The sequence below is a fragment of the Lonchura striata genome, chromosome 1A (genome assembly GCF_050655825.1).
Source record: "Lonchura striata isolate lonStrDom1 chromosome 1A, ASM5065582v1, whole genome shotgun sequence".
Lineage (NCBI taxonomy): Eukaryota > Metazoa > Chordata > Aves > Passeriformes > Estrildidae > Lonchura > Lonchura striata.
Window position 1 is genome coordinate 61,257,592 of NC_140741.1, and position 258,533 is coordinate 61,516,124.

Here is a 258,533-nt window from a genome sequence, read left to right on the forward strand (position 1 = left end):
TTCCTATAATGAGTTGCAAAAGGAAGAGCCTGAAGGTTAGCAGGAGAGACATGGGGGAAAAACACCCTTTCAGAGCCAGTAGTTTAAGAGATTATTTTATGAGTGGATTTTAGTATGGAGTATTATCATCAGCAGGAGCATGTGTTTGCAGGGGAGAATGCTACAGCAGAGACTAAAATAAAAACCATAAAAACAGATTGTCAGAAAGCTAATGTGGCTAGAGACTTTTCCAATCCCTGTTAATTTTGGTAGCATTAGACAAACACCAAATAAACCTTGATTCCTTGAAAACCTATTTTCCAAAATTGCTATTGTTGCTAGTGTACCTTTATTGTAGCAAATTTGTATCTGTTTTATGGAAGGGTGACTTTCGTGTATAAAGCAGATCACCGGTTCTCCTCAGAGCAGGTGTAAAGTTATCTGTATGACTGGCTGAATTTCACAGCCTTTTGTTGTGCTGTGAATGGCTGCTGATCTTATTGCATCTGCTTTATAGAGGAAGTTTGATGGTCTGTAGGTTCTTGTGTATGTGCTGGCTTTTGGGGTGCCATTTTTAATGTCAGCTGTGATGTCTAGGAAACTGATGCCCGTGGAATAGCAATCTTGGGATGGCAGGGAAGCTGCTCATTGAATTGGTGGTTGTGTTTGATGAGGGAATCTGAGGTTTTCTGAGCTGTCTGCATTTTTGATAGAAATGTCACCTGTGTCTCCTCTACAAGTCCTGGCTTGGTGGTGTTGTCTTTCAGTCTTGGATTGTGAAGAAAAATGGCATATTGGGGTTTTAAAGACCTGCAGGAATCTCTGCCCCCTACTTAGAGTTTGGCAAACAAAAGGATTAAATGCTCTCTTTAGAAGAGGGCTGGATGATTGCTGCATGGTGGAGCAGACAAAAACATTTCAAATGGTTCAAAACCAAAAATACTGAATGTATTTTTAAAAAAAAATCCTTTGGGAGCTGTTAAATATGAAGACCCCAGCTATTGGTAAGTGCCTGACCACAGGATCATGGTCATAGTCTTCTGGGGCAGTGTCGTGGGCTGTTTCTTGTAGCCGACTCCTAGGGTTTGTGGCCTCAAAGGCAGGATGCTGATCTGATCCAGCACTGCTATTTCTCAGATCTCTTCTGGAGAAAACGAGGGTTTTTCCTCTCTTTCGTTGCGAGCCCCAACTAGAAAGCGCATAATTACGTTTTTATTTACTTTCCTGACTGCAGCGGCAGGCCCGGGCCTGTGCATCAGGGCCCCAAGCGCATCGCCAGCAGCCTCAGGAGGGGAACAAACCCCGGCTCGGGGCTCCACATTACCGCTCCCGGCGCGGGGGGCAGGACGGCCCTCCGGGCAGCGCCCGCCGCCCCCGCCCCAGGCCGGCAGCGCTCCGCCGCCAGAGCGCTCCTCGCCTTCCTCCGCGCCGGCCCCGCCGCCGAGCCCGCCCCGCCGCCGGCTCCTCCTCCCCGCCGCCGCTCCGCCAGCAGCCAGTCGGGCCCGAGACCCGCTCCGGGCTGCGGGGCCTGCGCCGAGCGCCGGCCGAGGGCGGGCAGGGGAGAGCGGCAAGGAGGGGCAGCGGAGACCGAGCCCGCGCGTCACATGAGCTGACAGGACCCGGACCCGGACCCGCTCCCGTTCCCCTCCGCGCAACAAAGGCTCGGGAGCTCCTGTGCCCGCCGCGGGACGGGGCGGGGCGGGGCGGGACGGGGCTGCCATGGGACACTGAGGGCCGCCGGCCCGCACAGGTAAGCGGCGGCGAGGGGTGTGTGTATGTGGGACCCCGGCGTGTGTGGCGCTTGCTGGGGGTGTTATTTGCTTTCCACACCCGCCCTCCCGCGGGTCCCTCCGCCGCCTTCCCTCGTGTGAGCGCGGCTCGGGCAGCCGGGCAGTCCCCGCGCATGGGGGTCTGTCCGTCTCGTTAGTCTGCAGTTACTTCATGTTATTTCATTTTTTACGGCAGTCAAACAGTTAAAACCCTGGGGGTTTGTGCGTTGCCACCCCCCTCCTTCCCTTACCCATCTCCCTCCCCTCCCCCGATACGGACCTCCACGTCGTGACCTTTCTGGCTGTTAAGGATAATATTAAGGTGATCTCTATTTTTGTTAAAGCGCTGTCCTGTTTACGAGCGTCCAGGCCAGATCAGTGCTGGGGTGGTGATCTGGCCAGCCCCCCGGGACCTGCCCACTGGGTCGGTGGCTGGAAGTTGTTGACAGCGGCGGGCGCGCACGTGTGCCACACGCTCCTCGAGGGTTAGGGCTGGAAACTCCCGCTGGGAGCCCGGGCAGCCGCACTGCCGAGGCAAAAATACCCCAGCAAGGCTGGCCGCTGAAGCTTCTGCTTGTTTGGGAAGCCTGCTACCTGGCTGGTGGGGCTTGAAGTGCTCCCGGGGGCACAGATGTCAGGCAAAGCTTGTGGGTGGGCGAAGGCGGCCCTGGGGATGTTTGCTGGGGGTGCAGGTGGGGCTTGCATGGAGATGGCACGGTGGCACTGGTGATGGGAATGAGGAGCTGTGGGCAGCCTGGGCAGGGTTCTTAGCCCCTCTTTCGTGTGTGTGGTTCAGTGTGATGCTGCTGATCACACTGTGTGGGGTTTTTTTGTCTGGTTTTGGTTGTTTAAATGTTTTTGTTGTTGTTGTTGTCATGGTTTTTGTTGTTGTTGTTTTTTTTAAAAAAATATTATTGGCTTGTGACCCAGTATGCTGTGATTTGAAAATAATCTCTCCTGGGCATGCTTAGGATCTTCCTTCATATGGCAAGTGACCACTGGCTTATGTTTTAATGGAGGTGCCCCTAAACCCTGTCTTTGTCCAACTGGGAGTATCCCTGGGAAGGAGTTTTCCTCTGTGTGGTTATTTTGGCTTGTGTGGATGGAGAAGAAAACACAGTTGCCTTTCAAAGGGAGATGCTTGGGCAGCCTTTACAATTGTGTTAAATCTCTTCAAGTCAAACTTAAATGCAAGTCGAACTACAAAGCCACCTGCTGCCCTCTATGTGCCAAGTACCAGTGAGGGCAGAAACAGTTTCTGGCAAAGCCATTTGTGTTTGGGTGGTATTGCAGAACTGTGGTTCAAGCAGTAGGAAACTGTTGGCATGCCAGGGAAGGTGCTGGGCGGTGAGGAAGCCAAGGGCGTGTAGCACCTTCTAGCTGATGTGTCCTGAGGTATTTCACTGCTCCTCTTGCTGCAGGGTTTGGGAAGAAATGGGGTGCATGACAAAAGAAGTTGGGCAGATACTGCTGTTAGCCTTGACTGTTCAAAAACTATGAATTAGCCCACATGTGCTGCCCCCATCCTAGCATTTTTAAGGATTTGGTGTCCTTCAGGGTGAACCAGATTTTCAAGTTTATGCCTATCTTCATGCTGACTTGGACCTGGAGTTTATTTTTAATGGAAGCCAAACATCTTAAGCAGTGTGACTTTAGTTAAAGCAGCAAATGTTCCAAGACTGGGCAAAACTGTGAAAACAGAGAATACTAATTTTAATTGTGCATTTTCCCGCAACTCCTGCTGTTCCCAAGATTTCTGTCCCAACTCTATTCACTTTGTGGGTGTTTCTTGGTCATAGTGGAAAACAGAAGGCAAGTTGTCAATAGCTGGTTCAAGTTGGGCTGCTGAGGGCTGAGAACGTGACTGGTTTTTAATATAACCAACTAGCTGTGTCACAGGGGTCTGATCTGAGACCCTGAGCGTTCATTTCATGTGGGTCATTAGCTGCTGTGGAAGACCAAATGATTGTGGCTGACACCTGGTCTTCATGGGATAGGAGAAAAGGTTGGCTTTTTCTCTAGCGTTGATGGGAGGTTTGAAATGAAAGTTAGTTCATCTGTCCCTTCCCTTTAAAAGAATGTACAGTACATTTTTGAAACTGAGTCATCAGGTTCAGTTTATTTCAAGTATTTTAAGCTGTTATGAATTTGATGCACTTTGGCCACATGCTTACTGGAACTTGTTAGGCAGTCTTGCTCAGATTTGCCCTGATTGGGCTCAAAAAGGTGATGAGGGGGTTTCCTTGCTGCAGCTCTTTTAGATCTGAGCAGGGCAGAAGTATCTTAAAAGAGGTGGAATATTTTGATGGCCTGTGCTCCAGACAAACTGGGAAGGGAATGTGCAAGGCTCTTGTCCACCAGCCAAGCATGGATATGCTGTCAGCCTCCCACTGATAAACCAGAGTTACTTTTTGACTCTCTCTGAGCTGTGCTTCTTGAGAAGTGTAGCACAGGATCAGGCACATGGTGTGTGGAGGGCAAATTCTCTCCAAAGTCACTTTGTTGTGAAGTGATAACAAGGATGCACAGATTCAGGAATGATTATTAGTGCCTGATGACCTTACCAGGATTGTGTGATGACACTGAGTATAGATAAAACGTTTTATGTCCCATAAACTTGGTTCTAGCTTCAGGATAAACTGCAAGGCTTTTGAAAATGTCTGAATTTGATGATTCTCTGGTAACTGCAAATAGGTGCAAGCATTAATTGCTTGAAAAATGTCCTTAAAAATAAGAACAGATACAGATGCAGGCTATAGGTAGGAAAGTGAAAGAAGAGGTAATCACTATTTTTTGTTATATTTTAAAAATCACATTTAATCCTGCATATGTGATTCTGTGGATGACCCAGCAGCTCCAGCAGTTTATTAATTTATTTAAAATGGCTTTGTAGTTCACCTTGAAAACCACTTCCTGCCATATGGTTATATTATTTCCCTATGCCACATTTTTTTGCTAATTATCAAGACCATTTGCTTTAAAATAGGTGTTTTTAATTTAACAGCCTTGTCTGCCTCTCCTGCTTGATCCTGCCCTGGAGTCAAGAGGCCGTGTCTGTTCATTCTCCATGGCAACAGGCTGTGATTTACTTATTTCAGTTTAATTAAAAAGCAGATATCAAATTCTAGGCTTTATATGTTTCTTATATTAGAAAAATATCAGTGAATCAGTATCCACAACGGATCTACCAGTCTAAAAAGTAAAATTCTTGACCTAAGCCACTGGTTTCTTTCTCAGTCCACCCCTTTGGAAGAGTTTGGGAGAGGGGCAGTGCTATAACCTGTCCTCAGGTGAAGGAATTTATATGCAGGTTAGAAATGAAGGCCTAAGCCATAAATTCGTTTTTCAAGCTCTGCGATTGTACAAATACTAATTTGTGTTAGTCAGGGATAAGGAAAAATGGGCAATGACAGGCAGTTGCTGGCTAAAGAGGGAATTAGGGTCAAGAAAGGACCTTGGGGGTGGATAGAGGAACATGGTAAATTTACTAATGTTCAGGTTTTAGGTTTGGTAGAAAATGGATGGAGTGGAAGCAGTGTAATTAACTGCCAAAATTAACACTCCTTTTTTCTTTCAAAACCAGCACACCAATTCTTAATAGGATTATTTTCCCTTGAAGGGCCTATTGAGATGACTCAGCCTTTGGAGTACCTGCATGCCAGTGGTGGTTGCTTCCTAGGAGAAGCTGTGCCTGCTGAATTGTATAACTAGACTCAGGTGCTATTTCTGAGCTCTGATAATGTGTGGAAGAAGACAAGTTGGCTGTGCATTTTTATGAAGCCTTAAGGAGCAGTTATCATCAGAAGAGTGCCTGCATAAAACTGCACCTTTGGATTTCTTTTTTCCCCTTTAGTGTTGCTACTCCCAATGCTTTTTCACAGTCATGGCTGGCAGCTGGCAACAACAGACACTGGTTCTTGCTCCTCCTAGCTCTGACAAAGCCCATGAGGCTGTGTCAGATAACACTGGACTCTCTCCTGGTTTGCTTATCTGTATCGATTAAAATTATGTACAGAGTTTCCAGCTGTAGATTCCTGGTGACCATGCACCAACTGGGAAGAGACCCCTCTCTGAGTCCTGAGGTGAGCAGTTAAGCAATGTTTACTAGTAAAGCAAGAATGTTTGGTCTGTGAGCAGTATATCTGAAATCTCATAAGGCTGTTCCTAATAATAACAGAATAAACCCAAGCAAAACCTCAAAGCAAGCTTTTGTTTATTACTGTGTTTAAGCAGATACATTCAAAGAATTTACATCCAATTGGCAACATTCTTAATCCTTTATTATTAGTTTTACTAGAGTATAGTCATGATCTATATTCTCTAAGAGTGCATCTGTTCCTCTTGCTTATCCAGCTTTGAAGTAGACCTTGCTGATATTAATTTCTGTATAGCCTGTAACTTCATCTATAAAATGAAGGGAATACTTCATACAGGCAGCTGTGAAGTTAACATTTATTGTCTGTAAATTGCTTCTAGTAATTGAGCAGAGGAGGTGGAGAGAAATAAAGACAGTGGAGTTAATATAGGCTTGTTTTTTTTTTTTAATAAAAGAAAAGCATAATTTTTGTTCATCTGATGATGTAGAAGCTAATGGGAAAAGAAAAATTCACCCTGAAATTAACTGTTAAGTTTGTAATGAAAACAGACATTTCTTTAACATAGTAATGAAGGCAGCCATCTTGTTTGATAATAACAAAGTCCAATTTAGAAATAGAGAAAATTATTACTGGAAATCCTGCAGTACCTCTTGTATTTCTGTCTAGTTTGTGTCTGTTCAGTTTTAGTGTTGTTTTTCATCTGCATGGCTTCCTTCATAAATGCTACTGGTGTGGACACCTTGATAATAGGTAAAGCTACCTGTTTTAAGAGTATCAGCAAACACCTTTATTACAGGCTTTTCAGCTAGGTCACTTGTTTTGTGTTGACCAGTCACCTTGTTAGATGAAACTGCAGTTTCATGTGCATTGGGATGGATTTTCTTGCTGTGGCTGACCCAATCTAACCACTTGCTCCTCCTAGGAGAGGTGATCATTCCTTGCCCCTGGCTCTGTGGCCATAGTTCTTGCCTTGTGGATACAGCTTCTTCGGCTTTTGGAAAGCTGACTTGCCCAAAATCATAAAAAAGTTAATTGTTTTCTCCTAGGACAGAGAGCTGAACCTGTTCACCAGGTTCAAGCTCGTATCAGAGCTGCCACTAAGGAGGGGCGAGATTTGTTTTGCCAGCAGTGAAAGGTAAGGAATGAAAGAAAGGTGAAAATGGGCCCCCCCTTTTTTTGGCAGCAGTGACCTATTACCCTGGTTCAGTTGTAATGTGAAGCCTCACCCTCATCTTTCATTTTCAGATCCCTCCGTTCCCTCCTGCACCTCTTCTGTCCCTCAGATATACTCCTGTGCCTCCAGATGCCGACTTTATTCCCAAGCAGTATTTTCAGAAGGGGGGGGGGGGGGTGAGGAGAAAAGGTTGAGTTTCACAGCCTCTACAATTGGAGACACACTGTAGTTCCTGTGAGCCTAAGAATTATTATTATTGGCTCATATATTATTATTAACAGGCTCAGAAAATAGTAGCTGTAATCATTCTTTATGAGGGGGCAAAAGGAAACTGCCTGGTGGGATAGCTGTAGGTCAAGTTTGTAAAAGAGCTTCTTCCCCAAACCTGGTGATGGCAGCTGTTTGGACTGAGACCCTGGAGCTGGTGGGACCAGGTGGTCTGGAGTAAATGACAAGGAGAGGAAACCTCTGGAGAGTTTTCTGCATGCTGTGGTGAGCTGGGACTGGAGCTGGGTACCATGGCACCAGGAGGAAGTCTCTCCTTCTCTGAGCTGTGGCTTGCAGTTTTTCCAGGTGTTACTGCCTAACTAGTTTTCAGACACTAGCAGAAATTGGGAAGGCCTTGCAGGACATTGCTGTGGTGTTGTAGAATAGTGCTGTCTTGCAGTGAAGCCCAGGGTGAGATGAAGCTCAGGCTCCATGGGAACTGGCCAAGGCTTCTGCTGACTGGCAGGGGTGGTGTTTCTGCCTTGGCTGTGCCACTGATGTTTTGGTGTATCTGCACTAGCCTGTGCTGGCTGCGGGGAGGACGTGTGTCCAATGAGACACATGCCCAAGTATCTGCTTAGCAGGGGCACAGTGCTGGTTGGAGTGTGCATTTGGAGATGAGATGGAGGCATCTGTTGGCCTACAGTAATTGCCTTATGGCTAAAGGAACATAAACAGTGCCTGTCTGGTGAATTTTCTACAGCATGAAGGTGGAGATGATGTCAGTGAAGAGCAGTGTGCCAGAGGCAGCAGATGCACTGAGCCTGTGCATGTGTGGACTGACCCAGCAGCTGTACTTGGCAGGAGGGGCAGGTTGCAATTGGTGTGGCACACAAATTAGAAATGTTTGTGCAGCCATTTTCAAATAGGGAAAGTCATAGGGAGGGATGAGAGAATTTGCTCCAGCTTTGAATTAGAGATTTGTTTCATGCTGTACTGTAGTTGGGTTGGGTTTTTGAAACACTTAAACCTAAATTCTTCTCATTGGTAGCCTAAGACATGGCAAAAGAAAGGCTACTGTAGGGTTGTGTCGTGTTGAATGGTAAGATTATATACTGGGTGGCTGTTACAGTGGTTTTGTGTTCCAAGGATGGAGTGAATAAAGGAAAGAATCAGTGCATTGATATTAAATAATTGTGCCACTGGATACGGTGACTACAAAGTGTCTTTGTTTTCAAGGCTATGTTTGGGTTTTTTAAAAACTGACACATTTATAAGCCAGCTGCAATATTTTTTTTAAAGATACATTTGTAAGAGTGGGAGCAATATAGAAAATGATGGAAGTATTCTCATTGAGAGGTATGGGTTTTTTTCCATTCCTTTGCACATGCATGCAGCCTCTGGGGAAGATGTTAGTGAAGGAGCTTGGATAATCGGGGTCTTCTCTGGAGCTGCCATTATTCTGATTGGTGTAGTGGGTATTAGCTGGGGAGTGTGTACAGATGCACGCTGATGGGCTGTCTGGGGTTTCATCTCTGCAGTCTCTCTTTTTTTCCCTGCTCCTGGATAGAGATATATATCTTGGCAGATTTGTCTTCCACCTACATCTCTTTCTCTTCTCATGTAAATACTTGCCGATGTATTTATTTTTTTTTTTAATTGTTGTTTTTCTGGCAAATCTTCTGCTGTGCTTGTAATGGGTGACTTTTCTCCTCATGATGATGGGTGTTCCTGTAAGCCAGTCTCTTCCTGGATCACTTTGCTGAATTTTCATGCAATCTGCCCTGTCTGGGGACAGCTTATCTGCTCTTGTGATGGTTGCTCTAATAAAGATCCAGGTATTGTAGCTGACTCCAGCAATGCTCCAGCTGCCCTTTGGTGTGCAAAGGAATGCAGTAAAAAAGCAGCTGTTTTGGGGTCCTGTTTGTCCTCAGATCTGAAATGCTGAGAGCACGTTAGAGTTCCCATGTAGGACTGTAGTAATTAAATAGTACTGGAGGGAGAGGGAGAAGCGGAGCATGTGATGGTCATTTCAGATAGATTAACAAAGAGGGGCTATTACTGTGCCAGCGGAAGACATCCTAATCTGGAGGTTCCTAGCCAGCAAATATTTTCAAAACCTATTCCAGACAGTAAGAGGGAAGCCTGAGAGGTCTGAGCTATAATTAATCGTCCAAATACCATTGGAGGAGCAGTTTGAAGAAGGGAACTCATATGGGAGCCGGGTGTGGTGTAGAGGGGGGAAATGGGAATTTCCTGACTTTTGTTTGCAAAGATCAAGCGTAGAAGAAATTTTAGACAAAACAGGTGCAAAGAAGGACTAAAATTAATAGGTAATTCCATTTTATTTACTTTTTGTTTGCACTGCATCCTCCTGGCCAGTGTTACTTGAACATCAGTTGAAGCAGTACAGAGCATGCTTGAGAACTGGAGACATTAAGCAGAGAGAGCGCATCTTATTAGCTTTGCTTTTCAAGCATTAAGCAGAAAGACGGGCTGAAATGTGATTGCAAGCAGATAATAGCAGCAGGCTCCTGAGGCACCACCACAACCCAGCATATGGGGTGATGGATCTAACCATGCCATAGAACTGTTTCTTGTAATAGAAGCTGCTTGTTTTTATGTTGCGGTTGCTGTTGTACTTTCTAATTATCCTATTCATCGCTGTCTGCCATTTTGAGCCTGGCCACGTGGGATGGCTCAGCCCCCTGGAATGTGTGCCCTGTGGAGCACTTCTGCCCTGAATAGTCACAGGAGCTCTGGTAGCCAAAGGGTGAGAGGGAAGAGGTGCCAAGGCTCAAGAGTCCTAGCTATTTCCCCCCTTATTTCCAAGAATAAGTGAAGTAACAGCTGCTGCTTTTGTTCCTGAAAAGATGAGCACTAATGTTATGTGTAAATCTCCTGACTTCCCTCTGAATGTCCAAGTATTGGAACTTGTTGGGAGAAGGTTTCTAGTGACCTGAAAAAATGGGCATCTCTCAGTTCTACTTATAATTAAAAAACAGAAGCTGGCCTTGCTATACCAGTCATTTTTGGCAGAGTAGCAGAGATCCTGGAGCCACTTCCAGTCTGGGGCCTCTCTTCCACACAAAGCAAATACAGCAGAGAAAGCAAGCGGAGGCTAGGCTGGTGCAAGGTGGAATTGGAGCTGCTAACACAGCATCTGTGCACCTGTGCCTGCTGCTTGGGGCGTTTCTGGCTTGTGGTGATCCTTTCTCCAAAACTGCCTGTTTTTCCTTCTTTCCACCTAAGGCTTTCATTAATGGAAAGTCTAAGAAACCATCTCCAAAGTTGGTATGGACCAGGGGAATATAGATAGAATGGGAAGAGCAGACCTCTCCTTAAATATCTGAACAAAGCACAGGAGCAAGAAGCTCACATTTGTATGTGTGTGTATACATATATATATATATATATACACGTTTGTAAGGCTAGAAGGGGTGGGTCAAACTAGTGTTTCTGTGACCTTTTCTCAGCCATGGCTTGCCTTTCCTGTGTTCTGCCTCTCCTTGCCTGTCAGGGGACTTCCACTTCCTTCCTGCTGACCTGCAGGGCTGCAGGCAGCCTCTCTACCCTTGTGGCAGTTCCCAGCTCTGGCTCTGAGCCCAAGCTAATAATCCTGACATATTTTACTGCCTTGTGCTCTGCTCCGTGCCTTGCTGTTGGGGAGACGGTGTGTGTGGTTGTGCTTTGCATGACTTTAAGCATTGCACTGGCCCTGGGGAAACCTATACTCAAAATAAGCACCAGCTGAGCCTCTGGTAGAGCCTGGCTTTGCTCGGCAAGGCCCTCTGCTTCCCTACTTGCAGGTGACCAGCTAGCACAGATGTCGTCCAAACACAACTTAACAATTGTCTCTGGCTGTCCGGATAATTGCCAGCAGTTTGGGGTTTGGGTGGAAGTAGGAGGTGTTGATAGCCAGGAAAGGAAAAATTTATCAGAGAAGGGTAATGAAGATCTCCTCTCACCACTCTCTCCACGCATCAAAGCACTCTTAAAAAAAATAGAGCACTCATCTTTGACCCCCATTAATGACTGGCTTGGTCTGTGTAAGAGTTTTATGAGTCTGTTGATGCTCCCACAGAGTTTAATTATTTAGAGCATGAGGTGGAGGTTTGTGCTTTCACTGCTGATGGTGCAGGGTTCAGGCCCTCCTGGCGGGCAGGGGGTTGGTTACAAAGGCAGGCTGGCTGGGAATGCAGCCGCTGGCTCTGAGGAGCCTAAGGGAGGCATGAGCTGCAGCTGTGTGGTCCTTGTGTAGGCTGGGCAAAGCAGTGAATCCTTCTCATTGTGTGAGTTCCACGTGACCTGTCATGTGGAATTCAAGGTCTGTGTCCATATCATCAGGGCACTTAATGGTCTGGGCCTGAGATACTCTAAACTGACTACCTGAAGCTGTTGGGTGGACATGCTTGTGGCAGATTCTGCTTGTTGCTGAGCCCCCCAGTCAATGCCAGAGGCTTCAGGGACTGGTGTGAGACTTTGGCAATAATACCTGATTTATCAGCCCAGGGCTACAGGCCTTTCCTGTTCCCTGTAGTAGCAAGCCTTTGCCTGCCTCTTTTCTGTGACCAGCACCTTCAGTTCCCCCCAGATTGTGCTTTACACTCTAGCAACCAGTTTTCCTACTGTAAAATCCCATCTTCAACCTGCTACTTCCTTCCCTTTGCAGTACATCAGCTTGTTCTTGCCTTCTCTACTTTTCCTCACCCAGAACTTCTCTGCTGGTAATCCTCTTGAGACTTGGGAACACAGAACAGATAAAAGGAACAACCAAGGAACAGCAGGGAATCCGAAGACCTTCATGCAGTTTGTGTTCCCAAACAGGTAGCTGGTCAGCTAGACCAGGAGTATTTTCCTGATGTCCTGCTGACCATTTAGCCAGGTTTCTACTTCTAGTGGGAAGGTACTGGTCTCCAGGTTCGATTGAATGGGATGTGGGCTGGTCTGATGTGTCAGTTGGCCAGGCGGAAGGGTCAGATGCTCACCTTCTGTCTGCTTCTGGAATGGGTAAATTCCTTTAGAATTGTGCGGCCTCTTATGTTTGTGGGTCCTTAGGGCTTGCAGTTCTCATCAGTGCTGAAATGAAACAACAGTGACTGTTTGTTGCAAGAGTGTAAGTGGAGGCTTATTTCAGAGCAAAAATGGTTAGTATTGGTGGATCTGGGTTTGGCTGATAGCCAAATAAATTTATGGATAGACTGGGAAGCCTTAGTTGATGTGGAAGGTTCACATGACATTGCTCGTACCATGAAATATCAATATTGATACACTGAAAATGCCTATGATGGCAGACACCAAGCCAGTGGGTCACCTGGTGCTGCTGCTGAAGGCTGAGATCACTGTGTGTGCTGGGGCTCACTGTTGTGCTCTGCTGCCATTTCTTACCCCCTGAGCCCAGGGACACTTGAACCTTCTTCCCACATCTGTTCTCCCGCTGTCTCCTCATACGTGCTTGTTCTCCTGTTTTCTTCTGTAGCAAGGGCCTGTGTAGGCTCTTGGTTGCATGCCAATAGGCTTTTCATGCTATCCCTATTTACCCTGGTTTATCACTTCCCACTCCTTTCCCTGTTCCTATTTCATTTCCTTTGGTATAGGACTAATGTTCCAGGTTGTATTGAGAGACTGGGTTGAGCTGAGATGACTGAAAGAGGGTGGAAGGGGAAAAGGGGCTTATGCTGGTAGATGTGAGTTTCTGTCATCAACTTGGTCTTCAATCTGTTGATTATTGTGGATCTAGCTAAATCAGCTGGATCTGCTAGACAAACATGAGGTGCTCTGTGTCCTGTATCCATATTCTACTCTGGTTTTCTTTTTTTTTTTCCCTGAAAATTAATAGGATTCTACCCATTGATGATTAAAACAACGCCTGGAGTTTTGGAATGGATCAGATGCGTCAATCAAATGTTGCCACATTGCACCCAAAGAGAGGAATGCCATCCAGCTGGGGGTAGGGTCTTTTTTCTTTGCCTCCATTGGTGTCTAGAGTTACTGGAAGCCTTTCTGGGTTTTTAAATGTGAGAACTTTTAATAGAAAGTACTAGTTTAAAAATTAATTGTTTCATTGTGTGAAAACTTGACTGTTTTTTTTTTTTTTGTTGGTATGGAGCAAAGTTATGCCTCTTTATATTCAAAATGTTATTAATAGTGTAGAGGCTTTGCAGACTTTGGTAAAGAAAACATTTCAATAACTACTTCAGCTATTTTATGAGGGAAATTTTGTGTTTCAAATGCAAAGTCGACCTATTCTGATTACTAAGAAAGATGAAAATAATTTAACTTTTTTCCAGAAATATCAAAATTCAGGTTATTTGTTCTAATTCTTGAAATTAATGTAAAACAGACCAATACCCCTGCATAAACTGTTCCCCTTGCAATAAGGGAGCGGAGGCTAATATGTCAGTAGGAAGCTGCGTCTGTGGCAGCAGGTACTGCATGAAACCTAGAATGAAATAAAAGTTTGGTGGGAATGTGAATCTGGATTCTTGCCTGGGTGTAAAGCTCAGGTTGCAATCCAAGAAACAAACTGAAGTGGCTTTTTGGCTCTCTTCCAAATGGTAGAGCATGGCTCCCCATTGTCTTCTCTCTGGCTTGCCACTTTGTTGTTCCAGCAGAGGCTGCAGAAACAGAACATTTACCTGGCTCTCAGAAGTGGGATGGGCTTTCCAGATCAGGCGTGAGAAGATGTGTGTGTTGGGATTTGTGTCCGGAAGTAATGCTGTTCCAGTGTTGCTTACTTGAAATCTGAAGCTTCTTATGCTTCACATCAATTTCCTGTTCTTGTTAAAATTGCTTTTGCTTTAAAAATGAAGGGTCTTAAAGCTGAGGGGTTTGACAGAATGCGCTGCAGAGTGATTCTTTTTTCCTCTGTATGTTTCCTGAATGAATGATTTTGAAGTAAAGTAGTATTTCCCCGCAGAGCCTGACTCTGTTAAGTCTTTAGACTGTTACAGCAACAGTGAGACTACTAGTGCACTGTTAGTAATTTATGTGTGTTCCTCATTTTGGACCTTTGTCAGTCATTTCAGCCTTGGGAAGCTAGAAGAGATGAGAAAAGTATGTATAAGTTTTGCTGCTGTTCCCTCTGCATGTGTTCTCAAGGCAGGCAGAGAATTTGGGTCTTCAGAGCATGTCTATCTGGGACCTTTTAGCTGTGCTGAATTCACAGAAGAAATACCAGAAAATAGCATAATGGTGTTTCCTTTCAGTCATCTCTGCATAGGGTTGTACTGCTTTTGTTGGACAAGTGTGGCTCAGATGTTTGTGAGCTTTCCTTAGTTGCAGGAGGTGAGTGGAAGGTGAATTTTTTTTATGGGTTCTCCTGTGGGACGAGCCCCAGCCAGGGTTTTGCTTCATGTCCATAATCAACCCTAAATGCATCTGTGCTGCTGAAGCTACATGTAACTGTCTTCAAAACTGGGCTTCGTGTCCTTTATTTTGTCCCTTACTCTCTTCTTAAGGAAGGGAGATGGTCAGCTAGTTTGTGTGTTTCCTGGTAGGTCTTGCTTGAAGGGAGAAGCAGAGCCAAATGAGAATGGGTCTTCAGAAACAAGGCTGGTGAGAGGATGTCACCAGAGAACTCAGCCGGTTTAAATACAAAGTGTTGCTGAATTCTGTTCTGGAGTTTACTGTTGCAGGTTTGTGCTTGGCATTAGCATTTACCTGAACACCTTCCAGCTTGGCTGGAGACCAGGTACTTCTTCAAATCTTGTTGGAAGCATGGCAGTGTGTTTCAGGGAGCTTTGGAGGGCCAGTGGTGTAGAATGCATGAACTAGTTGAGGTGTTTCAGCAAGCCTGTGTTCTTGCAGGCAGGTACTGAACAGTTTGAATCACATTAGTCCACTTAAGTGGTATTTAGCAAGCAGGTAAGTAGTTTGCAGGAAGTTGGAGTTAGCTCCCATTTATTACTTGAGGTCCAAAATGGTTGATTCACCTCATGCAGTGGGAGACCCACAAGTTTTGTACTTCTGGGTCATGGATGGATGGAACTGTCAAGGAGAAAACAATGTTCTGCAAGGAATCTGTATCTTAAGCTTCAAACAGGTTTCTAGAATTGTTTTTGCGGGAAAACTGATTTTTTTTTCCCAGTTTCTTCAAAACTGGATTATGTTGCTTCAAATGTAGGTTTTGACTATCTTGGCTTGGAAGAAAGTTTGACTCAAAAATTATTCTGTGTGCAGAAGGATCTGCAGAAAGTGAATGGATAAGAAGAAAATTGGTCTTACTGTTTTATGTTGAACTCACTAAAATAACTTCTAATTTGAGAGTGCATTTTTCCACTATGCTTTATACCTTTGTATTTCAAACATACTATTTTCTTGGATTCTTTGTTCTGTTAAATCTTCCTAAGAGCTTGTATGTACAGCTTGAAGAAAACAGGATGCAACTGACTTAAGATTTCTTGATCTTAAATTTTAATACTTAAATTGAATATCTAAGTGAGTTGCCTGCTGTGGGATGGTTATAGTTCAGGAAGAAACTATGATGCCTTGTTGGACTTCGGATGCCTCAGTTGCAGAATGAGAATTTTTTTTTTTTTTTCTTTTTTCTCCTCTTTGGACTGATAAACCAGGAGCCTTATTCCTGACTCTGCACTTGTGTGCTTCATCTAGTGTACATATGCATTTGGAACAAAAGACTGCAAAGCAGGACTGGTTTGTTCTGCAAAACAGAGGGAATTAGGAAGCTGAGTTGAAAGATTCTTTCCTTTGTTTTTTGTTGTTGTTTTTTTTGTTTGTTTGTTTGTTTTGGTTTTTTTTGCCCCCTCTCCCTCTTCTTTACAAGAAGTTACTTTAAATAGGGAGCTGTTCAGCAGGTTGCAACTAGAATTCTATAATAAGATCTCTGTTCATTCTCCCTACTTTTTCACATGCAAAGTTGTGGCTGTAATTATATGACAGCTGCCCTCTTGGCTGACATGCAGCAGATTGAACTGGGGATCTCCAGAGCTGAAAGTGTGAGCTGCTACTCTCTGAGCTAAAGCTCTATAGCTGGAGGCTGTAATGATCTATATCCTTCATGACTGAGTGTAGAAGGGAGCTGCAAAAAGCACTTGCTGAGTTATGGTGCATGCAGGGTACTTACTCTGTACATGGTCGCTTCCCAGGTGTACTGGAAGCCTTTTTTGAGTGGTTTGTGATAATTGTACAAACTGTTGTCAACTCATGGGTGCTTTAAAATGGCAATCTGTTTTGAAGCCTTTCTACCTTAAAAGACTTTACTAGCCTGTTAGTCAGGCACAGACATTTGTTGGTGTATGTGTAAGTTGTGCTGAGCTTGAAGTGCCCTGATGTTACTGAAGTCCTTCAACTCTAATGCAATATAAGTAATTGTTACCAATAATGAATGCAGTATGAAAAACTCTACAGTGCCAATGGTGTTGAGACAAGTTTGCCTTTATGCTTTGCCATTACAATAGATTTTTCTCAGCACCATGGAAGCTATGTAAAAGCAAAGGAAGGAGAAACTGTAATTGCTGGAATCTCTCCTGTTTCTTCAGGACCAGGAAAATCTGAGCGGTGCCAAAGTTTGTTAGACTGAGGAGAAATGAGGAGAAGCAGAGCCATATGGAGCTTCATGAGTGGTGTCAGCCCTGGGTAGCTTCTGTAACCAGTGTTGTGGGAGAGGGGAAGTGTGTTGCAAGTTGAGACATTAATTTTGAACTTTGTGAAACGTTAATTTTTGAACCCTTAACACTTTTTTTCCCCACATCCCCAAAGAGAAAAAACCCCTCAAAAATCATAACAACAACAAAACCACAAACCAAATAGGAGATGGGCATCTGCTAGCATTAAATATGATAAAGTAAGGATTCCTATTGATCTGCACAGTTCAAAACCAAGTTGATATTTTTGCATTAAATAAATAGAAAAAGGGAAATATCTAAGGGGTGCAATGAAACATTAAATAAAGTATAAACTGAGACAGTCTTTCAGACCTCAAACACTTAAGTTAGTGCCAGTCCAGTGTGTCAGAAACTTACTTGATACTGTATATATTATCAACAGGGACATTGTCTGCTGTAGATTAAGATAATCTCCACATATGTTAGGCCATATCCTATTACACAAGTCTGACCATACTCAATCATAATTTAATAAACACCCTCCATCCTAGTTACATCCTCCACTGCCTTTCTTTGCATTATTTCATGCAGACTGAGTTAATATAAAGATGCTTGTAGCATGGCCTAAGAAATTCTTAATTCCTCACATCTCATTGCTGTACTGCCAACATCATCCCATTGGTTTTGAGGGTGCAGCCCTTGGCAGGACTGTGCTGTAGCATACATTAGTTACCTGCTGTGGGTTAGAAGCCCCATTCCTCCAAATAGGTGAAATGACCCAGGCTACAGTGTAGTTCATGGTTCTGCCTTGCAAGCAGCAGTATCAGCAGAACTGTGGAGGAGATGTTTTGCAGGAGGGGCAGAGGAAATTTCTAAAGTTTGTGTTACTCCTGAGGCATCTTATGCGACTTTCTGTATCAATCACACCAGTCTTAGGGCTTGATGCCCTACTGTCTGTCGCATCACTCCTTACAGAGAAGTGGGATGAGGATTCTTCCACTTCCTGTGGGAGCCTGTTCCACAGCCTAATAGACTTTTCTGTCAGGAAATGTTTCTTAATTGGACTTTAACCATGAGTGTCAGAGTGCTGGTCCCTGGGATGACCTTAGCCTGCATCAATACCAGTGCCTTCCTTGTATGTGCTGCCTAGAGCCTGCTCCTTCTTCTCCTCTGACATTTATTATAGACCTGTTTCAACTGTAGGCAGCTGCCCCTTGTCTCAGACTCCACTGTCCTTAGCACTGCTGTTGGAGACTGTTGCAGAAGTTGAGCTCTGAGAGCCCACTTCAAAGGCCTGAATTGTGATCCGAGATAGACTCGTCATCTTAGTCCGTTTTCAGGAATCCAGGCTGCTGCAAGTAAGGAAATGCACGCTGAAGCAGCATTTGTGTGTGTCTCTACCTTGGATAGAGCCAAGTCCAAGGAATCTGTTACAGCACAGCTATCCCATGACCTAGTTGTGTTGCTGTCAAATCCAAAAGTGTGGGTAAGACTCCAGTGTTTTCCTGCAATCAGTTTAAAGCAGGGCTTTTGATTTCTTTTACATGACAGAGTTTGTAATGTCTGTGTTCTTGAAGCAGCAAGGAAGAGCAACCCAGCCAAGCTGTTCGTCTGTGAGGCTGTGGAAATACCAACCATGAGGCTCAGCAATGTAGACTGTATGCAGTGTATCCAATTTGGCAGTTGTGGGTGAAGAGTCTGCCTTGCTAGCTCCTCAAAGAGTGGCTTTTCCTAGGCTGGTGGCAATTAGGCCAGGTTGTGGTGGCTGGCTGTGAGCAGATGGACAGGTTTCCTGGGGAGAACAGCACGCACCTTGGTGTCACAGCCCTGGTATGTGCTGTAGTAAAGAGGCAATAGAAGACTTCACTCCACAGCACATGGCTGTTGTTTTGCCCATGTGGACTTCATGAAAATATTTGATACTTTTCAGGTCTCTTTTCTTTGTTGCTGAACCTCTGCAATTTCTTGCATTCCCTTTTCAAGGTGGGATGAGTAGAGCACGTTTCAGTGCTGTAGAGACAAATGTATCTTTGACTTGCATCATATCATTATGAAATTGACACTATTTTCTAGTTGGTTTCTAGTGCAGTCAGTACTCCTATCTGCTTCTATAATTTTGGTAGACCTTGTTATGTGATGTCTTTTTAAAGAATGGATGTAATTACTCCAGAACCAGGGGGTGTGTGAACTGTTTGGACAATGACCCATTGAACTGTTCACAACCAGAATGGTTGTGACACAGAGATGTGAAGTAGCTTTCTTAGTGTTTCTCCTGATCTCCTCCTCTGTATCCAGCATGGACCCTCTATATCCTCATCTTGCCTCTTTGTCCTCCAGTTCATGTCCTCGCTCCCTTCTGCTCCTCACCGCTCTGCAAGTGAGTTATTTCTCTGGTATCCCCACCCAGTTTTTACTCCTCACCATCTGTGGATTCCTAAACTCCTTGATCCTCAGAGGTTTTTGTTCACCTTTCCAAATGGTGCTTTGCTGCTGTTGGTTCTTCTGCAAGCTCTGCCTTTCCTGACTGCACTGCCTACTTCACAAAGGAGAGCTTTTTGCTTTTCTCCACTCCCATGGGACAAATAAAACTTCTGTCTTGTCTAGAGGTGCATAAAACATGGCCACACTGTCACCAGATTTTTGGTTAGTTTGTGTCCTCTTTCACTCAGCTCATCCCTTCCCTGTTAACCATATATGAAGTATCCCTCTCCCCTTTGTTTTCATAGGGCTTGCATGCAGTGTCTTGCTCCCCTGGGTCTAAGTGTCATGCCTGTTGAATCCAAGGGTGTCATTTTATGAGGGTTATATTCAGCAGTTCCTGCTGCTGCTTCTCAGCTGTGCCAGTGCAGCTGAACCTGCTGCTGCACATTGAACTGGATCAGGGAATTGATCAGGATTAAAGTAGCCAAGGTGGAGAGGAAAGCTGCTTAACCCAGCGATTTGCTCAAAGAAATACTTGAAAAACTACAGTTTAAGAGCACTTTGACTTGATAGCCCTTTGACTAACAACACTCTGGTATAGAAATCTCTTGTTTAAACGTAGAGTTGCTGCCTCCACCCTTCAAACCCTCCTCCCGAGCTATTAAAGACCACCGGACACCTGCTTCAGGCTTAGAGCAGCTGCTGCGGGTTAAGATGTGCTGTGCACTCGCTCCAGGATGCATGGGACATGATACTGTTTGGAAGGGATGAGGACCCCCTGGAGTAAAAATGGACATGTGTCAAAGTGTGCAAAATCATCCTTTCATGGAACATCACAGACTGAGACAAAGCTTTTTTATCATTATTGCTGGACTGGCTTCACCCAGAGCCTTATTAATGTTCCAGGATGTTGCTGTGTCACTAAGTGTGGGAAATACCTTGATGCTGGCTCAAAATGTTGAAAATGCTTCCCTCTGCCCTTCTCTGTGGGATACATTTAACCTGCCCCATCCCTCCCGAGCTGCTGGAGTGGAGCCCTGTCTGGTAGCTCTGCTCCTGCTCATCCCCTTGGCTTTCTCATACCCTTCCCTGCCTGATCTGTTCATGTGCTCCCAACTTCATGCTGTCCAGGGTTTAATTTTTGTTTAAGATCTTTGTTCCTTTAATGACAGCGGGAACCGAAGGCTGTTCTCTGTGGGGGCTGTGGTGCGCGGCTGCGCTTGAGGTAATGAGACTTGATGAAAACCTCTTGTTACTGTGGCAAGATTTCTTCCTTCTCTGTGTTTAAGAAGAAGGGGGGGGGGGAGGAGGAAAAGAAAAAGTGACAGACCCTGCTGGGTATGTTAATATATTTTTAATGGCTTCCATGTGGCTAGCTGAGGACTTATTTGTCCAGCCTGCAAGAAAAGGGTAGCAGCATGTTATTCTTGTGCACCTTTGAGCTTATCTGGGAGTTGAAGTGGGAGAGAGGGAGGATTGAGTGAAAATTTCACAGAAATCCTGTTGATAAAAATGAAATCTGCTAGAGATGGAGGGGATTGGCAGGGAGAGAAAGATTGGATCCCAGATACCTCCTCCCCTCCCCCTTCCCAAATCTTCCTTTTTTTCTGGAATATTCCACTGTCTGCAATCATCAAGAGAGCTACTGTCTCAGACTGTGGTATTTATACCAGTGGTGAGGGGCGAGATTTTTCTGAAATAATTGCTGTATTTCTGCAGAGAAATATTTTTGAGAAACAAAAGGGTTTACGCTATGGTGGCAAGCAGGGGAAGGGAGGGGGCTGGCAGGGATGCAGGGCGGGTGCTGGGCATTTTCCCCTTCCAGCTTTAATATGTCAGTTAAGCTGGAGGCAGGATGAATCTGGTGGTCCAAGCTGTCTGCCTGGGGCAGTGAGGGGTATTGCTGCTTTCCTGTTCCAAAGGCATGCAGAGCACAGCTGGGGTTGAAGGGCAGCTAGGTTGGGGCAGCTGTGGGTTCTGGGGGTCAGGAGCCAGCTGCCTGGGGCAGTAAGTCAGAGCAGAGATGTGCTTGATGGGGCTGTGAGAAGAGCAAGAGCTGCCGGTGAAACATTAATGCTGCATAGCCCTGGTGAGGGGGAGAGAGCAAACAGTGAGCAACCCTGGCACTTTGTGTGTGCTGATAGATGGAACTGCCAGGAGAGAATGGTGCTCATGACAAGCTGGCAGATTGGCTGGAAGGGTTTTGGTATGGTCAGATACAATGGATTGAGTCCACACCCAGCCAGCTCCTGGTGCAGGAGGGTTGGGGGAGCAGTGACATCTCTCTCTCTGTCCTTGTTTTCTCATTCTTACAAAATCGCAAAGGTGATGTAACCCTGGGGTAGGAAGGACTGAAAATCAGGTGGACACCAACTTAGGGTTTTCCCTGCAGCCAGCAACTTGTTGTTCCTCAAGAAACAGCTACTGTGCCAGCTCTGTATTTCCCCATATTCAATGACAAGCTCATCTCTCAGTGTCCACTTACATGAGATCTGTCCACCCAGTGTTGAACCCAGGTGGCTTGGTGGGCCCTTCTCCAAGTAAAGAAGCCAGTACATGTGAGGCATCTCTTGTCAAAGCCATAAAGGCATGCTAGCATCTCTTGAGGCAGGTGCATGGCTGGGGTCGCTGCTGGGAGGATGTCAGGAAGCAATTTTCTTGAGTCACTGCCCAGTCCTGGAGTAGCGTGTGTGAATTGGCAACAGCCCTTGCCTGGCTTCTTGTTTCTGAGTGGCTGGAAAATGTCCCACAGCAGACAGGCCTCTTCTTGGTGGCAACTTCTCTGGGTGTTCCCGAGGCAGCATTCCTACAGGGTCAAAGCTGTATTTTTTTGGGAAAATTAAGAATTTGATGTCTATTTAATTGTGGAGCCAAGAAGTAGTGCTAGACTGGCAACTTTTGGGATATCCTTTGTAGCCTGCCCCTGCCAACATACCAGATTGCTGACTCCCAGCCAAACTGGCCCCTCTGATTTTTAAGTCTCACAAAAACAGTTTGTGGGTAATTTCTCTGAGGATACTGTAAGTTTCTTTGTGTTGTAGAAGACAGGAAGCACATATGGTGAGTTACTGATATCTATCTGAAAGGACAGCAACTTGTTAGTCTGCCCTGACCCAATTGCTTGGCTAATCTGACCATACCCTTATTTAGATTGAAATTAACTTTCAGCTGATTTAGTAAAAATAGGTTTAGTAGTGAAGCAGGCAAATCAGGGGTACATTTGCATTCTGTATAAATCTGTCCATACAGATGTTTTATGTCATTTTACATTTAAGTGTTTCAGCTTGCCTCTCCTGTGTGCCCCTCTGCAGGCAAGACCTAGTTTTTGATGAGTGTCCACTGCTTTCTTAACCCACTTTTCCAGCTGGGCTGAAGTTGCTGACGGCATCATCACTTACCCAGGAGCACGAATGAATGCGAATTGGCACAAAATAAAAACCAGGGACCCACCAGGCTCCCAGCCTTGTAAATTCTGGGTTGTTGACATCCTACTTTGCTTGAGTAGCCAACAATAACAGTCGGCTAACACACTGATATATTATTATTTTTACTCAAACCTCTTCCTCTGATAGTATGCTTACAAAAAAAGTGGAAGGATTTTGTTTCTGTCCTTGAGCGTGCTTTCTAGTGTTAGGTCTAGATTAGTTTTACAGATGACCCAAAGGGAATGTTTGTTCTAAACTAGGCTTGTACCAGTTTATCTCCCCCATTCACCCCATCACAATGGATTTAAAAAATGGTACTGTCATCAAGCTTGATATAGCTAAGGCTGCAATAAAGAGTAATGTGTGCTCTGTGTTTTAATTTTTTAGAGGCCTTAGAGAACTGCTACTGGGGTATAATGGATGTTTTTGTGAGCTCTAATACTTTAATTGTAGGTACGAGAATTTTGCCTTTCTGCAGCTTAAAACAACTCAATAAATACAAGTCTTGGTATAGACAGTAGCAAAATCAAGTGAAGACCATCCAGAATTTATTGTGAGCTGAGTAAAATCCCATTCCCATTTAACAACACAGCTTTCAGTTTCTCAGCTGTTCGGGAAGATACCATTTTCTTGGCCCACCGATTCTCATAGTCTTTCAGCCTAGAAAAAGCTTTCATTGCTGAATGGGCAAGATAGGTGAGGTAAAGGAAATAGCAAGAATTTTTGTCTTGACATTTGTATATTGTATGCTTTAAAAAATACAATTGCCAAACTGCAACAAACACCAAACCATGAAGTCACATGCAGATATCTATTTCTAATTTTAAAGATGATTGTAAGGTGGTCTCTAATAATCTCTGCCACAGGCCTCTAACTGTACCATATCCTCTTCTAAGATGCATTTCCATAGCCCTGATTTTCTGTAGGCATGAGGCGTACAACATGGTCTCCCTGCTTTCTGGTTGTTTACTGAGGACACTGGTTTCCATAAAGTGAGGCCGTTGGAGAAGGTCTCTGAAGATCACGGAGGATCTTGCTGGCATTGCATGTATGTAAAAAGTGGGCATGTTATTTCCTGAGACGCAAGGAGGGGTGAAAAGACTTTAATTCTCCTATGCAGGAAGCTGTGCACACAAGGCTGGAGGAAGGCAGCTGACCTAGGTGCCCGTCAGGCTAATGAGGATGCCCCAGGGAAGTGTCAGTGAGGTTTGTTCATTAATTCAGTAACACTTCACCCTAAACTCACCCCCTTGCCTTTCCTCTCACTTCCTTAGCCCTTCCCCCTCCTTGGGAATCTGCGTCAGGGGAATTGGGAATTACAGCCTGTGAACTGCACCCAGCAGCTCGTGGTGGCAGTTGTGGCTGCTGCTAAATCAGCCAGCTGAGCACCTGCTGTCTCCTGCTAAGGGAACTGAGCAGCCAGCTATTTGTTTTTAAAGTGACATTGTCAAAATAAAAATCTTGTTTTAACCAGACTCTTCCTTGCATTTCTGAATGAAGCACTGGATTACTAAATTAAATTAAATGTAAGAAATCGCATTGGTCTCCCATTTTTAGCCGGAGGGAATGGCCTTGAGCATCAGGTATGAATTACCTACGCACCCTGCAACCGCAACTTCATGTGCTGAGGTCGATAAATTGACTTTCATGCAGCTTATTAGGTGGGGCTCTTTCAGATGTGACCTTATTAAAACCTGGAGTCCTCTCTGGATGATGGCAATCCCATGGCTGTTTCCTTAAGTATTGGGGAGGGTGTTGTTGTGCTGTTCTTGACAAAATATCTTTCTGCCCCAGAATATCTGCCAAGTCATTCAAGCATGGGCCAATCATTCACTGAGCTTTAGACATTACTGCAGCATGTTGCTGAGTGAACAGATTGTTCTGAGGAGCATCAAAGGCAGATATTGGCCTCATGCTCATGTAAGGACTAAGGCTCTTCCTTGAACAGGTAGTTGGGTACTGTACTTTATTACGTTGTTTTGTTGGTGAGATTCCTGGTTTTCTTTAAAAAAACAAAAAAAAACAAAAAAAAAACCCTAGCATTCTCAAGCCAGTTGTTATATCATTTCATAACCTCAGACTGTTTCCTTCCCTGCTTCTGACCTATTAGTTCATTTTTGTAGTGCTTCAAACCTGCTTCCTTCTCTGTCTTCTCTTGAACTTCCTACCTCCATTCTTCATGTGCTTGACCACATACCAGCATTGAAATGCCTGTGTGCTCAGATGGGAGTTTAAAACTACTGTGAGATATTTAATATGTGGAAGACAAGACTGACTTGCCACAGACACGTAGGAAGGAGAAAAGAGTGACCCAGCATCCCAGGCTGATGTGTGTGATCTTCTCTCCCCTGCCTCTTAGCCTCCTGAGAAAGTCGAAGGTTTCTGCTAGAGCATCAGGTCTCTACTCTTGCTTATCTTCAAGTGTTCTTTCCTGGCCCTTTTCATCCTTGCTCAGAGCATCTTGGGTGGCACAAAATAGAGAACAGGCCTTTGTTCCTGGTATGGGCTCTTTTGTCAGGAGGGAAAGAGAAGCACTGTGGTTTGGGCACTGTCCCTAGCTTTGGTTCCCGTGTTCAGATGCTCTGCTGTCTGCAAAATGGGGCTGTTGCAGCCCACGGGGCTGGGGGATGTGCCTGCTTACAGACTGCAAAGCACTCGGCAGCAGGAGAAAGAAGTCCGTGGATTGACAGCTGCAGAGCTGCCCCTGCCCTGCAGTAGCAAAGTGAAATTGGCACCTTGGGCTTCTCTGGGAAACAAGAGGGTGAGAGGTAATAAAAGATCAGTTTCTAATCTTCTGTTTTGGGAGAAATGCTGAGCAGCAGCAGAAGTGCTGGAGCTGCTGATCTACAGATTGCTGTGGCTTGGCTTAGTCTTGTTTCACATTATAATGATTTTCTGTGAGCTTGTGTGTGTGTGTTTGTGCTAATGAAGGCTTTTGGTTCAGTACAAGCTGTTACCACTAGACTACAATTTCTTGGTTTTAGTGAAATAAGTGAATTTTCCCAATGTCCTACCTCTGTATGCACACACATGCACATGTGTGTGCATTTGGGGATTGTTCAGGATGGAAAGTGCAGTGGAAATGTAAAATACTATAATTATGTGCAGTGTTCATTTCTATTTTTGCTCTGCAGTCAGCTTGGCAAGGGAACTCTGTGTCTGGGCAGTCTCATATCTGAACTGATCTATTTGTCTGTGCTTTTTTGCATTGTGGTTTACAGCCCTGCAATTGAAACCTTCAAGATTACCTAAAGATGAAATGAGAGTGTGCTCACTGAGATTTGTAAAGGCCATTTCTTCTAGTGCAAAATAATGGGCCTAAATGAGTTGACAGTGCTCCTTTTAAATCCACCACTTGGTTCCTGAGGGGGCGGGGGTGAGAACGTAATGTATAGGTCTTACAGGAATAAAGCCAGTGTTTTGTGCTCCCCTGCGGCTCTGCAGCAGTAGCTCACTGACTGACCCTATTAGCAGAGCTGTGCTGTCAGCGCAGGCCAGTCCGCTGTGTGCACAGGGAGCTGAGCTGAACAAATAGCACCAAGTTAGGGGCTCCGACAAGGCTACGGCAGAGACTGCCACATGGGGAAAGGAAGGGATGCTCCCTCAGAGCTCAGCTGTAAAAAAATAGCTGAGTCTCTCCTTCTCTTTGGTTCATTTGAAGGTGCAGCTGTGGGAGTGACAGGTCTGAGGAGTTCCAGTACAGGCAGTGCCTTGCAGTGCTGTAGAAGGGCAGGTGGGGGTACCAGAGGGGAGCATTTCTCTCTGAGCCACAGCTGAGCCCATGCACCAGCATTGCTCTTGAAGAAGCTGCAAAGAGTACTGGAAATTCTTACAGATGAGAGGTAGAGACGAGGTCTTGATAAATCGATTGTTAAAGATCCCACTCCACTTCTCATGAGATGAGGGGACAGTACCTCAGTGTCCTGGCCAAATTCCAGTTCATTATATTCTGCCTGTCTAAAATTTCCCCTTTCCCTCCCCCTGCCGTTTATCCTGGAGAAGTTATCATTTGCTTCCTCTCCTAATGACTCACAGGTAATGCTGCTGGCACACAACTGATGCTTTATTTCATCCTGGTGATGAGGGAGTGATCCCTGTGGTTTGGGGTCTTTGGGCTGGAAGAGGTGCTATGGAAACACAAAGATGTTTGGCGTGTACACATATATACAAAGGCACTGTTGGCTACTGTTCCCTTCAGCTGCCGTTTCGGAACAGGTAAACAGGTTTTCCAGCTGCATCTTCCAGCTGAATCCAAATCACAAGTGTGTGTATATGCGCGCAAGCCTGTCTCTTCCCCCTCCTCCCCTTTCGTCTTGGAACAAGAAGAATGTGTCAAGCCCTCTGGCTGCAGTCCAGGACTCTCCGTGGAACTATAAATCGACCCGTCAGGGAGGGGGAAAGAGATTAACGTTGGCCGTCTTCATTAGTGAGTCCCCAGAGGAAACCGGGTCTGCCATGAGCCGTGAATGAGACCAGCTGACAGAGGAGGGGGAGAGCTTGCGGTTTTTATCACTGCCTCCAGAGACCCTGGAGGAGCGGAGGAAAAGAGTGTGATAGGGATGGGAGGATGTAAAATGAAGGAAGCTGGAGCTTTCCAGCACATCTCTCGCTCCCTCATTGGTGGGCGGGTAGCTGTTTGCTGCTCCTCCGCGCCAATCCCTGACCCGTGAGCCCATGTGTGTGGCTGGAGTACTTGGCATGCTAATTGGGAGCAGAGAGGAGCGAGCCCAGTGGCAGTGCAATGCCCTGCCATGCTAAACAAGTGCCAGTAATTGCATTCAAGGTACTTTCATTATGTCAGATTTTTCACAGAACCAGAAAAGTGCATTTATCACGAGCAGCATAATTTTTCCTGGGCATTGCTTTGGGGGGTGTGTGTGCTTAATTCCCTGCCTCCTCTACCTCACAGAAAGATGAAAGTAATTTTTTGCCTTTTTTTCATTCTCAGTTGCACACAGATTTTTACAAATAGCTTCTTTGAGCTTCAAACAACAATCTCTTTCTTCCTCATACTGTTTATTGTGTATGTTTTCACCGCAGGCTCATGCAAACACATGCATGCACTAATGCACATGTGTGCTAATTGTTGTTTTTCCAGGCTGACAGAGGATATGGAGGTTGCAACTGCAGCTGGTAATGTTTCAGGATCCCTTGTAAAGTCCCTGAGAGCCTGGATTCTGGTGATGCTCCTACCAGTAAAATCTGGTTTAAGCTGGTAGTTGTCTCCCCCCCCCCCCGCTTCTTGCAGTGAGTGACGCAGGCTCAACAGCTCCAGATAGTGATGCTCTTTTTTCACCGAGAAGGCATCACACATTGTGGCAACACCAGCTCTGCATGCACACTGTGCTACCAGGGTACCTAGCTGTGACCTGAGGGGACCAGGGAGAGGGAAGCTTCCTGTCTGTACCCATGTGGTCTGTGTCACCTCTGCAGCATGACAAGAGAACAAATTAGTGTCAGTTGTGGTGGCAGTTCTTACTGATGGGGACACAGACCTGGCTAAGATGTGAACTGAGACATCATACATCTTCTCACTTTGCCTCCCTGTGGGTCTCTAGGGTGGGGAAGTCACACTTGGGAGCAAGGGAACTCCTGGGAAATACAGCCAGTGCCTGCAGCCACTCTGGTTTCTGGAAGTGCAAGTGACCATTGCAGTTGATTGGAGTTACCAATCTGCATGGCAGGAATCTCTGCTAAAGCTTACTGTTCTCTTCTCCCTGTCCTCTCACTGCTGTATTTTTGTTCTCTTGGTGTTTTCCTCTTAGATATCTGACTGCCTTCAATACCAGCACAACTTCCTGTGTTTGCTTTACCTTGATATCCACAGTCCTTTGTAAAATATGGTGTAAGTCTTAGCTTTTGCTTTCACACATGCCACCAGAGCTTAGGCACCTTTGGTGTGGAATTTGTCAGCTTCTTGAAATTGCTTTTTAACTAGCCTTTGCAACACAACTGTGACTTGTACTTCTAGTCAGTTAGTATTTACTAAGTTAAGTTGATGCTCCTTAGTAATAAGTAAAAGTAATGCTATGTTTCTGATATTGATAGATTAAAAAAATATATATTTTGTTAGGACCAACCCATACTAGCTTCAGGTGTTCACAGGCAGAACTGGACAAACAGATAATGGTTCAAATAGAAACATGGACAGGAAGGAGAACAGAAGGCTGGAGCAGAGGAGCTGCTGTTTACATGAAAAGGAGAGCACTCCTGCCACTAAAAAGTGGTATTTCAGGTGAGTCAGCCCCAGACTTTGTCTAAAAGCCAGGAATCCTGCTGCTTCCTAGCTCCTTTTTACAGCTCTCACTGTTCCCAGCTGAGGAGCATGCACTGATGTTTTGCCATACTTTGGAAGCAGAAGAAATAAATGATGATGAGTAGAAGGGTAACCGCACTATGGTGTGTCATAACACACCACCAGCTACGGTGTCGCTAATGTTCAAGCTGATGGATGAGTTATTTACTCCATGGTCTGGAGGAAAGAAGCCACCTTTGCTGACACCCACCTCTGAGCAGTGTGAGGGCTCTGCATCAAGAATAGGATGTCATCTGCAGGAGCAAAATCCTGCTTTTCCTTGTGCAGCTGGATGCCCTTTGGAAAACTCCAGTTCACGTCTGATTCCTCCTTAGCTTGTGGTATGGCCTGAGGTGTTTCAGTCTGTGAGGCAACCTGCTGCCAGCTGAGATGGAGGTCTCTGCTCCTGTGGGACCTCTGTCCTGGTAGAAGAGTGGAGGAAGCACAAGGGGAATGCAGCCTGCTGTGGGGGAAAAGTGCTGCAGTAGATTAAAGCAGCTGCTGAAGGACTCCTCCAGTGAAGCTTGAAATCAGATTGTTTGACAGACATCGTGTTAGAAGCACCTGGCTGGTTCTGTTTGCCCCACAGCTCCCTACCTCAGAGAGAAAACAAGGATTTTCACTGCTCCAGAATTGCTTTACTCTTTCCTCTTCCCTTCCTTTGCTATGCCCCAGAGGGTAGATTGCCTGCCTGCAGTGAGCCACAGATGTCTGCTGGAGGTGGAGGGTGGTAGAAAGGTTTGGGAACCCTCACCCCAATAGCATCCCCTTGTCTGAGAGATGGAGAGCTTATGGAGACACGGGTTGGTTTAGTGTGATTTTATTTTTTTTCCCAGCTCTGATTTTTGTTCTGCTTCATTTGCATATTGTGTGTTTTTTTTTTCCAAGCCTCTGCATCTCCTTTTTGCTTTTTTTTTTTTTAAATTATCTTCTCTCTGCTAAAGATTGCTCCCTAACTCTCAAATGTCCCTCCCCCGCCTCACTCCCCCCACCATCCCCCCCTGCATTTTTCTTTCATCCTTTGTTCTTGATTGCTTGTGCCCGGGAGCAAAGAAAGGAAAAGGAAAGGATACCATCTTTTCTGTGAAATACAGGAGAGAGAAATAGGCAGGCAAGCAAAGTTGTCAGCCTGACAGAGTGAGATTGAATCCATCTCAGGAACACGTTGCGCACCTTGAACATGGGATTGACCTCCATTATGTTTGCCATGCCATGCCATGTGGCTCTGGTCCTGCCAGCCTTGGATGGGGCTCCTGCAGAAATGTTGCTTTTGGCATCTGCTGCCCTAGAGAGGCAAAAGCCTGCCTGCTGTGTCTGTGCTGGCTGCTAACGGTGTTTCGTGCATGGTCTGCTACTGGTCCTGGTCCTGCTGTGAATCTGCTGTCTTTCTCACACAGGAGTGTAGGGCAATCATCTGAAATGTGTGTGCACGCTGGCTGATGCATCACATCCTCTCTCTCCTTCCATGTCCTCTCCCCCTGCTTCAGCAGCACTGCCATAATCTCTCAAAATCAACAGGCCATTACAGTCTGATGTAACTCAATGAGTACTCTGAGACAGAAATCCTGCAGTGTACTTAAAAACCCTAATGCAGAAACACAGTGCTGTCTTGCATTCTCCTTCTGCCTTGTTTCCCAGTTTCTAATGTAAAATGAGCATTGTTTCTATGTCTACACATAGGGTTTTTAGCAGAGCTAGGCTTCAACCAGCTTTTTATTCCCTTTCAGCTCCTGGAATCTCAAATATAGCATCTGAACTTCCCCCACTCCAGACTTCTCAATTTTTCATTACTTTTTAGGAGCAATGACTTCCAGCTTGTGCCTTGGGAGAGTAGAGGTCACAGAGGTCTCACAGAGCCCCTCTGTTTCACCTGTCTTTGCCTGTCTGGTCTGTCCCTCAGCAGTGGAATGTGCACTTTTGTTGATCAGACCCCATGGGTGGGCTGTTCAGGTAAAGATGGGCCATGCTGGGTTTTGCACAATAGAAGTGTCATTCTCTAGAAGAGCTTTATGTTAAATGTAGCCTTATATTTCAATCTTCCTTCTTAGTCCCCTCCCCTGAGTTTTTGTTGTAAGCCACATTTCTGCCCCAGAGAACTGTTGATCTTTAATCCTTATTGGGTAGGGGCATCTACTTTCCTGATATTTGTAGGTTATTCCTGTTTCTTGTAGGACTTTTATGCATCTGAGACCTAGGTTGCAGGCTGATATAATGGGGTAGCACAAAGTTCAATGTCAAATACCACAGAGCTGGATTTTTCATTATTTTGGTTACATAAGATAACTATAAATGATAGATGAAAATAAGTGAGGTGTTGGCTGGATAGACCATGTCTACTGTCAGTGGTTCTTCCAAGCCTCTTACCATGGCATCTTGCTGGATCATCATTGTGTGGGTGTCATGGTTCATGTGTTGCTCTGTGGTTTGCTTTATGCCCATGGTAAAGTGCTAGAGATGATGCCCCACTGTTGGACCCGCTGACCCATTCAGGCTGATACCCTGTCTGGGGCACTGGAGCTAGCTGTGATGCCAGAGCTGATGCCAGGTATCCTTGGAAAGTGAAGAACTACTCCAGTGTGGGTAATTTGGAGCAATGACCCTAAGAGAGAAGCTGCTTCTTTATGTCTCTGTCAGTTTGCTTTCACACACTTCAAAACGTGAGGGTCTGCACTAGTTTATAACTGATTTTGTGCCTGATACCACTGTGGATATTTTTGTTATCTTTGCAAAAGTCTAACTGAATTTAGATATTGGCCGGTCTATCTTCTGCATGTGCTTCTATCCTGTGGCTGCAGAGACTGCAATTTGGCAATACCTCCTCCTCCTGGGCGATGCCTGCATCTAAGAAATTTCACTTGTCCTCCATGTCCAAGTATCCAGGGAGCCTCCTGTCAAAACTGGAGGCGCTGGAGACAAAAATGCGGGATCCCTCTGTTCATACTTACCCTGTACATCCAGCTAATGTGCTTTACAGCTTATCATCTGCTGGTTCCAGTCAAAGCATTACAGCTGCTCGAGCAGCTTGAGCTTCCCTTTTCCTTTACTTTCTCTTCACACTATACCTTGCACTCCCTTTGGAGACAGCAGCATATTTTCTGGCTTGCTATAGGATCTTTTCTCTGTTACAAAAAGCTCCTGTACAGCTGTGTGACTTTGGAAGGCACTTGCTGACCATTCTGTCATTTCTCTCTCATGCGTCTCATTTAATCTGAAAACACTCCCTTTCCCTTCTCTTTGCTTCTCTTAGTGTTTCTCTTCTTCTTGCATTGTAGATATGAGCACTTGAGCCAGTTGGGAATATTAAATGTGTTTTTTTTTTCTCTTTTGGAAAGTGATAGTTTAAACACTAGTGTCTGTCTAAGATGCAGCATTTCTTACAAGTTTCACAGGGAAAGGAATGTGGTGTTGTCTGGCTGCCCAGAATATCCCCTAGCCTGCCAGCACAAAGGCTGTCCTCTGAGCTAGAGCAAAGCTTTTGCTCCTGATGGGATAGGGTGGTGGGCAGAGTGGTTTTTTCATAGCTCTTCTATGAAATGGATCCTGCTTCCCAGTCACACCCAGAGACAGCAAGTGGGGAAATGGCTTTGGAAACTGGCTTTCTCATCAGCAGCCAGGATCCTGCTGTGAGGATGTAGAGGAGAAGCTTCTCTGAAAGACTCCTTCATGTTGTTCTGTGAGGACTGGGAGGAGAAGCTTGTTTTGGTTTATGTTGTGTTTCCTTAAAGCTTTGAAAAGGTGTGTCACCTGCTGCAGTGTAATTTAGGTATTCTTATGTCTGTTAGACTTTGAAAGCTGGTTGAAAGCTGTAAGTTGTTCCGGAAAATGCCTTCAAAAGGTGTTGGAAGGTGAATGGGTGGGATTGGGTGTCAAGTTATCGATCAGGTACTTGTTGATATGATGACTAAAAAGTTGTTTCTCAAGCTGCAAGTTTGTATTATGTGGTCCTGGCAGTGCTGTGGCTGCAGTATGGCTTAGGACATGTGCAGTTCAGGGAAAGGGGAGAAGATAGGCCATCCCACTGGAGGGAAGGTGCTGGATGAGGACTCGACTTGCCATGCTTGAAACCCAAGCCTGCATCTGCTGATGACATTTAGCTTCTCTGCACATCCAGAAGAGGATGCTGGAGGAGGGGCTTCCCTTTGTAAGCTCTGGCTGTGGGTATCTGATGAGGAAGGCAGGAATTAGGCTTGAAACCCTTTTGACTGAGCTGGGAAAGGGAAGCAGATGGAAAAACCTGAATTAAAGCAGGCTTGCACTTACCCGGTGCTGTGCACCATTTGGAGTTGAAATCCATGGCCCGGAGATGGAGCAATATTAACATTTGGGATGCAGGGGTCATGTTGTTCATAAAGGCATGGCTTTGGGATAGGCTGATGTAGATAGAGATCAGCACAGTTACCAAATGGAACGGTCCCAGTTGTCTCCCGCATTCCTTGTTACTGCTGCAAGTATGCTGTGGTAAAGTAGCCAAGTAAAGACAACGTTTTTCAACCAGATCTAGTCAGGGAAATGTGTTGGGGGAAAAGAGGCAGGAGGGGCTTCTTTGCCCCCTCAGCAGAAGTAAGGACTTGGATTGTCTTGACGTGTTATCTGACAACCTGTTTTCAGCTCATTTAGCTAACTCGTCTGCTTCCTGCCGTTGCCCTCTCCTGTTATCCCCATTTAATAGTACTTCCCAGCTTTATGAGGGTGTGATAAGACTATTGCAGGCTGAGAAGTGATCCGATGAAACGCGTGTATGTGTATACATGTGCGAGAGGGAGAGAGACCTAAGAATAATTTCTGCTGTCAAAACCTCTGCGGGGCAAGAAATGGCATTGGCAAGGCTGCTGACAGGTGGGAACGGGATGCCTTGGCACGGTCAGGTCCGTGCAGAGCTTTCCAACCCTGCCGGCCCGTTGTGTTGTGCTGACTGTGCGTGACTCAGCCGAGCACTGCCTCGGTGGCATTTCGCAGTTTGTCTGTAACACAATAGCACTGGAGCGCTGCCGCCCATCAATTCTGAAACTAAAGGGGGCGGCAGCAATGGGCAGGAACCTATTGATTGCTCTGTAAATCAGAAGGCTAAAGGAAAAAGCCCAATTCCCAGGAAAATTGTAGGTCTCTCACCTGCTGCAGGCAGAAGAGTCTGCCACCTCTTCTGGGTATATGCAATATCAGTACTTAACTCTCTTGTGTACAGGGACCATTGATAGTCGGGAGTCTAAGATCAGTGCTCGTTCTTTCCATGTTTTGTGCAGGCAAATGATGGGATTTCAGCAGGGCAGGATTAGGTCAGATAACGGTGCTAGAGGGTTCAGCCTTGCTTATAAAGGAATCGCAAAGAAAAAACGGAAAAGTGGACTACTGGAGCTAGTGTGAGCTGGCATAGAAGAGGCAGAACTTGGTACCTCTTCTTTTTGGAATGATGCCTGTTTTTGCAGCAGAAGACAAAGATCTATGACATAGAATTATTATCCCTTTTTCTTTTGCCAGCAGTGGGTTCTGCCCCAGAGACACCTGGCTTTGGGAATGGTAAACTGGAGGATTTAGCTGGTGTCATGTCGGTGAAAGGAAACAGCTCCAGGAAGAGCAAAGGTGTTGCTCAGAGGTGGGATGTGACTGGATTAATGTGGGACAGAGAAAAATGTCGATGCCAGGGCTGAAGAATGCATGCAGTGGAGTTAGAGATTTGGGGGAGATGATGAATTGCTGGGCAGAAGATGGACAGATGGAAAGAGATTTTGGAAGAGGTCCCAAAATTGCCCCATTTAGTACATTTGGGAGAGTCATCGTTCTGCTCATCAGGCATATGTTTTGGGAATGGGCCAGGGGAGTTTTCAACAGAATCAAAATCACAATCTCAGCTTTCTTAAAAAAACAAAAAACAAAAAACCACCAAAAACCACACAAAACAAAACAAAAAAAAAACCAAAAAAACCCACCAACAACTAAAAAAAGAAAAACCTGGGGGAAAAAAAAAGGAGAAAAGAACAGAAACAAAAACCCTGTCAACCAAAAAAAAATTCTCCAAACCAGACTCATTTTTTGGGGTCATTCATTGAAAAGATTTTTAGAAATAAATAAAAATCTTTTTACTGTTAATATCTCTTAGTTTCTTACGCAAGTATAATCAGGGGTTTCATATAGATTCAGGACAGATGTAGAGGTAACTTGGGAAAAGTGGAATGACAGTAAATGATGTTGCTCACAACTGAAATGTTCAGCACAACCAAAGCACTTGAGCTAGTGAACCTTTTTTACAGCACATGTTGCCCCTGTGCCACAGACTGTTAATTTTCTCTTACCCGGAGCAGATGGAGAAAATCCCTAGGGATGGGATTTTCTCTTGTGACTGGAAAAAAGTCTCTCTGCACTCTGGAGAAAGAAGAGTCACACCTCTTGCTTTCCTGTGCCTGGGTTAGCAGGAAAGCTCCATGAGGACCGTGGCTATACTGGATCCATATTTTCTTAACGTGCTGAGGGATGCTGAGGTCAGACAAGCTTCCTCTGCTGCAGTGGGGAACTGCTACAATAACTACTCTTTCTGCTGTTATGAGCCACACAAGGATGAGATATTTATTAGGCTAATGAGCAAATTATAATTCAAAGCTTCAGGATGAACAAAAAAAGAAATGTATGTTAGCTCCCAACTGGTACTGGTTGTAGGATCAGAGTCGCAGAATTATTGAATTTCTAAGTTTTCCCAAGTGACCAGTGCTTGGATGAGGTGCAGCTATATATGAGTATATGGTTATGTTCTTAAAGGTAGAAATGTATGAATGCATCATGGTCATAATACAAAAAATGAGGGAAAAAGCAACCTTACCTCATTTCCTGCCTTTTTTAATGTCAATTCCCATTCATAAAGCACAGAGAAAGGGGTATTTTTGTTTCCTAGGGAGATTTTTTCTTCTCCCTACTAAAAGAAAATGCAGAAAACTTTTGTCATGCATTTAAGTGCAGCTGAGTTTGGTTTGTGGTGTAGAGGTCTAAGCATGCATTAGGACATGACCTAGTGTACCTGTTTTGTATCATCTCTGTATACAGAGGGTTTTGTGTAGATTGTATTGACCTGGTATCCAAAGGCAGTTTTGGATTACAGTTTATCTGTGCTGGATTCAAATCCTCAAGGAGAAATACTCTTTAATCATTCAAGCTGGATGCTGCCTGAGTTTTGGAATCTTGCAAATATGTTGGCATTTATGTAATAAACACAAACTTTAAGAGTGCTGCTTTTCCTTGAGGAACTCTTGACTTCATAAGCTTATATTGTGAGCTGGTTGTTAGGGCTGAGAATTTGCCACTGACTCCCTCTCCCCACCCCAAAACAAACAAATAAATAGAACCATATGTAGTTGACTTCATCCTCCAAACAGGCTCTTTGGCTACTTCCCTATGAAATCAGCAGGGCTTTCTTTTTCCTTCAAGTTTTGAGACATGCCAGACCACTGATGCTATGGGGAGAAGGAAGACGTTAGCCCTAATGATGACTTTTAAGTCAGATGTCAGCTCAGTCTGAAGTATCAGTCATTTTCCCATTGCTAAAGTCACTGCAACATGTTTTTCTTGCCTTGTTCCCTGTGTGAAATGAGTTACTGTAGCAAAAGGGTTTTAAAGACATTCTTTGAGACATTCTTTGTTGTTTGGGTTGAGGTTTCTTTTTGTGGTTGTTGTGGTGGTTTGTTTTTGGTGTTTTTTTTGTTTTTTTTTGTTTTTTTTTTTTTTTTTTTTTTTTTTTTTTTTTTTTTTGGTCCAAGATAGAAACATTTAATAATCTCTTTAATCATAGCTTCAATGTACAGCCAAACAACTTTTTTTTTTTTTCCCCAGTGGCTGTTTCTGGTTTAGGCTTGACATAAATCTGTTTCAATTGGTCAGTGCTGTGATCTACTTCAGACTATGAAGTGGCCCAGGTACAGATCAGCCTGATTCTGCATTTTATTTTGTACGATACTACTGACTTGCCATGTGGCCTTTGCTCAGTCACTTGTAAATTTATCTTTTATTTCCATTATCTTTGAAATCAAGATAGCTCATGCTTGTTTAATATAGTTGATATTAGTAGAAGAGTCTTAATATTAGAGAAGAGGGGACACACCTGGTGACCTAGCAGATTTAGGATGAAGAGCATGAGGGGGCAGAAAGGGACAAGTGACAGAAAAAAAGGGAAGTTTAGACTGAGAGGTACTGGCAGGAGGCTGGTGTTGAGCTGCAGAAATGGGAAGAATTCTTCAAAAAGTGAGAGGAAAGGAGATGCTGCAGATCAAACAAGGAAAGGAAGTGGAGCGCAAATGAAAGCAGCAATTTGGAGAAAGGTGGGTTAAGTCAAGGAGCTGGAAGAAAGCAAGGGGATGGAATTAGGAAAAGGGTATGTTCAGTTCACTTACCTTTGTAGTTTATCTGATTTGCACTTTTCAGACATTAGCCTTATGTTTCTAAACTTAGGGCAAAATGATGCTGGCTTTTTTTTTTTTTTTTTAAGCATCTGAACACTCTAGATTATCATATTAAATAATTTGGAGTAGGAAGATCTTTAAAGTTTGATCTTCAAGGTCACAATGGTGTCTGATAGCACCCTCCTTTCCCTAGAAAATAGTCCCTCAAACCATTGTGTTAATGGCTTGGCACAGTCCCTTGCCAATTTGTCCTGCTGGTTTTTAAATTATTGTCCTGTGTTGTAGAGGACAACTTCTAACATGTAAAGCATTTAAAACATCATCAAAAAGTAGCTACAGAAAGTTTGAGTCTGTGGATTTTTTGTCTTCCTTTACTGTTTAGAGAGTAATGTGCCTGATTTAAAACTGTGCCAAATAATGCCTTTGGCTTTGTTTGGTTGTTCTCGGTGGTAGTTGTTCCCTTTTCCCTGCTGCCAAGTCTGTGTGTGAGGAAGGACTGGTGAGAAGGGATGCAGCAGGGATGGTTTGTGGTGACTTATTTTGGGAAATAAGAGCGGGATGGCCCATGCAGGGTTGAAACGGGGGGGGAGGGCTGGGGAGTGCTGCTGTTCCTATTGTTCTGCCCGACTGTGTGATTCAGCCACAAAGCAGCTGGTTCTCAAAATTAATGTTTAAAATTTCCCATTTTGAAAAATACTGGTTTAAAATATAATGAAGCACAATAAAAACCATTAAGATTGATACTTCAAAACTACCTGAAGGCAGATGGATCACTTGAAAATTCTCCCAGTAAAAATATTTCTATTTTCTCTCAATGAAACAGTAGGTTAAAGTGTAACCTTGGGTCTCGAATAAGCTTCTGCAGTGACTAATTAGGCAGTGAAAAAGCAGAGAAATCGCCTCACCTCTGACCCCAGCACTAGTTAAGAAAGTTGTGGAAAATATGGGCAACCACTGCAATCCTGAATTGTAAGAAGAAGTGGAGATGGAGCAGCTGCCTCCCCAGGGCTTTGGTAGGTGTTGCATTGACTAGCAGCACCCATAACCACTCCTGCTAAGATTCATAAGGAGGAGAGACTTGTTCCTTCATGCACAATCATCACTCATGGGAGCCAGGGGAGACTTGCTGGGTGTCCGGGTGTGGCCCATGACCACTGGCACACAATGGGGCAGGTGCCCTGCTCTGTCACTGGCATTGGAGGACAGGGGAGTGGTCCTGGGCGGGATGGACCAAAGATGCTGCCAGATGTGGCAGCTCCTGTTAAGCTTTTATCTCCTCCTTCACTGTGGGCTCGTCTCCTTCAGATGGTGACAGCAGTGTGAAATCTTTCAAGAGCCACAACGTTTCCTTGAAAGTTGGGACAGCAGGGGAAGAAGTGGAGAAGAAGATTGTGTTTTTTTTCAAATCTTGTTTAGGCTTTTGTTTGCCTGGGTTTTTTCCCCCTGGAGAGTGCCCAGCTCACTGTTTCAGGCTGGTTTTTGCCTTTGAGAAATTCCTATGAAACAATCAGACGATTTGAGGGTGTGTGAGATGCTTCTGTATTTTGAGTCGTAATCACTTAGGTGAAAAAGAATAAGTAAATTATATATTGAACTGCTAACTGGTGCTGAGGCCTGGTGGTTTCCATGGCAACAGGGCTGGAAATAGCTGCCTGTGACGTCACCAGCAGGCACAGGTAGATCCGAATCCTGTCGTTGCTGTTTCCTCCTGAAGAAGTGAGTGTGGCAGGCACAAACACCTTGACATTGCGACTAGCATACGCAAATATCCCTGCCATGCTGGTGGTACCTGTCTGTCATTAGGGTACATGGAGTTCACTGTGGGCACAGCAGAAGTATCTGGGCCCTCTTGCAGGTACTGAGGGGGATCAGACCCCCCACCCCACACCTCTCTGCATTGGCCACACTGGGATGCAGAGCTGCAGTGTGAGACTTCAGCCCCATGTCCAGCTTGCGGAGCTGGGTCTTCTCCAGTGGCTGGTGATGCCCCAGTTACCCAAGCTGTTCCTCTAATTCATCCTACAGCTGCAGTATTGCATGTGAGAGGGGAGAGATTTCTAAACAGCTCGGACACCATTTCTTCTTTCTGGAGATGGATAGAAGACCTGGTAGGTTTAGGTTTGGTTTTGGTTTGGTTTGGGTTTTTTTGGTAATTTGGGTGATGTAGGTTTTGATTTTGCTGTTTTCTGGAGGATTTGGTTTTATTTTCCCTTTATCTTTTATCTTTGAGAAGCCAGGAATGTAAACTCTGATCTTTTCTGGCATTGCTGAAGGACAAGTGGGAGGTGTAAATGAATCTATGAATGTGAATGTTTAAAATGTTAATGAAAGGGGCGATTGTGGTGAATCTTTAACAAAGACCTTTTCTACTTAAAATACTAATTACTTGTTGAAGTAATTAAGCAAAACAAACAACTAGTCTGATTTAGCAGGGTTATTTGATTATCCTGGCAGAGTCAAGAATGGAGGTTCTACCTGAAGCCTCTTTCACTCCACTGTAGGTACAGGAGTGTCACAGTCCTGTGTGACAGGGACTGACCCACACTGGAGCCTGGTTAGACACAAGCGAGGTGGATGTGAAGAGTAAGTTTCAGTTTAGCTGTGGAATTAAATATCCTTTAGCCAGCAACAACACCCCCCTCACCCCACTAATCTGATTACCTAGCTCCACGCATGATCAAAATCCAGTAGATGTGATAGTTCCTTCCATGTGTTTTCTGGTGTTTGCGTTCAATTTCGTTTTAGCTGTCCTGAGTGATTGCATTCTCAATGTTTTCCTGAGAAGACAAGACTATGTCTCCTGTTAAGGTGATTTGTCCTCTTTTCTCCATGCAGCAACAGTCAGGTTGTGTTGAATACTCAGGTGGCACTGAATGACCCTCTTTTTAGTTTGTGCTTCTCAGAGCTCTGTAGGCAGTTTGGGTCCTGGCTCATTGGCCATTGCTTAGCGAGATCTCTTATTTAGTCTTTGTGTTTGTAAATAATTTCTGCTTCTTGATAATGCACTTGTTGCTCTTCTGCAACCTTTATTTTGTCATGAGGTTTTATTGAGCAGGTTTAGCCCAGAGTTAAATACTAGCTTTCTGGTATGGTTGCAACCAAAATAATTTGAGGATTGTCAGCTCTAGAAACTGCTAATAATACAGTAAGCACATGCAGCAAGTGCAGCTATTTGCTTCCAGCAGTGTCCACCTGTACCCAGAAGTAGCTCTGTCACAACAGTTTTCTTCAGGAGACTGCATCCTGCATCTCCTGTGCCTGTGTCACTGCAATGGCTCTGAGTACCAAATGCTGATGGTTCAGGTGTGATGGCTGGTTCTCTCAGGAAGGGTCTCATACTATCTCTTCCCCTTGCCCTGTAAAAACAGATGTCCTCTGGACAATGGTTTACATGTAGATGTAAATGCTTATCTGTCATGCAAGCATAAAAACATGCAAAGTTTATAAGGAGAAAAATGGCACAGGGCAATGCACAGGCAGTTTTACTGGGTGCTGTGGCTTAGAGAGTGTTGCTTGCAGACAGGGCACTGCACTGACTGCCTATTCTGCTTCACAGGCCATCAGTGACCTATGGACCACAGTTTAGGTGATGCTGTTCTAGGGCCTTATCTGTACTAGAAAAAGGAAGACAAATGATGCATAGTTTATCGTTTTGTTGTAAAGCTAAATGGCATTGTGGAAGGGTGAGGGTGTTTTTTAATGTCAGGAGCCGATTCTTGTGTGTGTTGCAGCTGTGTTGCTGCTGCCAGAGGTGAAATAACTGTCCTGATTTCATCACTGTAGATGCAGATAAATGTAATTGGAGCTACAGAAGACTCCTACCTTTATTATGTAATGCTTTTTGGAAGCATCTCCAAGTATTACTAGCTCCTTTTTTCTTGCTTTAATGGACTTTAAGCCATTCATATTATTATGGCTTCCAAGGGGTTTTTCCTTCCAACTTGGTTTGTAGTCAGTGCCCCAAGAAGTGAATAGATATGACTATGAAAAATATTAAGATCTCCAAAACCTTACTGATAGAAGGGAAACCTTACAAGGCATTCCACTGCAGCTGTCTTGAGTTAGCTGTGCTACCACTAGTGATGAGGCAGAGGAGTTTGAGATCACCTGTGGCTTGATAGAGGCAACATCAGAATTTAGAACTGAACAGCTAGTGCTCAAGGCTTTTGAACAGTCATGAAAACCTAAGCTTTGTTTAGACACCTTAGTCTTAGCTGAGCATTTAGAAGATGCTTTTCCTACTTAGACATGCAGTGATTATGTATGGTATGCCTGAAGGACTACAATCAGCATTTATGTCTTAAGGTACCTACTGCTATTAACACTGGTGGTGTTCCTCACGTTTTCTAACACCTTCTGTCTTTTATGCATCTGTCTTTCAGAAAGTGAAACCTTGGGACAAAAATCAGAGCCGTTTTGTCGTATAGCCATATTGATAGGACAAGAAAGAATGGCACTGTTCAGTGTTCCCATCAGAGTAGTTGGCAAATGCATCTGTCAGGAAGGATTTAGTAATGTGTGTTAAGATAATGAGCCACAGGGAGGTAGATTATGACTTTTCACTCTTTGGGATCTCTACTTTTCTCCCAGTTCACAAAGTCTTCAGAAAAAGGAAAAGCTGTTATTACTGCTGATTGGTTAACTCTTCCAGAGTTCTTGATCTGTGTGATGCTGTGTGTAATACCCGTGCAGTGGTATTGCTTGGGAAGGGTGAAAACCAAGAAGATAAGGGTTTATTGTCTTTAAGCCTGAGGCTCACTCAGGTTTTGGTGGCTGCAATCTCCAAAATTAGATGGTTTGTGTTTGGATTTAGGATATTCTCAATTGGGCCTACTGGGGAGAAACTGCTGTGTATGCATGCTGAAGTAACCACTTTGTCTTTCCTCTGCCACAGAGTGGATGGAAGGGGAAACAGGACCTCATGGAGGAGTGAGGGGTGGGTGGAAGATGATCTTCAGGAACCAGTCTGGTGGCTGGAAGGAGATGGGGCCCATTTAAAATGGCTGCTGCCGCATTCAAGGGGCCATTTTAAGTGTCTGTTATCCTCCTCTTGCTTAGGGCTGTAATTTGAATGAATGTGAAGCCAACAAAAATGTGAGATTCCAATACAAATCTGTTCTGATTTGGGGATTCATCTGAGTCCCAACAATGCATAAAGTACTGTGGAATGAGAGGTGATACATTGTGAAAATGTAAGATATGAATTTTATATTTATTACTGACTTGGCAGGGTGCTTTTCACATCACCATTCTGGTACAATTTTGATTAGATTTTTATGCTGAGCGTCAGAGAAACACTGCTTATGTGTACGTAATTCTCCTTCCCTATTGTGCATCCCTTCTCTGATAAGGAGAACTGTGCTGATGAGACAGGGTTGACAGGCATTGCACTGTGGCTATACAGTTCAGACAGTGCCAGTAAAAACTTCCTCTGCCAGTGGGGAGGATGTGTGTTGACAGGGAGCAGAGTGCCACTTGCAGTGGGAGAACAGGTAAGTTTCTGTCTTGCCCAACTGACCTCTGCAAGAGTTTGTAAGGGTGATGGTAGCTTCTGTCATCTTGCTGTGTATGGTGGAACCTATTCAATGGTCCTCAGTCCATGTGTTGATCTCATTTGTCATAAATTGTCGTCTTGTAATGGATTTTATTTATTCCCAGCATACTCTGTCTCTGAACTGGCATTGAAAGCAGGTAAAATTCATTTGCAGATGGAGTGCTGTCTGTTCTCTCTCAGGTATTCATTTGCTTTAGATGGGAAAGTATCAGGGAAATACCCTTCTCTGTAGACTACCTTACAGAGTTAGAGTTCTGGGACAGAGGTAAATCTGATGTGTATATTTCTGTTTGGTTATTTGTGCAACCCTTGTTTTTTATATAGAGCTTTTTACAAGTACTGGTGCATGTATTTCACCTTGCTTTGTGTCCAAAGTAGTAGCACCCCCATTTTATAGCTTAATAAAGAACTGTGTTGTGCAGTTTGAGATGGTGCAGAAAGTCTGTATTAAAACTGGGAAGTAAATCCAGGCTTCTCAGATTCTTGGTTCAGTGTCCAATACTCAGGAAGAATGAGGAAAAAGGCAGGATGATTTTTGTGCTTATTTAAAGATACATTTACATATTTTTGTGTTGAATTGGCCTGCGGAGGTGAACAGCTTCATTTTTCATTAGGATAATTGTCTTGAGAAGGGGTTTAGAAGGATAGAAATGTAGGGGGTTTTTTGCATCTTCACTGCAAACTGTATTGCAATTGTACTGCAGGATTTCACTTGGCTTGTGGCATGTGGTGGAATCGAGATTTTACTTTGTGTGATAATGGCAGAGCAAAACATATGAACAGACGATCGCCAGCAAGTTTATTTACCACAATAAGATTATAAATTATCACTTGGGCTATAGTAGTTTGACTCTGTGATCTTTCTTCATTGCAGTAAGTACTAAAATGTTTGCCTAAGCTATCAGGAGGTTGCTTGATTCAGTGTTACTGTGACTCAGCTGGCAAATGGTAACTTGTTAATTGTGGTAACTCAATTGCTTATTTCTGTGTTGATAGCTCTTAAATTGATTTTGGTGGATAACCATTGTCAATGGAAGGCAAGTGAAAGGAAAAGCCTGGGATTTACCTGGATGTAATCACTATTCTCTGAATAGTCTGGAAAGAAGCAGATCTGCTTGTTGAGCTGATGGCAGAAAGAAATGGGAAAAGTTTAGTCTGCATCTATGTTACTGTCCTACTGCAATAAATCTGTCACCCTCATCTGAACTGTGAATTTTTATATTTAGAGTTTTGGCTGCAAATGGACAAAGCTGAAGGTGGTGTTATATAGGTTAGTATTTTATTCCCTATCCTCCCACAGCTGGAGGACTGACTCTTTGTGGAAAAGGTAGCGAGCTTTCCCCTTGGTGAGAACCAAGCTGGGCTTTTGGGCATCAGTCCACAGCTTCACATTATCCAATAGTGATGTGTGAAGTCAGGTGGCTCCGGCCTATGTGAAATGAACTTGTGGTCTGTACCCAGCCCTTGGACTGTAGATCTTCTCTCTAAGGTCTAAAACCTTAAAATAGCCTACATTCAGGGTCCCCCTCTCCAGGAGGAAACCTTGCTTTCAATGTAAAACCACTGGCACTTACGCTTGCTGATGCAAGGAAGTTGGCATGCAGTACGCTGGGGTGTGAGTTTATGGCTCCCCCGCTGTTCTTGACTCTTCTGTGTGGGCATTTTTCATATGCAGTTAAGAGCTGAGCTGCTTCCTCTGGCAGTGTTGAATAAGAGTGGCTACAGCATGAGTCAGTGTGCAGTGCCCAGTGTGCCATCCGCTCAGAACCCAGCTTATCGCTCCCTTCCCAGGGTGAGCAAGCCTCGGGAAATGTTTGGATTTTACAGGAGGCCGTGCAGGATCAGAGCAGCAGCAAGGTGATGGGGTGGGACTGTGGGGCTGTGAGACCAGCAGGGATGCACGTGCCATAGCAGACACAGCTGGGACGTGTCGGGCTTAAGTGTGCCCCGGTCAAGGCAGGAGCATCGGTGATGGAAGCGGAGAGAGCCTGTGTGGGGATGGGGACATCGTTCTGCAGAGCCAGAAGCCAGGGGAGCCTCCGGATCACGCTGGGGCAGGTCGTACCGGTGGGACCTCGCCTCTCCCCTGCCTTTGCCCCACGCTGCCTTGGCAGAGCCCACGGGGAGGCCGACGGTGCTCGGCGGAGGAAGGAGGGGAGCAGGAGCTGGCATCTGAGCAGCCTCACCTCTGCCCCACTGGCTCTCACCGACCCTTCCTGGCTGCCTGCCGCCTCTCTCCAGCTGCCAGCCCCCCGCCCGCTGGCAGGCACCGCATCCCCTGCCGGGGCCGGGAGCAGGGAGGAGAGGGGTGGGCTGCTGAGAGGACCAGCTCCCTCGGGCCCCCGATCCAGCCCAGCGGAGCGGCGGGCTGCTCCCCGGCTCCCCGTGTCAAGCGCGTGTTTAAGCTTGTGCTAGTCTCCTGGACACCTTCCCGGTGAGTTTTCCAGAGAATGACTACAGATGAAATGCAATTAGACACAGATGGAGGGGGGGGGGGAGGGGTGGGAGATGAGCCGAGTTTGAAAATGGGGGGAGGGGAACGATTGATTGCGAGGCCGTGAGGCAGGACCGGCATGTGCGGGAGAGATGAGTACGAGGATCAGAGGTCCCCGCTGGGAAACGCTCGCTGGGCTGGGGCCGGGAACCTGAGGAGGTCTCTGTGCTCTCAGCTGCTGCCGCCGCCGCTGTTGTGGTTGTTGGAGAGCCAGAGGAAAGCAGCAGGCGTGTCTCAGGGATGATTAATCATGTATGGCAGCAGTGAGGAAGGAGGACGCGGTGTGCACACGGAGACCAGCACCTCCCCTAGCCCTGCGCGCCTTTGGCTGGCTGACAGCGATCTCTTCTGCTCGGAAAACCAGTCCCAGAGGAGGGCAGCCAGGGGGGGACCGTGTTTCGCCTGAGCCAAGAGACCGCTCCTTACCCACCCCATCCTCCGGGAATTTTAAGACTTGAGAAACTTAAATCTCCTGGGTCTGGAGAAGAATGAAAAAAAATGTGAAAGCAGAGAGTTGAACTAGTCCAGGTGGGAGGAGAGACAGACCTGTCTGAAGGTTTAATTAGTGAGGAGAATGGAAAGAATAAAGGTAGGTTTGGCAACAGCAGGCTGCAAGTGCTTCCCAGTTGAGATGGGGACAGGGCATGGACCAGTCCCGATTGTTGTTGCAGGTCTCTCTTTGCCTCAGGACTTGTCAGCCACCTCTCCTTCCACACCTCAGCAATACCCGAAAGGGAAAAAAAACCCAAACAAATAAAAATATAATTTGGCTTTCTCTTGGGGAAAACGTTTGGGGAAAGCATTTGGTTTTAAATCTCCAGGATATGACTTTTATTGCTGTAAAGAAAAGCTTAAGAAATAGGAACCTGCCTTTTTTTTCTGTGTGTATGTATGAGATTTTTTGTGAGGTCAGAGCCCCATACCAGCTGAGAATATCAAAAACTTCCAGAGAAGGAGACAGGGCTAAACCAGGACCACTGGCAGGCCTATAACTTTTTACCAGGCTCCTCAGTCCAATGGCTATTACCTGCAGTGGTCTGCACTCACATCTTCCCCTTTTAATTTCTCCTGCAAGCAGGGGAAAGTGTCCCCTTTTCTCTACATCCCTCATCAAAGATAAGGCAGTATTCCTCCCTATAATTTACAGTCCCTTTAACCTTAAAGATGCCCCTTTCACAGTCTGTAACACTTCTTTTTGAGAGCTTTGCACTGAAGGAAGGTGTTTGATTGTATTATCCTACCCCTGTTTCCCTCTGCTCAAGATTTGCTCAGACACCTTTAACTACAGTGCTGTCTTCTGTCAGTGAGGTGAAATCACTGAGCTAATTTTTCTAAGGCTGCTTGGACTCACTACCTTTATGTTTGCCCCTGCAAGATTGCTAGAGAGTGTTATTGAATGCTTTTAAACAGCTCCACATTTTCCACATCCCACTTCCTCATGCGATGCAGAGCTGTGGCCAGAATCTGGAATGTACTAATTTCTTTATTTTCCTCCTTTTTCCCCTTAATTGTTCTAAATGTAGCTAAGTAGTATTTCACAAAGCTAAATATCATCACAAAATAAGAGAGGAGTAGGGCATAGATTGTTCAGACGTGGGACTGAAATGGGTCTCTCCAGACAGAGTGAAGTTTGTTATGAAATGTGTGCTGCAGAGCTACAGAAAGCTAGGCTGTTGTTGGGGAGATTGGAGGTACCTTTGTATGGTTGTTTTGGGATCCCTGGATTAAAAATAAAAAAAGCAGTGTAGTTTTTCAAGCAGAATCAAACACATTGGTGGCATCAGAAGCTAACAAACCAAGAGCTGAAATAAATACTTAATGCTCCTCCCTGTGAGACCTCTGCTCACAGCCAGTAGTCATGGAAAACAGGAGAAAACAGATGTGAATGCCCAAGCAAGTGAATAGTAGTGCTTCATTCATTGCTGTTTTGAAGTGAGATGTTTTCCTCTCCTCACCAATCTGCCAAGCTTCTTTTTTGGTTTCAGTGGCCTGAAACAGTGGTGGGAAGAAGGTGCTGGAAGCAGCTGGTATATTGCATCTATGCCAGCCCAGCAGGTCTGATTTTGGGATCTGGGCAGAGCTCTTTTGCTGAGGATGTGTGGAGAGGTGTCTCTGCCTTGGCTGAAGGGCCCATCTACTTGTTTTGAACGGATGGATTGAGAACAGGTAGAAGAGCAGGAGGGCATTCACAGGCTGGTACAATTCAGCTCCATTTGGAACTTTTCCTGAAACTCTTTCTCTAAGGGTGAGCAGCAAAGGGTGGGGCAGCTGGTGGTCTGTGGCGCCTTCTGCATCCACCAAGCGACTGAAGGGAGTGGGGGTCATGCTAAGGCTTATCCCACAGTATATGTAGTTTAAGAAAAAACAGGGACAAGAGGATGCATTTTTTTTCACTCAGCTGGTGGTTGGGCAGCAAGAGGAATGTGTTGCTAATTAATGTGAACTATTGATCACATTTGGACAGAAGTGATGCTGTGGAGGGGAGTAGTGTCCACCTTTGCGCTATTGGACCATCCAGAGGTTATTCAGTCCTTTTCCAGTTCGGGGACCATATTGGCAACCCTCCAGCTTTGTGTTGCCTTCCAGCAGCAGTGCTGGTGGCAGTGGCAGGGTCCTTGGCCCTCTGGGGACTGTAGCTTGCAAGAGTGGGGGTGGGCAGGACTCCCCCATCTCAGCTGGCACCTTGGGAGCCACCTGGTCCCCTCCCCTGCCAGGGGATGCTTTCTGACTGTGTAAGGGGAGCTTTTGGAGGAGCCAGGGGCTGGCTGCCAGGCTTCCTTTAATTCCCCCAGCTGGCAAACAGGAGGCCTGTGTCGGTTGCCGGGGCAATGGCGGGAAGCTGTGTTAGTTTAATGAAGCATTGGGAAGGCTGCTGTTTATTTCGGGGGAGCAGGGGCTCTCTCGTCTGCCAGGATGCTTTGCTGGGATGGAGGGGCAGCTGCCAAAGGACTTCTAGGCCACGAGTGCCATGCTCTTCCCCTCGACTGCTGCCCTCAGCCCTTCTCAGGGTGCAGAGGCCAGCATCAGGTCCATCCCTCAGCAGTGCATGTCTGTCTCCTCCCCTTCCACTCGTTTTCGGTGCCATGCTGTCAAACTTGTTCTCTTCCAAAAGCACCTGCTTTTTCCCAGGGAACACCCCCCAGTCCCACTTGTGTGTTGAGGACCCAGTGCTCACCTTAGGCAGGGTGCCTCCCTTCCTGCATGTCCCTCCCCGTTCACTGCCTGCCTGGAGTACAGTGGTTACCTGATTGGGGTGTTGAACTTACTCCTTTATTTAAGCAAATGAAGACTTGAAGCATCAATGTAATCACAGTAAAGGTGACCTACAAAGGAGGGAGGAGAAGAATGAAGAGGGGAAAAGGGGGAAAGTGCCTTGCATTATGCCCCTTTTCTGGTGTCTCTTTTTGAATTAAAAGGGATCTAATGGGGGGCTTGGGCTTTTTTATCCTTCTTTGCTTCTTTTCTTCTCAGCGTGTTATTTCAAATACAAAAGGATTTCTGGTCTTGTTTAACCTCTAGGGGGGAGGGGGAATTTGATGCACAACTTGTGCACTAATAGGCTTATGACTATTCAGATAAAACTTCATTAACGAGTGTTTAAAAAAATAAACCTTATTCAGACGTGTTAAAAATCAAGAGAGTGTAAATGGGTGTGAACAAACAAATACTAGGTGGAGAGGTTGTCTGAAAGTTCAGTAAGCCGTGTCCATTTAATAAAAGGCTAAGAAAAAGCCTCAGGCCACAGAGTGATGAATTTTCACACAAAAAAAGGTGAAATAACATTATTGTCTTGCAAAGGGGAAAGAAAGGCCTTTTCATATGTGAAAAGAGAGACGTATTTGGTGAAGATTCACAGACAGAAATGCACCTGATTTTTTTTATTCTTTTCTCCCCTCCCCCGCTTTTTCTGGTTCCCATTTAAAATACTGTATAAACAAATATGTCCTGGATGATGCTTCCTCAGCTGGTGTTGCAGCACATCCCCTTGTCCTGTAGGAGCAGCTTTCCACACCGGCCCTTGCCAGGACCAAGTCCCCCTCTCCCTAAGCACAGTGGCACATGACGTGTGTCCGTGCCCAGGGTGGCAGTGTCCCGCGGGGTTTGCACGCTGCCTGTGCCAGCCTCCTCCAGCACAAGGAGCCATCTCTCGGCTGAAGCCCACATCAGCCCAAACTCTCCGACGCCCTGTTGCTAGCCTGCCTCTCTGGCCCGTTTCTCCCTGTACGTGTGAGTCTCGTGCCCTGTGGAAGGCTGGTAATTAAAAAACCATGGAGAGGGATATTACTGAGTTAACAGTAGTTATTTGTGAGGCTGCTGGAGTGGGGGGGAGAGAGATCTATCCCCAGGGAAAGCTGCACTGACGAGGGGTGGGGGGGAGCAGGAGGGAGGAGGAAGTGGGGGCGAGATTGGCAGGTGACTGCCAGCTCCGAGGAGATGACAGCGGCAGCAGCTCCGCCAGTCCCACTTGAACACTGCACTGCAGGTACTGGGTTAATGGGTGGGAAGTGGTGAAGAAGAATATCAGGGTGGGTGGCTGGAGGGGAGGGTGTTGGCATGGGGGAGTTGATTTTTGTTAAATGCCAAGATAGAGATGACACTCTATATACATGTAATCATTAGGCTTCATTCCCAAGAATATTTTCCTTCATATAATTTTTTAAATGCAGAGAAAGCTTTCCCCAAACCTGACAGTATTCTACCTACAATCACTTTCCCTTTGCCAAATACTACCATGCTCTACAAAAATGGTCTGAAATGCTGTACTATTTTTGACCATTGCATTTGGGTTATTTGTAGTGAAATTATAATTTTTAAGGTGCTAGGAATAGGCTCCTCAGTCCCACATCATCTCCACGTAGCAAGGCCTTTTTACTGAATGTGAGACTGCATTACAATCTAAACCTCACAATTTTCTTGTTTGATAACACTGACTATCCAACTAGAAAATTCATGTATCCTCCTTTTGCAGGACTGGCAGGCTAGACCTAGACTGAAGTCCTGATTGACATCTGCAGACAGCATTCTTGCTCGTGCGCTCTCTCTCTCTCTCTCTCTCTCTCTTTCCCCTGTGCTCGTGCTCTTTTCCCCCGTCTATTCCTTTTCAGAGGGCAAAACATCTGTTTGCAAAGGGCTGAGGACACACACTGCACAGGGAGATAAAAGCTAAGAGCCCTCATCCTGTGTAAGAGTTCACAGATCTGTAACTCAGGGAGCTGGCGACAGGGTTTGACAAGGGTTGAAATCCTTCTGTCTTTCTCCGGTCTTGTATATTTGAGTTTGAAAAACAAAACCACCTGGGGTTATCTCAGGTGTGCAATATTGAGGATTTAGATGTCAGCTTTGCTATCAATTTCATTCTTTGTGCATAAAGAGAGAAAGAGGATCACAGATTTGCACCTAAGCTACACAGAGTGTTGGCAGTGCCTTGGTTTATCACAGTGGAGGAAGCCCATGCTTCTCCCTGCCCACTACAGCAGAGTTAAGTCCCAAGGGCCTACACAGACAGTGCCTCAGTTGGAGTCCTGTCCTTTCTCTCCCTGCAGCAGAAGCCAAGTTTAAGGAATTGGCTGAGAGTTCAAGGTGCACGTATGATTGTAGACCTGCGTGGTACAGATAGCAAGAAAAATAAGCTTCAAAAGCATTGCTATCCTTTTCTCTCCAAGCAACAACAGCCCTCTGTGAAATATTTAGCCATAAAGATATGACTTTTCTTTTTGACCTGCCATGATTATGGAGAGGGCCACCACCTATGCCTGTGCACCTGTGGTGTTACAGATTTTAGTCCAGAGACTAGGTAAGGTGTTCTCAGCTGTGAGAACAGCTGATGGGATGGTCTGAACATCCAGTTTAACCTGTGACTCAGAAATCATGCTGGTTCGCTTATCAGAAACACTGGCAACAAAAGGGACAAACCCCTTTTGATTTTCCAGGACTGACATAATTTATATTACATGGAGATACATATTTTGACTGCTTGACAAAGAAAATCATGCCGATGACAGCTTTTTGTCAAGCAAGTAATCCTACTAAATGGAAGCATGACCAGCACCATCCGTTTTTGAGGTCTCTTCTGGTAATTTCCAGAGTCCTGGTATAGCCAATTTTATGGAACTGTTTTAATCTGGTGACTACCTGCAGTCTTTGCTGAACAGCACTAGAAGCATTGGGCATTTAGCAGCTTTGAAAATTACATCATAGGCATCTTAAATGTACTTCGCAAGCGTGCATTGGTTTTAAAGCTTAGCAGCTGGCCTTTTGGCCATATATATAGATCACACACAACTCTGGCTTGCTTATCAGGAATGGCAGTTAGTTGAATGCAGAGAAAAAATATTTTCCCTCCTGCCTTCGCCTTCTCCTTTCCTGTTTTCTGTGTGGAATGAGGATCTTGGGGATGCCTTAAGCTGGACCATAGACCCCCTGGCCTGTCAGTTTTGCTAGGGATAGAGGGGACTTGTTGTGTAAAGTGCTACAACCTGCTATATTTTCACTCTTACTGCTGTGTGGCAGCAAGAGTTTTAGATGCATGAAATCTTGCTTAGGTGTAAGGGGGCTGGGGGAAGACACCAGAAGAAGAAACTGCTAGTTCAGAGCTCACAGTTAACAGGACTGAGATTCTGAGCAAGTCTCAGGGTAGTGGGAACGGGTAACACAAAGCCAGCACTGGGAGCTCATTTTAATTTCAACCATCTTGTGTGTGTGTAGTTAGCTGTCTTTGTTTAAAGAACTTGGCCTTCAGGTAGATTTTATTTGGATGGCTTGCTTATCCAAAGAACATTAATGACTTTCCTTGAGGAGTTGCAGCCAGTACCTTTGCACCCTGGTTCTCCTCTAGCCCTGTTTTCTCTTTTCCATAATCTCCCAGTGCCCGGCAGCAAGCCTTTAGGGTACATGCGCAAGCAAAAGGAGCTCGAGTTGGGGAATTAATATTCCTGGAACATAACACCAGCAGCATGCACACGCTGAGGAGAATATTAGAGCTATTAGCGGTGGGAGTTTGGAGTGCATGCAATATCTAGATGGAGAATTCAGTGTGATTAATCTGCCTCTAAGCAGCAGCCTCCGGGCTCTGGGAATTCTGTGGCACGTTTGAAATCAGAACTTTTTTTAATTACCTTTCCGCATCAACAAAACAATTGCAGTTGTGTGAAAATAAGCCCATTCAGTCCCTGCCCTGTCTCTGTTCTTTTTTTTTTTCCCTTTTTCCTTTTCGGTTGAGGCATGCTGCCGGAGCCCTGAGTATTCACAGTCCCGACAGCTCTGACAGCATTTTGCACAAGAGCAGAGGGACTTAACCTGGGAGGCTTGGCCAGCCTCCAAGTCAGGTAATTGCATCGTGGGCCAAGCTGGAGCAAGCCCATGCTAGTCGGTGTGTATGTGTTAGATTCCTTGCTCTTTCCCCCTTCTTTTCTCCTCTTCCCAGCAAATGCCTGTGCCTCCCTTTCTCCCCCATTCACCTCCTCACCTTGCATTCTGGCATGTTGGCAGCCATGTTGCCTCCCTGCCACAGGTAGGTTGAGTGAGATTCCCCAAGAGAGGAAGAGTGGGATAAACATGGAGGTTTCCTCTCATGCAGTCAGCAGGGTGGGAAAAAGTAGATAAAAAAATTAAAGGAGTTGATATAAAAATGGTAGTAAAGTTATGGCCATACAAGGAGCAAGACGTGCTGAAAGATATAAGATTGGATGGGGACCTCCCTGCTTGCAATTCATACCTTTTCCCTCCCTCTCACGAGCAGAGGCAGGAGAGTTTATTCCATCCATTTCAACCTGGTTTATTGCTGTACTGGCATGGAGACACTGTAAAACAACAGGGGAAATCTTCCCTAACACAGTGGCTGTGCCAGGGCTGGGATGATGCCCTAAGGCACTGGGATTCAGAGCTGATGTGGGAACAGAGGCTTTGGCCGTGGAGCAACTCCAACCTGGAAGACCATCTTCTGGATGCCTGGATTTTATGCTGGAAGCACATAGAGCTGCTGGGGTACAAAAGTTTCTGACAAGTGTCTTGGGTTTCCAGTGCTGGTGCCAGCCCTCTGGGGCACCACAGGCACTCATGGGTGCTCCCACCATCCAGCAGTAGCAAGTTGGGAATGTACTTGCCAGCTGGTTCATGGCAGGGATCTGGATTTCTTCCTCCTCACTTCTCACTCGCTCCACATACAGATTTCCCTCCTGCCTCACTGGCAGGTTGTGGAAAGGGGCAAGCTACCATGGTAGTGCTGTTTTCTCCTCCCTTCCAGGTCGACATGGTGATGGGAATTAGTTTGTAGCTCTTGATGAGGGCATGGATGGAGGTTGGAGAGAGGACTGGACACACTGTGTGGATCACAAGCTGTCTTCCTTTTGGCTCTGCAGTTCCAGTAACTTCATAAATATAGCATCTGCAATTAGCACAGTTTAATTTTTTAAAATTTATTTTTAATTTCTCTTGGCTGTGCCCTTGACTTATTCCTCTGAATTCCTGGCCTTCCAGCATGATTAGCACAGTGTGTTTGAGCTGCCTTGCTTCAAAAGGTGAAAAAAAAAAAAAAAACCAACACATTTTAAACACAAAGAACAGATTTATTTTTTTTTGGGCTTATTTACTGACATGTTTGAGGTGGTGTTAAATTTTGAGAAATTGATGTTAAAAAAATATACCAGCTGAATAAACAATTAAAAAAAAGCCCCAAATCTTACAACTTTCCAGGTCACATTAAGCTAATAGCTACTTAATAAGCCTTTTTTTTCTTCTAGGCTCCATTTCAGAAATGACTGCAGAAGTCTTATATCATCAGCTTTTGCTCCCAGAGCAACATCCGAGCATTGCATTGTATTGGGAGTACATCAAAGTCTCCTGGCCTTTCTTTCATCTACCCCAGTCTGTCTTCCCCTCCCCAGGGCACCTAAAACCTAAAAATACACTAGGGGATCAAAAACTCTACTCTTTTCCCTATTGCCTTGCTTAGGCCTTACATACAACTCTGTTACCTTTACTCTGACTGCTTTTTCTCAAATTGTAGTTTAGTAGTGATTTCAGATCCTCAGGTGTGGGGAAGAAACCCCAAGTGCCCACTGCTGAGCCTTACCTCTGCCCGGCCCACAGCTCCCAGGGCTCTGGCACAGAGTTGTGTTCACTCTGCGTGGCCCTGCTTGCCCGGTGGCTCTCAGTGCTGCCTTCCCTGTGTGTCTCGGGCACAACCCAGAGCATCTGCCTCTTTCTGTCCTTACTGTGCCATCCCCTCTACTGTGCCCCCTGAGCCTCTCCTGTGGCCGCTGCCACCCCTTGATCTTCACCGCAGCACCTCATCCTGCTCCAGTCCCAGCAGGTCCAGAGGGGCCATGGCAGGTGCACTGTCCCAGAAGGGCTGCTGGTGCCTGTGCTGCGCTGGAGGATGGCGCCTGGACTGGCGCTTGCTGTCTGTCCTGCCCAGGCCACTTTTAGAAGGTATTTCCACTGTGGTCACAAAGTTTATTTGTGAAGAAAAGCCACCAAAAAAAAACCCAAACCCACAACAAAAAAAGGAGTATGATTTATTAAAAAAAAAAAAAAAAAAGCCATTTTCTTGGCCAGCCATTTCCTGAGTTCCCTTTGTTACTACTGCAGATATGTGTTTGAATAAGAGCCTTTTCCCCTCCCCTCTCCTATTCCTCCCTGTTCTACCCTGCAGTGAAGTCACAATCCGGCGTTTGTGGGCTCTGTGTGATGTCAGAGACTCGGTCTTGTGACTTCACCGGCGGGCTCAAAGCAGAAGGTGCAGACGAGGCTGAGAGAAGAGAAAAAAAGCCCCCTCCTCTCCTCTTCCCTCCCCCCCTCCACCCTCTCGGTTTATAAAACCAGTAGCTGAGATAAATCGGAAGGGGGTGGGGAGAAGCAGCAGGGAAAGCTGAGAAAGATGCCAGAAAGGTACAGTAAATGGGCTTTATCTCTCTCTCCCTCTCCCTGAAAGTTGAGAGTGGAAAATTGCCCTGCAGAGGCCAGCTCTCGCCGACCACGCGCGGCGGCGGCGGTGGCGGCCGTGTGTCTGCGGCGCCCCGTGCGTGTCACCCGCCCCCGCGACGCCGCCGTGCCCACCCGGGTGCCCGCGGCGGGTGGGGGGCTGCGGGCGGGGGGCGGGGGCGGCGGGGGCAGCCGGAGCCCGGCGTGGCTGGGCACGGCGAGCCGCTCGCCTTGTCCCTTTTCAAAGGCCCCAGCTGTTGGCTGCTCGCTGCAGTCTGGCTCCTGCGAGACCGACATAAATGGGTTATGGGGTTTATGCATATGCCGGGGGGAGAGGTGTCCCCCTCCCTATTTTCTTCCCCATGTATTTCTCGTTGATGATTTTTTTAAACATTTATTTTGTTTTGGTTTTGGATGTGGTTGGCTTTTTGGTTTTTTTTGTTTTTTTTTTTTTCTTCCCTTGCTCTGCAGGCTCAGAGTAGCACGGGGGTGGATAGGGAGGGGGCCTGCCATTCCCCCGTGATATGTGGGTGCATCAGGAGGGAGAAGGGCAAGGCCTCAGGGTCACATTCTCAAGGGCTGTGAGATATGATTTCTTCTTTAATGTCTTAATTATTTTTGGGGGGGGGTGGTGGTGTTGGTGATTGTTGTTTTTTTAACTGACAGCTGCACAATAGCAATGTGGGTGCACCAGCAAACAGCAACCTAAAAAATATTTTTAAAAAATAAAAATTAAAAAAAAAAAAAGGGGAGGAGGAAAATGGGGGGGAAGTGGGGGGTTAGCTTGCCCCTCCCTTCTTTGGTAATTTTTTTCCCTGTGTCAAATTTACTGTTCACTTGAGATTTTGGACAAAGACGGGGGCAGTGGGTGGGCTGCTTTGAGTTTTGTGATATAATATGACTGGAGCAAGAGAGTAAAGTGCAGACAATTAAGGATCAGTGCGAGGGCTTTGCTCATTCAGTCTGTTGAGGAAGCCGTCATTTTGTGTTAGTGTGCGTGTCTGGAGGAGGAAGGATAGTGGAGAGTGACAGTGGAAGGATGCCTGATGTTGTGGTGTATTTGTACTTGCTAAATGCCTGCTCCAGGAAAGGAGGGCTTCAAAAGAAAGGGATTAGCGAAAGAGGGTCCTTCTGAATTCACCCTTTGGTGAAGCCACTTCGGACTGGATTCTCACTACTGGGAATGTGGTGTTTTGTTGCCTCCATGAAAGGGGAGGGCTGAGAAACGAAAAGGGCAGGTGTCAGGCAGGCTCCTTGCTGCCACCGCTCTGCCTACGTATGTCACCCTGATCACCCCGATGACCGGTGGCTTCTCTGCTGCTCTGATTCCTGAAGCTCCTGTGAAAAGCGCTGCATCCCGACTGTCTTCAGGGCCAGGCTTCTCTCCGTTCCCGGGTCACTTGGGTCCTGCTGCTGCACTTCACTCCTAAAGACCCAGAGCACCTCCTGCTTTTGTAGTTATTTATTTCTTTATTTCAACTACTGGACCCTGGCTGTCCTCTGCCAATACGTTTCAAGGCTGATGAATAGCACCCCCTGCAGTTATAGAGTTGATCTTTTGTAGCACAGATGTATAATTAATTGTGCAGCACTTTTGCAGTCTGAACAGGCAAGTGGATTCTTGGAAGACACCCATATACTGCCACCTGCTTCTCAGAGCTCCAGCTCCACGGCCCTTGGGGACGGGACCTGCTGGCCACAGCTTAAGAGTCTCTGTCCTACTGGAATGATGTGAAACAGGATTTGAATCCAGGTCTTTGGTGTAAAAGCCACAAACAGCGTCAAACCCAAAGTGCTGCTGCACCCCAGGACTCCTCTGCCTCTGCTCCAACAGGAAAGAACTTTTAGGCATTTTTGCATCTCTTTTCCATCACAATGATGATGTTTAGGGATTTTTTTTCCCCCCTTCTTTTTTTTCTCTCAGGGGGGAAGTAAGGATTTACAAGTTTGTAAAGCACTTTGAAGATAAAAATTGTTGTCTGTGCAGAGTACTGTCTCTTGGCTTGTCTGAGTCACTACCTAGCTTGCCTGGGAAATGAAATATAGAATCCTTCCACAGGCCACTTGGAGAATTTAGTCAGAAGAACCATTGAGGCATCCTCCTTCGGACCTCTGGCGTTAGCGAGAGCAGAAGTGGGGGTGACCAAGTGGCACTGGACACTGCGTGTGAGTCTGGGAGGTGGGGAGCAATGAGTGAAATGCACCCTGCAAAACTGAGGGCAGAGGACATTGGGGATGTGATTTAGCTAAGGTTAGATACAGAAGAGATTTTAAGCCTCATTAAAATCTGGGTATGGCAGCATTATCCCCTACGGGGCTTTCCTCAATTCTTTATCTACACCTGCTTTTAAAAGAGCAGCAAATAGTGGAGAAAACCCTTTCCTTTGATTTTTCTTCAGCTGGAGACATCCGTCACCCAGGACTGTAACTGTAGGTGTTCAGGTTGGGGGGAGATGTGCATCACTTCAGCCCCATGCTAGGACATGAAAGAATTAAATCTCTTCCCTAAGCAAAGTGGAAGGTCCCCAGGTGTCTTCTCTTAGGTTCAGAGATTGCAGTGGGAGAAGGAAGCAGGATCCAGCTGGGTAAGAGACCTCATCAAGAGGATAAAAGCATTTAGGGTAAAGGACAGTCTGTCTCCCTGAGTAGGGGAAGTAATCAGTGAGGATGTGTGCAAGGGTCTCTCAAAAAGCCCTAGGCAGGCAATGTGTGTATCAGAAAAGAATATCCATGCAGTGGTGAAGGGGCACGAGCTGAAAGCGTTAATTAGTTCCCTCTGCCCCTGCTTCTGTTAAGATGTTCCCTTTCTTGTAACCACAACTGCTTTTTGTCTTTCTTTTCTACATGTTTTTTTTTGTGTGTGTGTGTGGTTTTTTTTTTTTTTTTTTTTTTTAAACTAGTGTCCCAATGAAAAGGACTGTTAAGGAAACCCCCTACTTATCACCTGAGGCTAGCTGCTGAGTTACTGTTTCTCGAGAGGAGATAATGCTAGCTGATTATAAATAGGCTGACTGCCCTTTTTCATCAGTATTAGGAGTAAGCCGACGCCTTGATCTTTAGCCTGTGGAATGAATCACACTGCAAGAGTTGTTACTTTTGGGGAAGAGTAGTAATTTCTTCTCTCACATTATACACCCTGCTATGAAAAGGCTTGGCCCTGATGAGGGGATCCTTGAGCTGGGGGTGGGTACCCCAGGGTGTGTGAAATTTAATCCCGGTGAAATACTTTCTCTCCACCAATGTAACCAGTGCCTCATCGTGAAACCTAGGTTCCGCCCCGGTTGTCAGGAGGATAGCATTGAGTACTGCAGCCCAAACCCCCCGCCAAATGCTGGTGCTTCTCATTGAAAGTGTCAGTGTTGGGATATTTTGTTTCTTAGTTGGAAGTTTGGGCTATTTCCTGAACTTGCTAAAACCAGTGCAGACTTACTGAGTCGGTAGGTAGACATGAACTGTGCTTGCTGAGGTATCTGTTCTTGCCTCTGCTGTCCTAAGAAGTGCTTACCTTATTTTCCGAGCCCTAATGGAACTGATACTATTTTGTTTAGGTCTAATTACTCACAGCACATTTACAGAAGTTAAATGCGAGACCTTCAGTCCTAATCATCTCTCAGGACAAATGTGAGTGCCAGCAGGATTCCCATCTGCAGAAGATAATTTCAAGAGGAATGATGAAAGCCATGATATGTAAGCAGAGGTTTTGTTAGTTTAAACCTGCACTTAATTAGGCAACTGGAAGAATATCTCAAATCTTGAAACAAAACCAAGTTACTTAAGATTTTACTACATGGCTTGGACTCTCTAAAGATAGATTTGTCCAGCCTTTAAAAATTAAGGACTCATTTCTTAGCTGAGGACCGTTGTGTCTTTGTGTTTGTTACCTAATTGCTTTTAAAGCATTTTCATCACCTGGGTTAGGTAATGTGAATGAAAATATGCTGCTGTTCCCCATCCCCAAATGTGTCCGTAGCATTCATAAATAGTGGAATATGTTGCATTAAAAGTTGTAAATTCTATATCTTCTCATGTGCCCTATCCTGATTTGGTTTTGAGTGCAACTTTAAACTAATGCAGGGCACTAGAATAAGACATGAATAACTTTTAAAATGTAGAATTAGAATGTTTGAGCATTGAATAAACCTCAGTGAGTCTCAAGATACAAAGTAATTAAAGTGGTTGTGTTTGAAGTAGGTTTTTTTCCCCTCATGTTTTGTTAGCAAGAGGAGATATGTAAGTAAACTGTGGTGGAACCTTAAAAATATTTTCAATAAACCAATCTCTCAGATGAATCAGGACCAGAGAATAACAACAAAAAAAAAAAAGCACAGAAGTTGATCTCTATGACAAGAAGTTAATGAGATTTCTTGCAATGTCTATCTTCAGTGGACCCTTAGGTTTCTACTACCCAATATAAGTACAGACTTCTTACCAGATGAATGTAGAAGACTCTCTTGGTTTTGATCCAGTCCGATGCTTTCTGCATTGGCCTCTTGTTGCTGCAAGCTGTTCTTATGTGGTGTTTCATGTGCCTGGAATTCTGGAGTGTGGTAGCAGCAAGGTGACTGGAAGAACTAAAGCTGTTCCTTCAGGGACCTTTTTTTCCTCTCCTGTTGGAACAGCTGAGATCCAACAGCTATTACATACATCAGGGAGGAAGCCAACAGGGAGCAAAGTAAGAATCAAAACCTTAGTTGCCTCTAAAATTTGGAACTATATGTCATGGGGATTTGCGCTTGTTAAGCCCAGAAATTCCCACTTCCCCATAGGCAGAAAAAGCCACCCCAGCAAATGAAACCTCTGTAAAGGGCTAGCAGAAATAAGAGAGAAAAAAAATCCCTTTCTGTAAAACATGTTCAGGCAAGGCAGAGCTGGTTTTATGTAAGATAATTTAAAAAGACAAGTTCTAATATTTGAATTTCTACTTTTATTTAGATATGCTTAGCAATTCAGATAATGAAGATTTATTGATGGACTTTTCTGCCTTGTTGGAGACAGTCTTGCTGGAGAATCACATTTGTATGGCTTTCTGTTTTAATTTCCACCTTTATTACTCTGGGCATCTGCATGGAAATTTGATTGGCTTTTCCTTAAAAGTTCAGCTTCTGTTGTTTCTCGCTTTTTCTGCTGGACTCAGATTCTTTTGTCTGCAGCATCAAGATCACTTTCACAGCAACTAATTCTATTCTGCCAGAAGCAGCTTTTTGGCAGGAAGCAAAAGGAAGAAGCAGAAGAGGCAGAGGAGGTCTTAAGGTACAAAGATCTTATTTTCATGAATCAGCTCTTTGTAATGGGAAGATGAAAAGGCAGAAGTGTTGCAGTGTTTTAATTTTTTTCCTGCTATGATTCACACTACCTACCTTTAGCTGCTTTATCATTTTCCTTCCTCTGAGATGCTCCAAAGTCTTTCAATCCAGTTGTTCTATTGCAGGAAGGGGCTGTAGGACTTAACACTATTGCTTATGGAGACATTCCCAGTGTCTGGAGAAGAGCAACTTCCAAGTGATGCACCCAAGACATGACCACCAGTTTACTGAAAAATCTATGCTTGTCAAAAATATTTTCCAGCAAGCACAGATCCTTCAATAGTCTTAAGAGGAAAAGTTAAATATCACTGAATTAATGAGAGGAGAGCCCTCTCTGTCTTTGCTGCAGTTTCTTGGGAGATGTCTGATACTGCTTCTCCCTTGTGTAGGTTCAGATGTAACACTTTTATCTGAAGTTAAGTGTTAAAAAAATAGGAGGAAGGTATGGGAAATCCTTGGCCTGGGTAGGAAGAGAGGTAGGAAATGTTAATGAATGTAGCCATGCTGATGTTGTTCCTAGAGAAAGAGAAACAGGTGAGCTGCCCTTGCTTTACACTTGCTTAAAGATGTAGCTGTCTCACCGTTAATACCAGTTTCAGTCCCGGGTTGCGTGACCTGTAGGTGCCCAATCTTGCTGTCATGTTTTGTATTATCTATCTTCAAGGTAGTCACTAATGCCCATTCCCATAGCATCTAAGAGCCTCTAGATGAAAGCTGTAAAAGTGCAGTGGTGAGCCTGTGCATTACATGAAATTGTGTAGCAGGGGAAGAGATTAGGATAAGGGTAATACTTCGAGGGGACGGGTGCCATGGCTGTGAGAAATCTGTGTGCCTGACTCCGTGGAGGCTTCACCTTCCTAGTGCTGCATCAACAGTGAAACCTTTTGTAAAGAAGAGGTCTCTCAGAGGACTGCACCAGCTGCATTCAGAAATCATGTTTGCTCTAACAAACACTGGGGCGGGTGCTCAGAGCCTTTCCAGCCTATGTTACCTGCAAATTTGTTCTCAATTCCCCTCCTGCATCACTTACTGTCCTCCCCCCTTCCAGGCAGAGGGAGCTCAGGGAGCGTGTGAAGATGAGAGGTGGTTGAGGTCAGGAGTGGTGTCATCCTTCTGTTCCCCCTCCAAGCTGCTAATGTATGCTTCTGGAGAGCCACACGAACTGAGTAATTACTGAATTATGGCTAGATCAGAAGTGGTGACCTCAAAGACAGAAGGAGACTCTCCATCTCCATTTGTCAGTCCCCTTGGGGTCAGAAGGACAATTTTTCGCTGGGATCTGTGAGTGGGGGGAAAGGGAAGTGCAAGATAAGCCTTACATTAAGGCATAACAGGGAAGAACGTTTGCTTTAGCCATTGCAGTGTTCATGTGCAGTAAGATGCAGCGTTGCTTGCATGTGTGTAATGACAGCAGCACCGGTGGGAGCAGTGGCACTAACCCAGAAGGCTACTCAGGGGATTTTATTCTGCTCAGAATCGCCCATCCATCATAGAAGCGGGTGCCAAGTCTTGAGGCCATTTTCCTGCCTTATTTGTGCCTCTAGCCTCAAAAGCATTTTGATTAGGAGACGGCAGGGAGGATTTCAGGGAGAAAGTGGGTAGGATTTGGAAAGTTTCTGCTGTGGTAGTACCATGGTGGCTCTGTACGATTATGGCCAAGCTGATTTTCTTACACTAAAAGCAGAGACTTCAATCTTTCTTACAACGGTAGTGTAGCACATCTGCTGAATTTATAGCACTTACTCTTGGATGATGGAATGTATTTGCTGGAAATTTACATTCAAACCTGTTTGTTGTATTGATTGTAAAATTGATCCTTTATGGGTTTTTAAAATTGTTTTTAGGTGATTTTTAATTTTTTTTGTGGTTGGGACTTTTTTATTGTTTTGGTTTTGGTTGTTTTTTTTTGGTAACCATTTTTGGCTTTAAATCCTCAGGGTTTTTTCTTCTTTTCAGAATTGAAGGGTGAGAGCATATGATGCAACTGGGTACTTTACCCTGAAGTAGGAAGGCTTGCATGGGTGTTAGATTTCCACCCTGATCGTGTGTGTGTGATTTGTAGCCCTAATATGATGAGGTTACTTTTGTCATTAGTCCTGGTAATGTTTTATATATAACAATTTTTTTTTTGTGGAACTGACAGTGGTCAAGAAGGTAGATGTCACTGAATGGCCAAGTCAGAAGGTTGAATTTCTTTCTCCTAGAAAGAAAATGAAATGTTCAGTGGCAAAGGAGAACTTGGCAATGTGAACAAGGTGTACTAATGACAGTGGTTTTTCATCTGGAGTCTGCAGACAGCCAAAAATTAGTTTCTGAGAGAATTAAATTATCCATTAAGCTCAGTGGGGTTGTACGTTGAAGCCCTGATATATCACTTGGAAAGCTGCAAAGGATATGGCGTCTCTACTTGTGTGATATTTAACTAATATAGTTTTGATAATTTTGTTTACATTCTGCACTTAACTTGACCTATGTATTACCAGTGATGCCTACTGTAATGCAACAGCTGACAACGGTGTGACAATTGCCTGCATTTGTATCATGAGCTCTTTTAAAACTTCATCCTTCAAAATCAGCCATATAGTTTTCAAGCTTCTAAATATTTTAAAAAGAAAATGCTGTTTTATTTCCCTTGTAACACCTACAGAGTAGTCATAACGGAGATGGGAAATGCTGCTCTGCAGCAGACTAGAGATTCAGATATTTAACTCTGTGAATTAATTTATTTTTGGTCCTTTGAGAAGTGTTTGACTTGGGAGTGGTTGCTGTCCTTATATTTTTATACGCATTTTTGAGCATTTTACAAAACTTCTGCTATTTATGCTGCAACTTCATTTTAGACATTAGGTAAAAAATATCTTGTTATAACAAGCTTATCTAGATAAGCCATGCTGACATGTTTTTATATATACCAAAGGGTTTTACTTTAAGGTAAGTTCAAGTTTAGCTTAAGTTAGAGTGCTCTAAGCACTCCTACCTTATAAATCTACATAAAGGATTGACCTCAATTGATACTTCACTTCAAAATCAGAAAACAGATAATGGAAAACCAAATTATAAAAATCTTATCGAGTTCCCCCACCCCATTACAGCTTTTATTTCAGTCCTGGATCCCCAGGGGGAACGCTGCTCTAACCAAGCTCTTAGCATGCCATGGCAGTCAACAAGATTAAGGCTGTTTCTGAGGAGAGCAACCTCGCGGTTTGTCACGGTGAATGTGCTTTCGGAGCCTCTTCTCCGGGTGAAGGAAGTGATGACCTCCACCTCGTGTGAGCAAAGCACTGTGCTCGAAACACCACCTGTGAATGGGCAGCCAGTGCCGAGGAGAGAAGGGTGCACAGTACAACCAGAGTTCGCAATAAGGCAGCGCCTGTGTGCTCCAGCTGCAATTTCCAGGGAGCTGATGCGGAGCACATCGCAGCATTCTCATCTGAAGGAGACAAGGCATAGATCACAGCAGTAGACTCGCCTCAGAAAGGAGCCAGTGCCTCTCAAGTTCTAAGACGAGTGAGCAGAGGAGCAGGCAAGTCTTTCCTAGATGCTCCGGATGCACGATTGCCTGACCAGCAGCTGGGGAGTCCCTAACACCCACAAATTGTTAACTTGAAAGACAAATGGTAGAAGCACATGTAATTGTTGTCTGCTCTGGTTGTTTTCCCCAGACTGCTGGCATAATTTTAGGCTTATCTAGGTGGAATTTCAGCCAGCCTCCAAATTCTTTTTGACAGATAATGCATGGTATGAGATGTGGTGGTTTGTATTTATTTTTCATAAAAAGCAAGTCACCTGTGGAGGAGCCATCAGTGAAGCTGTCAACTGGCTATGCTTACAACACAGTCCTTCTCAGCAGTTCATTGCCTTTTGGATGAGCTCTGAGCAGAGGCCTTCTCTTGGAGTACGCCTTGCTGAGGATCTGGGAAACAAAGCTTGGGAAACAGGGCAGTTATTGCAAGTGTCATATCTGCTCAGTTAAGTTCCTGGCAAAGCAAATTTTAAATCCTGCCTGAGCTTTCTCTGCCCAGCACTTGAGCTTTACAGACTGTGTTTTCATGTGAAATGTTCTGAGTGGCAGATGGAGGAAACTGTAATGTCATATAGAGCTTCCTTTGCTGGCATACGGACTTAAATGAAGGAGGTGATGATTTGACAGGCACTGCATCCTTGCTCTACAGCTGCCCCATCCACCAGCCTCCTTGCCCTCTTGCTCTCAAACCCAAAAACTAGTGAATGATCTGAAAAAAGCTGAATTATCTCTCCAGCACAAAAGTGCAACTAGACACCCCAGACTCCCAAATACAAAGCCGGGGGGACTCGGAGGGCTGGCAGTGCCAACTTCTGATGTTCCGAGAGGCTCTGGGCTGGCGGTGCGCGGCCAGGGGGGCTGAGGGGGCAGAAGAGCCCGGGCACTGCCGCCTCCATGTTGTTTCCTGAGATCCCCGCGCCTCCGCCGAGGCACCTCCGATACGGGGCCCGCCCAGCCCCGGCGTACGGTCCGAGTGCCGCCTCGAGGTGTGCTCCAGGGCTCCGGGCCGTACGCGCTGTGCCTGGCGGGGAGGCCGGGCGGAGACAAGTGGGCAAACGGAGCAAAGCCGGTTCTTAAAATGACTTGAGGGGGGGGTGAGGGTGGCGGGGGGGTGGAGAGAGGCGGTATTGATTTACGAGGAGAGGGAAACGTGAGCTGCCCCGGTGCCTGCCCAGAGGGGCGGAGGGGGGCGCGGAGCCGCGGCCGGGAGTCCCGGTGCCCGGCGCAGGGGCGGGGCGGTGCAGCACGCGCCCCGGGCGCGCCTCGCCCACGTGCTCCGAGCGCGCGGGACGTGGAGGGGGGGTGCTGGCGCGCGGCTCCTTTAAGCGGGAGCGTGGTGGTGGGAGGGGCGGTGGCTCCCTCACGCGCCCCCCCCCCCCCCCCCCCCCGCCCACCTCCGCGCGCGGGCGCGCGAAGGCACGTCCCTGCTCGCGGGGGCGCGCGCGCACGCGCTCCCCCTCCCCTCCATCCCTCCCTCTCGCGGCCGGGACCCGCCGCCTCGCGCCGCCGTTCCCGCTGGCGCGCGCGCTGGCTCCACCGCCGCCCGCCGCCATTGGCTGCCGGGGGTCAGGTGACCCCGTGTTATTTCCTGTGTGTGTGTGTGAGGTGTGAGTGAGGGGAGGAGGATGGCGCCGGACGCCCCCGCGCCCCCGCCCGCCCCCCGGCCCCGCCGCCCCGGCTGCTGAGCCGCCCCCGCCCCGCCCGCCCCGCCCGCCGCGGCGGAGGGCGCCGGGCACGGCGGCGGGGGGGGTCTCAGGTAAGGGGAGGCCGTGCTCGCCCGGGCTGTGTCGGCGTGTGTGGGAGGCCTGGGGAGGGAGTGTGAGCTCCTGGCGGGGGAAGCCGAGGTCGCCTGGGCGTGTGGGAGGGGATGTGAGGGTCTCAGCCGTGAGTTGGAGGGCGAGCGCTGGGTACGAGGGGGCTTGTGAAAGGGCTCCTGGGAAGTTTAACCTTCTCCTTCCCCCTCCCCCCTTTTAAAATAATTTTTTCTTTAAAGAAAAAAATGTTTGTTTACGTGTGTTCGAAGACGCCCTCGTGCTACCTGGTGGGGTGCCCACCTGTTTTCCTGTCCGGGAAGAGTGTTTTTTTACAAGAATTGAGAAGTTTTTGTGGGATTTGGTGTTTTCGTTGAAGAGATAAACGATTCGAACTGCTGGAGAAGATGGATGCACAGTGCTCAGATTGTAGTCGGTAGGCAGGCTGTGTTGGGAATGCTTGAGGTTTGTAGTGCCTCTCTGCTTTTTGGAGGTTCAACGTAGCCGTCGCTTATCAGGATATAATGCGTTCGGGCTGCTATGAAGATCAGTTTGTTTTTTCTTAATGGTGCTTACCTTGCTGGAAGTTGTGTTTAGGGTTGCAGTTGGAAGTTATTTTTCCTGCCTTGAGGGAAGGAGTAAGAGAAAGTTATGTAACATGAGTGTTCTAGCCTATGTATCAGAGCTGCCTAATGGTAGTGGAGCTCTGTTACTAACCTGAAAATACGAGCGCATTTGTGTTTCAATCAACAAGTGATTGTCTCTATGGGTAGATTTGGCTCCACCAGAATCCTTTACTTCTTGTATATGCTGTCTTTTCCTTCCTTAAAAGGACAGATAGTTTGATTAAGTTGCAGCATTGCTTTCTGTATCATTTTGTGTTTCTTAAGTCTTCCTTTGAAAACAAAAGAAAAATAAGAGGTACACCTGTGAGGGGATTGAGTTTCAGAGCTTTCTGTGTTTAGGTTAGCATTTTGAAAGCTACTCATGTCTGTGTCACTTGTTGCCATCTGTTGCTGTGTGCATGGGTAATTCTTTGGAGAGTATGATTTTTTAGAGTGCTTCCTGACCAATAGATGTGCATGGAGCAGCTGGATCACCTCTACTCAGATTTTCTAGAACAGTGAAGTGACTGGATGATGGAGATGCAGCAGCTTCTGGATTAGGTTTGTAGCACATTGGCTGAACTCAGTTCAAGAAGAGCTGATTTATTTTGCACATTTTCTAACTTCATTTGTCAGATTAGCTTGTTTTTGAGGCTTATCGATGGGTATTATGTAGCCTAACCAAGTGCATTTGGTTAAGTGTATGTGATAGGCAATTTTTAGCACCGTTATTTGAGTTTTAATTTGGCTGAAATTTTTCTGATTGGGTTTTTGTTTGATTATTTTTTTTTCCTTTAAATCCATATCTTTAAATAGGATTCCATGTTATTTCATTTTGAGTTGTTTGAAGCTGTATTATTTAATTTTAATACTAGGTTCTACTGGCATTTAAAAAGGCAGCTGCATTAGTATACTGCAGAGAGAATTACTATTAAGAAAAGGAAAAAGATTTATTTGCTCAGTCGTCTGTTGCCTAAACTTTGTTAATGCTACAAGGAGAGGAGGATAGTCATTCCTCATTTCTGTAAATTGCTGGTGCATGAAATGCATATTGTGTATTCTGGTTAAATTAACAAGCAAGTTACTGTGCCATTTGAGTGAAAGTATGACAACACTTTTTATATAAAAAATGCTGCTTTCCTGTTGTACTCTCTTAAATCTTGTCGTTTTGGGATAGCTTTTGGGCTTTGTATTGTTAGGTTTAAATTTCTAGGGGGAAATTCCTGGACTTTTTTTGCTGGTTTGGTATTCTTCGGACTACTTGGCTTTAAGTCTGTTAGCATCCTTTCTAGTAGAATTGTGTGCATTTTGACCTAGAAATCAGTTTTCGGAGGTTTTGGGCTTGATGAAACATGGGTTTTTGCTGAAATGTATACTTTCATATACCTTTGCAGCCTGGAGCAGGTTAAGCATGGTTCCCTACATGAAAGCTGTAGGGGCAGCTTCATCATTTGTGACTTTGATAGGAGATCAGGAATTTTGGTTTCGTTGTAGTTTTTTTTCTTCGTTATTAATGCTATGTAAAAATAGCCTGAAGTGAATTTTTATTAAAGGGGTAAATCTGTTTGTATAATACATAAGTAAGAAATGAAGGTTATTTAAATGGAAGAAAACTTATTTGTGTATTAGTTGTAAAGGAGACCTCTTTTTATTGTCAGAAGCTTCCTTAATCTCCAGCTGAAGAAATAGTCTGTTAGTAACCTGCTCGCTATGTTTTAAAGGGTACTCAGAGTGTAAGTAATAACAATTTTAATGGTTCTGTCTATGATTGATACATGTATGAAGTTTGTAGGACAAAGAGTGGAATGTATAGTATTTTGAGGTTTTTTTCCCTCTCCCACTTCCTGTTGTGGAAATGTGTGCAAAGACAACCTTTTTGGGCTCTTAAGACAATGTTAAAAATAAAATAATTGCACACCTCTTTTGTCCCTCTTTAGGTCACGTTTAACTCACCCACCCATTGGGCACAGTGAAATGGCAATAATGCTGCTCTTGGAAGGGTTCCTTCCTAAGAGTTGCAGTGCACATGTCCTGTTGCTATTCTACCAGCTTGGCATGCTGCTATCTGGAGTGAGGGCATAATATGTAATGAACTTGAATAATTTCATGCTGCTTCCTTGGCTTCTCTATAATTTGAGATAAGGATATTTAAGAGTTTATAGCTGGTTTATGCATATCTTGCCTTTTGACACAGGGCATGCCAGATCTTCATTTGAGTGGGATAGCTTTTTAATTAAAGCATGTGTTTATTTTTTCATACCTTGTTCAGTTATGTTTTGTACTTAAAAAAGGTATTACACTCATGTTTTGGGAACCTGAATTCTTATAAGTTACAAAGATTTAGTAGCGGTTTTGGCAGTGCTGGCTTCTCAGACTTCAGAGTGTACCTTAACTGGCTGTGTGAGAATTTGTATTACTTAATCCCATGGTTGGCCTCTGAAATGGGAAACATTATGTATGGCAGTTTCTGAAGAGCCAACTAACTGATTTCTTGGTGGAGACTGGACTGAGACCAATCAACTCTTCCCATTCAAGAAATTAAAACTGCAGTTTGATATCAAAAGATTTTTTTATTGACTGCTTTTGGTGAAATCGCTTTCAAAATAACATTTTAATTTTTGGTTTAGTTTTGGACTTCTAAAATCAAAAATAGAGGCAGTCTTAAGTGTTTAAACCCACTTCTCATAGTGTTGATATACTATGTAGTATTTTCTTTATTATAGAAAAGCATTTAGTGTTACTGAAAAAGAACACAAACATAGTGTAAGCAGAGGTGTATACTTCTCTAAAATAATGCAGGAGAGGCTATTCTTGTAATGGGATCCTGATGTACAATTATCTTCCTATCAAACCTTTCTTACTTATAAAAAGGAAAAAAAACAGGTGGTTCAGTTACTCTTATTGCCCGGGTCCCATTCCTGACGAGTCTTGATTGAACTGGGAAAATTGAAGATGTCTTCAGCCAAGTACAGCACTACTGTGCATCTGTATCGCACTGGTGTCTGGCTGCACCACTCCTTGATTGCTTCAGCTAAGCCTTTCCAGTGGTGCTTACCACTAAGATATATATTCATTTGCTTGGCGTCAATTGGCAAAGCATCTGGCATTCTTTATTATGCATGTACATGAGTTTCCTTTCATTTTAAGAACAGAAAAGGACAAAAATAAAAAGCAAGACCCAAAGACTCAAAAATCAAGACTGACATGTAGTCAGCAGTGGATTCTGTTTGGCCCTGTTGGAGGATAAGATCTGCTCTGGATGTTCTGTGCTTTGCTGCCTGTTTGCCTTTGAAGACAAAAAAGTATAATTGCATTTTACCAACTCTTGAACTTCTTGCTGCCTTCACGAACAGCAGCACAAGCAGTCAAATTTCCAGTTTTGGTTACAACAGAGTGGTGATCTTGCAGTAAGACTCCTGTTTCTTCTTGCCCCTTACCAGTGATTCCTCAAGAATGGAGCTAAGCAGTGGTAGCCAAAAGTGCAAGCATCCTCTTTTCAGTTCAGCCTGGTGACAGTGAATAAGCTTGTGTTTTTTCCAGTGCTTTTGTATTTCTCTTTTAGCACGGTCTTTGTAACCTGTGGTGATATTGGAAGAGGGGAAAAAGTGTTACCAGGTTCTTTGTCGAGGAGCCCTGGGTTGAGTCCCTTGAGATTTGACCTGTTCTCTCTTTGGGAAGGCTGTTATTTCTTGCCTGAATTGTGATGCAACAAATAGAAAAAAAGCTAGGAAAATAGTTTTCTTTTCCCCTACCTCTTCATTACAAACACACAGCATGCCTGCATTCATACCTATAACTGTGTATGGAATTCATTGCATATTCTGTGCTGGAATATGATGACTTATTTTGTAGTATTTTACTAGTATGAACTCAGTCATCTAATTGCTAGTAAATTGCAAATCCTAAACAGAACCCTCTGATAAGCTCTGGTAAGAGCTCAGTACTTAGCTAGAAATTGTATAGGGAGCTGCTATGCTAGAAGTTTTACTACAGTTTATTGGAAGTGTTGTTCATATCACTTCCCTTGTAAAATTAGATGCTGTAAAGTGTCCTTTTAATAGCTTTTAACTGATCTGAAGACTTGGTATTAGCAGAGCTGGGTGACTTGTGCCCATATACAGCATCACTAATGACTGGGAAAAACATACCTAAAACTTAGTAGCTGAAAGAAAAATATGTGCTGTCATACTTGCCAGAATAGGCATAAACCTTCGTACACCATAATGAAATGTTGTTAATCAGCATTCAGTTAGATATCTGCAGTGTGCTGTTACCTTTGGTCATGTCACTGGATACACTTGAATTTCCCTGGGATTTAACAGTGTTTTCTATGTGTTCTGGAATAGTGGAAGTGCTATATGTGATTTTAAAAAAATTAACATAAATGGTTATATGATAAATGTAGGGCATGCAGTGTGATTAGCATTATGTTTTCTGCTGGAAATACAAAACATCAGGGCAGAAACAGTCTGGGAGGTTCCTGGAGAGTGTCCCCTGACACAAATGATGAGGTGGAAAACTAGGGAAGGCACCTGCTGGACCTGTGGTTTGTGAACAGAGAAGGATTGTTGGGTGATGTGATGGTCAGAGAACATCCTGGGCAGAGTGATCATGCAAGGATAGTTTTCAGTTCTTGGGGAAGTAAGGAGGAGAGTCAGCAGAGCTTCCATGTCAGGCTTCCAGAGAGCAGGGAGTCTGGCCTGTTCAGGAGCCTGGTTGACAGAGCCCCTTGGAAGGCATTCCTGGAGGGCAAAGGTTGGACTTCTTTAAGAAGGAAATATTACAAGTGCAGGAGTAGGCTGTCACCATGTGCTGAAATTCAGATAAGCCAGCAGGGAACACTGGTTTGTCTGAACAGAGAGCTTTGGCTGGAACTTGGGGAAAATAAAAAAGAGACAACCTTTGAAACAAGGGGCATTAAACAATGATGATTACAAGGATGTTGGGAGGCTACACAGAAAGAAAATTAGAAGTCCAAAACCTAACTAGAATATAGTCTGGTTGCTGCCATGAAAGACAATAAAAATGTTTCTACAACATGAAGGAGGGCCAAAGAGAATCCTTTATTGGATGTGCAGGGAAACAAAGTGACAAAGAATGAGGACATTACTGAGGTGCTTAATGCCTTTTTTGCCTCAGTATGTATAATAGTAAGACCAGTTGTTCCCAGGGCATCCAGTCCCCAGAGTTGGAAGACAAGGATGAAGAGAAGAAAGAAGCTCCTGTAATCCAAAGGAAAATGGTCAGTGACCCTGCTACACCACTTATGGGTACTGATGGACTTGGCAGAAGTGTTCCCTGAGCTGCTTTCCATCAGTAGTCCCAGCTACCTGGGGAGGTCCCAGGTGATTAGAAGCTGGCAAATCTGGTGGCCATCTACAGTAAGGACTGGAAGGATCTAGGGGTCTACAGGTCTGTCAGCCTGACCTCTGTGCCACCAAGGAATGTCATGGAACAGACCTTAAGTGCCATGTGGCACTTATGGTTCAACCAGGTCTAGTGAGCTTGTGTTTTGGAAGGTCAAGTCCTACTTGACCAACTGATCCCCTTCTGCAACAAGGTAACCTGCTTAGTAAATGAAGGAAAGGCTGTGGATATTGCCTAGCTGAGCCTTAGTGAAGCTTTTGATAGTGTTTCCCTGGCATTCTTCTGGACAAACTGTCTGCTCCTGGGCTGCACCCTGTTTGCTGGGTGAAGGTTGTCTGAATGGCCAGTCTCAGAGTGGTGAGGAATAGAGTTGTATCCAGCTAGCAGCCAGTCACGAGTTGTGTTCCCCAGGGCTCTGTGCTGGAGGCAATCCTGTTTAATGTCTTTACTGATGATCTGGGTGAGGGAACTGAGTGCCCCCTCAGTCAGTTTGCAGATGACACCAAGCTGCGCACGAGTGTTGATCTGGTAGAGCACAGGAAAGCTCTGCAGGGGGATTTGGTCAGACTGGGTTGGTGGACCAAGGCCAGTGGTATGAGGTTCAGCAAGGCCAAGTGACAGGTCCTGCACTTAGGTTGCAGCAGAACCTATGGAGTGCTGCAGACTGGGGGTGGAGTGGCTGGAAAGCGGCCCAGTGGATTGACAGCAGTTGAGCACGAGCCAGTGTGTGTGCCCAGGTGGCCAAAAAGGCAAGTGGCAATATGGCTCCTATCAGATATAGTGTGGCCAGCCCCTGTACACTTGTGAGGCACCTTGAATCCTGTGTCCAGCTTTGAGCCCCTCATTACAAAAAGGACAGGGAGGCACTGCAGCACATCCAGAGGAAGGCAATGGAGCTGGTGAAGGGTCTGGAGCACAGATCTTAGGAGGAGCAGCTGAGGAAGCTGGGATTGTTTAACCTGGAGAAAAGGAGACTTGGGGAAGACCTTATCACTCTCTACACTACCTGAAAGGAGGCTGTAGCCAAGTATAGTTCAGTCTCTTCTCCCAAGTAACAAGCAATAGGACAGGAGGACATGGCCTCAATTGTGCCAGGGAACGTTTAGATTTAATATTAAGAAGTACATTTTATCTGAAGAAGTCAAACATTTGAACAGGTTCTCCAGCAATGTGGTAGAGTCGCCATCTCTGGAGGTATTTAAAAATATGTGTAGATGTTGTGGTTAAGGACATGGTTTTATGGTGGCTTTGTCAGTTCTATTAGAGGCGTTGGATTTGGTAATCTTAAAGGTCTTTTACAACCCAGTAAATTCCATGTTACTATAAACCATGTCTTTCCCTTTTGTTTCTCATCTTGCATTCAGGGGAAAAAGAATGAATTCAACAGTGTTCTGTCATGTTGTGTAAGTTGGTTTGCCCACTATAAGTTTCCTCTATTTCACTTCATATGTGGAGACTGGGGAGGTTTTTCTTCTCCCTTCTCCAGCATTTTATCATGAGATGTGTACATCTAATTTTCTGATACTCTTGATCCTGACCATACCTTGTGTGTACTACTACATAGTACTACTACTACACTAGTCTTTCGGCTAGGTCTTGATAAATAAAATAATAATAGATACTTAGCAGGCAGTAAATTAAATGAGTTGGGTAAAATTGTTACAGAAGGAGGTAGCATATTGTCTTTGTATTGCAGGGCATTGCTGAGTGAGTGGCAGATTCTTTTCTGTAGTGTTGGAGAGTGGAAGTAGCAGGCGCATAACTGAGAATTGCTCCAAAGTGACACTTTTTATTTTGCACGAGAAAACTGAACTGTGCTGTTATCTCCCTTCCTTCTAAATCACTGCATTTTAATGAAAAACATTTCATCCCATATTACTCTGAGAGTGCATAAAGAGAACTCTGCTGCAGAATTGTTTTTTTGCTAGCTATGGTAGGATACTGGTTTTGGTGGTGAGTAGGGGGTCCATTGCAGTGTGGTATTCTGCACCTTTGCAGTTCTGACTTCAACTAATATAATTTTTACTTTGGAGAGAAGGGATTCTTGCATTCTGGCCTTTTTTCCTTTTGTTCTGTGTACTTTTCTACATTTGGTGTCTTTCACCTTTTCTGTTTTAGATATTTCTCGTATTCTGGTTATCGGAGACAAAACTGTTCTTGCTTGCGAGTTGCTTGGTTGAGTAGATTTTTATTTCAATGATGGTAGTATCCTGCAATTAGGATATAGAAATTTTACTTGTTGCGTGTTCATTTTGTTTCCTTGTCTTTTTGCCTTGCATGAATACAGCTTGTTTTATGTTTGAAAGGTAGAATTTATGGAAAACCAAATGGGAGTGTATATATAACAGAGCTACTGAAAATAGCAAGGAGAGGAGAAGAGGTTAATTATATGTATACTTTGCAGCATAGTCAAAACCCTGTTAAAGCTGGTGGAAGAAGAAAACTTCTGTAAACCTGGGTCAAACTTACCAGTGAAAGCACATCTCTTAGCTCAATGAGAAACAGCATTAGGGAATTCCTAAAAGTAGAAGGGAGGAGGAGGAATTAGGAAATAAACTTCTTTGCTTATCCACAGAACTGTAATGTTTATAAAGACTTTGTTGGTCTGTGTTTACTCACTGAATTTTGGCTCTGTGTGTAAATTTCCTTAATGGATTAAGCTAAGGAGTAAGGTCCTTTTGGTCAGTTGGTTAACAGGACTTGAAGAATTAAATCAGGAACAATTCTTAAGGTGAAAGTCATTTAGTTGCCATCTTTCTGGCTGAAACAAGGTAGCAAACTTCATTTTTCACAGAAAGTTGGGATGTTTTAGAGCAGGGGTGAAAAGAGATCTAGTCCTCCTTTTCTTGTACTAGAGCGCTAGGACTACATTAGCATTAGAAGCTGGCAAATGAAATGGTGAAGTTGGCAAGTGAAATGGTTATAGGTTATCCATCGTGTATGGTTTATGTTAATTGTACCTCTTTATTTAGCCTCCTTGTGAGAGGAGATAGGTGGAGACAGAAACAATGGAGTCTTCTGGTTTTGTTTTTTCTCTCCTCCCTGGTGTACAAGATGAATGACTGCAGGAGCTTGAGAACTTAAGTTTAAGAGAATGATGGGACTGATTCTGAGAGTAGTGAACCATCTAAACTACCTCTTAACTTTCAAATGTTAACTCTAGCATTTCCAAAACGTATGCTCCGAGTGCAGTATCCTTGTTATTCTCCACTAATCAGTATTTACAGAGACTTTTTTTTCTGCTCCGGTTTTGGATTCGTCCCTTCTCTTTCAACTGCTGACTTCCTTAAGAGTATACCCTCTAGGTTATGACATGGAATACATGCAGTGGGAGCTTTGTCAGCTTTCCAGCTTCGAACACCCCTGACACTTATCACTGTGGTGATACAGAAATCCTCTAGGGAAGGAGAAGGCTTTAAAGCCTGGTTGTGAGAAGTTCTCTAATTGTAGGTTGTTAATTTCTCTGAACTCCTTATGCTCATTAGAGTTAATTTTGTACCTGTGGTGTGGTCTGAGTGCTGTTGGCATTCCTTGCCTTTGGCTGTGGCAACAAAACTTGGAAGTGTGCATTTTGTTGGTTACAATGGCTTGAGTTTAAAACCTAGATTTTTCAGACTTCTAACTGAGGTGTGTTAGGAGTTTAATAACTTTTTTACTGCATAAAGTTGACATAGAAAGATTGCTTCTGAAAGGTTTTGACTCAGTGGGGGAGCTGGTGAGAGCGAGCCAATTTAAGTGCTTTAGGCCAAGGCTAAGTATAGCCCTCAGGAGTGAGTTCTGAGCTGTTTGCTCCAACATTGTTTTGTGCTGCCTTCTCCCACATCTTCTCATCTGTCTGTTGGTTATGCCAGTGGAGCTACAGTGGGAATCCATGATGAGGTAGTTCAAGAAACTGGTCCAATCTGAAAATTTCAAAGAAAGCCTGCAGGGTGGGGATGGGTAGATGGGAAGGGGTAAGTCCTCCTTAAAATAGTCCTATCTCTGAAGTAGTCTCTTTGTTGAATTATTTAAATGTATAAAGTTATTTTGTATTAATCTGAACTGTTTTTCCTGTCTCCAAGTAAGTATGGCTGTAGTCTTAGTCACTCCCTGTTAGTCTCAGAAGACAAAGCTTACTGTAAGGATGTATCTGCTTCAGTTTGTGGCTTCAACATGAGACAGATGCTGTGGAATCTAAAGTATGGAGAAATGAGCAAAGAATTTAGAGGACATAGGTTGTAGGAGACAAGGAGAAATGTTAGGCAGAGAAAAAATTCTTGTTCTTCTAGTGTGAAAATTTTACAAATGCTTTGATTTTTTTTTTTTTTTAAATTTGAGACAAGTTCAAACAGTTCTTATGTTTGGGAAAAATAAGGTTTCTCTCAATTTTTTTTTTAATCGGTAAACTTGACATGATCCTCACTGTATTTTCTTTTAAAGTGTGCCATAGCAGTAGTAGTTGTAGATCTTCCACACTCAAATTCCTCTTAAATCTGCATTGGTTTAGGGATGTGAAGTGCTGAATTAATAGGAAGAATGATAACCTTGGCTAGTGAAAATTGAAAGTGTTAAAGCTAAAATTTTTGTCTTACCTTAGAGGAACAAAACTTATCAATAAATTTGAGTACAGCTTTTCTGCAATTGAACAGTAATTCTTTCATTTGTTAGTTTAGATGGATTAAGGTTCTGTTTCTACCTGATTTTAATGTTACTGTCTACAATGTAAATAGGTGGTATTATCTTCAACAATGGTTTTACCCTAATCAATGGATATAAATCTTGTGTACAATGCATAGCCTCTATTGTAATAATACTTGCACATAACTGATACAGGTTTTATGTCAATTTACTTCATTTGCCTTCAGGAGTTCCCAAGAGTTAGTTACGGGCTCATTGCACCAGACTTTGTAAAAAAAGAATAAAAATATTTAATTGTATAGACTATGTTGAATAGAAAAGACAGACACTTTACATGTACTATTTAATATGACCCTTATAAGTATTCATCTTAGCAACTTGTCATCAAGGCTGGGGCTACAGCTTAGTATGAAAAATGATAGAAGTTAATTAAAAATAATGTGTTAGGATGGTGGGCTTTTATTTCCTCCACTGTGTAGTTCTGAGTGTTTTAGATACTAGGTAAATTTCTGCACAGAAAGTGGGAGCTTGGGCAGATAGAACCTGACAACACTGCTTGCACTTTACTGTTTTCCTCTTGCAATTAATAATTGACATCTCCTTTTCATTGTTTTGTAACTGAAAGGTGAAGGTTTAGTGAGAGCTGTGATGCCTCTGCTGAGCTTCCTGTCTTGCATGTCTGAGGAGGAGCAGATCAGAAGTGGTTCTTGAAGTGGATGTTCAGATTTTGCTGTACTGCCAGAGCAGATACCGTGTTTGACTGCTTGAAGATGTAGGGGGTATGGACACAGGTCAATTTGCAATAAGAGGTATGTAATGAAGTGATGAATTGCCAGAATTTTTGGAGGACCAGTGAGGTGGATTAGGATGTGCAATCAGGTGATCTGCAGCTTAGAGAAAAAAAAAAAAAGAGATGAGCTGAGGGTTCAGTATTATTTTTATTTTGGTATTAGGAAGGGTAGTTCAACTACAGTGTAAAGACCAAGAGCCTTTTAAATACGAGCTCCTGATTTCAAGTGCCCTTCAGTAGCCATGCCACTTAAAACAGTTCCTGCTGTGTCTGTTTTGCTGGTACAGATGTTTGTGTAATGATACAGTGAATGGATCTGTCAGGTCAGAAATGGCTTTTCTCCCTCACAGAATTTTCTTGACCGTATCACTTTCCTGATCTGACTTGGCTGTGTTAGCACCATAGAGATGGCTGGATCTCTTCAACTGGGCTAGAGAAGACTGACCCTATACGTTGATCCGAAATTGTTGTTTTAGTCTTTGACATAAAATGGAATCTGACTGATTGGCATAGATTCTTATTAAAATAGCAGTGTCTGTTAAAAATTTGGATGGATAACTTTCAACAAGAGGTTGGTAGATTTTTTTGTAAGCTATTTAAGTGCATCTGTGCTGTTGATTGAGACTGAGAACCAATGGCATAATAATAAAATCAGATACATACCATCAGCCAAAATTCTGCTGAACTTTGATCATTTGTTATATTTCTAGAAATACATGTTTTCATAGTACTACAACTTAAATACTGGCTTACAACAGAAGTTGTTCTTGTCAAATTTTTCTTTCTTCATGTTTAGGAATATGTATTTAACAGTACACTGAAAGTGCAAAGCTAAACTGGTAATGGCATTTTAGTTTTTTTTCATTTAGTGAGTAAGGAAAACTTGCAGATGCAAAAAAATCTGTGTATTTCTGATTTTGTGTTATACAAATGTTTTTTTTACAAAAATATTTTGGATATGAGGGAAGAAAGCAGCAGCCAAGTAATAGCCACATGCAAAATTTGATTATTTTTTGTTGTGGTCTGTTTACATGATGTCTTTTATTATAGCAGATGAATGCTCTGAATATGTCTGCTCACATCTCCCCTGTGAGACAGGAAGGTACACTGACTCAGGCTTATTGTGGTTGGACTTTTTCTATGGTCACTTAAAGAAATATATGAAAAAGATGTGAATGTAGATTTTATCTAGCACAGTAATCTCCAGAGCATTCCCCTCTCAACTGACAAAGCTCACTGTGCTCCTTCTGCCACGCTCATCTGTTCCTCACCCATTCTGTGAGAACCATTTCCTTAATTGTTTGGATTTAAGCTCATACATACTGACTTTCTGAAAAGCTGTACAGACATTTTGATAAAGAAGGCATAGCGTATCTGTGAGATGATAGAAGCTAGTTACACTTGGCCAAGCTGTAGTTCATTTGAGGAATTTTTTGATAAAAGTTTTCACTAGGAATGACAAAATTAAGTTTTGGTGTAGTTTTTTTTTTGTCAAGACCAGTATTACCACTGATTTGCAAGACATGTTGCTAACATGTGTTATTAATAGGCACTTAAGCATGTGTAACCACTACATAACGGTTTCTAAGACATGCTGTGATTTTTTAGAATTATAAAATTCGGTTTCTATTAGTGCAGTATTCTGGGTTTAATTTCATTTTTGTCTACTTCACAAGATACTTCAGTTTAGCTACTTCCATAGGGTCTGGCGCTCTCCGTGGTAATTACCTGTATCCTGTTTCAGCTTTGAGTGGTGTAAGGTTTGTTTGACAAAGTATATCATGATGGCTTGGTGAGAGCCAGATCTGACTTCAGTTTTCTCTAGAAATGTGGTGGTGAGTAATATCAGAAACATGACTTTCTGAAAGAACTGAGCAGTGAATGTTACTGCATGGACAAACTGGTGACTGTTTGAAGGGCTGACCGTCTTGGTTTACTTCTATAGCACACCTGATGTTGAAAACAAGTCTTAATTATTCTCCTTTTTCTTTTAAAAAGGCATCAAATGTAGAAGAAATGAGTTATATCTGTTACTATGTTAAATGTAGTCTTAAGTTTGATCTTTGAATTCATCTTCTTGTAGCATAGGTGGCTGATATGCCTTTTCTTAAAAGCAGCAGTGTTCCTCCAAAACTGAACCAAGGTCATTCTATTCCCAGCCATTGATCAGGTGTGCAGATAATAACTCTGTACCTGCAGAAATGGGTGTTAGCAACTTGGCCTTGACAATAGAAATGGTACTCAGTACTTGGAAATCCTATTTTCCTTTATTTCTAGCTGAATTTGGAGCATGGACATTATTTCTTACAAAATATACTCCTGAGTTGCTCATACTCAGGTTCTGGCTTTTGAGATTGCTTTGGTTATGTGTGTTCTCTGCTAGTTTAAGAAGATAGAATAAGGAAGGACAAAAAGTAGTGATTTTTGCATTTTGTATGAGTTGTGGCAAGAAATGGCTGCAAACTTACATATATCTCTGTCACTTGCACAGCATTTAGCAAGTGAGTCCATTTTAATCAGAAACGTGGATGCTCTATAACCCTCCCAACTTCTTATTGTATATTTTGACCTATGGAAAACATGGTCTTACTGTTCATCGCCTGCCTGTAAATGCTTTTTATTTCCTGATAAGCATGCTAGGAAGTGAGAGGCTTTTGACAGAGCACTAAAGATACGTTGCATTTGACTGCTGCCTGAGACTTCTCTGCACAGATGGATGATGGTAGTCAACCCAAATCTAAAGAAAATTTAACAAAGCGGAAAGACCTCACTTATGTCCTACTGAATGGGCTGATGGTGGTTTCATTTGCTCCTTTACAGGCTTATAGTCAAGAATTAGGTGTGTCCGCACAGTATTTTGGTTTTTAGTTCACTTGTTGTGAGCTGTCTGTAGTGATGCATTACTATGTTGTCATCAGTGTTATGTGGGGAGATCCGGGCAGCTGTCCTGTTATTTGTCCAGTCTTTGATAATCAGGACAAAAAGAGTTGTAAAGATTTAAAGCCTAGCATGGTATATTGCAGAAGATCATTTCACAGAGTAATCTTGATGCGGGATTACTGATGAGTTCTGCTAATCAGCACTGGTTGGGGGCACTGATACACACACAGCATTGAAAGATGCTTACATTGACTAGCATTGGATAATCTTGCGCACAGCAAGGTAGCTTTGCATTTTGAGGAACTCCTATGTTAACAAAGTTCTGTGAGGCTGTTTCACATGATCAAACAGGATAGAAAATCTGCATTGTGCTTAAAAGTAAGTTCACATGAAGAAGTTAAATTGATATAGTGCTTGAAGTAACTTCATATAGTTCACAAATAAGTCTGAAATTTGAGTAAGAGGACTTATGGCTTCTTTCTAGTCAAGACTTCTGTGCAGTGATTCCGTAAGTGAGGCTGTTTTTTATCAGCCACACAAGCTTGTAATATGCTTCCTTTGTTCCTGCCAGGTTGAAGGCAAATTTTGATTACTGGGCTGTTGGGGGAGAAATGAATGTGTTGGAGCAAAGTGAAACCGCTTAGCCTGGTGAGTGTAGTCTGCAGCGTCTAGATGGATGTGCTTAGATGGCTCTACAGCTACAGGCTATAAGTACTTGAAAGTCATGCAGCTTTATTGAGGGAGCTGCATGCACGTGTAGCAAGAGTGTAGGTGTGATACTGGAGTAGTTAAAGCTATGCCAGGCTCTTACCTTCCCTTTGAATAAACGAAGACTTTGCATATTGTGTGTGTTGGAAAGAACTGTAAATGTGTGTAATTTGTGGCTGTTAACAAAACACTTGTATGGAGGCAGGACTGTGACCCTTCTGCTGGGGATGGCATTATGGGTGTGTACCACCGGCATTACAGAGTTTTATATGATTATGTTGTAGTCTATAGTTGGCAATGCTGCTTTGTCCTCTTGAGATCATGCATGAGCGGGAGTATATAGCAGCTGAAAGTGTTTTCTTTAAAGCCTTCTAGTAAAAAAATAATAAAATAGACCCTTTTTTTGCATGTGGATGGGGGTAGACTTTGAAGGCCTTATCTATCTGAATGTATTTTATTAACAAGACTTGTCCAGGGGATTATTCTCAGTGGTTTTGCTCAGAGTGTAGCACTTAAAAGCACTTTACAGGGCTGTTACTATTAAGAAAGGCTATTTCAGTAGTAATTGTAATAGTTCTGTATTTTTAGCACGTTAATGACAGGAAATGTGCTAATATGTCTCAAGTTATCAGTGATGTAATGGGTCAGAGCACGTCCCTTTTTTACTCCTGTTATTAATGAAATGCCTTTTTTCTTTTAGGGAGCTATTTTACTGAATATGTTACTCAAGTTAGGCTCCTTGTGAAATACTGAAAGCAAGTGTTGTCCTGATAAAAACTTCTTATTTGTTTGTCAGGGTAAATTCCAAGATTGGAAAAAATAAAATAAATTGAAGCAGAAAAATACGTTCTCCCTGTTTTGAGTTAGCATATATAGCTTCTGGACTAAATAAATGTTAAATGATTACATGAGATTTTGGAGAGTAAGAATTTGTGCCTTGGTTGACCTTTACTGTATCTCTGTTCTTAAGAGCATTTTACAGCATCTTGTACTATTTCTATTAATTATATAATTAGAATTACTCTTTTCTAATAGTGAACAAGTCTTAAGAATGTTTGCCAGCATTGTTAACATACATTAGCTTGAAAACATAGCAGTTTTTCAAGCCTGTTGGTAGCATTACAAAGAAGGAATATCATTCAGAGATTAAAGTTTTTGTATTATGTAATGCAGAAGAGGCTTCCTGAGATCTTTTCCAGACTATGCAAAGTAAGCTTTGGTAAAGTCATATTTAAAAATTGAGCCTGAGATTCTGTGGGAGACTGAGCCTGTGAGAGGATGGAAATGTTGCTTTCATGAAAAGAGGATGGATGCCGAGCATGTGGTAGCCAGGGTGTGCACGCAGTCTCCATGGCATGTCACCATTGCTGATTGCAGAGCCCCACACTGCTTATCTAGAGAAGCTGCTTTTAACATCTGCCAGTTGCAATAGATGTTCTCTTACATTTAGCTTGATAACTTTCTTCTATGTATGTTTTTTTCCTTTTTTTCCTCCCTCATTTTTTTTTTGCCTTAACAGCAAGTCACAAAAAAATAAAGAAACTTGCCTTAGGTATCCCCAATTTTAGTCCTACCCCAAAAGGGCTAGAGCTTCAAACTAAGGAAACATCAAAAGCAATGATTCAGAAAAAGGAGTTTATCCATAATAAGCCTGAACTGGACAGATTGGCACAATGTGGCATTCATAGAAGTGTTATTCATGTGATATATGTAGTCTTTAAAATGCTAAAAAAGTGGAAGTTCAGCAGAACAGCAGATCTCTCTTATGACACTCAAAATATAAGATTAAAACAGCAGTAAAATTGACTTCCTAGAAGAAGAGAGACAGAATTTGCATTATTAACAATTTGACAGTTCCCTTTTGATTCTAGTAATATTATTATGTGCATCAATCTGCATGAACCAAAGCTGCAACACAAAGAGGCCTTTGAGTTAGAGGAAAGGGCCTGAAGAGATAGCAGTACTATGGGGTGGTTTTGTGCCTGTGTATTCTGTAGCCTACACACACAGATAGTAGAAAATTAAAGACTCCAGTGATGGAGTCTTCTGTAGATAACATACATGTTAGTAAAAAAAATAACTTTGATAGGCAGATGGGAAAAGAACTGAATGCCAAATCTTGCCTGCATCTCATTTTGTGCCGGGGTTTTCTTATGAGTTTGGTGATCTACTTGAACAAAATTTAAGTACAAAGCTAGAAATTCATTCTAAATTGGTTCAGCTGAACATGGCAAACACAAAGCATGGCTTAATATGAAAACGTAACGCAGGCAAGTTTTCCAGGAAGTCTCCAATCTAAGGAGTTGGAGTTCTGTTTCCTGGAAAAGTGTGAGCATTGTCTAAACATTCTTTCAAGGAAGGAGTCTTTTCAGGTGGCTTTATCCATATTTTTTTTTCAGGAAGAGAAAACCACAAGGTGTTTCAGACATGAAATGCTTATGTCATCTGTTAGCTTGGGAGTTTTATTTTGTTTGGTTGGTTTTGTTTATTTTCTTTGGTTTTGGTGTTTAAAGGCACATACTTGTGAATTTCTGTACTTTTCTTAATTCATCTTGTAATGTGGCAGGCTTTTGTAGAGGGACTAGTCAGGGTCCCCAAACAATTCAGAAGTTGTGGTCCAGTCTTTGAGGGTGAGTCATAATTCCACATACTGAATAAGATGTTGAAATACAGAGAAGAGCTTTCCTGGAGTTTGTTTACTTATGAGTTGCTTATATAAGTGTAGATGATCATGCATGGTATTCCAAAATAGATATTCTGACTGGCAAATGTTATCAGTTTTGTTTCATTCAAGGTAAGATAAAAGTCCTGAGGAATGAAGTTGTAGATTGTTTTGCTCAAATAGAGTGAACTTGTTTCAACTTTCCATCCTGTAAAACAAAGCAGATGGCTGGGGGAGAAAATGCAATGTGTTGACTTGTGTTGGTTTTCACTTAGGAGTGTCACTGGAATTACTCGGGATCTGAGCATTGAGTATGCTGGTGCCAGCTCTTTCACACGCTCACGTAGATCCTGTCATTGGGTTATCTTGGTTTGAGCTTTGGGCAATTGTATCTTGAGTGTTTGCTTATAGAGATCTTCCCAGTGTGAAACATGGATCTTGGCTATCATTCCTGTGGTAAATCCAAGGGTGGTTTGAAAGCATTGCAGGGTTCTTGTCACGTCTTTAAGCATGATAGCAAAATACTTGGATTACTCCCAGTATTAGCTATAGGGAATAGCTGGATGGTGAGGATTACTCTGCTTTGCAAATATTGTTGGAAGTTTCTCTCTTCAGGGGCACAAAAGCACATTAGTAAATGATGATGGGAAATATTAATGCTGGAAATGCACTCCAGCTGGTAGTAGGCTACTGGCCTGCATTACCTGGAAGATTGGCAGGTTGCAAGACAAGGGGTTAAACATTGATGTACCAGGAAGTAGAAGAGAAATACTAAATTTTAATTGTTGTTGAAGCTGGGAAATTGAGTGGGGTATTGGTGCGACTGGGAAACATATTATACCTTTTTTTTCCCCTCTCTTTTTCTCCATATTTAGGAGGGCTTTCGAGCTACTGCTCTGCTGCTGAACAGCATGCAGTCCTTTCGGGAGCAAAGTAGTTATCACGGAAACCAGCAGAGCTACCCGCAGGAAGTGCATACTTCATCCCGACTGGAAGAGTTCAGCCCCCGCCAGCAGGCCCAGATGTTCCAGAGCTTTGGAGGAAGTGCTGGCAGTGGACGTCGTGGAGCAACAGGAGCCTCTACAGCAATGCCTGGTGAGAGCTCTGGCCATCAGAGCTACCAAGGTTTCAGAAAAGAAGCAGGAGAGTTTTACTATATGGCTGCCAACAAAGATCCAGTGGTGTCAGGAGGGCAGCAGCCGCCTCAGCGCAGGCCTTCTGGACCAGTACAGAGCTATGGGCCCCCTCAAGGGAGTAGCTTTGGGAGTCAGTATGGGAGTGAGGGACATGTGGGCCAGTTCCAAACACAACACTCGACCCTTGGGGGTGTATCCCACTATCAACAGGATTATACTGGTCCTTTTTCTCCAGGGAGTGCCCAGTATCAGCAGCAGGCTTCTAGCCAGCAGCAGCAGGTGCAGCAGCTGAGACAGCAGATCTATCAATCTCATCAGCCTTTACCCCAGGCTTCCAGCCAGTCTGCTTCTAGCACCTCACACTTGCAGCCAATGCAGCGTCCATCCACCCTGCCTTCCTCTGCTTCAGGCTACCAGTTACGAGTGGGTCAGTTCAGCCAACATTATCAGCCACCTTCGTCATCCTCCTCCTCCTCTTTCCCTTCCCCACAGCGTTTTGGCCAGTCAGGACAGAATTATGATGGAAGCTACAATGTGAATTCTGGGTCGCAATATGAAGGCCATGCTGTGGGTTCCAATGCGCAGGCCTATGGGACCCAGTCAAACTACAGCTTTCAAACTCAACCGATGAAAAGCTTTGAGCAATCTAAGCTGCCCCAAAGTGGGCAGCAGGGGCAGCAGCAACAGCACCCACCTCAGCATGTAATGCAGTATTCAAATGCTGCCACCAAACTCTCTCTTCAAAGTCAAGTGGGACAGTATAGCCAGACTGAAGTTCCTGTAAGGTCACCGATGCAGTTCCACCAAAACTTCAGTCCAATCTCCAATCCATCGCCTGCTGCATCTGTGGTTCAGTCTCCAAGCTGCAGCTCTACCCCATCTCCTCTCATGCCAGGTGGAGAAAATCTCCAGTGTGGGCAAGGCAACATGTCCATGGGTTCTCGAAACCGGATCCTGCAGATGATGCCTCAACTTAGTCCTACACCATCTATGATGCCAAGCCCCAATGCTCATGCGGGTGGATTCAAGGGGTTTGGACTGGAAGGACTGCAGGAAAAAAGGCTCACAGATCCAGGACTGAGCAGCCTGAGTGCTCTAAGTTCTCAAGTTGCCAATCTTCCCAACACAGTCCAGCACATGCTGCTCTCGGATGCCTTGGCACCTCAGAAAAAAAGTTCCAAAAGATCATCCTCTTCCAAGAAGGCTGACAGCTGCACCAACTCAGAAGGCTCCTCCCAGGCAGAAGAGCAACTCAAGTCTCCCTTGGCAGAGTCTCTGGATGGTGGCTGTTCCAGTAGTTCAGAGGATCATGGGGAAAGGGTGAGACAGCTGAGTGGCCAGAGCACCAGTTCAGACACCACTTACAAAGGGGGTAATTTAGAGAGACCCAACTCCTCACCAGCACAAGGCTCTCAGAATGAGCCATCAAAACTCAACAGCAGTCCTGCAGCTAGGGAAGATGTGGCCTCCCCTGATGGGAAGGAAGCTGTGGTGGCTGTGGAAAATGCCCCAAAAGTTAATGAAAAGGCTGTTGGGGTGATTGTCTCCCGGGAAGCCATGACAGGAAGAGTAGAAAAGTCAGGTGGACAAGATAAACCTGCACAAGATGATGCTTCCACAGCCCCTCAGGCACCAGCTAGCACTAGTGGAGCAAAAGAAGCTGGGCATGCGGGGACTCAGCAAGAAACTCAAGGAGGAGGTAAAGGGAGCAAAAGTGGCGATAACACTAACCATAATGGGGAGGGGAACAGCCAGCCTGGTCATGCAGTTGTTGGGCCAAATTTTCCTGCAAGAACAGAATCTTCCAAGTCTCCTGGCAGTTTAAGATACAGCTACAAGGATAATATAGCACCTGGTATACAGAGAAGTATTGGTGGCTTTCCACAGTATCCATCTGGTCAAGAAAAGGGGGATTTTCCAGGGCATAGTGAGCGCAAAGGCCGTAATGAGAAGTTTCCTAGCCTCCTACAGGAGGTTTTACAGGGGTACCACCATCATCCAGACAGAAGGTATTCTAGGAATGCGCAGGAGCATTCTGGGATGGCGGGGAGTTTGGAGGGAGCCATGAGACCCAATGTTTTAATTAGTCAAACCAATGAATTGACCAATAGAGGCCTCTTGAACAAAAGCATGGGGTCTCTCCTGGAAGGCCCTCACTGGGGTCCCTGGGATAGGAAGTCTAGCAGTGTAGCTCCAGACATGAAGCAGATAAATTTAGCTGATTACCCTATTGCTAGAAAGTTCGATGTGGAGTCTCAGTCTGCTGCCCATGAGGCAGGAGCACTCTCAGAGAGGAGATCAGTGATCTGTGACATATCTCCATTAAGGCAACTTGTAAGAGATCCTGGCCCTCACCCCATAGGGCACATGGGTCCCGAGGCCAGAAGCGGAAGGAGTGAACGTCTTGCCCCTGGCTTGAGCCAGTCAGTAATACTCCCTGGTGGTTTAGTATCCATGGAAACAAAGATGAAAACTCACAGTGGGCAAATAAAGGAAGAAGATTTTGAACAATCAAAGAGCTCAGCTAGTCTCAACAATAAAAAAACAGGAGACCATTGTCATCCTGCTGGCATCAAGCATGAATCTTTTCGAGGCAATGCCAGCCCTGGAGCTGCAGTCTCTGATGCTGCTCCAGACTACATGCCCCAGCAGGACAACAGATCGACACAGATGAGACGAGGACCTGGCAGAACTGGAAGGGGTAAATCACCCTCTCAATATCAGGATCTTGCTGATAAGCTGAAAATGTCACCCGGCAGAAGCAGAGGTCCAGGGGCAGATCTGCATCACATGAACCCACACATGACACTATCTGAAAGAGTTAGCAGGGGTTCCTTGCATTCTGTCTACCCTCAGAATTCGGAAGGCCCATCTCTGGCTTCAGCATATCACACAAATGCTAGGCCTCATGCTTTTGGTGACCCCAGCCAGAGTCTGAATTCCCAGTATCATTACAAGAGACAGATATACCAGCAACAGCAAGAAGAATACAAAGATTGGGCAAGCAGCGCTGCTCAGGGTGTGATTGCTGCAGCTCAGCACAGGCAGGAAGGAGCAAGGAAGAGCCCAAGACAACAGCAGTTTCTGGAAAGAGTAAGGAGTCCCTTAAAAAATGACAAGGATGGAATGATGTACCTTCAAGGTAGCTCTTACCATGATACTGGAAGCCAGGAAGCTGGGCGCTGTGTCATGGGGAGTGACAGTACTCAGAGCAAATGCACCGAACTGAAACATGGCAGCCAGAAATTGCAGCATCATGAATCTGGTTGGGACCTCTCTCGGCAAACTTCCCCTGCCAAAAGCAGTGGCCCTCTTGGAGCAGCCAACCAAAAAAGATTTTGCCCTCAAGAAAGCGATGGGCATCGACGAGAGGAATCTACAGATTTGCCCAAGCCTAGTAATGCTATGCTTAGGCTCCCTGGCCAGGAGGACCAGTCTCCGCAAAACCCATTAATTATGAGGAGGAGGGTCCGTTCTTTCATCTCTCCTATCCCTACCAAAAGACATGATATGAAGAACAGCGGCAGTGAAGATAAAGGGCGACTGATGACTTCAGCAAAAGAAGGAGCTGATAAAGCATACAACTCCTATGCCCATTCATCTCAAAGCCAAGATGCTGGCAAGTCAGTTGCAAAGGGAGATTCCTTCAAGGACCTGCCAAGTCCTGATAATAGGAATTGTCCTGCCGTGTCCCTCACAAGCCCAGCGAAGACCAAAATACTTCCCCCAAGAAAGGGGCGAGGATTAAAACTGGAAGCTATTGTTCAGAAAATTACATCTCCCAATATCAGGAGAAGTGTTTCTGCCAACAGTGCTGAAACTGGTCCAGATACTGTCACTCTTGATGACATCCTGTCCCTCAAGAGTGGGCCTGAAGGAGGAAATGTGGCTGGACATGGACCAGAGGCTGAGAAAAGAAAAGGAGAGATATCAGATCAAGTGGGGCCAGCAAGCCAGGATACAACAGGTGAAAAAACTGTTCCAAGATCTTCAGAAGAGTGGCAAAGCAGCGAGGATGATAAAAACAAAAAAGAGGTCCCTGAAACCACCAGTATTGGCAAAGAGGGAGCAGGATCCAGTGCAGCACCACCACCTTCTCAGAAGTCAAGTGGTCAGGGAAGGTCTGATGGATCTGTAAGTGGAGCTGGAACTCTGACCTTTTCTGACTCAAATACAATTTCCCCTTCCAGTGTGTTCATTTCTGAACCAAATCCAAAGTCTGAGGAAAAAGATGGAGATGTGACAAACATTTCACCCAAGCCAGATGGTTTCCCTCCAAAGGGATATTTCCCCTCTGGAAAGAAGAAAGGGAGGCCAATTGGGAGTGTGAACAAGCAGAAGAAGCAGCAGCAACAGCAGCAGCTACCTGTGCCCCCGCCTCCCCCACCAGCACCATCACAGCCTGCAGAAGCAGTGGGTGCTGGTGAGCCAAAGCCCAAGAGGCAAAGGAGGGAGAGGCGAAAACCTGCAGCACAGCCACGGAAGCGGAAGCCGAGACGGGCTGCTCCAATCGTGGAGCCTCAAGAACCAGAGATCAAGCTTAAATATGCTACCCAGTCTGTAGATAAAACTGACTCCAAGAATAAGTCCTTTTTCCCTTATATTCATGTGGTAAACAAGTGTGAATTAGGCGCTGTGTGCACAATCATAAATGCGGAGGAAGAGGAGCAGAACAAATTGGTGAGGGGTCGGAAAGGACAGAGGTCTTCAACGCCCCCTCCTAGCAATGCGGAGAGCAAAGTGCTGCCCACCTCAACTTTCATGCTGCAAGGCCCTGTAGTAACGGAGTCTTCTGTCTTGGGGCATCTGGTTTGCTGCCTGTGTGGCAAATGGGCCAGCTATCGTAACATGGGTGACCTCTTTGGTCCTTTCTACCCCCAGGATTATGCAGCTACCTTGCCCAAGAATCCGCCTCCAAAGAGGGCCACAGAAATGCAGAGCAAGGTCAAGGTACGGCACAAAAGTGCTTCTAATGGTTCCAAGACAGATACTGAAGAGGAGGAGGAACAGCAACAACAGAAGGAACAAAGAAGCCTGGCTGCTCATCCCCGCTTTAAGAGACGGCACCGCTCTGAGGACTGTAGCGGAGCCTCTCGGTCACTTTCAAGGGGAGCTTCTTGTAAAAAAGCAACCACTGATGGTGGCAGTGGTGGTGAAAAGACTCCTTTGGACTCAAAACCGTCTATGCCCACTTCAGAAGGTGGCACTGAGCTGGAGTTACAAATTCCTGAACTACCTCTTGACAGCAATGAATTTTGGGTCCATGAGGGTTGTATTCTCTGGGCCAATGGGATCTACCTGGTCTGTGGCAGGCTCTATGGGCTGCAGGAAGCTGTGGAGATTGCGAGAGAGATGGTGAGTACCTAACCTTTCTATACAAAATTATTTTCTTTAGCAAATACATACCACTTGGACTACTGTTTTACCTTTTTCTTTTCTCATGTCTTAAACAGACATTTTTTATCTTTAATAAAACTCTTAATAAAAGTGATGTCCTTTTGATGGCATCATTTAGATCTCTGCCACACCTGATCAGATAAGAGTTTTTGGACATGAAAAAGCTGGGTGCTTATTACCTGAGTAAAAGTTCTGGATGTCCAAAGGCTTTCTCATTACTACAGTGATCTCTTTGCCCTTCTATCTTATATATGTTAGATACTTCGTTTTCTCTAGGGCTCTAGAGTCATAGAGTGAAAGGAGAAGTGGTAGCAGATACAAATTGCAGCAATGAAAATTCTAGTTCAATTGGCAAAAAATTTCATTAAGGGTAATCAGACATTGGATTGAGGGAGGGGAAATGACAGAAAAGGTGTGGAATGCCCTGGTTTTGGAGATACAGAATTTGATTCTGGGCAGAACCCTAAGCATCTTTACATCTCAGGGTGGATCTGCCTTCAAAGTTGGCTCTCCTTTCAGCAGGGGCTCCTTCCAGTGTGAGTTACTCTACATTATAATGCATATTATACAACTGTAGGAGAATTTGCAGTCCTTACAAAATAAGGTGGATAGAGCAGAATTGCACAAAGGTCTGTAAGCATTGAGTAAAATATGTGTGGGTTTAATACTGATGAGTTCAGCATTCACAAATGACACTGGTAATTTACTTTCTCCAGAGCGTGAGTATACAATGAGTGAGAAGAAATAGGTAAAACTAAAGCAGGGACAAAGGAAGAACTTTATTTACAACTGCCTGATTGTGGATGGACACACTTGCTGTTCTTGATTTCCTGAGGCAGAAGCTGATGCTTTAAAACCACAGTTATGTGCCTTGCTTTGCCATCATCAGTATCCTGCATTGCTTTTTTTATGGTCATTTTTTCTTTTGCATTGTTCTCTGTCATGGGTCAGCCCATGGAAGAGGCATAGAACTACTTTTTCTCTGTTGCCTTCAGATTCTTCCTTTTCTAAACAGTGTTGGGATCCAGTTTTTATCTTCTTTCCTCTGTATTGTTACATACAGTGTGCTTGTTTCCTCCCCATGAGTTTATCTGCAAGTTTGATTCTTGGCTTGTTCTAAATTTTCACTCAACTGTTCTTTGACAGTAATTACATGCTTCTCTGCCCTAACTTGATTTGGCTTGCATTCTTGTTTCTAGTCTCTCATTAAACATAGTCAGTTAATTTCATTTGGTTTTCATAGAGCCATGCCTGCGTACTTGTTCTGATGCAACTGCTCAATTTCTTATCTCTGATAATTGCAAGGTTTCTTTCAGGTTCTCCACCACCATTTGGATTCTACTCGCAATGTGGCCATGCTTTCATTTGTCTGGTAGTTCACCAGCATTTTGAATTTGTATCTCTCCAGCCTGATTTTCTCTTTTTACTGTGTGTAGGGTGTTTCTTTTACTTAGGATTCTGGTTTTCCCAATAACAAATGCCTTTTTTACAAGTTCTTGAACTGCTTGAGTTATCATCCAATGATCCTTTTTGTTCCTGTTTGTGCAAAGGACATAAGCCCAGCTGTGCTAAAACATGCTGTGTTGAGAAGCTCTAGTCAAACTAGTTCAATAATAGCAGCCCATTATCCACATTTTTATGTGGGTTTGTGCATGTTGTTTGACGTCTAGTTCTTTCTCTGCATGGAATCTTCATGACTTTCTGATTGAATGTGCTATGGCTTACTCTTTGGCACTTTCTTCCAACTGTTAAAATCATCTCTTCCTTACAAGTGAATTTTTTTTTTCCTCTTCTGAACCGTTTCATCTACCTTTATGTCACCTTACAAATATATCTCCTTATCTCTCTTGAACTTTGTGTTTTCTTCCTCTACCTCTTTCCCTCAATCCTGAACTCCTCTGTCTTTTCCCTCATAATGCCACTAGAAATAAATGTTCCTCTTTTATTTTTAGAAAAGAGTGTACAAAATGCTTGTTGGCCTCTCTTGCCTTTGCAACTACCTCTTAATTTCAGTTTTCTTTTTTAATCTCTAAGTTCTTTGAGTGCATTGTCTGGGGCTCTTGTCCTCCACTGTGGCTTCAGTTGTGCTCTACTGCAGTTGTAATCAGTGTTTATGATGATTTTTTGCCAGTTAAGGTTCAGATCCAGTGCCTAATTTTCCATTTTTCTGTCGACTACATTATGACTATCAGCTGTGCTACTCTTGAAATGATGTTCCACCTGCCTGTGTCTTTTGATTACCTTCTTGCTTTCCACTGTGTTCTTCAGACTGTTTTTCATTACTTCATGTTTTTTCTGTGGGGCTCACTAAAGTTTGCTTATGCTTTTGTTTTATATCCTGGAATAGGATGCTTTTGAGTAGCTTTTGGTAACTCAGTCACTTTCTTCCAGAGTCCTGTAGAGCTTCCTTTCTTCTCCAGATTCATGTTCTTCCAGCACAAACTCAAAAATTATTCTTGAATTCATAGTGAGTTTTCAAAATCTCACTTTAAAACATGGCTTTTAATCTACATCATCCTTAATCGATTGTCTGTCATTTTATTCTGATTTTCATGTCGCTCAGATTCACAATCTCATTTGATTTTAAAATTATTTCCTCCCAATCCTTCTATTTAAGGCTGCAAGGAATACTGCTTACTTTTGGTTTATGATAAGTAATATGTAGTTTTTCAGTGCTCTCCACTGTTCTGTCTAGATCAATTTTTTTATCTGTTTATAAGACTGAACTTTCAGAGTCAGGGACCACTGTCTTGTGTGTACATTTTGTTTTGTTATAGAATCATAGAATTACTTGAATAGGAATAAATCTTAAAGATCAAACCTCTGCTGTCAGGAGGGACACTTCCCACTAGACCAGGCTGCTTAGAGCCCCATCCAGTCTGGCCTTAAACACTTCAAGGAATGGGCTATCCACAACTGCTCTGGATAACTTGTTCCAGTGCCTCACTCTCACAGTAAAGAATTTCTCCCTAATACCTATGTTAAACCAACTCTCAGTTTGAAACCATTCAACCTTGTCCTGTCACTACATCTTGTAAATAGCCTCTCTCTGGTATGTTCCCTTCAAGTACTGGAAGGCCACAATTAAGTCACCCTGAAGGCTTCTCTTTTCCAGGCTGAACATTCCCAGTTCTCTCAGCCTTTCCTTGTAAGGAGAGGTGCTCTGTCCCTTTAATCATTTTGGTGGCCTCCTCTGGAACTGCTGTAACAGGTCTATCCTTTTTTGTGCAGAGGACCCCAGAGCTGGATGCAGCACTGCAAGTGGGGTCTCACCAGAGCAGAGCAAAGGGGCAGAATCCCCTCCTTCATCCTGCTGCCCACACTCCTTTGGATGCAACCCAAATTGGGTTACAGGGTACAACTGGCTTTCTATGCTGTGAGTGCCATTGCTGGGTCATGTCCAGCCTCTTGTCCACCTGCACTCCCAAGTCCTTCTTGGCAAGGCTGACCTTGATCCCTTCATCCCCCAGCTGGTGTTGATACTGGAGGTTGCCCCAACCCAGGTATAGCACCTTGCACTGGGTCTTGTTAAATCTCGTGAGACTCCCATGTGCTCACTTTTGAGTCTGTTTAGAAGAGCATCACTCATCTTGGTGCTATGTGCAAGCTTGCTGAGGGTGCACTTGATCCTTTCATGTGTGTCATTAATGAAGATAATAAATAACTCTGGTCCCAATACAGACCCCTGAGGGACACCACTGGTCAGTGATGCTCACTGGGACTCTGAGCTGTTGATCTCTACCCTCTTGATGGAATTGTCCAACCAATTCCTAATCCATCTGATCCGTCAAATCCATCACTCTCCAGTTTGGAAAGAAGGGTGTTGTGTGGGACTGTCAAAAGCCTTACATTTCAAAAGCATTACATATAAATTAGATCCTCACCCTTTCCCAGGGAGGCAGGAGTCACTCCATCATAGAAAGCCACTAGGTTGGTCAGGCAGGATTTGCCCTTTGGTGAAGTCTTGCTGGCTGTCCTGAATCACCTCCCTGTCCCCTGTGTGCCTTAGTGCAGCTTCTAGGAGGATCCATGATCTTCCCAGGCACAGAGGTGAGGCTGACAGGTTGGTAATTCCCAGGGTCCTCCTTTCTGCCCTTTTTACACATGTGTACAATGTTTCCCTTTTTCAACTCACCTGGGGTTTCACCTGACTACCAACTTTTCAAATACCATGGTGCATGGTTTAGAAATTACATCAGCAAACTGTCTCAGAAATCCTAGATACATCTTTTCAGATCCCATAGACTTGTGTACATTCAGGTTCCTCAAGTGTTTGTGAACCTGATCTTTGCATACAGTTTGAGGGACACTCTCCTACCCCAGTCCCCATCCTGTCATCCATCCACTTGAGAGGTGTGGGGAAGAGATGTTGTCATTGAAGACTGAGACAAAAAAGTTGAGTACCTCAGCCTTCTCTTCATCCACTGTTTGCTAGCACTGTTTATGGTGGGGAGTACACCTTCTTAGTCCTCGCTTTTCTGGTTAACCTACCTATAGAAGACTTTCCTGTTATTCCTTGCATTTCTTTTCAGTTCCAGCTTTGCCTTGGCCTTCCCGAAACTATCCCTGTACAACTGAACTTCACCCCTATATTCTTCCCATGTTACCTGTCCTTGTTTCCACTGCCTGTGTCTTTAGTTCTTTCCCTTTGGTTTGACCAGAAGTTCCCTACTCAGCCATCCAGTCTCTTGCCTTCCTTGCTCAGTCTCTTGCTCCTTGAAATTGCTAGCTCTTGAACTCTGTGGAAGATTTCAGTAAAAATCTGCCAGCTCAGTTCTGCTCCTGTGTCCCTGAGGGCAGTCTCCCAGGGTACCCTATTGACTATCTCCTTGAAGAGCTGGAAGTTTGCTTTCCTGAAGTTCAGGGGCTTAACTTTACTCCTTGCCTGACCTATATCCCTCAGGACTGCAAAATCCACCCATGCACGATCACTCCAACCCAGACTGCCTCCTATCTTGATATCCCAAATTTACACTGGTGATCATCAAATGCAGTATCAGGTTCCCTCTGGTAGGGCTTTTACCTGGCTCAAGAAGCCATCTTCCATGCAGGAGTCTCCTGGATTGCCTGCAGTTTACCTTGCTACTTTCCCCGTAGATGTCAAGGTGGCTGAAGTCCCCCAACAGGACTGGAGCTTGTGAGCACGATGCCTCCTGTAATTGGGGCAAGAAGGCTGAGGATAGGCTCCCCTTGGTCAGGCAGCTGTAGCAGACCCTGGCCACAAGGTTCCTTTTGTTGCCTCAGAGTCTGATTTTTAACCACAGTCTTTCAAGCTGCTCATGGCTGTTCTTCAGAGACAGCTCTTCACACTCAATGCACCTCTTGACATAGAGGGCAGCCCCTCCACCTCTCCCTCCTTTCTGTCTCTTCTGAACAGCCCATTGATAGTCACAATCCAGTCACACAATTTGTCCCACCAAGTTTCAGTAATGGCAGCAGGATCACAACTTTCCAGCAGCACGGTGGCATCATGCCCCTCCTTTGGTTTGTTGCCCATCCTCTGTGCTTTGGTGTAAAGGCATCTTGGCCAGACTGTTCACTGCATCACCTTCCCAGAGGAACAGCCCTTAATTCCTTTGAGATATTTTCCTGCTGGTATCCCTGTTGGCATGGTATCCCTGTTACCTCAGGAGTCCCTGGCTCACCTCTGTAAGACTCTTAAGTGTGCCCTCACTAGCACCCTGTTCCTCTAGCCTTTGCATCTCATCCCACAGCTTGCCAAGGACAAGCCTAATACTGTCCCCCTCCCAAATCAGAGTTTAAAGCTCTGTATTGTGTCTCATACAAACACAGTATCCTAACATGATGCTGGGCTCCTTTATATGAGATCCATAAGAGTAATCTGTTTATCACCCCTGTGACAAATAATGGAAAAGGTTTTCTTCTAGCATTTTTCTTTTCCTATTGTAGCAAGCTGTTGTGCTGGGTTCTCCTGTGGAAGCAGTGTATCGTCATCCCTTCAGCTCTCAGAGGGTTTTGTGCAGCACTGAGATGGCCATGGGGTATTCGGAGGTCTGCCTGCCAGAAGCCATCCCCAGGCAGTGGAAAGGCTCTGTAGAGCTCAACTGTCCTGCCCCCGCTGCCTGAGGAAAGCCTTCTGGCTCACACAGCTGATTTCCTATGCTTGTTGCATATGCTTTTTCTTTACCTTCTCTATGGTTTGCAAGTGCATTTTCTCTTTTTTCCTCTGACATGCAGTTCGTTAGTGTTGCTGTCATAGAAAAGCAGATGTGCAAATCAAGTAGCTGCTTCCTACCAGGAACAAGTAGAGAGATGTGTGCAGAGGAATGTAGCTCTTGGATTTTGTCTACGGGTAAGGAAGGACATTAGCTTATGGTATTTGAAGGGTCATGATCCTGGAAGTGTATAATTCATGTATGTAACTCATTCTGTGCAAATTAAATAGTCCCATAACTAAAAATTACATAAACTGTCTGTGGTACCAGTAGAGTAACTATGCACCAATTTAAACTGAATCCATACCATTTAAGTGAGTTGAAATACTTTATTTAGACACCTGGCTCAGTTGCTGTTGTTTATGCAGCACTCTAGTATAGAAATGGGAAACTTAAACCTCTAGTCAAAGGCTATTGATGTAGGTAGTGATACAAGTAATCCGTCCCGTGTTTCTTCTGACACAAGTTCACCTATTTTTCATCACGTGAAAGCTCAATATAGAATTTTTCCCCTGAACACCTGTTTCTCACATGCTTTCCAAGATCAGAAAATAATTTTTCTTGCTAAATAGTTTCTCATATGAATAAATGTCTGTCTTACTGCAGTTTTTTTGTCAACTGTCCCACAGTCAATCTCAAGAAAGGATTTTTATGAATGTGAAGGTGCTCAAAGATCAAATTGTACCAGATGCTCAAGAAGAATTTTTGAGAAGGTGTTATCTTACAAAGGTTTATCAAATTCCGAAGTGACTCTCCTGAGATCTGAGCTTTCCTTAAAGTCTGTTTTCACTCTGGACTGAAAATGCTGTGTATTATCTGCTAAGCAGCAATTCAGGTGGTTTTCAAAGTGCTAGAATCTGCCTTTCTTGAAGGCAAAAAGATGTTTCTTTTACTCTGGTCACTCTGCTATGGTTTTTGGATTCTGAGAATGTGATCCAATTAATTGGGCTGCTTCAGATGCAGAATGACTTAATCCTTCTCCTTATTTTGAGGCTCAAATTAGATACCCCAGCAGATGAGTCTAACTGCCAAGGAGTCTGTCTCCGTCATAAACTGTTAATGCATAGTAATGGTGCTAAGTGGCCTTCTTGCAGTTAGGCTTTTTTTGTTCCAATGCTGATGAAATCTTAAACTGAAAAAATGCCATCTCCTTAGTGCTAGGTGATCCTATTGTTTGTAAAATGTTTTCTTTCAAATACTGTAGGTGGCTAGAAAGTTTGCTGTCTTGTCTATTTTTTCACCATTTTTCTATTAATGAGAAGTTCATTTCCATGTAAGATGAACTATTGGTTACCTTTGAAACAACAACTATGGAGTCACTTTGGTAGTTGTCAGCAGTTTTAATGTTCAGAAGAATTTATGGTCTTTATTCTCAGTATTAAATATATGAAGCTGTAAATGAAGAGAAGAACAATGCAGAGAACATTCTTTGTGTTAAGTTGAATTAAAGATAGTTCAGCTATTGTTTTCTAAAAAGCTGTTCACTAGTAGGTGGTATGCTGTTTCTTACAGAGCTTTTTTATAAGATATGTTTTTTCCCAAGGCAGAGGCTCTGCCCCAGCACATGTATTACTTCTGGTAAGGATGAGTTTTCTTGTTTGTTTGCATTTTTTTTTCTTCTACTCCTACTCTTATCTGAATTGACCTTGCTGAAGATAAATGTAGCTTGTGTTCCTGCTGAGAGTGTTCTGTGAAAGGAAAGTTTGTTTTCAAAGATCTCTTTTAAAAGGTCTAAGAAATGTAATGCTTTTCTCATCAATCTCTGCATCTCTCCCAGCTTTAGAAATGTTTAAATCCTTATACGTGGAAAGGAGTCCTTGGAACCTGTTTCCTTTGTTGCTCCTTATTGAAGAGATCATCTTGAGTTTCAGTCAGGTGAACTTTAGGGTAACAAATGGTGGAGGGTGAAACCTGTCCATGATCTAAAGTGTAGCAGAAGATACTGTGTTTTCTGTCACCAGACTGTAATTTTGTCCAGCTCTCCATGGATTCTTTTCAAAACCTGCTCTTCATGCAAAGTCGAGAAATCTACATGCTTCAGGGCTCTTAACAGGCCTGTTTTGTAGGTCTGGTAGACTTTAGTGATGAGAAATTTAGAACCTAAATGCCTGAAGTCTCTTTCTCTTCAGCTTGATACTAGATACTTGAATTTTTCATGACTGTTGGGCAGTGGCAGCCTTGTGCCTCATGTTGTGAGTATGTCTTTGTTAGTGGTAGTGTTAGAGGTAGGCTTGCATGTTACCCAGCTCCTGGTTTTGCACAGGTAAGTTGTTATTGACTTAAGACTCCTGATAGTTGATCTTCCACAGTATCTTATTTGGAGAAAATGGCCGTTCTACTCTGATGCTTTCATAGAACCATTTTCTTTTGTTTACCTCTACCATTCTGGACCCTAGCTGTAAATTGGGTAAAGAAAGGTGCCTGGAGCCATCACTAGGATTTAAGCTATTTATATTCTCAAATTTGGGAAGTCAAAGTCTAACAAAAAAGCTCCCATGCTCTCTAAGTAATTACTTATAAAAGATTCCTTGCTGCATAGCTAATCAAGTGTCTAAGCCAGAAAATTGGTATGAACTGGGAAAATTGTGGAAGGTTAGCTGCCTTTGTCAAAACAAAGCAAAACAGTTTCTAGGCCCAGAAACCTGACTACTGTAGTACCATACAAGTATAAAGGTGTCAGTTCATTCTGGATGTCTCCTTTGGCACAGGTGGCTCTCTCACCCCTAAGCCAGACCAGGAGGGAGTTGCTGTCATGAGGAGTGATCCTACTTTATCCTCTTTGCAAGTGGTTTGCTTCCACTACTTCACTTGCACTAGATCTTCCACCTCTGCATTTGCACAGTGGGTTGATATGTAGCCAGATAATCCATTAGAAGACTAGCCTGGGGAGGGAGATCTTCATGCCAGATCAGCCATCTGACTCTGCTTACCCCCTGAACCATGCTTGCTGCATCTCGGAAGGATGTCCTTTCCACTGGTAATGATAACTATTAGATCAATTTAGCTGTAACATAAAATTGTGCCCAGGTGCCACAAGCATTTGAAAGGGTTTCAGGTCTATGGTACTACTATTTAATTGTGTTAGGAGAAGAATGTTAACTCTTTATTCATCATCTTTCTTTGTAGAGAAGAACATACAGAACCTAGTAATTTTTTCTCCCCCAAACCCACCCTCACCCCCCCTCCCCTCCAAACCAAAGCATGAAAGAAAAAAAAAAAAAAAACAACAACCCTCAAGTGGAGTTCTGTGTTAGGTCGGGGTTCAACTGAAATAATAATCTGCTGCTTCAAAAATAACATGCCTGACAACACACAGGAAGTAACAGTTGTATTTCTACACCTAGAGCTCTGTTAGTAGGGACACATTTCAAGAGTAGGAAGAAGTGACAGTGGAGCTTTTTAATTTTTTACTGTGAGGAAAGGGAAACCAGTGGCAGATTTAAAATCACTGCCAGCAGTGATTGGAAAAGGGGTGTATTAAGAACATTGCTTGTTTTTATCTCTGGAAACAGCTTTTAGTATGCTTTAGCCCTTCAACTGAGGATTGCCACAGAACCTTGAGGCAGTTTCTACAGTTACCCCTAAAGTGGCTGAATTCCTGGTTTTCACTGACAGACTATGCCCAAATACCTAGTTGTCTGAGCTGGAAATGTGCACACTAGCATGATACTAGTTTTCATTCCTCAGGAAATGGCAGCATCTTTAATATTCTTCTGCAGTATTACAAAAATAAGAAAGCATGAAATTTTGGGTGGAGGAGAAATTCTGAAAGACAGCTGAATTATGAACTTCAGATTTGGTTTTCTCAGAAAGGCAATGCCATCTGCTGTGCCACTGGAACTCTGCTATCATGACTCCTGGTGTGTAAGAGTAATCCTCCACAGGGAGGAGAACCTCGGAGGAGCCCCTGTTGTATCTCAGTTCACTGCCTTCCTCTCTTGGGGACCTGGAAGTGTGAATCACTACTGCTGCAGCACTTGGTGGCTCACAGCAGCTCTGTGCATTGGTACCACAAACCTTAGAAAGAGCTGAGCAGACAGAATCCACATGTACATGTCCGATGCAAATGTTTCAATATCTTAAATTATCAGAAGCTAGTATTACATTTGTGAAATGAAATTGGTTTTCTTTGGCTTTGCTGTGAGTAGAAGTGAGGTGAATTTGGTGCAGCCTTTTGGTGATTATGGACTGCAGGTGATAGGAAGCACATTTTAGCACATTTTAGTTGAGATCTCAAGCATAAAGATGATGCTGGTAAGAGGAAAGAGTCCAGTATTGACCCCTTCGTAATGGGGAAGAGAAGATGCAGGAAGTACTTTCTGTGCATCTTTATTAGCAGACTCCTTTGCACATTAGTTTATCCCAAAGTACAGGCATTATGTCTGTGCTTGCATGTGGTTTTATATTTTACTGTTTGTCTTGCATGTGGAGTGAGGAAAGTGGAAAATAGATTTACTGACAATGGAGTATTGGGAAAGAATAGGATGTTTGCCCACTTACATGAGTTGTAGCCAAGAGCACTGGAAACTTGTATGCAAAAAAGCAGCTTGCTCATTCCACAGTTGCCTTTCTGTAAAGCATCAGAGATCCTCATAATCTCTGTACAGTTTTAATTTAAAAATACATTTAAGTAAATTAATTTTGAGGAAGCTCTTCTACATGTGAATGGGGCCTTCTCTGTGCAGGAGGTTCCTAGAGAAAGGTTTAGAGCTTTTTGTCTGACTTACCCACAAGCTCACACAGTATTTATTTTTTTTTTTTTTGTAAGATTTCAATTGCCTGTTACCATAGGGATGCCAAACTCTTATTAAATTTTCAATAGTGAGTGAATACGATCTATTTTTGTGTCATTTTAGCTTGAATCTTTTTAAGTTGTGCTGGTAAAAAGCTTGTTAAGATTCCCCAACATTTTGGAGGAGAGTTGTGTTGTTGGTGTTTTGTTAACTTAAAATGAACCAATTTTTTAAACTTAGACTAATTCCAGATGGTTGTCATTTCAGCTGTATTCCTTTAGCTTTGTTCGAACAACATTACTAGGAAATAAGTTTATTCTGCTCCATGCCTCTGTATTTTAAATGGTGTATATTTGATTACAATTAGGCAAAAATGTAGACTTAAAAGTATTTTTCCTGATTTTTGGGGGGAAAAAAAAATTATTTTTTCATCTTTCATCTGTCTTACTGACTTTGAAATGAGATAACCTTTGAATTTTTGAAGGTAAGAATTCATTACTTTCTTTTATATAATATTTAGTAGATTATTAGAAAGGTGTTACTATCTTTTGTAAGACCTTTTTAAATAAAAAAAAATCTACAATTTTTCTATTTTATTTTAAAATAAGCATTATATTGAATTCTTTGATCACTGAATAAGCAAGAATAATGCTTCGATTATACTCGTGTTCTACTATTCATAATAAAGGAAAGCTCTCCAAACATGGCAATGCAAACCAAGTTCATAAAAAGTTATTTACACATAAGGCTTTATGCCAGATTGGGATAGGAATTCTGCAGGCAAAACTTACTGATGGTGGTATGAAATTACTTTAAAAATCATGAATTCACAGGATGGTTTGGGTTGGAAGAGGTCTTATAGCAACACTTCCATGAGATCAGGCTGTTCAAAGCTACATCCAACTTGGCCTTGAAGACTTCCAGGGATGTGGGGCATCCACAGCTTCACTTTACAGCCATCCAGTGCTTCATCCTTGCAGTAAAGAATTTCCTCCTAATACCTAATTTAAACCTTTCTTAGTTTAAAACCATTCCCCACTGTTCCGTCACTATTGCTCATGTTGAAAGTTGCTCTCTATCATTTTTATAAGCTCCTTTACATACTGGAAGGGTCTGTCTGGAAGCCTTCTCTCCAGGCTGAACAACCCCAGCTCTCTGTCTTCATAACAAAGGTGCTCCTGCCATCTCATCATCTTTGTGGCTTTGCAGAAAGCAGGTTTTAAACTTTCTTCTTTTCAAAAGTAGATTTTAATCTGTCCATTATAAACCTAGTTATATAACCTCAATATATTTTTTAATTAGAGAAATATGTTCTGGAAGAGGTTAGATTAATTTCCCTAGATTTAGAAAGATGAGTAAAAATAAAACTGAAGTATGATGAGTATTCATGTAATAATTTTAGAAACTACAGCAAAATTATAACTAGTTTTTTGCCTTAAAGAATGTTACTCTGCAGAGACAAGAACTGGAGAAAAGAAGTTTTTTCTGTGTAGCACATTGTGCCTGAGGTTATGGAAGGAACCAGAAGAGTAGTTTGGGTTCCCTGGATCTTAAACCCATCCTTCTTAGCTAATTTATACTATTCTGCTGTTACCCTATTGTGCTCTGGCTGGTTTGTTGGCAGAGGAAATATTTTCCAAACAATTTTATACACTTAGCTGGACTCTGTGTAGAGGATAGCCTTCATGGGTAGAGCACTTTGGCAAAAAGTTATTAATAAGCCTTTATTGTTATGGATTGGAACCCAGCCAGCTGCTTAGTGATTAAAGTTTAATTGCATGATGATTAGTTTTCATTAGTAAGCAATTAGCATTCAACAGCAGTCTTGTATTGCTAAAGCTATGGGTAAGCATAAGTGGCTAGAGCCATGTTGAGGGAGAAGGTCTGTAGCTGGAGATGTGGGCACAGAGCTATTTGGAATATGGGAATAAGAATTTTGCGGTTAGCTGACTTCATCAGCTTGTTCCTACTGCAGCATCAAGCCAGGAGGGTGGATGGGAGTGGGGAATGGAGCAAATGTCCAGAAGAGCACAGCCTGCACATTGGGCACAGAGACTGATTAGCCCTAGTGTAGGGAGTTAACAAAGTAATCATCATCCTGAAAAGGCCCTTTGAAGTTCTGAGTTGCTCTCACAGTAATGTCAATTTTCATAGACTTGTCCCTCTCCTTGCCACAACTAAAACTCCTTTTTCAGAATTCCCCTCTGATTTAGTGAAATTCCCTTTTTTATTTTGATAGCAGCCCTTGATTATTTTGTGTCACTGTGGGGTAAATTAGGACAAAGATGAGTGCAGGGCAAGGGCTGGGGGAAGTGAAACGGATGAGGGCAGAGGGAGGTAGGAGTGTAGCAAAAGGTCAAGGCTTCTTTGCTGTTAGAGGTACAAATGAGTGAAGAGTGCCCCATGTAAACCATTTCTGCTTCACTGAGGAATCTATTGTGAAGATGAAATATGGTGGTAATTTCATCTAGGCTAAATTAGGGTTGTTAGAAGCCATTCTTCTTGTCCACACCTCCCCTTCTGCCAGAAGTAGTGCTCTGTGACTGCAGCGAGTCAGGTGGGAGATCTAGCCAGCAAATCCTTCCCTCACCCCATTCCCATTTTAATCAGGCTAATTTTTGGCTGGACTAGCTTTCTTGACTTTCAGTGTCAATACTGATACAGAGAAATGCTAGGCATAGGAGGGGGCTGCAGGCTATGCAAGAACAAACTCGGGTCTTAAAATGATTTGGAGGTGGGGAGCCTGATCAAGATCATGACTTCAGATGGAAAGTTCTTCCAAAATGATATTACTAATTATGCAAAGTAGTAAATTTTAAAAAAAGGGAACTGTTTAAAGATTGTCTAAGGTGGTTCTCAAATGTATGTATTTATTACTGATGCCAAGTACATCCATCTTCTTGTCTAGACATAGGAAAAGATAAGGGGTTTTCTTTGTTACAATGATCCCATAATTCAGAAGCACTAGGGACTGGATGCTCCCTTCCCTACCCTGGCCTAATTTGCCAGCTGGAGGAGCGTAAACCAGACATTTCCTTCCAGTTAAAAGGTTTCAGGTAGCTACACTTTCTTTTGAGAAATTATGATGCTGCTCAATGTATGATTTTAATGGTGTAGATCTACTTAAGTTGTCTTCAGACTTGCCATAGGAGGAGAAATGCCAGTGTAGGACTTGGTCTTAAATTCCAGCCCAAGGCACCAGACAGTGCTGAGTGGCAAAGCTTTCCCAGGGCTCTGGGTGATGCAACTGCACTGTTTGTCACCACCTGAGCTGCTGGTGGTAAAAATAGATTGCATATGCCTTTGTGAGGTGTGCTTTACAACTGATTGTAGCATGAGCGCCGTCAGGTCTTAGCCAGCCGATTGTTGCCTGGGTCATAAACATTCCTTCTGTTTGAGAAAATGTTAGAAGTTCATGTTAAAAACTGGTTGTGCAGTCTTCATTTACTAGTGATTTTTTTCTCCCATTTCCATCTTCTTGCATATTTTCTTTTGATTTGTGCTTACAGCTAGGAGACTTAGCTGTGGCTACTCATTTCACAGCATGGTTTTGTTGTTACTTTGCACTAGACTGCTGTTAATTGCAGTTTTTCTTGTGCTTCCAAATCCTTTATTCTTACTGAGATCTCACACTTGCTAAGTTTCAGAAAGTTATTGATGATTAAAGGCGACTGACCAGCTTTATAAAAGACTTACTGCTAGGGGAGGGGAAGGAGGAGGAGGGCATCCTGGCATGAATCTCTGAAATGGGGACTTACTCTGAAAGATACTGCTGCTCAATGTGAAGCTTAAAAGGAAAATAAAAAAGGTGGGTGGGAATGGGAGGGAAAAGTAAGTTCATGTACAGGAGTTCAGGTATGAGAGCTGTGAACTTTTCTGACATCATGCCTGTGCTGTCAGAAATTGCCTGCATGGCCTTTGACAAGTCATCTAATTATTCTGTAAAGTAGGCTTTAAGATCACTTATTTTATAGCCATTAAGGCAAATTGGTAGGGTGCTTTGAAAGTACTGTATGTGTTTAAGTTGTCAGATGTTCTCAATTAAATTGGAAGATCAGGGAGCTGATACAAGGTTTCATGGTTTGGTTGCATAGATTTAGTAGTGGCAGGAAGAGAAATTTAAGTTTGTTCATGTATCATTTAGAGTCAGGTCCAGAAAGATAATAAAAAATCTTTGTAATGTGTTCATTTGCTGTTAGCTTTCTCTTTTCTTGTAAAAAGTTAAAATGCTGAAAATATTAATAGCAATGTACTGAACTCATATGTAAATTCATTGTTATGTATAATTGTTAAGATTTTTCTTGGGGAGTAACTCTCCGAGTTAAATTTAATCACTAAAATTTCAGAGTTGACACAGTTCATAACTGGTGCTTTCCAGAAAGCCAACATTATTATTATTTTTTTAATGTTAACTTTAGGAAATTGTTTAGAAAAATCCAATACATTATAGATACATAAAACTCTCTTACAGTGTTTTTTATGCAGTCTTAAGTCCTGTACTTAAATTTAATTATTCTTCCTTCGAAGTGTTACAGTTTATCCTTGGGAGGTATAAGGATTCTTTAGTGATGGCACATGGTACCACTTGAAGCAGAAAATTTCAGAGGCAGTTCCTGAGGAACAGGACTTATGAATAGCTACCAATAAATTCAGTTTCCTGGACAAATAGCTATAAGGTTAATGCCAAAAGAAGAATTGTCTATTCTGAAGCTGTCTTAACAAAGAAGACTTTAATGTTGACTTGTTCTTCTGCTTTTGGGCTAGAGCCTTCAGAAGATGAAGGATTTCCAAGTAAGAAGAGGGTGTGTTTATGTAAAATAAAAACAAAACAAAAATTACTGTACCCTTTGATTTCTATCCCAGGTGAAAAAAAGGTTGACATTTCTCTTTGATCTTGTCAAGTAATTTATTTCTAGTAATCTATGGCTCATCCCAGCCTTTTTTTCATAGCATAGATTGATCTAGATTTATAAAACTGAAGGTGTGGCTTGCAAATGGATGACATTATTGCCTTTATCATGATTCTGCAGTGTTCTGAACCCAGAAGATCTGCATTAGTCCTTTCCCTTCAGATCTGAGGAGAACCCCATCTAATCTTTAGATGGAAGAAGTTGTTCTTTCAGGAGAGCCACATTATGTCTGTCCTTTAAAGAAACTACTGATACTACCTCAGCTGCTGTGTAATTTCCAGCTGGAATGCCATTCAGGCTTGGACTGCTGCTATTTATATTTTCTGCTTCTTCTAAAGTGCTGCTAGCTCATACCATGTTTTCTTGTGTCGTGTCTGTGACAAGCCTACAGACATTGCATATTCTTGTATAAATAGAGTTTAGAATTCATAAACAGTACCTATTATTACAATGGGCAGTTTAAGCAGTACATATATTACTATGGCTAGTAGGGGTTTTTTTTCTGATTATTATTGAATAATGGAATAACTTATTCCTCTCTAAACCCATTCAAATTTTTGGCCAGCAAATATTACTTTACATAGAGCACTTTCTGTCTCTCTGAGGACATTTCATCAATACATGCTAATTGTCTACTTGACCTCAATTGTGATTGATGATTTATTTGCTGTGTTTCATAAGATTGTAATTTATTTTTTTAAAAATACTGATACTTTACTTGACAGCTCATCACTAAAGAGAGATCGACTGACTTGCAGGCATTTCCCTTTCTGCAAAGCATTGCACCTTTACCTCTCCTGTTGGATTCACCTTCTGCTGCTTTTCCTCAGTGGTAGCAACAGCCACCAGTGACCTCGGGAATACTGGTGTGCCCTTCATTACTCGTTATTGGAGCTCTGCTGCCAACCACTGCTTCTGTGGCTTTCTGCGGAAGCTGTCTTCTTCTTTCTTTAATGGTATTGACTGGTAGTTTTCTTTGCTACCTTTTTTCTAGAGACAAGTTATTTATTTTCCAGTAAGATAAACATTGTACTTTATTCACCTATCCTTGCAGTGAAATGTTTTTTGACTGTGCAGGAGTCATTCTTCAGACCTCCATTTAAGAATTGGCATTCTTAGTGCTAAGTGTATTGGTATTCTTAGCGGAGTGCTATCACAAACATTTGTTGTTCTAAATGGTCATTTTCACTTTCCTACTTCTGTCACATTCATCTGCCCACCTCCTATTTTCTTAGCCTCAAGCATAAGGTAATCGTCATTATTTTATCTGCCTTTATCCTGCTGCTTTTTCTTCTTTCAGTTTCAAGAACTCAAAATTTACTTCTAATCAGTACACCCTGTCTAATTTTATAATTTCCTAAATTAAGTGCTTCACTTTCAAAACCCTGCACATTTACCTTTGTTTTTCTTCATGCATTTCTTCAAAGCCCTTCTTGTCTGGGATTTGTGCTGAATAATTGGATATGCTTAGCCTGCTGCTGAGATGGACTCTGCCCAACGCTGCTGGCTCAGTCTCACCGTTCCTATTTCATCCCTTTGCATCCCCCAACGCTTTGTTCTCTTTTACCAAAGTGTTCTTGCACAGTGGGACTCTGTTTATGATGAAGGCTTGCACAGATTATTACAAGTAATGACAAACGGTGTATTTCTGTCCAGTGTCATGGATCTTTGAGTCATTGATGGGAAGGGTTTGTGCTGCACCCTTTTTCATGTCAGGTTACGCAGATATGTAATATCTTGTCAAAATTTTTTGCATTTACAGTTTGCTTTTATGAAAAGTATTTCCTTACTTTTAAGCCTTTATAAAGATTTTGTTTCTGTTGTATCCACTGCTCCTAATAACATAGTGATTGTCTTTAATGAACCAATCCTTTTGTTTGTTTGTTTTGAGCCTTTTAGTAAATACTCAGCATAATCTCTTTTTTTTTCTTTCATTAGAAAAAAGCTGGCTCTGTTATGCAATTTGCCTCTTGAAAACCTTGAGTTTATTGCATTTTCTTCTTTCTGTCAGGTTTTTTTCCTTTCTTATATCACTCCAGACATTGATACTCAAACCTATTGCTTTTCTGGTAATTAATTTATCCAAAATCTCTTTGATTACGATGGAGATGTTGCTTTCTTTTAAGGTAACTGCATGCTGGTTTTTTATGCTCAACATGGTAGGTCTCGCATTAAATAGAAATTCACAGTATATGGGATATTTCCTGTAATCAGTATCCAAGATGGCTGGGAAATAAATCTAGTACTGGTAGAAAATTCAGCCGGAGTAAATGCTCTCTTGCTGACCATGCTGTTCCCACAACTCTGTATGTCCTTATCACATAATCACTGCTTGAAAATTTGTATTTCTTTTTCTTCTTTTAAGTCTGCTTTTCTATCTTTCAAACCTTTTTGTAACTAAATTGCACTATTGCATGTTTAATTCCCCAGATGAATAGTCAAGATAACATAAACTGTATTATTTTTTCTGCTAGACTTGCATTCTTTGGCAAATTCAAATCCCTGTACTTACACGTGGCTTTCTAAAATGTTTCATTCAGGGTGGCTCTTTGAATTAAAGGAAACAAGATTTTCAAATTTCTTGGCTTCTTTGACTTGGTATTCTATATATTATTTTAATATTCCTTTTAAAATATGAAATGGCTACGTAGGTATGTACTTAGCCTGTTTAACGGAAATTAAACATGCTTTGCAGCACCATTTAAAATTACTGGTTTTGTTAATCTGTTTTAGTTAACCACTGGTTGGCTCTTGAAGGACCTAACCCTCTATTCTGGTTCAGTTACACTGGATCTTTTTCATTTGAGTTTTTTCTCATTTCATTGTGTGGAAGAGGCAGGAAGGGTTCATCCTCCTTCAAGTCTTCCTTGGCTCTTCAGCCGTCTCCTGTATTCATGCACATTTAAGCCTTTGATCACTTCACCAGTGAATGAAACAGGCTTGTAAGGAGCAGTGAACATGACTTTATCACTTAGGTTGAATCTCAGTCTTTTATATAGTGTTACAGTTTAGCTCTCCTGTTGGAGACGTAAAATTAAAGAGTCTTAAAAACTTGTAACCCAACAATTTACAGGTGCCTGCATTCTTTTTGATAATCATGGGGTGTTTTTTGTTGTTCATTTTGGAATTTCACAATCATATCTCTTGGTCTTCACAAGAACTGCCTTTCCAGACAGGTGCAAAAGTACCTTTTGTTGTGGTATCCTTTCTCCAGCAATGGCCATGTATTTACCACTTCACTGCATGTATTCAGAGATTTGTAGAAAACTAGGCATGTGCAGAATGATAGTTGCATATTTTTCCCTCCTTTCAGCAACTACTGCTTTAGACTTGTAGCTGTGGTATCCCTGTGTTTACCAAGCAGAGGCATACCTATCCTTGATGAACTTGTCTAATCTGTTTTTGAACTTGCTTATCTTTTTTCTAGTGCAGCATTATTTAGCAATGACTTTTAGTTACTGAGTGAAAAAAAAACAGGTTTATGCTACATTTAAACCTGCTCTTCCTTCTTGGAAATGGCTAAGAATTATTCCCTTATGTGCATCATATTGGATTTTGTAGGTTCAATCCCCCTTCAGTTCTCTCTTTTCCAAAATACTTAGACTTCTATTATATACAAGTTCTTTACATTCCTAGTTATCTCTGTGGTCTGTCCATTTTTGTTTCATCATGATCAGTTGTACTCCTCTCTTAAGAGGGTCATCAGAACCACACAAAATATTACAACATCAGGCTACTGCAAGAGTAACAGACAGACATGATGGACATTTGAGTTTCATTATGGATTTCTTTCCTAAATAACTGCTTACATTTTGACTATCCTTTTTTGTGCTTGTGGGGACTGCATGATGTTTCTGTCTAGGATGACTATTAATACCTTCCTGTGAGTAGTAAAAGCTAATTTAGAATCTGTCATCATAATATATGCATAGGTGAAAATATTTTTACCACATACATCACTTTGCACTTAACAATAGTATTTTTCATCTCCATTTTATCATACAATTATCCATGGTTGTGAGATGGTTTTGCAGCTTTTTACTATCAGTTTGAGGTCTGGCTATCCTGGATAATTTTACAAACTTCTCAAGTTTTCACATCTTATTGTTCACCCCCCTTCTTGAGAGTCTCTGTAAGTGCAGTTGAATAGCTTATGTGTCTGCATAGGACCTTAAAATTATTGCTAGCAAACCATTCTTTGTTAAAACTAAATGTTTATTTCTGTTCTTGTTGCATTCTATTTTTCCTTCTAGTTGAGGGTAATACAATGCTCTGCTTTTACTTTCAAGTGCTTCTGTTCTAGCATAATCAGTTTTGCATGTATTGAATAGGATTTTCCATTTTTAAGACATTTTCCAGCTCTTGGATTTCTTGTGGTTTTTTTGTTGTTTTTTTTTTTTTTTCTATGCCATCCATTTTGAGCTGCAGCTTCCCTTTGTGCTTCAGCAGCCTGTGCAGCACTGCAGTTCTAACTTTTTGTTTCCGAATGCAGCTTCATTAGTATAGCATCTTCCAGATCATTGATTTGTCTGTTTGCTGAAATCTTGGAATCTAAATTTTTCCTTAGTTTCTTGACTTGAAGACAGCTGTCCGGTTTTACTTCTGGACTGTTATAGTTCATTATTTATTTGATTTCCTTGCTACAGGAAGATACCATCATTGGCAAGAGATGCCTTTTTGTGATGCAGGTTTAAAGATTTTTATCTTTTTAATTGTAGGATTCATTTTACTGATATTCTGTGCCTGGTTTTTTTGATAAGTTAAAATTGTTTGTCAGGAATAGTAAACTAATAGTTCTGTGTCCTTCAGTACCAGTTGTTATCTCTAGCCCCAGTCAAATAAACAATTTTTTTCATTAACCAGTATCTGCACATCAGAGTGGAAGTACTCTTTTCCTCTCGTGTTTCCTAAAAATGTCTTCCCACCTTGCTTTTTTCATCTGGTCCCTTTTTGCAGAAGTCTTCCAAACTCACTTTATTTCTTTCTCTTGTAGTAAGTAGTATATAGATGTATACACACACACTTATTTTTATTTTTTCTTGTAGCTTTTTGGAATAAGTGGTCTCTCTGCATCCCACTTTCCAGGAAAGAGAATGTGGCTGCCTGCTGTTTGTGTTGCCCTTTCGCCTGGATATTAAATCTGAGCCTCTGCCGAGCCTGCCAACTGTTTAATCAGAAATAGTCAGAAGGCCCTCCTTCCTAATACTGCAGCTGACTCTGAAGTCCTCATTATCTTACATCTGCATTTGTGCAGTGCAATTATACAGAAGCAATTATTTTCCTAAAAGCTTATAATTTAAACAGGAGAAGGAAAGAGTATGAAAAATACATATAACATGTAAAGCAAAGACTTGTACCTGTATAATTAATGCCACGTATATTTAACTTTTTGCTTGCTTTGCTTTGTTAGTAACCTTCAGTAGTTGCTTTCAATTTTACTCCTTTTATGCATTCTTGACACTGGTATGTGAGAAGGGGCAAAACAAGGAGATGCCTAGAAAGCAAAGCAAAGGAAAAAGAAAGAAAACAAACCAAAGGACAAACTGGTCAGTGGAAGAGAGGAAGTCAAGAGGTCTGAGTATAGGGTATGTAACTGGTGATCAAGAAAGGATGCTTTGTATTACAGACAGCAGAAAATATGTTCCTGCTGGTTTAGTAATTGTTCATCAAGGAAGATAGCGGAGGAGTTGTCTGAAAACACCTTACATTAGTGTTAGAAGCAATTAATTTCTGCTTGTAAGCAACTGTTCCTGCTCCTGTCCAGAATATTTTGGAAGGGCTAGTCAGCAGCTTCCGTTCTTCCACCAACGAAACATGTCCACTGTAGGATTCTAGTACTAAGAATCCTAGGGACAAAGATACTATCTCTGTCAGTGCAGAGCCAAAGTGAGCAGGTGAGTGCTTTACTTGAGCAGCTTGGGGCACTGCTTTTCACAAGGCCAAGAGCTTTGTGCTTGTTCGGGAGGAGGAAGGTAGGTAGCTCAGGACATCTTTGTTATAGCACTTATGTGGAGTTGGGTACACATCTGAGGGAAGCAAAAAAAGGTACTCAAAAGCATACTCTTATTTATTACATATAGCAGTGTGGTCTCAGAAGAGTGAAAGAATACAGATTGCAAGGGGGTAAAGAGTCAAGCATAAAGCAAAAGAAATACAGTTGGTAGGTGCTGTAGCATTTTAAATTAATCAGAGCCTTTTTGCTGCTGCTCTGGTAGCTGTCCCCCAGCTGTTCACACTTCCAGGTTGGCTGTTACTTCATTTTGGTAGACACAGAATGATGAGCTGTAGCAAGGAAGAAATGGGCTGCTAATAGCATGGAGAGGTAGAGACAATGTATCTGGCTTTAATACTATTGATAATTTAGTTCGTGGGATGGAGTGTCTCTTCTAAATGGCACTTTTCAGTCTCTCCAGCCTATCCTAAGTGAGATATATGTGACTTGTGCCAGAGATGAATTGTGGAGATAGGACCTATGAATCAATCTTTGCTGTGTAGTCTCTTTTTTCCTTTTTATTTTATTTTATTTTATTTTATTTTATTTTATTTAAACCAAGAGTTGATTAGATGCCTGGCAATGATTACTATCCATTGGCACTTCCCATTGGGAGCACACTCCAAGTACCAGCCTTCAACTCTTTCAAGCAGAGGAGGTTAAGCAGGCTGCTTACTGAGCAAAAGGAATTTCTCTTCCCAGGAGAGCTGGAGTGCTGTTTCCCTGGCTAAGAATGCTATAATTCCTTTACAAGTGACAAGCAGGCTGCTACCATCTGCTGACGAATGGCTGCAGGATGGTGGAGTTTGGGTGAAAATTTGCTCATGGATCAAGAGAGCAATTAGTCGTCATTATGCTGAATTTACACATTTCCTTGTAAGAAGCTCTGTGATTTTATTTTGGTGTTAGAACATTTCCTAGTTGTAGTGTACGTATTTTTTGTTTTGAAGCATAAATACGTGAAATGAGAGTTCTAACAAAAGCCACAGAAAGTACCAGCAGGAACAGGGCATCTTTTTACCTTTTAAGGCACAGCAGCAATGTCCTGGAAAAGAAGAATGAGACCATCCATAAAATTTTTAAAGCACCTTTTTTTGTCTTCATGGGAGCACCTGGTTGTGTTTGGAAGCCATGTGGCACGACATGATGATAGTCTCTTTCAAAGATAAGGTGATAGACTCTGAAGTTGTTTCAGAACCACACAGCTTTGTAGGGCATCTGCTTTGTTCAGTCACTCAGGTATGCCAAGAAGGAAGAACTCGAAAAAAAGAGTAGTTATTGTTTATGTGGTTCCCTCAGCTTCCGCTGAAAGAAGCAGATGGTTGGGGGTCCCGGGAGGTAGAAGAAATGGGGCCATTAGACTGTCAGTGGCTTGTGAAAAGCAGAAGCATCTGCCAGAATGGAGACTTGTTCAGCAGCAGGGGAGCCAGCAGCAGCAGATGATCTTTGCCTTGAGCTGTCAGTGGCATAGTCATCCACTGGGGAATTGCTGCTGTGGGTGCAGCACAGGTAACCTTGGTAAAAATCTGTTTGTCTGCCAGACTTTAATAAAGGGGCAGTGAAGGCTTGATGCACATGCATAGGTATCTTAACTATTCACTTCTACTGTCTAATCACTCCTAAAATCACAAATTATTTTAAAGCATTTCTTCCCCATTCTCAGCTGAAAATTTGTCAAAATGCCTGTCATGTTTCAGAATAGCAACGTGAACCATGCTAGATGTAGCAAAGAGTAAGTTCAAAAAATAAATTACCTTTTGGAAAAGTATCAAAAATGTTGCTAGGGGTCTTGTTTTCTGTTGTATCACACAGCATACTCTTTTAAGACACGCCTTTTTAGTGTTAAGAAGTATTTTATATAGCTGCAGTTCAATCTCTGCTGCTGTAGTTCTTATGCTCTTATTGACTGCTCTTCACAGGACGCAGTGTTCCAGGGGAGAATGACCTTCTGTTTCAACAGTGTGATAGTATGTAAAAGATGAGATAAAGTGAGGAGGGCAGAATGCCTCTGAGGAACAAGACTAGAAATTCATATCTGCATTCAAAAAGAATAGTCAATTTAGGTTCTCTCCTGTTAGAATAACTAATCCTGGTCAGCCACATCTAAAAGCAAGAATAAAGTACACAGGTAAAGAGCTCTGTTTCAGAACTCCTCAAGCTGCACTTTGTAAGTACTTGGCATAGGTGAATCTGGGACTGTTGCCAGTATATAATACCTTTCTAGAGTTGACTTCAGAGCCAGGAAAAGACATTTTCTGTCTATGAAGTTTGGTTTTACTCCCATGGGAGAGTGAATTACATTGCAGTTTGGCTAGTGGTCCATATATTTTGGTGTGAATTTCAATATTGGTTTAGCCTCTTTTTATAATCTTTGGAAACTTGTATTGATGTTCTGACAGGCAATAATAAGCTGCTTGTGTGTCTCTAGGCCTCAGGGACACTTCCCTTGCATCATAAATACTGCAGTAGTTTGTCATGCTTAGAATATAGACACGATTTAGTAGAAAGCACTGAAGATCAGGCTCAGGATGCTTTGGCATACCCATAAAGAGAAGGTGTTACTCAAAACTGCAGTTGTAGATGTCACAAGAACTGACGTCTCACAAGCTTTTCTGTTAGTTGCATCTGCTTTGATTTGAAGAGGGCCCCCTGGTTTATGGCTGAAGCTAGTTTTGCTTTCATCTTCATTCAGGCATTTAAATGCGAACTATAGTCATCTCTGCATACCACAGAATAGTAGGAAGAACAATAATTGCCAGCTATTCCAGAGGGTTTGGAAATACTGTAATTAACCCCCTGTTTACTATGCAGAGTGAGCAACTTTCCTGTAGCTGTTAGCTTTGGCCGTGTCTGTTCTGCAGATCTCCACAGCAGCATGTGCTGATCAGGGATTGAACACGTGTGGTCCAGGGGATGTGGCCATGTTGGCAAACGAGCGTCCCCGAATGGTGGGACAGGCGAGCTCGTGTCCGGTGCCAGGTGCGCAGCTGGCTTGAGCACAGCTGTTCGTGTGCGGTACAGGTGCAGCTCGCTGGTAGCAGCAGCAGAGCAGTGTAGTTTGACACCGGCTTTTCCAGTAGCAGCAGTGATTTTAGATCATGTCATCATCCCTGTGTGCGGGCAGGGACCAAAGGCAACTTCTCACAGCCTGAATTCAAGTGAATTGTACCAATTATGCAGGGCTTTATTATGGTCTTGGTTGTATTTAGTGGAATAAACAAAATTCCTGTCTTTAAATTTAAAGTGTGATTCAAAAATTATAGTAGTTCCTCTCTTTGTTTTCTGCCAGTAGTTAATTAGCTTTTTAATTCTTAAAATAGTAGCAGTCTCCTAGCATTTAGTGAATTCTGCCAGGTATGGCTACATCTTTTTTTAAGGGAGAAATGTCAGCCTGTCAGAAATCAGCTTTCATCAGAATCAGATTAGTTAGCAAAAATCACTTAGTGTATACATTCAAGAAACAAAATGGCTGTCTGAATGAGAAGTGCTCTAGAATTACTTAGGTCATTTCTTAAGTCATTCAGGATGAAGTAAATGGGTGAGACTTTTTTTCTGCTTTCATAATTGTCTGATATTATGGTCTAGTTGAGCTACTAGGATTTAACTAATGAAAATTGAACATGGTCATCAGATGAATGTGAGCTATTTTGACAATAATTGTATGAGCATCCTTGTTGCACTGCAAGTGTGGTTTTTTGGACATGTGCCATTTCTGTGATGATGAGGTGTTTTCCCATGATGGCATATTCTCCTGCTCCAAATAAACCCTTCTTGATCACCTGTGAAAAAACATTGAACTTGACCATGATCTTCTTCAACTGTTAGTGATGAGAATTATGTAATCAAATTACTTTTATGGTGGTGTCTTCTAAATCATTATTTGTCATGCTAGTTCTCCTTTTAAAGCTGCTGTAGGCTCAAGAACACTCTTTTTCCTCCTATTTTAATAGTGATGTCATTGTCATGTACTGAAACATGGGCCAGTGAAACAGATTTGAGAAGTATTTCAAATTCTTTCTGGATGGCTGAACGTTTGTATCTCTTGCCTGCTTAGTGTAACTGAAAAGTGTTAGTTTGAAAGAGCTTATGTTGTTACTTGTTTGAAAGGCCTTTATTTGTATGGTGTAGAAAGATAGCGTTTAAGATGATTTGTCAAAAAAATTGTGCTGGAATGTGCTTGATAAAATTCCCAGGAAAATACAGGTATTCAGAAAAATGGCTGCAATCTTCATTACTGTTTTTTGTTTTCCCTTTCAGAAATGTTCCCATTGCCAGGAACCAGGAGCCACCTTAGGCTGCTACAACAAAGGCTGCTCCTTCCGATACCATTACCCATGTGCCATCGATGCAGGTAGGAACAAATGACATCTTAACTGTATTCCATGATTACTCAAAGTATACAACACCAAATAATTCTGAGATGCTTTACAAGTTACTGCCTCTCAGTTTTTCTCCTGCTTTGAAGATAAAGTAATAAAAATGGTGAGAAACAGCATGTGATAAACAGCGTACAGTAACATGTTGGGACAAGATGGAGCTTGTAATGAAAACTAATCTACCTGAAGGAGCAGAAAAGGCTTGGTTTGGGGGAGTGCAGCTGCAGTGACTGAAATTTGGCTGCACTGTGAGAACTGATCACTCTTTCCTTGCAAAAAATAGAAACTCTCTGTTAAAAGGATGTAAGTAAGCAGCAAGGGGTTTCTTCTTTCAGGGTTATACTCCTATGGTTGGTCCTAGAAAAGATTTCAAGTGTTTATGTTTGTAGAGTCATCAGTACCATTTGCAGCACAACCATCCTGCTCCCTCCTAAGAAGCAGTTCGGCCAGTCTCTTGAGTAGGTCCAATTTTCATCCTTAGACAAACTAATTGTTTGGATGATGCTATTTCCAGCTATGAGCCTGGGCGTGTGAGTTTGGTGGGTTTTGTGCAGTAATGACAGTTTTTCATGGAGATAAACTTTGTTCTTGGGTAAAAAAAAATTCAACCTCAGAGTAAATAATACCCCACTTTTCCAGTCCCCTATAACTCACTTCTGTCATACAAAACTTTGTCTGATAACAAGCAGGAAAGGATTCAAGATTTCAGCTCTAGACTGGAAAATAATTGCAAGCTTCCTGTTTGCTATTCCAATTCCACAGCAACCCATTTGTTTACCACCCATTTTATGCTGTTTTCCAAATGTTAGAGTATTTGAAATAGGAATGCTCATTTTTATATGACTGTATTGCACCTCTCACTGTAAAGTCCCACCCTATTGGAGATGTGCATTTTATTCTAATAAGAATGTTACTTTTTAATTAATATTGCAGTGGAATATTCTAGTACCATCAGACTACTAGCAGAGGAAATCCTTGATTTCACATGAAAGAAAGCTTATTAAGGTTGCAAAAATCACATACTCAAAAAATACCAGAAATAAGGGTGTCCATGTAAGTGTAATTTTGGTCTTTTATGAATCTATCTTCTAGTAATCACCCAATTAAAGGCTGATAAGTCTTTTCATAAGGCCCAACCTCAGCCTGTAGGATGGAGGGGTACTCATTCATGAACATATGCTATCCTTGCTGGATCTGTGTCATACTGCAGATGATTCCTTCTCTGTTCTGAAAGAAGAACTGGGAAATTTCCTATGATGATCATCTCTGTCATGCCTGAGAGTTTCATGAACATTAATAAACTTGCTTTGGTACAGTGTGTTTGAGACACTGAATCACCAATCAGATTCACATTTGTGTTGTTTCTGGTTTGTGACTTGTCCTTTTCAATACCACAAAAAAATAATTATGGTGAATGTTCCAAATAATTTGAGGGCTTAATTTAAATTCATGTTTTACTAGATACAGTATGTAGCATTTTTTGGGTCCTAAATTCAGATATCAAATTTCAGGTACTTATCTTTTTCTTTAGCTATATTAACTCTACTCCACTTGTTAACTCTACTCCACTTCAGCAAACGTAGGATTCTCCAAAATGAGAAATGTACTGAACAATCATGACTGATTCCCAAGAGCAGTTCTGTGTCATGTATGGAAGAGGCAGCATCATGTATAAAAACCAGTATATAATCATACTATTTAGTCCATTTTAAATGTAACATTTCTGCTATATAATGTGTCAACCTGGGTTAGATTAAATTTGGCTTTTTTTCACTTTTGTCTTGACTTTTCAGCCTGTGAGATTAATTTAGAGTAGCTTTTTGTTTTTCAAGTTCCAAGGCTACGCTTACTTCTTTTAATTTTGTTATGAGACATCATGTTGTCATGTGGCCATCTGTTGGAGTGCACAACTCCAAGCTAATTTCCCTCCTTTGAGTAATACGGCAGTAATAAATTCCAAGAGCTGCATGGAGATGGGATACTTGGACTGTGAATTTCACAAACATTTAAAAAATAGTGGAGGAGTTGGTAAAACTGGTGAGTCTCTGGTTTCACATCAGGAAGAGTATGGTTTAGTGAGAACAAAATACTTAATTGTTGCTTTTAAAAATACATTTTCCTATCTGTTTCTTCCTTTTTGTATGTATGTCTGATGTGTTCTTCTCTTTGGCTTCTCATACCAACCACAGGTCTTCTATCTAGTTGGTCTCAGGCCCCTCTTTACAAATTTCTCACTCCAGTCTCTTTCTAAGACCCAATTCCTCTTAATTCTTTCTGTCTTTGCCTTTTTCCGGTTTTCTAGTTCTCACTCTGGCTTCTTCCTCTCTGCTCTTACTTCACCCCCTTCTCTCCTTTCTTGTTTCTAGTTCTTTTTTCTCTCTGGGCTTTGTTACTGCCAGCTGATTCTCCTAACTCAGCTCCTTGTTACACCCCACCCTGCTAGTGCTGGTTTGTTATCGTGTATTGTCCTTTATATTCTCTGTTTCACCTTTCTATGCCTTTTTCCAATCAGTTCTTTGTCTTAGCCTCCTGCTGGCACTCTTCCTTAATTCCCTGCTTCTGACTTCTAGTAGCACTGGTCTCCTCCCTCCTATTAGCCTCCATTCTTTCTGTATCTTGATCGCCTTTCTCAGTACTGTTTTCACTTCTGCCTGCTGGACTAGTGCTTCCCATTTTGCAGTTTGGAATTGGTCACTTTCTTCTTTTGGGTTGCTTGAGTCTTAGAAATGTCCCCTGACAGCTTCACTACTTTTGGGTTTGGTGCCAGAATCTGATGGCAGAGGTTCATTTACAGGAAAGGCCTGATCATCCCCCGACAGAAGTATATTTGGTGGGATTTTTAAAAGTATCTAGCTACTAAAATCTAATAGGCCTCTTCTGAGGATGTGCACATGAAAACCCCCATATTGCTTGTCAACGAGTTCTGTTTGCTGGTTTTGTGGTAGCTGGCAAGGGCATGCCTTAGCTAAAGTCCAGGTCCTACTGAAAATCTGAATATTGTGGAGCTTTTCATAGAAAAAGTCCTGGGATGTTTATCATGGGTGGAATAACTTTTTTCCAAGAAAGAGTTTTAAGGAAATCGTTGGGCTGCTTCAGCTGAAGTTTTCAACCAAAATAAATAAAAAAGCCCCAGCTTGAAGCAGATTCTCAGCATTTAAGATTTCAGCCTGATGGTGTGACAGTAAAGACCTTGTTTGCAGTTGTTTTATCTGTGGGTGTAATCAAGCTGTCTTAATCTATAGACACTCTTACAATAAATCTGCATAAAAGAAATAAGCAAGCTATATGGCATAAGATCTGGTTTTCATTTATGACCAAGCAGAAAATGTAGGCTTCCTTGGGAAATAAATCAACATTATTTCTTTTTGCTCAGCCTGTAAACTCTTTTTATTGGTTTTGCAGTTCTACTATGTTTCTGTAGTGGAACTATACAGGTGCTTCTCAGCTTCCTTGAGCTCAGTGGTAGTTCCATTTTGAAATCAACCATCCTGCTCTGAAGGATGGTGCCACCTTGCTTTATTTAGGATCTGTCACAGATCTGTTCTGAATCCTCAGAAGTGTGTGTTAATATTTACAAGGGCTTTCAGGATTTTGGAATATGTATGACTGGTTTTGTATCTCAGAGAAATAAAGCCAAACAGAAAACACTTGCTAGAGTGTTTTTTAGGGTATGTTGAGTTGTCTGAATTCCTGGAAGTGCCCATGCCTTGAGATGAAGTGCCCATGTTGTATTTTGAAGCAGTTGCAGTGTGATCAGAAGCGTTTTGCCTTTGCACCCATGTGGGTTAGAAGTTGATCCCTGTCAGTTACTGTGCCTCATGAAAGGCAGTAGGTTTTTGGGAAAGGGCTGGGGGTGGAGGCTGGAATATGTCAAATGGCTTCAGTTCCTTGCAGCCCTGAAGGCAGCCCTGGGGTGGGACCTGGGCTCTGGCTTCTGCGCCAATGGTCGGTGTCCAGCCCCCCAGTGAGGAGCCAGGCTTTGCCCCGCTGTTGCTAATTGAGTGCTGTGCAAGGCACGTAGCATCATGCGCTGCCAGTTTGTACATATGGATGCTTTTATATAGCATAATTCAGGCTGTCTTTTAATTTCCTTTCATAGAAAATAGTCTTTGGCAATATAGGGCGTAAGAGAGCTGAACATTTCTTAGCCATTTATATAAAAATCAAGATCAGTAGTGCTACTTAAGTAATTTTTGTATGGAAATGACTGTGGTTAACATTGTCTGTGTTTGGCTTTCATCTGTCCAAATTTATGAAGAGCCTCTGATGTCTCAAGATAACTTAGTCCTAGGGATGTCTCCATGGAAACAGGATCTTTGTTTTCTGAAATTTTATATCCTCTCCCTCTGCTTGTTCCTCCCCACCTGGAGTCAGATCCTGATGGTTGAAGCACACTTGTCCCTACAACATATATCGCAGGCAGTTGCACTTACAGAAGATTTTTGACTGTAAATTAGGAAAATATTAACAGGAAAATAAAATGAATTTTCAGGGAACAGAAATCCTGTGTCTTCACAGGTATCATTAAAGATGAGTAACAGGCAGAACACAGAGGGTGAGACAAAAGTATGAAGCTTACAGAAGAATAATTGCTTCTATTAGAAGTGTTTTAGGTTTTCCCTGACTACTTTATGGAGAAAAATATGTGGAAACAAGGACAAGTCTCAGTTCTTTTCCCTTTCTGCCACAATGAGCTGATCATAGCTCCGTGTCTGCTGACTTCATGACAAATCGTAATCTGTTATATAAAATACTTGGAACTGCTAACCAAAATCCAGGCCAGCTTTGTAATGATGAACAATTTCTGCCTTATTGGTATTCAGCTGATTTTCTACAGTGTGCTGATGACATTTTTCATAGTTGTCCTTTAACAGAAACCCAAAAAAAAAAAAAAAACCTATTAATTGGATCTGCTATTAGTATTTGCAATAAAAATGCTGACCTTAGTAAGAAATCGAGCTCCATACACAGATCAGGCATTAGGTAGAAGGTTTCTGGCACTTCTTCCTGATCCTTGTACAGTCTTCCTTTCTGATGTACTAGCTAAAGAACTGCATTCATTACCCATATTGGTTTTCCAACAAAGAAGAAAACTCCATTCTGTTCTAACATACTGTGTATGTTTTTGATGATTGCTCTGTATATTTTTGATGATTGCGGTATTATGCAGTGATAATTCATGCTGTAGTCTAAATGTATGATTCCTGCCCTTATATTGAGAAGACATTTTATTTATTTCCTGTGATTTGCTAATGTTGCATTTGAAATTATCTGTGGCAGGATTAAGGGTTTTACTCCCCTTTGCTAAAATCTCTCAAGTTACTTAGCCTCTTGCATGCTGTTTTCTCTTTGATTCAGGCCAGAGGCATTCATGTTGAAACATTAAGCATTCCGTAGCAGAGGGATGCTCTGCCAAAGCTTGGGTATCTAGAAAGCTTTTCCCTCAAGCTTTAGTTCCAGTCTCCTGCTGTCTTCTAAACTCTTCCAGCAGATTGAAACAGCAGGTAGCACTGGTTATGCTACATACTTAAGAGCGTTTTAAATTAGCACATCTTAGTTACTATTGCACTTCTCTACTTGTGAGCTCTTGGGGTGTGTTAGAATAGGCAGGAGGTCATAAGCACCTCGCTCAATTCTCCAGGGTGGTGTTGATCAGTCATGCTGAGGTATGGATGGGTGCTTGGTCCTGGTCATGAGGTGACAGTGATAGCCTGGTGTCAGCCTCTGAAGCAAGAGGCAATTGGAACCGAGTGATATCAGGCATCTGGGCAGGTTGAGAGGTGACCCTGCAATTCAGGGTGCCATGGGGAGGCAGCTGAGTGTTCTGGAGGGGAGTACTGCTTTTTCCTGTGGCTGAAGTTCTGGGAGCTGCTGACTTGCATCTCTTAGAAGGCATAGTCTGGGAAGGGGGGTGTGAGAAGAAGCAATCCATACTCTGGCAGTGCTGCTAAATAAGTGCTCTGCAAATGGCAGTATTGCTTAATTTGTTCCTAAATAAGGAGTTCCATATAGGTGCCTCACTGTACGTAATATGTTTAAATAATTAAAGAAATTATTTTTAGATCATAGAAGTTTCATATGTAAGATTCATGAAAGCAGATCCAAGAGTAGCATGAGTGACCAGACTACCAGACATGGTGTCACAGTGTAAACTTACTATCAGGAATTCCGATTGCAAGTCAACTGTACACACCCATACCTAGAGACACATCCCCCTTCTCTCCCTGATGCTGGCAGGGCCTTGGGGTAAGGGTGAGAGGCAGCATTTGTACTATGAAATGCAGGGATTGTCTGTTCACATGGGATGAATGTGTCCATCTTCTGTGTGCTAAAGCAAAGAAGGCTGGAATAGCTGAGAAGGGAGTTGGGATACAGGATTTGTAGGCTTGCTGTTGTCATTCTTAGCGTATACAGATCATTGGGAAAACCAAGGTTGCTTGGTAATTCGAGGAACATTGTCATTTGGGGTGTTTAGTTACTTTGCTAAAACTTTGGGGGTGAAAGGAATGAACCTGCTAATAACAAAGTATTCCTGTGAGAGATCTTTGAATGAAAAATGTGTACCTGTGAGACAAGATTAACACGTGTGATGTATTATTCAAGTTGGTTTTCATTAAAAAAATAATACATTGCTGTCTTTTTCTCCTTTAGATTGTTTACTAAACGAAGAGAATTTCTCAGTGAGGTGCCCCAAGCACAAGGTAAGAATCCTCTCCTAAATTATACCTGAGTTTCTTGTTGCCCTCTTCTGGTTTCTAAATTTGGATTAGTAATTTTTTTACCTGGATAATGTCTGTAGTCAGAGATGCTTTTAGTTCAGTTATTCTGTGATACATGCTTGTGGTATGTTCTGGGGGCAAACATCAACTCAAGAAGACTACCAAGTTTAAGAAGACAAAATTTTTGTTCCATCTGCTCAGTATTTCTTTAGATCCTTGATGTCTCTTCAGAAAGCTCAGTTTAATTTCCTGAATTCTGTGATAGAATCAGTATGTTGCTCACTATTCCCATTTGAATATTGCATTGAACTGTCAGGTTTTCTCCTTGGATTTACTGAGGATGCAAGGAAGAAGAAAAATTATGAAAAAGTTCTTCTTGTTTTTGGAAACATCTTGTTCTAGTTTATCAGTAGTAACTGGACTGAGTCCAACCACTCAGCCTTCAGTGGGTCTCTGGGGTTGTTCTGTACATCTTACGGCTCATCAGAAGACCCCTATGCTGCTTCTGCCCAGGGTCTGGGCATCCTTAATGATTGTCCCCAGAGCCTACAGACACAGTGGTGCAAAGAGCTGTCTGCATGGCAAGAGGGGACGAGGAGGTAGACAATACATACTCTCTTGTACCCATAAGTAGTGAGATACAGTGCTGGGAATACCCCTCCCAGCCCTTAAGGGAGGATACATCCCTGGGAGGTTGTGGACACCAGTCTTCCAGTTTTAAATGGTCAGAGAGTTTCCATAAAAAAACAACTGTTCTTGTTGCCAGTTGAATACAGCAGGAATTGGGCAAGAGTTTGGATGGCTTGTGCTGAAAAGGAAATGATAATCGGCAAGAATTTTGTTGCTTTCTAGCAGGGATTAGTCTCCATCTAGTTCTTGTCTGCAGATTCCTGCCTAGAATTAGACTGACATCTGGTGGTCTTTTGTTTTCACAGCTTATTCTTAATCTGTCTTCTGTAAACATATAGGAATTAGCCTCATGTTTCCTTTCTGGATGTTCCTACCTGGATGTATTTAAAATGCACTGGAAGATTCAGTGCACATTCAGGCTCTTATCCAGAATTGGCCTATTTTTCATTATATAAAAGAAAATAAGTTATTCTCCACAACTTTGGAATAATGTTGACAATGTACAGCAAACTTAAATTAATGCATTAATGCTACAAGAACCTGGAGATCTTGCCAAACAAAAGCGGGAAGGATGAGCTCCCCTTTCTGTGTAATGTGACTGCCTAAGTGCCACCCTCTGCTCAACTTTGGATACTTGACTAGAGATAATTGGAGTGTGTCCTGGGTTTGATGGGATAATTATTTACTTCTTGGTACTTAGTTACCAGCTGGGGTTAAACCATTGCACAGGGTTGTGTATTTAAAGGCTCTTTTCTTTTTGCTGCCTGAAGTTGCCTGAAGTATTCCAGGGAAATCTAGTGTTACATAGATGGCTTGGGTCACTGCTGCTGTATGTGAGCACTTTGCAGTGATGGTGCTCAAACCATGAAAGGAAAGAACTGGTTTAGATTCAGGCAAAGAATCCAGCTTTTCAGAGAAAATTCTGAGAAGATACATAGATTTCTGAAGTAATCTTGCAGGATGGGAGTGGGATAGCTACCAATTAAGTTCATAATGGTTCTTCATGAGACAATAAAATTTTGAATTCTATTCAGAACTATCCCACTGCACATTACTTTCTTTATTGCGTCAAAAACAAAAATTCAACACCAGCAGCCTTTATTTGACACTGAAGTTTGTTGACTTTTGCTTAGTAAAGACAAATAATTTCTTTAAAGCCAAGTAGAGTTTTCTTTGCTTTCTGTCTCTGCCCTCACTGTGTGTTTCACTAATCATTACTGGTTTGTTCCAAATCCTTCTGCAGGGCAGAATATAAGCTCACTCTTCCTTCCATTGTAGTGGCTGGAAAGGGGAATTCCAGACAGTGACAATGCAGGAACAGGAAGGCTGAAAGCCATTGCTTTAGAATGATTGGAGAACAAATTGCATCAATTTTTTTACCTGATATGAGTATGAGCAATTGAAAGGAAGAAAGACTTTGAATCAGTCTGTTGAAAGTGATGCTTTTAAGGTAACACCAGTTTAGCACTATTAGCAAATTAGTAACTGTCTCATAGCTCACTCTGCTGTTCTGTAGCTAATGGTTGGAGGAGCTAACTTTATAAATCTCCAGCGTTAAGTCCCCCAGTACAGGGCCTCTTACCCTTTGACAGTCCGTGCCTCACACCAGTAAATACACTTCATCACGGTAAGCAGCTCCTGGAGAGCAAAGGTGCTTCTTGCCTCATTAACTGTGCTTGACACTTAGGGCATAAGCAAGCTGAGTCCAGAGGGGACTGGTCCTGCCTTTCCATGTGCTCCCCAGTGAGCTTTTCCATTTCCTTCTGTCAGGATTGATGCTTCAACCATCTATGTCCTGAATGTGCTAGTTATGCAAAATAGCAGGTTTTATCACAGGGAAAATGCTGTCTGAAAACTGTCATCTTTTGAGGGGTTCCTCTCACAGATCCAACCAGCTCTATCTGCATCACAGCAAGTGAGGTTGCAACAGACCTGCTGAGGATGCTGAGCCATGGAGAGGCTATAAAGGGGATGGGATACCTCACTTTTTGGTGGCTCAGCCATCTTAGATTGTCTTAAGCCAACTGTTTGGGCAATTTTCAAGTGATGCTTCTCAGCTTCTTCTACCTTTTTGTGTTAAATTCTGTGTTTCTTAAAATTAACCAGGCTTTCGTATCTCAGACTCTACTTTTATGGAATTACCTGCATTTGTCTGGGGAAAACTCTGTCTGAAAAGTCTATTTCTAACTCCAATACTGACTTCTTTTTCTCTCTCTTTCTTTCTCTCTCTCTCACTTTCTGTATGTTTCCTTTCCCTACCCCTGTCTTCTGTTTCTCCCTCATTTTGTTTTTGCTCCTCTGTTTGGCTTGCTGGTTTGTCAGCCCCTCCTTCCTTGCTCTCTTCCCTCCTTGCAGAACAAGATGGTGAAAGGCAGCCTCAGCACAGAGCAGTCGGAGCGGGGGTGAGGGGGGAAGTGTACTCCTGGGAATGGATATAAAAGCAAGCACAGGTGAGTGGGGGAGAGCTTCCAGTTCCACCTGCTGTCTTACATCCAGTGCCTTACCCATTTCTGTGAGAAATCAAGGTGCTTTTGTATATATTCAGAAAATTTGTAATGTTTTTTTTCTCTACTACCATTCTGTTCATTTTTTGGTATTTCTGGAGCAGTTCCTTCTGTTAAACAATGAAAGGCAAAGCTTGTTAGCTGTTACCAGCTACCTGATTGCTCTCTCAGCTAAACGAGTGGCAGAAATTTCCTTTTGTATCATGTCCATTAGGCTCTGAAGGGTTTTTTCTGTGAGTCTCAGAGTAGTTAGTAAGTTTCTATATAAATAAAATCAAAGTATCTTAAATTCTGTATGTAAGGATTAAATAATATTGATGAGTTCAGGATTATTGTAACCCAGGATTCCTGTTTTCTGGAAATGTAGTTAAATCCAGGGATAAGTAAATCAGTTTCAGCAGGACCCCACTGTGTTTCTTTTAGCCCAGCTTTTTTCTTTATTTTGAAAACAGACATGGAGCATAGAAGGTAGAACTGTATTCAGAAGTGGTCACACTTCTGTAACTTTGTAATGTGCCCAAGTTCCTCACTGCACTTCCTTCCTGCCTCCTCCTTTGTCTAGGCCCAGCATTCATACAGCCAGGTGAGAACTTGGTTGGGAATTCAAGTTGTCTGAAACAGCTTTTTGCCATGTTAGCATCAGAGCTGGGTCATTTTCCTAATCTGGTTCACTGTGTAGCTGGGAAAATACCCTGGCACAAGGAGGGAGTAGCACTGAGGTGGGAGTTAGCACACAGGGAATGGGATGTGGTTGGGATTTCTGATTTCTTACTCATTTGCAAGTGCATCGCAGTTCAAAGGCAACAGGGTGGATTAAAATGAAATAAGTCTTCGGTTTCAAACTAATACTTGTTGGCACCCTGTCCATGAAACTGCAGCTCAAGAAGGTCTCTTGCCTTCATTTCATTCACTACTCACTATTTGCATTTCTTACTCAAGCTATTTGCTTCTTTTTCTTGCAATCATGCAGGGGGAGTTGCTCGTTCGTGTCAGTTCTTGGAACTGCTCATGGTAATCCCCTTCCTTCATTGCCATTCCCTTGTTTCCCAGGCACCTCCCTGACTTAAAATCTTTCCTGTTCTTCAAGTAAAGTAATTGTGAAGTACTTCTAATGGTGTTCTGTGTGAAGGATGAGAGATTTAATTGGAAGATTGCGGGGTTTTGGTGCAGTAGCAGAAGACAGGTGGTGTCCCATATAAACACTTTTTGTAGACTGACTGCTGACTTGCTTTAGCTCAGCTGTGTTCTGTGACTCTCCATGTTTAATAGCATTCATTCTTGGCTTTGGAGTGTTGTTTTAACAGTTACCACATAAACAGTATTTAACAGTATTCAGTGTTTGAGTAGCTTTCTCCTTCCATGGTAAAGGTCACTGGGATTCTTTTAAGCTTTTCTCTTTTCTTTAAAATTTAACAGGCAATGTAATTCATAATGTTAAAGCAGGACCAGAGTCCCACAGCCAAAGTGCCTCTTCTGGCTATTTAACACTAGGGAAGTCTGGTGATTTTTGGGCCATTCCTTTAAGGTACTGGCAAGCATTACTGTGTCCCAGAGACCTTTACAAAGCTTTGTTCCCTTTGTTATTTTCCAGTGCTAGCTCTTTTTTTATATATCATAGGAATGTCTTGACTTAAGACCTTGCAGGCTCTGTAATCTCTGTACTGTATTCATTGTATGTTCTAGATATCTCTCTTAAGGCATCATCTCTTTCAAATCCACTTTTGCCTCAAGTAATTCATACCAGAAGGTCCTATTTGGCCACCCCTTTCAATGTTTAGAATGCCTTAAAAATTAGGTTCTCCAATTCCAACCTGATCTTGCATTCCAAAATAAAATCCATGCAAATCTAAAATATCTTTATGACAAAAAAAAATTGTAGTATTACTGTGATAATTAAAGAACTTCAGGGGAATTCTGTAACAGTCCAGGTAATACTGGAACTGTCCTTCTGCTGGCCTTAGCGTAAGATACAATGGATACTCAATTGTGAGATTATTGGGCTATTTTAGTCCCGATTCACTCCCAGGCCTAGCAAGTTAAGAAAAATCCTGCATGTTGGATTACATCCAGGCAAGTCAGTGTATTCTGTCTTCGTTGCTTCTCTCTCCCTGAGCCAGTTGCCTCTAGAACATTTGGATAAAGTCCAGATCTGGAGAGTGACTGTGAGAGCAAGTCTGGTGCCCTGGATCTTGTCCAGGAATGAAGCAGGACTCTGTGTGTTGAGCCTGTTTCTTCCCTGAGCCAGTGCCTAATGCTCTGGACCAATTCCAGGCATGGGCAAGCTGCAGTTGTACAGGAGCCAGAGACAGCAACACGGCCTTGACACTCCTTCAGTGAAGGCTTGCAGTTGCGCAGTAATGAAACCACAAAGGGTAGCTGCCTGAACTCTCTGGGAACCCCTCCCCCTTTCCTCTTCAGCTGCTGCTCCATAACCTTGCCCGTCTGGTTTTTGTATGTGCTTGCCTGACTCTTTACTCACTCTCAGCCTGGCACCCCTGGATGCGGGATATCTGCAGCCAAGAGTTGGGCTTGCTGGGATGTAATCTAATTGGTGTGCTGGTGATCAGAGCAGTATTGACTTCTGCATCACACTTAGTTAGGGTTCCTGGAGCTTAATTGCCAGCTATGAACAAACATGGATGTTACTTTGCTCCCAGGCACACCTCTAACTCTGTAAACTGCTTTCCATATGCATCACTTCTGGTGCAAGTTCTTTTCCCAGGCTCACTAGCTGGTAGGAAAGGATTTATCTAAGTCATACTTGAGTAACCTTACTAAATAAATAACTGTTGGGCTCACTTGTGTTACAGGATAAGAAAGGAAGGAATACATTATTTCAAGCTTCTCTGTCTCTATGCAGAGTAAGAATGAGAACTGTAACTCAGAGAAATTAAATTTTAACTTTGTGGTTTCTCTTTTGAGCTGAGGCTCCACTAACCTAGTAAACTCCTGAAGTTCATTTTCTCACCTCAGAGAATTTCTGGACAGGGAGAACATGTGCCAAGCACTTGGACGTTTCCACATTTGTCTTGAAAGGCATCACAAGCCTAGTCCTTCTATGAACTGTCTCTGTAATGTGCAAATTAGATCAAAAAAGCAGAAAGAAATGTCACCTGCCCTTCAATTAGTTAAACTATATGCAGCTTTACCTTTAGCTGGTGAAATCTGGCAACTTCCCAGTTTGGTTCCTGGACTCCTGTAATTTTGATACTAGTTTCACTATATGCTGCATATTCACTGGAAACCACCATTGGATGGTAGCATCATGGTCCATAGGGGAACATTTGGGTGCAGTCCCTCATGGCATCCCAGGAGCTGTTGCCATGTAGGGACATGCTTGGCCTCTCTCTTTCCCAATCTCTTAGTCAATGTGAGGAGCAGACATGAGATGAGGGGGCTCCTGCCTGGCTGCTGAAGGTAGAGGTTCTATAAGAGTGCCGTGCCATTGTGGCACGGGTCATCCTGTCATCCCAGACTTCCTTCAGAACAGGGCTTGTTTAATTTTTTTTTTGCTGGTTGTTAAACTAAGGGCTTTTATCACATGGATTAGTTTTCATGAACTATGCGCCGTTGTGTTTATCTGTTTTCAATCCACAAAGCTAAAGAGCTCTTGGTGTTGCTGCTGTGGTAGGCTGCTGAGTGGGTTTTTCCAAAGCCTGAGAGACCTGTTTGCAAATGGAGGGAAAGAACCATTCCAATATTATTTTGACTTTGTTTTTCAGGTTAGGCTGTTGAGATAAAAAGCGGTGGACATTCGTGACTGAATGGAATCTCTCCCACTGTGCAGCCATGCCCCCTCTCGACGTGCCTGCCAATGCCAGCACTTCCTTCATAAATTCTTACATCACACTCAAGACTGATGACATCACAGAATCTGACCAAGGAGTCTGAACCAGCTGTTTCCATGGACACAATCTCCATAGTGACAGTGGGGAGGGGAGGGGGAAAAAGGAAACAGGTGGGGGGAACTAAAGAGGGAGGGATAAATATATATATATATAAAGATCTATTTTTTAGTCTTGAAAGACTTTGTTTTAAATGAAAGGTGCGCTATATCCCTTTTGATGCTTTTGATTAAGATTTTTAAAACCCCATATAAATTAAAAAAGAAACCTATAGCTAAAGTAAATATTAAATCCAAAATTAAAGCCAGGCATGTGGAGCCTAACATTTTGTGGGAAAGATTAGCAAAACTGGGAGTACTCCAAACAGGACTTGTCTCTCTTCCTCTTGCTCTCTTTCTCACAACATCTGATGAAATTCAATTTTGAAAGCCAACTCAAATACTGATAAATTGTTTGTAGGATGTGGGAGGAAGGCTTGGATGATTGCAGGTAATTTGGTATCAGTAGTTGTGTCTGAGGGGTAGGGAGGTTTTCATTTTTGAGAAACACTATTAACAATGTAAGCTTGAACAACATCTGCAGATTGTTGGGTCATGAGACTCATGAAGTAAGAGGTTGCTGCTGCTTGCTAGGTCCCATACACCTCATTGGTGTGGGAACACCTGTACCACACAGGGGAAGGGAGGATCTGCCCTGTGTGCAACAATGTGACCCCCCAGATCATTCCAAGAAGCTGCCTTCAGTTTGGAAGGCAGGTGAGAGGAAGACATGGTTTACCTGCCAGATGGGGGAAAAAGAGGAAGTCTGAATGTTGGTGGAGTCAATCTTCAAACTTACTGGGGTAAATTCACTTGGCCCTCTTTTATTTTTATATTTTTGCTTTTCCTAAGGAAGGAAGAGGGAATGTCAGTGTAACAACCTACACTATATGGTTATGCGGGGTCGTTGTTTTCCTTTTTTTTCCCGTTTTTTTCTTTTTTATTCTTTTTTTGGGTTTTGTTTTTTTTTTTTTTGGTAAATTATGTAATTTTAAAACATTTGGGTTTTAGGAACAAAAAAGAAAAAAAATCATTTTTTTTCTTGTTAAGGCCTTAAGAAAGGGGTTAGTGCATCTTTCAGGGGTCACTCTGCCATGGGAATAAAAATAGCTGTTTCACAAACAGTTTTATATAAAAAAAGCTTAAAAAAACCAAAAAAACTAATAAACTTCATTTTAACCTTGTCTCCTTTTGTTTTGTGCGAACTTGATTTGTTTAAAAGGACAGAGACAGTACTATCTGCTGCTTTTTTGGTTTCTTTGCCTTCATCGGTTCTGCCTTCAGTGATGACTTTCTGAACTGGCCCAGCAAGAGGAAGACCACAAAGGCTTTGAAAAACTAAAGCTTAGGATTTGTTTGATGTTCAGAGTTAACAAACCAATGACTGGATGAATTTTCTGTTTGTGTGAGTTGGTGATATTTCACCAGGTCACTGACTTCTTTCACTCATAGGATGGTAGCGTATCCTAGCGATATCAAACAGCGTGTTGTTTACTGGGAAGTCACTAGAGATAGGGATCTAACCAGCATGACATGGATGAAAAAATGGGGTTGATATTGTGGGGAGGGAAGAACTGTTTTAAAAGTTATGTACTGGATGCTTGCTCAGCTATTCACATTTTGGAGTATTCAGCACATAAAAATAAAATCTATGATAGCTCATATTAAGATATCTATTTTAACTCTATTTTTAAAAGATCGATTTAAAGATTTGGGAGATAATTTGGCAGTTATTTATTTCTATAAGTTGCTACTCTCACTCATAAATATTTGGAAAGAAAAGGCAGCCTTCTGCTTACTTCTTTCCCAGTAGCAGCTACTGAAGTTAGTATGTCCTTTACATTAAGAAATAGACCTGTTGTGATAAATGTCACTAATGTGTCATGAATTGGTGCTGAAAATATTTAACTGCTGGTGTAGTCAGAAAAAAGTCATTTTTAGCATAGTTAATGTGATTGAGTAAATGACTTCTTTTCAACTGAATAAAAATTGTTTTTTTTTTCATAGTGTCTGTTCTATTCTACATACTCAAAAAAAAAAAGTTCCTGTTATTGCATTGATTTTATGTTGGTGAAGAGTCAACTCTGTATGTAGCATTGTGACAGCAGAACAGTGTGTCCTGGAACTGTTGAATTTGACACTTTCACTTTGGCTCTTCAGGGTGGTGTCAGCAGAGGCAGAAGGGTTTTGGGTAGCTGGGAGGGAGCCTTGGAAGTTTTCCATGTGGGAGCTTGTGGCAAGTATGGAGATTCAATATTTTGTCGTGCACCGTGGCTGGAAGGTAGTGGCAGTTGTGTAGAGCAAATAAAGAACTGGTACCAGTCATTTCTATGGGAAGTATTTTGCAGTGGAAAGTGCTTAAAATCCTTCAACTCAGCTGTGGCTTAATCCCCCCAGTGCTGTGGTCAGAGGTGAGGGGTGCTCTCCAGTAGAGCAGGATTGTGCTTGGTGGTCAAGTCTTTACAGAAACCCTTACAGAAACAGCTGTCATGATTCTGAAACCGAGCCAGGAGGAATTAAAACAATGTGTAATGGCTTCCTGGGAGAACTTGGAAATTATCCAGAAGAGTCATAAAATCCTGTTGGAAATAAAAATTTCCTTTGCTGAGAAAATACAAAGTGCTGAGTGGATTTTGAAAGCTGTTGTGCAGAATGTTTACCTGCTTCATCCTGCAAGAGCAATTAACAGTTTGTCATCGTGGATACCCAAACTGGAAAGTCTTGGCTAATTTAGAATTTGTGGAGCAGAAATGACCTGCAGCAGAACCTTAAAACCTTAAAAGAGATTGTGTATAGATGAGAATGGCATCTGTTTAGGAATTACCTGCTCAAATGAGGAATGAACTAACAAGAGCTTGGATAAGGCAGCTCATTTTCAAAGCATTTCTCCGTGCTGACTCCCATCGGGATCTCTTGAAAGAGACTTATACCAATGTGCTGGAATTGAGTGTGATGGTTTAGCAGCGTTTCCAAGCTAACCAGATTGAGTCAGCACTGCTGCGTGGGGTCGAAGAAAAAGATGCTTTCACATCAAGAATAGCGAATGGATTCAATGTGCAAAGGGTGTTTGTTCATATGACAAGGATAAAGGGAGTGCTGCAGGAGCTGGGGGAAGCCATGGGATGTATACAGAGCAGATTCCAATACCAGAAGCTGCCCATTGATACATTTGTTGTTTATATGTATTGCATCTGAAATCCATGCTTGGAAACCTGAGGCACAGACCACTGTGGATCGTGCAGCACAGGAGAAAGCCATTTCAGCTGCCCCTGCCAAGGGCTGTGATCAACCTCACTGATCTGTACCACAGAGGTATGCAAGGGAGTTTTATTTGGGGTTGTGACATTTTTGAACTTTTTGAATTGCTTAGAACAAGACAAACTAATGATGTTCAATAATATTGAAATAAAAAATATTCAGAGGTTCAGGGTGCAGGATCTGCTAAAGTATGTTGCACATCTAGTTCATGGAGTCCAGCTAATGGCAAGCTAAAGAAATATATTTTTGGTGGGACATGCATGTAAAAAAACCCGGAAGTTTGTTGAGATATGGGTAATTGAATGGCAGCTCTGGAATTTTGACTAATGTGCAGTAATGTACATAAAAATGTGTATTAGGAAAGATAATACTTTTAACTGGTACAGTTACAAAGGGAACATTTGGGGGCTGACTTGGATATAGACTTTATAAATTATCATGTCTACTAACTGAGTTATGACATAAGGAATTACCTGTGCTGTCCCGAGTGCAGTGGGTGTCCTAGACATGATAGAAATATTTGGTAGAGGGGTACAGCATTGGTTTGTCTGATCTAGTCCCTGACCTGCCAGAATGACTGAAAAAAGCAGTCCTCTATCTCAAAATGTAGAAAATTAAATGTAAATACCATATTTTTGGAAGTGGAACAGAATATTTAGATGGTTGAGGATGAATAATTCACCATTGCTCTGGATTTTTTTTTTTTAAATTATTAAAAGTTACATGAAATAGAACAGAGTACACATAATCCAGGTTCAGTTACAGATCTAGAAAACACAAAGATACGGTTTTACTGACTTTGATATGAGATGCTGGAAGAGTAGTTGGCAATCTTGGCTTTGGGTTAGAAATCCCTCTTGCGAAACAGGACGAGATTCTTGTTTGGCTGTGAAATTCCAACAAACAAGTTTAGGTCAGGGTTTAGTTTATCGTTTGTTTCGGGGTTTTTAAGATGGAACTCTGGCAGCATATTATGAGTCAGAGAATTTAGTCAATAAAGATAGAGGACAAAAGTGATTATTAGAAAATTGTGGGAGGCTGGTAACACTGGTACTTTATCTTGGCATTGCTACAGACCAGTGAAAGCTTGGCTAATGCACATCACTGAAAAATTGGCTCCATATGGATATTTTGCACCACGAGCTCCCTACCTGAGCTGTGGTATTCAGCCAGGAATTATTATGTAAAGCTCTGAAGGAGATTATGAGGTTTTTCCTTGGAGTGCAAAGGTCAGTGAAATAGTTGCTGTCATTTTCCCTGGATGTGATTAATTGTTTGCTCTTCCTGTACTTGTAGTGGAATCCAAAAGGTTTACTCTGTCATCCACCTGGAAAGTGAAGAGAGTGCTGCTTACAGAATATTTTTGTAGGATTTGATTTCTTAAGTGGATCCCACTTCCTGTTTAGTGTGTTTTCCTGTTAAACATGTTTAGCCTGAACTGGAAGGAAAGCATCGCTTGTTTGCTGGCTTCTTCCACAGGGTAATACTGGGAGCTGAGATTGCTTCTCTTCCCCCTTCATCCTCCAGAGGTTTATTGCAATTTATTGCTTAACTCAGTTTTAATGCTGCGGTTTCAAGGTTTTGACCTTACCTGGCCAGCTTTAGAAATGCTGATATTTCTTAGCAGCCCCAGAGAGACTTAACTCCCATCCAATAATTTGAAAAAGAAGAATAGTCTTCTAGCTCATAGCAAACCCCCTGTGAAAAAACTGTTCCACTCTAGCTGGGCTTCAGGAGTCATGCTGACATGTTCTCCTCTGCATGATAAAAACCGCTTGTGTTACTGAACATGAGTATGGCCAGGTTACCTGCAAATACCACCTGTATTGCACTGGGGGCTTTTGGGTTGTAGCTACCTCTCCCAAACTTGGAGATCGCAGTTTTGGAGGTTGGTGCTCCCTGGCTTTGAGATACAGCATGGCAATAGTTTTCTGAGTTTTATTGAAATTGTTTATTTTCAGTGCCACATCTTTTAATGGGGGGCAGCAAAGAATGGCAGAGAAATTGTTGGGGAAAGAGCTGGGAGGTATTTACACTAAAAATAAAAATGGTGGTGTAAGGATAAATTTGCATTGTGTAGTGAGAGTCCTCTGAGGTAAAGCCAGTTCATCAAAGCAATGTCACCACTTCTCGTGGTTTTAGTAAAAAATGAAAGTCTGCACACTTCACAGCATTTGTATGATAAAAACTTAATTGGACTTTCACCCAAGTTCTTGCCCACTGGAACTGAGTTTCCTTTCAGAAGAGAGCTGGAATTATTAGATTAGTACAAATTGTAGATTATTTTGAGGATGTTACTTTGAAGGCTGTTGGAATTACAACAACCTGGATTATGGGGCATAACAATGCCTACTTCTTCTTGTGCACTTTTTCATCACTTTGGATTTGAAGTAACTTGCACGTAAGACAGATCTCACGGTTCACATTTGTAGTCAGAAGAAATACAGAAGAGCGAACAAATTACTTCTTAGTGTTGTACTATGAAATTCAGAATTGGCAGGTGGCAATGGATTTCAAAGAGGCAAGAAAGCACCGTTCTGTAAGCTGAACAAGGACTGATGTAATGTAACACTCCTGGGTTTTGTAATATTTTGCTGCTTTGGAAACCAAGGTGAGGAAGTCACTGTATAAAGTGGATGTTGCAGTCTCTCCATTCACCTGGTGTCCTTGCTGTGGCTGAAACTTCTGAGGAGGAATCGCTGCCTGTACAGGTGATAGATGGCAAAAACGCAACTGCCCATTTGGGAATGAAGCCAAAGAGCTGCACTCTGCAAGAAAATAAGCCAGTAAAATAAATACTGCTGATGGAGACTTTTTCAGCAACCAAAAGCAGAGGCCATACAGAATGGCCCAATTTTGTAGCATCTAAGCAAATTTCCAGGGTTGTGTTTGACTCTGCTCCAAGTGGGAAACATTCTTGTCTTTACACGACAGGAAAGTGTACCAGGAGAAGAAACAGTTTCCAGAGCTGTGAGATGGAAGTGGGCATTTGCAGCCTTAAAGAGGACATCAAGGTTCACAGGCCTCATGACTGACTCCAGCTGCACCGCTCATTTCTTTTAAAACCAACAGCATCATGTTTCCACAGGAACACAAAAGACTTGGAAAAGATGGTGTTACAGTGGAAGTGTAAACATTCCTTATGACAGATGTGAAAGATGGACTTAGCAAACATCAAATTTGTGGTCTGCTGCTTCAGAAGAGGGAAAGAAGGTGCATCTTTTTAATTGCACAGACTTGTTGCTGTCTAGAAGATTAATGGACCAGCAGATGTACAAAGTATTATTAGGAAAACTGCTAATCAACAGCAGTGACTGTAAGACTGCCAGTAACTGGGAAAAATTCTGCTTTGGAGCACGGCCCTTTGGCCTCAACCACTGCCCACCACCTACATTGGATGGGTTCTCCCCTGAGCTGAGCACAGCAGTTCTATGATCCAAGTTCCTCTTGAAAATAAGGAGAGGTGAGAAAACCTTTTACAAGTGGCCCTGTCATGTGAAAGGGTCATGGAGAAATAACAGGTAAGTAGAAATCTGGGAGGACTTTTTCCTGAGGTTTCTTCTAGGGAATGCTGTGCCACGAGAGGAGCCCTGAAATCACTGGAAAAGCACTTGAGGGCATCACTGGTGGAGGTGGCTGTTGCTGATGACCTTTTCTGTGGGAGGCTCTGTGTGAGTTTTGGAAGAACACTCCAGGTAGGTACGTTACCAAATCCATTCTGTGCCATTTATTAGACTACAGAGCAGCAAGTCCTGAAATTTACACTTTAACATAGAAAACCCTTCTTGCATCCCAGTTGCAAATGGTTGTTCCTTATAGGAGGTAGTCTTTGTTGTGCTTCAAGAGGGACTGTTGGCCAGGTCACTGGGGTTGGTTGGTCCCTCTTCATAAATGCCTCATCTTGGTCTTCTTCCTTTAGTCTGCGGCATGCCACAGAAACTGGAATACAACAGCCGATGTTCATTTTATAGGGTTTCATTTGACCTCTTTGAAAGAGTTGCTTGAGACAGTCTTTGCAACCTGTATTTACCATTTTTGCTGAGAGAGAAACAGAGAGAATGAGATTTGTCCCTTATTTTTAGTATTTATTTGACTTATTTGGACTTCAGGAGTAGCTGATCAAAAACCTGAACAACATTTCCTAGTCTGCAGCTAAGTGTGCAATGCAGGGCTTGGTGGAACTTCATGTTCCTTTCAATGCAAGAGGAAGAACAAGTCAGGGGCTTGCCTGAGCAGCCTTTTAATGTCTGTTAGCCACATCCCCCTACAAAAAAGCCAGAGCCCTTTAGCCCTTTTTTGGCCTACCCTTTTCTTCACTAGGTGCATTAAGAATATACCAATTTCTAGTTTTTAAAAGCATATGTCCTTACCTTTTTGATATGTAAGCCTGTACATGTGTCTGGAAATACATAAGAGTTCAGAAGTGGAGAAAAAATTTTCATTGACCAGTTTGTACAGCCTTGGGTGGGAGTGGTAAAGCCCACAGGTAAGGTCTGTCACAAGTTCAGGGGGCACTTCAGCAATTAAAATGTCACAAAGTGTCCCACAAGGCACTGTGCCCCTGTCTGGCAAACAGGCCATGTACATAAAAGAAGAAAGTTATCTTTCCATGGAGTTAGCAGGCTTTGTAGCTTCAGGCCACAGCTTCCAACGTGCTCATCCTTGAAATGAGCTGCTCACAGCCACACAACACAGCAACTCCTGTATCTCCACTTTGCTTTCACTTCTGCCTCAACTGATAGCAAGTGTTTGTGCTTTATTTCTGCTGCAGCCTGTTGCAATTACCAGAGCACCCTACTATCTCCAGTCATTCTGAAAAGCTTTGTGGCACTCTGATTTAAAGAACCCCCAACAGTTCATAACAGGTGCGAGCAGGTGGAGACACTTCCATTCTCATTTCCACTGATTCTGGGCATCTGTAAGATTGTCATTGCATTTCTCCATCTTTCACATTACTGTGTAATGCATGTATTGCATGTCTGTGTTGCTCGCAGGTAACTCAACTTGTGTGTCAAATTTGTTGTGGGGTAACTCAGGGGTTCTGTTTTGGAGTTGTAGCTCAAGCAGGAGCCCTCCCTCTGTAGGATGTGGGATCAAGGGTACCTGTAGCTGGTCCCTGTCCCTCAGGCAGCACAGAGTGCCTCAGTACCTCTAGGCTCATGCAGAAGTTACTGCCTTAGTATCTGGTGTCTATTGCAGTGGTGTTACACTTCACCCACTTCTCCAGCTGGATTTTTGGCCTATCACATGTTCTCATCATCCAGGCAGGTCTGAAGTCCTGAAATTCTGCCTGCCTCTCTCTCTCTCTCTCTCTCTCTCTCTCTCTCTCTCTCTCTCCTCTCTCTTCTTTCATGTTCTTTTACACTTTTGCAGAATTAGAACATTTATTTCAGACTCTTAAAACTTTGGTTTGTTGTTTTCCAAAACAATAAATTTTCTGCAGTGTTTGAAAAGGTATACCTTCTCTAAACCAAAAAAAAAACCAAAAAAAAAAAAAAGAATTCAAGCTGTATAATCAGGAATCCCATCCAGCAGCCATGACTATTACAAACAGGATGAACATGAAATTTTTACTTGTCATCATCCGCATTCATGTTTTAAAGCTCTCCAGAAATCCTGTTATAGAACAGACTGGAAGACGCTTCTCAAGGTCTCTGGTCCAACCCGATGGCTTATGAAGGTCAGCCCCAGACCTATACCAGCCTGCTCAAAGCTTTGGATAGTCAAGTTTTGAAAACCTTCAGGGTAGACTCCAGACCATCTCTGGGCCCCTGCTCCTGTGCTGAGCTGTCCTCTTGGAGCAGCAATTCTTTGTTTCTAGTCACAGTTCTGATTGTTGCAGCTTGTGATTTGCCTCTTGCCCTGTCACTGTGCCATTTGGAGAAGAATTTGACTCCACTCTGGCTATAAATCAGCAGTTTATGGTGGTATGACAGGTTAGGACAGTCAGGCTGCTTGAGTCCCTGAAAATATTTAGCAGTGGTTTTAATCCCAAAATCCAGCACACCTGCAGGGCTTTGGTGCAACTATCCTGAGTAGTTTAGGAAACTGGGGCAGCAGTGGGTATTTATTCGAGATCCAGTTCCTGCAGGAAGCTGTGCCTCAATCCCTCCCTCCACAGCCAGGAGGAGAGGGGAGTGTAGATCACTGCCTGCCTTCTGAAGCCTTTGGGAAAGAGCTACCAGAGCTCAAAGACTAGAGTCTTCAAAGTTTTATTTCTTCCCACTGCAATTCCCTGCTAGTTCCCTGCTTGCTTTTTTCCTGCTTTCCTGCAAACCTGACGTTCAGGTTAAGACCAGAGGTCTTCATCCTGACTCCAGCCAAGCCTAGCCTGCTTGAGGGAAGCAGCGCCGAAACCCCTTTCCTTCTTACAGCCCCGAGCTTTTCGCACCCTCCTCTGCCTCCCTGCTCACTTGAGCCCTCCTCAGTGGCCTCGCAGCCTCGCTGGTTCTGTCCTTGCCGAGCCCCTGGCCGGCTCGGAGCTGCGGCCCTGAGGGCTGCCTGGTGCTGCCTCCTTAAGGCTCTAAATTCGCACTCCAGCAAAACCCGCGCCCTCCTCCCTGCACAGCGGGTGGGGAGCTGAGGACTGCCGGAGGCCGTCTGTAGCGGCTGGGCGATGACACAGAGCCCTCACCCTGCTCTCGCTGAGCCCGCTGCCTCCCCCACCGGCTCTCATGGGAAAGTATAGCGGGGTTTCGCGAGAGCTTTTGCGCCTTGTGAGAAACCATCCTTTGTAATCTGTAGGGCAGAGTCGGCGCAGATGGAAGTTTCAGAGGAGGTTTTTACAGCCTGCCTTTCTGGCAGGGATGGCAGTGCTGCTGCCTGCCTGCCGCCCCTGTGGGGAGAGAGAGGGCTTGAGGCAAATTAGGCATGTGGATGTATTTGCACTTTGAATGCTTTTTGGTGGCAAATTTTCTTATTTGGCTTACTTTGTGATCTGCAGCTTTTCCATTCCCATTGTGTTTCTGGCTGAAAATTCCTGTGCTGTGTGACACTGAGAGGGGGCACCTCTGACCTGAGGGTCTGTCTGAAGCCATTTTTAGAGAGCAACCAGCCAGGGGGAGACAGCAGAGATCAGTGGCAGCTCTGACACTCACAGCAGAGACCCTGGAAGTCAGCTTGGCTGCGGCTGGCAGCTTTTCCCTCTACTGCTGTTCCCTCCAGCAGCACAAGCAGCAAGGTGTGCTTGTAGGAACCTATGCAGATTCTGTTTCCACAGGTGCATGCAAGTGGTGTGATCCATCTGCCACAAAGCTGTCAGCACAGGAGGTGCCCTTCACTATCAAAAGACTTGCACAGGAAAACAGGTTGCATTAGAAATAGTTGCTGATTTTTAATTCTGAGTGCAGTTATCCCAGGTATTAGGCCTTAGGTCAAAACAAAGTGAACACAAATCAAAAAGCTTTTGGTTTTGAAATAGGCAATAAAGCGTCATTAAGTAAATAAAGCAATTGAGGATTTTTATTAGGCCTTTCCCTCTTTCTGGATATGAGCCAATGTTTTATTCTGGAGTAACACAAATGAGAAAGGAGCTGCAAAAAGGCTTTAACTCACATACATAGTGCCTGTGTTCAGGCCATAGGAGAAGGTTTGTCATCTCTATCTGAGGCATGGCTTTGAAAATTTTCAGGGTTTTGTGGTTTTTTTAAGCAACCCAACAGAAAGTTTTAAATAATTACTACCTCAAAAGCATTCATTTTTCATATCTAGCTCAGCCCTGCATGTTGCTGGTGCTCAGGGATACCTCATTCTGAGCTGCAAGTGCTGGGCCACGCAGCCATTCCCAGGGTTTAGGAAGCTGCTGCTTCTGTGCAGGTGGGGAAGCTGGTTATGTCAAGGAGTTTGCTGTTTTGCCATCAGAAGGAAAGGAGCAGGCCCCAACACCTCCCAGGGCACTTCCTTACCACTCACCTGCTGCATGGCATTGTCATTTCTTTCAGCATCAACCTGGTCTTTTGGTCAGCTTAAAAATCACAAAAATACTTTCCTTCTCAGTTTCCCTTGCAGCCACCATCTTTGATCCTTTCTTCTTCCTGTGGATACCTCCTGACTAAAAGAGTATGAGCATTTTTGTTGACACTAAAACACAATTACAAATGAGCACAGAAAATTAAGCTTGTTACGTGTGGTTGCTGTGAGAGTGTGGCAAGTACTGTTGGCAAAAGTAACCTGCAGATATTTGGAGCTCCAAAGGTAACTGATAAACTGAAAGCCCAGTATTAAGGTCTTGCATGCAATTCCATAATTTCTAATTTCTATTTCACTCCATATGCTCCCACTGTTACTAATTCATCTGTGAGCACAACTGTGCCAATATTTCAAATTGAAAGTTATTTGAGGGTTTTCTATTCCTACAAAAATATTCACATTCTGAGTTCCAATGCACATTTGAATTTGTGGAGCATAAACTATCATTGGGAGCATCACACTAAAATCAAATATATTTCACTGTCATAGTAATACACAGCAATCTTCTATTTCCAGCACACTGAGAAAAACTTCTAAATGCTGACTGGTATTCAAGTAACTGTTTATCCTGACAGAAAAAAATGCAGATAAAACCATGAAAAATTGTTAATGAGAGCTTGACGCTGCATTATTTATGAAAATAGGAAAATAGTAAACTCTGTACTCTAGCAAGCATACTATTCTCTCAGAAATTATTAGCAGAGGGTTTAGATAATCAAAATTGTAGGTTTGAATATTTTCAGTTTAGTGCATTAATATCATCTGATATTAATGATTAATGCATGAAAAGGCAGAAAATTATTGCTGAAACCTGAAATATTACTTTCCTATGGGGAGACAGAATCCCCCAAGGTTATTCTGCCTGCTCCTGAGAGCAATAAGTACAGGAGAAAAATGTAGTTTCCTTTTTAGCCAGATTAGCTTCCTTTTTATTTTTGTTTTAATTCATAAATTACTAAATTGAGGACCTAACTATGAAAAAGCAACATCCCTGACTATCCTTCCAAGGCATGGAAACAGCAGCAAAATGCTTCCTGTGAAAAACTCCCTCTGCTAGAAGAAAAGGATCCTAGCTGGACACTTCCTGGAACAAAAGAGAGTCTTCAGATTAGCTCTTTATCTATTTTAATCTCTATTTGAGATTGTTAGCAACATACATTTTTGCTTTGTAACCATTCTGGTATCAGTGCCAGGAAAGCCCTTTGCACCAGGGTTTGTAGATTCTTTATCACAGCTGAGTGAACAGCTCCATTAAACACATTATGCAAGCGAGGAAATGGAGCTAGCAGCCAGCCAGTGCTACCCTCTAAGGCACAACTGCTTACGTTTGGGCTTACGCTTCAGGTTAGGCTTGAGAAAACCACAAGCCCAGGCCTTCAGGGATGTTTCAACTCCAGATGCATGCAAGGTGGAGTACTTCATGTCATCTCATTACAGTTGATTGCATTCACTTCATTTCAGAATTTTATTTCTTTAAATTGAATTTCATTTTATTATAAGTCTACTGGACTCAGATTGTTTCACTTTATTCTCAGATTTCAAGATGTCCATGAGTAGCAATTCAGCAAGGTTTGGTCTATTTCCATGCATTTCACATCATCCCAGACCATTTTATTGTTTTCACTTTGTTTCAGAATTCTCTTTCATTTTATAGCATTTCATTTCATCCTTTTCTTCTCCTGTCCATTCATGTTGTCCTCTGATTTCAGGGTTTCAATCTGTATCATTTTCAATGAGTATAATTTTGGCAGGTTTTGCTTCTTACACTGCACCTCATTTCCCAAAATCAGGGAAAAAAGGTAAACAAGGAGACAGGAGAAGAAATTGAAGGAATGAAATGCTGAATAAAAGAAAATTCTGAAACAAATTGAAAGCAAGAAAAGTGACTGGGATGACCTGAAGTGCAGGGAAATGGAGTGAAGCTTGCCCTATCGATCCTCATTGAAACCTTGAAACCAGAGAACAAAGTCTAACAAATGCTCAGGACAGGAGAGATGATGAAATAAAATGCAATTGAAAAAAAAAGCCAGAAAATTGGCAAATTGAGTGACTACAACCAAATGTACTGAGATGAATTGAGGTGCAGTGGAAACACTGAAACTTGCCAAAATTATTCCCACTGAAATCCTGAAATCAGGGAAGAAAGGTAAACAAAGATGCAGGGGAAGATATTGAAGAAATTAAATGCTAAAAAAAGGAGAAAATTCTGAAACAAAGTGAACACAATAAAAGTGAATGGGATGACTTGTCCATTCAGCAGCATGTTCACATTTCCCCTACTCTTGCTTTTGCTACTTGTGTACTCAAGAATTTTATCTTGCTGTTTTTGACATAATTTCTCAGGTTCAACTGCAAGTGGACTTTGGCTTTCCTAAACATATCTTTGCATGCCAAATATTGGCTCACTACTCCTCTCAGGTTAACCATCCCTGCTTCCACCCTCTACAAACTCCCTTTTTATATTTGAATTTTGCCAGAAGTTCCTTGATCATCGATGAATAAAATATTTATGGAAACTTATTTACAATAAGCTTTACAAAGAACAAGAAGTGCATCTCTGGCTTTACTTAGTATTTTTCTGATATCTCACCCTTAATTTTTCTATAATGTATAATACATTTTGAGTAGGCGTTTGAGAAGGTGTTTAGTGGGTTTTTGCCTAAGTAAATTTATCTGTATAAAGATTTACTAATGCAGGAACCTTCTTCAGGTTATAACTACAGATGTTGTGACTAGGACTGTAAACCAGAGATTAAATAAAGAATTAGCTCCCTTTTCAAGTACAAAATTTCTGAGTTATAGCCAATAATTGACTTAGAAACCTAAAAGTTACACATTTAATTTCTATGCTAGGAGTCTTGCGACACATAGGGTTCATGGAGCAGTCCCATAATTCAAATAGACTCCAAGCCATGAAGCATACAGAGTAAAAAAGAAATTATAGTCAGCCAGCAGCTGTTTCCCAGCTTATTTGAATCACCCATATTTGATAGAAAATATCTCTGCCTGCTGGGAAACAGAGGCTCCTTCTATCCCAGTTCTTTTAAAGAACAGAGCACAGGTTATTCTTTCCTTTTAGGGAGGTTTTTCTTTTATTGTTTTCTCCCCTTCTCTTTATGCCCCCAAAACTCTCCACAAACTGGAATATACAGGTTCAAGCTCCTCTTCTGATTGAAGGAAGCTTTGATTTCCCCACCAAATGCCGTAATCGTGAAAGTATAGCACATTTTTTTTCCACCATTTTGCTTTGCCACTCTTTCAAGAACTGAAAAGGCACAAGAGACAGGGAGAACAAGAAAGAGCATGACTGTAGCCCGTGTTGAGTTCTTTGGATAACAAGCTCTCATTTGTGAAACTGTAAATTTACCCAGCATCAGGCCAATGGAGGCTGTGGGACTGCAGGGCCATGCAGACAGATCTATTCTATCACTATTTCAGTGGAGCACTTTTTCTTTCCTGTTACAGTGGTACTACTTCAAAAGCATAGTTAATACATCTTATAAAACTATACAGCCAAAATCTGGTAGCTAGGCCACAGTCCTAACAGATGGAGGCTCTAGTTTGATTCTCCGTCATGCTGAGGAATTCTTACAACTGTGTATTCTGACTTGGGGGAAGGTTCACTATCTACTCAGGCTTTATAGAAAAAGTGGGGCAGAGCCTCTTCTTTCTATATCTTTTTTAAAAAGCAATAGCTGTTACCAAACCTCACAAGGTTCTTATATCAGCCTTCATTTCACTCATGGTCTGAAGCTTCCTAACATAGTACACCTTTCTGAAGAGTGAAATACAGTGAAGTCCAGTCTCTAGATATTGAACAGACCAAGCATGAAATAATTATTAAAATTACTTTGTCCATATTAACATTCAGAGTACCTGGAATCTGAGACAATAAAAAGAAACATATTTAAAGTACAATGGAGAACCAAGTATATGCTTACCTGCTAAGCAGATAATCAGTTATGCCTCCAGACTTAAAACTTTTGATCTCTGCACCCAACTTCCATTCTGGGTTTCTATTGGACCTGCCACAAGACATTTCATATAACATTCTTTTGTTTATTCACATGGATACAGAATGACAAATGTTATTCCATTCTCAAATGGTAATGTTTTCTAAAACTAAATTAGTGTATTAAGCCACTACGAGGCAAGACAAACTCCTTATATTACATTTCTGATTGTACTTAGGAAACAAATCTTAAAAGCAGAGTGTCGTTACTTTTAATATATAAAGCACTGAGTGCACATCAAAACTAGAAGAATTTAACTGGAAGCTAGTCTCAATTATTTGCTTGAAAAGTTTAAACAGAAGAACAATTTATTAAATAACAGCTTTACTGGAAAAAAAAAATTCAGCATTGCTAAGTTATGATACCTTTCATTTGAGAATGGACATATAAACCAGCTATATAATCTAATGTTTAGAGAAATGTAGTTACATTTATCGTTATGGTATCTGAGTGCAAAGAAAATCCTAAAACCAGGAAAATTATCTGACAGAACAGCCATTCTCTCCTGTCCATGGTCCCAGAAATGTATATAGTAGAAGTATTAGCCTTTTTCCATCTTCTGCATGTTGGGTTCATGAACATTGCTGTGGGAAAGTTAGTGCTAGGATACATCCTGCTCTTTCCTTAAAAAAATATAATATTTAAACCAGGTATTCAATATTTCCCAGACAGTTATCAGAAAGCCCAGCTCTGTGCCACGTTGTTTTCCTGGCAACTTCCCTTAAACAGAAGAGTCATACAGGATTGCATTCATGGAATAGGAATTTATTTCTGCCATGCTAATTGAAGCCATAGAAAACACAGAAAAATAATCTTAAAATGCATTCTGTATTGATCCAGGTCTCAGAGAAAGCATGTTCCAACAGCAGCCTGCTGGTTTGCAAAACAAGTTTTATATTGCTGTCTGCATTTTCCGTTACATACATTATTTTTTAGGCTTCATGTACAAATTCATAGATAGGAAAGCTGTTGAAAGTTTACTATAGTCTGGTACTAAATGACACAATTGAAATATGCACAAACCACAGCCAGGGTATCTCCAACTCAAGAAGTTTAGGAAAAATATAAGCAAATTAAATTAATCTGAACTAAGCAGCATCATAGCTCAGTGTCACAGGGCAAACCAATGTCAGAAACTAAACCAAGATGCTTTTGTCTGTCCAGCTTCCAAAACATGGATATAATTACACCATTATTTCCAAAGGTGTTAATTGTTTTCACACTTTAGGAAAGTAGGATGAGTTTTCCTGGATGGACTTAAATGCATCTCTTATGGAAAGAAAGTTAATAACAGGGTTTTATCCAGTTGCTGTGTCAAAAATTCCCCAAGATGCTCTCATTACAGCAAAAAAAAAACCCAAGGTACCAGTATTAAACCAAAAATGAAAAGTATAGCAATATATTCACAGCTCCTAAGAAACTTAAAAAGCAGGAAACCAAAACCAGCAGCTGAGAGAAATCAACAGTCTATGGTATTGGGGGCGTAAGCCATGTTTCTCTGACAGTTTCACAAGAGAGTGTGAGTAAAGGCAACTGCTGCCAGTCATTTTCCGAATGAGCAGGCATCTTCCCAAAGCTCAGATACATCACAGAGGTTTAATGGAATCTTCAGGAGGCATTTTGGGCCAGTGCTGGAATCACAGACTGTGCAAAGCAGCACCTTGATTCGTTACCTCCCTGCGCTGGGCTTAGAAATTGCACATGCTGAGCTCTGTTTGGCCAACTCAGATTGAAGTAACAGTGGGAACATTTTAGCGTGTGAGAGAACCTGAATGTGGCAATTAAAACCAAGTCAGCTTGCTTTGATCTCTGTTTAACTTCAGTTAACATGATGAGGATGCTTGGTTAGGTCCCATAACCACAGCTTTGGGCTTCCTGAGCTGGTAAAACAATTGCTGGGCAGTGTTACGTGTAAGCTCGGTCCTCAAGCTCTGTGAAATGGCAAGTCAAAATAAAGCCATTCTGCTCTTATCAGTTTGATTTTTCAGCCCTTACTGTCCAAGATTTTCTAGGGGTGAGTTCATCTCAGTGGCTGCTTTATTTGTCCAGATGTTGACGCTTGGAGCAACTGCACAGCTCACTCTGCCAAGCTGCTCACAGCATCACTGGAGCCCGTCTGACATCTTCCATCACCAGCACAGAGTTGTCTCTCTGAGGTGAAAGATGGGGCCTAGGACATGCATTGCTATTGGTACCAAGTTCAGAGTCATTGCTCTTGCAGGGCAAGGAACATCTATGGGGTTGGGATGGCATGAGGGGTACTGGTATGGGCAGGGATGGGTGAAATAAGTAAAGTTCAACTACAACTCACTTTGCTGAGAAGTGTACTGGTGTGACTGATACAGGAAAAAGGGTAGGAAACCGTGGAGAATTTAAGGAAAAAAAGCCTGAAGAACAGATTTCTTTGCAATGTGGGAAGGCTGGCAGTAAGTCATAGTAACAGTAACTATGAAAGACTTGGCTATTTCAGTTCTGCTGACTGCTTTATTGTGAACAAGCTGTTAGCACAGTCCATCTTAAGGCTGTAGAAGTACTTCTAATGTTTAAAACCCGCATCTGAAGGCCAAGAAAGTCACAAAGAACCAGCTGAGACTAAAATTTTCAGAGTTGGGGTTGTGCTTCAGGCTAAATTTGTTTGGGAACATTCAGCCAAAAGTTTTTTCATGCCTTTTTAACAGCTGACATCGTTCTTAGAAATCCATTGTTTATCTGACCTTCTCCTAACCCATTAGAAAAATTTCTGGTGCTATTTCCCTTTCTCAGTTTAATGCCTCGAAGCATTACACACAAAATTTGGCAGGAGGCAGCTTTCTGTTAGGAAGACACATTGCACCAGCTCTCTAAAGCAGTGCTCAAACTTGGCTATGCTACAAGCACTTGAAAACTCAGTTTGCGTGCACCTGAAAGAGCTCTCAGTTTTTCATCTAAAATTCCCCTGAGATGTCTGCGTGGAGCAGGTGGTGGTTATTGCTGGCTGCCAGGGTCTGCTAAGGGTGAATGACAAGTGTGAAGCTGGTCTCTGCCATGCACCCCTTGCCCCTTCCAGCACCAAAAGGGTCAGGAGGGAAAGCCATCTGAGTGAAGGCATAACAGGCAAAGGAGAGATTGTGTGCTGGCAAAAGGAGGTGCAGGAAGGATCAGAAAAAAAGTCTGGGACTCGGTGGGAGACCATGTGTTTTTTTGCCTTAGAAGAGGCCACCAAAGAGGAAAGGTTTCTGGGATCTTCACCAGCCCCAGCTTTGCTGTAGCCTGAGATGAATAGCCAGGGAATGAGAGAAGCAGGCTTCACACTGACCAATGTTGTTCCAAGAGGCTTTCCTCTTCCAGAATGAAAAATTGCTGGGGTTTGTGTCCATTTACATCTGAGGTGTTAAGGGGAAAGCAGTCAGCCTGCTGGGATTTCTGAAAAATTTCTGAAAGCTCATGGAAATATTCATGCTATGTGACCAGTGTTTCCTGGTTGGCTCCACACTTGAAGCAAAGAGGGAGGGAAAGAGGAGCATTTCTTTGCTATTGGAAGGGTTTCACCCCACTGTTGTGGAGAGAGACGTATGTGATGCTGGGTAATTACTGAAACAGTAAATTTTATAAACAGGCATTAATCTGTGACCTCCATGTCCAGGGTACCAAAGCTGTGATCTTGCAGGAAGATCTGCAGAAGCTGCTTGCAGCCTCAGCTGGGAGCTGGGCATGTGCCATGGACAGCTGTGTGTGGCACCTTCTAGATTTTTACTCTCAGTTCCAACACTTAGAAGGTCATTTGCCTCCATTGGTGGCATCTCAGAGGAATGCTTTAGGGACAAATGACTATCTGCTCCTCACCCATGCAGGCACTATGACCACTGTGGAAAAGCCTATATAAACCACCTTTATGGGCAGGGTGTGAACAGTAGGTGTCAAAATAGACTTTGAAGACAAATGCTGTAATTAAACCAGATTAGTAAGCGATCATCATCTATTCTGTACACTGAATAAAGAGAGGGTCCTTTAAAAAGGAAATATAGCATGTAATTATAATTAAATATGATCTTATGGACAAAAAGGCTCAAACTAAAATTGCCTTTAAAAAGAAAAAAAAAAGGCAACTCCTGCATTATCTTGCTTCTGAATGCTTTGTTTTCCACTATTAATAAGCTTTTTCTTAAAGCTGCCTTACTGCTTGTATTTCAACGTCTACACTCAAAGAATGGTGATGTCTGCATGCAACTTCTGTAATTCCACTTAGCTCCTCTCTTATTGTGGCGGGTGTTGTTCAGAATGCCATGGTTTGCCTGAAGAAACGTCTTGAAAACAACATCTTGGGGGCACAGGAATGTCTGTGCCTACGCCGGTGATTTCAGCTCTTCTGTGATCGCGGCAACTCAGAAGGAGAAATGGGGTCTTCTTGTGGGGTTCCAAGGAGAGCCTTTATTGAGCTTCTTCCTCAAAGGGGTCCAGGGACAAAGAGCCACGGAGGCAGGGAAAGCAGGGGTTAGATAGGGATTGCAAGGGTGGAGCAGAACACCAGGGCCAGTGGGATGAGGGCACAAGGAGTGGAACGAGGGGGAAGGGCCAATGGGATACATTAAATCTGCATGTCACAGCAAGGCATGCTGGGAGAAGCCTTTTGCCTCACCCTAACAGCGAGGTTATGACCTGAGGGGTTTTCCCTCCAGGGGAGGGCCATGAACTCCTTCCCTGTTCGCCCACTGGCCTCCAGTCTCTAAATTGACTGTGCACAGTCAAACACATGCAGCCAGCACAGCAGGGCAGCAGTTAGCTAAAATTAATATGTATGTATTTGGAGGGTTTTATCCCTGACTTGAAAATTGCTCAAAATATTACTTTATTGAAAATAAATGCAAATTAACATATTTTATTCTTCAGAAGAATAAATGACCCTTTTCTCTTTCTCTCTGTCAGAAAGAGATTTGTTGTCTATTGTTTCTTTGCTGGCTTTGAAAACTGCTCTTTTGAAATTATGAAGCTATAGCAGTTGTTCCACTCCTTTGCAGGACTGGCCATCCATGCTACTAGCCAAAAGTGGAGGAGCTGTCAAGTTTGCAGGAAAGGATCATTTACCAAGTGACCTTTTGGAAAGATTTGGAGTCAATTGGGAAGTCAGTATCAGTGTAGGTTTTTTTCTTAAGCTAATTCATTTCTCAGGTTACAGCTTTGTCACTTTATGTCAAGGATGAGTTATGGAAGCAGAGTAGCTGGAGTGTTCCTATTCTGGTGGCCTCCCATCAGAAGGGTGATGTTAATTAGAATTAAATCCACTTCCTGAATTCTGATCAACCATCCTTGTTAGAGCCCACAGGTGAATGATGGGAGTCCAACAGCCTTTGGCTCTAGCCAAGGTAAGCAAAACTGAAAGGACCTAGTGGATATCTTTCAGCCAAAGTTCATAAAGATCAAGCTAAAAATAAAGTGAAACAGGCAAGGTAACATCCTTTTACTGGTGGGGTGGTAAGGAAATGTCCACTGACATTCTTGGGACCACATTTCCCATATTTTTTCTGTCATCTGAGCACATGCATCATGAAAATCAATGTGGGAGGAAGCCCTTGATCACCTTTTATCATTCATCCATCTCCTGCTCAAGCCAGCCCACTGAGTAGGGAACTGTTGCAGCTCTGTCTCCTGAGACCTCACACTAAATCTATTTAAAACATGGAGGGTACTCAAAAGCCAACAAACCTCAAACAGAGTTCAGCTCTGGCAGCTGCCCCAGGCCAAACGTGCCAAGAATGCTCTCTGTTCCATCAGCCATGTTGTTAATAACCTGAACTTTATCATCCCCAGTATAAACACCTAAGGGACGTCACTGGTGATCATCAACCAGCTGGACTCTGTACTGTTGATCCCACTTATTTCAGCCCAGCAATCTGAACAATCATCCACCCACTTTATCAGCTACCCTGCCAGTCTGTGTATCATGGATTTAGCCAAAAGGTTACTGTAGAAAATGGTGTTAAAGGCTTTGCGGTGCCCAGGAAATAAATGAGACACACTGATCTCATGCTCTGAGGAGTTTGCTCTCGAAGAACAACCAGCTCTCCTGAGCCCTTTCACTCTCCAGGGCAGCTCCCTTTGGGATCCTGCAAAGGATATGCATAGATGAAATGAAACCTGCTGTCTTGCAGGTAAGGGCAGTAATGATGTGTGTACTGCTGATTCCTTGCAGGATTCAGTATTTCCCAGTTTCATGGTTGCTGCAGGCAAATTCATCCTTGATCATCATATCCTGATCCAAGTCTTCCTATTTTGTGAACAGCAAACTCAGCACAGCATCTCCTCCTGTTGTCTTTTCAATCAGCCTGTGTCATGAAGCTGTCTTGAGCACACTCAAGAAACCTCCCAGATTGTGCCTGACCATGCAGCCCTCCAGTTAAAGCACACTGTGAGTTAGCCCTAGAGCCTGTGATTGTGTGGGATGGCTCTATTGACTTTCTCTCCTTTCCCAAGAAGTCTGTAGTGAGTGCCTGGCACAGCACTGCCCATAGCGCTTTGCCACCTTCTCCTTGTCCACAGGCACTCAGATGGCCCATCACCTCTCCCATGGCCAAGTTCTGGGCACTCCTCTGCACAGCACAAAACCACTCCTCACTGTGTCCAGCCTCTTCTTCCTGAAGACACTGTGCCCATTGTGGCAGCTCTCCAGGTGTGTGAATCACTCCGGCATGTCTGTGTAACTCAGAAGAAATCACAATTCTGCAGTGGCGTGGGAGCTGGTAATTCCCCCAGTTGTTTCCCGTTCTACATGTTTGTTTAAAACTACTTGAGACAAACGCTGAACCCTGAGTTATAATGCTTTCTAAACAGGATTCTGCTATGGAGAATCCAGCAAGGTAAGGTCAACACACAGATATTGAGCATGGAGGTGCCTCCCCTGGCAGGGGAAAGGGCACTTGAAGCCCTGGCTGCACACCAGCGCTGCCTGCACAGCATTTGCAGCTGCGTTGCCTTGCAGCCTGAGCTCTCCATCACTGCTGCAGCAACTGTTCCAATAGGAGCTTTTCCTCTGATCACACTGAGATCACAGGTTAAGCTGTGATGGGTTTACTGCTTCTTTTTATCTCAAGCTGACTGTCCTAAGAGCAAGGTTTATTGATTTCCAATTGCAGGAATGCCAGGAGCACACAGCTGCGCTGCTTTAGGAAATATTTTGACTAACTCCATAATTGTGTTGGCATTACTACTGCCCCAAAGGCTGGATATTTGAGGCACCTTGTAATACATGTGACTTCTTCCTTATAGCTGAGCTGTGTTCTACAAAAGCTGAGGTCATTGTGCTGACTGACACTTGGATTTTGATAAAAAATTTTAATTCTAGAAACATAAATTATTTTTAAAATCTATGGGGACTGTTTCAAGCTAAATTCTGTAGTACATGCTTTCTTGTAAGGGAATGTTTGCTCTAACCTGAACTTCCTCAACTTCCAATGGTTCCTATCCTTAGCCTGCAAACATAAGCCTATATGATCTGGGTTTAGGAGCTGCTTCTTCCTTGACTTGCCTGTACTAACAAGAAGGTGACACACATTTAATCAACCTTTTTCCAAATTGCCCCATGAGAATGCAGCAAGACTCGTTGCTTGTGAACTTCTCTTTGTCTGTGAGAGAAGGCACACAAATACCCAGGGCTCACCCAGCCCTGCCCTACTTACGGACATTGTTAGCACCAGCTGCCACTTTTAGCAGCAACCGAGACCTCAGAGCTCCGGCCTTGGAGGAAGAATAGGGGGAGGAGGAGGGATGACCCTCATCACCGCTCCCCTAAATCTGAACCGAGCAGAGGAGGAGCTTATAGGCAGGGCCAAGTTTCGCAATCAAAGCCAGCCAGTGCAGGGAGAGAGGAGCAGCAAAAAAAGGCAGTGTGGGGAAGAGGAGGAAGCAGGGAGAAAGGGGCAGCTGACAGGGCAAGAAAGTGAGAGAGAGGAGAAGAGGAAAGGCAAAAGGAGGCAGTGACAGTCTTGGGTAAAAAGAGGCAGGAGTATACAGGCTACAAAATGGCATTACTCCTGTGGCTGGGGTCCCAGCTGTCATCCATCTGGAGCAACATCTCTATACTGGGAGTTTTTCTTACAGTGTTTACTTTACTGCTGGACTTCATGAAGCGCAGAAAGAAGTGGAGCCATTACCCACCAGGCCCAGCCTCGCTGCCATTCATTGGGACCATGTTCTCCATTAACTTCCACAACCCCCACCACTCCTTCGGCCAGGTGAGTGGCAGCCCCTGAACAAAACACTCCACATGCAATCCACCGTGGGCCCGGGAGGGGTGGGTCACACTCTGGCATCAGCTATAGATACATAACACAGAGAACAGGAGCTTTCATTTCCCTTGAAGTTGCTAGATAGAGCTTTAAGACTAACTAGCAAAAATGATAAAAATGTAAAAGTATAAAAATGTAGAAGTATGCACACAGGATGGTAAACAAAGCTGGAAACTGGGTAAACAGATAATGAGGAATATAGTGAGTGTTTTGGCAAGTTATGTAACAAGAAACAAGAACACATGACCAAAGAAAACGTTCAAGGAAAGGTCACCTGTAATATTGAAGCACTCAGCGAGTACGACTCCCAGAAACACCTTTCAATGACCCTCTAGGTCCATGAATGGACTTCCAGTAGCAGGCAGATGTGTGCAGGTAAGTCCTCGGAAAAGTGATGTTTATGTGGTAGCTGGGAAGCACGCTGCAATGAATATGTATGATCGTGATGGAATAAATACCTGGTTGTAAAGGGTATTTCATGACAATCATTCTATTAGAGGAGTCCAGTGCTACAGTAAAGCATACTTGCTTTACAATACTTCAAATTATCTTAGAAAGTTTATTTCTGGCCAACTTCAGTATCACTAGCTCTGCACAAAGCTGAGGGGCAATGCTCTCTCCAAAGTCCAGGATGAAGCAGATCACTGCTCAAGGACACTGACCTGGCCCGCCCAGAGAAATAGATAATCATTCACCAGAACCTCCCAACCTCTATCTCCCCTTCTCTGTATGAGCTCAGTGAGAGATCACTGCTGTGCCCCAGTGAAAGGTGCTGCTGTAGAGCTGGCTGCCAGCCTGACATGTGGGCAGGCTTGGAGGCAAAGGAGCAGGAGGTGGTACAAACAAGGGAAGACAAACAAATATCTGTGGACTGGGAATGGCAGGCTTCCCTGCGTCTTACTGAAGCATGCCTGCAGGCATGTGACAGTTTCAGTTAAAGAGACCAGCTTGTGGAATTTGACTCTGCAGCAATGCCCAAAATCTCAGTAGTGTTCCTATTCAAAGTCTGGCCATAGCTTTTCTCAAAGGGAAGGCAGGGCTTTCACAGCCTGCAGCAGATAAATCATGGGTATTTTGTGCTTCAGCTTGCAAACTCTAAAGGCCTTTTTTCTAGGACAGTGCTGTTCAGCTGCCTGTCCAAAACCTGCCAAGTGGAGAAACTAAATACAGCATTTGTATTATTTTCTTGCATGTAGTCCAAACGCTTACCGTTTTCAAATCATATCACGTCAGGGTCATGCTAACCACAATCTTGACCAGTAGTCATTTTTAACTATGCATTTCTATTGCAAGTGAAGTGCTAATTCCCTTTTCAACCCTACTGCAAATACAGTATGAAGTACTTCATTCCTTGCAATGCTACAGTGCAGAAATCAAAAATCTTATACTTTAAACCAAACAAAAGGGACAGAAATAAAAGTAAAAAAAAACCTGTGGGGTATTGCTACTATTGCACTGTCTTTAAATAATGTGCTTCTGAGCTTTGCTCAGTGTTCCTAACTGGGGAGCTTTGACCTGCCTTCCCAGGAGTCCATGTCCCGTTAAAGGGTTTGTCTACCTGGAGAAGGCTTTGCTCCATGGCCAGCTCCCATGGTGAGTGTGTGGCTGAGAGGATTACCTGTGCATTCATCCCGATTCAGCTTTATGAGTCTTACAGATCACAGCAGCTGTAAGGGTGTGTGCTTGTTACCAGTCATACTAGATGTGCATGCTTATTTTAGGGAGAAAGTTGACCTGAAACTCCAGTGTAGAATTGCCTTTCCCAACCATATTTCTGGAAACCTGGCTCTGGGTAGATCCTTAGGTACAAATGCATATTTTAATAGAAATTACATATCACCTTATTATTTCCTTCAGCAGAAGTAGACTAACTCAGAACTTACTTAGTCTTTCAAATCAAAATAAATATAAAGATTAGGAAATAATTCATTATCAATCATGCAGTCTTTAAAAATCCCTAAAAAGGTTCTTGACAAAATTAAAAGTACTTGCACAATGTTCATGACAACAGTTTGGCCAGGATAGACATATTCTAAATTTTTCCACTTACAGGGCATTGATCCCTGCTACAGATGCTGCTTGGCACTGTTTGGAGCTGTTGCACTGCAAAGATCAAGATCAAAGATCAGCTGAAGATCTCTGAATAAAAGTACCTCAAAGTTCACTCAGTAGTAAATGCCCTAACCAAGGATACAGTGATATTTCTGGTGTTGCATTCAGCTCATTTTCAGGGACATGCTTTTTTATCTTGGCAGCTCCAGAAGAAATTTGGAAACATCTTCAGTCTCCAGAACTGCTGGACCAACCTAGTAGTGCTGAATGGGTATAAAACAGTGAAGGAAGCCCTGGTTCACAATTCGGAGGACTTTGCTGACCGGCCACACTTTCCAATATATGAGCACATGGGCTATGGAAAGAATTCTGAAGGCAAGCTCCCATAAAAATGAACATTCCTTGATTGCACTAGCATGAGAAGGATTGGGTAGAAGCAAGATTTTCTCAGTGCGGTGCACCTTTGTGTGTCCCCCTGGTCAACCTCCTTGTATGTCTGGCACCCTCTGGTAGCAACAAACGCGGATTTGATTAAATGGGGGCTACCCTTAGTGGTTGTAGTACAGCTCCAGCAAGCACACACTTCTTCAGCTGTGTAAGGACACCATAAAATGTACAACTTTTCTGCCAGGTCCAAACACCCACAAATAAGTGCTTATGGTGCTTATGTAAGACAAAATGTTTATGCAAAATGTTACATGTAAGTTGTTGCAAAAAAATATGGTGACTCTCATTCAAGACAGAGTATTTTCCTGCATCCTGCCCACATTACATCCTCAGCTCCTGTGTGGTGGCACAAGCTGGTGGAACAATGCTGAATAGTTTGCTGACTCCTTAGCAGCCCTTGTTGCTCCCATTGAATCCCCCTGCACCTTTGCCAGCCATGCACAGAAGATGCAGTGATCCATTTCAGAACTGCTGTCTGAACAACCTGCATAAGGTCAGGCTATCTATCTATACAGACCTGTACCTCCAGACTCATGATTGTTGTTCTCTAGCAAAATTTACTTGATGTACAAGTCAGATATCTGACACATCTTGCTCATCCACAATTCCAGGGATTGTTGTAGCAAGATACGGGCACGTCTGGAAGGAGCTAAGGAGATTCACACTCTCTACGCTGAGGAACTTCGGGATGGGAAAGAAATCCCTGGAGGAGCGAGTGGTAGAGGAAGCTGGATTTCTTTGTTCTGAAATCAAGTCTAAAGAAGGTTTGTGACATCCACAAGGATGGGGAAATCACAGAAAAAGGCAATACAGTGATGCAGAGAGAAGTAATGCTACAGCCACTCCTGTTTGCATGCAGTGCTCTCTTCCCATGCAAATACAGTGTTTCTAGTCTATGTGCCCTCCTTGGAGAGCATTTTGCTTTACAGAGTGGGGCTGCCGAAACACTAATCCCTTTGAAACAGTAAACAAATAGGAAATTAGAAATAGAGAAGAGAGGTAAAATAGAATTATTCCCAGAGCTCAGTAACTCTACTTTATGAAGTTTAGTGGAACATATTGATATTATCACATGCAATAAAAGTGCAGCTGAGAGTTCACAGCCTGTCATCAAGACACAGAACAAAGTGTTACCAGTCAAGTCACAGAACAACCCTGCAGCTCAGTTTTTCTTGGGAGTTTTCTTCTTTAAACATAGAGCAACTAAATATAAGTAAGAATGAGGTGATCGTCACTTCCTAGTGTGATGCTCTGGAAGCTTTTTCTCCTGGTGTCATCAAGGTGGCATTTGAGTATTCTCATTGCTTACAGATGAGGTCCAGCAGTTTGATATTGCTGAGCTTCATGGCTTGGTCTCCATTTCCATTTTCAGGTAAATCTTTTGATATACATGTTCCCATAAATAATGCTGTCTGCAACATGATCTGCAACATTGTCTTTGGAGACCGTTTTGACTATGGTGATAAGACATTCAAGAAGCTGTCACAGTTATTTCAAAATTCCTTGAATGAAGAAACGGGATTCCTGCCTCAGGTAAACCACAAGCTGAAAGAAGCTGCCCTCTATTGCTTGAGAGAATTGTGTTTTCCTTATTTTTATTTTTTTTGCATCATGTAATATCTTCTCTCTCACTCCCTCTGGTTCTCACACCCCAGCTTCTTAACGTGGTTCCCATTTTGGTGCGCATCCCTGGAGTGCCACAGAAAATCTTTCGAGCACAAAAAGAATTAATGGACTTCATAGATGTGGTCTTAGATAAGCATATGAAGACCTGGGACCCTGCTTACACCCGAGATATGACGGATGTGTTTTTAAAGGAAATGGAGAAGGTAGAGTGACACTAGCAGACCCTCTGGGGTCAGAAGTAATTTCTTTGCCTTGTTCAAGCTTGTGAAGCTGACTTTCCTCCTAGAGCTGCACAAAACCTCTTACAATCTAATTTCCTACTTTTCCATTCCACTTTGTATCTTGAGAAGAAAGGTATTCTTCATGTCGTAACCTCTTTTGTTGTCTTAAGACACCGTATTATCTGCTGATATTTTTGTTTCCATTTTCTGCTTTCATATTTCCTTCAGAATCTAGGAACTTCCTTCTTTCCAGCCTACAAAAAAAAAAAAAAAAAAAAAAAAAAAAAAAAAAAGAAGGCTTTTAAAAGGCAATGATTGGGAATTCACTGAATGTCCTAAGGTTGCACCAGGGAAGAAGTTGGCATGCAATATTCCATGTAATATCAGTGCCTCAATGGCTGATGCCTCAAAATCAGTCACAAAACTGGAGCAACAAATTGACTTTTTGGTGTCATAGCCTGTCTTTAAACCAAGTTATGATTTGAAACTAGTGTCTCCTTTGGGATATATATTTTTGAATTGCTTGCTAAAACTAGTTTGCTAGATATCAGAGGAAGGCCTAAATCTGAACTTCACTGAAATTAAAAGGACTCTTTCCTCGAATTCGGTCAGGCACACAGTATGAAATCAAAGATACTTGGGTCAGCCCATCCATCTGCCATATGTTTCTGCACATGGATTCACTAAATTTCAAGTGCCAGATGAGCAATATTAGCAGATTCTGCTTGCAAATCACTTCCACCATCCAAGTCCTCAGGCTGGACTACTGCTCTGCATGACACCCTGCCATGCTGTGGGGCTCAGGCACCTCCAGCCCATGGGCAGAGCAACGTGACCCACATTACTCTGTACTGAGCAGTACAGCCTAGGGGTGGGTGCTGCCTCTTGTCACACCTCTCTTCTGTTCACTAACATCACCCGATAAGCCAGTCTGATAACTGAATTAACTTTGGTCAAGTCAGTCCCAAACTCCCTTCTCTGAGATCTTTTATTGGAATAACAGTTGAGTCTTAAATGCATTATTAATTGCTATCCATATTACAACAGCATCTAAATATACAGAATAACTTAACAGAAGCTAATTCCTAGGAAAAGGAAGTATAAAGAGGATTAGAAAAGACAAGAAGACAAACTCATGCAGAGAGCTTGCCATATCTCACATGCTAACAAATTCGAGCTCAATTAGCATTTGTATGAGGGATCAGTTTTCCTGAAAATGGTATTGCAGACTTAACAGGCAGCAATAATCCTTTAACCTGATAACTCTGATTTTTTTTTTTTTTTTTTTTTTATTCAATAGTAAAAAAATACCAGGGCAGGAACAGAGAGAATATGTGATGCATAGCTAGAAATAACCTCCTTAAAATTATGCTGATTTTTCATTTGCCACATGAATGCAACCTCCTCTCTGTGGCTTTTATCATCTGATCAAACCTGAGTAACTGTTTGAGGGAAGATGTTACAGTGAGTGGCAAGGGCCTGCTGTCTGTTTGAGCTGAAAGCAAAAGGTGTTTTCTTGAAGGCAGAAGTAGCATTCTTCTCTGAGTATATTGGAGGTGGTTGAGGACCTTCAAATACAGGACATAACCGGGTTACAAAGCATATCAGTCATGCTCAGACTGTTGCATGTGCTGTGCTGTGTTCTTGGAATTAAAAACAGGAACACATGCTAAAAAATTTATCTAGTGCTTCTCAGCACTTCTCTGGGCAGTACTCTTCTTGCCCAGCAAATACCCCAGCTCCAATCACCCACTTTTTTGCTCTCCACAGGGTAAGGCAGCTGAAGAGAATGGTTTCCACTATAACAACCTTCGTATGGTGACCATGGACTTGTTTACAGCTGGTTCTGAGACCACCTCCACCACTATCCGGTGGGCATTGCTGTATATGCTTCTCCACCCAGAAATACAGAGTAAGTCAGAAACTTACTTACAGAGGTGTAGCCTCTTCCCTTCAAGACTCATTTTTGCACAAGGATTTCGCAAAGAAGAACAGCTTTGGTGATTGCCAGTCTAGCAGAAACACAGGAGAAACACTTCCCAAATAGCTGTTCTGGCAGGGGGTAGCCATGATAAAAAGCCTGGAGTTTGAAGGGTAAGTTTGCTCTTACCTTCATTTTGAGGGCTTTACCGGGGTATTGGCTGTGGTCAGTGTACCCTCTTCCAGTATTTGGAACAGATACTGATTGGTTTAAATTCTCTAATTCTGCTTGACCAGGTACTCTTCAAGCTGCATAGAGGGGAGGTAAGGTAGCATGTCAAGCAGCAAGGCCTTTATTAAAAATGCTATGAGCAAAGAACAGTTACACAGAGTTACCAGTCAACTGAAAAAGGCCTTCCTCTCTGGTTTCTGCTTCTGTCTCTACTTGTCCTGTTCTCACACAGTGCCTACAATCTCAGGCAGCCAGTCTTTCAGCTTGTACCAGCTGCTTCTGGTTCTCTAAGGGTCCTCTAATTCTTTATCTCTCCTGCTTTCAGGTAAGGTCCAGGAAGAGATTGATAGAGTGATTGGCAGAGAGAGACCCCCCACCATGAAGGACCAAGCTAGCATGCCTTACACTAATGCTGTGATCCATGAAGTGCAACGCTGCGGGGACATTGTTCCTGTTGGGGTACCTCACATGACGTACCGGGACACTGAGTTGCAAGGCTTCTTCATTCCCAAGGTGACTGTGACCAGATAAGCAATACAGCAGCCTCTCCTTGTGCAGATGCCAGGCATGGGGTAGGGATGATCCCATCCAACCCTGCAATGTTGCACTTCCAGCCCCAATTACAGTCACTGTTGAGCACTAAAATAGGACATTTTGAAATGTTAAATTCAGGCAGATGGTCATATCTGTGTTCTAGGCTTACAGGTTGTATGGGAATGCAACTGCAGTAGCAGCTCAGTGCAAAGGTTCCTTTCCTCTCAATGGGCTGTGATACTCACTGCAGGTTAGAAGAAGCCTAACAGGCTCTCTGAAGGCACTCAACATCAACTTACTGTCTTTTCCGAGATGGTAGTAGTTCAATTCTAGCCTCTGAAGCTATCCAAATGCCATTGGCGTTCAGACCAGTTTCGCCGTGACAAGCAGCTGTCCTGGCAGGAGTGGCAGAATTCAAGCCTGGGATATTTTTGTATATTTTTGTAGCTGTGTAGTATCTCCTCTCATTTAAAACCTTGACATGTGAAACAGGAAAGCTTTGCCATTTTCCATGGTCCCTGAGAAAGCTGGGCTTTGAAGTCTGTCAGTCAGCTTTTTCTCTGTAGCTATAAAACCAGTCCAGGAGGATGAGAAGCAGAGGCTGTTTCCACTGTGTAACCGTGAAATCTGCATTTGCATGCAACAGCCTTTGTAAGGCTACAAATTGCAAAAGTTCAGATGCTTCGGAGTGTAGAGCAAGCACCGTATGCCATTGGAAAAGGGCCCTGCTTTACCTCTGCTTCAAGTAAGATGCAGAAGTGGAAATGGGTGCTATTAGTTGGCAGACACGGTCTGTCCCATTGTGCCAAGACAATGCGGCTGTTCTCACGTTTCCTCTTGTGGGGGAGTGCAGGGGACGACAGTCATCACCAACTTGTCTTCCGTGCTGAAGGATGAGACAATCTGGGAGAAACCAAACGAGTTTTACCCCGAGCACTTCCTGGATGCAAAGGGGCAGTTTGTGAAACCAGAGGCCTTCCTGCCCTTCTCAGCAGGTAAATCTGAGGGGAGGATCCTGCAGCAAGTCAGAGACACAGCGGGAGGGTGATCTGCTCCCCCCCACCCCGTGACAATTCCAACATCGATTATCGCCCTCTTTGACAGACACTTCCTCGCTTCCTCTTCCTCTCTTGCAGGTCGCCGTGCCTGTCCGGGAGAACAGCTGGCCAGGATGGAGCTCTTTCTCTTCTTTACCACTCTCCTGCAGAAATTCACTTTCGTGCTCCCTGAGGGCCAGCCCAGGCCACGGGTGGACGGTCACTTTGCAATCACGAGATCTCCACACCCGTACCTCTTGCAAGCTCTCCCAAGATAGGTGCACACCACTCTCCTTTCACTCACAGACCGCCACTCCCCCAAACCCTGGCAGGAACATTGCAGGTCTAAGCAGGATCATGCCAGGTTCAAGCTCAAGTCTTTAAGGATCTAGGCCAATATCTTGTGGAGCTTCATTCTAGCTGTGGTTCTTGAATCAAACAAGAGAGCTTCAGCTTCCACAGCAAGGTGACATTAAAATGTAGTTTCAGAGTAGTGCTTCTGGAAAATCTTACTGTCCAAGACATACATGTCCCCTTCATCCCTTCCTGTTTATTACACACTTCTGTATGTTGAACAAATATTGCATTGTCTTAATTTATAGCCTCAGAGAAAGTAAGTTTTAATCCTGACAACCCTTATGTCACACTATGCCTCCAGTAGGAGTAAATACCAAGGAGTATATAAATAATCCATGTGGTGTTTCAGGCACAGAAGAAGGTCATTTGTGAAATACAGAAATTTCGATAAATACATTTAAAGAGAAATCCTGGTGTTTAGATTTACTATCTCTTCTAATTAAAACGTTTTTTTTTTTTATTTTTGGCATTACATAATGTCAGCTCTTGGGTAGGTTTGGAACTCACAAAGGGATGGAGTTATGCTGTTTGAAACTATATGGCCATAGATTTTAGAGCTACGTTTCCCTTTCTTCCTGCAATATCCCTGACAAATTGTTTTGCAAGATGCAAAGATATGTTGATGTTACCACATCTAAAGAGACAGTAGCACGAAGGAGCTCCTATGTATAACCACCAGTAAAAAAAAATAAAATATCTGAAATTGAGTGCACATGTGCAGTATTAAATTTGTGTAATAGTAATTTTGGAAGCTATGAAAGCGAATGAATTATGCAAATACTTATTAACATAATTAAGATTTGAACTTGATCATTTGCACATTTATGCTTTTCATCTACAACATAACTTGAAAGAATAAAAGTGATATGAAATCTTTATTTTCCCCTCTCCTGAGATTTCTCTCCTCACACCCAGCACCTGAGTCTTTCAAGATCATTTCAGTGTTACTCCTCTGGTCTGTTCAATGACACCGAACTGCATGTGTTCGGGTTTATAGGGACCAGCAATACCCAAGTGTGCTTAAAGAGAACTGAACTTTGGAGAGGTCCTGGCACTCGTGTATTTGGATACAAACGTGGGTATAGCTAGAGGAGGGAGTGTCTTTTCCCGTGGCGGGACCGAAGAGCAGCGGGCGCTGTCCTGAGGGAGGAGCGGGCTCCGGGGGCGGCGCGGGCCGACGGCCTCGCGAGGCGGGGCCCGCCCAGCGGCTGCCCCGCCCCTTGCGGCGCGGTGATTGGGTGATTGGCGTTTCTCCTGACCAATCGGGTGGGAGGCGGCCGGCCCGGAAGGCTGGAGTGGCAGCTCAGCCGGCCAATAGGGAAAGTCGCCGTGCCCCGCGCGTTCCCGGGGCGGTGGGGAAGGTGGCGGCGGCGCCAAGATGGCGGTGGCGGGCAAGGGAGTGGTGTCGGCCGCCGTGAAGCCGATCTTCAGCCGGGACCTGGGCGAGGCGAAGCGGCGCGTCAGGGAGCTGTACCGGGCCTGGTACCGCGAGGTGCCCAACACGGGTGGGTGACGGATGGCGGGGCCTGCCGCGCGGGCTCAAGGTCGGAACGGCCTTAAATGACATTGGTGAAGCCGGCGGGCATCGCATGAACGAGTGACAGTGTAGAGATTTTTAGGGTTGAGTTGCACGTTGCCGGTGGGATAATAGCAGAGCGACGTGGATGACCGCAGTAGGTGTTGTGTTTCTCTTAGTGCACCTGTACCAGCTGGATATCACGGTGAAACAGGGGCGGAACAAGGTGCGGGAGATGTTCATGAAGAATGCCCACGTTACGGATCCACGCGTGATAGACATGCTGGTTATTAAGGTACACACAGTTACTTCTGATTTGTTCAAGCTGCAGAGAATGTGGATGATTGGTGGTGAGTGTGGTGGAGGAGAGGGACAACTTTGTACCATACTGTCTATGGAGTGGTTGTTTCTTGCAGTTGGATTGGTAATACCTATGTCAGCAAACCTGTTGATAAGGGATCAGGTGGCTTTAGAATTCAGGAAGCGTATGTCAAGCAAAGCAGCAATTAAAATACTAAATTTGTTCCTTGCTTGCTTATTTTTAACAACAGCAATCAAAGGGAAAATAGGTGTTGCTCACAAGTTTACTATTAAAAACAAACTATCTGCTCTCTGCAGTACTTCATTGGATTGGAAAATGGTTTTCTTCACTGATTCTGAAACATATATTGCAGTGTCAGTACTTGGTGGGAAGCTGGGTTTGGGTGGCAGAACACTCCAACTCTGTAACGCATCTGGTGGTGTTACAGGCCTGAGAGACCTGTCTGCTTCAAAGCAATGATCAGCACAACAGGCTTCAAAATGTGTCTGAGCAACAGTAACTGATCTCTGCAGTTCTAATGCATTAGAAAGCTTCCAACTCAGGTGCCATGCTCACCTGTTTTGTTTCTTGCATTTCAAGACAATTACTCTGTCTTTATATGATGAAAAAATATGGAAACAGAATCCTAGATAACATAGCCGGTGACAATTCCAGACGGTCTCATTTTGCTCTGTGCTACCATCCTATAAAACCGGTATAAAAGGATGAAATAGTGACGAGTTTGCATGTCTCAGTGGCAGAGATACTGGTGCAAGGCACCTGGCAGCAGTTAATTTTACAGCTAAAATGTTGCTGTTTACCCAAATTCAGTAGAGGTGCTTGAAAGTTAGCAATGTTGTGTAGAATGTTACGGGAGGTGCTGGTCAGGAGAGAAACAAAGCAGGTTTTAAGAAGGGGATAGAGTCTCTTGCCTGTTTCACAGGGCTGGGAAGCTTGCTGCAGAGAAATCCACGTAAGTTGCAAGGCAGGAACAGTATATTTGTGTCACAGTGCAGGTGATGCACGCAGGCTGTAGGAATACAGAACTGTTGATGCAGCTGTTATTTTTGTAGGTGTTTTAAAGTTCATTCAAATAACTTTAACAGTACTGCATGGTTAGACTTGGGCTCTAACTGCCAACTAGTCTAAAATTCTTTTGTGTGTGTGTGCAGGGAAAAATGGAGCTTCAGGAAACCATTCATGTCTGGAAGCAGAGGACTCACGTCATGAGGTACTTCCACGAGACGGAAACCCCACAACCTAAAGACTTTCTGTCCAAATTCTATGCGGGCCACAATCCCTGAGAAACTGACTCTGTGTCTTCCTGCCTTATATTACAAATAAAAGTTCTATACAATATAAAAAAGATCCATACCAAGAGATTCTCTAGCATCTTAGGAGCCTAATGACTAGGTGAATCCAGAGCATGTGCAAGTGATCTGTTTGAAGAGCTGTAATTTCCTAGTTTTGCCTGTGTGGATTTTCAGTGGATGGCACTTATCCCATCACTTGCCCTAGGGTGTCTGCTGAATAACCACAGCACAGCCTATCTGTGGGTCTTTGTGCTTAGCCTACAGCTGCATCTGTAGATGTTAGCTCTGTGAGGAAAAGGGTGGCCCTTCAGAAAAACCACTGTACTCACAGAAATATTTTTGTGCTCGAGGGACGTGTATTCATGCAGTGTCTTGCAATTTCATCCTATGACTTTGTTGACCTTGTTTTTTTATTTGACATTAATCTCCTTCATTTCTTGCCGAGAAAATATAAAATCAAGTAGGCAAATAAATCCTTGTGCATTAAAACATCAGCAGAATCCATTTCTCTGCTATAAAATTAAATTATCTGGAAAAGGGGTTTAGTACTGTTTTCTAGAATAGGAAGGCTCTGTAAAAGCTTCTGAAGCCTAGCAGGAGATGGGTGTCCTACCATCACCTCATCCACTGAATCAGGAATTACTAGTTCCCTTTTGAAAGGGATAAGGACAATTTATTCTTTCACCAGAGAACAGGTTTTCAGCAAGTAACTTGGTGCTGGAGCTCCTCCAGATGTGACCAGCCCTGGATGTTTGTAATACACTCAAGCTTAATTTTTTCCACCCTAAATAAATATCTTTTTATCCTCTAAGTATTGGGGCTTTCTTCCCCATGAGGGCCGTAACACAACACTCCTCAGGGACCTGTACATAGGTACCTTGGGGCTCCAGGGTTGGCATGCTTTTCAGGACAGGTTGACAAAGTCAGGAGGGGCTCAGGAGGGACTGTGGGACAAAGCAGTGAAAAGGATTTTAGTAGCATATAAAACAGAAGCAGGTACGTGTTTGGCTCCCAAGAGCAGATAAACTGGAACAACTGCTCCTCAGGTGGCTTTGGGCAAGGAGGGGGCAACTCAGATACCAAGTGATTCAAGAACCTGGCAGCTGCCTTTAGCTACAGCTCTTGGGGTTACTCAGATTACAGGATCCCTTTTCTCTCAGTAGCCATGCTGGGGAGTTACTGAGCAAACCGTAAAAACTGTGCCAAAGAATAAGGGAACAAATGTGCTGTTGGAACTATTCACTGCTCCCTGTTCAATAGCAACACCAATAAGGAAGGAAGAAGTGGGCAATCAAGAGGCCAGATCTAGTGACCAGAAACCACGAGACACTGCGGCAGTGCTGGCTTAAGAAAAATAAATAATTTACCGACCTCTCAAGGTTTGATTTGAGAGAACAGCTGGTCTGCTGTGACTAAAGATACTCTTCCTCTGCCATAACAGCAAAGAAGACCTTTTAAGTCTATGATACAAGAATTTAAGTGCAATAGCAAACACTTTTATGAAAAAAGGAGTTGAAGTTCATACAGTGAAGAAAACAAACACCTTAGGGCTCTTTCAGAAGGAAGTACTGAACTACCTAGGAAATATTAGATGCTTGGAGCCAGTGTTCAGATTAAATGTTATAAAGCACGTGAGCAAGTTCAATTGCAGCTTGTGATCTCAACCTTTACCAAAGCCACTCAGAGTTTTAACTCTGATGATAATACTGTCTTTCATCTTCAGTGAGGCAAAGTTAATGCCACAGTCCCCATCAGATACAGCTGCTAGGTTGTTGAACAGTGCCATTGTCAGTGTGCACTCCACTATTTAACAGGGCTGTGTTGTGGGGCTGCTGCTTCCCCTAGGATTCCCTATGTCCTGTAGATCAGTACTGAGTTACTGAAAGGACTCAAGAGAAAATAAACATGAGGAGGGCCTCCCTACTGGAACAGACATGCAGAGATAGAAAAGACAGGAAAAAAAACAAACCCAGAGGACCAAAGTTGCACATGTCAATCGCTTGATCTTTAATTGTTTCCCATGTTGCTAATTAAAGGCATCCCAAGCAGTCTTTGATGAGGTGAGCATGTGTGTGCAAGGTCGCAGGGCTTGTCAAGCACCTCCTTCAACCCTGATCTACAGATTTCCAGCATACAGAGATGTGCAGGACACTCACTGGCAAAAGGGGATACAAAGCTCCCTGCCCCCTTTAGGAAGGACAAAACAGGTGACAGATGTTGGAACCATTGTTTTGTCAATGGCTTTCTCCCTTCTGTTCCTCTGTTCCAGTGCTGCAAATAGAAAAACAAGCTGTTACAGATACACTACTGAGCTGTAGTCTGCATCCTCCTCCCAAAACTACACAAGATGGGGTTTACATAAAGGGAGTTTCCAACAGGCCAGTGCAGTCTTTGCAATCTCTTAAGTCTTGACTTCTAGCTGCACAGTGCATGCTGGAAAACCCCTTATCAACAGGAATACATCCACCAAACTGACTGTAAGTCTACATTATTTACAACAACTTCTCTAAAAGTTTCTTTGTTCTATGAAGAAATAACACCTAAACTCAATATAAATAACACCTAAACTCAAATCTTTACACAATAACAGCTAAACAGAATAACAGAAGATGGTAGAAAGTGTAGCACAGTGCAGATAAAGATTAATTATTTCCGTTTTTCCTTTCTGCAATGAGTCTGAATGGTTCAGCTATGCCAGAGATAAGTGTTGTAACACCCACCAGACAGTTTGTTCTGATGGGTTCTAGAATGCTCTTAAATTGTTCACCTCTATCAAAATTTCAGACAGTACATGATTCTGTTTTAAAAGAGTAATTCCGTGAGTTAGAAGAAGACTTTTTAAACAGGTAAACAAGTAGAACAAAATCACAGAATCGTTTAGGTTGGAAATGACCTTCAAGTTCATTGAGTCCTAATTGTTAACCCAGTACTGCCAAGTACACCGCTAAACCATGTCCTGAAGTGTCTCATCTACACCTCGTTTAAATACCTCCAGGGCATGTGACTCCACCACTTCTCTGGGCCGCCTGCTCCAATGCTGGACAACCCTTTCCCCGAAGAAATGTTTCCTAATATCCAGTCTAAACCTCCCCTAGCACAGCCTGAGGCTATTTGCTCTTGTCCTGTTGCTTGTTACTTGGGAAAAGAGATTGAAACCTACCTGGCTGCAGCCTCCTTTCAGGTAGTTGTAGAGAGTGATAAGCCCTCACCTATGCCTTCTTTTCACCAGGCTAAGCAGCCCTAGTTCCCTCAGCCACTCCTCCTAACAGCTGAGCTTCAGACCCCTTAGCAGCTCTGTCATCCTTCTTTGGATGTGTAATGTAGGAACACTGAAGTCTCTCTGTTGTCTGCAGTATAGACCCTCATTGACTATACTTTATTTCTGATTCAGCTGTCAAGATCTAAAACACTATCATTTTTTCCAGTCTCTTAAGAAATGCATGGTGTGGAGACTGCACAGATACCAGTCTGGTCTAGTCTGGTACAAACCAAAAAAGTTCATAGCCAAAAGCATATCCCTAACCATGTGTTTAACTGCAAGTGTATCTTTTAAGCTGTTGCTGGCTGTATTTCCTTGTCTGAGATTCTCCTCCCTGCCTCAAGCCGAACGGAAAGCACAAATAATTAGATTGCTGGTGTAATTTATGACGTACCCTTTAATCATCGTCATCGTCATCCTCTGGGACAAAGATATCATGTTCTTCAAGTAAGGCTGCGAAGTTCTTACTGATCTGAGTACCAACATACAAGAAAGGGATCACCACGCTGAACACTCTGAGGAGGCCGAAGGGCGTCTGCAAGGAGTCGATTGTAAAAATTGGATCTTTACATCCAAGCAAGTCGCACGTTGGCTGCACCGGCGCACTCCCGGCTCCACAGGCGCGCGGGGGCCCGGGATGCGGCCCGCAGAATGATCTCCGTCCCCAGTGGCACGCCCCGGTCTTCGTTATCGCGTTACAGTGTTACAAACACTCCCGCGCCAGCCAGTGGGCAGCCCGGGGCACGAACACCCGTGGCTTAGGGAGGGGATGGCGGTCGCCGGTGACAGAGGGCGGTGCATAGGCGAGCACTGATCTCCCCTTACGGCGCAGCGCGGCCTCGCTCGGGGGACGCGGGCCCGGCGAGCCCCGCACGCTCGGGGGCCGCTCCCGCCTCCCTCCCGCTGCCGAGCGCTTCCGCATCCCCGCCCGCAGCTCCCCGCTCATTGGTCCCGGGCACTGTCATTCACACCTGCCGCCCCGCCCACACCAGCTGCGTCCACACGGATTGGCCGCCGCTGCCGCTCGCGGCTGCCGGCCCCGCCCGCTCGCCCCCCACTCACCTTAACCGGCTTGGGCAAAATGGCGCCGCTGCGGGTGACGGTGGCGCCCCGGGAGGGCACCAGCGGCACGGCCGGGGCCCGGCCCGACGCGCCCCAGCCCGCACGCCCCGAGCGAGCCAGGGTCGCCGCCAGGAGCCGCCCGGCTGCCGCTGCCATCGTCCCGGTGCCCCGACCGCGGCACAGCCCAGGCGTCACCTGGGATCTCGCGAGGCTTGTGGGCAGGCGGTGAGGTCGGCACTGCGCACGCGCGGGGCGAGACCGCGCCCCCCGGGCCTGGGGGCGTTTCTCGGTGCCCCGCGGGGACCGAGGGATACAGGGACAGAGGGACAGAAGGACCGAATGACCGAGGGACACAGGGACAGAGGGACCGAGGGACCCCGGGCCGGCCCCGCCTCCTCCCGGTGAGGGGAGACCCGGGCCGGCCGGGAATGGCCAGGCTCTGCAGGCACGCCAGGGGGCTTCGCGGCTCCTTTAACAACGCACGGGCTACAAATCAAACCGGTTTATTCGGCTTCGCGGCATAAAATACAAACTCTAAACAATGTAATGGGATGCGTAATACAAGTTCCGCGTGTAAAACAAACTCTAGTATAATACAAGTACCGCGTGTAAAACAAAGGCGCATGCAAAACCATCTCCTAAAAAAAGGAGCATGCCCTACCTAAACCAGAAGCACTTGGAAAGGCAGGAGTCGCTCGTAGTGTTTTCCAGGCTGTTGTGCGGAGAGAACACCAGTTTGTGCTGCTGGTGAAAGATGCCCCCGTGCATTTCAGTGGGGCTTTTCAGCTTCTCTGCAAAGGCAGCGGAGAGAGGTAACACTGAGGGGTAGCTCCCCCAGGCACTATTAGTGCAGTAGCTACTGCAACACAAAATACCTGATCTTGGTCATGATTGTCCACCACATGGCTAAGAGTGGTCAAGGGTAAAACCTTCAGGTAACTCTTCAATTGGACTCAGTGGAAAACAGCACAGTTTTACAAAAAAAAAAAAAAAAATTGTGCAGAAATTATATATCACAAGCTCAAATCTAAAATGTCAGACTCAGAAAAATATAAGTATTTAATCAACTATTTTAGCAGGATTGGGAACCCTTTCTGGCACAGCTCACAAAGGCTATGTCAAAACTGCCCTTTTCCAATTTATTTTCAATTTTAGCACCTTCCTCTCATCACTTCTGCACTAAAGAAAACTCTTAGGAAAAGGATCTTACTTCAGTACTTTTAAGAAAAGTACCCATTCAACTTCAGTGTTCAGTTCCCCCTTTGCCTAGGAACCTGTTTAGATAGGCATTCTCTATTTTTAAAAATAAAAAGGGAAAGTGGAGGCAGGAGGTGAAACAGTCCAAACCTGAACGACCTAAGAAAAAAAACCCTGGGTGGCAATCAGTCTTATTTTGCTGCTTATTTTACGTGCAGTGAAAACTCTCTGCCTTTCCTGTAACAATCTCTGCCTGCAGAAAGACAGACAGGCTGCTCCATTAGCAGGCTGAATGTTCAACCTCAGCAAGCTGAGGTCAGGAAGCTGAAATTCTGGCCTCCTGCCTGGAGGCTGCTTCAAAGGCACTGCCAGCACAACCAATTCAGCTGCATTGGCTTGATAGCCTCCATCTGTGAGGAGGCAGTGCAGGACTCAGGTGCTTCCTACCTAATGAAGCAAGTGGCAGTGGTCATTAAAATACCTGTACTCCCATACAAATTTGGGCAAGGCTCCAACACGGCTGCTACAACAGTGGGATGGTGAAGAAACCCTGATCAAGGACATCCAAAGTCACACAGTGCTTTGGAGACCTAGCAAAGGCCCAGGCATGGATGGCTGGGCTGAGCATAAATGTGGATCAGGATTCAGGCATTTTCTTGTCAGCACTGCAGAATAAAACATAAAATTACTCCAAACGCGATCAGATGGAAAGCAGAGCGCAGTGCCTGATTTGGATTGGGGATTTAGTTGGGATACGGGCTAAGCAAAGGTAGGTAGCGTGGAAATTGTGCCGTTTGAATGGGACAGATTAAAGCATTAAATATAAGCTCTTTAGCAGTGTTACGAGCACAATCCTGGTTTATTAAAACACGCTAAGCTTCTTAAAAGTGAAACTGCCCTTAAATGAATAACACTGTGTCAGTTTCAGTTCTGACAGAACTGGCTTTGTTAATTTATCTTCCCTTTCAAGTCACTCCCAGTTCTTGGGTCTCATGCAGGAACTGCCACTATATTTTGATTTGTTTTGGAAGTTGAGTCTTTACTTTCATACTGCCTTATGGTAATCTGAGACATCAAGAATATTCTCTCTGTATTACATTGAAAAAAAAAAAAAAAGCACAGGAAAATGCTTGACAAATTTGACCTTGGTCCCAAAATACCGATGCTCAGAGCAAGGAGTCACCAGGTAGTGCAGTCCCCTAGTGCTGCTGTCCTGGCATGGGAAAAGGGACGCATTTGCAGCCAGGAATGCTGCAGTACTGAACTCTTCAAGCAGCAGGGTAGGGAGGCAGAAATGGCCCCTATGTCCAACCAGCTAAGCTGCTAATGAAGCCAGGGCCTTGCCCCATGGCCACCTGCTCCCAATTTTTCTGAACCATTTTAACAAAAGCCAAACAAAAATAATCCTCCCAAACTTACTGTGAAGTAATACAACCACAAACTGGAGAGGGCTGGATTGTGTTACTCACAAGTGAAGGTTACATTCTCACTGCCCAAAATAATTTGTAAGATCTAATTTAAGATCTGATTTCCTCTAATGTACCATCGAGCCATAATTAGGCAGGAGGCAGGAAGCTCATTATCCAAAACTACCAGAGACCTATTTTAAAAGGCACCAAGAGTTAATAGAATTAATTTGATTTCTGCATTGGCTATCTCTACAGGCTATTGCAAAGTAGGAAGCTTAAAGTCCTTAAAGTAGGAGTGTGTTAAAGACCAGAAAGGTTCCAGTCAGTCATGATCTGAAATGAGCTTTTGCTTTCCTAGTAAACCTCTTAAAAAAAAAGGACAATAAAAACAGGTTTAATGTTTTTAGATGGGAAGCATGCAACTAGATAAGGGAGATTTTTACACCCTATCCCAAGGGTATTCTAGTCACTGGACTTGGCACCCACCTACTTGTATGGTACTTGTACCATGTGCCTTGTGGCCAAGGTTTCTGACCTACTGATGGACAAGTCTGTTTTCACAGTGAGGTGACAGACATGCCCTCCCTGCAGCCCTCCCAGCCCGCTGGGAGGACGGGATGTGCAGCAGAGATCAGACAAGCAATGCTGACATGAAATCAGAGGGAAGCGCCGGCAGGCCAGGTGCAGGCTTGGTAGAAGGCAGCAACATGGCTTTGACACTGGAGAGGCAACCTCAGACACCGCAAACACCCATAACTCACTCCCACACCTCCACTTCTCCTCCTGAGACTAGGCCTCTCTCCCTCCCCACCCTTCAAAGCCTCTGCTCCAACTGCACAGCACTGCCAGGAGTTGGGCAGAGCCACAACACTGAGAGAGGCCCTGCAGGAGTGTGGCTAGGAACGCCCTTTTGGGCTAGCAGCCTGATGAGCTGACTGAGCCCTACATGGCACCTTGCACGGGCTGTGGTCTAAGCAAAGTCTGAGAAATTTACTCCTGCCCAGGCAAAGAGGCTGTAGCATCCCTGTATAGGAACAGGGAAACCTTGTGCCAGAGATATTAGCAAGCTTGGTTACTGCTTGACAGAGTCCAGATTAGCCCTGGGGAGCCCCTGGTGTCCTTGCTGGGGCTTCTGGCCAAGCTCTGTGTCTCCATTTCAGACTTGCTGTTGAGTATGAGCACACAAAGAGATAGTTGCAAGACCATGATATCCACATCCTGAAGGATTTAGCTGAAAGAAGGGTTAGTGCAGATCAAAGTAAAAAAACAATGCAAAAGCCCCAGCTGCTGGGCCAGCAACAGCTGCAATGGCTCGCATGTCCTGTAGTGAGAAAGGCACAAGGCTGCAGGCACACACCGCGGCCAATGGCCTGTCAGAGGCATTTCATAAGAACCCAGCCTTATCTACTGCAAAAGAACAAAGGCAGAAGGACTTTGGCACAAGACCACAGACAGTAATAAACACTGACCAAAAGCAAACTTCCACACTAGAAACAAAACAAAACAAAAAAGTGGTGAAGGAGAGGTAGGGGATGAAACACCCAGAGCATCCACCATGTCAGGACAGCAAGTGGCCAGGCCTGTTGGCTGAGGCTCATTGCATATGTGCTGATTTGGGCAGCTCCTATTTTCAGCAGAGAGAGTTTAAGTAAAGGTGGCTCTCCTGGTGTTACATGCTCTCCGGCTGTATAAAGCCTCATAGAAGTTAAATGTGAGGTTCAGAGGGTTACATGCTCTCCGGCTGTATAAAGCCTCATAGAAGTTAAATGTGAGGTTCAGAGGGGATTTGAGTCCCTCCCAAGTGAAGCATACACACATCACACACTAAGTCACTCATGAGGGCAGGGGGCAAGCAGCATCCCTCACTTCACTCTTCCTGCATACAGAATGGGCTGCCAGGTATCAGCAGGCCAGTGACTTGTGTCCTGTGCCCCCAGTCACGGGTGTCCCCTCTTCTGCCTCTCCTGCCACTCCCGTCTCAGCACTGCAATCTCCTGCCCGTACCAGTTGTGCAGCTTGGAGAAGCAGATGGTTTCCGGTGGCACTGGGCTCTCCAGCATGGCTGGTGAGAGGCCAAGTGCTGGGGATCCTGTGGCACTGCTGGCGGCCGAGCGCCTGCGTGGAGGCAGGGGTGGGGGCTTTGTTTGCCCCCCATCATGGTCAGTGCAGGTGGCTCCACCGGCAACACATCCTCCACTACTCCATGTGGAGTAGCCATTCTCCAGGATGGTGGGCTTCTCCTGGAGAGGCTGCAAGGCAGGGTTGGAGAGATGCCTCTTCCTGCCAGAGGAGGACCTCTGTGGAGACTTATGGCAAGCAGCCAAGCTCTTGCAGGCCTCCTCCAGCTGCTTCTCCAGCTCCCTTACCACCAGCCGCATATAGTCGAAACTGGCCCGTGAGAGTGCCTTCACCCAGGCCTCCATGGCAGCCTGCCCATCAGCCACCAGCACATAAGCCCTGGCACCAGCGTCATCAAAGCGGATGGCAAAGGCAAACTCCTCAGCAGCCTCGCACAGCTCCACAGTGCAGCCCTCCAGGACCACCAGTCCCACGGGCTCCCGGCTCTCCCGCTCCTCAAAGTAGAAGAGGAGGTTGCCCTTGAGGACGAACCAGCGGCGCTGGTAGGAGGTGCCATGGTGGTGGGCATGGTGGTGGTGGTGCCGCTCCACCCGCTTGCGCAGAAAGCCAGTGTGGTCGGCAGGTGAGTCACAGGTGGCGTAGTGGGCCACGCTCCGCTCATTCAGCTTCATTGCCCCACCTAGGAGCAGAGGAAGAGAGGGGGAAGAGGTTGTCTTGGTGTGAGGAGCATGTCACTGGCCCCACCAGAGGAGGCCAGATCCTGCTCCCAGGGAAAAGCAGTCACTCCTGCAGCCCTGCTCCAGCAGCCACTGACACAAGGCGGTGTCTAACCCAGCAGGTACCCCTACAAAGGGCAGGCTGGTTCCTCACTGCTGCAAAGAGGAGGTCACTACCAGAGCCTCACCACCCAGACACCTGCCTTCCCTGCGAATGCCAACACCACTGTTTCATTTCTTATTCCACAAGTGACCTACCTTGCTGCTTTTTAATGGGGCACATCAAAGAAATTTGCCTCTCTGCCTGCAAGGCACTAATTTTGCTCTCTATTGGAAGGCAGGATAAGGAGAGTGTTTCAGACCCAAGGGCTCTGGAACTTACATTTCTGTCCCCTTTCCCTACTCCCTGTCTCCATGCAGGACCACCCACTCCCACCAGCCCTCCTGGCAGCAGAACTCCCAGCTCCAGCAGGTTCACCAGCAGTGGGGTGCAAGGTGACATACCAGCTGTGCAGGTCAGACTGCAAACCCTCGTTGTCTTCCTTGGCCAGGCTGCTCCCTAGCTGAGGGTGTCTGAGACTTCAGCGTGATGAGCACCATCCTTTGTTAGAGAAGAAGGAGTTATGAACCAGAACAGTTTGGGACTGACAGAGCTAAGAGCTGTGTCACTCCCACCTCAGAAATCCAGGATCCTCACTCAGTGCAAGCAAGCTGCACTGGAAACTGGGATAGCAAAACTGGGGGAACATGCACTTGCTTCAAAGCCTGAGCCCTATCCCAGCTCAGGCCAGTGCTCCTGTGGGTTTGTTTTCTAGCTCCTGGGCTTGTTTTGTGTTTATTAAAGGAAAAAAAATAAATGTTCTGCAGAAGCTATCACTGCCCCATTTGTGGAGGCCCTTTGGCAGGCGACTCGGAAAGTCAAGGACGACAGAGCCTTGAAGAACAGAGCCAGCACAACCTTTGTGGAATGTTCAATTGCCAAAGGATTTCCAGCCGCTAAAACTCCACACATAGAAAACAAGCACATGCAGAAAACAAACCACAGCCACCACTCCCAGGACAGACTTGGGTACTAGGAGCACTGCTGAGCAACTTCCAGAATCCCTCCCGGAGTCCTTCTCTACCATCAGGGCTTGTGCGGCACAGCTGAGGACCTGGGGGCACGGACCCCAGTTGAAAAGTGCCCAAGACCCCGATCAGACACAAGGAAAGACTGTTCCCTGGAGGTGCTCTGCCCTGGGCACACTCAGGCTGCGGACAGCCTGAGGCGAGGGGGCTGTGGGGGTCCCACGTGTGCCGTGCTGGGCTCTGTGTCTTTGTGCGCGGGCGCACGCCCGTGCCCTGGGGCTGCCGGTCTTTGTGTGCGCCTGTGCCCCTCCGTGTGCGAGTCCGTCGCCTGCCTGCGACCCTCGCGGTCCCGCGGCCGCCCCCGCCCCGCCGCCGCCCGGCCCCGGCGCCCCCCGGCCCTTTCCCAGCTCTTCCCCTGCGACGGCGGGACCCCGGCCCCTGCCCGGCCCGGCTCACCTCCGGCCGCTGCTGCTCGGCGGTGCGGGGCAGCGCGGCCCTGCCGCGGCCGGGCGGGGGAAGGCTCCTGCGGCCGCCGGGGCCGTCCCGCCGCGCCGGCAGCACCGCCCCGCCGGCGGCCGGGGGGAGCGGGGGGGCCGGGGACACCGCAGCCGGACCGGAGCCGCGTACTCCCGCACCCCTTCGCTCAGCCCGACACCTCTGCAGGGTCGCAACCGGGGGGGGACCTAAACCCCCCGCTCCCAGAATCACTGTTGGGGGGCAGCAGGCACAGCGGTGACAGGGTGCCAGCACGGGGTGCAGCTGCAATGGGAGCAGTACGGGCTGGGCGCAGTGCTGACGGGCACCGGCTACGGGGTGCAGCAGCAGTGGGGTGCAGCACGGACAGGGTGCAGCGGGGGAAGCGAGATTAATGGACTGGCACGGCCGTGGGCTGCAGTGCCGGCGGGGCGCGGTGTCTGCGGGCGGGCGGGAGGCGTGGGCAGTCAGTCAGCTGATGCAGACGGCATCATGTGAGCGGGGCCGGGCCGAGCGGGGCCGGGCCGGGCCGGGCCGGGGGAGCCGCTCTGTGCCGCGGCGGCAGCGATGGAGGCGGCAGTGCTGAGCGGGCTCGTCCTGGCCCTGGCCCTGGCGCTGCCCTCCGTGGCTCTGGAGAACGGGCTGGCGCGCACTCCCCCCATGGGCTGGATGTCCTGGGAGAGGTTCCGCTGCAACGTGGACTGCCAGGCGGATCCCCGCAACTGCATCAGGTCAGTGGATGGGGCGCGGTCAGGTCGAACTGGAGGACCGGGATGGCTCTGGCACCGTCTGCGTCCCTGGGACCCCGGGGTGGATGCTGCATGGGAGGCTCTGCTGGGCCGAAGAGCCTCCAGAGCTGAAGGATATGGGCGGGTTTTTCAGGCAGTCGGGGAAACGCTTCCCTTTCGGTGAGGTCAATAAAGACGGATAGGATTTAAATGGGAGCGCTATGGGAGTCTATCCTATGGCCCGGACCAGCCCTCCAGAGCCCCCAGTTAACCCCCAAATCCCTCTGCCTACCTCACCTGCTGAGGCACAAGGGTCGCAGGGTCTCAGCCTGCCATGCCTCCTCAATCCACAGCGAGCAGCTCTTCTTCGAGATGGCAGACCGGCTTGCAGAGGATGGCTGGAGGGAGCTGGGCTACGAGTACATCAACCTTGATGACTGCTGGGCTGCCAAGCAGCGGGATGCGGCCGGGCAGCTGGTTCCAGACCCCAAGAGATTCCCCAGGGGAATTAAGGCTCTGGCTGACTATGTGAGTGCCTGCTGCGAGCCACTGGGGATCTCTGTCCCCATGCCAGAATGGTGGGAGAGCTGGGAAGGAAAAGAGGATGCTGGTACCTGGGAGACACCCTAGATCTCTTCATTTGCTCCTTGCAGCTCTGTTCTCCTCACAGGTCCATGCCAGGGGCCTGAAGCTGGGCATTTACGGTGACCTGGGCATCTTCACCTGTGGGGGCTACCCAGGCACCATGTTGGAAAATGTGAAGCAGGATGCCCAGACCTTTGCAGCATGGGGTGTGGACATGCTGAAGCTGGATGGGTGCTACTCGTCTGCAGAGGAGCAGGCAAAGGGTAAAAATTCACCAGCCTCTGGCATTCTTCTCCCTGCTGCTTGGGTTGGGGCATCTGGCCCTCTGCAGCAGCACTGGGCCAGCCAGTTCTTCCCTTGTGCCTCCTATTGCAACTGTTGGGAAAAGAGGCAGGAGTTTGTGTGCCCTGGAGCTGGTGTAAGGAAGGAACCCAGGCTAGACTGGTATTCCCCTTGGCTGAGTGGGCTGGGATAAAGGCTGCTACTGGGACATGGGCTGCTGCCAGCCACCCCTTCACTGGTTGTCATCTTCTCTCCCTAAGGATACCCAGAAATGGCAAGGGCCTTGAACGCCACAGGCCGTCCCATTGTCTACTCCTGCAGCTGGCCAGCATATCAGGGGGGTCTTCCCCCCAAGGTATGGGTTCTCCTATCTTTTGGCAAGTTCCCATGTCCCCTGTGCCCTGGAGGAGCTCTTGCTGGAGCACCAGGAGCATGGTGTTACACCCCACTTAATTTTTCACCCCTGGATGTTGCTGGAGGTCCCAGAGGTAATGTGGCCTTCCTGCCAGGCACCCGGGGATGCCTGGGGGTTCCAATACGGCTAGGTGATGGCAGTTTGTGGGAAGAAAGCTCTGGAGTGTATCCTCTCCCCCCTAATCAGATGGTGTGGGGTTGGTCCTGACAGTCTTCTTGTGAGACAGTCCTGTCTAGTTTCAGTGCTTGAAATAGGATAATCTTCCTAGTATATGTTTCTTGAGAATTGGTTGCTCTCACATATTTCCTCTTTCACTTTTTGAGTCAGTCCTGACCTGCTCTCATTTTTGTAGCTGATAGGTTATCAGATTTCCCCATGACCTTTGTGGTTGTTTTGCCAGACATCCTATAATACTGGGGTGTGCCCAGACATAGTGGGATATGACTCTGTCTTGCCTCCTTACCCTTCCCCAGATTCCTCTGTTTTTTACATACTTGCTGGACAGTGCAGCTCCCAACAATTCAACAGTGCTGCTCCCGCCTGCCCCACCTTGCAGAACAGCTCTTTTTCCTCTCCTGCCTGACACTGTTCTCCTTGTCAGGTGAACTACACCATCCTGGCAGAGATCTGCAACCTGTGGCGTAACTATGATGACATCGAGGACTCCTGGCACAGTGTACTTTCCATCGTGGACTGGTTCTTCACAAACCAGGATGTGCTGCAGCCAGCAGCTGGCCCCGGTCACTGGAATGACCCAGACATGGTGCGGCTGGGTGATGGGTGCTTTGACCCTGTCTGGGGATGAGGATCTCCAGGGGATCTCCAGGGATCCTCTTCTAGGGGCAGGGCAAAGGAAGAGCTCCAGGAGCAGGAGCCCTGTTGCTGCAGAGGCAAAGCTGGTGTTATCCTTGGCTAAGCTGTGGGAAAAACCACAGTGGTTGCCATGAACCCTTCACCACTTGAATTTACCTCTCAAGTTCTTCAGGTGTTCTTGTCCTTCCCTGCACAGCCTGAGGGCAAATAACGGTGAAACAAAGGGTGTTAATGATTGCATTTGAGTGTATGTTGCTAGCAGGGATGAGATCTTCTGGTGGCAGTGGTGGACTACTTAAGGGGAAGCTAGAGTGTGTGTGAGGTTTCCTTTGTGCGTTCCCTCCCAGCAGGAAGCAGCATCACCATGGGTGACAAGCAGACAAGTTTCTAACCTTTTTCTGCTTCTTCCATCTTTTCGCTGTCTCCCCTCCAGCTCATCATTGGAAACTTCGGCCTTAGCTATGAACAGTCACGCTCCCAAATGGCTTTGTGGACAGTGATGGCAGCTCCACTCCTCATGTCCACAGATCTCCGCACCATCTCCCCCGGGGCCAAGGAGATCCTGCAGAACCGCCTGATGATCCAGATCAACCAGGATCCCCTGGGAATCCAGGGGCGCAGGATTGTCAAGGTTAGGGGGAAAGCAGATGCATTTGGGAGAGCAGACAGAAGTAGCACAGAGCATCAAAATAAGGAGGAAGAGGGAAATGATGCAGAGAAACAGGAGCAAGAGACCTGTGGGTGTTGCGGGCCTGCTGGTGTTGCAGCCCCACAGGGCAAAGTCAGAAGTTGCACTGCTCCTAGCAACTCTGCCTCACCCACCTATCCCCACCCCTAGGAGAAGTATGACATCGAGGTGTTTGTGCGTCCACTGGCCCAGGCTGCCAGCGCCCTCGTGTTCTTCAGCCGGAGGACAGATATGCCCTTCCGCTACACCACCAGCCTGGCCAAGCTCCACTTCCCCGAGGATGCTGTGTATGAGGTGAGCCCCACTGACACAGTGCATAGCAGGGCAGTCCCATGGCACATGGATCCCCCTCTTCCCACATCTCTATGCGTTCTAGTACTCTATGGAGTACTCTCACTCCATACCTCTGGAATGAAGTGGCAGCTGCCCACTGGGTCACTCTTCTGTTGCCCACTGCTGTGCCCTTTCCCACTATTTCATGTCCATGACCACGGCTGGACCCCAAGTGAAAGATCTGGAATTGCTGGTAGCTCCATCTCTCTCTTTCAGGTACAAGACGTGTATGTGGGGAAGATCATTGGAGACTTAAAAGCAGCAGACAACTTCTCAGTCGTTATTAACCCCTCGGGGGTGGTGATGTGGTATCTCCGTCGCACGGCCCTCCCGGTACAACCCTGGCATGTTGTCAGACAGCAAGCCCCTGGTGGGGGTTACCGCCCAGCCCTTCTGTGACAGGGCCCAATGGATGCGGTGTGGACCAGTGCCAGGGTGAGCTGTGAGACCCCAAGGCATGTGGTTCTTCACTGTACAAGTGCCTTTTGCTGCTGAGCCCATAATTCTGGGCAGTGACCATCCCCTGGTACCAGCTTGAAGATATCTGCTCTATCCGCATAAACCAGAAATTCTTGTTACTCACTGCCTAAGGGTGTGCAGAGCCTAGTGCCTTGATGATTGCAAAACCTTCTGAGATCCTCCTACGGAAGATGCCATACAAGTAGAGTCCACCACTACTGAAGTTTGTCAGCTCTGACACCTGAGAACATCATTGCTTTGAGCTGGGTACTACTGGCTGCTGGAGGGGCTGTTTGAACTACACCTGCAGAAAGGCTTTGGGTGCTTTAGTATCTCCTAGGGTTGTGACATCCCATTTTCCCTCTTTCCCTAGCCTCACCCCCCCAGGTGTGTGATGGCATTAACCTCACGGATCAGACTTGGTCACCTTCTTTCTTTTACTATAATCAGCTTGGTATAGAATAAGGAACTGTCAGCTGGGCTGCATCCCATGTATTCCCACCAGGACCAAGAGCTGTTGGAGGCATAATGGTCCTGTGCAGTGAGCCTTTGCTTGCAGCACTACTGCACCTTAGTGTACGTGCTAGCATTGTATCAAAGCCCCTCTGGTAGAAGTTTACAGCAGAGCAAACATCTCTGTGAGCCATGCATTCCCTAGGAGCTGTGCTGTGGTACACACCAAAAGCCGCAGAGCCGCAGCACGTTGTGTAGGAGTGCTGGCAGGAAGTTGCTGATACTCAGGTGAGGTGGTCTTTTGGGTTAGGAGTTGGTCATGGGTGCCTCCAAGCTGAAAGTTGTGTCCTTCTTTCTCTAGAAGGAAACTTCTGCTAAAAGGAGGATCAGATCCTACTTCAGCAGGCTGAAAACTCAGGGAGTCTCAGGGAAAGGCTTCTCCCAAGGGGCCCTTGCATCCCCAGCTCTATCCTGAGGAGGAGTCTACACTAATAAACTAAAGTGAGTGTCAGGACACTAAAGCCCTCAACTGCTTCACCTTCATAAAGCAAACTACCCATGGAAGAGTTCTAGGTGACACAAGACACAAGATTAAGCCTCGGACTGAGGATTTTGGATTAGGAAAAAAAATCTCTATTCCTGTTCAGATGTGGGAGAGTTCCTGGTCATCTGTCCACTCTGGTTCCTGAAGGACCAAATGGTTGATTTTGGACCCTTCTACAAACTTCCTCTGACGTGCAGGGTCAAGATACTGAACACAATGCTTGCAGTTCTAATAAGGGAGGACTTGCTAACAAAACAAGGAGCTGGCTTTTTTCTTGGGGCGTGATTGAGGCAAACTGATTTAAATAAAGGGAAGTAGATCATAGACTGTCGCATGTGTTGGTAGCTATACCTGCTTGTTTAATGTAGGATTACAGGGCCATTACCTCAAAACAGGAACAACTATCCTAGGAAATAGAACTGGTTTCCTGTCAGAAACTGGACTGATGCAGAGTAGGAAATGGGTTTCCAGTAGCTAGCTCATGTTCAGCAGGGCAGCGGCATTCCTTGGCACAAGGGGAAACAGAGTTTACAGTCTACAGCCAAGTGCCATTTTCTTTATGTATATTTATTTTTCCATTGCTGGAAAAAATTGCTGGTGAGGAGTTTCTTTCAAAGACTTTAAAGGCCTCTCCTCTGGTGTAATCTACATCGAAGAGGTGCTATGAATGCAGCTGTAATGAGAAGCAGTGTGGTGACATGGCCCCTGCTACATGCAGTGATGGGACATAAACATGTGCCACTTCTGGATACCTGGGCATAACCACAGGCACCAGCCAGCCTTCCAGGCAGCAAGGGGATAAGCCCCACCTTCTTCACTCCCCCCAGTTACTTGATTCCAGGTCCACCTTAGCCACATACCATAGGTGACCCAAGGGAACAGCAGCAGTGGTTGTAGTTCCTTCCAGCCTTCTGTGCAGTATGCAAGAATTAAGGTCAACACAACATACACACACACAACAATGAACTGGCAGATAAAGATATCAACACTCCTGTATTAAAGTGCAATTCAAAAAGTTATAAACATTCATGGTTGATTTTTTTTTAAATACAGAGTTGTTAGAATATCTCTAAGTCAGAAAAAGTGTCTATAGATAAGGAAACTTACTTCCCCCCATGTAAAACTGCTTTAGGAATTCATACTTTCAAGTTGTGCAAACCTGACTTGCAGGAGAGCCCTGCCATACAGGGAAGTAAGAGAGGAAACACTCCTTCCCCCTCCTTGTGAAGGTAGGGAGGCTGTAGGAAGTAGAGTCACCCTACATGTAAAAGACCACAAAGGTCTCCTCCAGACTAGAGACTCTTTTCAGAGTAGGTTTAACGGCACTATGTCCTAAGGAAAAAGGGTGTGGCTGAGCAGCCAGAGTCTCTGCAAGAGAGCCAAGTATTAGCAACTCCCACCCAGACAGCAGTTCCCAGCCGAGGGCACTGCACCTGTAAGCAACCAGCTCTGGCATTACAGTGCCCACCTGCCCACGCTGCTCAGATGTGGGCACATACAGCCTGGCTCCAGCAGCTGAAGGAAAAGATGAAGGCCAGTTTTCCCCTGTGGAGGTAGCACACAGCACAAGTTTGCTCAGCAGAGGGAGCCAGAGCTGTAGGACTTGTCTCCTGACAAAGCTAGTGCCAGGTCATCTGCCTAATGTAACACAATTTGCTCCAAGGCAGGCAGCCTCCTGTGCAGCGCTTGACTCCATTATGCTTGAGGAACGGCTGCTTTACATAGGATCATTACACAGATATGGGGCCTGCTTCGACAGGGAAAAGACAGACTGATCCTCAGGCCTGCCAGTCTATGAGCTCACTGCCCTGAGGCACACCTTTGTTTGCTTCTCGGTTCAATGGCTACAAAGACAGGTTGATTGAGACCCATCCCCTTCCCTCTTGGGAAGCCAAAGGCTTCAGCATCTCTTCGAATGCACTTCCCAAGGTCACAACCCCTCAACTGTTAGTCCAGAATGCCACACACTTCCAACACAATAGAGGATTTCAAAAGTCCCATCTCACACTGAACTGCCCTGGAATTTAAGGAAATTTAACACTTTTCTAGGGCACCTGAGGACCTATGCATGGAACCTCATAGCTCTCTACACCTTTCCACCTGGATGGTGCTTCAGAAGTCGAAAGTTTGGCATTCCAAGTTGTTTTACTCCAACAAGATCCCACAGCATTCATATTTTAGTCCTAGATTAGTCATGTGATAAGAGTTTAATAAGTCCATCTCTCTCCTCAAGCCAATGGCAGGGCAAAAGGTTAGTCCTTCGACCCCATGAGATAAAGCAAGTAAGTAGGAAAGTGCTGTTGTCCTGTCTTGTATTGCCACTGACTCAATGTTTAATGAGGGCAGGTGCTCAGCTGCCCAGCACTATATCTATTGTAGAGAAACAGAGATCTAGAGATACGCTAACTTGAGGGGTACTAACAGCCATGTTGTCTTCAGGGAGAGAGAATGTGGGAGGCTGGCTGCAATTTCCTTCTGCTAGTTGTTCTTCTTATCCTCAGGAGGTGTATAAGGAGGTGGCTGATCCTGGAAAGAGATACAGTAGAGTCAACAAACATGCTTGTTTTATGACCAGCTCTTCCCAGGTATTCCCAGGCTTGGCTCACCAGAAATGAGTGCCCTGTGGTGAGCTACAGACAGAACCAAGTTCTATGGTTTAAGCTGTCATTTCATCACACCATTCCCTCTAGTATCAGCTATGTTCCATGACACACGCTGTCTCCATAACATTTCTAGGAAAAGTCCCCTCAAAACCAGGTAACACGGTCTACTGCAAATAGACCATTTAATCTGTTTTAAATGCCATTCTCCCTTCCCTTCCAGGCCTTTGTCCCTGTTGAAGCTCATAGCTCTGACCCAGCAGACAGAAAACCCTGGGCTGAGGGCCAGCTTTGCTGCTCCATCAGTCTCCAGCTTGCCAGAGCCAAGCAAGGCAGTGAGGGGCACAGCCAGACTGCCATGTACCAGATGGAGGCTACAGACAACCTAGTGGCTGCCACGGACTGAACAGTAAGAGACCTCCCTATCTCCATGCAGCCCAGAAAGAAAGCAAAACAGAAACCCACATGCCATTGTCCTTAAATGACCTATTATTCTTCTTTAACTCTCCTCATTTTCAGGCCCAGTGGATGCACAGAGCTCTGTGTTTTCTCTGTGCCCATGCAAGTCTGTTATGCCTTTAGGAGTAAGACAGGAAGTAAATGGCTATTAAGGGATCAATCTTAAAGGCCTTCCTCCTTTGCTGACTGAAAAATTCACCAGTCTTCCTCATGGGAGCCTCCCTCCCATAAAAACGCATACTTTCTGTACATGTTCAACATGTAGGTACACTAGACTTTGTAAGAAAGCAAAGCACCATCTCTGCTAGTGACAGAGGAGGGAGTAGGCACAAGAAGACCAGGCATGGTACTCACCATAGGCATGGTACTCACCATGGGCATGTACACGTTGTGTGGATTGGCAGGATTGTAATATGCACTGGAAGCTGCTTCCATGGCCTTACTGCCTCCTGGAAAGGAAGGAAAAGAAGCCACCTTAAATATCTAAGGCAGTGGTGCTAGCCCCAGAGCCTTCTCCCCAGTTTCACCTCTTCCAAGGAGGCAACAAAGGCCCAAGGAGCCAAGAGGAACTGCAGCAAGCTGGGTTAGAACTCAGAGCAGCTCAGGAAAGCTGGCTAGGGCTGACCACAAGCTGTGCAGGGCAAGGCAGAGCAGCTCCCTACAGAAGACTTGGAGCTCTTGCAACAACAGCTTCTCCACGCCATGCTGTGCCCATGCCACCCTCAGCCCAAGCCCCCAGGTACCAGATCTGCACCCAGACCCTGGCAACCACCCAGTCCCATTTACCTGGCATTCCTGGGCTCACCCAGGCTGGGGGAGCTGAGGGTCCTGCAGGAGGAGCCCCAGAGTAGGGTGGTGGAGGTGGCATGTACACGGGATTCATGTTTGGAAGTGGTGGGTAAATACCTGAAAAAGACAACACCAGGCTGATGCTTTGGACCACTGACCATGGGACAGAGAGCTCACAGGCCTGACAGCACATTAGCTGGGGATGAGAGTGGTGGTAAGGGAAGCTCTCAAAGCTTGGCAGGGATGCAGACAGCAGAGATTTGATAATTTGCTAATGCCTGTCATGTCAGCAGGCAATAATTCTCTACCAAACAGCAGCACAATTTGCAAACCACATTTTCATATAGCGACACATGGGTGTAATCAACATGTGACTTGACTTCTGCAAGGACAAGGATCCTTGATGAAGACAAAACTACAGCAACCCTCACAGTAACCCTCACCACACCACTGTCATTTCTTCACAGCTAACATCAGACAGAGTCATCATTACACAACTTCCAAACCTGGAGTCTGGGGGTACGGATATGCCATGGGCTGTGGAGCGGGGCCGTAGGCATTCGCTGGAGGTGGTGCATAGGGATAAGTTCCGTCTGGGGGCGGAGGCGCAGCGTAGCCTCCCGGCACAGGCGAGTAGCCCCCGGGGGCAGGCGGGACGGGTGCATATCCTCCGGGAACAGGGGTGTAGCCATAGCCAGGGTTCTGCAGAGGAACGCCACTGGAAGCTAAGGAACACACGTTTAGTAAGCCAGACATCTTTTCTTAAAACTAAATGTAGAGAATAAAATTAAAATAGTCTTGTTAATGCACCACTGTTTCCCCTTATGTAGATTCACTATATACTCCTGGCATAGTTGCCTGAAAAACATTAACACAGAGTGCTGAAGGAAACCAGCTGCAAAAATACAACCTCAGAGGTCCCAGTCCCACCATAGAGCTCCCACTGCTTGAAGAAAAGACCACTCTAAAGCAAGTAGCAGTACAGCATGTTTTCATTTTTTTTAATGTACTTTTGTTCTGAAAACAAGTACCTTTAAAACACACATTTTTTAAAAAGAAAACTTATCAGAAAAAAAGTTCTTATTCCTCCATTCGAAAATTTTAAAAATAAATTGTTTTTTAAAACCTATTTTTCCCCTCTCCAAATGTGCATGCTAGCTTTCCCCATCTTATTGCACTATTTTAGAACTGAGCTGAGAGTAACTAAATGAAGCAATTTTCACCATCACATATTTCAATTTTTTCTAGTACGAATAAGGTTCCATAGAAAAAGGTGGTCCATCTCAGAAGCCTAAACCCCAGAACATTCTGACTGCACAAAGAACTAAGATGAAATAAAGAAAAAAGAATTGAAAGGGAAACCAAAAGTTCCCCCGGAAAGAAAAAAAAATAAAGCTTTGCAATGGAAGAAGGCCTAGAGTACCCCTCTTGCCATGAAGTTCAGAAAGAGCACAATTTGCTTACTAGCTCAGCCAACCATGGGGGAACCACAGGATCTGAAAATCCCTTACCACTAGAAGCAGCTTTCAACATCAGCTGTCCAAACTCAATGGCTCCTCCACTGTTGAAAGTCAGTTTAAATGTCCCCTGCCCTTCCCAGCCACCTAGGAGAGAGAATTAGAATTGAATCCAAGACAGCAAAAATGTTTATACTTCAATTATTTTTTTATTTTTTATTTCAAAACTCTTTTGCATCCTATTACCAGGAAGAAAGAGTCATGGCACTGCTATCAGATGTCCCCCAAAATAGTATCTCAAGAGAATCAGGAATTTATTTTTTTACCCTTTGAAAGGTATAGTCATGTAGAAGCAGCCTACTCTAGATACAAGGCTGTTTTGTTCTTTTCTGAAAGGTTTAATGGAACCTAATAAACAACAATGTAAACATGGAACATTCATTTCACTAAGGATATTAACTGAAAGCCCTCAGATGAGGTTTTATTGATATTCTCAGTGAACTACAGATCCAGATCTGCAACTCAAGCTAGGATTTAAATCAAATGCAACATCTTTAATCTCATTGACACATAGAAGCTCAGACAGATTATTAAATGCTGAGGTATAATAGCAATTCCCCAGGGGAAAAAAAATCAAGTAGGCAATGTCTTGCAAGGCAAGTAAGAGTGCTTTGTTTTCCTAGGGCTATTTGGCATTTGGTGTTTTTTTGGGTGGAAGGTGCTTTGAGATTTGGCATTTTTAACAAAAAAATATGTGTCATTTAAATATAAGATTTGTTTTCCTTGTCTAACAATGAATTTAGTATCAAGAGGATACTAGTATCTTGGGGACAAAGTAGAAATAAAGTATAGAAATATAACAAAAGAGTCCATCATGGATAAAGTCATTCCTTTGAAGATTCACCTCTATAAAATCACTGTCTTAGTATGTCTTCAGCCCAAGAAAGTGGGCTGATCCACAATCCCCAGATGACCCAGTCACTTTAAAATATCATTACAAACAGAAAACAAAAAGAATAAACACTTCAGGTGCCATGAAAATGTACATGAAAGGGCTGAAGAGGGAAGAAATTTGAACCAATCTGTGTTTATCTTTTGCAATTCCCCATGTTTGGTCATAAACACTTCTGTTAAGTGCTACTGTGGTTTCATGATCAAATTGGGATCAAAGCTGAATCAATGATGGACAGCAGACTCCCAGATCCATGCAAACCATACCCAAGGGGCTCCTGACTTCCCAAAAACAAAAAGTGGTTGTTAATTCTAATTCTGTGTATCAATAGTATGGACTGGTGCCTTGGTCACCTGAAAGGGTAACCCTTTCAGGTCAAAGAAAGGACGAAAACAAGCACAATGAGAAAGTGAGTAAACATGATACACAAAGCAAGACAAAAGTTAAAGAATTACACAAAAGTCATCCTGGGAAAGTCAGTCCCTGGCCTGAGGACAGGAAGTAACATGGCAGCAGTGCCCTAAAGTGCAGGAGAGGGGAGTTAGCCCAGCGTGGACACAACAGCTATACCACCACAGCTACTCTGCCATTCCTGCACACATAAGCTGGTCTGGTGTTCAGCAGAAATGGCCTTGTGACGCCTGGGAAGAGCTCAATCTACAAAGCACTGGCACGTACCTCCAGCCTCAGCCTGGATCTGGCCTTTGATGTAATTGGCAGAGAAAACAGGCTGCTCAATCGAACATCCTTTCACCAAATAGAATGGCATCATAAAGGACAGCATAGGATCCTTGCCCTTGGACACAAAGATCACCTGCAAGACAGTAGGGAATGCTTCTGAATTACCTGAATTCAATAGAGTGATGATAGAGCTCTCATCCTATCAGCATCCAAAAAGAGGGTAACTTAAACTCTAGTATGAGTGTCCATTGAATTATTTCACAGCTTTAACACTGGGGATCCCCAACAAATTTGACAGCACATGACTCACTAACCTGAGGCATGTACATGCTAAAATAATAAACCACTTAAAACACACCTGCTCATTTACAGAGTTTTACTGTTCTGCTTTTTAAGGATAATCTATGAGAGTTTGCAAAGTATGTATAATTGACTGACACATAATATGAAATATATTCTCTAGACAGTGATTTCCAGGACTACATGTGCCTTTGTAGGTGACTGGGATCATGGCATAGGTATGAACTATCCCATTTCCACCTTTCCCTCCCCTACATAGTGCTGTTAGTGGTCCCTTCCACAACAAAAATCCCTTCTGTCATCAGCTAGGTTTCTGGTTTAAAGTTACAAGATCCCTTGATAAAGAAGCAACCCTGCTAGCATCAGACTTACCCTGTAAGGGGTGAGATACAGCGTTCCTTTTTTGGTGCCTTTGAAGATTTCAGGCTTGCCTGTCACGTCACTGAAGGAGAGCTCCACATCTTTGCACTGTTTGAGGACACTGCAGGAAGAAATCAGAGAGACTGGAGAGACAAACTTAGTAACAGCTCTGACACATACCCTCATCACACAGGGAAGGGAATAGCACAGCAAAACTCTGAATATTATCCTGAAGTCTTACTGTGGGCCCCTGCCGTTTTGACTTCAAACAGAGAGGGATGATTTATGCGGACTGGAAGAATTCATCCTTTCATCTCAGACAAGCTCCTCCTTCAACAAGGGCTTTAATATACAGGGTGGTTTCTATCTCCAAAGGTGTCAGACTGAGGAATTCCACTCTACACACAGACCCTCAGGCCAAAGATCAGGGCACAGAAAGGGCTGAGCTGTCAGAACCATCCCCTTGATACCAAGGTATAATCTCGGAGCAATCCTCCCTCCCCAGTTCATGCTCAAATCAAGTCCACTGCACTGGAAAATAGCACAGCTGTGACACCACACCCACTGTGCAAACTGGGGAAGTGGCTGCACTGAAACCCTCACTGCTGACCCTGCCTCACGTGATTTAAGCAGCTTTTGCAGTAAGTAGTACCATGTTAAGGAATGAAGCAATGAGTTAGCAATGTCAGCAATAAAGGTATTATTGGATATCTATGGGAACATTAGCAGAGTTTCCTAGTGACACAAACCCAGATGAGAATTTTGAACACTGCAGGGTCAGGGGCATAGAGTTGCATGAAAAATTAAGTACATTTTCGGAAAAAAAGGAGTCATCTTGGGAAAGCACATCACCGAGTCTACAGTGCAGATCTAAGCATACCACAGTAAGAAAAATCTGCAGAATAAACAAAAGAACCTTGAGGGTGATAAACCTTCAGCGTGTTACAGTGGCAGAAGACTCCAAGGTGCTTTATCGTTCAAGAGCATGAAAAACAAAGTGACAAAACCCTAAACCAACACAAGCCTGAACTGGCTGTATCTAAAATAATCCTTATGAATTCTGCTCAGCATACTGCAGAAGTCAAATAAAATCAGGAAACCCTGCAATTGTTTGGGGAAGGGAGGAATCTTCAAGGCCACCATACAGAATAACAACCAAATGCCCTATAGTCTCAGGTAGTTTGCTCTTTAGGGAAGAGAAGAACATTGTACATGTATATGTAAAACGTAGCTACCCAAGAATGAAGACTAGTGAAAAGTCTAGCTTTGACGAGGAAAAACAACCTGACCAAGAAATTCTACTGGGACACTACTTCATAGCTGAGCTAGATGGAGATTCTCAGACTGGCTGGAAGGGACAGATTTATGAGACAACAGAGCTCTTTCCATTTCCAAAATGCAAGGGGGAAACATATACTAAGCTAAATACAACTAACATTTTGACAGCTTTAATCTTACCAGAACACTCCCTCAGTCATGTCTTGTAGCTGCATTTCACATAATTTTACCTCACTGGAAAGAATTCCTATGCAGTCATTGTAATGTTTACTGCTTTGCAGCTACTCACACAAGCAAATAACATGCAGCCACCACCACAGAGAGTGATTAGGCTGCTGAACCGGTCTGCACCTGCATGCCTGTCCAGGGCTGTCACGGGAGGCTGCGCACCCTACGGAGCCACACTGCCCTCACTTGTGACTGAGCAGCACCTCAAAGAATGTATGGTTTTATGATCTCAAGCCAGTGTTAAGGCTTGGAAGGGATTTTAAAGATTACCTGGTCCCAGCCTCCCTGCCATGGCCATGACCACCTTCCACTAGATCAGTTTGTTCAAGGCATTATCCAATCCAGCTTTGAACACTGTCCAGGCTGGGGCATCCATAGCTCACTTGGGCAACCCGTTCCAGTGCCTCACCACCCTCAGAGTAAAGAATGTCCTCCTAATGTGTAGCCTGAATTTCCCTTCTTTCAGCTTGTTCCCATTACTCCTTGTCCTAGCACTGCAGCTCCTGATGAAGGGTCCCTCTGTGCCGCCCCTCTAGGTCCCATTCGGATACTGGAAGGCTGCAACGAGGTCTCCACACTTCCTGACTGAAGTATTAGGAATCAGCTCCAAACTCAACACAAGATGGAGCATAACTTTCGAGTGTAATTTTCTTCTTGATCACCAGACCCAAACCAACTCCTCTGATCCTTTTACTTCGATCCTTTACTGGGCCTCGGGTTTCTAGGAGTTCTCTTGCCAGGATGCTGGGAGCACCCAAACACGACCAAACTTAAGCCTAAATCTGTTATGCTGGTCTGTCAATCCCCGCTTGGGCGTCGAGCAGCCGGCTGTACTTCCATGAAGAGGTGCTTCTCCACGCAGAGCAACTTTGAATTCAAGTTCCTTACTTACCAATTCAAGTGATCAAGCCTCCTACCTTAAACAGTCTCTGCCTCACTGGAGTCACTAAGTGTATGACCTTAAAAAACACCCAATTCCTCAACTTGTAGTACAAATGATGTCAGCCACAGTCTTCATCCAGGACGCCCGATGGAGCGGCTTTAAGGACCCCGCGGTGAAGGGGGCAGCTCTAACCAGCCAAGTTTGCTCCCGCTGCCCGCCCCAGCCCGTCCCCACCCTGCCGGGGAGCCCTTCAGTAACGCAGAGCCAGGCCTGCGCGGCCGGGCAGGAGACGGGCGTCGGTCCAGCGGGAACCTCCCACCACCGGGCCCCGCCGTCCCGGCCCTGATGAGGGCACAGGGGGAGAGAACAACCCGCCCGGCGCCGCGGCCCCCCGGTACCTCTCGGCATTGGGGATGACGACACCGCCCTCCTGCGAATGGTTCCTGTTCAGCGCCATCTTTGCCCCGCCGGCCCCGCCCCTGACCGGCTGCGGTGGTGACGTCACACCCCGCGCGGCCCCGCCCCTGACCGGTGACGGTAGTGACGTCACACCCGCGCGGTCCCGCCCCCCGCGGCGTTCGCGGCCGGCGGCGCGCGCGGCGGAAGTGAGAGGGCGCGAGGCGGAAGCGGGCGGCGCTCGGTCGGTTTAATGGCCGCCGGCGGCGGAGGGACGCTCTGAGGGGCGGCCCGCACAGCGAACCACAGACACTGGTGCCTACGCGGAGCCCTGCTCGCTCCTCTGGCTCTCTCTGCTCAGTGCAACCACGCCTGTTCGCTGCCGTGGTTGCCTCAGTGGAAGTTGTCCAGGATTTGCCGTGCTTAGCAAAGTTTCTCTGGCGGACGGCTTATCTGCTGAACAGCTTCTGAGCCTCCGAATGCGCTGGGTGGGCATCTCTGGCATAAGGTTTAGACTCTTCCCCTCTGCAGCATCACTCGGGATCTCTTAGGGGAAGAGCTGACTTGCTGTGGTCATCCTGGAAGTCAGCTGGTGGCGCTGGATTCAGACTTTCCCCAGCTTATCCATTCACAGAGACTTCTTTCCAATAGTATGTCCCGTTGTCATGCCACGTGGGATTTTTTTTTTTTTTTGTAAACTTTCTGGTAGGTACACGGGACATAGGACATTGGCATGAGCAGATGGCAGTGAGGAGTACCTGAGCTTGTTTTTCTTAGCAAGCTTTTATGGATCCTTTAGAAGTAGTCTATGATCCAACAAGAAATTACAGAGCAGGGTGTAAAAAACACGTTATTACAAAGAAATAAAAATTCCTAAACCTATAGGGCAAAACACACAACCTTGTCTTTGAAATCCACAGTACAGGCAAAGGAAAGTCTCTCTTGTATTGCATGGGTCTGCTTTGCTTTCTTTAAGCAGGGCAGCATTGTGTCTCTGCCCTAACCCTTAGTTGGGCCCAAAAGTCATAAATGTTACTATTCTGTAGCCCAGGGTGAAGGTGATGGGACTGGCTTCGTGCTTCAGTGCTGTGAAGAAGCAGAACCCTGGCAGTGTCTTTGCTGAGGTTCACGTCTTTGATGTCCTTGGGCAGAGGAGGGCTGGTTGTGTGGCAGGATGGGTGCCAGCGTGGCAAGGCTCCATGGTATGGCTGCTGGCACCAGTGACAAGGCTCCTGGTCCCTGCAGGACTGAGGAGGCTTAGTGCAGGGGAAGGGTGTGCAAGGCTGCACGCACACACTGCATACAGGAACACCAGGAGCTGTGAACATGGGTGGTGAAAGGAAGTGCTGGTATGGCCCTCACATCCTAGTGGTGCTGAGAATGGCTGATTTGTGTGGACAGGTGGGAATGAGAGTGAAGAGAACCCTTGCTTTGCAGTGACAGCACCAGAGAAAGCCACAAGATGGACATACGCTCCTGACAGTTTTGCTAAGGCTTGGAGAACCCTATTGCCAGCCCTGGCCCCCATATAGCTCCGTCAACCAACATCAAGTTTGACTTGAGTCCTCCTCTGCTGCTTGTTTGCTGTTTTCTTCTTCCTTCCCCCAGTGCCAGCCTTTCCAACCCCCACCCCAAGTCCCTGCACTTCCCCCATGGTGCTGCCATGCCAGGCCATGGCATTCCACACATGCGTTTTAAGCGCGGATGGCAGCTCTCCTGGAGGGGGACAGCCCCTGCCAGCCATGTGACACGCAGAGACAGGCAGACACTGCCGAACTCAGGACATCTCTGGGCTTCTCCTCTCCTTCCTTCTGCCCAGACAGCCCTGACTGTCCCCTCACTCAGGGACACCCAGAAAACAGCTGACACACCAGCTAAACACAAGCATGTGGTCTTCAGTGAAGCTGTGCCTCTTTCTGCTCACAGGTCTTTACCGTCCCTCCCCATCCCCTCCAGGGAAAGGTAAAACAACAGCTTCTCAACAGGACACGAAAGCACATTGTTAAGAAGGCGTGAGAGCTTGGGAGAGGGAGGAAACAGCCTAGAGAAGAGGAATATTCAAATACTTGGAGAAATGAAGGAGAGACTTAAAGGATAAAAAACAGAGAGAGTGGGACAGGGAAAGAAAGGAAGGAAGAAAGCTATGGAGGGCTAAAAGGGAATGAGGACAAAAGCACAGGAGTGGAGGAGGACATAGGACAGTAACAGAGCAGAGGAACGGCACTGCTACAGTAGCAAATGCAGCCATTTCAATGAGGAGAATGAGGAAGAGGTATCTCTTGTGCCCCCACCCTGGCCCAGTGCTTCTCAATCCATGGCTGTTTGCACTCCTCCAAGATGCCCAAGGTGCTATGCCAAGTGGAGCTGTCCCTGGGGGAGGTCCCAGCAGGGAACCCCTGTGGCACTGTCTTCCCAGTGCTCGTACAGCCGAGGGACCATCTTGTGGGGAAGGGTTTGGCCAGGACCTGCTCAGTGCTGCTGGAGAGAGACCACTGCAGTGGGGGATTGCAGCAGGGGATGGGGTGACTCCATGAGCTGGGGTGACCCCTGCACAGATTGGTCTGATCTGCACAGACTCAAATGCCTGGCATGCTTGAAGGTAAAAGCATGGCTTTTGACCTTCGTGCTGGGCAGGGCAAATGCACCCTCTGCAGCAGGAACACATTTTTTCCCCCTGGGCTTTACTTCTTTTGGAAAATATATCCATTTTCCCCAAGTACTTTGATTCTTCTCAAACAGATGCTATAGGCCAAGAACTAATTCTGTCTCCTCCCACCAGTCACTTGCTCTGAACTACAAAACGTGCCAGTCTTCTCTCATCTACCCTGTTCCAAGCTGCCATTTCCCTTTGGGAAGCCGCAGCAAGAAAAGGGGATAAAATGCCAGGCCACCATGCCCTCAGACCAACCAGCTGCCTTTACACCCATGGAAGATCCAAGAGAAATCTCTGCTGACATCTCTTGAAACATGCATGCATTGACTCCACCATTTCTCCGAGTCTCTCCTTGCCATGTCTCCAAGTGATAAAAACAGGACTACAGCATGCCCCACACCTCCCCCCTCCAAAATCCATGCCTCTAGAAATCCTTCCCCCCAAGCACTATTTCCCCCAGGCAAGATACAGAGCTGAGACACAGAAACGAGAGAAAGGAAGCTGACGGACAGTCCACTGTGCAAAAACCAAACTGAGAACGGGACACTCTGGGAAGGATGGGGGAGATGCCCTTGTCCCTCTCTGGCACACAGGGAGGCACATGCACGCCCGCACACACTCACACTTGCATCCTCTCACTCCCACGGAGGATGTGCCACATGCTTCAGAGACAGGCCCATGGTTGAGTCAAGGGTAGCAGGGGTGGGTTGTCTATCCAGAGTCACCAGGAGACCGTGGAGGGGGAAGGTCTTTCACAGGTTACTTTCGTGGTTTTCCTCTGTCTCAACAGTCATGGGGGGCAGCCCTCCATTGTCATTCAGCCTTTTGGCCCTGTAGGTCTCATAGTGGATGTTGTGGGTCACTTCTTTTAGGTCCTGAAGGTGGGTCCTGCAGGGTACAAAGTGGGTTGGGAAAGAGGATATGTTAGCCAATATCAGCACAGTAAGTATTATCCTTCTGATGATAGTTTTATTCCCCAAAATAAATGGAAGATTTTTTCAGTCAGTCAGTTTAGCTAATTATTGTTAGCCCTCTTTCTGCATGGGTGGATAGCATGGGTGCCATGATACACAACTGAGAGCTAGAGTATCAGCATTTGAGAACACACAGGCAGGATGCAGGACATAGACTGAAATTCCTGGCTATGCTTGACAGTGCTCTGCCCTTCTCTCACCTATGCCACTGGCACAGCCACTGGCCATCCTGGTGTGTCAGAGCAGACTGGGGCTTATCTGAAGCAGCGGTGAGGCAAGGAAGCATCAGGAGGTGTATCAGGTTCACTGCAGATCATAAACTGCAGAACATTGCTGTGAGCATCATCTCTAACCTCTATACACAGCCTGGGGGCTTGGATTGTTATAGTCTTTGTGATGATCATTTGGGTAGGATGTTTTTACTGAAAGACTTCGGAAAAGCACCTCTGCTGCAGAAGGTATTACAAAACAAAAAGAAGAAAGTAGGGTGATGTCAAAGCATTGTACCTGGCCAAATGTCTCAATAGCACCATACCCACAAGTGGAACGAGTCAAAGTGCTTTGGTTTTGAACTGTGTTTCTGGTATTTTCTTATTTTTTGTGCTGTTTTTGTAGGGAAGAGAGATGACCCTGGATCTACAGCTCTCCTGCAGAATTTGTGCTGAAGCAACTTCATGAAACAGAGTAGAAATAACACAGGACAATGAAAGCTAATGAAATATGAAGCTTTTCACTTCTAGCTCATATGTTCCAGCACATCCTTCAACCTGGAAGGAAACACAGTCTAGGATGTGGTAGTGACCTCTTTATTACTGACCCATTGTCAGCAGCACATAAAAGTTTTTGAAACCTTAATGGGATTTTTTAAAAAACTCCCTTAGTGCAGGTTTTTGCAGCCTTGAGAGGGTAGTAGTATACTGCTTTTCTCCAGGCATCCAGCTCATACATGAAAACTAGCACCTCCCTGACATAGTGGTCATGTCACTAAGAGAGGCACCAGAATATCTACCCTTTAACTCAGTCCAACTCTACACCACATAAGCTTTCACTGCCTGAAATTTACTTTATTTCCCTTTTAGTATGGGCCATTTCATTCTGACTGGATCTCAGGAAGACTCCCAGCTTGTCAAGAGCAAACTGGTGCATGACCATGACCTTACCTGATGACAAAATCTCGAAGTAGGGCAAATTCACAGTGATTGAGGTTTTCCACTGAAAAGAAAGCAAGCAATTGTTACATTTGATATTTTCCATAGCTCCTTTGTGGTTATAGAGCATGGGAAAGTCACTGCCATGGGGGCAGGTTCCAAGTGGGTAGAGCTTGCATACTTCAGAAAGGAGAGTTGTCTGAACGCCACACTGTCGAGCATAGAGGAGACACACTAAGGGATGCTGAGCATTACACAGGAATTTTCATTTGAAAACCAAGGCAACCTCCAGAGCTTAGCTTCACACACCATGGTGTTCAGAGTGGCTCCAGCTTCTGCCAGGTGGTGACAGTGGCACCATATTGACCATGGCAGTTCCCTCCTGGCACAGCTATTTGAGAATTCTCCTTTTGCTTGGCTTCAAGCAGTTTGTCACAAATGGGATGGGAAGGTAGCCACAGGACATGCTACCTGGACCCTTGTCTATTACTGTGATCTGCAGACAATACTTTCAGCTCCCATAAGCAAGAGGTTTTTTACCTTCAATGATTCCCCAAGGTGTTTTCCTGCCCAGGACTCTTTTGCCATTCACTTGGTACTCCTTGTCACTGCCCACTACTGCAAAGGGCATGCTTTCCTGCTGGGGAGAGACACGTGGAAAGATCCATTGAACCCATTCCAGAGACCAGCACCACCATGGTTCCCCATCCACCTTTCCATGTCTCAGCTCAACAAACACAAGGCCCTTTCCAAGAGGACAGATTCTTCAGAAAAAAACTTCACTGGCTGTCCTTTTCACCCCTCAGTGCTATTCCTAGAATTCTGGGCTCTTGCTTTCCAGGTGTCCTTGCACCCCAACAAACTTAGTGGGTAGCTTGCAGCAGTGCCAAGGGCTCCAGAGCAGGGGCAGAGCTTTTCTGCACCTACCTCAAGCATTTCTGAGGGGGGTGACCATAGAAGTACCTTAGCATAACCAACAGAGGGTCTGTCAGCCCAGATCTGCTCATGTGGATAATTCGAGGTGACTATTTCTTGCCATATTCGTAGTTCTTTACAATAGAAAGATGGGACTCAAAATCCTTCCCCATAAGCCACATGAACATGCATCAAGTTTAATGGCTGAGATTGTACTGAGGAAAGCCAAAAATGGAGTAAGTGTGCAGATTTCCTGGGAAGTAGAACCATAGGTGAAGCTACTGGGGACTCGCATATCTCTAAGCACAGGGAGAAACTATCTTTTTCCAGAGGACAGAGTGCAGAGGACTGCGATCCATAGGGCTGTGCAGATGCTCCTAGGTTTACTCTGCTTTAAAGATATCCCTGGAAAGAGACTGCAATTACCACAGGAATGGAGATTAAAAAGCAGTTTATTTCTTATGTGTGAGGGCAATGATGCTGAAGTGCAGAACAAAATGTGATGCCCTCCTCATCCACCCTTCCCCTCCCACAATAAAATGTTTCCTACCCTGATTTTGTCGTTCTCTGTTTTATCCTCCAAGTCCTCATCAAATTCTTTCTGGGGATAAAACTCGATCCCATTTACTTCTAGTTCCTTGCGCACCTAATCAGAGAGACATTTTGGAGCACAAAGCAGCACAAACCCGAAGGGAAGGCAGTTGGCAAGGCCAGGCAAACACATCTGGGACATCCTTCCAGTGGGCAGAAGCTGGAGGGATTGTCCCAAGGAAGTGCACAGTAAAGTGAGGACACAAGGCAGCAATGGTGAGTCTTTCTCCCAACCTCAGTTACTTGTCTGGCTCTCCAGTTCCCATGACAGAACATATCACAAGATGTCACAAGGATACACACATTCCTTCCTTCTCTAACAGATGCCCCCAGGGATATAAACAGCTGCATTTTTAGGACTTAACCCACCAATCCAGCATTGGACTCTGTGCATACCCTGGGGTTGTGCAATTGCACTGCAATCCCAGGAAGAAGGATACCATTCATTTCTCCCACCTCCAAGCCAGGGCAGGGAAGGATCTCATTCAGAAGAAGAGATACTCACTCTTTGTTTGAATTCAGTTTTCTCCTCCAAGGTCATGGTGTCAGCCTTAGCAATAACTGGGATGATGTTCACCACCTTGCTGAGATGTTTCATGAACTCCAGGTCCAAAGGCCGCAAGCTGCAGCCCAAGAAGGAACAAGATGAAAGGGGTCAATTTTACCCTCCTCGCCTTTAATCCTAATGACTGTCCAAACATCAGGACACCAGTGAACCCTCCCTTGTACATACCTTGCTTGCTGCCACCATGTTCTCATCTCCTTCCTCCCATCCATTCTGCCCTCTCCCAAAAAACACAGTGGCATTTCTCCTGCTCTTCTAATCTTAGACCCTTTCAAACCTCACAGCTCCCAAAGTTAGGCTAAACAGTGCCCAGTCCTGCTGGCAGGATCCCTGGATCCATGTCAGAGGTGTGGCAGTGTAGGGTATATATCTGGCACAGAGGTACCAAGGGCTGGAGAAAGGACAAGGGACTGTGTACATACGAGTGTCCCGTAGGGGAGATGAAGTAGAGGCAGCAGTGCACACGTGTGTCTGGAATTCGTTTCTTCCTTGCAATATTCACCTCCTCTTTCAAAAACTTTTCATATTGCTCGTTGATGTATTTCTCAATAGGCTCCCAGCTGTTGAAGTGGGAGAAAGAGATGAATAGACAGGTACAAATCTCCTCATGTTCCTGCCTACAGTGTTCTCATCTCTGAGGGCAAAGCAGTCTCAGGCATAAAAAAAAATCCACCTGAAGCATCTTGCCATCAGCACAGATGATTAAGAGTTCCTGTGCACTCACCATGTAATATGTGCATACCCCCCAATCACACACACAGACCCATGGTTTCACTGTCCCATGGCTCCATTACCAGCTCCCAAGTGCAACAAGATCCCAGATGCTTTCAAGGGCCAAGCAGATGACAATCACTCATATACCATCTTAACTTCGGCCCTTTCTGGGACACAAGGCCTTTACCTTGTAAAACTCACCAGTTCTCATTGTTGATCTGGTCCCCAAATCCTGGTGTGTCAATCACTGTCAGCTTCATTTTCACACCACCTTCTTCAATGACTGGGGGAGAAATTGCAAACAGTCATACTCCTCCCTGGGGACTTGCTCTCTCATGAACCATGTCTTTGTGTCCCACACACAAGGGAACAAGAGAGCTCTGCCCTCATCCCTGCCCAGCAAGCATAACCAGACCAGCTTGTGTCATGCCTCAACAGTTGTGACCCTCATTTCCATGTCTGACTCCAAATTTTGGTAATATCTACACAAAAGCTACCTTACACCACTCTGCCAAAGGAAAATGGATTTGTGCTCAGTATTACCTACTGTAACACAACTTCTCCCCTCTAACACATCATCCTGAATCTGAGATGATGCTCATTACCCTGCACCACTGTAGGAGTTATGCTGATGCTTTGTGAGGAGCTGTGCACTACCAGGCTTGGGATGGGACCCAACAATGCAACTTGTGTAGCTTATTAAATGTAACTGCAGATGAAAATTACTTACAGCAAGGCTTAATCCACAACTGCAGACTAATGTCTTAGGTGATGAAATCTCTCTAACTATTTGTCTACCCCTCACTTTTGGCTGTGGCATCAGAGGCATTCCAGTTTAAGAAAAATCTTGGCTGTCTCTGAGGCCATCTAAAACTGTCCTTTAGCTTCCTATGGAGAAAGGGCTGCCTTATACCAAAGAATTATTTGTGTAGACTGCTGCAATCTTCTGCAAAACTATGCTGAGGCATCAGTATTGCTTCCACCCCAGCAGCCTGGCTCTTACCATGCCCAATAGCTTTGATCTCCACTGTCTTGGGGATCTTCTCCTCCCGGTTCCAGCCTGAAGATTTGCGGCTCACCTGGGATTTGAAGAGGGTGTTTACCAGTGTTGACTTTCCCAGTCCGCTCTGACCTGAGGATTGCAGAGAGGAAGCTTGTGACATTTGCCACAGCCTGGTGATGACAGCAGGCCCAAATAACAGAGCCAGGCTGGCAGGGGAAGGGGCTGGAGGTGTCTCCTTGCCTTGTTCAGGCTCTGTTTTCCCTCAGAGCAACTTTTGTCTGCGCCCTCATGCCCTCCCCGCAGGGCTTGCTCTCCCACCTGGTCTCAGGGGACAGTCCCTGGCCATGGTTCCCAGTCCCTCAGCTGGTCTCTGCCTACCTACAACCATGATGTTGAAGTCGAAACCTGTCTTCATGGTTTTCTTGCGCATCTGCTCAATTATGGTGTCAATACCAATGTAGCCCAGCAAGCTGGTGTTGATGCCCATGGGCTTCATTGGTACGACTGGCTTTTGTCGTGGCTCTGGGACCAGCTCAGACATGGCTGCTTCGTTTTTGCTCTCCACTGGTCCTGCATGGGGACAAAGATTGAAAAATCATCACTGAGGTGTAACAACAGCCTCCTTGCTGAACTGTCACAGGGGCTGAGGGCAGCCTTTTCAAGGGCTATTGAGAATAACTGAAAGTCAAGATTTTAGTGGTAAGGCTCATCATGGAGCAACATCTGCTTGAGTTTCTAGCACACTCTTCTATGTCCCACTCCAGATGAGGAGGTGAAGTGGGGTTCACTGAGAATGCAGTGTATTGATGGCTACCTCCAAACAGCAGGAGCAGGGGCAGCAAGGCTGGCTGGGCTGATAATCAGGTACCCAAAGCTCTGGGTGTTGTCTCCTTATATTTGTCTCCCAGCTCTCAACAGGATCACCAATGTTTTGCCCCTCCAAATTCACCATAAAATTTGCAATGGAACAGACTTTAAAAAATTATGTGTCAAGTCCTGGCATTGAAACAGAGTTTGGGATGTACCACGAGGACTTGCATGTTGGCCCTTGCCAGGGGTGGCTGCATTACTGGCTGTGGTGCACTGGCTGAGTTCCTCAGAGGAAGACAGTGGTGGAAGTGAAAGCATGGCCATAATCTCTATGCTTGCCTCCCACCCACAGACCAATGTTTTTTGTCAAACTCAAGAAACTAATCATCATGATCAGAAAATTAATTATCTGCCTCTTTCCCTCCTCATCTCTGCTTCCTCATGTCTTCCATGCAAAACAATTGGGTAAAAAGAAAACCCCGAAGGCCTTTCCAACCTCCCTGACCCTTTTTTGGGTGATGGCACACATTGCTAGGGGCAGACCTCATCCATTTATCTCTGTCTCATTAGTGAGTAGCTCCCACCCGCTGGGAGGAAGCGGAGGTTGGGAGAGGACAGGGCATGGAAGAAAAGCTCTAATTGGTGGGGAAGGCAGGCATGGGGGATGAATCTGGAAAGGAAGATTAAGGGGATAGGAATCAAATACCTTTCATATACAAGCCAGCTGCAAGTTAGAGGTTCTCCCACTTGACTCCCATGTTTTGTCTCATTAGAAGGTTATTTCTCCAGGACAGATACAGAATACATTTTTACTTGGTAAGTACTTCATTTGTTTTGGATGCCACTTCAGTTCAAGTATCTTAGACCAAATTATCCCTTTCCATCATTCTGGCAGTTTTTTTCCTCCATGTATCAGAATCCACTGGCAGCAGAAAAGGACATGAGCAGCTAGGCAGGCAACTGCCATTTGGTGGTGACATATGCCCCTCTTCACAAGGAAAATGAGTCAGAAGTCACCAAACTGGTGAGATTGATGGCACCAGTCTGGGGTCCCTGTGACAGCTTAGTCAAGCCAGGCAGAGACAGACTGAGAAGAGGTCAGAAAGATTTTGTTCAAGGACAGAGTTAGGCTGGAGCACGCTCGGTGGCTGAAAGGGAACTCTGCCTGGCACTCCCACATAAAAGCTCCAGTGCTGACACAAGGGCTGCTCTACACAGTGAAGATTTTACATTTTTTATAAGCTGTAATATCCCACTATTATGGGCTAAGGAAAGACCTTGTGGAAGGGCCACCCTTGGCAGAGAGACGGGTGCCTCCACCCAGCTCCTTTTCACTGCTTGGGAAGTCTTTTATATTAAATGGGGAGAAGAAGTTTTCCCCTGTGTGAGACAACAGTAGCACAGGCACTCATGTACTCACTCATGTGGGTAACATCTGAAGGCTCTTGTGCCACCTCTGTTCCACCTTGCCCACACAGGAGAGGTCCATGGGAGGACGGCCCCCCCTCCTGCTTTTCCCCACTGCACCCTGGACTATCATCATCCTCTCCTGAAGCAGTGAGCAGCACCCTGGGGGAAGCAGAGCACGAGATGGACCATTGTCTTGAGTTAAACTGGCAATTTGGAGCACCTCATGCTGCCAGGCAGCTGCTGGAGGAGGCAGCCTGCCATGCCAAGTGCTTCTCAGCTGCAATTCTCTCTCACACCCATCACAACTAGTATGTGCCTTTCCTGCTGACAAAGCATCCCTTGAGGTTCCCATTGTCTTTTTTCAGATTTATCAAAGCTGATGTGAGCCAGGAAAGCCCATCTCTATGGTACAGCACAGGGGGCCAGGCCAGCCAGTTCTGCACCCTACCCTTCATTCGTCCTCTCCCAGGCTGCCCACATCACTGTGTCATGGTTGTGTGGCTGTGCCGTGTCCCTTATGCTGCTGCAGCATTCTCCATATACACCCCACACAGCCCTGCTGGGATCCTACCTAGCCCTAAGAATGGGAGAAGAGAGAGAGAAATGGAACAATGAGGGAATTAGGGACAGGGGGCTGTGGGCCCAGTGAGGCACTTGGCTACTGGAGAAATGGGGGCAAATAAACTCCAAAGGTGGAAGGGAACAGGTCAAGATAGGAAGAAAGCCTAGCTGCGCAGCTTCATGGGATGGGTGCAGAACATGGGCCATGTGGGCTGTGACCCTTTCACTGCCTAGGTAGTAGCTTTTCCTCAGGGAATCTGTTACTGTCTCCTTTATTCCTTCAACATTTGTTCTTATACAGGGAGAAGGAAGGAGGGAATTTTCTGTCATCCTCAAGGCTCACTAAGAGGTTCATAACTCATCCCTCAGTCTCACCAAGGAAAGCCTTGCCCAGAGCCAGTAGATGTTGCTAACTGCTGTGGACATCATAATACAAGACCATTCCTTTGCAAGCTTCACTGTTGGAGCCAGGAGCTTGCAGTGACTAGGGCAGATGTTTCAGATTCAGGTTCTTGGGCAGCTATAGAAAACCCTGAGACCAGGAGAAAAGATTTCCCAAAGTCTCCTTAAATATATTTCCTAGATTTTATATCAGAACATTCAAGGTGTCAGGATAAGCCACCTACTTTTCTCCTCTAGGCCACTTGACGCCTTCTCTGTGTGGGGTTCCTTCCCATACAGCCTTAGGCAGGGAAGTCCCCATTTTGCAGAAATTTTCCCAGGGCTCATCTTTCTGCATATGACTTTTGACCTTTTGCCTCCTACAGGTGAATTCAAGGAGCCAGCTGTGGAACAGCCTGGTGCTGGGGTGTGCAAAACCAGGACCAGAACTGTAAGAGGCACCTTGAGACATGAAACATGCCTTCCTCTTCTCCTGGGAGTGGCTCTGTTTTATGTGCACTAAAGCTAATGGTGCTAGGAAGGCTCCTGACACACTGAGTGGCTGGTCAAGGGGTGGCATTCTGTGTCCTGGGCACATCCCGTGGCCCTCGCAGCTGTCCCCTGTAATGAATGCGTTAGAGGGCACTACAGCCAGTATGGCTAGCAAAGGTTAACCACTTACATCTGCTGTTTGCAAGGCCTCCCTTTTCCTTGCTGCTTTGTTCTCTGTGCTAAGAGAAGCTCATTTAAGAGGGCTGTAGCTGGTGATACCACCCTGCTGCCCAGATCCGATATGAGGTGGCCCTGGGCTGGGCATTTAGGGAATAATATCTGGCTCACAGGAGATGCTCCATGTGACTGGATCAAGGGAAGGCATAGCTTTTGAGGAAGGGACAGGAAGAACCAGAATGAATGCCCAGAGAGGTCCCCATTGTCCCAATTAGCTCCTGCTTCTGATACCCATTGAGCCACCCCAGAACCTCTTCCTGGAAGGCCAGCATATGTGGCCAGCAGCAGACACCACTACTGCAGCTCACCCTTCATGCTCTGATGTTCGCAGGACTTGTGTGGGGACAGAGGTGCCCTGCAGGACCCCTGGGGGCTCAGGTAGTGGGGACCAACATCTACTATGTCCTGATAACCCAGATACAGTCGCATCCCCTCCCCCTGCCTTCCCATCCTTTGTCTGGCAAGAGGGAGGGAGAGCTGCACACAGTGCTCACCACAAACCAGCTTCCAGCAAGGAAAAGCTATTTAACCCCCACATAACACATGGATGGCCTTGCTGCAGCTCTCCTCCAGTGTAGCATGAGGTTGTCCCTCTGCAGCTGGAGGCAGTGATCCTCACACACATCTCACCCCAGCCCCTTCCACCCATACGGTCCTGGACCCACAGTCCCGCTCCCTGTAGATATGGAACAGGGAGGAGGGATGAGTTCAAAACCTGAACCTGCAGATCTGAAGGTGACTGGCAGAAGCAGGCCCTCAAAGGGGCCAGGATGCCAGGTTCCTAGTAAAGAAAGCAAGCAGCTACTCCAGTAGTACAGCCTCCCTGGAGCTCATGGGCATCATGGGCTCCTTGCTTCAGATCTGCAGAGGTGCTGGACTGAGCATCTCTCCACTAAAAAAATACCTTTCCCTACTCAGTTCCTATGATGACCCCAGGGCATGTCTTTCTGCTGTGCAGGGCAATAGCTGAGCCCCACCGCCGGATGTACTGCCTGACCTCAGAGCACAGAACAGAACCATTCTTCTTACCAGATCATTTTGCCCGGCTTGAAGATCATCCCAGTCCTCTGGGCTGCTGCAGCCTTCCTGACAGCAACCTTTCTTCCCCTCAGCACTCTGCAAAGAGCTTGGGCAAAAGCCCAGCTTGCAGTGAAATCTAGGGCAGCATGTGCTGAAGACTCTCTGGAGATGCAAAATCTGGAGGTGAAGGAGCTGGACACATCCCCAGCCCAGCCACCACAGCCCCAGCTATGCCCTTGGTGCTGCTCTCCAGCTCTACAGTCTGGAGATACAGTCCTGTATCCCAGTTCACCCCTTGAGTGGCACAGCTATATCACAAGGCAGGAGGATGCTGAGCACCCCTGGACCGTGGTAGCCACACCATCACAGCTGCCTGTGCCCCTGCTCACATGCCTGCTGGCTCCTGTGCAGATGCCCAGGGAGAGAGAGGCACAGGACATCCCCACTGCCTGTCACTGGCAAGGGACAAGCCAGGTGCTGAGGAGCTTGTGGACACTCCCCAGCTGGATTATCCCTTCCTTTCAAAGCAGTGCCTGGCTCTAGCTACTCTGCATCAGCACCACAACCAGCCCTGCTCCTTCTTCATACAAAACTGCTGCCACCAAAAGGAAAAAAAAAAACCAAAAAAAAAAAAAAAAAAAAAAAACAGAGGAAAGACAAAGCTAGGACCGATTTCCCCCACTGCCCTCCGGGGTTATCCTTCCTCCATGCCCAGAGCTGGGCAGAGTGGGGGCACGGGGGAGGATGCCTGCGCAAAAAGCCCCAGCGGTGTCCCTCTGGCGTTGCCCAGCCCTGCCAAGCCCGGAGCATCCTACCTTTGAACATGAAGCTTCCTTTGTCTCCGAATCCTCTCCCAAGGGGGTGGGTCTCCCCCCACTTTTCTAGCCTGACGCTGATGAAGCAGCACGGTGAACTACAAAGCTCCACTTGCTTTTACCTTTGTCTTTCTTCCCTGTGTCCTCTTCTCCCCCTTTCTCCTTCCCTTCCTTCTCCAGTGGCTATTTCAGCAGAGCGGGGATGCTGGTGCTGCTCCTGCTGCCATCGTCATGTGACCTGAATATTAAACATCTCCGCAAAATCTCCCCCCGCGCACCCTCCCCCGGCTCCATCCCAGGCCCCCCCAGCCTCCCTGACTTGCGGGGGGGTGCATGGCCTCGGGATCGGAGGGGCCGCTGCCGATGGGGCCCCCATGTCCTGGAGGGGCCCTCATTGCACACCCACACCCCACAGGCATTTTCCTGCCCTTTTCCCTCCCAATTCCCCAGCCTTTTCAGCATCTCTGCTTGTTTAGGGAGGGGCATATTTAACCCTTCACAGCTTAGTTCCGGCGGGGTTAAGAAACGGTGCTCTTTGCCCCTAGGTATTTCGTAGGATCAGGGGATTGCAAAATCTCTTGCTTTCCCAGAGGGAGGAAATTGAGAATGTGTTGGTTCATCAAAAGAGATTTGCCCTTCAGCTTGGCTGTGAAGGTGTGAGAAACCTTTTCTCCTCCAGCACCATGATTCCTGGCTGTCAGCCCAAGGCGCAGCGGCAGAGGCAGCGCTGTCCCCTCTGCGTGCATGTGTGTACAAACATGTGTATGGCTGCGTCTGGTGAGCACGGACAGGTCCTGCCACCTGGACCATGTTGGGGTACACGGGTCATATCCCTGTGTGCTCTGGCAGGCACCTCCATGTGCCCTGTGGATGTGTCTGTGCCTAGAGAGCTGTGTGGATGTCTCTGGCTGCTTGCATCTTTGGATGGGGATGCCTTTTCCCTGCTTTGCATTTCCTTCTCCTACATCTGTGAGCCCTGGCTCCGGCATGCACTGTGTCCCTGTCATGCTGTGCTGGGGCACCAACACATGGGAATGCTCTGACCCTCCAGTCAGTGGGATGACAGGAGCACCACGTGTTCCTCCACAAGACAACACCCCTGGGTGATGGCCAGGCTGTGGGATGCCTGGCAGACTTGGCAAGGGTTTGGGGTTCCTCTTTTTCAAGTGCTCTGGGACAAAAACTGCACCCACTGCAGGTTACAGGAACATTTAGAAGTAATTGTCAGCAGCTACCCCGGGCTAGGCTGAGCAGTGGACAGACTGGTTTCCGACAGGCAGGCACTCCAGCACCCAGAAAATGTCCTGACATGGCAGCCACAGTTGCCCGTCTCCCTGCTGGCTGCCAGTCTCACAAACACAAGGGCTGTCCTCCCAGCAGCTATTGCCCACCCATGATTCTGGTGTGGGTCAAGAGGAAATCACTCTAAGGGAAGGAAGCCCCCATCCTCCCTCTCATCACCCTACCTCTTCTGAAGGGTCCTGCCCCATGCTGGGCTCCACGCCATCGCCGAGGGACCCCTTGGTGCCTCCCTCCCACCCTCCCTCTGCCAGCCCAGCCCAACCCGTCAGGGAGACCCACCGTAGCATGGTGGGGCGCAGGACAGCCCCATCTTCGCCACCGGGGTGGCCTCGGCCCCGTCAGAGCTGCCGTGCCGCTGGGGCCCCTCGGCCGCCACGGGCCGGGGCCGCGGGAGGATTGGGGTGACGGGGGCCGGGCCCCGCAGCCGCTGCCAGGGCAGCGGCCCGGCGGCCCCGGGGGCACGGCGCAGGGTGACCGAGAGGCAGCTCCGCTTCGGGCGGGCAGCGGCGGGGCCCGGCGTGCGGCTGGGGCTCCCTGCGGCGGACAGGCAGCTGCGGTGAAGGCCCATCTCCTCCTCCATGGCGGTCAGCTGTGGCTGGAAGCAGAGGTGCAGGGCAGGGGCCGGGGTCCCAGGCGGTCCCTGCTGTCAGGGTGTTTCGGGGTGCAGGGCTCCTGGGGCTGCCGTCATGCACATGCTTGAGCCCCCACCTCCAGCCCTGTCCGGCCAGCCCGCCTCCAGCTGGGACAATGGGGCTCTTGTGGCCTGCATGGCTGGCTCCCACGCTGGGTGCCATGGCCACTCCTGCCCTTGTCCTGCACCTTCCTGACCTCTGCCACCAGCAGCCCCACAACATGACCCCGTGCCCTGTTCCTATGGCAGGAGGTGGAAGAGTGATGCAGACCTGCCAGGTCAGGCCTGTGCTGCCTGCTTCCAAGGACACTGGGTGTGATTTAAAAAAATAAATAAATATTTGAATTTTTGAAATGCCTTCCCTTCCTCTCTTAGTTTTGTCCCCCCTCAAATGGCATATTTCAGTGCAACAATTTATATTCCACTGCACAAGTTCAGTGATCACTTGTTGGATGTTCTTCCAAATTGACACTTCATTCCCTTATGCTGATTTTCTTTTGCTTCTTCACTATTATCATTATTATGATTGTTTCTTAATTTTGCCAGCTTTGTGGCATTTTCAGGGTCAAGAGAAATTCAGCTTGCCACTTTACACCTTCCTCACTGTAAGAAACTTTGAAGGGCAACATAATAAACAAGAAGGAAAGAAGAAAGGTGTTTTGGTGGCATGGGATGAGAATATGAATGGTTTGATGAGCAAGTGAGAGCAAACAAAAGGAGAGACAGGCACCCACAGTGTGGCAGGGACAAAGATTGCATTATTTCAGGTGACCAGGGCTGAGGGAAGTGGAAGAGGAATCACCATCCAATGATCCACATCATTACTGGGAATACTGGTGGAAGGCAGAGCTCAGGACAGTGCAAGTTCTCTGCTTCCTTAAGGGCAAAGAGACAGAAAACATGAAAAAAACCAACCTGATACTTGTAGTATTTCCAGCAATAATGACCTTCTCTGATTCTTTATGCAGTTTAATTCAGTATCTGTAACTATTTCATTCTCCCCTGAGGTCTTTCTGGCAGCACTCATCCCACACAGGAGAAACCATCTCAGTTTTCAGGCAGCATTTGCCTTTAACTATTCCCAGACAGCCTGGCAGTGTAGCTGGCACAGGAGCAAGGTGGATGGAGACCTACCCTCTTGTAAAGGAAACCTCACTGCAGACTGCTCCTTGCTGCCTGCCCAGTGCTAAAGGGAGGCAGCTCCCAGGGGAGCAACAGGAAAACAAAACTTCAACCACACGGTCTGTCACACACTTCCACTGGGGAAGCCTTTGACACTGCTGACAATAAAGTCCTTCATAGCCATGGAAAATACCTGGCTTAATACTGATTGTGTCAGGACTAACAGCACAAAAAGTAAGCCAGAGGAGATGAACAATTAGTTTCCCTCTAATCCAGCCCTCACCCAGTTGCTGTCTTCTTTTGCTCAGTTTCTGCATTGAGTCACGGGCAGAGTGGAGCTCAGCACAGGCACGGCAGCACTCAGAGGAGAGCACAGAGCAGGGGAGAGGGGACCCCTGTGAGTGCAGACTCCCCTCCCTACAGTTTAACTTCTTCCTGACTGCTCCAAGCCCCTCAGCTCCAGTGGAGAGGTTTTTATACTACCTCACAGCTCAGCTGTTTCCATTTACAGGGCAATCCCACCTATCAGGGAGTTGAGGTGAGGAAGCAGGTTTCCCAGTTGGTGTTTGAAGATACGGCTGTGATGTGCCAGAGGGCAGGGAATGTGAGCTGTGCAGGTGAGGGTGGCACACCATGCCATGCAACCCAGCCCCTGGTCGTTTCCATTTCACAGCCCCAAGTTATAAAAATGTATCTGTTTCAGACTACTCCTGCTCTTTTGAGTCTTTGCTTGCCTGGGCAAGTATAACTTTGGGCACAGCAGTAATCCTATTCACTGCATTTCCCTCTTAAGTGAGACTCCCCAGTTAGGGGACTTGCATCACTGTATCTGTTACCTGGCTGAATGAAAGGACTCTTGACTTTCCTCTGTCTGAAACACCGCCAGAAAGCTCCTGCCAGTGTGCCTGGTTTTGGTGTGGAAAAGAATGGTAATGCAATTGCAGTCTGGTAGATGAAATGTCCCAGGAAGACCCAGGATATCTGCAGGATGTCCTGATCCATTCCTTAGAGCTAAAAATTAACTTGGATCCCCAGAGAATTACCAACTTTCAGGCTGCACCTTGTGCTTTGAGCCTTTGCTTGCCAGGGCAAGAAAGCTTTGGGCAGAAGAGTAATCCCACTCACTGCATTCCCCTCCATAAACCACTCACAGCAGCCCAATGAACTCTCCTTCTTTCTTTGAGAATGGAGGAGAAAACTTCCTGCTCCCAGGTTCACAGGTGAGGCTGAGTGACACAAGCCAGGAGCTGTGGCAGATTTTCAGAGCTAGCCTGAGGAACCCCTGCTGCTGAAAGGAGCCACTGGGGACTAGAGCACAGAGCCATAACAATGGAAGGACACTGGAGATATGAGTTGCAAATATACTGGCTGGCACAGGATGCACAGATGTGTGCACATAGGATGGTGGCACCAGCTGACATACCTGGGATATGCAGGAGTGGGACACACAGAATCCCTCTGTGTCCAGAGCATTCATAGATAGCACCATTGCACCTACATGCATGCAAAGGGTGCCTGTTGGGGTAGGAGGAGAAGAGACAACTTTCTGCCACAGGCTCCTTGCTCTCTCAAACCTCCCTGTATACACTGGGTATTGCACTGGGCTGTCAGAGAGAGAGAGGATGGGGATATCACTCTCAGCCCCAGTGTCACAGCTTCATAGAGCACTTTGGTGGCTGGTCATACCTGTGACACTGCAGAAAGTCTATAAACATGGGATTTTGTGCCAGACTCACCTTATACGGCTTGGGTCCAGAAAGCAAAGGTGGCACAATAGGCCCATTTAGGTGGCAGGCTCAATGTTCCTTGTCAGAGACATGCAGGGGAAAAAAAAGGCTGAGGGATGCTTCACAGCTTTCATTGTGAAACAGTTAAGAAAGAGAAAAGCTGTAGAGCTTTGCAGTGCAAGTGACTGAACAAGTGCAAGTAGCTTCACACACTATCCCATCTCCCTCCTTGACAGAGGAGCAGAAGGTCAGGCAAATTAGAAGCAGCTGATGTGGTAAGTCTGGTAGCATCCCTGCATGGAGGGCTGCAGAACATTCTTAGCTTGACACAGGACTTGAACCAACCTCTTTAAAAAAGACCTTTAATTTCAGTGTGGTGCATCTGGAATGGATGTAGGGATGGATGCCCTCCATCTCCCAAACAGACACAGCAGGGGTGTGCATTTTGCAAGGATAAAGGCATTCAGTCTCTGAGGCTCACTGAGCCCTTGGTCCCTCTGCACAGAGCTTCAGCAAGCTCACCATTCTACCATCAAGAGTGGGTGCTGGGAAGAGCTCAGCTGAAGCAACAGTGTGTATTGAAACCAAATTTATTTTCTCCAAAATACCCCTGTAGACAGACTGTGTTAGATTTAACCTAGGGAATAGGAGTACAAGGTTCTGCATCCTTTTGCAAAACCTGGTACCTTTCCTACTGAAGATCCTGTCAAGATGCCTGGCAGCTCAAACTCAGGTGATTAGCAAGGGATATTTCATTTGAGTGGCTCATCAGTCTTGGCCACAGGAAGGAGCCGAAGTCCTTGGCTGGCTGAAGAGCTGTGAGCACATGGGAAGCCCAGCCAAACAAATCTTGACTAAGAAGCAAAGGGGCAGAATGGTGAGTGATGAGTATGAGACCCAGACCAGCAGAGAGCAAAGTGAAGACCAGCCCCACTTTTATCAGGACAGGACTACCATCCCTAGTGAGGCTTGTGGTCTGCTGCCTACCCAGGAGAGATTCCTCTGGCTGCAAGGGGCAGCCTGTCAGACCTCAGGCACCCCAAAGGCCAGGTTGTCCCGAATCATCAGTGTCTTCCGAAGGTCTCGCTCCATGATTGGTCTCTGTGTTCGCCACTTATGAGCTTCCTGGAGTCCTGGTTCAAAGTAGTAAATGCAAGCTCCAAAGCCCACCAGGATGAGAATAGAGATCATCAGATACACAGGCACAAACCAATCCAAGAAGTGGGGCATGGCTGCCAGAGAAAAGGAGAGAAAGCTTATGCAGTGGGAACACCCAAAACACACCTCCACCAAAACAAGACATCTGCCTCATTAGCTGTGCCCAGTCCCTCCTCACAGCCCTGCTGCACCTGGCTCATGCTTGGTTGCACATGAAGGCACCTCATCCACTGGGAGAGGTCAATGCTTTTTGGGTCATTGCTGGCACCTCTGCACAGATTGTCAATCCTCCTCCCTCCCCACAGAGGGGCTTGAGCTTGCTTGCCCCCAACCCTGCTGCCAGTGATTAAAGGTAGGTGGTAGGTAAATACAGCTGCTTCTCACCTCCTGCTTGAGGGAAAATCTGCTTCCCCTGACACTCCATTACCCCTTTGAATTCCTAGTCTGAGCTCGCCTGGCTCAGGACTGAGCCCTCCCTTACTGCACCTCTATTTCAGGTCCTGCTTTGCCAGGGATCAGGGTCCTGTGTTCAGCACCAGTCTGTGAGCAGACCTGAGATCCCTCCCCAACATCAGCCACTGTGCAGGGGGGGACACTCACCAGGAGCAGCCGATCTGCTTTGCCAAAAACCCCTGGCCAGCCAGGTGCACAGTGAGTCCGGAGCAGCGTTGCCCTGGGGAACACAAAACAACACCACACTGTCTGATTGCTGTTGGCCCAGCACTAAAAATGGGAGAGAAGGAAGGAGCAAACACCTCCTTGTCCAGATGTAAGGGCTGAATATTTCTGGACAGGTGAACAAATGGGGTTCCAGCCCCATAACCTGCTGGTTCCCTGGCACATTCTCTTCCCACCATTATGGCCCTGCTGATGCCATGCTTAGGGCATGCACCCTAACTTAGGATAATTTAAAACTGTAATGGCATCACATTTGATCCCATCCCTTATCTCCATCCTTTGGGAGGGAGACAGCAACCCACACTGCAACCTGCAACGGTGTCCAGCCTGTTAAGCTCTGCTGCTTGCTCTGCACGAAAATGACAGCCAAGGTGTGGATCATGCAGGGACAGAAAAGGGGATCAAAAAGCTTTGTTAAAGGCTTTGGTGGATTAAACCTGGCACCCTCACGCTCGGGAGAGCACAATGGTGCCAGACTCAGGCACAAAAAATGCCGTCCTGAAAGGGGGCTTTCCATAACCCTCACCCTTGGTGGGAATGATGAAATGCTCACTGACTTCAGTGGGGACACAATGAAGTGCACCCACATCAAACTCCTGATTTTCCAGACGGATGAAAGCTATCACGTCTGACCATCGCCCAAGTCATCCCTCTGCAATAACCATATATCCCCAAATTCCTGGCACAGGGTGGGTTAATAGGAGGCTGGGGAGAGCTCTGAGCATTTTCTTCTTCTACCCTGCTCCTGGCCCATAAGGTTGATGCCTTTTCCACACCAGGGGCTGGGCTTTTTTTTTAAATACCACAGCCATCAGCTGTTTCCAATGTGCCCAGCAGCATTTATCGTCTGGATACCTCTTGTCTCAGGAGGGCCTGTAAAAGTAAGTTTTTTGTCACAGGTTAAGATCTGAAACAAGCTGCAATTCTTATTACCAGAAGCAAGAAACTGCAGAAAACACCTGATTTCCTCCCACTTATTGGCATGGATCTGATCTGGGCACTGCTGCTGCCTCTTTATGGCTGCCTGTACCTTCCTCAGGTGAGCAACTCCTGAGGAAAGCTCCCACCATAACTTGCAACAACCTCACAGAGATGTTGTGAGGAGCTGTGGGGCTTCCATTAATGCACCTTAGGGGACCGTGTAAGGAATTAGGCACGAACCCCTTCTGCAACAGTATCTGGGTCTGAACTCTGGGCCAGAAACCCCTCAGCACAGCTTTCCTACATGCTCTGCGAAAGCAGCTCCTTTGCACCCCCTTTGCCCCCCAGCTGCATCTGCAGACATCCTGGGAGTCTCAGGCTGCTGCAAACCCCTTTTTCAGAGGTGTCTGCAGCTGGTATCTGTCCCTGGCTGTCAACTGCAATGGGCAGGATTAGGGACACTGTGAAGGTGAGTTCAGCTTGGACCTCATGGGCTGATGGGAGGAAAGCCAATAAACTCATTCCCTTCCCTGATCATCCACTTTCCAAATGTGTGAGTGAAGCTGCTATCCAAAAAAAGCACTGCAATAAAAAGCAGCCCTACACACTTCCCAATTCATCCCTCCTAGTAGAGCCAGCATTTCCTAGCTCCTTGCCAGCAACCTATTCTTCAGTCTACTTGCTATGCAGCCCTATCCTGCTGTGTCCCCGTGCTGCTCACCCGTCCCTTCCCCCTCAACGAAGGGTCCTCATCATGGCCAAGCTGAGTGCTGGATGAGGTGTCAGAGCCCCCCCCTCCAGCCTCTGCAGGGCTGGCCTGGAGAAGCATCTTGCTTTTGTCAGGCAGGTGAGCAGATTTTGGCTGCAAATACTGAAAAGAGGGTGTTTCATTAAAAAATGTCAGCTTTCTGGAGCAGTTCTGCAGATATAAAATGTGCCTTAACCTTGCTGGACCAGTTGATCTTCAGCACCTCATTTTGCAATGGGACATCAACATCCCCCCAAAGACACAAGAGTCCTTGGTCTTCTATCTAAACCCATGACTTACATAAATAAGCTGTCTGACCCCTTTTAAACCCATGCTGCACCTCACTCCAGCCTCTTGCCTTCAACGACACCCGTGGATCCCCCATGCCACCTCCCACTGCCCCCGAGATGTTGTGGTTACACTTGTGACAGGAGCCCCAGGGGCCACGTTGTTAGTGGCACGGCAGAAAATGCTCCTACAGGAGAATTTGGGTACAGAACCCTCCCGTGCGCATGGCTGGGAGCACAACTCGTTTTGCAGGGTTACAAGCCGTGGGCTCACCTCGACCGCAGGAGATTCGCCCAGACCTGGGCACCCCGGTGCAGGCTGCAGCTTGGGGCACAGAGCTGCCGATCACTGGGGACCCAGACATGACCTCGCTCCCATGCACCGCATCCCCAGCAAGCACCGCTACATGCCCTGACACCTGTCACCTACCTTCTTCCACGGGTGCAGGGCGACGGGATGACACTGCTCCCTCCGGCATCTGCCGACTCCCAGCCGGGATGAGTCAGGCTCCTTTCCCGGCCAGGCAGTGCCAGGGAGAAGGGACCCCGCGCCGGGAGAGCTGGGTGAGAGCGGGAGGCGACAGGCGCGGATGGGCGGGAGGCAGGCAGGGAGGGAGGGATGGCGGGAGCAGCTGCGGCGGGCGGGGGAAGGACAGGCAGCCAGCAGCGTGGCCTCATTGCTCAACGGGACTCCGGGGGGCTTCCCCCACCGCCTCCCAGACAGTGTCAGCCCCGCTCCAGCCTCTCCGGGGAACCCTACCGCCGGCCTTCCCCCACAAACGCAAGAACGACTGGCTGCATCCCGGCGCGGGGAGGGGGAGCATTTTAGCAGCGGTCGCTATAGCAACGAGCATCCCCAGCTCCCCCGCACATGGTACCCGGGTCAGAGCCACGAGGGAGCTGGCCGCGGGATGCTCTCCCGCCTCCCGCATCATCCGCAGCCCGGCTGCAGCCCAGGAGGAGGAGAAACTCTGGGGCACACGTGTGTGATCTCGAGCTGATGGAGATGGACAGAATGTTCAGGCTCCACAGATTTACTGGTGTGTGCAGCCCGAGCACTGGGGGCTGGTGGTTTTTCATCAGTGGGTGGGAGGCAGAGAGAGAGGGAGGGGTTAGAGGCAAAAGGGGGTTAGAACTCCCTTCAGGGCTTTTATATAAAATTAAAACAATCAACACTTTGACCAAAAGAATCTTCCATCAGGGAACAGAAATACAATGCTGTCTGAAGTACTATTCTTGCTTTCAGTGAAATACCTTTTTCCTGAATCCATACCTAGTTCTGTCATTGCTGCTGATGAGAAGAGATGTTTTGTTAAAATATTTTCAGCTTTACAGCAGCACAAAAATGGGAACATGCAAACTGGTTTGGTTTTTCATATTGAGGTTGTTTTGTTGTTTGGTTTGGTTTTGTTTTTAATTTTTTTTTAAAAAAGGGAAATTTTCACCACGACCCAGAAATTGTTTAATGCAAAAGAGTTTTAGCAAAATCAAACTGGCTCCGGCCCGAAAAGCTGCCTGCTCTCCTGCCTGTGCTGTCTAGCTCCACCCACTTAGTTTTTGACACTTACAGCCCTGCAGATGTGCCACAGTGGGTTATTGTAAAGGTTTTCAGGATTAATAGTATCCACTGAAATGTATGAGGCCTGAATTTGTATCTGCTATACTCCAGGGGCTGTGAGATTTGAGGTCTTAATTCCCAGTAGGTTGTGTTTCAGGCACAAAGGAGTTCATCCTCTTTCCAAGCCAAGCTGTGGATGGTGACAGAGCCCATGCACACCTGCCAGCTGCAAGGGTAATGCATGGTAAGGGTCTGTCACCTGGTCTCTGCCAGGGTTTCATCCACCAGTGCAGAGATGAGGCTGTGATGGATCCGTGGGACCTGACTGGTATGCTCTGGGATTTCCTCTTCATCCTCTTTTGGTCTTCCTGAGCCTCACTTTTTCTTGATGTAACTTCACAACAGCTTAGAAGCATTGAGTATAGGTCTTGCAAGCCTTCCGTACCTAGCAAGAAATCTGCATGGAGGATCAGATCCATTAGGTTTAGCCAACTGCTTCTTGGTTTATCCCAGTAAGGTAGGCACTTCAGATGATTTCCAGAGTGGACCCTGCAATCGTGCCTTAATTTTAACCTCAATGAAGTTTGGGCATGACATCTTGACCATCAGCACAGTTACTGCTTCACTAATCCCACTGCAGGGGGTGGAAAACACAAGCCCCACAGCTTTGACCATACTGGGAGAGAAACCTGTGCTTTGGAGAAAAATATTTTTAAAATTAACTTTGGAGGATATTGTTTATTGCATCATCAGAGCAAACCTTTAGGGCAGGCAAAGACAGTCCATTTGAGAGGGTAAAAGGAAAACCACTTTCCAGGTGTGCAAAGAAAATGAGAGGGAGATCAGTGGTTGCTGGCACAAGGTAGGAGACTATTCATTTATCCAAGTGACTGGTCAATGGTGAAGCTGCAGGCACTCAGTAGAGCCTGACAAGCCAGGTATATTCATGTCACAATGTGTAAGCTCCTCCCATTTTCCCTAGCCAACTGTTCCAGCTCTCAGTTCTAGGTCACCTCAGGGGCACATGAGAGCCAGTGTGTATTTGCCAGTCTTCAACTTATTCCAGATCTAAGCTCAGGCTTAATGCCAGTGTGCTGCTTGTGCAGCCAAAAGCCCAGAACAGAAATGGTTTTGACTCACCAGGTCATTTTTTCTTCTGGCTCACTTCCCTGCCATGCAAACACTGGGAGGATGTGACAAGGAATGGTGATCACATCTTTCTGCAGCTACCACCACAGAAGTGAGCAAGGTCACGACGTGGCAGCCTCTCTTGCTTCAAGCAGGAATCTCCCCAGATGAGTCTGAAACACCCCTGGACACAGCAAGAAAAAAACACGGGGCTTTGTGCTGCTGGAGCTGGGACATGCTTGAAGACCCAGTGCCTCTGATGCAGCTGTTTGCTGCCTGTGACAGGGCTCTCAGGTGCTGTCAAATCCTTTGGTTTCCAACAGGAGCTAAAGCCACAAGACAGCTCCAGGCATTGATGTGCCAGTGCAGCTCAGTCTGCATGGAAACACGTTCAGCTGCAGTTCAGCTTCTACCTCAGATGAGGCTGCTGTGTGCCACTCAGGTCTTCCAGGCATAAGCTTGTGCATATCATTCTGCCTGGTGCCTTGGGGCCTTCCAGCCCCTTTCACCTTGCTTGGAGGAAACCTCTGAATGTCTGTGCACACACCGAGCTCCTCAAAGCCATTCATCCCAGGACACCTGCCTATCACCAAGCCTCTGGCTCCCTCCATGTCTCTGGGCAACCACAAATTCACCTGCATGATTAAGGTGAACATGGAGTCAGGTTTGATGTGAGAGAGTCACCCAGCCAGAGCAGAAATCATGAAACCCTTCACAGAACCAAAGACAAAAGCCTTGGCTGGAAAAAAAGGATATGGTCAGACAACCTCAGGCACATACTTCCTGCTTGTAGCATGTCCATAAATCACAGCATAAACAATGTACTAAAGGTCAGCTATGGTTAAGTGTTATTCCAGTCTTTCTTAACAAGTTTTTGCACTGTTCTTTAGTGTCCTTTAGCCTTTTATCAGCATCTTCTGAGTTGACCAGACCCAGGTCGATGCCTGTCTTTAAAGCAACACCAATGTCCCAATATCATTCTCCCAATGTAGGAAGAAGCATGGGAAAAGATGGAGTTTATCAAACTTGCCTTCCCTAATGTCTGCAGTAGAGGACAAAACTTCAGCAAGGGTCACAGAAATGTTTCCCTGCTCAGCTGCTGGAGGTGAGGGAGCTGCTGCAGGATGCAGAAGGCACACGAGATGCATGGGCAGGGCATCAGTTGGGGATAGTCTGGTGGGAAAGCAGACTTACCCACCTTCTGAGTGCTACTGCAACTTCAAAAAAGAAAGCCCATTAGAGAAGCTTTGCTGAGTTGATCAAAAACTAAGGAAATTTGTATAGTGAGTTAAATTAAAGAGCAGAATGAAAAAAGCTGATTTACTTCGGGTCTAAAAATAGCTGTGAAGAGCCTTTGCCAAAGGAAGCAGAAGTTGCCAGCAACATATGTGAAAATGTCATTAATTTCTCTAATAATCTGCACTTGCTGCAAATGATATAATTTTTGTCTATTAGAGAGAGAACAAGTACAATCAAATACACACGAGCTCTATTTCACAGGCTTCCCAGGAGGGATGGCAAGAAGTCAGCCTGGAGCCAGTAATGCATGAGCGGGTGACATCTCATAGAACTCATACTGAATAGGGTTGTCAGGACCTGGGAGCCATTGCTGAGAAAACTGGGACCATGCTGGGGTCAGTGCTCCTCTCTAGACCATCTCCAAAGCCTGTCTCCTTTGCTCCTCTGGCTGGTCAGAGAGAATCAAGGGAGAAATCAGAGAGAAAATACCCTGAGATGCAACCACTGGATGAATCATACAGCAAATTGGCCATGGATACATGAGGACAAGATGTGCTTTTTAAATCTTTTTTTGTAGCTGCTGGTGCAGTTCTGCTGCAGGAGTAGCTTCCCCATTCCAAGGGAGCACTCATGATGGCCAGGCCAAGTCTTGCTGATGTCAACTCTGTTTTTTTGGCAGCATCAGAACATCTTTGTGTTGATTGCAATACACTTCTACCCATCTGTGGAATGGTTTGTGCTACCAGAGCAATGTACAATGGCCCACAGAGTAAAATCAGGAGCTCTCTCCTATCATGCCCTGCTCTTGTCCCTTCTGCTTACACTCTGGGCCAGTGTAGTGACACCCATCTCAGCTCTCCTGCACCACTCTGAAGCAGCGATCAACTCATTACTTCCACTTTGCAAACTGGAAATGGGGTAGCAGGAGATGAAACAACCTGACACAGTCACACAGGGATATGTAAAATACACCCTGACTTCCAACACCAACCACATCTCATCCCTCTCCCCTCCTCTCCTTCCCAGCCTACAGATCTAGGCAAGAGCTGCAGACACATTGCCAATCTGAGTCTCCACTTCCTTACAATGTTGTCTACCATGAAAAATAATTTTCTATCTGTGGGATGAGTGGTAGCTCATCTGGATCCGCTGAATGTGAGAACCCCAGCCTTGCTTTGGGGCCTCATGTGGTGGTGAAATTCCTCCTCCAACCCGTGCTTCCAAAGAAAAACTCCGCAGGCTTAGCTGTTCGGTCTCAAGGCAGTTTATTGCTAGTTATCTAACAGATTATGTTCTTGGGCTGCAGCTATTTGATCAGTGGCCTGGGTAGAGGCACACACACACCCTGACATGCTCTCTATCTGCTGTCTTCTTCGTCTCTCTCTCCGCCCAGGGCTGCTGCTATCTTTTATAAGATATATTACGTATAACATGTTTACAATTATTCCCCAATACCTACTACCTACGTTGCCAAGTGTTTTTCTACTCTAAACCAATCTGTGAGTGACAACATCACCAAGAACATGGAGGTAAGGAAGAAGAAGGAGGAAGAACAGGATCAGCCCACTTTCCTCCATCTTAGAACTTCTGACCCCCATGTACAAAGTGAAAACCCCCCTGTACATGTGTTAAAACCCCGCTGTACAATACTAAAAAATTTTCCCCTCTACTTTGTAACTACTTATACTATACTATCTAACCTTTTCTGATTGTTTGTTCCACCTCCAAAGTTGGTAATTCATTCCATGGCTCAAACTCAAAATCACAGCTGTTTTTCAGTTGTCTGCCAGGGTCTAGAATGCTTCTGACCAAGGCCTCGAACCTCTAAAAATGCCTGAGAGACATTTTGAGTTCCCACAGCTGAACATCAACAGACACCAGCATGGTGAGAAGATGGAAGCCTGCAGTAGCAGGGCACAGCAAGCATGTCCCTGACCAGACACTAAAGCCACCCAGGTCCTTCAGTGGGGCCAGAGAGCAGGCAACAGGAGGCAGAAAGAGGACAAACACCTTTTAGATGGATGCCAGAGCTTTTAACATATTTCCACACCTTCAGCAGTGCTAAAGGAACATTGTTCTATTTGCTCTGTGCATCCCCCCAGATGAGCTGGCTCTTGTTTATTGCATCTGCTTGTCTCCCATCTTTAAGACATCTGCCCTGAATTCATCCTCCCTTCCCCCCACCAAACTCAAAAACAGCCAGAAATATCTTGTAATCTCTTCTGCTTCACCTGTAATTTGTCTCATGCTGGCAATGAGGGAAACCGTCTGCCTTTGTCAAGATCAAAAACGCTACAGTGGCTATGTGATGTCAACTTTTGTTAACCCTGTCTCTCTCCCCTTTGCCTCCCCTCTCCAGATTGTTACAGAGAGGAAGATGTGTCTTCATTCTCCTGCAGCCTTCTTTCTCCCCTGGCACATCTCCTGCCATTTGGAAGTACCCTGGTTGAAAGGGCAGGGAGAGCAAGCACCACCAGGCAGCAGAATGGGTTCTGGACCCCCTTCCACACTAAGGTCAGCCAGACTCAGGGCTGAGACAAAGATCAGGAGATGCAGCAATGTGGGCCACAGGCCACTGAGGTACACTGGACCTCTGAGGTTTTACATAACTGCATGTCATCTTCCTGCTCTGACCTCAGAATGAGAAGAACTCAGCCCATCTCTGTTACTGCAGTGCTTCTGCCCATGCCCCTTCCTGCCTGTATCATGGGCAGGGGAGCACTGGGCTCTCAGATTAGGGGTAGAGGGGAAAGGCACCCAGGAAGGGGCAGGATGGAGGTCGAGCCTGCTGGAGCTACCACAAAACCTCACACAGAATATTTCAGTGTGCAAAGCCAGTTGCTACTGCCACACAGTGTTAGGGAAATTCCCTACATAATCAAGCAGTCTTCGTAGTATAAAAGTGTATTAACTATGTTAACATTTTTCTCTCATACTTGGTACTGGTGAGGTCACAGCTCAAATCCTGTATTCAGTTTTGGGGCCCTCACTACAAGAAAGACATTGGGTGCTGGAGCATGTCCATAGAAGGGCAGAGAAGGAGCTGATGAAGTGTCCAGAGTACAAGTGTTATGAGCTGGGGGTGGTTTAGCCAGAAAAACGAGGCTCAGGGGAGGCCTTATCACTCTTTACAGCTCCCTGAAGGGAGGCTGTGGGGGTTGGTCTCTATTCCCAAGTAATGGGCAATAGGATAAGAGGAAAAAGCTTCAAGTTGCTCCAAGGGTGGTTTCCACCAGATATTAGGAAACATTGCTGCAGTGAAAGGGTGGTCAGGAAATGGAACAGGCTGGCCAAGCCTATGTTGGAGTTACCATCCCTGGAGTGTTTGAAAAGGTGTGGCACATGGGGACATCACTGTTTTGAACATGGCAGTGTTGGGTTAATGGTTGGACTTGATCTTAGAAATCTTCTCAATCTAACGATTCTATGATTCCCTGTATTAGTTCACATTATAAATTGCAATGTAAGGAGGCAGTGGAATTTTACTGAAGCCTTTGCTGTTGTTGTCTTAAGTAAGCAAACGGGCAACAGCTCATGACAAGGGCCAGGGAGCAGCACAGCCCTGGAATAAAGGGCTCTGCTTCTCAGAAGCTAAAGGCTGTTCATGATCCCCCTGCACAGCCAAGGCAAGGACAGTATCCTCCCCTCAGCATCCCTCCAGTATTGCCTGTGGGTGCCTCAGGCCGAACGCATCCCTGGGATATCTGGATGCCCCAGGAATGGTGCTGCTTTGCAGGGTTTTATGGTGACTGGCTGTCCTTGGTGATCCGTCACACAGCGCAGTGCCCCGGCGCTCAGAGGGGCCCCATGCTGTACCCCGGCATCACTGCAGTGCACAACTTCCTCGTGAGGGAAAGCGCAGGGACAGGCAACCAGCAAGGAGACAATGGCCTGAAGCAGTCAGGGGAAATTTAGGTTGGCAATTAGAAAAAGTTTCTCCACCCAGACGATGCTCAGTCACAGCAACAGGCTCCCCAGGGAAGTGGCTACAGCTCCAAGCCTGACAGGGTTCAGAAGCGTTTGGAGGACGCTGTCAGGCACACGGTGTGACCCCCGGGGCCCGCGGTGTGACTCCCGCGCCGGGCCAGGAGCGGACGCGGCGATCCCCGCGTCCCGCCCAGCCGGGAGAGCCGGTGAGGGGCTCGCCGCCAGCCCCGCAGCGCCCCCTGCCGCCCACCGGCAACCGCGCCCGCCCCGCCCCGCCCCGCCCCGCCCCGCCGCCCGGCGTCGGCGCGGGGCGGAACGCGACCGCCGTTCGAATTCCGGCGGGCGGCGGGCATGGCGGTGCTGCGGCCCTTCGACAAACTCCCGACGCTCAACTCCGGCACCCTCCTGGTAGGTCCGGCGGTGGCGCCCGCCGTCCCTTCCCCGCCGTCCCTTCCCCGTCCCTTTGCCCGGCGCGGCAATGCCAATGCGCGGGCCGTGGCTGACCGCGCTCTCGCCTCTGGCGCAGCTCGTGGGCCCGGACGAGGCGCTGCGGCAGCAGCTGGCGGAGACCATCCTGCAGGAGAAGAGGGACTTCAACATCAGCATGTGAGTGATGGGCAGCGCCTGCGGGCCCGGGGCCCCTGCCACCTGCTCCAGGAGGCGCAAACGGCGTCTGTGACGGCAATTCCTGTCGCACCGAAACTGGTTAAAAGCGCAGGCTCCGCCCCCGTGGCAGGAGTCGGAGCTGTAGAGCGCGCGGTTCGGAGAGAGACTTCGCTCTTGCGAACGCTAGAGAGCACCGCTGCCCAGATGTGACCGCATCTGCAGCGGGCAAACCCCTCTGTCCTCAGGGCAGGCAGTTTGGGCATGCTTGGAAACGGGAAGGGGGGGAAGCATCCCACGTTCGTGTTCACAGTGCACATACCTTTGCCTTTTGCATGTTGCAGAGGTGTTTGATTACTAAATTGGAAAGGTGGGAGAGCAACACGGGTTTTTTTTTCCCCGCCTGAGAGATAGAAATTAAACATCCTGGGGCAAAATGGGACAGGTACAATGCTTGCAAGTACTTGCAGAGGAACAAGTGTTTCTGAAAAGATGTCCATTGCTTTGGATGCTCTTTGTAGCTGTTTTCTGGTTTGTATGCACACATGTGCTTTTCCTCCTCAAGATGCACTTAGGATTTCAGCTTTAGCCACATGACATGTCCTGTCTTAAAAGCTTGATTAACCAACCTTTTACAATAAAATGTCCTTGACAGCTCTTTTGCCAAGACCAAATGAGTTTAGTCAGCTCTTCAGAAGGTGTTTGTGTTATTTCTCTGCTGTAATCCATGGATGTGCAGTAAAAGCAGCCCAAGCTAATGTTCTGCTGGCTAATTAGAGTGACTGTAGTGCTCTGATTGTGGCATCTTGGATGTCTGTGCTAACTAATAGTAAATGAATTACCCCATTTTCTATGTGAAACCTGCAGCCTCTGCTGAGCTGTGGAGTGCCATAACTAGATGGCTGCTGGTACTACAGCTGGGTAACTGCCCAAAGGCACAGAACTGTGTGCTCATGCTACACAGTAAGATACATCCCTGTGTAAATATTGCTAGGAAAGCAAAGCCAGTGGGGTTCTTTCCCCCACTGTGTTACTTTGGGATTGTACACACTACAAACAAATATGATATCTAACCTGACAGGTCTACCTGTCAGGTACAGCTGTTGGGTGAAGAGTTACAGGGCTTGGGGTTTTTGTATCTCTTATTGCTGGGGGGGGAGAGGGGGGAAGGCTTCTGCATTGCATATCTGGAGACTGCTGTCATCATCTAGTCATGTTGGTTTAAACATAACAGAATTCCAAACAATGCAGTGCTTTTCTGGGTCGCTTTTTTCTTTCCCCCAAGGTGATCTGATAATTTCATCAAAGAGTCTCCCTAAATTTCACCTTAAATTAATAAGTTGGTTTGTGTTTCAATTAATAAAGCAGTTTGTCTTTCAAGCTCACTTTGCTCATCTCTTGTGTTAGTTTCAGAATGGTTTTGTTAAATCATGTCTTCCATAAACAGAAGAAACAAAATACCTTTATTTGGAGACTAGCAAACAAAACTACAAACTAAATAGGATGAATAGAAGGGAATGTGTGCCGTGGTCTGTGGCTGCTACAGAAAACTGTGAAGTCCTTGAGACTGAAATACTAGAAGTAATATTCCCCCAAGAAGACCAGAATCAATGTTTCTTCCTTGGCTTCCAGAGAGGAACTGGATTGTGAGAGCGACTGAACGTCTGGGATGTTTGTTTGCCCAGTTTAAATTAAGGTGATCTTCCAAAAACGTGGTGCTGATAATGTTCTTCCCTGTGGAAGATCCAGTTATGTACTGCTGAAACCTTTTATGGTTGAGTTTTTTTGTTGGTATGCTGGTTTGGTTTTTGTTGTTGTTAGTTGTTTGTGGCTGTTTGGCTTTTTTAGTGGGCAGAGATGCAAAAATCCCCACCCTGTATTTCTTCCAACAGCTGTAATTAGCAGTGTTAGTACCATGTTGAAGGATACCTAAACTAACCTAGTAGCTTCTGACAAAGTAAAAGGATTAAAAGGGAGGGTAATGATATAACAGAAGCTCTTTTTGAGTTATAACTTCATCTATAAAGCTGTTGTAGTGACAATTTTGTAGTTTAAGGTTTTTCTGTACCTGGCAAGGTCACCTCTCTTTTGTGAGCATATGAGCAGTATCTCTGGAATGTGACAGAAAAGCACTGATGCATTGATTAAACTTTACAGCAAAATATTCCAGTAAAGAATTGGAGTTCGCTTTGTTAGAAAGGACTCTTTGTAACAATTAAATGAAATGACTTGCTGTAGAGATCTGCACGGAGAAAATGTTTCTGTGAGACTTGTTATGCTCTAATAAGCGTCGCATTATAACCAGCCTTGTCTAGCAATTACCATTGTGCCTGTCAGCAACTATGAGTGGGCCTAAGATATGAGAGTACCACTTAAACAATCACAGTGCTTCTTCAATGCCCACGTATTTAGTAATTAGCAGGCTTCCTGGTAACTTGCTACAGGGTGAACTGCAGTGGTTGTGTGATTATGGGTAAGTGGGTACTGTCTTGCCAAGCTAGTTGGTTAAACTGGCAAATTTGTTATCTTTCAGTCACCTTGCTACATCCCTCCCCTTACCTTCAGAGAGGGATCATCTTCGACCCAGGATAGATCTGATTGTGTTTATGATTGACATCAAGAGCAAGTACAGGTAAGAGAAGGGAAAAAAGATGAGAGGGGGGACGAATATTATTTCTTGTTTTGATGGCTAAATCTGCATTTTTACTATATTGGAATTGCTGAATAGTGGGTTTCAAAACCAAGACTTGCTGTGGTGGAAGAACTCAGTAATATATACAGTGGCTTTCTGGCCTCCAGCAGTGGATTAGGACTGAATTGCTCTGTCCAATAACATGCCTGTTGTGCACTAAGTTGCCATAGCAGAGAAGGCAGAATTTATTTCTGGATCTGGATGTGTGACAATACCAACTGAGCTTTGGAAAGAGGCTGTCTATAGAATTAGATGGAAGTGCTGGTAGTGCTGTGAAGTTTTATAACATGCAGAAGTCTGATGTGTGCTGGGCAGGGCAGTGCTGCCCAATAACCAGCAAGTGGCTGTGTCTGTCCTCAGTTTGCTGATAATCCTGGTCAAACACTATGGATCAGCACTACAGATATCTCTAGGCGAAAGAGAAAGGTCTGCAGGGATTGATCCCTTTTCTATCATCTTGTGCTCTGTATCTTTGTAGAAATGATACTTGTTTCCCCAGGCCACAAGTAAAGACTTGCTAAGGCACAGAAGTCAGCATTTTATTGCTTACTTAACTTGTGACTGATGATCCTGGGCTCTCATTTACCAAAAATGACAGGCCCAGCTGCATACTTACAGCACAGATGGTGCTGCAGAAATGTGTGGGCAAGCGCTTCCTGAAAGAGCCGAAGTGGTGCTGAAGTTTCATTGGATATTAATGAATTCAGATGCTTAGTGTCTGTAAATCATGGAGGACACTGTTCAAACTAACTCTAACTGTTGAGTCTTGAGTAGAAAGGATATGTTATGGGTTATTAAACAGCTGTGGGTATTACAGAGGTCTCTGATGTCATGCTTTTAGCATAAAGCAGAACTTTGCAAGCTCACAAATCAGCAGATGTTAACATCATTGTTTCTCTAATTGTGCTTCTGAAAATTATTCCTGTTTTCCTTATGCTGCACTGGTTTAACCTCCCTGTCCAACTGAATTGTCTGTGCTTTTCTGACAGCTTGAAGAAGGTCGAATGTTCCCTAGCTCATGTGGATGCCAGCTTCTTCCTGGGGAAGGTGTGCTTTCTTGTCACTGGGGGTACGTATGGCACCTCTTCCTCCTCTTCAAGCAGCACAACTCACTGTTGGTTTTCTTAAAGGCACTGACTTAACTTGAAACAAACTAAAGGAAACCAGTGGCTTTGTTGTAACTTTGTTTAAATTATTTCTGAACTCCTCTGCCTTTTTTATTGTTTTCCTAGATAAAACACTGTTCTCTCATGATCACTTGCTCTCTCCTTTTTATTTTTGCCAGTCAGACCTCTCTTCTCTGTCCCTAATTCCTGAATATGATCTGTGTTATTGATTTTTTTTGTGTGTGTGGCACTCCACTGGTCTATCTGCTCTTGCAGATCTGACTTAATGATACCTTAATGAGCAGTGAGAAGCATATGATACTGTGGTAATAAAGTGAATCTAAACGGATGAGCTACAAAGCTATCAAGTATAGTTTTAATATAAGACTACTATCCCTGCTGTGTACTGTCTGGCCATGTTGTGCCTCTAATCTTTCTGTCTCCCAATGCTTGCCTGTGTACCCTCCCTGCTTCAGCTCTGAGGAACTGGAGGGGCCAGACTGTACTGCTCAGTGTTGGAATATACGTGCTGTGTCCCTGGAGTTTGGGGGTCAGGAGGCTTAATTCTGAAATAGAGGAGTCTTAGCATTGTCTGGTGTTATGGCTCTCTTGATGAAGTGAATTCCTTGGAGATCAGAAAACTCTGTGATACCATATGACTCAGGAGAACTTTTGGTGAGTGGAAGCTGATGGTGTGCTGATCCCTTATGCAGAATGTTAATGTTACATGAAGAGTGATGTACTATTCCTGCTGTTAGTATTATGAAAGACTTCTGTGCTAATTCTGTTTCCAAAATTGTACCATTTTGTTTGCACTACTCGCTGTTGCCTTACCTTCTATTATGCTCTAAAAATTAGCTCTGGATTGTTCTGTGGATGTGGAATTTCCTAAAACTTTTCTTCACTGATTGCTGATTATGAAGCTTGTAATGTGGGAAAATGTTTTTTTTTTTAGTTGGCAGGGTGAATGCTTGCAGCATTGAGATGAATGCTGTCTGTAAATTAGGAGAAGCCTACTGCAGTCCTATGCTATTCTGTGAGCTGGAGGTAAGGTGCTTATTTGACATCTCAAGGGATTTCTGAAGAATTCCACTGCTCTGTGATTGTTAGAAACATCATTATTTTAGCAATAAATACATGTCCTGCTGGCCTTCTTAAGTGTCAGAGACCAGACTTTGTCTACAAGAACAGTACCTCTACAGAGGTACAGGAGTCTGGCTGTCCTTGAAATGAGTCTTGAAGTAATCTGGTCCTTCCTGTGCTACTTCAAAACCTCATGAAGCCAAGCCTAAGCTAACAAAAACCATTTCTGATATGCAGAGCCTTGGTACACTTGTTCCTTGCTGCATTTTCTCTTCCTGGGAGCCCCTGAGTATTATTTACTATGTAACTCCCTTGCCCATGTAATGTTTTGTGTCAGCCAAACTTTGTGGCTTCACTGATGATTTTGCCATCTGATAAGCCACTCTTTCCAATTACCTGCTTGGTCTGAAAAGCTGGAGGGAGAGTTTGCTATTCAGCAGCAGGACACTTCACTTTTCTGCGTAACTTGTCACTGCATGCTCAGAGACTGCTTCCCTACCAGCAGGTAGAATCTGTGCCTTTGGCAAGCCCTTCAGCACTTCCAGCTGGCAACGCTGTACCTTCCTTAACATTAGGGAAGTGAATGGGCCTGCCTGGGGTTTTCTATAGCTAGGCACTTGATGCCTGCTCTGGTTCTTTCTTTTAGCAAAGTTTACCGTTGCTTTTCTTCTTTTCTATTGATTAAATAATTTCTCTATTCTGTTTCCAGCTGGAAGACACTCGAGTTGCTACTGCTCAACGACTTGTTCGAATGTTAAGAATCTGTGCTGGTCACATACCGGGAGTTTCTGCCTTGTCCTTTGTCTCGCTGATGAGGAAGTCTGATGATGATTAGCTTCTCATTGTGATACTTCACACACATTCATCAGGTTTTTTTTCACATCAGGCATTCAGGCTGCTGCAGTTGAAATCACATTGGGAAGATTTTTTTGAGTGACTTGTCATGACCATTCACCCAGAACTGTTCCTAGTTGCTTACCTCTCAATAAAAGTTTGATTCCTATTCAGTGGATAACAGATAGGGAGGGCAGTTTGAATAGGAGATTCCAATCCATTATTACATCTGAATCCCATTTCATGATAAAAATTGAATTTTTTCCTCTTGGCCGGTGGCCAGGAGCTACATGTTTTTCTGAGAGAATATTAGAAGAACAGGCTACTGTCTCCAAAGTACCAGAGAAGAGGCAGCAGGCTCCTTCCTTCAGTTGAAATGCAGCACCTTAGTCTAATGAGAAACCTTGCTGCCAGGTTTGTCTGTCCACCAAGAGAAGAATGGGGAAGGAAGGCTGCCTAGATCTTCTAGATAGATTGCACCTGGCAGTTAATGATCCAGCTGTGTTAGCATCTGCCCAGCAAAGGGCTCACTATTTCCATGTCAGTTACCTAATTGGGAAGGAAGGGACTAAAGAAGATAATTGAACTAGCACTTTAGCTTTCTTTTAGATCCTTGAAGAAAAAGACTCCATCTGTCAAAGCCCACAGACAGCCCCAGTAGTGCAGCCTCTGGGGCTGACCAGAGGTGAAACCCAGTAGCCAGGACCACAGCAGCACACAGAAAACAGGTTGTCTCAGCTGGTTTGGCATGTGCTGTGTATAATCCCTTTACTAACAGGTTGTGACCAGCTGTAAGTTGTGCCTTATGCATACTGCACAAGTCTCTAAGGTTTGAGAGTTATAATTTAATAAAATAAGTAATATGTAATAGTTCTATGCTCTTTGTTAGTCATGTGGCACAGCCTCTAAAACCTGCAGACGCTTGCCCCAGTTTGCCCTGGCAGGCTGGTCCTTGCTGACAGCTCTAACTCCCAGTTAGTTGTTTTGCTGCACTCGTGGCTTCAACCATGTGGTGGTGGCAAAAGCTTTTCAAATACAGCCCTTTCTGTTCATTAAGTTGAGCCACCTGCCAGAATACAGTGCTTTTTGAAATACTGGGATGTTTCTTACCCAGAATTACATGCCAAGTAGAAATGAAGCCTAGAGAGAATGTGTTAAGCTCCCCTCTGGTTTAATTTATTTAATCCCTAATAGTCTGCTTTAATGTTCCTAGGTGCAGAGCTCTAGCTGTGTGCACTGTTTCGGTTAGCTTGTTTCTGACATCTGTCTGTGAGCAGGAAAAGCAGAAAGCAGCACTGCAGGCTTAATCAGCTGTGAGTGTTGGCAGTCCTTGCAAAGACAGCTCAGCAAGGCACAAAGCCTGTATCCTTGCTCAGAGGACACACAAATCCCAGCTCCAGTTGTATTGTTGCTGATGGGGGAGGGCTAGGGTGTTTGTCAGCTGAAACAAAAGGAGCTAAACCATCCAGCTGTGTTATGATGCCCAAAAGGGCTGGACTCTGGCTAAAACCCAAAGGAGAAAGACATGTGCAAACTGTCGTGGCTGTGTAAGGAGGATTGAAGCTTAATGGGCATGCCCTACTTTCAGCTAGCTTTGCCATCCTGAAGGTACTAACCAGGACTGGGCCACCAGAGAGGGGAAAATCATGCTGAGAAACAAGTTTCTGTGTTGGTTATGCTGTCTCAGCCCTGCTCTTGCTTTGAGTCCCTCAAAATAAAGGAGACCATGGCTTAGAATAGGCTGGTTTCGATTTGCTCTCGATGTGCAGGTGCAGTCTGTGGGAGGAAAGGAAGTGGCATAAAATGAGCCACTCTTTTGTGTCCTCTGCAACTCCTATAAGGAAAGGAGACTTTTCCTCTCCTAGGTTGCTCTCCAGTTCACTGTAATAACCCACAGACTTGGGTTAAATCCCTTTGGCCTCAAGAGTAATTTCACTGCACTTTTTTAACTAGTGAAAATGAAACTTCTTTTTGGTCCACCCAGAATGCGTTGGAGTAACCCACATGTGCTACTGTCCACTCCTGCACCTTCAAGCAGGGTTTTTTTTTCCACTGTTATGTTTCAGATGTGGTCTTTCTTTCCTTCTACTGCTTTCAAAGAAGAAAGATGCTGTTTTTACTTCCTACAGGTGGCTGAATCTCAGCTGGTACATAATAAAATCTAGTTCCTTAAGAGCAGCATCTTCCTTCACCTTGGGGCAAATATTTTTCTTACTCTTAGGAGAAAGTATTTACTAGAACTGGCAGGGGAAGCGGAGCGTATCTAAGAATATGACACTGTGTCTCAGGTCCATCATGTTTTACAACCCAAAGTAGTTGGGACACATCTAAAGCTACATCTTCAACTATGTAAATACCTTTAGGAGCTGTCAGCTATTAGTTGAGACAGGCCATAACACTGCCCTTACTACCAGAGGAGACAAGGCAGCTGAGGATATCTTTCATCTGGATGGAATAGCCAGGGCTAATGTTTGATAAAGGTCTTGTGAAAGTAGCACTTAGATTTGGATCAGAGGCATAGAAGGCCTGAAGTTGAATTAAGGCTAATTACTCAGGTTCTGTTGTGTTCAAACCTTGTTAAAGAGCTTGCCAAGCTGACTGAAATCTAAACTAACAGAAACATTTTGAAGTTACTTGCTTTCTCTTCTCTCTAGATTCAGTTCTCTATCCCTGTGGAGATTTTCAAAGAGGAATCCCCCTCTCTGAGGTGAAAGTACCTGTGAGCATTGCTGGTTTGACTGTTTTAGTCTGTGGATGTGTTTCTGTTTGTCATTTATGTCAGCAAAATTAGAATAAAAGCAGTTTAATTAGTATAGAAGAACTCATACTAGTTGCACTGGTGTAAGCTTTGGTCTCAGAGTGCTTTTTTGGGGTGATGGAACTAAATGAGATTGTAATATGGTTTCCTCTGCTATGGCAGGCTGACCCACTGGATTTCATTTTCAGTCCAGTCCCTTGAAGAAGATTTTGCCTCCGCAGCCTGCTAGCTGAACAGCTCACAGAGGTGATCTGTGAGAGATTTCAGCACAAATCAGCTTGCTTGGCATTACCTGGTGGGATTACAGCTCTCTGCTGTGCCAGGTTTTCTAAGACTAACTCTGCTGCACCAGCAGTTAAATCAGACCAACTTTGAAGCATGATAAAACATGATATGTTCAATCTATACCAATGGAAGAGAAAGTCTGTATACTGAAATGGCACCTGTAGTAAAAGATCTCTCTGTTCCTGGAATAAAGATCAGAAATAAATCCAACCCTGGGTATGTATCAGTCACTTCCAAACCTTGAAACTGGTGGTGGAGTTTTAGATTCATGGCCACCTCTGGTATTGGCTGTGGGGACTGGTTAAAACTGGGCATCTTTGCTTGCCAAGACCTGTAGTTTGAAGAGAGTGGCTGGCTTAGGTCAGCAGTGGTGCCTAGCAGCTGTGGTCAAGCTGCAAGAGCTCCTTGGTTGCTCTCATCACGGCCACTGTTCACAGCAGTGGTGGACAAGGAGAGACTCCTGCTCTGCTGCCTGGAGCTGACTGCCAGAGCTGTGGCAGAGGTCAGCTCTGCTCTGCTGCCAAAAGCAAGGAAGAGGCTTTCTCCTGTGGGGTTTTTAACTTGTCTTGATTTTGCAGGAGCACTGGCTGTTTTCCAGCTGCTCTGTTTCCATTCAGCTGGCCTGGATCCCCTGGCAGTCTCCTCTGCATTCTGAGTGTTCTCCACTCCCCACCCTAAGCCCGTGTGCAGTGTTGCTGTGGGCTGCTGAACCACTGCCACTTTCCATTCAGTGGCCAGCTGTCCTGGAGAAAAGTGATTTATATGCAAGAGAAGGCAATAGCTGGTACAGCCCAGAGGCAGGAGCCAAAACCACTGGATTAATTTCACTTCTGTGGCTGATTTCTTGCGTGACCCTGGGCATGCGAGTGAAAATTCACTGTGCCTTGCTTGCTTTGCTTCCCTGCCTCCACTGGGGGTTTTTAACGAGGGCAAATTGACATTACTTTGGAGTTGCAAATCTGGAATTGAGTGGAAACATTCCGAAAAAACAATTCTTTTCCTCTTTAGCAGAGTCTGACTTTTACCTAAGTTCAGTGGGGGAGGGCTAGGTGGGACCTGCTGAGCGGGCACCTCCTGAGATCAGCTGGTTGTGTGCCGCTTACATGCCTGACTCCACTGCAGGGAGGCTGCCTGAAACTGGCTGCGATCCTTCTCATGAGGCATTGCGGCATGGTTAGGTTTTGGTGTGAACTGGAACGAAACCACCCTCTGAAATGCTGAAATTCCCTGCACAGTTCAATTATCCTTGAATTGGCCAGCGGGGAAATCAAAGTCTCTGGATCTGTTCCTCGCTGTTAAATATTAATACGGCACGGCGATAGCAGGCAGGAAAGCATCCCCTCGGGTCAGCTCTGTGCGGGAGGGGCTGTGTTGGCTGTGAAGAACCGGTGTGCAGGAGAGGTCGGGCACGGGGGACTCTGGAGTGACGTGACTTGCTCAGACTCCTTGGCAGCTGAGCAGCGTGGGCTCCCAGCCCGTGCTGGGCCACGTTTCCTTTGCCACAGGCTCCTCCTGCCACGTGCCGCGATGTCGCATCCCTCGTTCCCCGGAGCTTGCCGTGTGCTGGGGGTTTTGAGAGGAGCCAGGAAAGGCACCGTGCCCGTGTGCCCGCCCCGCCGCCTCCTGTGCCGAGGGAAGTCAGCGGTGTGTGCAAGGGGGCCCATGCTTTACATACGTGCAGGCAGCTCCGCGCCGCCGGCCCAGGTGCAGCTGCGGGCTGGGTACGACAGCCCCGTGGGCTCTGTGTGTCGCGGGAAGGAGCACCGAGGTGGGGCAAGGACAAAAATAACGAGAGAGAACACCTCCCCTTGGGAAAGGTGGCCCTGGTGTGCAGGGTCCGCTCTAGCCTCTGCATCCCAGCACCCTCTTGGCACTACAAGCTGTGCCGGGGCCAGCTGAAGCACTTGTGCTCAGGCATGCTGGAAAAAACTAAAAAGCCCAGCCAGCATTACACAAGCTAAGGAGGCTTTTCCCATTTTCTGTCAGTATGGAGTATTGCTTTTCTGTCTTCCCATGAAAGCTCTCTGGTCCTGCTATGTGCTCACCGTGCAGTGACAAGGTGACAGTGCCGTGCTGTGACTGAGCCTGCTTTGCTCCTGCCCTGTGCTCAGACTGTTGGAACACCTTGGATGTTTGTTGAGGGCTGGCAGTCCTTGAGGCACTATCATTGTCTGCACTGGTCAGCTCAAAGCTCTTCTGAACCTCTGTGCTGGCCACTCTGCTAGTTTTGACAGCATTGCCCCATTGTGGATATTCAATTTTTCTCCCCACTGCTGTTTCTTTTTCTTGCTCTTCCAGAGATCACAGACGTGAAGCCAGTATTTGCCTCAGCTCAGTAAAAACCTATGGCTCATGTGGTGGTGGAGTATCTTTAAAGACAGGTGCTAGAATCAACTAATTAATCCTCATTCCCCTGTGGGACTGAGGGGTGACTCAGTGCCTCGTACTGTTATGCTGAACAGCAGAGGATCAAAGGCACTGGAGCTGGGGAAGCCCTGGGATAGCACACCAGGCATCTGTCAAGGCTCAGTCTTGCACACTTTTCTCCAGGACTTTTTTAGCCATGCAGGAGATTGAAAGCTTTGCAACCTTAGAGACAAGGCTGGAGCTGCCGTCGCCTTGCACCGGAGGGGTAGTTTTTACCCCTTTGAGGTTGCCTTTTTACCTTTTCATTACAACCCAACTTGGCCACCCTGAGCAATTCCCCCTCCTGACCTACAGGTCCTTCACTGCACCCACTGTGTATGTGTCTGGGTGAAAGGCAGGGCAGGGAGGCTTAGGCACTGCTGAAATTGAGCTGCGATGGTGATGCACGTCCCTCCTGGGCGTTGTGATCCCCAGCACGCTGCATGTGCCAGCATGGCTTGGCAGCCCTGAAGAAGTGCAAACAAACCCCTACACCTGGCCTTGGGCTGCCCTGGCATCCATCATGCGGCTGTGTGAGCTGCTCACAGGGAAGGGAAGGGGAGTTGCTTGCACGTAGATGTTGTGTAATGCAGACCTAGTTCAAACACAAGTTTGCAGGTTGGGAAGCATTTGCCCAATCTATGGGGAAGGAAGGCCACCTGGGACAAGGACTGCTGCAGTGCATTTCTGCTCTGTGTTGTAAAGGAGATGAAACATGAAGCATGTGCTTTCTTCAAAACCTGGGTTTTACCCAGGTTGCATGTGGAGCATCACCTGTGAGAGTCCCCCTGAGTGTGCATGAGCTGTGGTTTGGCTGAGCTCAGCCACTGTATGGGACTAATACATAGTGATGGTGTCCTATAAATTATATAGTCGGAATGTTCACCATCTGCTCTGCACTGAAAGCTGAGCATGATTGAGATCTTCCCCACTTCCCAAAGCTTGACTCTCTTGCTGAGCTTGAAATGTGTTTGTATATTTCCTGTAAGTGGTTCTGATTGAATCAGGTAAAAAGGGAATTTTTTAAGCAGGCTGCAATGTTCCCTGCACCCAAAATGAGAGCTGAAACAGTGGCCGGCATCCCATTATAAGGCTATGAGTAAAACTGAGTCTGATTTCATGTTAATTAGGTTCTAAAGGGACTGAATCTTGATTGCAGTGGTCATATCAAAGATTTAAAATAGTAATGCAAAAAGCAAAGGAAACCCCACGGTGATTCATATAAGAAGGGGAAATAAAGACAGTCAGGGAGGAAGAAGGACTTTGAGGGGGCCTGAATTGCTCTGCTGCCCAAAAGCAGGAGGGGATTTGAATCAGATTATCCTCATTAGATGTCTCTTTAAAGCATCATCAAGCCAGATGAATGGTCTGGGGGAGAGCTTGCAGGCATGGTGGCTGTGATTATCACCAGGGATTTGCAGTCCTAGTTATCTAGCTTAGAGACAAGATTATTAGGGGGTATAAAGCTGTTCCTGCCCTCAGCCTCTAATGTGCATTTTTAGGCTGGGTGATGGGAAACGCTGTGGTGCTGCACAGCCCCTCGGAAGCCTGCCTGCATCCTCTGGTGGTCTAGCCCTCTGCAGGGCTGTGGGTGCAGTGTGGAAGGGAAAGCGACCTGTGTGGCTAGGAGATCTTCCAGGGGGATGGACAGGCAGCCTTCCCTGGGGACTGTGGCAAAGGGCAACACCTCCCGTATAGGTGCTCACACTGTGATAGGAAATGGGAAGGGGATCTTGGGAGGCAGGATTATTTACCCACCTGCCTTCGCAGAACCGTTCGCTACCCACAGCATGTCCCTTCTTGTGACAGCCTGTGCCAAAGCAACTCATCCTTCCTGCAGCTGGAGCCTTCGAATCCCCAAAAGCTCAGAAGCTGGTGTGGCTGTTACAGAGGGAATGCCTGCGAGCTATGAGGAGGGCTCTCCCCTTGAAAGGGAATCAATGGACATTGCCACAGGTTCCTTGGAGTTCACCCTCAGGGGTGGTAAATACAGCACAGGGCTGCTGGCAGTCACTCTCCACCTCCTCAGCCCTGCAGCTGCATCAGATTTTCATCCTCCCCTTTATCTCCTTCCCTACTCTGTGTGTTGCACTCCTGTCTCTTCTCTGGACTCTGGCAGGATGGCCAAGACATTGTGCCCAGATACCAGCCAGGAGAGGAGGTGCACAGGCCAAATCCACCTGTCAGTTCTCTTGTAAAATTGCATCCTTAATACACTCATGGAAAATCATAACATTACTCTGCGCTCACACCTATGCAAGTAAAATCACTCTGGCTTTTTACAGCAGGCTGAACCTAAAGGTCTGCGGGAAGCTGGAGGATATTGTAGAGAAAGTGGGGCAAGTGTGGCTTTGATTTTTGGGTCTGGGGTCATCTCCTGGAGATTCATGCCTTGAGAGTGCAGTGGTGGGGCTTCTCACTGTGAGTACGGGGGAGATTTCTGCCCTAGCATCAAGGATGCATGATCTGGCTGAACTCACCTGTTCTGAGGTTTTTCCTGTGGCAGCACATCACCCTCAGCCACTGGTTTCTGTTTTGGTGCTGGACGTGCTGCCTGGCCTGTCACGGCACGTGAACACTCCCTATGAACAGCCACAGGCAAAACTGGGGGGGCACTTCCCCTTCCTCCCAGTTGCCCAAGGGAGACAGGACAAGATGCCACTTCTCCTCAGGGTGGGGGTGGGGGCAGCATCCCTGCTGCAAGGCTGTGTGGGCAGGGTGTTTGAATACTGTTTGTTCACATTCAGGCAGAAGAGCCAGGCTCAGTTAACACTGTGTTGCTCATGATGTGGGGGGGGCTTGCAAGAGCCAGAGACCCAAACCTCGCTGAGTCCCCCCCACACTCTGCAGAGCAGCAAAAGCAGCCAGCACACCAGGTGGAAACACCCCCCACTCCTCCCCATCAGGGGAGATCAGGGACTCAGCTCCTCCAGGGCTGGATCAGACAAGGGAGGTTTTTCCCATGTCCTCTGTGCTGCTGTGTCCCTCTTGGGCTCTACGGATCAGGGAGGGGGAATGGGCGGAGGGAGTCAGAGATCAGGAAGGGTTGTCTCACCCTTCTGTAACTCCACAGGGTTCTTCAACAGGCAGCCCACGGAGAAGCCTAATTTGGGTGTTCAGCATTATCAAGGTCCCCTTGCAGAGGGAGGCAAGGACACCTGCTGTTTTCTCTTCAGCCTTGCAGACAAGCAGAGGTCCAGGGACATATAAACAAGGAGCAGGGAGACAAATTCCATTCAACAGGGTGGGGCACTGCCCCACACCAAACACCTCATGCAGATGGCTGAGCAGTGTCACAAACCCCATTGATAGGAAGCAGAGCACCTACAGAGGGATCTAGGGTTTAAAGTGACTGTGAATCCCTTGAAACCCTTGCTTTCCCATATTATTAATAAAATCTTCCCAGATTTTGTCTGTAAGCCCACCTGGCTTTAGTAAGGATCCCAGTGGATCATGAGGAGAAGGTGGAGCTGTGAGAAATCTGCTCCTAATAGCCATAGTGGTACTTTTTGTGAAGGGATGTTTCCCATCAGCCAGCAAAGGAGTGCTGGGGAAGGGGTGCTGGGGAAGGGGTGCTGGGGAAGGGGTGCTGGGATGAGGTGCTGAATGGGCTTTAGGGGTTGGCTCCAGCCAAGGCATTCTACTGGACCATCTGAATGTGGGGCAGGTTTCAGGCTGTGCTGAGATGTTCCCGAGGCGTTGGGTGCATCATGCCAAGGTTTGTCCTGAGGTAACTGGGTTTGCTCAGTAAACACCTCACAGCTTCTCTGATCGACAAGCCTTCGGGTTTCCGGTGTGCACGAGCACAAGGTGAACTTTCGGGGGATATTTTCTGCTACATGAGGTTTTACAAGTGCGTGCGTGAGTCACTTCACCTGCCCCTGACACCAGAGGAACCGCTCACACGAGTCCAGTCACTCGTGTGCACGAGCCCTCACAGGCCACTGCCAACCCTCCATGCTCCTGGAGCACCAGCACTGCCCTGTCTCCCAAAGGGATCCCAGGCATCTCAGCTGACCTCAGCCAAAGCCAGCCCTCCAGGTGTGGGATAGGAGCAAACAGCACTGGAAATCGAGCTGCCTGACTCCGAGATGAAAACATAATTCTTAAATCGCTCATTTGATATATTTTCTGGTTTATTTGTTTAATAAAAGGACTTAGCCAGAGACCCAGGCTCCTGGGGTTTTCATTTCTCTGCAGAAGAGATAAGAAAAGCGCATTTCCTTATCCAGTGAGTCATTTTTGCTGCTCTTTAATTATGCATTTGTGTGATTATCAAGCGTATTCAGCTTTGAGATGCAAACAGCTCAAACTACTCACCAAGCTTTAACTTTTGCTATTCCAAAAAGGATCAACCACAGTTATGAAGGGTAGAGGAGGCAAAGATGGAGGAGATGAAAAGGGGGACAACTGATGCCCAGAACCTGGGCCGTGCCCATGAGCAGGCCCACATGTGAGTGCTGCTGGGGTAGTCAGCACTGGTTTTCTCCTTGAGAAAGCATTATCATGTGTAAGTTCAAACATATCTTCTTGGCCCAGGAGGAGGTAGACGAGTTGGGATGAGTGCAGGGAAGACCTGTAGAGCATGATAAAGAGGGATGAGTAAATGGGGGGAATAGGGTAATGTCAGTGGCAGCAATGAGGCTGCAATCTCCTTCCATGTAACAGGACCTGGGATCATGACAGCTGCCATCCCTGGGCTTCAAGTTTTCTTCAAGTTTTCTTTCCATGTACTGAAATGGGATCTGTTGGCTCCTGAGCTTTAATGTAAATCTCGCCCTCCATGTTGAAAGCACTTTGCAGGTTACTTGGTTTGGGCTTTCCCCATTGTGCATATTTGACTGGGCTTGCAGAGTTAATCTGTAAGTGTGGTACAGCAGATGCTGGGAACCACTTCTCACCCCGCACTTTAAGCCAAGCAGGGAGGAGAGACAGGGGGAAGAGGGGCACGGTGACAGTCCTGTGGTGGGATCCACAGAAATAAGGGCTGGGGGTCCCTGAGAGATGATTGACATGGAGGAAGTACAGTGGGGGCACTTGAGAGGTGAAGCAAATGGGAATGATGGAGAAGCATACCTCTTCGGGAAAGGGAGACCAGCAGGTGGAAACACCCCAGGGCAAGAGGAGCAGCAAAGCCTTTGGAGCAGGGAGGTGGTTTGAGGATAGGTATCCTGACAGAGCACCAGAAGTTTTGTGAGGATCCTCTGCCTACGTGCATGTCCTCAGCCCCACCAGCCCACAAGAAAAGGTATTTTCTTGGCCCTAGACCCTTCACTTGCACTTCTGAGAGCTGCCTACTGGGGACAGTGAAGATTCCAGGTGCCCTCTCCTTGCTAGGTCTCTCTGCTGTGGAACTTAGATGTGGACTGGAGTGAGCCTTGGCTTGTATTTTTCCCCTTGCTGTGGGCCATGGCTCTGCATGACAGCTTTCCATTCCTTCCTGCTGCTGGACACCTGACTCTCCCACTCCCATGCCTGCACCTGAGCCCTGGTCCTCACCTGGGGTGTGCAAGAGGAAGAGGGTCAGCTGCAGTGGGATATGGAGAGATGTGCTGCTGTTTGACCCAGCTGCCCCAGCGAGCACAGGGCGAGCACAGCCTGCTCACGGCAAGCATTGAGGCAGAGGGTGCTGAACTGTCTGTGCCATTTGTGGCTCAGGGCTGTGCTGAGAGAGGGAAGTGCTTGCCCTGCCCCCAGTTGACTGGGGAGTCTTATTTTGACTAAGATGGAGTGGGAATAGCTGAGCCACAGGCACAAGAATGGCTGGCGTCTCACAGCCCCTCAGTGCAGCCCACAGCCCTCTGGCAGCCGTTCCTGCTGGCATGGCACAGGGGTGAGGGAGCAAGCGCCTGGGCACACTGGCTGGAAGGGGAAGTGAAATCATGGCAGGTTTGGAACTGGTAGGGAGTCACCAGAGTTTTTTGAGACTTTGGTTTGCCTGGAGCCCTGCAGTGCCCACGGTGGGGCTGGGACTGTGTTGGGGCTGCTTTGACATTGCTATGGTGCAAACTATCCCCTGGAAATGCTGCTGGCAGGGAGGGAGATGTGCTGCAGGGCAGCTCCTCCCCTGCAGGGCATGGGGTACCAAAGAACTGCATGTGGGCTGAGATCCAGCATGGGGAGCTGGTGACTGCATCCTACTCAGAACTTCAGGAGTGGGATGTGAAGCTTGTGGGCTCAGCTTGTCCAACAGTCACTGGTGATGGGCAGGCACATTCAGGGACCTGGTCCTCAGGCCTGTCTCAGAGGACCTCAGCTGCCAAGTGGGGGCACCAGGGGCTCTGTCACCTTGAGCCAGAGCACCCTTTGGATTTTTTCCTCCTCCCCTCCCAGCCTTGATCCAGGACAGTGGGCAGTAGAGGCCTAACTAGAAGGAGTCCAGATGCTGTAGCTGCTGGAAGAACATGACTCCAGCAGTAAAGCCTTATTAGGAGTCTCCTGGGTAGGGCAGGTCACTAGTGTTGCTTCCCTCAGCTGATAGCCAGCCAACAAGTCTAGCTGGCCCCTTTCTTTCCAATGGAGTGAAGAAAAAGAGTATGTGACTTTTGATCAGTAGGAATGGAACAGATCAACCTACAGCACTGAAATCCATCTCTTCAGGTCCCAAGCATCAGGCTTTGATGTGTGGGTATTTGTGGCAGAACATTTCACCTGCGCCTGATTAGGAATGCCTGAGACTATTAAAGCTTTTTTTTAATCCCTTCCAATGGTTTGAGGACCAGACTTGCTTGGTGTGACCTGCTTTGCCCATTTACTGCACATTTACTGAGCAGAACCAGATCTGAACCCCGGAGAATGATACAGGGTGCTGAGGAGCCGCAGGTCTAGGTCTGCGTTGGAGAGGATGGAGAGAGCGAGGTGATGCAGAGCACCATCAGTAAGAATGAAGAACATACAACAGCTGGCCTGCTTGCAGAGCTGTCACTGGCAGGATGTGTCCTCGGGGCAGTAGGAGCTTTTAAAAGGGGAAACATCAGTGCCCTTTCAATCCTTTCTCCTCCAGTCTTTTGCATTTTCAATCCAAGACAGATCTGTGCCCCTGGGATGTAGTCTTGTAAAAGATATGTGTACAGGAAAGTCTCCTGTAAACACTGGAGGAGGCTGAGGGGGCTTTTCAGTGTAAGCAAAGGAGGGTGCAGGCTGGGGGACATTGCCTGGGCTGGGGGCAACATGCAGGTGGGCTGGGGAGGAGCGAGAATCAAGGAGGTCAGGCTGGGTACGAGGTGCTGCGTGGCAGAGGCACACAAGGGGCTGTGCGGATTTCGGGAGCATATTTTGGAGGAGAGGGGTAGTTTGAGGGCACATTGCAAAGGCAGGCAGGGGTAGGGCTTGGCTGCTTGCTCTCCTCCTCCCTGGTGAAGATCCGCCCCAGGCCAAGCAGCGATTGTGAGCCCCAAGGGAGACGACGCAGCTTGACAGACTGTATCTCCCTCTGCCACGGGACCTGGGGCGCTGCGATTTCACACTCCGGCGGCCCTGTCACTGCCACGCCATGCAAGAGCTGGGCTCTCACTCCCACTCTGCCATGTCCTCATCAGGAAAAGCTGCCATTGCCCCCTCCTGCCTCTCCTTTGAGTGCTTCGATACCCTGACCAAGTCTTGCATCAAGTGCTCCGACCTGTTCCAGGACAACACAAGTAAGGGGACAAGGGAAGCTGGAGTCTGAGCTCCCCCGGGCTGGGTGGTGGTGGGCCAAGGAGGCTGGGGGCACCCCAGGGGTGGGCAAGTGGAAGGCACCTTTTCCTGAGGATGGCTATGGAGGTGGCTATGGAAGATGGAGCACCACCTTCACCTAAAACAGAGGGGAAGAGGGCAGCCAGTGAGAGGAACATGGTGTAGGGAGAAGTTGGATGATCCACCCTAGGGATCTCATCAAGCAGGGGGATATTTTGTTGCTGGTGGCAGGTGGGGCACAGTTAAATGCCACACTTCTTCCCTGTGACCGCAGCCCCGAGGCCAGCCAGCCAGGTGAAAAATGCTGCTGCCCTCCTTCCTCCTTCAGCTTTCCCCCTCCTGACACTACCAGCATCTCACCCCACAGCAGAGCCTACCCTGGCACCCACCGTGACCAGCACCTTCCTGATCTTCGGGGTCCCAGTAGTGGTGGGGTTCATCCTGGTTCTGGCTGCCATCTGTGTCTTCCTGGCCTGCAAGGAGGGGAAGCAGAGGAGAAAGAGGAGGGCAGCAGATGAAGAGGACAAAGGTAGGAGACCTCTTCCTCTCCCTCTCACAACGCCCTGAGGTCCCTGGGGTAGGTGGGATCACTTACTGCTGGCTCCACTGAGGCACAGCCCAGGCTAACTCCTCCACCTCAACATCAGCTCCACAGGCATCCCATGGCATTTTGGGGCACCTGAATCACTGCCTGAGTGACAGTGTCCTGCATTCCCTGGGAACCTATGCCTGTGCCTGACTGCCAGCACAACCCTGCTGAGCCATCCCTCTCTTTGCTGGGTCTCCCTGTGCCTTTGTTTGCTTAAAGCAGGTCCTGGCACCATGCCCTTTCCACAGGGGACACATACAGAACACTGGTGAGTAGTAGCTTTGTGAGAACCCTCTCCCCCACTAGCCAACGGAACATGGATGGAGTGGGGGCAGTGGTGGACACCTTGGGATGGCTCCAGAGGCAGCCTCTCCCTGTGGCACTGCAGTAGAGGTCCTATGTGGACCGCCCAGCTTGCTTCATGTGCTTGGGATGCCCAGCATCCTCCAACATGCATCCCAAAGACCCCAGTGGGATGTCAGGGCCAGCCCCGTTGATAGTTGCCTCAAAATTAGGGCTGGGTTCAAGGAATGGGGCTGAGCTTTTCCTATCAGGGTACTTCCAGGAGAGTAAGGCCACAGTACTCCATGATGGCCCACTTTGTTGGGGCAACTCTTTCCTGCCTTGGGGGCCCCTGCATTGGCACTGATTCAGCCTTAAACAATCTTCTCAGAAGTGGTCTTGCCTGGCCTCACCCCTCCCCATTCCCAGGTAGGAGGTATGGCTTCCCAGGACCCCCAGGAGGGGCTGCCTCATAGAGATGCTGGCACTCACCACTGCCCCATGACCCGGGTGGGTGTCCACAGTGGGCAGCTGGTTCTTGTGCCCTGGCTTGCCTGCACGCTTCTGGCACTGCCAGATGGTGACTCAGACCAGGGGGACATTACCCAGGGCCTTTCTACTCCGTGGCTGCCCATGACGCACATGCCTAAGAAAAATACCAAAAGTGAAAGGGAAGGGAGAAATCCAGGGGTGAGAGAGATCTGGCTGTTATGGAGAGTGTTGGAGACACTACTCAGTCTCCTGTTGCATACCCTAGTCCACATCCCCTGTGTGCCCCAAGGCTGCACCACAGCATGCCCAGTGCTGCGGCACTGGATGTGTGGGAAGTGGCAGGAGGCTTGGGGCTGGAGGCACACGCCTGTGTTTGAAGTGTGTAAACAAGTCTATTTTTAAGTGAGAGGCAGTCGGGGAGGGGAGGCTGCCACGGGCTGGGCTCTTCTGCTGCCAGCAGGGTTGAGTGAGAGGACTCAAAGTGGAAGTGCAAGTTTCAGCCCTTCCCTCTTGCCTTTTAATGGGGGAAAAGCCCATTGGTGGTAAGCAGGAGAAATTCTGCAGCTGGAGAGATGGGGGACCTTGCAGACTCCTCCTGTTCCAGATCCATCTTCTCCTCTAGGGACAGGACCATCTCCCTGGGACCTGCCTGACCCCACTCCATGAGCCCAGTGACCCCCTTTTCTTGTCCCTTCTCAGAAAACACAGACATCGCCAGCCCCCTGCCCAGCCAGGACTCTGCCATGCCAGAGGGAGATGGTGCCCTGAACCCAGCCCCATGCCTGCATCTTGCTGGGAGCTTGAAGATGCTGGGGCCACCCAGGAAAGCCAGGGCAAAGCAGAGGCCGTGCTGCCAAGGCGATGCTGATGGCGACATTGTTCTGCTCTCTGCTGCGTGCCCCCGGACTGAGGAATGCAACCACAGCTTCCCGCTGCCTGCCACTGAGCTGGGGGCCACAGTGCTGGTCACCACCAAAACCACCCAGAACTGTGCCAGAGAGGAGAGAGTCTGAGGGCAAGGGGAATGGAGCAGGAGTGCTCTGGCCAAACCCTGTGGACACTGACAGACTGTTCCTGGGATGAGTGAAGCCTTCCATGGGTATGAGCTCTGTGAGGACCAGGTATTGCCTTTAGCAAGATCAGCCTGTTAAGATGACTGTCCTTTCTGTGCTGAGTCCCAAGTTATACCTGTAAATGCTGGAGGAAGGCAAAGTGGATCATACTGAGTTACAATGAACTGTTGACAGCTGCCATGGCTGAACCATTAGGAGGAGGCAGAGGAGACACAACATGTGAGGATGGAGTGTGACAGGCACTGCTGTGCCATTTGCAAGGCAGCTGTTGTGCCTGGACAGGTCTCCTGCTGGATGGGTAATTGCTGGGAACATGGGGCTGGAACACCAGAAACTGCAGGGGAAAAGGAAGCAGGGAGTTACTTTAGGACCAAATCCCACACAGCAGTAGCTTGATTTTTGATACTGATCTCAATAAAAGGAGACTTGACCTGTATGAAGCAAGGCACACCCAGCATCTGCTACATTTACAGTCCTGCTTCCCTGTCTTCTGCACTCTGTGATACCCAGGTCTTTCCACCCTCTGGGCTCTCTCACACAGTGGCAGGCATCCACCAGCACTCATGGGAACCTCCTCCACAGCCAGGTGCCCTGGGGATAGGAAAAAGTTCCTCTTCCCAGGCAGTGAAGAGGGGAAAAAAAAATCTATCCTTGCTCTGACCCAAAGTCCCTGAAGTTTGGGAGGACCAGGGGCAGGCAGTGGAGACAGCTAGTCCAGAGGAGCTCCCTGAACGTGTCATTACAGCTCCAGACAACCGTCACTTCAGGTTACTGTTGCTGCAGAAATACCGTGTGTCAACTTGCGATGGATGCTTCCACACTGCACAAAAGCAGTCAGGGAGTGATGTAAGCATAGGCAGGATGACTTAATTTATGAGACTGTCCTCAAGGCTTTGCCAGTGTGGCAGAGCTGGCCAGCGTTGCTGATCCCAGGCATTTCCCGGTAGATGGATTTCTTCACCCGCCTGTAAGTGGCTTTACTGCACAGGAAGGGCTCTCTTTGGGAAATTAACTCATTCATGTGGAATTGCTGATTCTGAGTAATTACAGCAGGTGATGCCCCCTGGCTGAACAGAGACCCTTGGTTGGGTGAGAAGCCCCTGGAAAAGGTGATTAGTCACTTAGAAGTGCTTTGAGGGGTTATTTACATGAAGCACCATCTCTAGGTCTGTTCTTCCTTAGATGAGGTGGCTTCCTCATCCGGGAGGTTTTGGACACTAAACAGAGCTGGCCAAGCAAGGTATGGAGGCGCTGACACCAGGCACTAATGGGCCACTGAGTGCCATATTCCCAGTAGGGTCAGCTGGAGGCACTGTGTGCAGGGGATAGCACTCTGATGATGGGAAGGTGACTCCCTGCCTAAGCATGAGTTCCTTTTGGGGCTGCAAGGACAGATGCTACTGTTGAAGGGTGACCACCTCTCTTCTCCCCTTTCTGCACTGCAGCCAGACTCATGGCATCTGTCCCATAAGGGCAACCACAGGTGCCAAGGCCAAAATTACCACAGTTCCTCTCCCAGACCTTAACAGACTGGCAGAGGTGAAGCCTCATTTGACTGAGGCTCTGCATGATCCAGGCTAGGATGTATCTCCATCTCAGCCTTGGGGCTGAGGATGGTGGAAGAGGTGGTCTACATGCCCAGTGACTGTTTCCTGGGGCTCCAGACACTTGTGTCAGAGACTGGAGGCTCAAAGGCTGGTGTCCCAGCTATTCACAACAGCCATGCTGCCCTTTGCAGAGCGAGTATTGCCATGGCATGAATCAAGACATTTCCTCATCCTCATGTTCTGCACCCAACCCTGTGAAGTAACTTCAAAAGACCTTTGTGTATCTGGAGTGGGGAAAAGAGCTGAAGCCAGGTTGGGAGATGTTTTGTCTCTCAAAGGATTGCTTCTGGGAGACAGAGCAACCTGTTTCAGGGGAGATGGGGGTGATATGGAAATGGAGCAGAGCTATCAGGAGCCACCTTCACTTCCCTCCCAGTGACAGCAGCAGCCCAGCCATGTGGATGCACTGCCACCCCAGATGATCTGGGAATTTGAAAAAGAAACACCCATACAAATCCTATTGATAAAGCTCCTCATTCTGTTCAGGTAAGGACTTCTGTTCTCATTTCTGCTGGATCTTAAGCCAGACACCTCCCTGTACGGAATGCCACTGGCATTTGTAGCACGCAGAGTGGCAAGTGGATCCACACTGTATTCCTCAGCAAGTGAGTGCCCTTTGGATCTACTCTCTGTCATGGCATGTGAGGTGTCTTCCCTGCATCGTGTCTGCCCGACTGCCAGCTGTGGTGGGGCAGTGCTCCCCTTCTGCCCAATCTGCCCAGGACGCATCTGTAATCTGCTCTGTGTGCTTCTCCATCCTTATGTGCAGGGCAAAGGGTTGTCCATTTTGTCTGCATGGAGAGACAAGGGAATAGAGATGAAAAATATGGCAGTAAAAATTAAAGAATAAAATTAATCCATTGTCAATGCATGCTCAGAGATCTGAATGGGGTCCCCATTTCCCTGGCTTTAGGAGTCTCCAGCATGATGGTCCTTGGGGTACAGCAGGGCTTTGAGTTGGAGAGGCTCCCCTGGCAGTGGCAATATCAACACATTCCCTACACGTGGCCACCTGCATGGCTGAGAATCAGCCAAGCCTGGCCACCTGCATCTCCCCACAGCAATGCCAAGAGCTGGCCATTAGGACAAGGACTGGGGAAAATCTTTTTATGGGGGGATGAAGTGGGGATGTTGCCTGTCTTTGACTTTCCACAGTAGTTTCTCACTACCTCTGTGAGGCAGGAGCTGTGCTTCCTCCTCAGCCTGGCACTCACCCCACTGCTGGCACAGCTGCCTAGAAAGGCTGGGCTTCATCTGGCTGCAGGGACATGGGGTTTCAGAGGGAGCCAGGGGAAAGTCTGAGGAAACCCCTGGCAAGAAAAAGCAATTGAGGCTAAAACCCTCCTCACTGCAGCTGCCAGTCATGTCTACCAAACCCTTCTCAATCCCATAGGCTCCCCAGATTTCAAAGTGAGCCTCTGATCCCCCCACTTGCTGCAAGGACGGGGCTGTGGGGCCACCCCATCGTCTGCTTGCAGAACACGGATCTCATCCCATCCCACAGGAACCTTTCCCATCGGTCACTTCCCGGGCCAGCCGTGGCACGGCGACACGCGGGTGCTCCTGCAATCCCCGGGGAGCAGCAGCGGGAGGCTGCGGGAGAAGGGGGGTCAGCAGCCCGGGGCGCTGCCGCGAGGTGGCACTGACGCCACACACCGGCACGGCACGGCACGGCACGGCACGGCACGGCACGGCACGGCACGGCACGGCACGGCACGGCCCGGCACGGCACGGCACGGCACGGCACGGCACGGCACGGCCCGGCACGGCACTGCTCAGGCTGCCACGGCACCGGGGAGAGCCAGGCAGGCTTGCGGCCAGCCCCGCCTGGGTCAGATGGAAGGGTGACGGCTGGGTCTGACTCTGTCCGACCACACAGCCCATCACCATGGCCTCTAGGCTGCCCAGGAGAAATGGTTGCTGGTGACTGGACAGCTGTGGGTCAGCCAGAGGCACAGAGAGCTGCTGCTCCATCCCCCAGCAGCACTGAGCACCTCAGCCATCGTTCCCGCTCCCCCGAGCAGCCCATTCCCAGTGGTGTCAGACCTCTCTGAGCATTCTCCAGGATGTGGACCTGCCAGCCAGCACCTCCCTTCTCCATCCCCTCCCTGTCAGCCTCTGCCCAAAAGGAAAATACTGTGTTATCCACCAAGCTCCCAGGTGGAAAAGGCCAGGGTCGGAGAGAAAGGGCTGGCCAGCCCCCTGTGCGATGCTGTCAGGGGACCACAGGCTTCCTGATGCTGCTCATCAGCATCCCTCCCTAATTGCTACCCAGCGCCTAATGACAGTAATTAGGAAGAACGAAGCTGCCTGGGGACTGGAAGCGCTGACGGAGTTGGGGGAGACAGATGGTGTTCGCACTTAAAGAAAGATTGGAAAAAAACCCCCAAAACTCCACTCAGCTTCGATCAGCCTCCTTTTCCTTTGCTTAGTGTCAGGATCACTTCGGTCCACAGGCACATCAGGCAGAGGCAGAAATGTTGCACTGGTCATTTTCAAACACCATATCTGCACACACACACACACACACACACACACACACACACACACACACACACACACACTCATGCACACACACAGCCCGCAGAATCGCTGGTATTTCAGAGTGCCGAGGGAGCAGTAGGAGGGGGCACAGTGCCTGCCTTGGTACCTGGCACGGAGGGGATTTCCTCACTGCTCTTGTGGGCTGATGCTCTCCCCTGGGGCCACCCCCACAGCTCCCGGCTTTGCTGGCTGTGATCAGTGAGCAGCTTCCCAGGGGTATAAAGTGGGGGAACAGCCCAAAACCACCTGAGCAGCTGTGGTGAGTACACAGAAGCTCTCCTGGCAGACAGAGCTGTCCAAGGGACAGCCCCACATTCTTCCCATCACTGTGGAGTGAAGACACTACACTAGGTTTTCCAGGGAGCACCCAAAATTTGTCCTCAGCAACCAGAGCAGCAACCAGGACAGGGACTGCAATGCACTCAGCTTTACCTGCCTGGAGAAACCCCACCTACAGAAAACTCCCTCCAAACCCTTTCACACAGCCCCTTCCACCCGAGTCCTGGGGTGATGCCACCTGCCTCCAGAGCTACCTGCCAGACTGCAGCTGCACCTGGACAGAGAGACGATACAGGGGTGTGAGGGAAACCCCCTTCCTGCCCCTTAACAGCTGTCCCAAATGCTCTCAGGATGCCCAGGACCTTCGTCCCCCAGAGCACCCTGGGGATGCAGGGACAGGGTTATGCTAGGTAGGGAATATGCACAGTCTCATGGAAGAGGATGCTCAGTCCTGTACTATGGCATCAGCCTGACCTTATTTAGGGGATGCTCCAAGAAAAGGCCCAAGGCAGGCACAGGGCAAGCCTGCACATCCCCTGGGCTTTGGGGGGTAACTTCCCCCTCTTCCACATCAAGTGGGATCATTTTAAACCCATTCTTCATCTCGTCACAGCTAGTGAGGTGAGTAGAACCTTGCCAAGTGACACAAACCTCATGTGACACCTGAAGTGATTGGTGGTGACAGGCAGATTGTGCAGGGAGAGCCTCTGCACTCCTTTCGAGGTGCTGCTGTGACAGGGACTGACCCCCCTCACTCCCAGGGACACCTCCAAGGAATGCAGGGCTCTCCTCCTGCTGAGAAGCTGTCATTCCCAAAGGGCTGTGGAAATGGACACAGGATGTGGAAGTTCCCCAAAAGTAAGGATCTGGGTTTGGACCCCCACAAAACGATAATCTGCGCAGCAAGGTGGCTGGTGCCAGAGCTAGAGCACATGGTGCAGCCTGCCCTGATCCAAGCTGCATTGCATCTTCCTCTCCCTCTCCTGCCTTATGTTATTTCTTCTTTTTTCTCTCTTTTTCTGAGCATGGGGCTGTGATAAGAGCCCAAGGTGCAGCCGCAGGGGTGCAGAGGGAGAAGGTCACCAGCAGTGGGGTGCTGTGGGGACAGAGCCCCATGTCTTCCATCTGCTGTCTCCTGTAGTCAGCTGGCCACAGCTCCCTGGCTGCTGACAGAAGCTATTCGGAGCCTGCCTGGATCAATGGGCATGTGTGGGGGTTTGGGTGACAGCCACGGGAGGCATGTTGGGAGGAGGGCTGCAGGCAGGGAAGAGCAGGTGGGATTTCTCAGGAGATTCCCCTATCTTCCCCACCACACACACCCTCTCTGATGTCCTGTAAGGTTTCAATGATGCAGATGTCTTTCTCATTTCTTTCCCTACAGGGGTTGCAGTCTGACTGGGTCCCACTACCCAGATGTCGCTTCCTGATTTGAGAAGTGCCGGCATTTTGTGGAGTGGCAAAACTCCAGGATGAAGGCACCTGCAGCCAAAAACTGTGGCCAAGACTGAGCTCAGGATAGCAATTTAAATAGAGTTTTATAGTGGGGGTGACACACAAAAGATCACCTTCCTCCTCCGCCAAAAATAATTGCCATTCTTATTCTGTGACAATAATAATATTTGGTAAGGCTGTTAATTCTTTGTGAAGTGAGGATAATTTTAAAGCTGGTGATTTAAATTCAGCACTGCAAAAGTTTTTGGATAATTTAAACAAAAAAAACCCAAAAGCTGCTTTCCTTAACTAAAAGGTTTGCCTTCTCCATTAGCATTTCCAGTGATATCCAGTAGTTTCCCTTTAGCAAATTTGCAGATGATACAAAGTTGGAAAGGAATGTCGATCTACTGGAGGGTAGGAGGACTCTGCAAAGGGACATGGACAGACTGGAAGAGAGGCTGAATCCAACAATATGAGGTTTAACAAGACCAAGGGCTGGGTCCTGAACTTTGGCCACAACAACCCCCTGTAGCAGCATTACAGGTTGGGGACAGAATGGCTGGACAGCAGCCAGGCAGAAAGGGACCTGGGGGTACTGATTGACATCTGGTTGAATATCCAGATGTCTAGGTGGCCAAGAAGGTCAATGGCATCTTGGCCTGTATTAGGAATAGTGTGGCCAGCAGGACTAGGGAAGTGATTCTTCCCTTGTCATTGGCACTGGTTAGGCCATAACTTGAGTCCCGTGTCCAGTTCTGGGCCTGAATTTAAAAATGGTGCTGAGATGCTGGAGCATGTCCAGGGAAGGGCAGTGAAGCTGGAGAAGAGGCTGGAGCACAAGTCCTGTGAGGAGTAGATGAGGGAGCTGGGGTTGTTTAGCTTGGAGAGGAGAATGCTCAGGGGTGACCTGATCACTCTTTTCAAATACCTGAAAGAAAGCTGTGGCCAGGGGAGGATTGATCTCTTCCCCTACACAACCAACAACAGAACAAGAGGACACAATCTTAAGCTTCATCAGAGGAAGTTTAAGTTGGACATTAGGAGGAATTTCTTCAGAAAAAAAGGTAATTAGGCATTGGAATGGGCTGCTCAGGCAGGTGGTGAAGTCACCATCCCTGGAGGTGTTTAAGGAAAGACTGTAAGTGGCACTCAGTGCCACAGTCTGGCTGACATGGTGGTATTCAGTCACAGGTTGGACTCGATGATCCCAGAGAGCTTTTCCAACCTCGTGGATTTGGTGATTCTGTGACAAGGACCTCAACCCTCACAGAAGGGATCTTGTCTCCTTCCCTGGAGAAGAATGAGCAGACAAGGGAGGCTGCAGCTGGTCACCTTTGCTGGCCTCTCATGGCCACCACTGTCTTCCCTTATGGTGGCCCTAGTTTATTTGCAGTGTGAGCTAATAAAAACACTTCATTCCCCAAATGAGAGGGAGCATCATTTTGGCACTGGACAATTCTGTCATGGACAGTCAGAAAGAATCGGAGCAGGGGATTGGGATGAAAGGGAAGGAGAGATCTGTTAACTCCCTCCCAAACTCCTTTCAGAGCCACAGCCCTAACTTCCCCTTAATGCCCTCCTGACAACTTCCTTTTTGTCTTTCTTCCTGTCTCTCACCACTAATATAAAAATTAAATCTATAAATGCTTCTGGGGTGACACATTTCCCAGTGTTTTCCCAGGGGTGGTCTCTGGGTTTGCTTTTCAGCTCCTCAATTATTTGTCTCTGCAAGGGAACAGGAAAACAAGCTCAGTGAAGCAAACTTCATGCCCTGTAGTGACACCATGAGTTATTAAAAAATATAATAAAAATTCCCCAGTGAGTCATTTAAGAGGCACTTAAGCAGCTCCAACCACAGAGACAATAGTCATGACTAACTGTTTACAGCCAGCATTGGCTGGGGCGGGCCAGGGGCAGGACAGAATCCGGATCCCCTCGTGGCATTTCTCAACAGGGATGTTTGGGGAGAACCCTACTGGTGGACGGTAAATACTAGATGTCCTTATTTACAGTTTAAGGTAATTGCAAGCTCCCTGTAAGCCTCATATGTTCTGGGGTGGTGGAATGAGGTGATGCAGAGGATGTGGGGGATGTAAAGGATGTGGGAAGTTATAGAAACTGTGGTGGGATGAAGGGGATGAAAGAATGCAGGAGCATTTGAGGGATGCAGAGCAATGTGGGGGATGTGATAGAAGGTGAGGTATGTGGTCAGAGGTGAGGGATGCAGAGCACACAGAGGAATACAATAGACACAGGGATTAAGAAGATAGAGGGGACTGGGAGGATGCAGGGCGTGTAGAGAGATGTCCATCTACATGGGCAGATTGTGCCAGAGGGCCGCTGGGGACCCTAAGCCCCAGCACTCCCCTGCCCACCTGAGCCCCATTCCAGCTGTGATGCCAAATGGCCACAGGAGCAGCAGTGAAAGAGCCCCCTAAACACTCCCTCCCTTTGACAGTGAATGTCCACTGCAGCCACTCGAGCACTGAACCCATGCTCAGGAGAGATCTCCTTGACCTCTCCACCTGCTGCCTCTCACATCATGGCCAATCCCCTCTGCTACCTCAGCTGCAGGACCTGCTGGGGCACAAAGAGCAGTGTTTTCTTGCTCCTGGCACAAAGAGCAGCAGTGGCAATGCAGGAGATGGCTAAATGCTGTGCAGGGAGTGTGTACAGCCCGGCATGGGTGGGCTCCAGCAGAAAAAAACTGTAGGGAACTGCTGGCCTTGGAGACATTAAGAGGAGCTTATCTTTAGCTCATCCCTTACTTTCAGCCCAAATCCAGAGCCCGCAGCAGCTAAAATGCCCATGCCTAAATTGCGACGTGCTTTGAAGCCAGGTTCATGTGCGCTGTCACAGGAGCAGTGTTGAAGCCTGTCTTGCTTCAAGGGATCCTGTGATCCAGCTTCCACTCACGAAGCCCAAGCAACAGGGTGAGTCCATGCGGACCCCTGCTGTCCCCCTCTGGCCAGGAGCCAGCACGCAGCACACGCTCACTTGGGCAGTGCTTAACCCCGCGCTCCGCTGCCCCGCAGCCCGGCACCGCCGACTCGCTGCTCGCCTTGCATGCCGCTGGCACACCGGGCTCTGCTTCAGCTTGAACGCCGGGAAAAGCAAAGGGCATAATTTTAGGAGAAGCGTGTGAAATGTGTTCTGGCAGATCAGCCGAAGAGCTCTCCAGCGCAAGGAAAGCATTAACATTTGCAAAAGGTCCTTGCAAAAAAGCAATCAATTCCCAGCAGGCAAATCCAGATGTGGGGATGTACGAGCCCAGGGATGGGATGGGTCCACTATTTTGGGAATGATTCAAGAGTGTCCTGGGAAGGAAGTGTTCCTGGGCAGGAATGTTACACTGCAGGGTTGAAATGGAGGCAGAGTGGGAGGGACCGCTTGCTCCTGGCTGGGATTGACAGCACAGAGATGCACAAGAGGATGAATTTAGGCTTGGTTGGGACAGGATCTCCCCTGGGTCTGAGCTCCTTTTCTCCATCAGCCCCTCTCCCCCACATGATAGATTTGCAGAGAAAGGATGGGGAAAAAACCCTGAAGCCTGCAGCCTGTGATTCATCCTTACTATATTTGCACATATTATTAGAAAGATGAAAATATAGCCAGAGCTGGAATTACAGATTTAGTAAGCAGGACTGCCTATTTCAGCATATGCTGCTTCTCCCAATGACTGTAACTCTACAGGGGACCAATTTACACCCTCACTAGCATTAAGGCATTGCCCTACACAGTCTACTTATATATCTGGGTGGATATATTCAGCAAGTCCTTCAGGGACAGCAATGTTTGGGTTCTGGTGCTGCCCACTCAGCATGCTGTGCAACTGGCCCATAAACCTCTGCCTCAACATTCAGTCTCCTGCTAATGCTCACCCAGATTTTGGGGATATATCAGTCCATGAAACCCACAGGAAAGAGAGACTTGTTTGCTTGTTGCTTTGCAAGCCTTCTCCATCCCTGACAGGGAATTTGGGATGAGTGAAGGGGGAGAAAGCCAGAGCTTGCTGTAACTCACCCCAAGCTCCCATCTTTTTATGAACAAATTATTAGCAATCCCCACAAGTTTGAACCCATGCCTGGCCCATACCCAAGCCTTGTCCCCATGCCTGGCCAGTGAGCTTTGTGCCCATCAGGTAGGGAAGGTGGCTGATACCTCCCTGTGATCCCATGTGAGGAGATCTGGTGCCCTCTGTGAGCCTGGGCACAGCACTCTCCTGAATGGGTTCTTCTTCCTTGCTGAATTGTTAAATGCAGTCAAGTGGATGGGATATCTGCTATAGTCCACTTGGTTTAAGACATTTTGGTTTGCTAATAAATCAGGTTGATTCAATATTTTTCTGCCTGCAAAAGATGTCTTTCAAGGTTTAATAAAGCAGCAGGCAGCTGTGTGACCTGAAGAAGACCACATAAAATACCAGGTACCAGTTGTGGTTGCTGGTCTCCAGAATCTTGCTAGCAAAAAGACTGTGTACTGAGCCCACTCCAAGTGCAAAAGCTCTCAGGTGTGCCAGTGTGGAGGAGCCAGGAAGGCAGCACCGAATCCCTGCTGACAACCCAGAAAATTGTGTGTGTTTTCCCATGAGGTGGCAATACAGTGTCTGGAGGAGCTCACGCCAGGGAGGTGAGGAGGACTCCAGGATCTGTCTGCTCTGGCTGCAGTGGGACATAGCTCCACAGGGATGTGACCCCAACAGGGTGAGCAGTGCAGTGACACAGATATTTCAGCAGCAGTGCAGTGACCTGCATGGCTGAGGTCTGCAGGGAAGATGTTCTTGTGTGTTATTTTCCTCCTTTTGCTGGAAGTAAGGGAGAACCTCTGCTTTTGGGGGTTTTCTTGTTTATTTGCTTGTTTTTTCCCCTGATTCCTTCAGCCCCAAGAAAGGAAAGGGAGCTTGCCAGGGAGCTGACTCTTGGGACGGTGTGTGACAGGATGCTCTGAGCAGAGGAGACCCCACTGTGGTTGTGTTTGCTGTGAGAGACACTGGAAACTCCACTTTTGGGATTGAAAAACACTGTGTGACCCCAACCACTCACCAGAGAGGTGATGGCACCCCTATTTCTGTCCCTGGACTCCTAGTGAACATGTGGGAGGTATTTTTATCCTCCTGCCAGCTCCCTTAGTCACCGGTGCTTGCTTTAAATGGGTCAACAGGGAATAAAGATGCAGCAGCCCTTGCTCCCTTGCTGTCTGTCTTGGAGCACATTTACTGGCAGCACTGACTCTTCCTCCCTTTGCACTCCATCCTGGCCAAGTGTTTTTGGAGACCCAGGAGAGAACTCCCTGGCCCAGGCAGTGTCATCTGCAATTAACTCCTCATTAAAAGCCAGTGGTGAGGCAGCCCCACTGCAGAGCTGCTGGGTGCCAGGACAACAAGGGCTGTGTCCTGGGACAGTGGAGAAGCAGGTGGCTGCCCTGATGGTGGCAGAGGCAGTGTGTTGGGGTGGACAGATGCACAGGGGAAAGGGGCAGCAGGAAAACTGCATTCATCTCACATGCCCCAGATACATGGGTCCAGGGTGGCAGGGATGGCTTTGGGGGCAGGTATGGCCCCTCTGAGCCATTTTGGGAAGGAGATGAGGTTCACTAGGAAACTCCATAAGGTTTGATCTGCTGCCAGCAAGGTCATGGAGCAGATGTAACACAGGATGACATCATTGGACAGCAATGACCCCAGAACCACGGTGATCTGCCTGGACAGTGCCAGCCACTACCGTGACTCCCAGTGCTCACTGCCTCACACATCTGTGCCTCGTGATCATTGTGCCAGCACCATGGTTCACAAACTCCCATTTGGTGACCATTTTGGGAACTGTAGCAAAACTTGAAGGGTTTAGAACCAGGGCTCTGCCTGAGCACTCCCCTGGGTCCAGCCCCACTGCGCTGGTGCAGACTAGCTGATTCTGTGAGCAGTGATCCCTCTTCCAGCAGCAATGCTAGCTGGTCACCATTTAAACCATTTTAAATGGTTTGTTCCTGAAGGGTGACTACAGAACTTCACATCTGCTTCCACCCAGCATTTCAAGGGTGAGATTTACACTGCAATTGCCTTTGTGGCCAACTCCCGGTTTAGAGGGGACAGTGGTCGACTTCAAGGCAACCTCAAGAGATGAGTGTGGGGTGAGTGCAGCACCCAGGGAGATCTGGGCCTAATCCATGTGACATCTTATACCCAGAGAGAGAGAAAAACAGCAGGAGACAAGCTGGGTGAAGAGAGGAGGGGGGAAGAGGGGGCAATGGCTGACAGAACCAGGCAGTCGCCTCCATCACATTTAAGGGAGTTCGTTTTCCTCCTGTCTCCTCAGATCTGTCCTCCTGCTGCACTTGCACAGAGCCACGCGGCTTGGCTGCCCAGGGGAAGAGGCGAAGGGAGGGGGACCTGCTTACTGGGAGATGTCCCAGAGAGGAGCCACAGCTCCAGGCACACTGTGCAGAAGGGATTGCTCACCCTGGTGTGAGCCAGATGGAGGGTGAGGGGCTGGCAGACTGCCTGGGACCCCCAGCACATAGAGGCGTGGGTGCCAGCAGCCCATCTCTCCCACTCCGGGAGGAAAGGATCTTTGCTGCAGGAGGAGACTGCAAAGCCCTCCCAGAATACCAGCAGCTCTCTCTGGGGGCTCTGGCACAGTGTTACCCTCAGGCACCTCAGGGCAGGAGCCAGGCCTACAGAAAGCCAAACACTAGCATAAAGATTGTAAGAGTAGAACAGAAAGAAGGGGAAAAGTGAAGATTTGGAACTTTTCTTATTTAATCTCAGGCTCCTGAGCCTCTAGGCTACACTCATTTTACCTTTTCAAGTCTTTTCTCTGTGAGAAAGGTGACTAGAATCCCACACCTTGCTGATGCAGGCAGAGCCCCACAGGCACTTTGGTAGGTGGGGAACCTGGCAGGGCCTTTGGAGCTCCAGCCCTTTTGATTTCTAAAGCCACAAACCCTGCCTGGCAGGTCAGGGAGGGAAAGTAGCATGGGAGTGGCAGTGAGAGCAACATGGCCTGCAGTGGCATACATCCCCTGAGGTAAAGCTGGTGCAACAGGGAACTGTCTCTGGCGATGATGTGGAAGACAGCAGAAGGGCCACTCAGGTGTTGCTAATTTTCAAGGCTGAGCTTTTTTGTCTTAGCAATTCTGTTGCTCAGCAAGGCATGACATTTCCCTGCCACCACCAACATAGCCACCCCTTCTCCCACTGGTCTTGCTGCCTGATAAGGGTGGGCTGGTGGTGGCCACTGTCACCACACAGCCAGCAAGCTCCTGTTCAGAGCTGAAGGACAATCTGGAAATGTGAGCTAAACATCAAAATGTGAGATCAATACTAAAACTTGCCCTGCCCCTCCAAAGAGCCATTTGGTATCTCTGATGCCATACTACCTTCACACTGCGGGATGGTACAAGAGCCCGGGCTTTTCTCCTTCTGAAGTGTTGGAAGTATTTTACCTAGAGCAGCTTTGAGCTGTCAGTCTTCCCCAAGAAACAGGGGCTTCAGCCTTCACTCAAGAGGGACAAACTGTGGTAAGAGAGCTCCCATGTTTGCAAATCTTTATCACTCTGCATCCTTCATGCCTCAGAGGCCCGGGGTCTGGTCTCAGTCTCCTAGATGCCAAGGGAGCAGAAACTGGGAGATCTTCTGGCCATGCTGTGCTCAGTGACACGTCTGTGCTAACATGGAATCCCGGGAGCAGGCTGGGAAGCAGCTTCCTAAGCCAGCTTGGTTTCTGCCTAGGGTGTGGTTCCCTCTTCCCACGCCCCAGGCAGGACCCTGGGGAAGGGGCCCTCTGGCCAAACTTTTCTCCCAGCTCCCAGCTCAGCACATGGCTTCCCTTTTCCAGCAGTGTCAGGACTATCTATCCCATGCCTGCCAGCTGCTCCATGCTTAAAAAAGATGGTGGATGAGAGTTTTTGCACCTAATTTGGACATTGCCCAAGCCTGCTGGACTCTCCATGCTGCCATTGGTAGAGGAGAAATCCGCTGCTGGTGGATGCCAAGAGTTTATTTTTCTCCTCATATTTGCAATTACCTCCACTGGTTGTTACAAATATTGGCAAAAAAAAACCCCAAAAAACTAAACCTTAAAAATTATCAGGGCAGCCACATCCCAATATTTACCCCCTTGCTCCAGCAGCCACAACCC

At 45.7% G+C, this 258,533-nt stretch overlaps 11 protein-coding genes across 32 annotated transcripts; 6 read left to right on the plus strand and 5 right to left on the minus strand.

Annotated features, from left to right (window-relative positions):
* The first annotated feature begins 1,465 nt into the window (after window positions 1-1,465).
* On the plus strand, window positions 1,466-131,944 carry TCF20 (transcription factor 20). Of its 12 annotated transcripts, XM_085569837.1 has the most exons (8): window positions 1,466-1,729; window positions 13,066-13,176; window positions 77,072-77,255; window positions 84,362-89,977; window positions 116,088-116,181; window positions 122,858-122,907; window positions 125,878-126,005; window positions 129,782-131,944. In XM_085569837.1, exons 4-7 carry the CDS (start codon window positions 84,398-84,400, stop codon window positions 125,959-125,961), a joined length of 5,808 nt encoding a protein of 1,935 aa, XP_085425963.1. In that variant the 5' UTR covers window positions 1,466-1,729; window positions 13,066-13,176; window positions 77,072-77,255; window positions 84,362-84,397; the 3' UTR covers window positions 125,962-126,005; window positions 129,782-131,944. The 12 variants fall into 12 exon arrangements, with proteins under 12 accessions (XP_085425963.1, XP_021408463.3, XP_085425966.1 ...); XM_021552788.4 differs by lacking the exon at window positions 77,072-77,255; XM_085569840.1 differs by lacking the exon at window positions 77,072-77,255 and having other exon boundaries at window positions 125,911-126,005.
* Window positions 131,945-152,912: 20,968 nt separating this feature from the next.
* Window positions 152,913-162,577, plus strand: CYP2D6 (cytochrome P450 family 2 subfamily D member 6). Its single transcript, XM_021552796.4, has 9 exons — window positions 152,913-153,385; window positions 155,695-155,866; window positions 156,550-156,702; window positions 157,311-157,471; window positions 157,594-157,767; window positions 159,556-159,697; window positions 160,263-160,450; window positions 161,325-161,466; window positions 161,608-162,577. Exons 1-9 carry the CDS (start codon window positions 153,173-153,175, stop codon window positions 161,784-161,786), a joined length of 1,524 nt encoding a protein of 507 aa, XP_021408471.2. The 5' UTR covers window positions 152,913-153,172; the 3' UTR covers window positions 161,787-162,577.
* Window positions 162,578-163,203: 626 nt separating this feature from the next.
* NDUFA6 (NADH:ubiquinone oxidoreductase subunit A6) lies at window positions 163,204-165,806 on the plus strand. The gene is made up of 3 exons (XM_021552735.4): window positions 163,204-163,370; window positions 163,561-163,676; window positions 164,855-165,806. Exons 1-3 carry the CDS (start codon window positions 163,244-163,246, stop codon window positions 164,984-164,986), a joined length of 375 nt encoding a protein of 124 aa, XP_021408410.1. The 5' UTR covers window positions 163,204-163,243; the 3' UTR covers window positions 164,987-165,806.
* A 1,172-nt stretch (window positions 165,807-166,978) lies between these two features.
* Window positions 166,979-169,560, minus strand: SMDT1 (single-pass membrane protein with aspartate rich tail 1). Its single transcript, XM_021552736.3, has 3 exons — window positions 169,317-169,560; window positions 168,649-168,789; window positions 166,979-167,266 (listed from the first exon to the last, which is right to left on the minus strand). Exons 1-2 carry the CDS (start codon window positions 169,470-169,472, stop codon window positions 168,652-168,654), a joined length of 294 nt encoding a protein of 97 aa, XP_021408411.2. The 5' UTR covers window positions 169,473-169,560; the 3' UTR covers window positions 166,979-167,266; window positions 168,649-168,651.
* A 243-nt stretch (window positions 169,561-169,803) lies between these two features.
* On the minus strand, window positions 169,804-176,762 carry PHETA2 (PH domain containing endocytic trafficking adaptor 2). Its single transcript, XM_021552695.4, has 3 exons — window positions 176,242-176,762; window positions 175,222-175,318; window positions 169,804-174,680 (listed from the first exon to the last, which is right to left on the minus strand). Exon 3 carries the CDS (start codon window positions 174,670-174,672, stop codon window positions 173,860-173,862), a length of 813 nt encoding a protein of 270 aa, XP_021408370.2. The 5' UTR covers window positions 174,673-174,680; window positions 175,222-175,318; window positions 176,242-176,762; the 3' UTR covers window positions 169,804-173,859.
* A 12-nt stretch (window positions 176,763-176,774) lies between these two features.
* Window positions 176,775-181,883, plus strand: NAGA (alpha-N-acetylgalactosaminidase). The gene is made up of 8 exons (XM_021552741.3): window positions 176,775-176,990; window positions 177,341-177,515; window positions 177,658-177,835; window positions 178,115-178,209; window positions 178,871-179,032; window positions 179,516-179,713; window positions 179,921-180,064; window positions 180,320-181,883. Exons 1-8 carry the CDS (start codon window positions 176,827-176,829, stop codon window positions 180,500-180,502), a joined length of 1,299 nt encoding a protein of 432 aa, XP_021408416.2. The 5' UTR covers window positions 176,775-176,826; the 3' UTR covers window positions 180,503-181,883.
* Window positions 181,884-182,526: 643 nt separating this feature from the next.
* On the minus strand, window positions 182,527-192,021 carry WBP2NL (WBP2 N-terminal like). 3 transcript variants are annotated; one of them, XM_021552743.3, is made up of 8 exons: window positions 191,945-192,021; window positions 189,170-189,278; window positions 188,495-188,630; window positions 186,919-187,011; window positions 185,914-186,132; window positions 185,405-185,524; window positions 184,991-185,067; window positions 182,527-184,085 (listed from the first exon to the last, which is right to left on the minus strand). In XM_021552743.3, the coding sequence occupies exons 1-8, from the start codon at window positions 192,001-192,003 to the stop codon at window positions 184,038-184,040; spliced, it is 861 nt and encodes a 286-aa protein (XP_021408418.1). In that variant the 5' UTR covers window positions 192,004-192,021; the 3' UTR covers window positions 182,527-184,037. The 3 variants fall into 3 exon arrangements, with proteins under 3 accessions (XP_021408418.1, XP_085426027.1, XP_085426026.1); XM_085569901.1 differs by having other exon boundaries at window positions 189,170-189,300; XM_085569900.1 differs by having other exon boundaries at window positions 189,170-189,300; window positions 190,934-192,021.
* Window positions 192,022-192,172: 151 nt separating this feature from the next.
* SEPTIN3 (septin 3) lies at window positions 192,173-211,228 on the minus strand. 6 transcript variants are annotated; one of them, XM_085569896.1, is made up of 11 exons: window positions 206,354-206,467; window positions 205,426-205,578; window positions 200,884-201,075; window positions 200,506-200,634; window positions 199,704-199,785; window positions 199,211-199,348; window positions 198,729-198,846; window positions 198,183-198,278; window positions 197,258-197,357; window positions 196,730-196,781; window positions 192,173-195,483 (listed from the first exon to the last, which is right to left on the minus strand). In XM_085569896.1, exons 3-11 carry the CDS (start codon window positions 201,044-201,046, stop codon window positions 195,348-195,350), a joined length of 1,014 nt encoding a protein of 337 aa, XP_085426022.1. In that variant the 5' UTR covers window positions 201,047-201,075; window positions 205,426-205,578; window positions 206,354-206,467; the 3' UTR covers window positions 192,173-195,347. The 6 variants fall into 6 exon arrangements, with proteins under 6 accessions (XP_085426022.1, XP_085426021.1, XP_085426023.1 ...); XM_085569895.1 differs by lacking the exons at window positions 205,426-205,578; window positions 206,354-206,467 and adding an exon at window positions 209,570-211,228; XM_085569897.1 differs by lacking the exon at window positions 205,426-205,578 and having other exon boundaries at window positions 197,258-197,354.
* A 359-nt stretch (window positions 211,229-211,587) lies between these two features.
* Window positions 211,588-215,391, minus strand: SMIM45 (small integral membrane protein 45). Its single transcript, XM_021552708.4, has 3 exons — window positions 215,236-215,391; window positions 212,772-212,844; window positions 211,588-212,245 (listed from the first exon to the last, which is right to left on the minus strand). The coding sequence occupies exon 3, from the start codon at window positions 212,241-212,243 to the stop codon at window positions 212,037-212,039; it is 207 nt and encodes a 68-aa protein (XP_021408383.2). The 5' UTR covers window positions 212,244-212,245; window positions 212,772-212,844; window positions 215,236-215,391; the 3' UTR covers window positions 211,588-212,036.
* A 2,417-nt stretch (window positions 215,392-217,808) lies between these two features.
* Window positions 217,809-232,228, plus strand: CENPM (centromere protein M). 3 transcript variants are annotated; one of them, XM_077783620.2, is made up of 6 exons: window positions 222,957-223,065; window positions 223,184-223,263; window positions 225,794-225,892; window positions 226,942-227,021; window positions 228,014-228,105; window positions 228,851-232,228. In XM_077783620.2, the coding sequence occupies exons 1-6, from the start codon at window positions 223,009-223,011 to the stop codon at window positions 228,974-228,976; spliced, it is 534 nt and encodes a 177-aa protein (XP_077639746.1). In that variant the 5' UTR covers window positions 222,957-223,008; the 3' UTR covers window positions 228,977-232,228. The 3 variants fall into 3 exon arrangements, 2 of the variants coding, with proteins under 2 accessions (XP_085426029.1, XP_077639746.1); XR_014952228.1 differs by lacking the exons at window positions 223,184-223,263; window positions 228,851-232,228 and adding an exon at window positions 227,535-227,733 and having other exon boundaries at window positions 217,809-223,065; XM_085569903.1 differs by lacking the exon at window positions 223,184-223,263 and having other exon boundaries at window positions 222,665-223,065.
* Window positions 232,229-240,040: 7,812 nt separating this feature from the next.
* TNFRSF13C (TNF receptor superfamily member 13C) lies at window positions 240,041-253,352 on the plus strand. 2 transcript variants are annotated; one of them, XM_085569912.1, is made up of 3 exons: window positions 240,041-242,061; window positions 242,469-242,627; window positions 244,161-253,352. In XM_085569912.1, the coding sequence occupies exons 1-3, from the start codon at window positions 241,917-241,919 to the stop codon at window positions 244,472-244,474; spliced, it is 618 nt and encodes a 205-aa protein (XP_085426038.1). In that variant the 5' UTR covers window positions 240,041-241,916; the 3' UTR covers window positions 244,475-253,352. The 2 variants fall into 2 exon arrangements, with proteins under 2 accessions (XP_085426038.1, XP_085426037.1); XM_085569911.1 differs by having other exon boundaries at window positions 240,046-242,061; window positions 242,466-242,627.
* Window positions 253,353-258,533: the final 5,181 nt, after the last annotated feature.

Bases quoted from the DNA above. Each gene is read 5' to 3' on its own strand.
- SMIM45 (XM_021552708.4), bottom strand. From the start codon at position 212,243: ATGCCCCACTTCTTGGATTGGTTTGTGCCTGTGTATCTGATGATCTCT.
- CYP2D6 (XM_021552796.4), top strand. From the start codon at position 153,173: ATGGCATTACTCCTGTGGCTGGGGTCCCAGCTGTCATCCATCTGGAGC. The intron at 153,386-155,694 runs GTGAGTGGCAGC...TTATCTTGGCAG, and splicing joins CCCACCACTCCTTCGGCCAG to CTCCAGAAGAAATTTGGAAA. The intron at 161,467-161,607 runs GTAAATCTGAGG...CCTCTCTTGCAG, and splicing joins CTTCCTGCCCTTCTCAGCAG to GTCGCCGTGCCTGTCCGGGA.
- NAGA (XM_021552741.3), top strand. From the start codon at position 176,827: ATGGAGGCGGCAGTGCTGAGCGGGCTCGTCCTGGCCCTGGCCCTGGCG. The intron at 177,516-177,657 runs GTGAGTGCCTGC...TTCTCCTCACAG, and splicing joins TTAAGGCTCTGGCTGACTAT to GTCCATGCCAGGGGCCTGAA. The intron at 179,033-179,515 runs GTGCGGCTGGGT...TCTCCCCTCCAG, and splicing joins ACTGGAATGACCCAGACATG to CTCATCATTGGAAACTTCGG.
- TCF20 (XM_085569837.1), top strand. From the start codon at position 84,398: ATGCAGTCCTTTCGGGAGCAAAGTAGTTATCACGGAAACCAGCAGAGC. The intron at 89,978-116,087 runs GTGAGTACCTAA...TTTCCCTTTCAG, and splicing joins TGGAGATTGCGAGAGAGATG to AAATGTTCCCATTGCCAGGA. The intron at 116,182-122,857 runs GTAGGAACAAAT...TTTCTCCTTTAG, and splicing joins CCCATGTGCCATCGATGCAG to ATTGTTTACTAAACGAAGAG.
- SMDT1 (XM_021552736.3), bottom strand. From the start codon at position 169,472: ATGGCAGCGGCAGCCGGGCGGCTCCTGGCGGCGACCCTGGCTCGCTCG. The intron at 168,790-169,316 runs GTGAGTGGGGGG...GACTCCTTGCAG, and splicing joins TTTTGCCCAAGCCGGTTAAG to ACGCCCTTCGGCCTCCTCAG.
- PHETA2 (XM_021552695.4), bottom strand. From the start codon at position 174,672: ATGAAGCTGAATGAGCGGAGCGTGGCCCACTACGCCACCTGTGACTCA.
- CENPM (XM_085569903.1), top strand. From the start codon at position 222,680: ATGCTCAGTCACAGCAACAGGCTCCCCAGGGAAGTGGCTACAGCTCCA. The intron at 223,066-225,793 runs GTAGGTCCGGCG...GTTATCTTTCAG, and splicing joins TCAACTCCGGCACCCTCCTG to TCACCTTGCTACATCCCTCC. The intron at 227,022-228,013 runs GTACGTATGGCA...TTTTTTTTTTAG, and splicing joins GTGCTTTCTTGTCACTGGGG to TTGGCAGGGTGAATGCTTGC.
- NDUFA6 (XM_021552735.4), top strand. From the start codon at position 163,244: ATGGCGGTGGCGGGCAAGGGAGTGGTGTCGGCCGCCGTGAAGCCGATC. The intron at 163,371-163,560 runs GTGGGTGACGGA...TGTTTCTCTTAG, and splicing joins CCGCGAGGTGCCCAACACGG to TGCACCTGTACCAGCTGGAT. The intron at 163,677-164,854 runs GTACACACAGTT...GTGTGTGTGCAG, and splicing joins TAGACATGCTGGTTATTAAG to GGAAAAATGGAGCTTCAGGA.
- WBP2NL (XM_021552743.3), bottom strand. From the start codon at position 192,003: ATGGCGCTGAACAGGAACCATTCGCAGGAGGGCGGTGTCGTCATCCCC. The intron at 187,012-188,494 runs GTACGTGCCAGT...TCTCTCTCCTAG, and splicing joins GATCCAGGCTGAGGCTGGAG to GTGGCTGGGAAGGGCAGGGG. The intron at 186,133-186,918 runs GTAAGGGATTTT...TGTGTTCCTTAG, and splicing joins GTTGAAAGCTGCTTCTAGTG to CTTCCAGTGGCGTTCCTCTG.
- SEPTIN3 (XM_085569895.1), bottom strand. From the start codon at position 209,603: ATGCAGAAACTGAGCAAAAGAAGACAGCAACTGG. The intron at 200,635-200,883 runs GTAGGCAGAGAC...TGCAATCCTCAG, and splicing joins CTTCAACATCATGGTTGTAG to GTCAGAGCGGACTGGGAAAG. The intron at 198,279-198,728 runs GTGAGTATCTCT...CTCTCTGATTAG, and splicing joins AAACTGAATTCAAACAAAGA to GTGCGCAAGGAACTAGAAGT.
- TNFRSF13C (XM_085569911.1), top strand. From the start codon at position 241,917: ATGCAAGAGCTGGGCTCTCACTCCCACTCTGCCATGTCCTCATCAGGA. The intron at 242,062-242,465 runs GTAAGGGGACAA...CTCACCCCACAG, and splicing joins CCTGTTCCAGGACAACACAA to CAGAGCCTACCCTGGCACCC. The intron at 242,628-244,160 runs GTAGGAGACCTC...GTCCCTTCTCAG, and splicing joins AGCAGATGAAGAGGACAAAG to AAAACACAGACATCGCCAGC.